This window comes from Tinamus guttatus, unplaced genomic scaffold (genome assembly GCF_059628265.1).
Source record: "Tinamus guttatus ecotype Peru unplaced genomic scaffold, ASM5962826v1 Tinamus_guttatus_pri_ptg000472l, whole genome shotgun sequence".
NCBI classification, from domain to species: Eukaryota; Metazoa; Chordata; class Aves; order Tinamiformes; family Tinamidae; genus Tinamus; species Tinamus guttatus.
The window spans coordinates 2,907,643-3,196,000 of NW_028289006.1; the positions used below are offsets into that span (position 1 = coordinate 2,907,643).

A 288,358-nucleotide genomic window follows, 5' to 3' on the forward strand; every position below is an offset into this window, starting at 1 on the left:
CTGCGCCGCCGGCAGTGGGCGGAGGAGCGGGGGGGGGGGGGGCGCGAGCGGCCGCGACGCCAACAGCCGCGACGGCGCGGGGCATGACGGGACTTGTAGGCGCGCGCGGCCGCCCTGGCTGCGCCGGCCGGGAGGAGGGGGACGAGGAGGAGGAGGAGGAAGAAGAGAGGAAGGAGACGGATGAGAGGGGTCGGACCTGCACGGTCGGGCCGCTCCCTCCGCCCCGGCGTGACGCCGGGACCTCCTCCAGCCCCGCTCACTGGGCAGACCCCCCCTCCCCGTAAACCCACCGGCCGCCTCAGCCACCTGTTGCGGCCGTTAAACGTGTGCAGATTCAAAACACCGTCTTTATATTTTATTTTATTTTATTTTATTTTATTTTATTTTATTTTATTTTATTTTATTTTATTTTATTTTATTTTATTTTATTTTATTTTATCGCCCCTGTCACCCCCCGCCCCGGTGAAGCCCGTTGTATTTTACCGCCGCCGGAGGCTCCGCGCGCCGCCCGCCGCACGCGGGGGAGCCCCGGGCGCCGCGCGCGCTCGGCCGTTGCTCGCCGCTGAGCTCGCGACTCCCCGCGGCCAACGGGGACGTCCGCAACGGCCCCGGGCGGGCAGCGGGCGCGGGGCCCGCGGGGTCCCGCCGGGCTCCTCCCGCCGCCGCCGCGACACAACCCACGGCACGGGGTGTCCAGCAACCTCTCTTCTTTTCCGTTTTTGTGTTTTCCGTCTTTTTTAATTCTTTTTCATCTTTTCTTTTCTTCTTCTTTCTTTCTCCCTTTTTCCTCTCTGTTTTTTTTCCCTAATTTTTCTTTTTTCTTTTTTTTTTTCCAATTTTCTTTCTCTTTTTTTGGCTCAATTTTTTCCCACTTTTTTTTTTCCTTCTCCTGCATCCTTGCAGGTTCTGCCCCGGCGTGCCAGGGAGCTTGTGTGGCTCTTGAGGGCATCGCTTTCCGCAGCCAGTGGCGAAACGTGGCCATGGCCACTTCCCGCACACCCGCCCGCAGCAGGAAAGCCGGGGGGCCCTCATTTGACGGCACCCGGCACTCACATGGCAGTACCTGAACGGATATTTTTGTTTTATTTATTTATATATATTTTTAAGAGCTTTGCGAGTCCATTTCCCGTACGGAACAGCTTTCTGTTCAAAAGTCCAAAGGCATATAGCAATGGAGGTTTTCTTGGTGTTCTCTCTTCAGTTGGAAAACCCATGCAAATTCTGCTTTCAGGAGTTGTAATTAATTTTGCAGGAGCAGTTTTCTCCCTCAGAACTCCCAAGGAGAGAGCCTCTCTGCTGCCAAAACACTTGTCTTGCCTCCTTTTTTTGTTTCTCGTGCCTTCAGAACTCATACAAACCCTATTGCTTGGGTCTCTTCTCTCTGCCATAGACACTGAAAAACCAAGTGCCACAGACCTGTCAAGGCTGAACCTGTAAATCTACTTTTTTTTTTTTTTTTTTTTTTTTTTTTCCCCTTGTAATCCCAGTATCACACAGAGGGACCTCAAAAGCTCAGCTACCAGGCAAAAAGAGTGTTTTTACTCCCAGTCTTTATGACTCTACAGTTCCTCCACAGCATCCTTAGCTCTTATAATAAGCAGTTTCATCCTGGGTACTCACTCATCAGTTATCTCCAAGGCACAGGTTATTAGTGCTTTCACCATGACAGGGTACACCTGATGTTTTGCTTATTTCAGTAACTGCTGGGTAAGACAAGTGTTCATCACAGAATGCACAGGTTTGACTATTTTGTTTAGCGGCATGATGTTTTTCTTCTTTGTTTTTCTGTCCTCCACTGAAGTGTTGTGCTGGCACAGCTGCACACCACACACATACTCCACTAATAGTGAAGTCTCTTTTGCTGATGGAGTTCATTCTCTTTCCCCACAAGTTACATTACTTGTGCATATAAACAATTTTATGTTGATGTGAGTATTTCCACAAGAGGAAAACTTTATTAATTAACTATATCACAACCAGGTGTGGGCAAGACCTAGGTCTCAATAAAAAGAAATATAATATTATTTTCATTAGTAGTCTCAACATATGAACACAAATGCAGTACTCTTCTGAAAATGAGACATATAATGATACTTTCACACATGTGTAATATATGACTGTATATCTCATATATAACACATAAGATTCAAGTGCAAATATATATGAAATGCATATTTTTCTCAAAAACTTTGTTTTGTACATATTCATATCAAACTACCTATAAAGGATTATGCTCCAGAAGTACCCATTACATAAGTAGCTTATATGAGTAATGCATTTGTTGACACATCTAATATCTGGCAGTGTTTCTTGTTGAATAAAAGAAAGTCCTTTCTGAAAGAAAGATGATATTAGTACATTTTAAAAGCTGAAATTCATGAGTCAGAGTTAAGGTTAAGACTGTTTATTAAGTGACATGATTATTATTCTGTGTGTGTGTTTTGTTTTTGCTTTGTTTTAATTTAGGGCTGAGAATCCCTTACAAAAGGTCTGTTTATATTCTTTTGCTGAGTCCCACATGAACAAAAATTTCAGCACTATCCAATAATAATGTGAAAAAAATCACATGGCTGGAGGTTATATTGCATTAAATTACTGAAAGTTGCACATAACATAATGTTTCCACTTTTGCTTTTATTTGGTGAGAATGCATCATTAGTCCATCATGTAGCCATTGTTGGCTTCAAGATGCCCTTAAATTACCCATCTTCTTGCTTTGAAGTAATTGTAACTGCTTTGGTAGATTTTTATTACATAGCCACATTTTATCTTATTTTTGTCATGTTTGTTTCTCTTTTATTTTGAAAAGGTTTGATAACTGAGCAGGATTCTTCCCCAAAAAATCCCATATCTACAAATAAAAGTTTCAGAGCACATTTTCTTGCAAATAACCAAAGCATACTAGTTTGAACAAAAATGTCTACCTGTATGATTTATTTATTTTAGGTCAGCTCCACTTTCCCTGCAATTTGTTAAGTACACACACTGTCATGTATTCACTTTCACCATGTGCTGGGAAGGTGTTATCTGGTGACATGTCCTACACTTGGTGTCTTATAGAAAAAAATATAGGAACTTACCAGGCCTCTGCAATTTGGGGTGAAACCAAGCAGTTTGCATGATTCCTCTCGCTAGTCAGCACCAATTGAAATGCCTGTCAAGCCATATGGAAGGAATCTGGCAGATCTCCACAGTCCCAGCCACTCCTAACACTAACAGGTTGCTAATGCAGTGGAACATCTTGGGAGGGGACTGCAGAGGGATGTGGTGGCACATGGTAGAAAAGGAGGAAGATAAGTATTCTTTCCCATGCTTGAGAAGAGGAGTAATTCTGCTAGGATTTCAGGATGGGAATGACTGCAAAAGGTCTGTCTCAGGCTAGAGGGTCAGCAAAAAAAATTGCTACAGCAGCACATGTCTGTGCTGGGGTGACCATTGGTGCCCTGGTGCTTGCCAGCGCTCCAGCTGCTCGGCGGCTCGCTGGGTTGGTGCTGGCATGTCAGCATGTGCTGGAATAAACCACGGGTGTGCATTTCTGTGTGCTCGTGCTGAGAAAATACTTCAAGATTTGAAGAGTTCATGCTCTCGAGTTACTCTGGTGCTAGTAGGACTTGGGTACCTGTATTTCATACCAAAAGACGGTTTTCATAAACAGAGAAAGGATACTCGGGAAAACCTCACCACCTATTATGCAAAGTTCATCAATATTAATACAGAAAGTTGCAGAACGGTTGATGAAAGGATTTTTAGAAATGCAGCCTTACTTACTGCAACAAAATATCAATTGCCCCCTGGACTGCTATGAAAGTTAATGATGATGTCCTTCCTTTTGTCACTCTGGGAGAGCCAGACATCTTTCTGCTGCTTAGGCTAATGAAGCCTTTTACTGGGCCAACGTGCTGGAGAAGGAACGGCTCGACTGTTCTGAGTACCTGCAGAATAATAATGAAGAGTTTTGTTGCAAAACTGAAGGGCAGCTAGAGGAGCCTTACAAACAGGCTGATCAATATTTGCTACAAGTGACAGGTGTTGACCATGTCTGGTTCAAAATCAATGAGAGGAGGAGGAGGTATCCAAATTGCTCCGGGAAACAGGATCAGGGATTTGCCCTGCTCTGTCTTAATGGTGAGAATATAGTGCTGAAAAATGAATGTTTTTTTAGTCAAGCCTATGAGAGAGGCTATGAGGGAGTCTTTGCCATTTTTTTGTTGTTGTTAAGAAATGATGTTATTAGGGGAAAACGAGCCCTGCAGCGGAATGCCTCAGTCAATTTTTTTCAGGATAATCTTTACTGATTTTGGCACAAGATACTTTATGTGCTAAGTGCATCTGCCTTTGCAAGTGGAAACAGAAATCTCTACTGCTTTCTGGGTGCAATAACCTGTGGGAACTTAGAGGAAGCTGTCACTGCTCTTGTTAACCCTGCGGTGCTCTTGAAGTATTGGTATGAATTTAGCATCCTAATATTCTTCAGAGGTCTGTTTCCTTCTGCACAATTTCCAGCATTTTTTCCTATATGTTGTTTTTGTTATTCCAAACTCCTCCTCAGAGTCTAGACATTTGCACAAAGGCTACACAAATTATCACACGTATTCTTCCAGCTCTTTTTTTTTCTTTTTTGCCTTCTGATCCTCCTGCTGAAACAGATTCACAGATTCCCTTTCCTTATCCTCTCATTCTTTTTCCAGATTTTTTTTTCAGGCAGCCAGCAGCTTGCAAAGCTCATGTTCCTCATTGTTAGGGTGCCTGGGTTGCCAGAGACAAATTGCAAATGTTTGTCATTCCTCCTTTGATCTCAGTGCTAGTGAAAATAGGTTTAATTTTTTCTCAAATTGGAATGCCATTTCCATCTGCTTTTCCAGTCCAGGCTTCCTTGAGAAATGGATGTTCCCAGGGAAGTAATGGTGTGTAACAAAATAAGATGCCTCCCAATTTATACCTCCTTTCTACAGAAACCCTGTGCAGGTGCTGGAAGAGGAAGAGGATGATCAGTGAGAGGTGGATAATAACAGGATTCAAGCTTGCAGTTCTAAGAGCACCTCTGTAGAGAGGTTGTCTTGAAGGTGCTGCCAAAGGATGAAGAAGGTGGCTCACTGAAAAAGGCAGTGGACAAATTAGGAACCCATGCATTTCACAGAAGGGTACTGAAACATGTTTAGTTACATAAGTAAAACACCATATATATGAGCATCACCAGGAAGGTTACATGGCCTTGCTCTGTGCTGAGTAAATTGGAACACAGTCTCTGGTGTAAGGTCTTTTAAAGCACATAGAAGTTATACCATCATGAGGATCAAAAAGGAACAGATTTAAAAGCAATTGGCCTGGATCCAAGAATTTTATGTTGCTGAAAATTTGATTATAAATGTCTTATAATCCCAGCAGTTTGAAATGTTTCATTTTGGTAATTCATCTCATAAAATGTGAAAGGAGCTAAAAGCTTTGAGTGCTGAACAAACTATGAGCCAGAGTAAACCTGCTATTTCTTTTTCTCTCTCTGCATCCGCTATCGCAGTAAATACGCCTGCCCTGCAGTCTGTTTGCTGTTCAACTCACGTGGGGCTGCCACATTGGCTGAGCGACAAGAAGAGCGGCAGTGAACCCAGGTGCACGACCACACCGTGCAAGGAGGGGACGTATCCTCAGGTTCGTGTTTGTGGAGCGGCTGCGGAGGGAGGTGTGGGAAGGGGGAAGGATGCTCGTGATCCCTGTAGCTCACTTCCACCTCCAGGGATGGCATCCACATACCGCCTGGCTTAGAGAGGCAGAGCTATCATATAATACAGGACATAACAGGAGTTCTTGCCTCTGCAGCGACTTCATGCTGACCTTCCACCTGGATTTCAAAAGGCATTTCTGCAACCTCAGTCTTTGGATTTCAATATAGTAGCTGGGAAATTATTAGGCAGTCTCACTTGTAGGGCTATCTGAGGTGGTGTTCCTTGGCAGCTGTTGTAAGTCACATGGATACATTACAATACTCTTTTCCATGCTGGATTTCAATGGTGGCTTCTCATGTATAAATCTTTCATAACTCATCCTATTCTGGGCAGTCAGAAGGGACAATATCGGAAGACCTGTTCACATCCCTCGTTCTTGTAGACCAGCCAGTGTTATTTCGCTTTATAGTGGCACAAGTCATTTCCCAGAAATGTCTCTTTCTTGCATTCAGTTTGGAAAACACTTGCAAATCCAAGGCACTTCCATTGAGCTGGGACTGGACCTGCTGCACACAACCATGAACAGTATTAGGGGAGAGGTACAGTTCTGGACACAGTGTAAATTTAAGGGAATGAAGGGGAGCTCAAATTGCAAAGGAAGTCATCAGCATTCAGCTGGAGTGACAATATACCCAATCCAAATGATCCCATAACAGAAGAGGGCACTCAGGGGCCAGACAGCAAATAAACTGCATCACGTTAAGCAATGAGGGAAATCATTCAGCAAATGGACAGAAGCCTCTCATGAGTCTGCTGCAGTTTGTAGCTAAAGGCTGTGAGCTGGTGAGCCTGGCTTTCATTCACGCAAAAAAAGAGAGCCCAGTCAGTTTTAAACAATCTTTATGAATGCACTCCAGACAAGTCATCTAAAGTATTTAAAGTAACACCCCTGGGTAGACAGGACTTCATTACGTTACTTGTTATTGTTTTCAGTGAGTTCTCACCAGTTCTTTAAAGTACAACACATATTACGAGTGCAAATTATTGCTCATTATTGCTACATTCTCTAATTGCCTTCTGTATTAGTGTGCTCAAAGGAATTTAGAGGAAGTTTTCCTCTTCTGCCCTTTTCTGCTTGTATTCAGCAGCATTCAGCATTTTCTACAGAGCTCAGAATTGCTGGCATTCTGATAAAAATGCCTCAGCCATATGGGATTTGCTGAGACTAAATAAAAAGTGCATGACTTAGGAAAATGTAATACTTTATCCTGTGTATCGATTCCATGGCCACCGAATAAACAGCAAGTGTTACTTAAAAGAGAATTTCCACTTTCTTTAATCCACATTTATTAATCCGCAGCTCCAAAGTTAGAAGTCAGCCTCCGCACAGGTCAGGTGTGACAGCAGCTCACCTGCTGAGGAAGTGGGACGCTGCATGAAAGGGCAGAGGTGAGCTCTGATGCCAGTAAACACTGTGCACTAGCCAAGCTCCTGCTGCGCTTTTCCAGGCAGATCGACTTCCCTTTGCCAAAGGACTGTGAGCTACCACAGCTAATTTTATGCCATATAAATAATGTTGATAGCAAGACAGCCTGAGATGAGATAGGTTGCATAGCCAAAATAATAGGAAAGTTGAAGCAGTTGTTAATCAGAAATATGAGTACGTTCCTTAAGGAGCTGGAGGCACCTGATTGTAATGATGACAAATGGGAGAGCCTAGAATAATCAGGTCAGTCGTGCATGTAGGCAAAACCTTCCCTGAAACTCTCCGGGACTTACATGTTCTGTTGCACAGAGGAACTGGGGCCTTATACTATGATGGAGAACATTTGTTCTCCTGAACAGCCTGTGTCTGACGCGCTGACAGAGCTAAGACTGTCATGTGCCTTGCACTGCTCTGCTCCATGTCACCTTCAGGGCCATCAGGGCAGGGACCAGCTTCGTCTGCTGACCATGTTGCACATGTTAACTGAGACACCTAAAGGATGGCGGACATTGTTACATTTTTGATGCCTATATTTGAATCCTTCCCAAGCATCTTAATCACAGAAAGGAATCACAGAATCCTTAAGGTTGGAAGGGACCTCTAGAGATCATCTAGTCCAACCCCCTGCTCCAGCAGGGACACCCAGAGCATGTGGTACAGGGTGGCATCCAGGTGGATTTGGAAGATCTCCAGAGAAGGAGACTCCACAACCTCTCTGGGCAGCCTGTTCCAGGGCTCTGTCACCCTCACAGGAAAGAAGTTCTTCCTCCTATGGAAGTGGAATATTTTACTATATTTCCCTCTACAACCTTTAAAAATAATTGTTACATTGCTACTAGGTCCTACTACCTAGGTCTTACTACCAAGTCAGATGTAGAATTAAAGCCCTGGGTGGATCTATTTCCTTTTACTCCTCATTGATTGTGTAACTTTTTTTTTTTTAAGGAATGACAAAATTCCTCTGATTCTTAAACAGGTTATTTTAAACCATAACCAGCCTATGACAGGAAGATATATTTTGTTAAATCATGTAAATCAAGTGCTGTTTTTTCACTTTAATTTTATTTTCTTCAGTTTTATTTTCTTCTTACTCCTCTTGTATTGGTATCATAACTTGAAAATCAGAATGAAATCTTCCATAGAAAACTTCCGCATAGATGTCCCATCAGCACTTCTACTAACAATGCATTGTGCCACTCTCGCTTATCGTTTGTTTTAAGTGAACTCACTTTTTGCTGGGCATCAAAATGTGCTGCACAGTTGTTGGGTTGGCATGGGAAAAGGCAGGGATTTGCTGAGCTTTTTGTTTTATTACCTCCCTAGTACTATTTCTCCAAACTAGCAAATAAAATACTGTAAGATCTACAAGCCGCAACTTTCAACACTTTTAGATGTTTATGTTTGCAGAAGGTCCCATGAAAGAAACTTGATTTCCTAAACAGTTCAGTGTTTGCAACTTCTGAGATCAATGAAAATTCAGCTTCTCTAGAAGATAAATCCATTCTGCAAGTTTCCCACACGGGATTTCCATGACAAGTAACAGACTTACACTTTGGGAAACATTGAGCGCAGTATTATGATACAAAAGAAGGTGAGATCTACAAATATATACTCAGAATTTTCCAGGTGTAATCTTGTGAGCACATTATGTTGGAATCAATTTTAAAAAGACTTTAAGGTAAAGCTATGACTAAGCAGAATAGTAGATAATTAAGAATCTGCTGAGAGAAGAAAGTATGGAAAATACTCTTTCCCACGTGAGGTGGGAAACCAGTTGCTTCTCGCTTTGGTAAGGGACTTAGTCAAAATTAGGGACATGAGGGAAGTCAGCTAGTGCCTGCTTTATTCTTCATGCCTCCTCTTTGCAGACTGGAATCTGGACAGTGGCCTTTCTTCCTTCTCCTGGGGAATACATAAGTAGACCTTTCCTCATTCTTCTGAGTAGTATGTACCTTGACTCATTATAGGCCTACTTCAAAGTCAGAGAAGTCAGAGGGAGAACTCTTTAACCTTGTCCTCAGTAGACTTAGGTCACATGTTCTCACTTTATGATAGTCAAACAGTAAGCAGTCTCAGATGAGTAAAGAAAATAGTTAAATAGGTAGGTATATATTTAGCAAGGTACAACTGTTTTCATGAAAAGCCAAAGCAGAAGAATGCTACTTGCGAAATAAGAAATAAAACTGCTAAAGGAAAAATAACACATCCGTGGCAAAAGGAAGACGAGGGAAAACGTGGGTCCACTGTTGAACGGAGTGGGTGCCCTGGTTATGAAAGACACAGAAAAAGAAGAGTTACTAAATACCTTCTTTGCTTCAGTGTTTACCAAGGGCAGCCCTCTGGAATCCCAGACCCTAGAGACAAGAGAAGAAGTCTGGAGAAAGAAAGACTTGCCCTGGGTAGAGGAAGATGGGGTTAGAGAACACTTAGGTAAACTTGATTCCCACAAATCGATGGGCCCTGGTGGGGTGTACCCGAGAGTGCTGCAGGAGCTGGTGGATGTTATTGCTGAGCCGCTCTCCACCATCTTGGAAAGGTCCTGGAGAATGGTGGAGGTGCCAGAGGACTGGAAGAAAGCCAATGTCATGCCAGTCTTCCAAAATGACAAGAAGGAGGATCCAGGCAACTACAGGCCAGTCAGCCTCACCTCCATCCCTAGAAAAGTCATGGAGCAGCTCATCCTGGCTGTTATCTTTAAGCATGTGGAAGACAAGAAGGTGCTCAGGAGTAGTCAGCATGGATTCATCAAGGGGAAATCATGCTTGACTAACCTGACAGCCTTCTATTATGGAATGACCGGCTGGGTAGATGAGGGGAGAGCGGTGGATGTCATCTATCTGGACTTCAGCAAGGCTTTTGACACCGTCCCTCACAGCATCCTCTTGGGCAAGCTCAGGAAATGTGGGTTAGATGAATGGACGGTGCAGTGCATGAGAACTGGCTGGATAGCAGAGCCCAGAGGGTGGTGATCAGTGGCGCAGTCTAGCTGGAGGCCTCTGGTTAGTGGTGTCCCCCAGGAGTCAATCTTCGATTAGCCCTGTTCAATTTATTCATCAATGACCTGGATGAAGGGATGGATACCATTGGCCTTGTGGGACACAAGGGGCACACTGGTGGCTCATGCTCAGTTTCTAGTCCACTAGGAGGGCTCTCCAGGCCTAGTGGAATTCCCCTTCTCCACAGAGCTGCTTTCCAACACTTCAGCCCCTGGCGTGTACTGATGCACGAGGTTATGCCTCCCTAGGTGCAAGACTTTGCACTCCTCATCCTTATTTTATAGTGCCATGACTGGAGAGAAAAGACAGAGAACTCCAGAAAAGAAATCAGTTCATTAACAGCACTATGGGGCTATATGACTCACTGATTTATTGGAGTAGGCAAACAAAACAGAAAGCATTAAAAGACCGGCTTTTCTCAATCCAAATAATTTTGTTTTATTTTTGTTCTTGCTGAGATGGAAAAAAAAAAAAAAGGAATAAGCCTTGGAGTATAGATTAGTTCAATCTGGGATACTTACAAGGAAAAAATTACAGCCACTCAGGTTCACAGAGCTCTCCAAAATGGTGCCCCCTCTCACGTACAACTTAGGCTTTCGAGAATGCACCAAAGCAGTAGAAACTTAGGTTATAGTTTGTCATGATTTAGGCAGAAAAAGAGTTAGTATTTGAGTAATATTTCTTGAGCAAATATTAAGTAGTATTTCTTGAGTAGAGCTCTAGACTCTAGTCCACAGACCTTGGACTGTGCTTTCTTCAATTCTTTCTGTTAAGTAGATGCTTTCGTCCAAAGATTATTTATCTGATGGTCAGATTATTTATCTGAATGGTGGGACTACCTCCAAACCCCTCAGCAGGTCCTAGTTTCAAGTCCAAAGAAAGTTTAATTATTTTTGCAAAATGAAGTGGCACTAACAAGAGATTGAAAGTAAACACGCCAATGTCACCGCTAACCTTTATGAGTGTAGAGAATACATGTTAAACTTGGGGGGAAAGAGGGGGATATAGCAGGTCTCCTAAAAGCCAAGCAAGGACTCAGAAACCCCTTGATGAGAGGTAGGCATTAACCCTTCCTGTAATGCTGTGTGGATCTCACTTCAGAACTGATGCTCTTGGGCTGAATTTCTGACCAATTCCAGGAAATTGCATTTTGAAGCAGATTTATCATTTGTCAGTACAAAACATTGTCAAAGTAAGCTAACAAAAAAAGCACTATCAGACTTTGATTAAAAACAACCTACCCCATTTTCACACCATGTCTTAGAATGAGTCAGTACCTCAAGTTTCTCTTGGGCTGGACTCCACTGAAACCTCTAGTCTTTGTAGGCAGACTGTACATTAAATAAGACTGAGAGTGATGCATAAGAAAAAAATATATACTGGTAATAGGAATCAACGATAGATAACACAAAACATACTGCTATTCTGAGATCATAAGCACTATTTAGTGCTGTCTACTGGAAGAGGACTGGCATGACAAGATATCAGCCATAGCAATTAATCTGGTCGCTTTTTTTCTGCATGTTCCTGACCTTTGAATGTATGTTTTTTCAAATCAGTATTTTTGTATGCATGTCTTGCACAAGTTATTATCTTTGGAGTGAACTATGCTCCTAAGTGTGCATAATTATCCACTATAATTCCATTAGAATTAATTTACAGTAGTAGTAAGGATTGACAAATAGTAAGGATTGTCTATAGACACCTATAGATACACACAATTAACTTGGAGGCTTTTGTCTTCTCCATTGGTTAGGTGTCATTTGATTTGAGAGTTCAGATTAGCTGACAAGGTGTTTTCCAACACTATATTTCAAAGACAGAGATTTAACTTTGTATGATTTAGAACAGAAATGTTCTTCAGTGATATAGGAAATTCATTTTGACCATCCGACATCATCTAGAAGAAAAGTGCCAGTTATATGTGCCAAGTGATTCCGAAACCTGCACACAAGATAAAGCTTTCCCACTATTCCACCATCAGACATTCAAGCGACAGAATGAATGTAAGCCATAAACTCCAAACTTGGTCACTCAAGCACAAAATATAGTTTAGTGCTTCAATGTCTAAAATGTCACCTTGCTAGGAGTTATCGAACATGTAGTCACAACAATGGCTCCATTAAATTGCTCCATGTGAATAGTTAATATTACTTCTCATCTTGCCACAGCAATAACTAAATGAGGCAGGAGAGACTTTAACAGACATCAGATTTTTAGTGAAATATTTTGACTCCCAAGCTAATTAATAGAGCAGCCTATTCTAGGAAGTAGACGTGTTGAGTTTGTGTCCTCCAGGTTCTTGCTGCGGAGGATAATTCTTTCTGGTCCATAGGTAACTTAAAAACAACAAAAATGGATTTGAACTGAAAGTAATCTCTTCTTTATGCCACCTATACAGGTTCTTCTTTAAATATGCTTCTCAAAGCATCAGGCATTTTAGTAAATTATGTCAGAGTGTCCAAGCTACATTCTTCAAACATTTTGGGTGTGCAGGAGCTCATCATCTTGTATCTGAAGAACTAAAGAAGTGACAAGACTGGGGAAATACCTAATGGAATGGTAGCATAATTTGTAAAGTAATTTTAAATTGTGGTAGACATGGCATTTGGAGATGCCATTTTTCCTGAATCCCACTAGTTCCTAGATCAAGTTCATTCAATTTTAATATAAAGTCATAACTTCTTTTTTTCAAATTTAGTTCCAGTCAAGACATTTTCCCTCCCATTTCCTGAATCATAACTGCAAACAGAATTCCTCTGCTTGACATTATTAGTGGAAGCATTCCTGTGCAATCTTGTGCACTTGCTTCAGCATTGCCCAAGTGACTCCATTAAACTTCTGTGGCTTTACATCTATTCCAGCACAATCATTCTCTGATGAGAATCCAAAAAGATAAGGTAAGTGTATAATACAAACTGCAGCCTATACAACTGGCATAAAGTGCTTTGGAAAGAGCTCCGTGTGACTCCCAGAACACAGCCTGAATTTGTGGGACTGGCATTTAGCAAAAGCATCATCCATCTGTAAACTTGATACGGAAATCACTGAACAGAATGAATATTAATAAGGCAGTTGATGTGCCAACACTGCTACCTACTATATCAAATATCTCCACTTTGGTTGTACATTGTCTTTCCATTGTTTCCCCTTTGCACTTTTTTCCACCTCTTGTCAATTATTGGGAGTTACATTATTACAATAATCAGATTCTCTCTCAGGATAGTAGTTGCCCCATTCCCCTCGGAAGCTGAACGAAGAAGTTATTACAAAAGAAGATGTGAAATCTGTTCTTAACTGTCTGACAGAGAACAAGAGGAAAAAAAAAAGGCAGGTCTAAGAACACCAAAGTAAGAATGATGGAAAAGTTAAATATTAAATAATAAAACCCACATAGTTTGCAATACATAATGCAGCCAACAATAGTATATAGCATACCAAATAATATACTATATAATACAATAAATTACTGATATTGTTTATCAAGACATCCTTTTATGAACAAATACCTATAACCAGAAATTGTCCCAACCAAGAGAAAAAGAACAGCACTTGCTGTTGTTCACCTCCTCTCTACCTGTTACCAGATCCCGAGGAAGGTATTCATGTAACCTGGAAAACATTTAGCTCAATGTCTTGGACTAGAAAAAAAACACACTTATCCAAGCTAGCAACAACCTCACAGGGTTTCTCTGATGAGCTTTGATACCATGGTGACAGCAGAAATATCTAGGATGGAAGGCAGAGAAATTACAATTTTATTTTATTTTATTTTATTTTATTTTATTTTATTTTATTTTATTTTATTTTACTTTATTTTACTTTATTTTACTTTATTTTTATTTTTTGAGAATCACTGCAGGGAAGGGTCTTATACTTTGATTGTTCTAAGATTTGACATCAAGCTAACTATCCTGATGCATAAGATACTTTTTTTTTTTTTTTTCAATAAAGACAGGATTATAGCCAACTAAATAGTTTTGGGGGAAAACAGCTTGCATAGTGACTGAATTCAGCGTTTTTACTCTGCCAAGTTAGTGTAATTAAAAATTACATTCATTTTCCCCCTGTTCAGATAGGGTTGCGGGTTAAAGATCCAGTTGATCAGCATTGCAAGCCTACTGTGAAATGGTATACCCACTTTTACAGACCAGTAAGCTGAGATACAGGGTCAGTGTCAGTCATAATTAGAGCTCAAGGAAGTTTTATTTTTTTAATTGGTAGCCAGAAATGCTTTCCATTTTCTGAGTAAAGATGCATATTTCACGACATAAAGACTGGTCTGTATTTATGTAGAAGCCCTCCTACAAGGCACCTTTTTCAGCTACAAGGCAAGAGAGCCTTTTAATTTTCATTCTACTCCACCAGGCAGGCTATGATCACAGTGACACTCAAGATTAAAGATAGGAAATTAAGGATGGCCTCCTGGGCATTACAGTAATACACTTTTTTATTACTAATAATTGTTTATTCTAATCATAATAGAACATATAAAAAAGAAATTACATTGTTCATTGTTATCTCTGTATCTTCAAGTGTGATTTGGCTATGAACCACAGTGACTAAATCTACTGTTATTAAAAATAATAATGCTACATTTGTATTGCATCACAAAGCACCTAGAATTCCAAATCAAAGACCAGGTATTCATTGTGCAGCTCATTTTAATTAATATCAGCAATTATTTCCATCTATAGAAAATAACATCTCTTATATGAAAATCTCAGGCAGTGCAAGCAGAAATCACTACCCTACAGGCAGACTAGTCTCCTGTCTCTAGTATTCAGAGGAATTAATACCCATCTCAGCTTTTTAGTGTCAGTCTACCTTTGATACTTAACAGATTTCAATTTTCTAATTAAGGACGAAAGAGACAGACATCCCTTACAGAACCCAGCGATATTGGAGGACTTGCTGAGAATTGCTGTTAGGCAGTAGAATGCAGTATTCTTTCCTTGCAGTGTCTCAGCAAAAATAGTCTACCAAAGCAGTCACTTATCCTGGGTAAACAATAAAATCCCAAATTAAAGGTCAGCAAATAAAGCAAGAATAAAACAGGATCCATGAACTTGACCACTCAGCAATGCATGAGTGAATGCAGTTATATCAATAAAAACATGCTTAGAAAGTATGGTATGGTATATCTAGATACCCCTCATTTCATCCATACTAGGAGTCCTACTGCCACAATTGTTTTGCGGCAGACTGTTTTTTTTTTTTTCTTTTTTTTTCTTTTTTTTTTTTGGATCACATTGCAAACACAGAGACAGGGTATAAAGATGTTACATAGACGGAGCTAAATGCGGTATTTCTTCTTCTGAAGTCCAGCTTCCCAATGATCTATCCCATACTATCCACTTCTTCCACTGGATTTTTTTTTTTGATGCTGCTATGTAACTGATGGCCAATTGGCAAGGATAAATAAGAATTAACTAGAACTTTGAAATAACAGATCTGCAGTGGTTAGACAGTATTTTTTCCTCCAACAGATTTTTTTTTAAAAAAAAACGTGTGTGCAATCTGGATGCATTTGAATGCCAAAAGAAATACGACAAGTCTTAATGATTTTTTTTGTATATGTGTGTGTGTGACTTTTCTGTTTGCTTGCTTTTTATTGATTCACTTATTTATTTCTCTTTTTCCAGTCTTGGTTCTTAAGGAAATCAAGTTTACGATATTACACACTTTTTTTTTTTTGCCTTCAGTAACTTCTGTTGCTCTGAAGTATCTGTTGCTCAATGCCAACCTAACCTGATTAAAGGCTAAAGGGCTTCAAAAATGTATGTACTCACTAATTTAATTTCATGAAAATCAGGAAATGTATAATGGCTGAAGCAGAACTTGAAGCTATCTGTAAGGTAGTCTGAGTCCATCCATAAGCACATATGTCTGAATTTACTGCAGAACATGCTTATTCTTTCTCTCATAGTCCAATGCAGCATGATTTGAGAGTTGGGGCGTGCAGGGATGTTGAGTACAGAAGAAGATACAGAGATGCTGTATACAGGCCTACAGGAACCCAGGGTGTGTAAATACAGCAGCTTGTGGAATAACCTGCTAGTTTTCTGCTTTCACCTCTACTGTTTGTTTTCTAATTTCACCTCATGCCTTGCACCATTTCTTTCCTAAAATCAGGCAATATCATCTTGTAACTTCTCACTGTTTTACACCCGTACTGGCTAATGGCTGAAACCAGGAAATGGGAATTTTCTAGAAAATACAAACTTTGACTAAGCAAACAAGTTAGGACAAACTGCTGAGAATTCATCCATTCTTTGAATTCAAGAACTCAAGAACATGTTCTTGACATGGCACACTTTTCCTTTTCCTCTACTTTATTTTTCTTCTTTATTCTTTCTCCTCTTTCTTTTCTGACTAATCTATGTGAAGCTGTTTCTCCTGCAACTGGTCATGATCTCTTACAAACAGATTGGTTTTGGTCTCTTATAACCGTCTTGCGAATTCACTCGCACTCCACGGCCTCTGCTCTCTCTTGCCCCTTCTGCCATTTCATTAGAGTAAGGAGCTAGCAAGGCAAAGATATTTATTTTGCCAATTTCCCATAGGTGTAGTTCTTTGGTTGCTCTGCTAAAATACAGTTTTAATACAGTTCAAGGAGGAAAACTATTGGCACTTAAAGGCATATGTGCTTTTGGTGAAATCTTTTATCTTAACACAGGAGAGAATTTCTGGAGGAGACATGAAATTACTACTGGCGTAGGGGGTGTAAAGTGGCCTCACATAGAGAAGACTTCTTAGATGCTAATATTCAATCTGCAGCACCAAACACTTGTACAAATGTCCTTTTAGCTTTCTTTTCTTCATTCCGCGTATTTTTTTCCTGTGCATACCTTGAGTTTAAATACAGCCTTCTCCACAGTATATCCCTCTTTTCCTGTAGATGACTGTAAATTGGCCTTCAGACTCAACCCTAGGTGACCATCAAAGACCCAGAACTGCAGGACTTTCCTGAACACCACACACCTGCCCAGGAGTGCGCTCTCCCCAAGGAAGAGGGACTGAGGAAGCAGGTGCAGGAGTTACGGAGTTGACCAAAAAATATGCTTTTTACTGCTTTTATTAATGAATAACGCTGTCGGAGTCGCTGAAACATCTACAAATGATTAACTTCGCTTTTCGTTTTGGAGGTCTCCATCGAGGCCGCTGCCGCCCTCGTTACCTCAGGACGACTACAACTCCCAGGCGGCGCCGCGGCGGGCGCAGGACCCGCGGCCGCGCCGGGCCGGGCCGGGCCGGGCAGGGTAGGGGGCTCTGGCTCCCTAGGGCGCTCCCAGGCGCGGGGCGGATGGAGCCGCCGCGGGAGCCGCCGCATCCCGCGCGGGGAGGGCCGGGACCGGGGCCGGGGAGGCAGCGCGGGGGCAGCCGGGGCCCTTGCGCAGGCCTCGCTGCTCTCCAAGATGGCGGCGCCGTTGGCGGTAAATTCGGGTAAGAGGCGGCGCGCGGGACGGCGGCGGCGGCTCCTCGCGGCCCTTCCCGCCGCGCGGGGGCTCCGCGTCTCCCCGCGCAGCCGCGGCGGGGGCGGCCCCGGCGGCCCCGGCGGCTCGGGGCACCCGTGGGCAGCGGTCGAGGAGAGGCCCCGCGCAGCCCCTCGCTTCTGCTGCGGATCCATATATATATGTATTTAACATAAATAAAAAAATATAAACAGGTAACATGGGTATCAGCAACAAGCTTCCCTTGACGTGGCCTGGCATAACTTGGTGCGTGTTTATTGCAGCCGTTTTGCATTGCTTTTTATCTTTGAAACTAAGTGAAGATTCTCCCGATGTGCAGTAAAATATGAAAAAAAAAGAAAAAGAAAAGAAGAAATGCCTGTTGAGTTTTAGCATTACATGGAAGGTCTAGAAATGTTGTGCTAGTTCCTTTTGTGCAGGGTGATCTGGTCACCTGTGGCCGCTCCTTCAGGAGCTGCTGGTTGAGGCAGCACTTAGTGGCATAAACTGCCATGTGTGTGGGGGAGAATTTGGTTACAGTAGGAATAAAGAGTCCATAACTGTTCAAACAGGCCCCGTTCAGTAAAGTTGTTCATGGCCTTGTCCAGGATAGTTTGGAATATTTGAAAGGCTGGAGATCTGCCAGCCTCTCTGGGCTTCAGTTCCAGTATTTGATCGCTTTCTTGGTGATGCCTTTTTTTTTTTTTTTTTCTCCTAATGGCTGCTTGAAGTTTCTCATATTGCAGCTTATGGCTGTTGCTGCTCATCTCCTGAGGTAGCTCAGTGCCCGTTTTCCTTACTTGCTCATTAATTAGCTCAAAAGCTCCCCTTCCTATCCCTATTAGCCTTTTCTTCTTAAGACTGAACAAGAGCAGTCCTTTCAGTCTCTGCTTGTACATAATATCCTCCAGTCCTCTATTTCAGTATCTTTTTTTTGACCTAGGTTGGCAAACTAGCATTTCCCTTCCTGTGCCGGCTTGGCCGCAAGGATGAGCTGCTGGCTACTGTTCAGCTTCCCATCTTCTAGGATGCTCAGATGCTTTTTTGCAAACCTGCTTGCTAGCCCATTGGCCCCCATCCTACATTGTTGCACTCAGTTATTCTCTCTCAGATGCAGGATTTTGCATTTCCTTTTGCGGGACTTCGTTAGATTAATATAGGGGTAATGGGTATGTAGTGAAAAAGCAGTCAGCACTGGAATAGGTGCATGGCCAAAAGGTCTGTGACTGAGGTGCCGCATGCCACAAAGAGCTAATTAAGTCCTCAAGTTTTAGAAGCTCAACTCTGCACCAAATAAAGAGTAAAGTCTACAGTTTGGCAAAAACTTCAAGCATGGACATGAACTGGCAGTGCTGCCAAAAGATGCAACCCAGCCTGTCTTTGCTGTTCACTGATGGGGTGGTCAGTCCTTTTGAAATTGTAATCATTCGAATACTGCAAGAGACAAAAGTCAGCATGGTTAGTAAAGCAAAGCAGCTCCAGCAGCAAAGTGGTTTCGGAGTTTCTGCCCTTCCTTGCACTCTTGCTCGCTCCCTCTGTGCTTGAGTGTGTGGTTCTTCCCATTGTGTTCATGCCTTAGTTTCCAGGTCACTTTGTAAACTCTATTAATGGAATGATTTGATTTTAAAAACAAGATGGGGAAGGACTTTTAAAAATGTTTTTTTTTTTCTCTCCTGGATCTTTTTTTTTAACCAGGATCATTTGACTAGCCTGACTTACAGCGCTGTCCAACAGAGACTTGCATGGTTATATCTAGGGAATCAGGCATGTATATGAGTAGGAATGAGGGGCTCTGACTGAAGGAGGGTGTCACCTCTTAAAGAAGCTTCTCCACTAGAATAAGAAAAATGAGTAAATGTGAAAGAAATATCTAGGGTTGTTAATTTGTTTCCTGATATAACGATGCCTTTAAGCTTACAATGTTAATTTCTAGTACATTTTATTCTGCATTACTTTATGCAATGATGTAGTAAATTCTAGGAGCATTGTTCATTTTAGTTCCTCATGTATTACATATTTATTTGTTTTGGTCTTTTGGTCAAAAATGGAAAGCAGGAAAACTTGGCTTCATTTCATTCAGGTTCAATGTCTGCTGTACAGTTCTTAGTTATTCTTTTAATCAAAGTGGATGGAATTTTATATATATATATAACACACACATGTATTTATATATATTTATATACATATCTGTGTATGCGTATATGTAAAAAAGAATACAGGATAACACGCAGAGATTATATATTTTCATAAGCTGCCACAGAGCCCCCAAACCTACCTGCGTGCATCTTCCTTTTTGCTTCTCTAATGCTCCAAATGTTTTACCATTAGATAAAATAATCAATCGTTCTATTTTTTATGCTTTGAAAGGGAACAAAGGCTTGATGTACCTTCTTGTTTATACTGTCAAGCTGAGACTATACAGTCAATTAAAAAAAACCCAAACTCTACTTATTGAAAATCTTGTGTAAAGAATTGCTCCATTTTTCCCATTTTAATATGTGTTTTAATCGTATGTCTTCTTTTAGCTGCTAGTTTGTGGGGCCCATATAAAGACATATGGCAGACGGTGATGAATGCCATTTGGAAGAGGCAACCCGAAGCCATTCATCGCCTTGATCAGGTTTTAAAGAAGCACAAATCCGACTTCATTTCCCTCTTCAGAAATCCGGTACTGGCCTCATGCTCTCTTGTGGAAAGAATTGCTGAGTTGACAATTTGCTCTGTCTTGTCTTTAGGCGCTGACAGTTCTTTTCATTCTACGTTTTTACAGTAGGTGACGCAACTGGTTGCAGTCTTGTCCTGCGAGAGGAATAAAAATAGTTTGAAAAATACTTAATATTTTGTCTTGTGCATCATACATATGTTTTTTAAAAGTGTAACTTTTTTCTTATTATTTAAAGGAATAGAAAGTACTAGCTTTTTTTTTTTTTACTGCTACTTTTGTGCATCAGAAAAGAAGGGCAGAACTCTTTCTGCTGGTGTGGTCCATGCACGTGCACATGGTTCAGTTGGTTTATTCAACACACTGGGTAGATGAACACATGAATGTACAAAACATGCAAGATATCCTTTTAGGAATGTGAGAGGATTTGGAAAAATTCATTGTTTCTTAACTGGTGGATCACAGAGTAACCATCAGAAGTATACTGTATGCTTTTTGTGAAATTACTTTTGCGATAACGTATTATTTTTAAGACTAAGTCAGGAGATTTAACAGTCAAGTATATTATTTTGTCTGTGTGTTTTAGCATTTGAGTTGCATGGAAGAAAGAATGATGCAGAAAATAGTGCTTTGGAATGGAATAATGCAATAGTGTCATCAACATTTGGGGTGTCTTTCACTGGGATGATATCAATTGCTGTTAAGTGTATCAACATTTATTTTCTATCAAAATTTGCTTTCTGTCATTGGTGTACTGAGTAAATTAAATGTCAGCACTGATTGCATAAGATGATTTTTGGGACATTCTCACAACAAGACCATTGCCACGCAAGTGTAAAGCATTTTTAGCATGCCTTTACTATCTCTGAGTTTAAAAACACTGGCTTTGTTTTTATGATGACAACTTAACCTGTGAGAATTGCATTTGTGAGGAAGGATTAATGCCTAAAGCTTTAGTCGGTATTTGATCATGCCATTCTGAATAACTTGTGGTGCTTGATTCTCTCGCAGCCAAAGAATGTTCAGCAGCATGAGAAAATTCAAAAAGCAAGTACAGAAGGGGTTGCTATCCAAGGTCAGCAGGGAACCAGGCTTTTGCCAGAGCAACTCATCAGAGAAGCCTTTATCCTCAGTGACCTCTTTGATATTGGAGAACTGGCAGCTGTTGAGCTCCTTCTAGCTGGTGAGGAGGGAAAATCGGGGATGGAGAAATGCAGCTTATATAGGGCCTTCTTTTCTATTGTGTAGAAGGTTCTTGAAAAGAAATTTGTTAATACAATGATTTAATATAAAAACACTGTTCGGAGAATATATGTTCATATTTTATTCGGCTATTGCAAAAGGGAGAATAATTTGAGGGTCATTTTTTTTCTTAAGAATTACCTTCTCTAAATATCATTCAATTAAAGAATAATTTAAAAATAATTGACTGAGTTTCTTCATAAAGCAAAGTAATAGAGGTTGTTTTTGCAAGTTGCATATTATTTATATAGTGATATATGACTGATTGATATCAAAAACTGATTCATAGAATTACGGAAAGTGACACATGCTCGAATTGATTATTAAGGTGAGCAAATATCAGTGTGCAGATGCCAGCTGGAGTAGGATATTTATGGGCTTGCGCTTCTATTTTTTTTAAATTTGTGGATATTTCTAGCAGCCGAATACAAATCGTAATGATAATAGCACCCAAAATATCTATAATTTTTTGAAGCATCCAAACCAAATCAAAGTGATGATTATCATATGCAAATAATCACAGCTGATCTGAGTGCAATTTTTATATTTTTATTAGAAATATAAGGCTACATCACCATATGCCTTCAAATTTCTGTGACCATTCTGTGTCTTTCCATTCAATAGGAGAGCACCAGCAACCTCATTTTCCTGGCCTTACAAGAGGTCTAGTGGCTGTTCTCTTGTACTGGGATGGAAAAAGGTGTATAGCCAATTCCTTACGAACCCTAATCCAGTCACGCCAAGGCAAGACATGGACGTTGGAACTCAGGTCTGTATTGGAGTGAGCTAATGCACTAAAGAGCTGTCTGTTTTGATGGCTTTTAGGACTGATTAGAATTCAGGGAGTACAAATACTCTGAAATTTCCTTGTTCCTCATAACCTGCTGCTAGCTGCCTTTTTTGTTTTCTGTGTGTGTGGTTTTTTTTTAGCATAACATTCTTCTTTATCTTACCTGTATTTTTAATGTTTTATAGGGGCATCAGTTTTATTTTCAATTCATTTATACGTCTTCACTTTTTAGCTATGTTTTGCTTCAGACATCCTTCCAGACAATGTAGCTCTAAATAGTGCTGCTTACTTAGTATTTCAGAGACTGAGTTTCTACCTGTGCTATGTGGCCAGCATAGCAAAGCAGAGAATTGTTTGCCTGCCTTGTCTTAAAATGGACGCACTATTTACTGGAGAACATAATATCCATATGTGACCTTGTTTTGATTGTAAAAAGAAAAGAAGTACCCCACTGCTTACTTCTAATATGACTGCTTGACTAGAGGAAGATATTACAGTGAGTGTTACAATATAAATGCAAATGTTGTAGCGTAACAAAAATGATCACTTGAGAGCTATTTCCACCACTCCTATGGATATGTGTAATACTGCAAATACTCCTATTAGTGAGAAAGAGGCATCTCTAGGCTGTGAGCTTGTGAGTTCCATGCATCTGATGCATAAGACTTTTGTCTCTGTACAGAAATTTTAAATATGTTGGCCTGTCCTCACTTTCCAAGTTCTTGAAACTACTGTTTCACAAAGAGCTTTGTATCCATTCAGCATGTTTTGAGAGAGCGCTGTTTACTGATTTATGATGCACATTTAGTTGCTTTCTGTACATAATGTAATTATTCATTTTCTGACAATTATCAAATAAATTTCATGGGATTCATTATTTTAGACTCCTTCCTCTGTGCTTGGGAATAGTTTGATTAAGTGTTGTGTTCATTTTTCCTCCATTATAGTCAAGAGTTGATGACCATGACAACACGCTTTACGGATGACCTAATGGAGCAGGGTTTGACTCAGAAGATCCTCACTCTTGTGTCTCATATTGATTTGAACAATGAATTTGAAAAACTCCAGAGAGAGCGAGGGCTGGGCAGTGAGAAACATCGCAAAGAGGTAAAGGAGGAAATGGATATTCCTGTCATTGCAAAGATTGAAATGTACTAAGAGATATGGTGTAACTTAGCCTTTTTTACATTCCAGTTTCTATTCTTTATCTTTGCAAACTGTGTTAATGTCTGAGGTGCAATGGTAACTACTCTGCAGCTTGTTCTATAGCAATGCGGGATCCAGATTACTCTGCACTTTTTCTATTTCCCTGCTGTTCCGTGATACCAGGGCATACCCTGTCTTTAGCAGGGAAGTATAATAAAGGACAGGAAGAAAGCAAATTAAAGTGAGCAGTGAGCATTGCTTGAAAATGAGTTTTCATTTTTGTACTCCTTGCAGCTGATTGGGACTGTGGCTAACTGCAGAGTTATCGGTAGTAGGAAGATTTTCTACATTATTGTTTTTATTTCTGAGCTTCTTTCTCATGTGTGATCATTCTAAAAAACATTATGGGATAGAATAGGCCAGTTTGTTTTCCCCTAGATAAGGGAAGTATTTTTTATTTACTATTACTATAGCAACTATGCAAAGAATATACTTTATTAATTCATTTAAAATGCATTTTATTTAGCCAGTCACAATGGGTATAGGTGAAGAACTTTATTAGAAACTGATTATTTAGCTAAATTCAATGGTATCTCTAGGGATGGCTATGAAAGGTCATTTTAGTGTCTTTTTAAAGAGATTCTTAATTGAGCTTCAGTCATTTTAACTGTTTTTCAAGTCTTCTGAAAACCCAGTGTGGGAGGAGGAACAGAGTTAGCAAATGAAATGAATGTTTTTCTTTTCTTCAAAACAGGTGATTTTAGTAGAACTGTTAGAAAAACACAAACATTATTTTGAGTGTACTTAGTTTTACCACAGTATGCGGTATTTTAGCAAATAATAAAATGAAAATCATATTTTTAGTATGAAAATGGTAGGCAGCTTTCACATAAGGCTTAGTATAGGAATGTTAGAATTCACTTATGTTTATATCTTCAAGTTCATATAAATATTTTGCCTGGCTCAGCAAAAAGTATTGATTTAAAATTTTAAATCCCTTTAATATTGTTCAGTGTCTTAAAAATTCTGTGTTTATATAGTAAGTTTATATAGTAAGGACATCTCTTTTGGGGACTGGGAGAGTAAATCTTCCAGCTCCGACCTTCTTCGACACACCCACATCAGTGTATAGTGTGTGTATGATACAGACAGGAGGTGTGACCTCTGTGTATGTAATATGTTTACAGCTATGAAAATTCTGCACAGGTTTATGCCTTCTGACTTTGACAGAGATTCTTGTTTGCATGTAATCAGATTTGAAAATACCTGCTTGTACTTCATGTGAAATGGCTAGGAATGCAGATGTATTTAACTAGCAGAAAAATGCTTTTCATTGGTTAGCAATTAGACAAACAACCAAAAAGCAAGATTTTTCACTAGTTGTTGTTTTTAAAGTCATTTTTAACTTTTCACTAGCCATACTAATTGCCTGAGGAAAACAAACTGTCTTGCCAGTTTGCTTTGTTCACTTTTTTGGTTTTGTTTTGTTTTTAAAGGTTTCTGACCTCATCAAAGAGTGCCGACAGTCTTTGGCTGAAAGTCTCTTTGTCTGGACCTGCCAGTCCCCGCTGAGTAAGGATGACACTCTAATCCTCATAAGTTACCTGGAGAAGGTAACGGTGGAAGCTGATGGCTCGCTGGATGGAGTGAACTTGTCTCTTCTCATGGCTCTCCTTTACTGCTTTGATGTCAGCTTTCTAGAACAAGGCACAGAGGATCGTGAAGGTAATGCTCGCAAGTATCCCAGAGAGGATAAATCATGCAAATAGATAAACTGTTACTGAATCAATTTTGTTACTACTACTACAAAATCTATTGAAGTTTATTATAATAAAGCATAACATCTTCCTGGAATATGCATGCTAAGGAACAGTTATTTTATGCAGGGGAATAGAATTGTTTCAGTATCAATCTGGATAAAGTTTACACATGAATACTATGACTATAATGCAAAATACAGTGTGTGGTCTCAGATAAATTTACTGGGAGAGAGAATGCCCAAATACATAAATGTTTTTGAGGAACTGTTGAGTATTGATTCTGCGTTTTATGCTTACTTTCCTTACTTGACAAGGGAAGGTAAGGCTCTGCATGGCAAAGTGAATAATCAGATTTGAAAGCAAATTTTACAGTATTCAGTATATTCTTTTTTCTTTTTTAAAGATCTGATCCTCCGACTCCCTCTACTAGCAGACAGACAGTATATAGCAACAATACACACTCGCCTTCAGGAATCTCAAGCATGGAAGCTACCAGGGCTGCAGGCGACTGTGAGATTAGCCTGGGCACTGGCATTACGTGGAATATCCCAGTTATCTGACGTGACGGGTAAAGTACTCTAAAGTTCACTAGTTGCTACAGTTCAGTATAGAGCTATGTAGAGCTTGCAAGTGCTGAAAGTGAAAATACCCTGTGCCTTTCTGAACCATTAGTGAATACCTTTATAATAAAAATGCTGCTGACAAGCTCTTTAAAAATTTTGCAGTATATGCTCAGTATATTTCAATTTGGTTGTTAAAAATTAATTGCCATGAAATGTAAACATATTTAGAAATATTTGCTGCTTATAGACATTAATACTGCACAGCGTTCTCTTGAAGTGAAAGAGAATATGAAAGTGGGATTTTAGCAGTTTTAATATCCTTTTAAGGCTTAAATCAAGAATAGTTTTTTGTTTATGACTTTTTGCCTCTGCAGAAGTTGATTTCCAGCATGCTTGTTGAGAGGACGTATCTGTTTGCATTTTTCCCTTGTACTTTTCAAACTTTTCGGGTCAGAATTGAGATTACTCCAAAATACCTTTTAAGAGAAAACACATATTTCATAACTTTTCTAATAAAGCTTAGTTCGTGATTCATAACAGCCTTAGATTTGATCTGGTAAATGGATTATGCACTTTAAGTTGGACTAAAAGCAGAACATTCTGTGTCAACGTGTCTTTTCCAGTAGGGTGTTTTTTTCTGTATACTGGAAAAAAACAAGGTTGATGGAAGCTTGTCAGTTTGCAAGTTAACCAGGTATTTTGAAACGCATTGAGAATTCTGTTTTTTTGGGTTTTTTTGTCTTAACCTCTTCTTTTGTTGCTTAGTTCTAGCAGAATTCACTGAGGCAGACGAGGCGATGGCAGAGCTAGCGATTGCTGATAATGTCTTTCTGTTCCTGACTGAATCTGTGGTGGGGTCAGAAAATTTCTACCAGGAGGAATTTTACATTCGCAAAATTCATAACCTTGTCACAGACTTCCTTGCGCTTATGCCAATGAAAGTAAGTTGATTATGTCAGCAGCACTGCTTGAGGAATTTGGATATCTCCTCCAGATTTGTAAAATTAGGACAGGCAATACGTGTGTTGAGGTATCACCCAACACTTGAGATGCTGCAGTTCAGAAAGCCTGTTCACTTTATGGAACGGGTGCAGTTTGGAGATATATTTTCCCAGATAAAAGTGTTTTTAAAAGCAATTTTTACTTTACCACTAAGTGTAGTGAGATTTGCAAAGCAAGTCTTTGTAGTGATATTGGTTTTGTTTTGTTTTAAATGCTTAAAATTTACGTGAGTTTTGTTGTTGACAGTAATGTAATATATGTTTCTTTTGTCCTTTTTCTTTGATACAGACTAGTATAATCTAAATTCACTGACTCTGTCTTTTTTTTAAACTAATCTTTTTCATGTTTAAAGAGAAGAATTTTCCTTTTTCTTCAGGGGCATAAGGTGCTAGTAAAACAAGCTGTGATTTTCACTGGAACAGCAAAAACACCTCAGAAGAGAGGAAAAAAATGTTTGAAGCAATTACAGAAGTTATGTTTGTGCAAAGCTTGTATCCAGGCATTATAGTTCTATGAAAATGCTTTTGGTTAATTGATAGAGATAGTGTTTTGTTAACTTCAGTGTTTTGATTTGCTGTCTGAGCTGTTAAGTAAGTACTTTTTTCAATGTGCAAAAGGAAGAATTTTTGTTCAGTGCAAACTGGCAGAAGGAAAACAATGTTGGCAGGAAAAACATTTGAGCCTTAAGAATCTTTCTGAGAATATATCTGAACATGTTGTAGACAGCCTTTTGTTTTTTTAGTCTGTTTAATATGTTAAAAAAATGGCTTTTCATCCCTTAGCACCCTACAGTAGGCTAGAAGAAAAGAAATAGTTTTCTCAAAGATTTTTGAGATTTTAAAATAAACATCAGCTGTTTTTGTTTAGCCTTTTTTTTTTCTTCCATTTTTAACAAAGTATTCTAGGGTACCGGTTAAGGGACATTTTTTTTTTTCATTGTTGCAGTTGTGCTTCCCCTCCCTTCTCATTTTAGTTATTGTATTTACGGACATGTTCTAATAATTTTAGTTGCCACTGACCACTTTCTCAAGACCAAAGTAATCACATCAGTCAAAACTTTTTTAAAAGTCTCTATAAGCAGAAGTAGTTTTAATAACTCTATTTTAAAAGATGCAGCCCACAGGCCTAAATACAGAAAACATTATTCCACAGTTATCTTTATTTTTCTTTTTTCTTTTAAAAAGAGTTTCTTTTTACTCTTTGTGGATACTGGTCTAAATTATTTGTGTGGAGTCTAACTTTGCTAGCTTTCTAAGTAAAAAGAGGGAAAGGAGTGAAGCTTTTGGGGCTAATCTAGAGGGTTCTGTCTGCTCTAGGTGTCCCTGCTGGAGCAGGAGGGTAGGACTAGATGATCTCTAGAGGTCCCTTCCAACCTCAACCATTCTGTGATTCTGTGTGATTCTGTGAAATGATGAAGTCAGTGGGGAAAAGCTCCTGTGTTATCTGTTCAAGGCTCTTGCTGTGAACTGAGGGCTGTGAACTGATAAATACGGAAGTGATTGGATATGTCTTTGAATGTGGGCTCTGTAAAAATACTATTGTGATGTGCATGGAAGTTCAGTTCCGTTTTTATTTCTTAATAGACTATTAGGCAGCTTGGTCATTTCAATTGTTTTTCTTTCATTGTTAGCTAAATATAACCAATGTGTTTCTCTGCTTCATAAATTGTGTAGGTGAAACAGCTGAGAAATCGTGCTGATGAAGATGCTCGCATGATCCACATGAGTATTCAGATGGGTAATGAGCCACCACTTTCCCTTCGGAGAGATCTGGAGCATTTAATGCTTTTAGTAAGCTCTATTTTTAAAATTACATCAGCAAAAAATGATGGTGACTTTCCTGCTTTATCAAATAATCCATATCTGAATAATAATGTACAGTCCTGTCTCTTGCCCTTTTTAGTTAAATGCATCTTTTTCTTAAATATGTAGGCTTTTCTATGACTTTTCTTATAGAGGAATGAATTTACTAGTTTGACTTCTGATGTTAAAAGAATATCAGTTTTCTTCTTTATGTAGTTGATATTTTTCTGTCATCTTCCATTCTCTGATAGATTGCTGAATTGTATAAGAAAGACCCCTTTAATCTGGAACTTGCTCTTGAATACTGGTGTCCATCAGAGCCTTTGCAGACATCTACCATCATGGGATCCTACCTTGGAGTGGCTCATCAGCGACCTCCTCAGCGCCAGGTTATTTAGACTTACCAATTTTCCATTTGTAAATAAAAGATACAGTTTTCTTGAGTAATTACTGTTAATTTGAAATTAAAATTATAAAAGTTGCAGGCTGAATCAATAACAGGTCCCGTGATGGCAAGTTTGGCTGTGATTTTTATGTTTATTTTGTTTTTTGAGTAGAAAGATTGGTATGATTTTGCTATCATTGCTAGAGCTACCCTTTAACAAGACATTATTGCTGACTGTGTCCTGCCCTGCCTAATGTGGTCGTTGCTGCTTGCTCTAAATGAGCTACTGCCTGTCATTCACGGTCGTTAATAACTTGCTGACAGAGAGTCTAACCTCTTGTTTAGCCACATGGCTACAGCTGCTCAGCCATTTTTGCCTTAAGCGTATTCTGTATTTTCTAGCTGATAACTACTGCTTTCTTCTTTGATGTAACTGAGAAGGAAACTTTTTTAAATGCAGAAAACTTTTTACATCATATTTAAGAGAGTCATAGTATTTTTTATGGGTAAAAATCCACAAGAAATTTTCATAATTTAAAGCCCAAGGTGATAAGCCATGAGAATTCCAACTCAAAAATAGAAAGGAAAAGAAGTTGAAACAAATAATACTGTTCCAAAGCTCTAGAAGCGTGATGCAATCAACCCTCAGTGCTTCCTGAAGCAGTGTGCAAAGTTAGGCAAAATCTAGCACAGGGTAAACTGGACACAGCTTGAGACGCTCCTAGAATAGGAGCAAGTGAGTTAGGACCTGGTGCAACCTGTGGAGTCCTGGGTTGGACCCTGGGAGGAGCCGCTGTGTTTGTGAATTACCGTGCAGGGGGGTGACGTGCAGATTCCTCTCAGTCCCCACAAATTTTAACTTGTGCTGTCAGATTTTCATCCCATTTATTTCCTCTTGAAACGGTTTCATGTTCAGGGAAATGTAAAATGCCAATTAAAAAGTTTTGAGTTGTAATTTTTTTCTTCGTATTTGATTAAAATCTGCATTTCTTTGGCTGCCTGTTATTTTCCTAAAATTGATGAGATTTCTGTTTTAAAAAAGCTTTTATTTTTTATTCGTTCTAGGTTGTCTTGTCAAAGTTTGTTAGGCAAATGGGTGATCTGCTTCCCTCCACGATTTACATCCCATACTTGAAAATGCTGCGGGGACTGGCTAGTGGGCCCCAGTGTGCTCACTACTGCTTCAGCTTGCTGAAAGTCAATGGCAGTAGTCATGGTAAGGAAAGTCATGGGGAGCTCTTCCTCAACTTTCTTTATGAAGTAGAAAATTATAAAGATTCGAATGAGGTAGATTTCGGCTTTTTACTTTTAACATTTCATCATTAATATGAAGATGAAATTGGAAGGTTTCATTTGGAAATGTAACCTGGATAAAGAGACTGATGATGTAATTAAATGTCTGCATGTCCTGGAAACGAAAGGAACTTGCATAATCAAATAGGTTTTCTTTTTCCTTTTTTTTTTTTTAAGAAAACCACCTGTTTCTTAAGAAATATAAAGTACAGAATGTTGTTTTTGCTCAATGTAAAGTATAAAAATGAATCACAGCTCCAAATTAAGTTCTGTGTATTGTAAGTAAAGTTGTATTTCCTGAACCTGTTTTTTTTTTTTCAGAAGCATATGTTACACATTAAAAGTGCTAACAGAACAAAGAAAGAGATGCTGGTCTGTCCTGGGTCTCCTGTTAATTTTGCGTTGATCAGTATCAGAAACAAGCACTTTGAAGATTGCAAATAGTGCTACAAACGTTCTGATTCATAAAACAACAAACTTATTAGTACTGGCTTTTTATATTAACATCTTCATATCTCTACAAAAAAATATAAGAACCACTGAATCCAGAAACAGTGGCTTAGCTTCAAACTGTTTTCTCCTCCGGATAGCAAAGTTTCCTTTTTTTTAAATTGCGCTAGCCTCCTTATCAACCTGTGAAAGAATTAAGAAAAAAAAATCATTGTTATCTGTTTGTTGTTTTTCTAGCGGAAAATATCCAAGGAGCAGGTGGCAGCCCAGTCTCCTGGGAGCATTTCTTTCACTCTTTGATGCTCTATCATGAGCACTTAAGGAAGGACTTGCCAAGCGCAGACAGTGTCCAGTATCGTCATCTGCCTCTCCGAGGAATCACACAGAAAGAACAGGATGGATTAATTGCCTTTTTACAGCTCACCACTGTTATAATTAATTGGGTAGGTAACCTTTTATTTGTTTTGCTGTGTTAATACATTTTTTTTTTGCAAAATGTCATTTGAACTAGCTCTTTTGATACGGTTTTATTTGTCAGTCAGCCTTGAAGTAAATGTGATCAAGAAAGGCCTGCAGTGCAGATGTATCAACAGTTACTTTATTTGATTTGGGAGGTTTGGAAGCATAGACAGCATGAGGAATAACAGTCATGCCCAGAATGAAGTCACAGCATGAATCAGGAGGAAGTGAAACCTTTTCTTGCACTTCCAGTGTTGCTGATTTTCCTGCTTTCTGCTGCTTCTTTGCCTGTTTGGGCAATGTCTTTCAGAAGAAATTACAATAGAGTAGGAGAGCTCAAGCCATTTGCATTTAATTATGAAAATTAGGAAAGTTAGGAAAGGCAACCGAGTTTAAAGAAAGTGGTAAAAAAAATAGCAAGGGAACTGACCGACTGTCAAACTTGCCTCTGAAGTTAGATTCGAAATGTCCCCTTACCAAAAAGTAAAATATACCAGAATTTTTCTGGAAGAGAAATTCAAAGAGAATAAAGCTGCAATACAGACTAATTCTCTGCTAATTCTGGATAGTGTGCTCTTCAGTTTGCTCTCCAAAGCCAGCAGTTTATAACAGTTTGAAAAATATCAGCATAAAAGTTCTGTGATATAGTGAGATGCCCCTTGACTTTGCTGATGCAAATACAGAACAAATCAGTGAAAGCGATGAAGCTTTTTAGAAATTATTAATTCTATTAATAATTCTGCCAATCCTATCAATTATCAAAATTGTTTTTTTTTCTTTCCCTTAAAGCCAGATTAGTTTGTAGTGTAAATACGTAAGCGGTTATGTCAGCATTAAAACTTATATTACTTGGCATTATCAAACAAAAACCTTGAAATTTGCTGGGAATGCATGGAATTATCAATCGATAAATAATCTGGAGACTTATTCTTATCCAGTGGTTCATCTGGGAGTATCAAGTGACACTCCATCTCCCCATCAGAGTTTGAAGAGGCTGTCTAGATTATAAGCACTTGATCTTGTCTAGGAATATACGGCTATGAATATGTGTCTCCTAAAACAACTGTTACAAGAAATTTATCACACGCAAGTTTTCTTTACTGATAGGAACAATGTTAGTATAATTTTAGCTGTTTGTTGATGATGCTGAATTGTGAATTAGAGGTTGTAAAACATGAATAATTTTCAAACTCATGATGTGCAATTTTGTTTGATGTTGAACGCTGCAGAGTGAGAACGCTCGCTTGGCGCTCTGTGAACACCCTCAGTGGACCCCTGTGGTGGTAATTCTGGGACTTCTGCAGTGTACAATTCATCCTGTTTTGAAAGCAGAATTGTTAGAAACTCTTACTGCTTTTGGGAAATCTCATGAGATAGCTTCTTCACTCTGGCAATCCTTGGAATACACACAGGTATTTGGGGATTTTATCCCTTTATAGCATCCCAGTCTGATGAAATTGTTAGTTTATTTGAAATCTGTGTCTTTTTCGATAATACTGTCTTTTCTCCAAAATATTCTTGTTTCCATTGTTGAATATAGACTTTTTTCTTTCATTTTTTTTCAGAGATGAAATATTACTGTGTATGTTGTTTGATTAATGCAGTGTTTATTTCAAAACAATTTTTAAAATGGCTGTATGTTTTTGTGTCTCAAAAATCTCAACAGCCATGATTAGTTTACATAAATACAGATTTTCTACGTGACAGTTCTCTGTGTTAAGCACTTCTAAAAACAAATTTATCTTCTATAACAAATGTTTCATTCATTAAATCATTTTATTGTTTAATGTAGTCATATTCTCTGAATATGAGTGATGCTAATGGAAGGAAGGAACTCTCTCTAAAAAGCTCCAGGCATCTGTTTTTGAGAGGAAAAAGTTCACTATAAGCTCAAATATACAGTTGCCAGATTTTGCAATTAAGATGGCAAGCACCATGTATGTGTTGAAAGCCCCTGCTTTTAAAAATAGGACATTTTTTCTTAGTCTTGATAAGAATTTTAAATATGAAACTTGAAGAAGATGGATATCAAATGAAAATGCCCTCAGTATTGTTAATTCAGAAATCATAAGGGGTTGGAATTCTTTCCTAGTATATGTTATGGTTCAGACTATTTTTTGTTCTCTTTGGAAATATCAGCCACACGAACTACAACTGCTGGCTTGCTGTTAGTTATTAATAAAAAGACCCTGGTAATAATGGCAATTTATAAATAGTAGTGTTTTAAACACTCTCTAACTTTGCTTTCTTGTTTGTGATGTTCTTTAAAATATGCTGTTGTAAGAGAAAACAAGATAAAGGTCTGCCCCCAATCAATGTAAGAGAAAAGAATAAAGAATCATTGATCTGAAAAGATTTCTGATCTTTATTCATTTTAACAAGAAACATGATGCAGATATTTGAGGATATAAACTCGAAGTGTGCACATTACAATCCGTCTTTTGAGCTTTGAAGAGGATTTAGGAAACCTCTTCTTACAGCTAAAAATGTTTGTCTTTTAATCCTGATAGAAATGATGGAGGTGCACATTGATTTTGTGAAATGTGTTGTTTATGTGTTTTCTTTTTTTCTGTTTTGAAGCTATTGCAGACGGTGAGAACTCCAGGCCAGAGACAAGCAATCGGTGTTGAGGTGAGGGGTTCTCTTACCCTGGGTGCCCTCTCTGCTTGGGTACATATGAGTGCAGCTTCTGCATGGCTACAGCTGTCCAGAGTTTGCTATTATGTCCACAGGAGACATGTCCTTGAAATAGGAGCTATATTTTCTCTGCTTCTCAATTTATTCTCAAGTCTGCTTATAAGTTCTGTAAATCTCATCCATTTTTGAATCTATTTCAAGTAACAGGGCAGCGTTTAAACCTTCAGGTTCTTTAAGAGCACTTTTTATTGAGGTTTTCCATTTTGTCTCAGTTTCTAATCATTGCTGTTTTAGACCACAGCAGCAGCACTTTTGTATTTGTGTTGTATTTGTTACAACTTGGTACAGCTCGCTGCCTTCCTAATTAAAGTGGTAGATAAAAGGAGAGTTCAGTTAAGCATTGGAGCAAACCTTTTAGGAACTCAGAGCCGAATGAATAGTGCTCTGTTGGACTGAAATGACAGTGCTGTTGCTTCACTGCTTTTGTTTTGCTTGTGGCACACAGTGCCAAAAATGCAGCAAAGCCATTTCACTGTGAAGTAATTCAGAAAGGATACCCTTATTTTATTTGTTCTTGAATTTCTTCCTCCCACAAGATTTTTGATTTTTTTTTTCTCTCTCTCTCTCTCTCTGTTTTCTCTGCCCCCTCGGGCAGGTTGAATTGAATGAGATTGAGTCTCGATGTGAGGAATATCCTTTAACCCGTGCCTTCTGTCGACTCATCAGCACGCTGGTGGAGAGCTCCTTCCCCTCGAACTTGGGAGCAGGTCTCCGCCCGCCGGGCTTTGATCCGTATCTCCAGTTCCTCAGGGACTCCGTGTTTCTTCGATTCCGCACCAGAGCCTACCGGAGAGCTGCTGAAAAAGTAACTCTTGTTTGAAAATCGTTTCTTTAGGATGTATCGATGTATCTAAGTTAAAACGGTTTGGCACTGCTGATGTGGCTTAGATCTGCCGTTTGAGAACTTGTGCAGCTGCTTAATTTTCATGCAGCAGAGGTAACCTTGAGCAGCTCAAGGTGATTTGATTCTTTAAGCTGGTGCCTTTTTTCAACTAAGGGGTCATCAGGATCCAACTACTTCAAAGGAGTCTGCAAAAGACTCCTTAAATTATTCATTCTCTGGTAAGAATTATTAGAACCAGTTGGCTAATGACTTCTGAACCTCTCTCTCATACCTGAATCTCCAAGTCAGATTTGTCCTTTCGATATCTTTACCGTACAGAATATTTCTGACTTGCTTAGCCAAGGAATTTGAGTTTGTTTTATGGTGGTTTTGGATAAAAGTGCTTGCTAAACTGATCCTGCAAGCTATTTATTTTATACCTAATAAAGACTGTTTATTGCATGTGGTCTTTAGCATATTAATATGTATATTGTAAAAAAGAGCATTTAGGATTCCATTTTACTTCAGAAAGGAAGCTTGATAGTTCAAATTATTTGACATGTTGAATTGCCAATGTTGTGGGATAGTATTTAAAATTAGGCAGTCATTCCATACTTCTTATCTAGTATATTACTACACTGATCATTGTGTGCTTTATCATCCTGGTGTTTTATTGAAGTATCCATCATATATATCCATCATTCTGCATCTGATTTTCTTTTTTTTTGTTTGTTTTTTGATTATCTTCAGTGGGAAGTAGCTGAGGCAGTTCTGGAAGTATTTTACAAATTGCTGCGAGATTACGTACCTCAGCTTGAAGACTTTGTGGACCAATATGTGGAGTTACAAGGTTAACTTGTTCATTCATTTACTGAAAACAGAATTGTGACTTGCTCTGCTCTCTTACCTCTCTCTTGTGAGCTTGTAAATATTGTACGTAAGCTGATGAAAAGCTGGACCAAGAATCTTAGATAGAAAGATACTCAAAAAATGACCATATACAATAGGCAGTCATGCTGCTGAGTGACTAGTGCTTCATGTAAAATCCTTCCTGCTTTTACAGCTCTGCTTATGTGGATGTCCTTCTTTTCCTCTCCCCTCTTATATTGCAGGTTTGCTTAAAAACTGTAATTTGACACTTAAAAAATCTTGTTCTTCAGCTTATTCCTCTGAGTTTCTTTCTTTGGTCTGTATCTAAATCTCCACTATACTCATAGTGTTAACTTACAGGTGTTAGTGTATTTGATATATCCTCTGGTATTAACAATATTCAGACCTTAATTAGAGCAGATAGTGGCAGTGGGATTATGATTCTGAAATCATTCAGTTCTAGACAACTGGTCTTTAAAAGGCCAAAGTAGATGGCACTCGGCTCACTGTAGGGAGGTTAAGGCTCATATAAACTCCACTTGTGCTGCATTTTTTTTTCTGTAGTGTGAAGTTTCTTCTTAGCAGTGAAAGCCAGTCTGATGCTTGTGCCATAGCATGACAGCCACTATAGGCACTTCTCAAGTGAACAGCCACTTGAAAACGTAACTTCCCAGTGACCTTGGCCCAGTCTTGTAAGGTTCTCTCTGCTGTTACTTCAACAAAAAAATTGGCACTTAAACTAACTTGGGCAATGTCTGGTAGCTGCTAATTCTCGCCCTCATCTAAAGCCCATCATTGATTTGAATTCATAATCATATCTTAGGGAGACTCTAACTGGTTAAAATTGAAATCCCGCTATTAAATTTTTGAGAGGAATGATAATTGACACTACCGTTCTTCCCAAATTCTTATTAGATGCCCAAATGTCTTATAGCTAAGGAAAAATTCTGAAGATCTTGTATGCAGTTTCATCAGTTGAGATGTTGCATGCAGCAACAAGAGAGTGTTACTGGCTTAAGTAATGGAAGTCTTCTATTAGCTAGTAGTTTTTTGTTCTCTGTTTAGGAGAAGAAGTAGTAGCATATAAGCCACCTGGGTTCAACTTGATGTATCATCTGCTGAACGAATCACCGATGCTGGAGCTGTCCCTCAGTTTGCTAGAAGAGGGGGTGAAGCAGCTTGATACTTACGCTCCATTTCCTGGTATGTGCCCTGAGTTTATTTTTCATGTTAAGTTTAAGTGCATCGTAGTTAGGAATTCTAGTTGATATTACAGGTGTTCAGCTAGTTCTTGTTTGTCTTGCATATAAAAACGAGGTTTTTGGGGAAATTCCTTGAAGTAAACAACTGACAATTTCTGTCTTGCTGCAAGACTCGGTGAATGAGGTTTATGAATATAGCCCATTTGTTACTTAAACTGCTCTTATGCTTTTTGTATGGTTCTTTGTGCACTGCAGGGAAGAAGCATCTGGAGAAAGCTGTGGAGTATTGCCTTGGACTTCTCAACTTCGCTTTACAGCAGGAGAGTCTTTTCATGGATCTCTTGAGGGAGAGCCACCTTTCCCTTATTGTCACCCCACTAGAGCAGCTGCTCCAAGGAATCAATCCTCGCACTAAAAAGGCAGATCATGTGGTGAATATTGCCAGGTATGCACAAAGCACTCAGTCGTGGGAGCATGGGAGTGATTGGATCCTGGTCCTTTAATTAGATTTTCCCAGCTAATGCTTTGGTCTGTACAGAGCATGCACCTGGGGGAGAGGACGTTTCCATAGATGGTACAGTCATATGTACACTGGTACAAGATTGGGATCTGAAATTCTATATATTTTTTTACATTTTGAAATTAGTTTTCTCACTATTTTTTCTAAGCTGCTCTATGTGCAATGATTTCCTCACAATTTGCACTTTGCCCCAGGCTTTGTTGTAGAGTGGGAGAGTAAACTTTTGTTTGGTGCTATTGGCCAGTTTAATATTCTAAAGTATTGCTCATTAGTTGCTATATTAAGCAAAAATCAAGCAAGCAATCTGAAACTCAGTTTCAAATGAAGAACTGTGAAACTTTAATTTCCACTTGCCACTGGCAACCTCTGCTGTTGCTCGGTTTCATAATAATTTTACTTACAGACAAGCCAGTATTGATGAATAGTAGAATTGGCCGCATAAGCCATGAAATTCTGGCATGCAGTACAGTAAAATCAACTTGTCTCTTATTGATTTTTTTTTTAACTGTATTAAGTTTGTCATGTAACAACTGTTGGCAAATAGTTTTCAAACAAAATAAGAGGTTCTTAACCTTCATTAAGAGGTTCTTAATTTTGTTTCTTGCAAGTGTTAGGTATGTGCAGTGGTTGCTTTTACTTTTGCTCTTCAGTGATGCTAACTCATTTCTGCAGCATCTGAAGATATTAAGTTTCTAGATGTTTCTTTTGGGAATATTTGACCAATTTAACTTACTGCAGCATTTGAAATAGATGTTGGATAAAAGAAATGATAACAAAATCTAGGAGTGGTTATCATCCCTACCTGTCACTAATGACAGAGAAGTGTTAGGTGCCTCATGTGGCACTGAATTCTTTTTTCAGCTTTAAAAAATTAATATGTAAGTGGATTTGTAAATGTTTTAACTCTAAACATGATATTTCTCATTGTATTACCATCTTGGAAAATAAAAATGCCCAACAATTTAATTTAAAATGTATTTTTTATTATTTTTGAAGGTACCTTTATCATGGAAACAGCAATCCTGAACTGGCTTTTGAAAGTTCCAAGATATTATGCTTTATTTCTGATAATTCCAACATCCAGATAAAGCTAGTTGGTGATTTCACACATGATGAGGTAAGTGCCATTTTGATGAGATTTGGAAAGAGACAAATGGTGGAGAAATTCTAGTGTTTCATAATGTTGTTTTAAAAGATAGTTTTTTTAGATGAAATGTATTAAAATTATATTGTGTTTTATCTCTATGTGTTATATTTTCTTATATATTGAGATTTTTTTCTTGACAATATCTGTAAGGATAATTTAGCATATTTACCAAGAGTAGACTTTGATATTTTTTTTTCTGTTTAGTGGCTTAATAGCTGGCCTATGCTTAAAACAGCCAAGACTCCAACAACTAGATTAACTTTTGTCTGGATTTTTTTTTCTACCGATGTGGGGGAGGTGTAAAAAGAATTGTTGTTTTATACTCTTCTACAGTCTCACTTAAAAATCTTTTCCATCCTTCCACTGCTGAATACAGAGTATAAGTCAGAAGCTGATGGCTGGATTTGTGGAATGTTTGGACAATGAAGATGCAGAAGAATTAATTAATCCAGATGAGGGTAAATAACATGTAAAGAATTTTTAAAGCCTTTTATCTTTTGCATAGATTGAAGTCACTGAAAGTAACATAAAGGGCATATACCGCTTTTAAACCAGTAAAGTTTTTTTGTGTGTGTCATTTTCTTTGTCATGGTCCCATAACAGAAAGAACACTAAGGTCTTGTTAATCTAAGATATGCTCAGGATATGATCAACTAGCCAAAAACTGAATCTGTTTCCCAAGAAAAATATTAGCATTGTGCTTATGTATTATTTAGAGCAGTGTTGCTAATAGTTTGATTTTTTTTGTTGTTTTTGAAATATTGATTCTTATATACTCATATAAGTCATAGCCTTAGCTTTCTTGCATTTGCCCTCAAAACTTTGAGGATTCTTCCAAAGCAGTCGTGTCATTTCATTGTTCATCTGTCGTCTTTGTTCTGTTATTCAAGAGCTGGAGCCTGAGAAGAAGCGGGCACGAATCCATCACGAAACAAGGATCAATATTCTGAATCTTCTGATCACCTCTCTCGAGTGTAGTCCTCCCAGCCTTGCTCTGTATCTCCTAGGATATGAACTAAAGAAACCTGTCAGCACCACAAATCTGCAAGACCCAGGTATGAAGATGAAAAATTGATAAAGCATTTATTTAGTCCTGGTACGAGCGCTGAGAAGAAAGGAGGAATGCAAACGGACAGAATTTTGATTTTAGTATTAAAATCTCTTACCTTCTTCCCTTGGTTGTAGTGGGCAGTATGAGCAGTATTTAACAATTAGCCATCTAAAGACAAATTAAAAACTCTCCTTCGAAACTGTGAAATAAATTTGCAATGAAAGTTTGTTAAGAGCATTGCCACTCTGTGCCACGTGCTCTGGGTGTCCCTGCTGGAGCAGGGGGGTTGGGCTAGATGATCTCCAGAGCTCCCTTCCAACCTCAGCTGTTCTGTGATTCATCCTGTATATTTAGAAAAGAAAAAAAGAAAAAAGGAAAAAAAAAAAAAAGTAATTGAATCTTTTTATAGAGCTTTTTATGAGAGAAAACTCATAAAAGTTTTAGTTCCATAATTTGTCCTTGTTTTACCAGTGGCTCAAAAGCCCACAGACTAGCTATAGAAGTTAAGGGTTTTTTTAAATATATTTTTTCTTTTTTTGCTGGAATACACTTCCCCCTTTTAATTGATTCAGAAGCATATTTCACAGATCTTTTTCTTGCTGCTTCGTGGAACTGCATAGTACAACACAAGAGTTTAGCATCTGTAATCCTGTATGCATAAGCCATATTTGTGGGTATTATTTTTGTATTTTAAGGTGTCCTGGGTTGTCCACGGACGTGTCTTCATGCTATTTTGAACATACTGGAGAAGGGTACTGAAACAAGGAATGGTCCCACAGCAGTTCGGGAATCTCCTCACCTTGCAGAACTATGTTATCAGGTATTCAGGTCTTACTGACTTTCAATCATGTAATAATAAAGGTATGCAATGAAAAAATAATAAAAATGTGTGGAATCTAAAAAAGAGCATGAACATAATTTAAAATGGAAATCTTAGTCAACCTGAAGGTTGAAAAAGACTTTAAGTGAGCTGGACAAGCAGAAAGCCATGAGTGCTCTGGTGTCATGTGGGTGAACAGCCATGTGCTGACAGAAGTTTAGTGTTATAATTCAGGATCTTTTGTATGTGATTTATTCAGCCATGGAGTAGGCTAGTGGGAAACCTACTGTAAGTATAGGCAATATTATTTCAGCCGTGAAACAGTGTTATGCTTCATGTAATTTGATGATTTGCTTTTTTGTTTCTAAATAAGTTTTCAGAAATAGGTATCTACTGTTTTTGATTGTCAGGTGATTTATCAGTTGTGTGCATGCGCTGACACGTCCGGCCCAACTATGAGGTATCTGAGGACAAGTCAGGATTTCTTATTCACTCAGTTGCAGTACTTGCCATTTTCCATCAAAGGTAATTTTGTACTAAGATAATATTCGCTTAAAATTGAATACATCCTTTGAATCCCTAAGAATCATATAGAAAACATATGCAGCATTTATGAAGTGAAATTACTTGCTGCTGCTTTGTTGATCATCTAATTTTGCGAGCTTCAACTCTGCCTGTTTAGAAAGTTCATAGAGTTAATGCTGAACTTTTTAAAAAATGTGTGCTAGTTTTGGGCCCCAAGTCTCTAGGAGCAAATCCTAATTTATATTTAAATTTTCAGTGTGGTTTTGTTAGATTATGGTACAGGAAAAAATGTGTGTTTTTGAAAGCTAATAATGCCAATGTTAATAAGAGCTGAAGAAATAGAAAGCTGATGATTGGAAGCACTTATATACTCACCTTCCCCCCCTCACTTTTTTGAAAATAATTTGAAATATTACTTGGTAATGCATTGATTTTTAATTTTAGATTTGATTTTAGATGATTTGTTACATATATTAAGAATCTAGATTAGATGAAAATAGAACATGAAGACCCCTGAAGGCCCCAGTTCAAGCCTTGTCAACCTCAGTCAAAGTTGGAGTTTATGTTGGGTAGATGTTTGATGCTTTTTACTGAGATTGCAGTTGAGCATGTAGTGACCTTCTCCAAAAAGCCTTTTCAAGCAAGAGATTTTTTTTTTGTCGAAGAAAGCAATATTACTTGTGCTCAAATTATAATTGTTGCCCTATATCCACCCAGAACATGAGATTTCGACGCTGAACCAGATGTCGTGGCTGATGAAGACGGCAGCCATAGAGATGCGGGTGACCTCGCTGAACCGCCAGCGCTCCCACACGCAGCGGCTGCTGCACCTGCTCCTCGACGACCTGCCCGTCAAACCCTACCTGGGTAGGTAGCGTTTGTGGGGCGGGTGAGCAGGCCTGCGTGCAAGGAAGGGAAACTTCTCCAGTTCGAAGCCTTTTCTCTCGTGACGGTTCTTTGTTTTTTGAGAACATTTGCGTTACGCAGTCTGGAATTGCCACTGGAGAGGTGGGAAGAAAGATGATTGTTATAGACTGCAAAGTGGAAGTGAAAATGTGTCATTTCGCTCATCACCACTTTATCTTTGAACCAACTCAATGTGTAGACAATGATACAGAAATAAACATTGTTCAGCAAGTAGAAGAACTTTTTTTTTAATGACAAAGTTATGAAAGATTTTATTTTGGGATGCTATCCTGAGTTTTTATGTTTCCAGCAGGTGAAGGGTCTTCACTGTTGGACAGTTTTAGACAAAATTTTCTTTCAGTCTTAGCTTCAGACTCTTTCATATTTTCAAGCATTAGATAATTAATTTGGATACTACGTAAATTATTATTTTATTTTATATTTTATTTTATTTTGTATTATTTTGGTTAATTTGGGTATTGACACTGTATTACTACAAAAATGGTCTTTCATCACAATGTGGCTTGTGATGAAAGATAAAAAAAAAAAAAGAACAGAATTCCCGTATTTCAGGACAGAGTAGAAGTGAGGTAAAAGAAATATAAGATGATGGCAATAAAAAGCTTTACATTAAGAAAATAAATGGAAGATTTGGAAGATACTGTAATGGACTGTGGCAGCATGGAATTTTCCCTCATTTTTATAGAAGTGAATGCTGTCCTGGTCCTTGTGGAGATTTGACTACCAGAAACTTGGTCCAGACTCCCTGATGATCTCAGAGTGTTCATGCAACTGCAATTGCTCATAACCAAGCTTTTGTGGGGGCATTTGGGCATTTACAGTCCTGTCTAATCTGTATTTGATAATTGGCTAACCTCTACTAATGATAAGTGTTGCTTTCATTGTGCCATCAGTCAGGCATGTATTTGCATTAATGACTTACACATGGGAGGATTGTCAGTGTGTGCTCTCTCAATCTTCTCTTTCAGTATTGATGAAGTAGTTGGGATTTTTTTTGTCTTACATTTTGTGATTAATTATGTTTCCTTGCCTTCAGCTGACGGTGAAGGAGGGATGGAAGATGAAAGTCGATCAGTCAGCGGGTTTCTCCACTTTGACACGGCCTGCAAAGGTAAGCCTGCAGGCTAGGTTTCTGGTACCTGCCATTTAGGCTTGTCTGCGGAAGGGACACTTGGGAAAAAAAAAATGAGACTTTCAAAACATTAACAGTGCATGGGACACTTACTTAGTATGAAAAAAAAATGAGATAAAGGTGGATACAGTGAGTAGACTGTAGTGGACTGGAAAGGAAGATAGGAGAGTGTGTTTAAACATCTGTAGAAGGGCAAAATGGGAGATGACAGTCTATAGATTTACTGGTAACAGTAACCACAGTGACACTGTTGCTAAGACTGAATTTATTTGTATTTCATGGCAAAGAAACCCAAGAGATACATTTAGATTCCTTACTGAGCTTTTTAGGTCTGAAAAAACACCTGCATGGTTTTCTTTGAAAACCAGCCTGCTTTTACTTAGGATCCAAAATTTAGAATCTTGCATTTGTAAATGTTGGGTTAATAGGAGAATAATGGTTTATAATAGAATCTATTAAGGATTTATTAGGACTCTATGACATTTCTTCAGCTGTTTGTATAGATTGATAGCCCTCTCTGAAGAGTTGATGTTTTCTTTGGAACCTTTTCCATTGAGATTTGGATTTACAAAGGTTAGGCTCCTATTGTCAGCTGAGTCTTCTCTTGAGGTTTGTGAATATAATCTGAATTGATTTGCATTTCCAGTACGCAGGAAGATCTTAAGTATCCTGGATTCAATTGACTTCAGTCAGGACATACCAGAGCCTCTGCAGCTGGATTTTTTTGACAGAGTTCAGATTGAACAAGTCATTGCTAACTGTGAGCACAAGAATGCACGTGGGCAGGTGATCTGCAATACTAAGGTGCGCCGTGGTCTGTGTTACATATTGCCATTCATATCTTGACTTGATAATAAAGATTCTTTTCTAGTGATCATGAATAGTGTGAAGACTTCAAATAAAACTTTGAAACTTTTCTTCACCTAAAGAATGTTACTGTTTCAGATATGTTTATAATTTTTCTTTCTCCCTACAAACTATTTGGTTAGCTTAGCTTTTCCTCTGTCTTTTACACACTGATTTCTCATTTGTTCCAGACTGATCATCAGTGTAAGGATTTTCAGGAAGTACTTTCTATCCTAACTGTTTTTCCCTTTTCAAAAATCCTAAGTAATATTCCAAAATGTCTTCTACTTCATATACTTCATGCATCTGCAGTACTGCACTGTGTGCACTGTAGTAGTTCTTTAAAATTGCAGTTAAGATAGTGGCACATTATGATGAGTAAGTATAATGTATGTGGCAAACGCATAACAAATCTTCCTGAAAATTTTGATCTGAAAAATAAGGGATCTGAAAGATTAGAAGTGGATTATCATGTAGAAGCAAAATGATCTTAATAGTGAAAGGAGAGGAGGAAGAGAAAGCATGCAAAAAGGGAAGTGCAATGAGAGAGACTAGGCAATTAAAGTACTGCAATTAGAAAACAAAGCATGGGAGAACCTTTAAAAATGAACAAAATTTACATGTAATCTCAGTTGCCTCTGTTATTATATGTGATCTCCTAAACACATCAAGGAGGGACAAATAACACTTTTCTTGTGATTAACGGCTTGCTTTTTCCTTTTCAATTCCAGCATCTTCACAGAGTTTTGGTTGCAGAAGTTAATGCCCTTCAAGGAATGGCAGCAATAGGCCAGAGACCCTTACTTATGGAGGTGAGTATGCAAAAATAATTTACTGTCATTGTGCTTGATCAGGTTTTCATATACAAGCAATATGCTTTACAATGAAAGGTTGTGGATTTGGGTCCTCAAGTTTGAATTAGTCATTTCTTAAGAAATTAAAGCATTAAATTATTTGGTAAGAGAAACTGCTTGTTAGCATCCTGCTCTCAAAACAGCAGAACTGGAGAGTGTTTTCTTTTTTCTTGAATCTTTTTCCTCCCTCCCTCCCACAACAATTGCGGCTTCCACCCTGCTGGACAAAGAGGTAGGACGTGCAGTTTTCAAGGCTGGGTATTGACAAGCCAGTGTATAACACTGTAAAAACTGCTCATGCTGTTTTTCTCAGAAAGGATGTTAATTTATGCCTCTTTTTCTCTACCTTAGCTCTAGTTTCTGTGCATCTGAAGGACCTTTTTTTTTCTGAGATTCTTACTGTCTTTTAAATTTTATTCTATTTGGCTAAATGGACTTGTAAATTTCTTGATGGAGAAGTGACTCGGACTAAAATGTCAAGAAAATGTATAAATAGCTTTTTCTCAGTTGCTTTTAAAATTCTGAATTTAAAGCATACATTAAAAAAGAGTTTCCCTCATTAAAACTGTTCTGCTATGAGCTTGAGACATTCGTAGTGAAAAGGCCATGCAAAAAGCAGCTCAGAAATGGATTTGCCAGTCCTGTTAGAATGATTATGAGCAGCCTGTTTCTGATACACCGAGGACATGCTGCTTATTTTCCAGAGACTATTGCTAGCAGATAAGATTTGTCATGTTGATATGCCTTTGCTATGAACTTCTTTTGCCGTACCGTAACTCCCTTGCTCTGCCGCGGGCGGGTAGGAGATCAACACGATCCTGCAGTACGTGCTGCAGCGGAACAAGCTGCTGCAGTGCCTCCATGCCAAGAGGCACGCTTTGGAGTCGTGGAGGCAGCTCGTGGAAATCATACTCACCGCCTGCCCCCAAGATCTTATACAAGCTGAGGACAGGCAGCTGATTATTCGGGATCTGTTGCAAGACGTACACGACAAGGTAATGCTCTGCTGGAAACCAGTCCTATCCGTGAACTTTAGTGCTCCGTGTTTTTATGTCAAAGGGAAATTAATTGTCAAGTAACATTCTTGATTGAAATCCAGAAGTATCTGTTTCCATTTCGTTTTTAATTTGCAGTTTTCTGATTGCTAATTTGCCAAAACTTGAACGTGTTTGGGACAGAAGGAGTATTCTGTATTTTTGGCATATCCGTTGTCAAACTAAAAATCATATATTGTCAGTTTTCAAAAATATTTCAGTATAATCCAGTATGGTGATAGTCTGGAAAGGTTCTGTGAAAAGGATGCGATAATGTTGAGGAGAAACATGGAACAAATCACTGAGGAGAAGGCAGCAAAGAGCACTGCATTTGTTAGTGTAGTGCATTTAGATGATTCACTGCAAATCCTACCACTGCTTCGTAGGAAAAATTAAAAGGCTAAATGAAGCATTATAGTAGAAAAAGCAAAAATGTTTACAATTGGAAAGGCTTTTGGAAATGTTAGAGTCTGCTTTGTCTTAAAATATCGCAAGTCTTAAGTGTTTCACTTCAGACCCCTACCACTGTATGAGTTACAGCCATAATTCTTAAGACAAACTAGACAATTACTAGTGACTCAGTCATTCTTAAAGAATAAAATGTAATAAAGAATCCTTGTATTGGTTAGGCTGCTTAATTTTATACATATATATTTATATACACTGTATATATATAAGGTATACACATATGGTGTGTGTATATATATATCGCTTTACTGTAGGAGGTATTTTGTATGTAGTCCTTCTGCTTAAGCTGTGTGTTGAGAAATATATATTTATGTATTTCAAAAAAGAGGTAACTTTGGGGGCTTTTTGTTGTAGTTTTCATTATTTTTTTCCTCCAAAAATACTCTAAAGATAGTTCTTAGTTGAATGTTTGGGCTTTATGTGAACAAAGTTAGAATTTGAGAACCTAAAATTTGTTTGATTTCTCAGCAGAGATTTCAGGCTCTAAGTATTTTAAAGGGAAACTGAAAGTGATTGTTTTCTCAAATTATTAAAAAGTTCACTAAAACAAATGCAGAAAATTATTCTACTACCTTGATCTATTGTATATGCTTAAAAGTTCTTTCATCATTAGTGCTTTTGAAACCTGATACCAGGTTTACCTTTTAAATGATGATGTGAACTAAAATAGGGTGTGCTAACTTTCTTCTAGTGTTTCTCCACATCTCCTTAATGCTTCTTTGATGCTGATCTTTGCCTTTGCAATGCAAGTCTTTATTTTGAAATATCCATAAAGCTAAGTGTGTGTTGGTTGTTCTTTCTCTAGTTCATGTTTAGATATTTTACAAGTAAAGCAAATAAAATCCATAAGCGCTAACATTTCATTCCCTTGCTCACACTGAAATCATGGCCATGGCTTGAAAATAATGACCAGAGGGCTAATGGTCTTCTCAATTAAAATGTGTTCCACTCCTCTTTCTGCATGTGTTTCATGGCACTATTGATTTTGATCCCTTTAAAATAAGGCCTTGTTAATTAATTGTTCTGCATATATGAATGAGATAGCTGAGGGAGGTTATGTAATGACACTGTTTTTTTTTAATTCTTCTGCATTAAGATCTTAGATGATGATGCAGCTCAGGAGCTGATGCCAGTGGTGGCGGGGGCTGTGTTCACCCTGACCGCCCACCTGAGCCAGTCTGTGAGAACGGAGCAGAAACAGCCACTTGCAGTCCCCATGTCCGGACAGTCCCAGTATGTCCTGATGCTGGATGGTTCTTTCACCTCCTCCCCTGGCCCTGAGGGCATTTCTATGGGCTTTGCTTCCATCGGGGACTCCTCCCTCCACATCATCTTAAAAAAGCTGCTGGATTTCATTTTGAAAACAGGTGTGTGAAACTTTTTGCTCTGTGTTTGTGTCTGTATGTGAGTGAATTCTAACAACCAGGAGGTGGAAAGATGCACTGAATTGCTTCCCATTACTGAAATGAGTTATTTTTTTTTTTTTTTTGCTCTAGGCAATTCTGTGCATCTTCTGCCATAAATACCTATATAGGTTATGTTACTAACCAAAACGAATGTAACAAGGCCATATTCTTTCCTTTTCTGTTTTTTTTTTCATCTAAACTACATGGTATGGTGTAAATGGCCATAAAATGAATTTCAGTTTGCCATTATTGCCCTGTTAATAGAGTGTAAGCTTTCTATCTTTACTGTCACAACTACATTTTTATGCAAACAATACAGCTCTGCTTTAATGAAACTATTTTGGTTATTTTTGGCATAGGAGAGCATACTTTGGCATAAGAGAGCTAAATTAATAGTCAGTGGAAGACAGTGTTATGGAATTGAAATCTGCTTGTTTTTGATCATGAATATTTTTATGAGCAGGTGGTGGCTTCCAGAGAGTGAGGACGCACCTTTATGGATCACTGCTTTACTATCTACAGATTGCCCAGAGACCAGATGAACCAGACACTTTAGAAGCAGGTATGATACAACTTTTCTGAGGGAAAAGAACAACAAAAAAAAGTTGTTAAACCCAGAATTACAGGTACAGATCAGGCATGCTGAATTATCTCTTGGAAGTAGGGAGATTATGTCGCTAGAATCCATCTTCTTCCAGGAGTACCTGATATTAGTCTCTTCTTCTAAACGATGCAAATATTCCCCTCTTCTGAACTGTCTAGTTACATGTCTGTAATACGTGTGTATAATAGATGTGTTCTAGGTCAGAATATGAAGTTCTGACCTACAGCACTGAAGAATATAGGTAATTTGAGTCCATTTAGGAAGTTATACATAGAATGACAAAATTGCCAAGGGACTGGGCGCTACACAGACCTGCTTCACAACAGTTAAGCTGTAGAAATATAGTGCCTCTCCCCACCATGGCACAGTGTTGTTGTTAGAAAAACTTCAAAGAGTCTTTCATTCTTTCTGTTTATTCAGCTGAAGACCTGTAGGAAAAAGAAACAAAAAACCTAAATTTGTTTGCCAAGCCAGTCAGATCTGCTGCTTAAGCTGCCAGGAGGGCTTATGGTGAATATCAGAGTCTCTCTTTATTAAGAGCTTCAATGCTGGCCTCATCAGCATTTCCAGTCATTACCTCATCTCACAGCTGGCATGAAGGTGGAGGAAACAACTTTGGGTCGAGTACCCGTGCGTGCAAATCACTGCTGTGATTTAATTGATGTTCGGGACTACAGTAGAGAAAATGCTGGTGAAGTTGTTATGATGCCTTTATTGCTTTCTTTGGATTTGGCAGTTTCCCACTGAAATCATCGCGTCTACTTCCTTTCAGGCTGAGTGTTTTGGTCTCAGTGAAAGTTCTTCAGCTGAACAGATTTTCTAAAGTGCATGTATTGTATCTTAGAATGAATTCTGAACAGACGATTTATGTGGGTGGTGTAAATATTCAGGTGCACGCCTTTTTACCTCCTGGCTTGTGAGTCATGGTTAGGAAGGAATGGTTTTGCAGGAAAACATTTGCACTTCAGCTAAAAATCCCCTTCCATTTTGCTTGTGATGTCTCTTTTTCTCAGCTTTACTATAACTAAGTGAATGGTGAACAGTCAATCTTTGTACTTTTCCCTTATTTTTGTTTTACTTGCCTTTTACAGCTAAAAAAACAATGTGGGAACGTCTGACAGCTCCTGAAGATGCATTCAGTAAATTGCAGCGTGAAAACATGGCAATTATTGAGAGCTATGGGGCAGCCCTCATGGAGGTGGTCTGTCGGGATGCCTGTGATGGGCATGAGATAGGCCGGGTAAGATATCTGTTCCTCTGCAGTCACTGTTTTGCTTGATTCATAAAGCTTTTTGCAACTATACAGAGAGTGAATCTTCATGTTATAAAATAGGAACTTTTGATATATGGCTTTTCACCTGAACTTTCTCCTGTCCTTCTACATTTCATTCAAAGTGGTGAACAACAGAGACATTTGTAACAATATATTCACTGTTTTTCAAGAAAAAGCTAAATAGCCATTTGATTAAAAATAGGAAAATTTTAGAAGGTCAGAAAAGCTTAAAATATTTGCAAAATAAAATATTGTGCTTTTAGCATAAAATATTGTACTTTTAAGAAGCTGTTAGAAGCAACTTTTTCATCTTTTGCATTAGGCATTTATAAGAAACTCATCAATCTCACCGATTGATGTAATTTATTCTGCTTGGGGTTTTATTTTGACTTTTCCTTTTTTTCTCCACCCCATCCCAGATGCTGGCACTGGCTTTACTTGACCGCATTGTGTCGGTGGACAAGCAGCAGCAGTGGCTGTTGTACCTCTCCAACAGTGGCTACCTGAAGGTGCTTGTGGACAGCCTCGCGGACGAGGACGCGACTCTCCAGAGCTTGCTTTCACCCCAGCCCCCTCTGCTTAAAGCTCTCTATACCTACGAGTCCAAAATGGTAAGAGCGCTTCAGGGACAAGGCTGTGTTGTCTTTCCATCAAAGTTGCTCGTCAGGACTTCAGCATTGATTGCACTCGAAGGTGTTTTGTTAAATAGTACTATCTAAAATGCCGTGAAAACCAAGAGATGAAACAATCAGGGAAGTCTGACTGTTCCTCTCTGCTGCTTTCCCTTCTGCACGGTGCTCTAGGCTTTCCTCACCAGAGTGGCCAAGAGCCAGCAAGGGGCCTTGGAGCTCCTGCGCTCCGGGGTGATTGTGAGGCTGGCCCAGTGTCAAGTCTATGACATGCGACCAGAAACAGACCCTCAAGGGTAAGTGGAGGTTCCCCAGCTGATTTTGAAATTATAATGTAGTGTCGGTAGTATCGCTGTAGCCTCAAGGCTTTGGTGTAAATGTTTGCCTATATATTCTTTTCTTTTGTTTGTTTAACCTCTCGGTACTGTTGTTTAAAATTGCCTTTTATTGACTTAAAATTTCTGGATCACTGAGTGTGAAATTGTACTTTTACGTCTAGTTAACTAGAGAATGTAAAATCTTTCTTTTTGTCTGATTCCTTTAAATGTAGCTCTTGTATTTTTCTTTCTATCTTTCTTTTTCAATTCAATTATTAATTGCTGAAATCATCTTCAGTAGCTAAAGGTAATGTCTGAAAAACAGTCCATGCTGTAAATTTCTCTTGCAGGCTTTGCAATTGTAGAAGAGTAAGTGCAGAGTTCATCTTCCCTCATAATGCACTAAGAACATAGCAATGAAGTAAATATAGATTCAAATTATTTCATAATCTGTGGAACAGTTTCACAGTCATATACTGCTCGACACGTTTCATGAGGTTTTGCAGTATTCTTAGTTGATGGGATGACTGAGAGAAGATCACACAGAAATTGCATTATTAGGGGGAAATCACTGTTGTTAATAGTTATTTTCACACTTCAATCCCCAGCTTAAATATACAGTTCTTTATGCCACAGTGGGGGTTGAGACATGTAAAAAAATGAGACTTAGACAAGTACTTCTTTTAAAAGAGCCAACTGGCACAAATAAGGCATTGGCTTGTCTTTCTTACAAGGAGATTGTAGAGGACTGTACTTATCAGTGCCTTTAGAATTAATTGTACTACTTCCTAAAATATTTAGGAAGATTTATTTTTACATTAGGATTAGCAAAGAAAAGAGATGTGATATCTCTGCCTCAAAGTGATCGAATTTAATGTAGTGTAGTATGAAGCAGCAGTTTTCTCTTTGTAGAGAAAAATGTCTGACAGCAACCTTTTAGGTAGATTGCAGAAGCAATTGTATCCTAAATGTGTTGGGCTTTTTTTCATTGTAAACACAATTTAACTACAGACCTGTTACTGAAATATGAAAGTATTCAGATGCCAGAGTGTGGCTGTAAGCTGAGGGTCAGCTTTGCTGCTGGGCTTTAGGTTTCTTGCACCATTAAGCTTTCTCTCTCTGTAACCTTGTAAGGATGTTTGGTATGAGGGAACCTCCACTCTTTATTCCTGCTCCGGTGGAACGTTATCGCCAGATTCTGCTTCCAGCTCTTCAGCTATGCCAGGTGATCCTCACATCCAGCATGGCACAACACCTGCAAGCAGCAGGACAGGTGAGTTCCAGAAAACACTGAAGTACTGCTAAAACACTAAAACAAAACACTAAACACAACAGAAAACACAGAAGTTACTGCTTGTTCAACCAAACTGTATGTCATCTTGCTCTGTCAGTAAGATCTTTCTTTAATAACATTCTCACTGGTATGAGAAATTACTTTAATGTTCTCTCAAAAGTAAATTGTTGCTTCTGTTTTACACCCTGCTATATTTTCAGCCATTCACTTGCCTTTTTCGTCCTGTGATACAGGTGCTGCAGTTTCTAATTTCCCATTCAGATACTATCCAGGCAATCCTGAGGTGTCAAGATGTTAGTGTTGGGTCTCTCCAGGAACTGGCCTCCCTAACAGGAATAATCAGCAAGGCTGCTTTGCCTGGTAGGAATTACAATTCTAAAATCTCTATCCATTTGAATGAATCTGAGTTTCATTTCTCTAACTGAACAGTGGGATGTATATTGGAATATCTATTACATATAGAATTTTCTTGAGATGTTCAGCTCTGCGAAAATCAATGTTAAATAAGTGTTCTTGAAGCAAGTAGAGTGGGTTTGCAGAGGCTGTAGTGCTTATATTTTCTTTCCATTATCCTATCAGAAATAAATACTTTTCATCTTTGAGGTGACTTACAAATAGTAGTGTTGAAAATGCACGTGATATCTTCAAAGAGATTTTTCATTCACTGTATTCTTAAATTGAGGAAATGAAGACAGAAAATTGTTTGTATACCTATTATCTTTGTCACTATTAATGTTTTCCACATTTCAGTTTATTAAAAAAAAAATAATCCAGAGAGAAGCACACTGTAGATTAGCACAGTGACATTTCTCTTGAGTGACTTATCTTTATATAAAGGATTAATTGTTACTGTGATGGATCTAGTGATTTCTTCTGGATGCTGGCAGTCTTGCTTACCATATTAAAATCACTTCTCTGTTGTGACCATGTAGCTTTCCTCGTTCAGGAGGAATGTCTGACTACAACAGAGGAGTACAGAGCTATAGGTCACGGCCAAAGTTCCTTTGCTTACAGTGTAAAGTGCTTTGCACAACTGCCCCCTCTATGTCTGCTCCCTCTTCTCAGCAGAGCAGGAGCTACATGCTCACCTGCATCTCTTAGTAACTGCATTTATATCTGGACACATCTTTCGAAACAGATGTGCCACAATAGAATGTAATAGAACTTGTATATATTGCTGGAAATTTTCTCACCAGTTCTTGTACTTAACTGCGTATAAATAATATAAATCTTTATTCTTTTGAAAAACAGTTAACTTAATGCTAGTGTATTTTATTAGGAGTGCTAGGTGAGCTGGACATTGATGTTAATGAAGGGACACAGATGGAGCTACAAGGACATATAGGCCGGTTTCAGGTAATAAAGTTGTATATTTAACACTTGTTCTTTTGGAATTATTTATATAGATGAGAGTTTCATCCTGGTTTTATACTCTGAATAGTAGCAGTTGTGAAATTGATACTATTTAATAGATATTTGATTTAATTGATAATTAATTGATATTATGATTGATAATTGATATTATATGTTTAGAGGTTTGACTGTCTTTGGGATTTCTATTAATAAATATGTATCACTTCTTTTAAAAATGGAAAGGAACATACACTTCCTTTGCTGAGATTCTGATTCAAATGTTGGCTTCTTATAACAGCGCCAGTGTTTAGGACTTCTGAGTCGTTTTGGTGGTTCAGATAAACTGCGTCAATTTAAATTGCAAGAGGATAATGCGGAAGGAGACAGAATGAACAAGAGGGATGAGATTGAGTTGGCCATGCAACAGGTGAGGAAACAAGCTGCTAACACCTTCAGTCTCAAAACTGTGAGATTTTAGCTGGTGTGCTTTCGGTCGTCTTCGTCTGTGTTTGGTAGGAATCCCCATTTTAGGTCTATTTAAAATAAACTTTGAAAGTTTGGTTAATTATATTTGCATTAGCAACCATTTCAATTTATTTCTAAAGTCTGTCAACTTTGCAGTTTGAAACTCTTGAGGAATTTTAGCAGTAAATAAAATCAAGCTACAGAGAGCAAGAGACATCAGGAAGTTAGAGGCAAAGGGGAGTTGAAATTGACTGGAAATTATAGCTAGCAGATTTGGAAAAGCAGCCTAGAACTGAATTATCACATTCTAGGGAGAAGAGACAGAGCAAAATTTATTGTTTATGGACATATATCCCTTTTAAATTGAATGCTGCACAGAATTTATTTTATTTGTTTATTTATTTATTAGATCTGTGCCAATGTGATGGAATACTGTGAGTCACTTATGTTGCAGAGTGCCCCCACTTTTCAGCACACTGTTTGTCTGTTTACACCCAGCCTGTCAGAGTCAACCAACAGAGATGGGTCTCGTCAAGGTGAGGTTTTTTGGCTCACTGTTTTATGACACTAAATAGCGAAATTTGGGCTAGTAAAAGGTAATGTATCAGAGACTGTAGTTTCACAGACACTGTAGCAGTCTCATGACTACCCATCACCTTAGGCTGCAATAAATGCTCGTTCAGACTTGCAGTAAATCAAATCAGGGAACTAATGCAAGTTAAAACAAATGTGGCCAAAGGCAGGCTACTCCTTACAGCCTCAGAAACACATGTATCAGTACAAGAAAGTGGATGTAAGTAAGTAGCATAAATTGGAGTAAAGGGAAGATGATTTTTTTTTTAATTTTCAGTAGCTATGCTAGACTGAAGAATGTGAAACTAGGACTGCATTTTCGACACGCAAGATGCGTTTTATTGCTTACTGGAAGTTTATAGTGTGCTGTGATGCAGCTGAGTGGCTGAAGCATTTAACTAGTACATCAGTTTTGCCTTGTGATCTGCTGAGGCTTCATGTCCTGCTCGCTGTACTGCACTACACTGACTGCCTTCTCCTGCTACAGCCCCAGAACTTTTCTTGCAGACTTTCATTGGTATTACTTCTGCTCAGAAATACAGAATATATTTGTCAATGCATCCCTATCTTTCACTAATCAGTGATAGAGAGGATACCTTGCTGATTTGTTTGTTTATTTTGAATTAAATAGTGATTTATTGTAATTTGTTGATCCTTTCTAGACACACAAGCCCCGGTGGTCCCGTACTGGCGCTTGCCAGGTCTGGGCATTATTGTCTACCTCCTGAAGCAGAGCACTAACGACTTCTTCAGCTACTACGACAGCCATCGCCAGAGCGTCAACAAGCTGCAAAACGTGGAGCAGCTCCCACCAGATGAAATAAAAGAGGTAACAGCTCTGCTGACTCAGTAGGTTTTATCCTGAAGAGTTAACTGTATCTAACGGATTATCTGCATAGATGGAGGCAAAGCTTTAATGGAGACCCCAGAGCATCTTAGGAAAGTAAATGGTCACAGCTCTCGTGCTCTCTGTTGATGAAAAGATCCAAGTAAAGAGTGATCCAAAATCTGGGAGAAATATTAGTCTTAATTGAATCACAGCTGTTATAAAATTATACAGGAAAATTGCTGCTAACACTTTGGGACTGCTCATCATTTATCTTTCTTGAATAAATATATGTACCATGTACAGCCTCAGTGGCTGTGAATTTTCTGTCACTTTTTGCCAAGATGATGGGGTTACAGAGGGAATGGATACTTTATATGGAAGAATAATGGCTGGTGCTATCAGAATAAACTAATAAACTGACTGAGATCCCAAATGAACATTTTTCTTGCTAGAAAATCTGCTTGGGGTTACATTTAATTTCTTCTTTAATTTCTTTTAATTTTTTATTTTTTTAAATCAGTAAGATTGTATGAGTTAAAAATACAGTGCACCATTTGGGGGAAGTAGTAGCTGACAGGGTTACTGGTGAGTAATTTTATTCGTTTATTTGTTTTAACACCATGTTCAGGTTTGCTAAAATCTTCCTGTTTCTCTTTCTTATCACAGCTGTGTCAATCAGTTATGCCAGCTGGGGTGGACAAAATTTCCACTGCCCAGAAATACGTTTTGGCGAGACGGCGCCTGGTGAAGCTGATAAACAACCGAGCCAAGCTGCTTTCTCTCTGTTCCTGTATCCTTCTACAAGTGAAATAACCCTCAAGACAGTGCTCTAGGAAAGCAGAGGAATGGGATCAAGTGCTTTTTACTTACAGTTAGGTTTCTCATTACCTTGAAACCATACTTTTTGTAGAGGGGACTTTGCAATATTGACAGTTAAGTTAGTGACAGAGGATTATTCTGCTGTTGTAAATATTTTCAAGTTACTACGATGATTGGAAGAAGAGTGGTCACTTCCATCTTACTGACCCTGCCAGGACATTTAACAGCATTATGCTGGGGGAAGTATCACAGCCCAGCTAGGCAGTGTAATACCCAGGGCTGCTACCCATTCGCACATGTCTGCGAGGGTGGTGCAAGAACTGTGGGGTGCCTGTAGAGCAACTGCAGATCAGACTTGTAGCCAGCTGCATATTTGCTGCAAACACGAGTTTTATGGAGACAACTAGTCACACACAAAATGACTGTCTGTAGATTTTCCTTTGAAAATGAAAGTTTTAGGAACTTCAGGAAAGATGTGCTCTTGCAGATGTATCTGTTGTGGCTTAAGATATTACTGCCGTCCTCAGCTTTATCACCCCTTTAATTCTCAGCCTTGGTTAACTCTTACAAATCAGCTGAGCACTTGTACTCTTGCTCTCATGCATGGTGCTTGTCCTCAGGGTGAGCAGCAGTCGTGTAGCCAGCGTTGCACAATGCAGGTTACCCTCTGCCACCCATGCCTTAGCAGCAGGGGTTGAAAGCTGCTAGGAGGGGTGACATCTCTAGCGTGGTTGTGTAAATATGTGCATTTAGAAAGAGTAGAGTGTAATGGCAGTATGCTTAGACTCCTTCACTTGAGATGCCTGTCTACAGATATCATAGAAACGTGTCTCTTCATTCTCTGGCGTCACCTGGAGCACTATCTCCTGCACTGCACGCCCACCGACTCCCAGGACTCGCTGCTGTCCTCCAGGACGTCATTTAAGAGAGGCAGGCTGCAAGGTAACCCTTCTCCAATACCAGGGTGCCTTTGAACAGCTTCTCACAGCTAAATGAAAACTGGCTTGCTGCTATTAATATTTGGTGATTCATATTTAAGAAAAAGATTTTGTTACTTTTGGATGTGCCATCAATTTTTCCTACGGAGTTCTGGCAATCCTCCAAGCATTGTTGATGGACAGACTTCGGGGGTTTTATTTATTATGCATAATCTCCAAAGAAAAGCGTAACAAACTGTTTTTTATTTCTCTTTTTCCCAACAAGTGAAGTTAAGTAATAAAACTACATCACTGATGAAAAAGAAGGCATATGAAAATATTTTTAATAGAATTATCTAAGATGAAATTAAGAACTAAAATGAAGACTGGTGTTCTTTGAAAGACTTTCTAGAATTGCAGGCACTGTGATTCACTGAAAGATTTTAATACTGTTGAATTTTGGTAAAAAAAAAAACAGGAATGGAAGTAAACTTAAAAGATAGTCTGAGGATGAGCTTTTCATTTATGCCTTTTAGTCTGATGATTAGAGAGAATATGCTAAATTGAGGAAAAAGAAACTGTTTCCATTTCTGATAATGCAAAATAATGTGTTTTAAACTCATTTCATAATTTGTTGTGGAGATCGTGGTGTTGAATAGCCAATATAATGTCTCATTTCTCATTTTTATCATTAGATTCTTTTGGGTCAGAGCCTAACTTGGATTTCAGTGGTGGCCTGAATCGAGTGAGCCAGCATGACATAGATCAGGTGAGTGTTGCTCACTGGAAGTTTACAGTGGGCTCTCTGTTGAGAGCAGTCCAACTGTAACTTTCCCATCTCTAACCAGTCCACGGTAATCCCAGTTTTTTGTAGAATTTATTGTAGGACTAGCGAAGTGTTGCAGCATTTTTGAAGGACTTACGGCACAGGTAGTAGCTGCACTACTACACACATATTTTCAAGTCTTAATATAAACAAAGAAAATATTTATTATTTCATTAACTATAAAATGAAAATAAGCCAGAGTATAACAAATACTATTAATTATTCTTATTTTTAAACTAATCAAATACGCTTATTTTTGGTAATAGCTTTCTGAAGTCATAAGCTATCCTGGAAAGACTTACAAGATGAGAGTAGGATTCCAAATTTTTTTCTGAATTTGTAGATGTTTTAGTCAGATTCAGATAGGCTGTACAGAGCTGAGATTGAGAAGTGTAACAGAGACTGAGGAGACTATAAATCATGAATGCCAGAGATAAGTGATTTCTACTTGCCCGGCAATTGCATAGTTCATGTTAATTGGACTTACAGTCAGCAGAAAAAAAAATCATTTGTACTAATAAACATCATTTTTGGCAGAACTAACATTTCTACTGCTATTTTTGCATGAAAAAATGTGCTCAAAAACCTGCTTATTCTCAAATACCATTATTAATCATCCTAAATGGTAAATTTTATAATGTAGCTTCTGTCTTCAGTTCATTTGTTTTAAAGTAAAATGCCTAGTAACATCTTGCTAAAATACTTAGAATATGATTGATTTTCTTCAGTATACACATATGTATTAATGAAAAAATGTTGACATATGAACATGGAGTCCTTAAAAGACTACAAAAACTTCGACTGGAATGGCTATAGATGAAAAGGTCAAATTACATAGACGGTTTAATTCCTCAAATACTTGCAGAGATTGTGAAGTTGTAATATGCAGTTAAGCCCCAAATACCTCAGAACATCCATAGAAATGCCCTTCATTATGTGACTTAAGAAAGAAACATAGGAGAAGAATGCAAACAGTATTTACTAGGGGAAACAGAAAAAGCATATACTTTTGAAAGCCGCTGAAAGAAGAATAATGCCCCAGGTAGCTGGGGATGTATAAGAGGACATTTTAGAAATTGAAGACTTTGTATTTTTACTGCAGCAAACCTCTCAAATCTCTCTTTTCAGCTTCAGCTTGAAGCCACCAACAGTTTTGGTGAATCTCTGCAGAAGAAGCTCCTGGACATAGAAGGGTTGTATTCCAAGGTTCGGTCACGCTACACCTTTATTCAAGCTCTTGTTAGACGTATCCGTGGTCTCCTAAGGATATCAAGGACCTAAATGACTCTTACACATATTGCTTGCTCCTTGAAGCAGTGCACAAGGGCAGGCTTTCCAGATCATTGGATTTTCTAGAACATACATTTTTCTAAATAATGTGCAAAAATATTTTGTTACTTTTTTTTTCTTACTTCCAATGAATCAGTTTTGTGTATTCTTTACTACTGCTCCCAAATTGACAGTAAAAAATAAAGAATTGCTTTAAAATGTGTTATGATTAATGTAAAATTTCATGCAAGAAAGAATTTTCACAGAGGACTTAAAGGAGGCAAAGGAAAGAAGCTTTGCAACTGTGATAGCATCACATCTATGGATGTTTTCAAAGAAAGCTCAGAAGGTCTGGGTCTGCTCATGCTCTTCATGCTTCACAAACAGATGGGATGAAAACGTGTTTCAGGTCTCGGCACTTGTAGACAGGGTGTGCTTGCTTGCTACAGTTTGAATTCTATAGGAAAGCACATTTTGCCTTGTGAAGCTACTTGTTTCTGCTTCCCCTTCTCTCCCTCCACCTTTTTTTTTTTTTTTTTCCTGAGTACAAGCTTCCTCCCTTTGTATAATTTTAGGTATGGGAAAAAAAAAAAACAGTGTTGTGGAGGGGGAAGAAGGTGGCCTGGAAGGTGGCTGCCTTTAGCGGGGGAAGATTTGGGACTATCCTGGGTTGATTCTTCTAGCATGGCGGGGTAAGATGCCAGAAGAGGAGTATGAAGATGGAACAAAATGCACGAGGAGAGAGTCAGAGTGCCTGAGGGGTGCGTTGGTTCTGGAGTTACACGTTATTCTCATAAGAGACCTTGATACCTCATTTGCTCTTACATAAAGAGACTGATGTAACCACTGCCTCCGTATCGTGCAATTTGCTGGATTTCGCTCTTATTATACTGTTCTTAAAGCTTCACTCCATGTGTGCCTTGTAAATTCTCTCTCTCCTGAATTTTCATGACTATTTTCTATTTTAAATAATTTTATATTTATTCATGTAATTAATTTGTGCATTTGAATTACAAATACCTTCTTTGCTGGGCTGTTTATAGCCCTGCTATCAGATGATCATTTGTTAGATATTCTGTCAGAATATCTAGGTATTAATAGTTTACGGGGTCAGACTGTGTCTGTTAATTCTGAAGAGTTTGCTAATTTCTCCAACCTCTCAGTGAAAATCAGGAAACGATGTACAGAGTTATTAAAAAGAAGAATGTAATTTTGGAATTCTGCTGGCTCAGAGCACTTTACTACATTTGGGGAGAGTTTCGATACGGTAGTTTTTCCTCGTAGCCACACACCGCTCTTTTACCTTTTGGAAACCATTCCCAGTTGCTGCGAACTCCGAAATACGCTGGAGGTGACACTGCCCTGCCGCACAGCCGAGAGCAGAGGTGCCGCGATGGGACCGGCTCCCTTGCACTCCTGGTGTAACTCCTGTTTGGTAACGTCTTCACTGTGGCTGTACCCAGCGATGGGCTCCATCGGTTAATGGCACGCAGTGCCCCCAGCCCCTGCCTTCACCAGGGCCCCGCCGCTTCCCCTGTGCTGCACCCTGCCCGGGCGACCTCCTGCGCAGTGAAGTGACCTTGGACGTGAGATTTGACGTGAGATTTCTGCGCGAAAAGGAGCCCGGCTCGAGGGCCCTGCAGCTGGAGTCGGGCCTCATGGCGCTGTGTGCGAGCGAGGCCTGCCCGCGGCCCCGCTGCAGCGCCTGCCGCGTATGCGTGCCCTGCAGCTCCCATAAGGTCGAGGCGCTGGGCACGGACCGTTTATATTTATTTATATATATATATATAAAGGAAAAAATAATGTATTTTTATACGGAGCCGGGGTTTCGCTTCTCTTGTTATTTGGGGCTTTCTAAGCTCGCGGGGCGGGCCGGGAAGCAGCAGCCCCTCTTTGGGGTAGGTGGGCGCTGCAGCAGCCGCCGCCCGGAGCTGCTCGGGACAGGCCCCGGCCCCGGCGCCGGCGCCGCCGCCTCCGCTCGGAGCGGCCTCCCCGCGCCCGCCCCCACCGCAGCACTCCCCTTTCCGCGCCGCACATTCGTCGCGCTTCAGTCCAGCTTACTTCTTTTTATCATTACTATTAATATCTATATCCCTTTTTTTCCTTCCCTCCTGGCTTCGGATTAACGGGGAGAAGGGCGGAGGGGTGCCCCTCGCAGCCCCCTCCCGGCCGAAGGAAAGCGGGCCACGTCCCGGCTCTGTGTCGAAACGGCGCGCGGCGGGCGGGGGAGGAGGAGGCGCCTCGTTTACTCGCCGCGGCGCTCGACGTGGAGGCTGCGGGCGGCGGCAGCGGCGCCAGGGCCGGCGGGACGGGACAGGACGGGACGAGACAGGACGGGACGGGACGGGACGGGACGCGGGGAGGCGGCTCGACATGGGTAAGGAGCGGCCGGGGCGAGCGCGCCGCGGCGGCCGTTGGAGCGGCGGCCGTTGGCGCCTCCCCCGCACCCCAACGGCCCGTGGGGGCGGAGGGGCCGGGCGCCCGCGGGAGGGACGGGGGACTCTGTCTGTCTGCTGGTCTTACGGTTGTCTGAGTAATTAGCACCTAAGTGATAATAGCGCTTAAATGGAGCAGTTAAATGATTACCGTAAATCCGTCCTGATCATAATTGGAAAGGATTTCAATGTGAGGGGAGCGCATCAGTATAAAAACAGGGAAAGGAAGGAAGTCTGTCATGAACTAAAATTGCCGGCTGCTTGAGAGGAAGGAGCCATCTTCCCCATGGCTTTGGCGGCTTGCATGTTTGCTTCTCATGTGAAGTGTCTGCGTTTCAAACACCATTTGCAGCTTCACCTCTGCACTGTGCTGCTGCTCCCGGGGCCCCGCTGAGGCGTTTGGTGTCGTACCCAGTGACACCAAAGACGAGTGCCCCGGCCAGCGCAGTGCAGACCTGCAGCGGGCGGTCCTGGGTGCCTTGGTCAGTGCTGCGGTGGTTTCTGTGGTGGGACGGGCTTGGAAGAAAGGCAGCAACCCGATACCAGTGTGTACAGAGACCTTCTTGTGCAGGTGCACGGGCTGTCCTTCCCTCCTCCCCACCCAGAAGGGCTTCATGGTTACGTAGGAAGGCAAACACAGCGGGTATCTGTTATCAGGAAGCGATTTGAATGCTGTTTGGGTTGCAGATTTGTCGCATCTTTGATATATTTATCAAAGCCTGGACCTAGCTTATTTGGTATTTCATTACCTTAAGAGTTCAGGTGCACGTACAAAATTATTATTTCGCTTTAGATACATATCTTGCAAAAATATTGGGGAAAAAGTTTCGTGTTAGCCGAGGTTCTCTTCTTGAACCTTTAATAGACAGAGATCAGACTGGCGCCCGGCCAAGGGTGCTGTTATGTAGACAAGATGATGAGGGAAAACAATTTTGAACAAAAAGGCAACCAAAGTCAGCGCCCAGGCGTCTCCACAGCATTCAGTTGCTTAGTGATTTAGTGCAACTGTGGGTTTTAATTGTCTGCAACATGTACATACTGGTTTGTGCTTCATTTTAAGAAAATGTAAGTAAGTGGATGGTGCTGAGGGCGACCATAAAATTCAGGGAGAATTATTTCAGGCCTAAGAGTGCCCTCGTATAGTCTCTTGCACTGAAAAGATAGAGGCCAATGAAAACAAAAAAGAACTTGACACAGATTTTGACAAATGAAGGAAAGGAAAAAATCCTAACCACAAAGAGGAAGCTCACTGCTGCTTGATTTTTCTGGGTAAATCTAGCATAAAATAATGGTATAGAAAGGAAAGTATCGTGTGGCTCAGCACACACTTCTAGACAATCACCTTTCTTTCTCTTTTGCAGGGGGCTTTTTTTCCACCATCTTTTCCAGTCTGTTTGGAACTCGAGAGATGAGGATTCTCATCCTGGGGCTGGATGGAGCAGGAAAAACAACCATTCTGTACAGGCTGCAAGTTGGGGAAGTTGTCACTACCATTCCGAGTAAGCGATCAGTCGGTTATTAAAAGCAGCTGATTTGACTGTGGTTCTGATCCGCAGGTTCTCAGTAGAACTCACTGTGTGGTGGTTTCACAGAGCAAAGGGCCCTGTGTTTCTGGCACCCTTTGCTCTTGTCTTTAAGGACTTCACAGAATCACAGAATGGTTGAGGTTGGAAAGGACCTCTGGAGATCATCTAGTCCAACCCCCCCTGCTCTAGCAGGGACACCCAGAGCACGTGGCACAGGGTGGCATCCAGGCGGGGGTTGAAGATCTCCAGAGGAGCCTCCACAACCTCTCTGGGCAGCCTGTTCCAGGGCTCTGTCACCCTCAAGTAAAGAAGTTCTTCCTCACATGGAGATGGAACATCTTGTGTTTCTATTTGTATTCCATTACCCCTTGTCCTGTCACTGCTGTGACTGTCGCTTCCTTGCATAACAGTGCTACAGCAGCAGTGCAGGAAGCAGTATTTTATGCTGCCCTGTTGAACACCGAGTATTTGACCTTAAGTTTGCTCCCACAATTTGCTAGGTTTCTGTTGAGAGGTGAATATTCAATAAATGGTAACTACTGACGTCGTCTTTGTCTGCAAACGTAGCTCTGATGTGAATTTGGGAGGTCCTTATCGAACCCCATTTCACATCTCCTTAAGTTCTTGTTTTTGGCAAGGAAATAGTGATTCTGCGTGTCTTAAGCTTGGTATGTAGACACTTTTTATATCAGGCTAAACAGGTCACACACTATACATCAGTGTATTACAAAGTGCATGTACCAGAGGGATCTTGCTAGAATCACCTGGTGCAACCCACAGGATGGGGAATTGTGGCTGTCAAGCCCTTGTCATGTCTTTGAGGTTCCCTCCAGTATTTGCTGCTTCATTTTGTGCCGCTGCGAGTTGACAGGAATGTGAGATGTTCCATATTCTGCTGCCACCTTCCATGTGCTCACTGCCGAGGTGTCTGCTGCAGCCTTAGGAGAGGGCAGTTTTTCTGCTCTCAACGTGAAGAAATGTCCCCAAGGACTTACTCCTGTCCCCTACGTACTTGCTTGTTAAAATGGGCATTTCTTTTACCTGTATTTCTGTTTCTTTTGGTGCTTTCACACACCTATCTGGTCGTACTTCTTTTGTAACCACCTTTGTATTTGTTGCAGATCTCTATGGTATGTTTTTAAAAATGCTTTTATTGTGCACATGGCAATGTGTTATTCAAAGCTTGTTGAGGTAACTTGCTTCACTTTTTCAGCAATTGGCTTCAATGTTGAGACAGTGACATACAAGAATCTGAAATTTCAAGTTTGGGACTTGGGAGGACAGACAAGTATAAGGTAATAATGATTGCTTAAAATGAAAACTTGTAATTATATTTCTCTAAAAAACCCTGAGGTCTTGAAATTCTTAATATCTGGCCCTTCTGCAAATTGGTTCTCTAAATTTTAATATGTCAGAACTCAGTTAATGCAGCCTCTGTTTTGGACTATGTGGTTGGGGTGGGGGGGGAAAAACCAAAAAGACCAAGTGAACTTTTTCACTGGTGAACAATTTTGTTTTAAAAACATCAGGTTGGGTAGTTTGTAATTGGGCAGCATCCTGAGAAGTCAGTAAGTCAGTGATATAACCTCCCCTCCCCCCCAAACTTTAAATATTGACGTTTTAAGGAATGCTATGATAAAATATAAAAGGTATAGATAACAATTCTTGAGTAGTGAACTGTACAGCTTTTGTAGTGAGTGATTACTTGAATAATTTTCATGTTCTCTTTTGGACCCTTTTATGGTCTTCTCAAGATTCCTTTTTGATCACTAGTTGGTTAAGGACAGTGCCACTTTCCCTCCCTTTTTAGCCTCAGTAAAGTAACTCTGAGAAAGAGATGGTTTGTTACGATCTTTGTTGACCTACTTGTACAAATCAGTCATATAAAAGATTTCTTTTTTAGCCTGCCTAGTGAATGCCCTAATTGCCATAATGATAACTCTGGCAAATGATAATTTTAATACACTTGTTTGTTTTATCAAAGCTAATATAACTCTTTGCAAAAAGCTTGTGTTTATGAACTTGCTTTGCTGCCCTCTCCTGCAGAGGTCTTGAGCTGATACCCTGCAAACAATTCCTCAAATAAATCTGTCCCCAGCAGCTCTGCCCATTTCCTGTTCTCAAGGCTGATCTTTTTCTGCTTTTGTGACGCTGTATTCATACTGTCTGTTCCTTTTGTCACCTTCTGTATACCTCTGGTTTCTCCCTTGGACCTTTCACCCCGTAGTCAGTTTCTGCATTCTCCGAGTAATTTGTTTCTCATTATCTGTCTTAACCACAGCTTGAACAGCTTTTTATTTATTTTTTTTTTATTTGAGCTAAATTATTATTTTTCTCCTGCAGGCCCTATTGGCGGTGTTACTATTCAAATACAGATGCAGTGATCTATGTGGTAGACAGCTGTGATCGAGACAGAATTGGCATTTCCAAATCAGAACTTGTTGCAATGTTGGAGGTAAGAAAACAAGATGATGTCTGTAACTGTGAAATAGAAATTGAAAAATTACAAACCTTTTCTGGAGCTAGTGTATGAAACTTGGATTTTTTTCAGTTCCCAGCATATGCAACCCGTCTGACTGAGAAGCACCAAATACATTGCAGATTTTTAAAGTTTTATCTATTATCTGGTCTGTTAGTTATATTCAGCCTCCTGGTCACATGAAAATTTCCCTGTTTGTTTGCTACAACCACTTACTACTTCAGGGAGAGGTGTCCTGCTACTATATATTAAAACCTAAAGAACATATGCAGAAAAGTAACATGAGTAAGAGGGAGAAGGCAAAAGTTAAAGAAGTGAAATGTTTATCCCCAACTTCTTGCAAACTTTTTGATATGCCTTGTTAGATTATCAGCTTAATTCTATAACAATACTCAGTAAACCAGCTTTGTTTTGAAATTGTTTCTGTGTGATACAAGATACAGATAGAATTGAGAATCTGTCACTCTTTCTCTGAAGAATCTTTTTTTCTAAGGGGAAAAAAAAAGGAAAGAAATCAGCAGACTGAATTTAGATGAGTTCTCCTTGTATGGGATTTTTCTCTGCATAAGTAAATTCTGTGAAAACCTCCCCAACAACTTGTATGATTTCCCCCGTAGGAAGAAGAGCTGAAGAAAGCCATTCTGGTGGTGTTTGCTAACAAGCAGGACATGGAGCAGGCCATGACTCCCACGGAAATGGCCAACGCGCTGGGCTTGCCGGCGCTGAAGGACCGCAAGTGGCAGATATTCAAAACCTCGGCGACGAAAGGCACCGGCCTCGACGAGGCCATGGAGTGGTAAGGAAGGGCCCCAGCTCCGTGGGCACCGAGGGAGGACAAAAGGCCGAGCAGGAGCGGAAGCTCCAGCGAGGCTGAGGTAGGCCAGGTTCATGCCCACTGCACCTGTCTTGGTCCATGATGCTCTGGGTAGTAACCCTAACAGACTAAAGCAGAATCAGAGAGAGACTATTTTGCCGCAGATAAAATGCACTGAAGAAGTCTGAGCATATTTGAAGTGCTTTTTCAAGTAAATTGTCTTTCTCCTAGGTTGGTGGAAACCCTGAAGAGCAGGCAGTAACACAACGGTGATGAGGGCAGAGGAGCTTTGACTATACCCAGCACCCTTCATTCTGCAGTCAAGTATTTTCAGGCCAGAAATACTTGTAAATAGAACAGATTGAAAATGACTCCTGTGAAGCATATGTCTGTCTTCAGTTGTAAAATGGAACCAAGTGAATGTCTGTGTACATTAAGATACTCCATTTCTTTCTTTGTGTTTTTAAGTATGTTCTTGCGTTAATTTGTATTAAAGTCCTATGGGGTGGGAAAGGGTTTTTTTTTTTTTCCCCCTCCCTCCTTTGGTGGGTTTGTGTAGCTACTTGTTCATGTAATTAAAACACTAATAAAATTCGGAACTGTCACCTGCCCAGCCCTATTTCTGCGGTTCACAGTGAAGTTACTCTCAGGTGCGATACGTGGTAGAGGCTGCTTATAGAAAGCGGCTGGAGTCCTACTCCTAATCTGCAAACTCAGGCTCTGCTTCCACGGCTGTTACTTCTCTACTAAAAGCTTTTCCAGAAGTGACAGGTAATTTACTCCCACCAGCTCCAGGGAGGGAGGCAGGCTCTTCTTTCCAGGAGTGAGGATGTTCATAAGCAGGCAGGCATCTCATCATCCCCACTTTCAAAAACAAATGCCTAATCTTTTAAAAAACTGTGGTGGTCGTCCACGCAGCTGTGTGTATACACAGTAAACATGCAAGGCTTAGAAAAGAAAACCTGACAAGCTTTTATTTAAGATCTCAGCTGGAAAAAAAGGACATGAAAAAATAAATACATTAAAATATGTAAATAATTTCTTTTCAACAATCATTAGTTCTCAAGCTGGAAGTTCCTTTTCATAAAATCATTCTTGAGAAGGTGAAAGCCTTTTTATTCCACCATTGCTAAATCTTTCAGTCCATGACTTCTAGCTTTCTTAGCCTTGTAGCTAGGGCGCAGGAATTCAATTTTTCTCTTCTTGGTTTCTGCTTTATTCTTATGTCTCTTCAGCTTCCTTCTTGCAGCAATGTCAGGATTTGCTACAGCCTAATGAGAAACAACATAGTTGTAGGTTTAGTTAGAATGTACAACTGTCCCCATCAACACCAAACATGTCTTTAGAAATCAATGACCTTCTGATAGAAAAAGCGTTCATTTTCTTGAGCTCTCGCCCCAGGTTTGGGAGCCCAGCTTTAACCACGGCTCTTGTTGGGTTTCTGAACTGAAACTAACCCAATTCAGGAGGAAGATGTTCCTCAAACTCCCCTTCCTGGTGATCTGTGAAACATTTCAGTAAACACATATATATTTACCTGCAAAGCCCTTTGCTTTTTCCTGACAGCTCTTTTCTGATTGGCCTGTTTCTGCACAGAAGAAAAGGCAACGGAAAAGGCTTCCAGTCCAACCAGTTTCTTGAGCAGCTCTATAATTTCTTGGGAAAGGTTCTTCAATGTTGGATCTAGTAAAACAAACGCAACTTACTTGATTTTTTCAGACTATGGGATGAAAACCCAGAACCCTGTAAAGATTACTAGTCCTTTACAAAACAATTCTGTACCGGTTCATTTTGCCCAGTAGCCCTTGACAAGACCAAAAACGCTCTTCCCCAGCTTTCCCAGAGGACCACACAGGCTGCTTCACACATGCAAACCACAAGTAGTATTTCTGAGAAGTTAAAGCTTTTTTCTTTGAAAGATAATGGCATTGCAGAGCATATTTTTACAGGTGGCTTGCCATACAGCACGTCACACAGTAAGTTTTGTTGGAAACAGAAACGATCCCAGTGGAAAGCACCTTGCCAGCTCTACCTTTTTGTCCAGTTTTACACAAGTGAAGTGGGAGCTTCCCCTTTGCTAGTCCTTGCGCAGGACACCACGTACCTTGCTCTGCATAGGTGCTGTTCAGCTCCCTGTACAGAGGGGTGAGGATTGTTGGAAGGAAGGGCTTGATTCTGTCCTTCCCAAGATCCACCGAGATTGCTCCCAAGAACTTAAAGACGCAACTTCTCTGAAAAGGAGCACACGGGACAATGAGGGAAGGAGGCAGGGAAGACGCGGAGCTGGTGGCTAGCGGAGCGCTACGCGGCACTGTGCGAACGCGCAGGGAGTTGTTTCACACGCACTGGTCAGGAACCCGCCGCGTTCACAAGGTCTTCCTGCTGCCAGGCACGGCCTGCTGCGAGACACAACCCCACGGGATCTGCCAGCGTCGGCGCTGGGGCTTCACCAGGGTGATGGCAGCTGTTAACACCTCGAGGAACAGACTTGTTCTTTCCTCTGCAGAGGCAGCGGAGGACGCTGGAGCTCGGCCTCTAGCAGCAGCACAAGGAGCTGTTTCTTAGCACTTGCTAGACCCAGCTCCAGCACCAGCCCCCAACACCCTCTGCAGCTCCCCTGAGAGCAGAGTCAGAGCAACCCTCTCCTGCACAAGCGCCTCCACCATCATATTCCTCCGGCCTAACCCTGCTCTTACCTTTAAGGGCACCTTAGGGGAATACGCTGCCTCCCGCTTGGCCATGATGGAGAGTTTCTTCATGACCCACAGCAATGTGGCTGGCCGGCCTCTCTCTTCTGTGTCCTCTCCTCCTCCCTCCTCTTGAGCAGAAGGGTCTCCCTCACCCTCATCTTCAGAGGCCTCCTGCTCTTCCACGTCACAGTTGAGCTCCCCTTCAGCCTCTTCACCCTCTTCTGAGGCAGGGGCTAGCAAGTAGATAACTTTGGCCACAAAAATCAAGTTCTTTATAACCTAAAGTGCAAGAGCAGAGCAGTCAGTCACTGTTTCCCAGGGCCCAGCAGGGCACGGAAGAGCCCAGGCTGGATCCGAAAGAGGCACTGGCCAGCCCAGGACGGTGTAACGTGTTCGGCCATGCCCTGTCTCTCCATGGTGGGAATCTCCGGCCAGGCTGGCGCTGCCAGCCCCGGCTCCCAGAACAGCCACAACCCCGGAGTGGATGCGGGGAGACACCCGGGATCTGCTTCCCTTCCTGCTCCAGCTGGGGCTGCGCGGCGACAGACTCTCCCTCACGGAGGGCCAGACAAAAGGACCCCAGCCCTGCACGATGCTGCCCCTTCCTGCCCTTGCCCCCACTCAGCTCCTCTCACACACTCACACTGTGAGGGGGCTTTGCTGGCCCTGCACTGCTCAGACCCCTCAGCACAGAGCGGCCGGCCCTGCACTGTACCCAGCTCTGACCTGTCCCCAGACAGGGACACAGCTGGCCAGACGCCAACGTGACCGCCCTTCATGGCCTGCCCTACACCCCCACAGAGCCCCAGACCCACTCCTGCTCTCACCTGCTCGCCCAGAGACTGGTCCAGGAACTTGGACTGCAGCTGATGGCAGAAGGCAAACACGAGCTCCTTCATCTGGGGAGACAAAAGGGCAGAGGGAATTTTTATATGAGAGGGAGCAAGGAGGAGAAATCCTAATGGGGGGTTTGCAAAACCAAAGTGACTGAAGTGATCCCAGGGTTCAGGCTCAGCACAGCTTCTGCCTGCATCTCACAGCCCCACAAAAAGTCTTTCTACTACTAAGACTGCAGAGAAATCCCCTCCCAGCAACAGGGACATCCTCTCAAATGCTTTAAATGATCAGAATTAGGCAGCAAATAGAACCAGCTAAGAAAGAAATGAGCATGCCAAGCTACTCAAGTGTTCTCACGCCCAAGCCCTTGAACAGCTAATAGGCAGGTGGAAAGGAGTAAAAGTCACCACTACCTTACTGTCCAGCTCAGCTGTCAAGAAGAACGTGGATATAGGCAGCTCTGCCAACGCTTTTTTCCTCTTCCCTGCCTTTCCTTCTCTCCACTTGCTGACAAGATCTTCTGGCTTGTGAGATGCAAACAACAAACCAAAAATCTGAGTGGCTGTCAGCCAGACCCAGCTGTGAGGATACCGCAGGTGAGACTGAACATGACCTGCACAAAGAAAGCCTGTTTCAGCAATGGAGCCAGCCCAGCAAGAGGGAAAAATAATAAAAAAAAAAAATAAAATAAAGAGCTGGGTCCCTCCAAGAGTCACCAGAGCATCTGTTGCAACCTAATGTCCCCACCATGATCAGACACCCTGGAATGCTACTACAGCACTTCCAGATATCCCAGGCCAGGGCCATACTGGAAAGGAAAAGGTTGCTGTGAGCGAGACAACCGTGCTCTGTGCAGGAGCATACTGAAAATGAGGCAAATTTAAAACATTACAAGTGAATGCCAATGATCCAGACGGGCACTGCGGCACTTCACCCACAGGGACACGGCTGGAATCAAATGGCCCCAGCTCCCCCAGGGCATTCCCAGCACGACTACCCCGGGCCACAGCTTGCTGGCTGGCCTGTCTAATCTCATCAGGAAAACATCATCATCCTAGAACAGCTGAAAGCTTTAATCTAAGATGATGTAATTATGGTCAAACAAAAGAGTTTGCTCTTGGGATTATGGAAAATGCTTCCCAGCAACTGGGATAGAGGACATATTGTTTTCATCAACTCTGTAACCTTCTCCATTAATATCTGCTCTTTTTGCTGCCCAGTAACTGCTGTGTATGAGTGCTTATACAGCACGCCAACCTTGTATGACCACATTGAGGAGTTTGGATTGGGGTGCAAACAACCACACAGCACGTTGAGAATCCTCCCTCTAACACAGCCATAGTGACTCTGCATCCTTACCCCAGATGCTGTTCACAACATCTCTGTTCTTGGTTAACTGAATCAAGCCGCACTCTGTGATCAGCTTTGTTAGCAGCACGAGAAAGCTGAACAGCAGCTTGTCCGCAGCCTTCTCCTCCTCCTCTTCAGTTATCTGAGAAAACCAGCACGTTGAGAGAGAGGCTTATGAGGAACTGAACGGTTATTAAGTTCACGCGTGCACACGTACTGGCGCACACGTGTGTCGCTCCCAGAGGTGCCTGCGCCTCGCTGGGTTTCACTCAGCTGCCTTCAGGTGCTGGGAGGGAGCAGGGACCCGCGCTGGCTGCGCGCGCTGCCCCGCTCAGCGCCTGCCCCGCACAGCAGCGGCCAGCCCGGTGCAGCGAGGGGCCCCTCGGGGACTATCCCAGGCCGAGCAGAACCCGAGGCAGCCGAGGTGCTACTGGGAGGTCAGGGAGGGCCCCTCTCTGAAGGCGAAGGCTGCAGGTCTCACTGGGGAAGGCAGGCCCAGGGGCCGCGCTCCTGCCCTCCCGGCTCAGCCCGCTCTGCGCGCTGCCAGTGCACGGGTCGGGCTGCTTTCCAGCTAAACAGACCAGAACGCAGCCCAGGGCTGCACACGCGTCCTGCCGCTCTATTATGGTGGTTTTGCTTCACTCCGCTTTTATTTAAATAAAAAGCAAAAGTTGCTTCTCTGCTACTGCAGCGGGAAAGACCACATAACCAGAAGACGCTACCCAGACACACATATTGCTACAACCTGCCAACCCACTAAGTCACACAGGAAAAATACCCAAACCCACAGATTTGAGGGTGTCTCCCAAGCGCCTTCCGCCCGCGGGTGCTCAGTGGGGGTGCTGGGGCCTGCGGCAGAAAGCACCAACATCCCTTCAGGATAAATGCAAGTGCTTTGTGTCTTCCCTTAGCCCCAACAGTTTAATCCCTCCTATGCTTATTCTTCCAATTTCTTATTTTTCTTTCCCTGAGTCTCACTCACCGCTATACAACTTACGTTTTCGAATTTAACAGGGTCGATCTCTTTTTCAACCAGGGCGAGCACAGCCTGGAGCCGCCTCTCAAACATCACCCCCTCCACTTCCACGAAGAGGCCGCAGGCCTGGGCGGCCAGCCGTCGGTGGGAGCTCTGCCGTGAGAGAACGAAGCCCTCGTTACCTCCTCCTGACAGCCAAGTCTTGCAGCTCACACGTGCAGGAGCCCTGACCTTGTCTGCAGCAACAGCATCCTACAAGGGGCTGGTTTTCGGGGCAGGTTGTAAAGGAGATGTGGTCAGCGAGGGACACAACCCCTGGCAGGACAGGGCATTCCTGGAAACACCCTGACCTGACTGCTGAAAGGCCCTTCCTGGCTGGGTCTCCCAGCTGCAGGTCCTGCTGGGCTGCTCTGCTCTGCGCTGCTCAGTGCTCCGCAACGCGGCGGGCAGCCCATGGGCAGCTGTGAGCCAGGCCGTGACATGTGAGAGATGAAAAGGATCAGGTGTTGGAAACTGCCTCCTCCACTGCTGCAGAGGAAGGGATCCTGAGGCCTAGGTGAAAATAACCACACATCCAGGCACCCGGATCACAACTGGAACCTGTCAGGCTTCAGCTTTGCTGCTTTCTGGCAACAGAATGAAGCAAGGCCGAGGTAAAAGCAGCACAGGCTGCCAGTTACTGAAATCAGACACACTTGAAGGAGTTTGCTCAAATATTTCACCTGGACAAAGACTAACCTTGTGAAATGCCTGGCCCAAAAAGGAAACTGCAACAAAGCCCTGTAATGCAGCTGGAAAGTCTGAAGGCTGCAGCAATGGTTCCCTACATCTGTGTAGCTGTATGTAGCTCCCTCCTCTTCTTGCCAGCAGCAGCAGGTGCCCTTGCCATGGTACCTGTGATACTGTGGTGGTGAACACGGCTCTAATGAGCCTATTCTGGGCTGACTTTTGTCTTCACTCCTTTCCTAACACTAATACATCAGGCATAACTGCACCCATTGATCCGCCAGCCCGCAATCTTACTCAATCTTCCAGTAGAGTCTACAGCCAGTCAATGAGAAAACAACAAATTTACCTTCTTGCTGTGAAACCACTGTGTGACCAGTGAAAACATCAGATCTTGCTTCTCGATGCTTATCTTACTGAGCAGGGATTTACATGCCAAAGCTGCCATCTTTTTGCACTTGGCAGAGTCATCATTCACCATCATCATACAAAGAGAGAGGAAAAACAGCCCGCAGTATTTGTGGAGGAGCTCCTAGAAGGAAACAAGCATTAGCCAGGCTGTCAGTCAGCTGCACACCTCCGAAGAGCAGGGTATTCCCTGCACAGCTACAAGAATGGTGCCAGCCCCAGGGGCAGAGCACACCAAGGCAGCTGAGCAGAGAGGAGATGATCCCGTTGTTGGAGCACGCGGGGAGGACAGGGCAGCGCCATCCCTGTTCTGACTCAGATTTGCTAAAATGGCTCTGGAACAACAACTAGTCTCAAACCTTAAAGGGCTCAGCTCTGGCTGAACCAGGCAGAGGTTCCTAAGCACGGTGGCAGTGGGGCTCAAAGGCCCTTCTGTAAGGCAAGAACAGCAGCACTTTCCTCCTTCACAGTGGCTGGGAACCAAGTGGAGACCCTTAAGCTAATGGGTGCGAGGGGACGTCCCGCTGCCTGGGCCCAGTGTTTCTCCCCCCCTCCCAAATTCTTCCTTGATTGCTCTTCTCTCAGTCCCCTGTGCACTCAGTCAAGCTCCAGGTGCAGAGCTCAGAGTCAGCACAGCATTTTGTGTTAGCCTACACAGATGCACAGTCGATTTTTTAGCTCTAATTTTCTTCCATTCCACTGAAAAGTCCCTGCTTTCCAGACAGGCCAACAAAACAGATTTGGTACATCACATACCAGCTCAGTCAGCAAAACCCCTTTCGGATGTTAAGTTCACAATGGAAAAAACTCTCAATTTCCCTCTCTTTTCACATCCAACTTCCATAAGCGGTTGTGTTTCTTCCCAGCATAAATCACCATAAAGTTTATCCAAATACCTGCTGACAGAGCTCTGTTTTACTTGCAGACCGAGCACGTTAGGTAATGAAGTACTGCAGACTCTCCAGTCTCGCATTAATGTTTTGGAGCTCAGCCAAGTTCTCCGAGATAAGTGATCGTTCATATTATCTCCTATCTCTCATGAGAATATTGCCCTCCAACCTCAACAATTCTGTGATATGAGCTACCAAGTGCTCCCAATAAAACCTGCTCTGAAACGGTTGTTACTGCAACCCCCAGTAAAGAACTGACTGCTCCGTGGGGTGCTCATTACCTGTGGGAACGTGTCAAAGAGGTAGGTGATCATCTCCAGCGCCGACTCCCTTCCGGTTTCATACTCATACCTGAGAAGAAATAATTAACATTGCACCTGGGTTAATTCCATGAAAGTTGTGATTTACCAGTGCCAGTAACAGACACCTCCAGGCACCCTTCCCCAGCAGCCACCAGGCACCTGCTCTGGCACTCGGGAGAAGGGAAGCGACGGGCCCACCAGCCATCCAACTTCTCAGCTCCAACCTGAGCCTGCCCAGCAGCCCAATGCGTCAGGACACGTGTCAACGAGTGCCCCCGAGCAGGGGACAGTGTCAGCCAGTGCCCTGGAGCAGGGACACGCGGGAGGTGGCCCTGGGCACGCTGCCGAACCGGGGCCTGGCGCTGCCGCTCGGCCTCCACCACACGGCGCAGCCAGGCCCGCGCGCTGCCCCTCGCTCCTCCTGGATCCACCCCTGCTCACCTGGCTCGCGAGCAGCGCGGAAACAACAGAACTGTTGTTTGCAAATGGGTTTTAAAAAGCAACAAAATCAGCTGTGACACGGGGGATTAGAAGATTGCTGTATTTACTAAGCCTCTGAAAGAAAAGCAGTTTGCTTTTAGAGCCAGGAAAATCAAGACTTCCGCCACAGGAACAGCCCTTTGCTGCACCAAGAGGCCACTGAAGTCACATTTAAGCAATAAAGCTCCGTTCTGACAGAAATGGGGGGAATAAAAACTCACTCCAGTTGTGCGAGCATGAACTCCAAATTAGGCTTCAGCTTGTCACCAAGGGGATAATCAAGAATATATTTTAAGTAAATCTGGAAAAAAACATAGAGAGGAGTTACCAGAGACACTATCAAAAAAGCTTACACAAAAGATATGAGGAAAATATGGTGATGGAGCAGCAAGTTTAGGAGAGAAGCTCCTTCTTCCTATATGTGCAAATTCCTATTGCAGAAGGAGCCAACTGATCTCAATGCCTGGAGCACGACCTGCAGGCACCTGACATCTGCCAGATCAGTCTCCAGAGTTACCATGACTTGACCAGGCTTCTGTTAACAGAGATTCATCAGCATCCTTCAAAATCAATCTCCAATTATGGAAACGCAGCACTTAGTTAAGCACAGCCCCTGCTGCACCCATATTTCTGTGTCTGAAATGAGGCAACCAATGTTCTCTTTTGGGTATTTTTAGCTTAGAAGGGGGAAAGAAGTAATGGGCAGCAAGCATGGATCATGGAAAATTCTCTTCTGCCTGCACATAAATAAGGGCAAGACCTTGGCTGCACTGGCCAAAGGCTTCCAAGGCCGGGAGAGCATCAGTGCTGCCCAGGAGCTCTCTGAGGCCGGGCAAGCAGCCCGCGCTTGCTCCGCTCTGCCACAGGAACGAGCCGGGCAGCTAACACGGATTAGCTAACAGGGGAGACGGGGTGCAGACCCCGCAGCACTAAGACAGCTCCCAGCGAGCTGGAACAGCCACTTTGAGCTCTCTGTCCTCTTAGACTGCTGTAAATAAAGCAAGACGAGACACTTATGCCACCAACCTGCCTGCACTGGACCCGCACGGGCTCGCTCTGGCCCGTGATGGCCAGCTGGGCAACCTTGTGCAGCACGTCATCCATCTCAGGAACAATCAGCTTCCTGGACAGAATAGCCTAAAAAACAGGAAAGCACAGCTGGGGTCACTCCACTTTGGCTGTACAGTACAAGGTGCAATATTATAACCCACAACTACACTTTTCCCAGGTAGTATATTATTTTTTTTTCCCACATCTTCAAACACAGTCAGAAAGACTTAAAAAATGGCTTTAGAAGGTGATCCATTTCTTTGGAACATACAGAGCCAAAAGTAAGGGATGTGGATTCTTTAGCAAAAATATCCTCAGATCCAAATGCATCCTCAAAGGCACTAGATATGTACAAAATCACCACTCAAACAATATAAATCAGCTAAACAGTAAAAATTTGTCTTTTTTTTTTCTCCTGTAATAGAGAGTCTTTAAGAACATTGTGTGACCTGTCTCTCACACAAGATCTTGCAGGCTGCTATGAAGAGGCAGCATTGCTCTCATTTCCATGGTTCACAAACCCGCTACAGTGCTGCACAGAAATACCTTGAGAAGGCCAAAGGCAGTAGCTTGGCGTGATGAATCATAAATGTCTTCTTCAGCAAAGCCAAGCAGCACTTGGAGCTGCTTGTCTGTTATGTGGCTCTTGGCATTTTTCACAAGTATTGTTACCGACTGCAAAAATCAAATTGCACATGGTCAACGCACAGGTGGTGCCATAAAATGCAAGCCCACACAAAGCCCAACTTTGTTTCTAGCACTTTGATTTGAAAGAACAGATTACTGCTCTGAAACATGCACCCAACATTATTTTCCCCATTTTTCTTTCAGCTGACAATTTTAAGACAAAAACTGAACACAAGCAAAATCTTATGAATTCAGAATAGGTCACTGAAATGAGTGGGGATGTTCATAAGCAGGAATGCAGCCAGACCAAGAGGAAAATTCTTCTTGCACTGGAATTCAGCATTATTTACTCTACCCTTCCCTTATAATCATGAAGTTGTAATTAATTCAACAGAGAGCTTAGAAGACATCTACAGAGAGACACTTCAAAGAGTAAAAATTATCACTGCTATTAACTGTCCTCCTCCCTTCAGCTTGCAAGGGTTTATTTCAATGAATTATGATAAGAGCAAGCTACTCTAGTATAATACTAGAGTACCTCCCAAAAGAAAGGATAGCAACAAGATACTATGATAGAAGAAACAAAAAAGGTTCCTGCAAAACACTCCCTCAGCTCCAAACTCTGCATCTGTTGGGGTATCTTTCTTCAAATTTACACCTGGGAGAGCATCAGCAAGACCTTTTTTAGCTCCCTACCTTGGGGACCCTTCCTCCCTACTGCCTTTCCAGAGCCATCTGCATGAGAGATGTGTAGTTGCACAAGTCTCATTCCACAGAGTTAAACAAAAAATAGAGCTGAGCAGAGTCAGGTCTGACTTACTTTGAAACAGTTCACAACGAGGTGGAAATTCTGGCCTTTGGCTATTCCTGTCTTGGCAAATTCTTTCAGCAGGAGGAAGAGCTGCTTGATCAGTGGCTCAAGATTTGTATTGATGGAAGGCAAAGGGAACTTTAAAACCCACACTAAGGACTGCAGAGCACCAGTTATCACCTGTGAAAAAAGAGCAAACCAACAGCATGTGGGTGGAATGACACTGAAAGATCACCTTTCTCACTCCAGCTGCTACAGACAGGGCCAGGCTATCTGCAACTGTGATAAAAGGGAATTAGGCAACAAAAATCAGCTCTTGAAAACCATTCACAAGCAATACCAAGCTTGCAGCCTCAATCCCTAAGTGGAGATTTAAGCCTTTGACTTTCCTAGGGCTTTTTCAGCAGCTGGTGGGAACTCTTTGGAAGCAGAGATGACCTCCAAGTTGTTCTGCCAGAAACCCGGGTCACCTGCAAGCTTTGCTCCAGGTATCTCCTGGTACAAGGTCTGCCTTCCATTCCTGGGAAACTCCATGGTCAACATATTCCCTCCTAGATTCACTCGAACTGCTGCCCAGGAAAGAAGCTGACTCGACTGCTGGAGATAAAGACAGTACAAATGGATGAAAGATCCAATGTCTGTGACAAAACTGCTCCAAGCAGGCACGGTCCCTCACAGCCGGATGGTCTGTGAGGTCTGTTCATGATGAAGTGCAGGAACACAGCCCAGGAGACCATCCAGGCCAGATCTGAACCTGCAGCACTAGGGGCAGAGAGTCCTCCATCTGCACCAACCACTCCTCCCCCTTAGGATATCGAGTCTTCAAACAACTTGCTTATTTGCATGCCTAGGAAATCAGCTTTGAAAACTGAAAAAATGTGAAATGACATTTGTGGATGGGACTATTCTTAGCAGAAGGGACAGGCCGCAGCTCCAAACTGTACCTTGACATCCATGGACTTCAAGCAGTCCATAAGCAGCTGAACAAAAGGATCTAACATTTCCAAAACATGCTCATCGGAGGAATTTATTTTGGATCTCTTCAGGCTCATGTGTAGCAACTGGCATAAAAAAGAAAAAAAGTAATAAAAGGACACATATAGGACAGTCACCTCAAAGTCAGGCTGTGACTCAAAAGAGTCAAGTAAAGTCAAACATTTATTCAGGTTGTAGTAGAATTTATGCTGTATTCCATTAAAATAACCTGTAACACAGTAAGCACCTTTTACAGCTCTGTGAGAGGCATCACTGCAGTTACCACATACAAAATAAAGCTAGGTCAAAGTGGCTGCGTTTAATACAATATACGACCAATGCAATATGTCTTCCTTTGGACTTTTTAAATTTTGTTTTATTTCAAGGAATCCCCTTGTGTGTGAGGAGATCCTTACCCGAAGTCCCGACTCCACCAAGACAGACGTGTTCGTCCTGCTGCTGACGGGCGCCCTGGGCCCTCCGCGGACGGGCGCGGGCTGGAGCAGCAGGCAGCTGGCTGGCTGCAGCCGAGGGTTGGGAGGAGGCACAGCTTTGCTTCTGAAAAACAGAGCAAAAACGAGGTTTCAGCCCTCTCCAGGACAAGCTTGCCACTGGGACTGCGGAGAGCTGGATTGTGTTCGGCGGCTGCCGCACAGCAAGCAAAGCCAGGTCACATACAGGGTGCAGGGAAACAAACTGGAGAGCAACATGACAGACGGGAGGCTCTGGGGCTTGGCACCAATGTCACTATGGTGCAGTCCAACAAATACACAGCACATGGCCATTGTTTTCTCCTCCATGAACTGGCAGAACCTTGGCAGTTCCTCCAAGAGGATGCACCACCCTTCCACATCTGTCTGCACTTACAGACACTTCACGTACAGATTGCTCCACACCAGCCATACATTTTCCCTGCCCCGGAACCCTGGCTGTTCCTAAGCCATGTTTGGCAAGTGTTTCTGGTATAGCCAAGGCAGTTAGAAAGCAGACCTCACTCAGGAGAGGGCTGGTGGCCCACGGAGCTCAACATTCCTTGTTACCCTTTGCAACTCAAGGTAGAAGAGCCGCGTAGAAATCTCTGCTAAACGTTTGTCACTTAGGGCAGCAATAATTACTTTTTAAAACTGCTCCGAGACACCTGCAAACAGCTGTCAGATTACAATGCAATCCTGCCAATGTGAAAGGGCACAGGAGACCCCTGAACTTGTCACTTGTGAGCAGTGACACCACCAAACACAGAGCAAACCTGACCGCGATTCCCCCGCACGTCCGTGCCAGCTCGGAAGCGTTTAGGGGGAGGCCGCACATTCCCAGTTCTTGACCCCATAAAAATGCAGGACCGTAAAGGCTTCTTACGTGCTCGTTTGTAGTTCCCTCCAGCGTACCCAGATGCTCACGCTCCTTTCACCCAAACCCACAGAGCAGCTCAGCGGATGGTGGGAAGGCCTTACTGAAGGCCTCAAGCACTACCAGGACAGACTGCCATGGGTTCTGAAAATGATCACTTCCATTTCCAAGCTTTCTCCTTGCTCTATAGCTCTCCATATAATTTGCTCACATCAAAAACACAGGGCAAATAAAAGCAAGGAAGCCCTTACAGATTTATCGGCTGGATTTGAGAGCTGCCATTTTTGCAGGCGAGCCCCCAGGTGACAAGAGCTGCCCCGCTGGAGCCTGGCGCTCACCTGGCCTTCTCGGTGAGCAGGGGCAAGTTTTCGCTGATGAGACCGTGGCTGAGGAGGAGGAGAGACTCTGGGCTCATGTCTGTGTTGAGGATGAGCCCCGCCATGACGTGGCGCAGGGCCTCGTGCACCTTGCGCACCTTCTTCAGGCTGGCGGTGCCCTCCAGGAGCTGCAAAGGAAGCGCCACGAGCCCTGGTCACAACGAGGCAGGAGGGAAACCACCTGTCCTCCGCACTGAGAAGGCACAGGAAAAGCCAAACCAATTCCTCTGTCTTCACTTGCTGCCTTCACCGCCAAGCTCTCTACACAAAGAGCATCCCACAGCCTCAGCTCTACCCCAACATCCCTCCCTTTTCCCTCCAGGCTGTTCCCAGGCTCCTGTCCATTCTCCTTGTGCAACCAGGATGTTCCAGGGCTCGTGGGCAAACAGTGCTCCACTTCTCCACGAGCACATTTCCCTCTGAAACAACCGCATCTCTGCACAAGGGCACAGCCTCAGTGCATTTTGGCAACACTTCTTTCATGTGCAAGGGATCAAGTCACAAAACAGCCAGCAGAACTTACACTGCCAGAATAAACAGCATTAATAAGAGTCACTGCTGAAGAAGGAGAATGAACTGAACAAATATAGTGAGATATTTCCTTTCTAGCTTGCCAGAAAGCTTCCCAAAAGTGCACTCCTTCTCCTGGATGTCTATAGCAGGATCTCATTTTATAAACTGTCGCATAGCGGCTTCCACAAGGCAAGTGAGTAGCCAGAGCTAGCGCAAGTAATGCCACCAGCGGGTCTAGAGTTTCTCCTAAACTACACACAGCTGGGAGTGCTTGGGGCTTAGGAAAGGCTGTGGCTGCCCTTTCCCTTTTCTTACCTCTTTCAGTGGCAGGATAAGTTTCGTCACCTGGCCTTTCCCTATGTACTTGCCGAGAATTTCATAGGATTCGTAGCTCTTGCTCTTCCGTGCTTCCATGACCTTGGAGACGATTCCCTTCACTTCCTTCTCTTCAGCTACGTCCCCAAACAGCTCCTGGTTGAAAATCTTTGCAAAGCAGCCAACAGAAGTGAATGAGGGGAAAAAAAAAAAAAAGTAGAATCAGATTCAAGCAGTAACAGCAGAACCAGGCTATTTTTCTCTACCAAAAGGAAAAACAAAACAGAAACAAAAACAAAAAACAAGAAAACCCCTTAATTCCCTGGGTCCCCACAAACCCCAAGTACCTTTCCTCTGTCAATACAAAGCACCCTCATCTCAGCAAGCTAGTGGGAGAAGCTCTTCTCACACTCCTCTGTGGTGTTGTGACAAACAGTAAGAGTCAGACCAAGGTATATGGACATAGCCCCTTTCTGGACTGCTGAGCTCCTGGGTCCTGTGCTCTGCCCTGACTACATCTCTGCTGGCTACTGCTCAGCCACTCAGAGCAAGGGGCAAAAGGGGTGCACGTCTCAGGGCACAAAGCAGGGCACAGTCCCTGCTCCTCTACAAGGGGAAGGCTAATGCCACATTAAAAACAGCCTCTCTCCTCTGCAGGAAATGCACAATCAGCCCTGTTTGCCACTGAGTATGAGGCAATCTACAGACAGCCCTTTGCTCATCCCACTGTTCCCCAAGCACTTCATGATGCTCTTTCCTTCATTCTGGAATAGTTGTTACCTCAACCAGGATATCTAAGCAGGGATCCAAATCACCAGCACTGAGCTTGCTTGTAAGACCCTTCAGCAACAGGTTCACAGTGAAAGTCAGCACATGGAGCTAGAAAAAAGGAGAAAAGGAATGTTTTCAGCCTCCCACCATGACTGCTGCTGTACCTGGACGGAGAGGGGACTGACAGAAGAGGCATCACAGCTCATATACTGCGCTTGAACTTTTGCTGTAGAAAAAAAAAAACTACTGGGAGAATGGGAATCCAAGGGTGGGTAGCAGGAAGAGGAGCCCTGTCCCTCCTAGCAGAAGGGCTAAAAATCCCTCTTTTCCCATTACTCTTACTGCTATTTTCAGGCTGTGCTAACCAGAGTTCTCACTGTTCCAGTAACTAGAAACTCATGCTCTCCCCAACATAATACACATAGGAAGATATTCTTATCACAGCCACTGTGGAAAGGGGGAAGATAAATTAATACTCAGGGCCTTGGCTCTGCATTCAGGAAGCAAGGCTGCCATTAGCATCCTCACCACATGCTCTTTGTGCAGTCTCTGGCAAGTCATCTCTGAAGATGTTTGAACCTGCCAAAGTTCCTGGAAAGATTCCCACCAATTTTAATGACACCAGGAATTCATCATGCACCCCTGGACTTCGGCTCTTCACTGGGACATTGAGATCCTTTCTTCTTCTTTCCTGCTTAGACTAAAAGTTCTTTATGGATGATTCCTCAGTTAACATAAGTTTATTTATTATTTAGCCTATCAAAGAACGATACAGGCTCCAACATATAATAATACAACAAGATGCAGTTGTTGCATTATACCACGCACTGCAGTACAAAATAATGTTGGTAATAAATCTCCTTTTGGATTCTCCTTTTAACACTTACAAAGGTCTAAACATGACAGAAGAGAAAGAAAACCAGCATCACCTGGTACCCGTGGATGAGAGTGGACTGCATCTCTTTCAAAACGTACAGCAGGTACTGAGCTCCCAGGACTTCCATGATTTTAGTGAGCGTGTTGCGAGCGACGTCCCGGATCTCCTGGGCTCTGTTCCTCAGGAACGAGCAGACCTTCAGCAGGATACTGGAAGCAGAGACGGACAGCTTAATTCACCCCCAAACAGGAGAATTAATTACACTGTTAGCTAGAAAGGCTGCATTGCAGGGCTATTTTGCAAGCAAAACTATGTTCCAGGCCAGCCTGCAGATAGGCTTTACTGTCATACACAGACCCACCCTCCTCCAAAACATTGTACAGACTCTCTTTTTGAACTGTGGTCTTTTCATCCAGCCACCTCTACACCTGCACCCTACTTTACCACTCTGCTCTTATTTAAGGATTGGCCAAATTCCTTTCAAATTCAGCTTTATAAAAGTTAATTGCAGACAGTGGGATATTTCACTAGGGAAAATCAGTTCCAAAAAACACGTGTTTAAGGTCAGTTAGAATGCTAGAACAGCTCGAGAAAGAAGCCTGCATGGATGCCCAGCACAGTGAAGGGCTCTCGGGCTGCTCTTCTGAACTTCACCTTGGCAGGTTGGCTTCCATCACTTCTTGGGGAAGGCACTGCATCACCCTGACCATGGCAAATGCTAAAGGCACACGAACCACCTCATCGTCGTTCACAACGTTGGATTTCACAAGCTTGTGTTCCTCGTCTCTTTTAACCTTTACAAAACACAGCAAGACACAATGCACATTTCACATATGAAAGTAGAATGAACACAGTTTAAGCAAACCCTGTGTTTCCTCAACAAACCCCAAGAAGAGGCTGGCTTGGCAAGTCATCTCTGCTTTTGAAGACTTGAGGATGAGGACAGAGCACGACTGCTTTTTACCAAGTACCACTGTGTATTTGTCTAACGTGCTACATTTCACAGAGGGACGTTCACACTGTGCTCTCAGAAGTGGTTCATGGCAGCATTCAGCTAAAATTTATGAACATTGTTTATAATTAACCAGAGATCTTCTCAAAATGTGACTTAACTGCAGTGGGTAGACTTGACTGGCAAATTAAAAGGCAAATTAACTGCAGCCTGTGAGCTCCCTCTGTGCACTCCCAGGCAGAGAACAAGGTGGGGGGTGGGGGGTAACAAAGAAAGGAGAAGATAGATTGGGAGTGCCATGGAAAAGTTAGAGGCCTTCCAAAAGGATATTTTAATATTAAACATTACAATGATGACTTCTGTAACCCTTAAAATGTTTGGCTACATCTCATATTTAAACAGCCATACAGCTTGTTTCATGAAGGTCAGGCAGTCTTAAAGTACTGCCCCTCATCTGCCTCACAACTTGTGCCATTCCTGCTTTACAGGTGAAGGATTGTGCCTGGATGAAATTAAGGGAAGGATTCATCAAACCCACATCTAGTCTAGGGTAGTGGGGATGAATGATGAGGGAGAAAGAAGCATTTCCCAAAAGCATTTGGTCTCACTCATCTTTAACTCCTTTCTTAAGGGAACAGACAACCCCTGAAGATGCTGCGCGTCTCTAGTGATTACAGGAAATAAAGGCAGCTAAGGATGAAGATTCCCTGCATTTCTAAAACAGAAGCTAAACTGGGTGCTAGCAGGTGACTGAGAGCTTTTCAGGAGGCTACACAACGTGACTTGTTTCCCTAGTGTGGCTCAGGTCAGTTCAGAGCAGGGAAGTGGAGACACCACAGCCACACTGAGCAGAGACTCTCAGCAATCCCAGGGAAACACCAAGCGGAGCGAAGCCTCCTTAGTGCTCTCAGGGGCTCCCTCTCCAGCTGTGCTCGGGGCATCTTTCAAGAGGCATCTTTGCAGCAGCACAGATCTGTGAATTGCCTTTCCAAAGCCAGCTCCTCACCTTTGCAACAATACACCTGTGCAGCTTGGGCAAGATGTTGGATGTAACTGTCTCTTGGATGTGTTTGATCAGACACTCCAGTTCTTCTTTGTTTCGAGGTAAGAATGAAACCGTTTTGGTCACTTGCTTCACACCCTCACATGTCTCAGTGCTCTGCTCAGGCAGGACCGGTGCAGGCTCTGCCGGCTCCTCAGGGGGATTTTCCTCTTTGTTTTCCTCAACCATCTCCTCTTCCCCGTCACTCTGCTCCAGCTCCATGGCTTCTTCACCCTCCGCCACCGGCTCAAGATCCATGGGAGCAGCTCCTGTGAGGTAATTGTAAAAAACATGGGTAAATGTGGAAAAGTACAAAACCGGAGTCCTTTAGAAGAGACCCGTGTAATGGTTCTAGTGTGCACAGGGCTCCTTCCCACCACCAGCAACAGCAGATGATCACTGAGCAACAGAGTTGTTTTATCAGGAAGAGAAGTCCTGGCATGCTGGTTCCTGAAAACCACCCATCGGAGCTCGGCTTTAGGAAAAAAAATAGTTTTTTTTTTTTTTCCTTTTCTTTTTCTGGTGAGCTCCAGCTTGACAAAGCTCAGTGCCCTGGAATATCAGAGAAGCGCATTCACTCATATTGATAATTTCACAAGGCAAGAGGTACTGGGAAGCACAGCTGTGAGATATCCACCTCCTTCAGAACATCTCAAAGACCCAGGCTTAGGTCACCAAAATGGCGAACAAACCAGAGTTACCATTTCCCTCAAATAAATCAGAGTGCATCTATACTCAAGAGCAAAAACCTCACCTTGGTGCTCAACGGTCAGAAGCTGCTCTTCAAGTGTTTCATGGTCAAAGTGAAAGGCTTCCAGCACCGTCTCTAACAAACTGTGGAAGAAACAGACATAGATCAGCTCTACACACAGAAAGTGGCATTGACCAACATAAAGAAAAAGCCAGAAGGCACTTCTAGAAGAATTTCAGGCTAAGTGAAAGCATGGCTTGAGGCGCTTTATGCTGAAGTAACAACACAAGAAAAGTATATTCAAAAAAGGGTTACTTTTCAGCTAGACAAATTCAATGGCCTCACTCCCTGCGAAGCCCACTGACAGCAAAGCAAGTGGCCCATCAACAGGAACAGCCAGGCAGGGGCAGGAGCTGCTAACGCTGGCAGGCAGGCAGTGAGGCAGCGTGAGGGAGCAAACGGCTGCAGCCCTTCCTAGCTGAGTCACAGCTACCTGCAGAGTCACCCAGACTTTCCCTCACACGAGCCCCCATCAGAGCGGGCAGCCTCTCACCCCAGTGAAAGAGGCAAAAACCCACGTGATGCTTCTTGAGACACTGATTTTGTCTTAGCAGTCATTGGAGGAACCTTTGGAGAGCAGCATCACTCAGAGCACCTACCTGACTCCCAACTTTTGATTGATCTGCCCCGTTTGCAAGACATGGATGAAATGCTTTAAGTGGTACAAGTAGGCTGACCAGGAGAGGTGGCGGCAGACAGCTCCAACAACTTCCACCGAGGCTGTTACCATATTTTCGTGCTGTCCAAAAGACAGAAATTCAATTGCTGTTAACATTCATGCTGAGCAAATGTCTAAAGCATCCTTTACTCAAAGCAACAAAACGCAGAGAAAGTAACTCCTGCTTAGTGAGGGCACCGGGCTCTTGGCTCTTTCAAATCTCCTCTGGTTGCTGGACAAAGATCACAGTTCACCAAACTGATTTCCAGTTCCTCTACTGGAACTTCCTCTAAATATTTCTGCACATACTACTTCTGCTAAATATTTCTGCACATATTTACTTTTTTCCTCACATAACCAATTCTGTGGGCCCACCTGTGTGAAGGGCTAAAACCAGGCAGGAAGCAGCTAAGACACCTAGCCATTGATAGACACTAGGCTGGGCCATGCCCTCCAACTAGAAACTCACACTGTTCACCCATTTCCATTGGGGGAAAAAAAAAAAAAAGTTCTGCTTTTCATCAAGACTTCAGTCAATGCATTTTTATTTCCCATCAGTCTAATGGGAGTCACTTCCCCTCTGGGAATTTGCCCCACACATGGGGCAGCCTGTATGGCCATGGAAGCCAAGCCACGTGCCTAAGTTCTAATTGCTGCTGCCTCAAAACAGGATTTCTGACAGTAAGGGAATTAGACAAGACACATCTGCTGGTCTGATATGAGCAGCTCTGCTGTCTTACTGATGGCATGCAGGGAACTGCACAGACTTGTGCAACACCAGCCTTCCAACTCTCAAACAAAAAGTCTTTCTGTACCGGCACTACAGGTAATTTCACCTCACGTGCTTTAAATAAAACGTATGAAAAATGATCAGCAAAATGTCTCCCTTTGATCTGCTGCTACTGCTGCTGTTTGCTGCTACTGATTTCAGAGATTCTTGGCTAGTTCCTGCAGCTCACCCTTATCCCCCATGAAAGCAGTGTTTATTCCCACCTCAATTACTAGGTGCATCCTGTGCTCCCCACCATATCCTTTCTGCTGCCAAACAACAACTAAGCTCCGCTCCAAAGAGCCTTTACCACGACAGAATATAACATGAGTGGGTTGGAGCAATAGGGGTAAAAATATCACCATCTGATTACAAAAACAAGCAAACAAGCAAAAAAAAATACAGACAAAAGTAATCCTAAAACAAAAACCCAGTCAAGAAATCTGTCTCAGGGATGCTGGGCAGGTTTAGCGGATACAGGATTTGGCCCAGACTGAATCTGCACATTCTGGATCCTCCTTCCAGCACTGGTAAGAGAGCCCAGCATTCTCTTCAGTAAGGGGAACACTCACTCCTGTATCAGCCTTCCGCAGTGGTGGCTCTTGGAACGAGAACGATAGGAGAAGAGTAAAAATATTCAGAATGGAGGTTTCCAATTGAAAAACCTACCTTAAGCATCTTTTCATTAAAAATGGCAGTAGTAGCATAAGGCATGATGTAGTTCTGCAGGGATTTGGAGGACAGCACAGTCTTTTTTTCAGTGAGCTGCTTAGCCAGTCTCCTCAAGGCTCGTGCCCTCCTGTGGATCTGAGCCAAATGTGAGAGTGAATGAGGTGGGTCTTGAGACACAGACAGCAGCAGAGAGCACGTGCATCCCAAAGTCTTGAAAACAGCTCAGTTTTAAGTAAAGACATAAACATAGAACAAGGGTTTTTTCCCCAGTAATGTCACACCCTTTCTATTCAGTCTCCGGGCTTTCACTAGTCTTTGGCATTAACAAATATTCCAACTCAGTGGGACTTTTCACTGTGAATTCACATTCAAAAGAATGTGCCATCTTCCAGTGTCAGCCAAAAGAGGTAAATGATGTCAAATGATAAGGCCTGATAAATTACAAGGAAGAAAATTTGATGTGAAATGTAACTACAGATGCAAGTGAAATGTAACTACAGATGCAATGAAGGCTTTCTCTGGTTGCATCTCTGAAAGCATGAGGAATGTTGTATCAAGAAAATCAAGGAGGCTAAGTTTCCTGCAGCATTTAAACAAACCAAAAAGGCCTGTAAAAGGAAAGGAGGCTGCACAACCTCTGCACATTGGGCAGTGTGGAACAGGCTGGTCAAACAGATCTGTTCCTTGCCTATGTCACAGGGACCTTCAAGGACCTTGCTGACTAGGGGATGGAGATGCTAGCCAAATTAGGAGAAGGTACAAACAGTGTTGCTAAGTTATGAAAACAAAATATTTATAGGTAGAAATACTAATAAGTTGCGATTTTGATTCACAGTCACCCATGTAACTTTAATGCTCACAAACCATTTTTAACGACACCTAATGATTCAGATTCAACTTCCCTCTAATGTCAACGCACAGATGCTTTGGCGAATATCCAACAGTAAAAAAACTCTTGCTTTGGCAGCGGGGAGACACACGAGCAGGACACGTGGGGCCTTTTACCTGGATGTGTTTCATGTTCTCAAAGAAATCCATATCAGGATCATGGAGGTTGGTCAACTGGACCATATCGCGGAATTCAGGATTTGCTGGGAATGTCTGAATGAGGCAGGCAAGCAATGATGTGTAGTCCTGCTGGACACTCTGCAAACAGCAAACAGTGAAGATAAAGTAACCCTTAGAAAAGCCCTAAACACTCCTCAGTGCATCCATGCTGCCATTTACAAAGCGCTTTAGGCCAGGGAGTCCTTTGGTATTCTTTGGTAACTGCAAATACATATATATTTTGGACTGCATTGGGACTGATTAAAGAAATGTCTCTTCTCCAAAGAATGAGCTACTGCTGAGAAAAACTAAGCAATGGCAGAGAAATACACCAGAGCAGAATGTGGACTTACTAGATTTTTATAGCCTTTGAAATGAAGGGTAAGTCTGATTAAAGTGGGTACCCATATATTTTATCCCAGCAACAGACTTGCTCCCCCTGCCCGCCCCCCCAAAAAAAAAAAAAAAATCTAAAGAAAGAATCTCATGCCCAGTGTCCTAATGAGAGCAGGAGCTACGTGAGGGGATGCTGGTGCCTTACCTCAGTCTTGCTCTTCAGCCCCCTTCGCAGGGACTCCAGGAGTGTGTGCTGGATTAACTCCCTGTAGGCATCTTCTGCAGGGCCAACTTGGGCCAGGCGGTGGATGATGGTGGTCAAGCACAGGCCTGCGTTGTCACTGAGAGCCATATCCCCCAGCTGAGAGGATGAAGAGACAGAATCACATGAGTTGGGTTATGACACCTTCCTCCCCAGAATCACGAGGCTTGCAGAGACACAACAATTCCACCAGCTAGTGGGACCCTTCCTGTGGAAGGTCTAGAGCTGAACCAATGCCCAAACTTCAAATGGGAAAAATCAGACTCAGCAGCAGGCCCACACCACAAGAACATGCTGCAATGCAAAGAAAACTTGTCCTTCAAGATTGCAACGTGCCTTTTCTACTGCACAAAACTGACCTAATGGTTCAAGGGACTTGCTGGTAGAAAGGCATATCCCACGTATGCTGATTTTCTTGCTGCATTGTGTTTGCCCTTCCAGACCCACAGGGAAAAAGGCAAATGGATGAAACGTTGTAACAAGAGTTCATGAAAAGACCCAGATACATTCCCTGAATGTTCCCCAGTGTCAAAAAACAAACAAACGAACAATAAAAAACAGCCAATGGAAAGACCATCTGCATTAGACTCAAAATGAAAGCATGGTGTGTAAGGCAAGAGAAGGAACATTCAACAAACCTGGATGGTATAAAAGCAGTTGTGCATGACAGTGATGAGGAAGTTGATATCCACTGATTGCATTTCTTTGATACGGGCTGTGATTGACTGGAATGCTGACAAACGTACATCAAAGTCGATATCATCGAGATGCCGTTGATCAAACGCATTCAGCTGAGAGAGAGTAAAAAGTCATTCATGGAGAAGGCTAGAAACTTGGCAACACCACATCACGGGAGAAAAAGGGAACTACCAAAGAAACTGTGCATACCTTAACAACATCAGTAATGTATTTCAATTCGCTGTCCAAATCAGATAGAGTCTAAAAACAAAAGAAAGCATTTTAATTCATATAGGTGTTAACAAGTTGGGGCACTCAAGGCTTTAATTCTAAACACTTGAGATCAAGAATAAAGAAAAAAACAGCATCAGTCTTTCTTCTCATATAGCTTAATAAGAGTCATTTTGTCATCAGTGTTTTTCTTCCACAAGCTGGAAGATGTGTTTTACATTCCTAAATTTCTAAACATCTACATCAAGTGTTTCCTGGAGTTTTCTCCTGAGAATAAAACATTATGTTAGTTATTTCAGAATAACACAAAACAGCTTGACTGTTATAAATGTGTGTAAAAAAAATCAGCTTCAGGTTGTTGAAAGCTACTTTCTCCTTCATATGGACATAGGATTTGTTACTGATGAAATGTGCTTTGTTTGGCTTCTCTCGTACAACAGAATCCTGGAGATGCTCACATCCATCAGGCTGTAAGCCAAACTTTCACAGCTCTTTTCCCTGTTCATTAATGTCTATCACATGCAGTTCTGTTACTTACACTTAACAGATGATGTAGACTAAAAGCTTTTTTTAAAATTCACGTACATCAGCAATAAATAAATACATTTTGTTCTTGGTTTGTTAGAAGCTTAAAAAAAATAAAAAGTATAGAAGGACATTTTAGAAAGGCAATACCTGGAACACCAAGCACAACTTTTGTCGAGACAGTTTGTTCTGGATGACAGAAAAAAGCTTTGCCAGAGGTTTGAGAAAGCTTGTAGGGTTTGAGCAATGCCTCAACAAGTTCTGCACCGTCTCCAGAATGTCAATCTCCGTATCCTGAAAGAGACACACAGATATTCACTGACACCTCGCCAGATTGTTTAATTTCCTTTTGAAATATTTCAAGAGACATTTATTGCTGTATTTCATTCACATCGGCACAGCGTCAGGGAAGTGCCATCAGCAAAGATTTCGTCTGTATAATGAATCCAAAGTCAGGAAAACTAGTTAGCTAAAAAAGAGGTCTTTCTTCCATCTGCAAAGCAACCAGCAACAGCAGCATGTTTTTACAATCTCCCAAGGCTGAAATCAGATGGGGTCCCTAATGATTCACACTTTTAAAAAGGTGGCAATCCTCTGTGAACAATTAAATGACCATCTGCAAAGCAGAAGTTACACGATGTTGCCTAGCAGATCTTTCTTCAAGCATAAAACCTCTCACAGAGCAACTGCATGTTTAAGGAAAAACAAGATCCAAATATTGTTCAAAAGACTCAGCCAATCAAGGAGAGTAAACAACAGATTCACTTATCAGAGACAGGTCTGTATTTTGGAGAATTTTGGAGGAATTCCAGACAAGAGAGTCACCAATATCCTCAGTGCTTGTGCACTGTCTAAGGCATGAAGAGCTCTGCTTCTTTCAGCTGCAGCTCACGAGCTGGGCATGCCTGAGCAATCTGTGATTTTAAAGGAGAATTTCAACTCTGAGATACACTTCTGTATTAACAGATGGATTCCTTAACTTTGGCAGATTAAGGGAATCAAAGTATATAAGGCCAGGTTAATAGCACAGTACAGTGTTCGCTTTTCATCTTGCAACATGCCAAAGCAGCACTGCCATTACACAGCCTGTGCTGCATATTCAATCACAGATCTTCATATCACAGTCTAGGCACTGTGGTCTAGTATTTGATGTGCATTAAGTCTGTATTACAGGAGAGAAATTTATTTCAATCATTAACTTCATTCTATAAAAAAATCTATGCTATAAATAAAAAGTAAAATATATGTTTAGTAAGAGGAAAAAAATGTAATTTCAGCCTACCTGGTCAAGGTTACTCTGATGAAGGAAAGGGAGGAGGAGGCTCACAAGTACTGAATTCTGACTCTTTTCTTGTATAAACTTGCTGATCCTATGTGATGAGACGGAGTAGTTTACCTGTTTTTATATCAATCCAATCACCAGCATAATGCAAAGAAATCAGTCAGTGCTACTGCTGTAAGGTTGTGGCAGAGCACATCCATCTGTATCCAGGCTAAGACAGCCTCCCACTGAAGCCATGAGACTGAACACTTTGAGAGAACACTTGAAGTCATAGAAAACCACCGCATCTTTGCCACAGCCATCTACAAGCTCAAAAAAAAAAAAAAAAAAAAAAAAAAACCCAAGCTCCTCAAAACCAAGGGAAAGGAGAGATCTCCATGGGGGCAGCAAGGAGGGAAATGGACAAACATCAGCTTTACACCTACAGAATTGTTACTTCTCAAATGTGAGTCTAGTTTGAAACATCCAGTCAACTCACTGGGGCTGAGTTCTGCCTTCAGCCACATAAGTGATACCAAGAGGTACCTCATCCAAATAAATGAAAACATAACATGTGTGTTGAAGAACCACATCCTTAATATTTTCTAATTAAAAAAGGAAGGGAAAGCATTTGCAGCTACTTGAGCTAGTTCCTGTAAAAGATTTTAATAGGATACTTGGAAACAAGTTAATCCATGTCCTGAGCACAGCCTGATCAAACAGCTGCTTTGAAGTTCAAGTCCAGGTCCTCCCTTGAACAAGACTACAGCCTGACTATTCAATTGCACAGGGCTGCAGTCACTTCTGCTCCCTTTCCTGCCCCAAGAAGTAATGGCTTTAAGCACGAGCAATAGTGCTTAAATAGTTAGGGTTAATTTCTGGAAACTTTTCCCTTCAGACAACAGCAACTTGCCAGGCGAATAACAGATCCATGTATTCTAAACTGGTCTGGATTTAAATATAACAACAATTTTTAACTGTTTTGAGCTTTAAAGAATCACTTACTTGGAAAGTATACTCAGCTCTTTACTGACTTGGGCTCTGAACTTCTTCTTTTTCACCTTCTCCATGTTTAACATTGTCTTGCTGAAGTACTGCAGTATGGCAGGAACATGAGGCAGAACCAAGCGGGAACCCAGGCTGAGGCTCTCTGTAAAGGGATAAGACAAGCAGCAAGGTGAGCTCCCAGCAACGGAAGGGACATCCAGCTCCACACAGAGGGGAAAAATTCCTGCAAATGAGATTTCCTCAGTGGAAGAAAAACAAAAAGAAAACTGTGGTAGCTATGAATGTGCAGGTCTGTTGGGGACAGGCACCACAGAGGCTGAGCGCATGTTTATGTGTCTGTCTGAGGTAAAGAAAAAGCACATGTACAGAATAAAATCTCTTCTCACACATTTTAGTTACAGCCCCAGTAAGTGGAAGATTATCAAAAGATACCAAGCAGGTTCCTCTAAGGTAGTAACTGTGACCTAAAAAGGTCTGAGCACTTATAGATGCAGTTTTCTTTATGCTACCACTGATCTCCTGTGCAAATCCAAACTGCCAGGACAAGGGCACAGGGATAAGTGTTGCCCTTTCCATTGCCTTTGAGTGTTACAGGTGAAAGATGGCTTAGCACAGCACACTACACAGTTGCAGGACATGAACCCTCTGTGAGCACAGAGCAAAGCCAAAGTGGTCTTTTTCAACGATAATGATTCTCTGATACATGACCACGTGCATTAGGTGTTGATAAAAAAGAAAAAAAAAAAAAAAGAAATTGGGTCTTAATAAAACTTGATGTTAGGCTCGGTCAAGTTTAACAATGCTGTAACAGGCCAACACTACAAACATTTCCCCCTTCACAAGGAATTACTCCATGCTGAAGATTCTGAGACTCAAATGTGCATCAAACATGTCATGAAAGAAGCATGACTTTGCAGTTCAGGAGCAAGCTAAGACAAATTTGTACTGTGATTTCTTCCATGTCTCCTTCCCCAGCAGACTCACCAAAAGCAAAGACCCCTCCATTCAAAGCACCCAACGGACTCTTCATGACTCTTACTCAAACGTACCTTCTGCCATGTCACCAGTGTCCACAGCAACACAGTCAGTCACAGTCACACTGGAGACCTGCTCCGTGGGTTCAAAATCTGGGCTGTTGAGCAGGTGATCAGCTATGTCCATCACGAGGTTGGCTGTCGCCTCGGACAGGTTCTTGGCGGAGAGCACAGCAAACACGTTCGACAGCACATCGCACTCCGGCTGATCCGGCTTCTGCTTGCCCAGCAGGGGAAAGTATCTGAGAGACGGATTATAAAAAAGTGGGCTGAAAATGTGGATTTTGGTTACTTTTTTTTTTAATCACATAAAATCACAATGATCGTCTTCTACTTCAGGAAGAAGAACACAAAAATGCAAACCTCAGAACCACAGTGTCATGAGAAATAGGCTGAAGGAAGGTTGAAAAGTCATCTAGCCCCTGCTTGTGCTACAAAATAGCATCATCTGGACCCAAACCCTTTGACCTTGCTTGTCCAAGTCTCCTGTTATGATCCAATACCATTTTGTACCTAAGTTTGTGATGAGTTCTTTATCCCTACCAGCGACATGTCATAAAACAGATACTTGGTACTCTGGCAATGAGGAGCAATGGGTTGGTGGAAGAGATGATAACCTCTCAAGACAGTGAGGCAGAACAACTCCCAGTGCCTGTATCAAAATAGCTTTCTATGAATTTCAATCCGAATCTGTCACAAATCTGAGCTGCACTTGCCCACATTCTTTCATAAAAATGAAGGAATAGGAATAAAAAAAGAACATGAATTCTGAACACCCCAAGATTTTATTTAAAAGCCACTGACCAAGACACAAACAAACATAAAATGTCAGTTCTTCCTCTCACTCCTGAGCTAGGTATGGACTATGTATCTGTTTTGTTGTTCACACCCAGGAAAAACAATTACTAAGAAGAGAATAACTGGCATAAACCAGAAAGCTTCACAACTGAATCTGGACTGCTATTAGAAGACTAAGAGCATAGTTTAAAAAAAAAAAAAGAGAGAGAGAAAGATGGGTTTTGACACGATCACCCATAATTTGTTAGCGTTGTACAGCCCTTTTTTTCCCTGAATTTTGTGTACCCAATCTTTTTTTTTTTTGTGAGGAGAACATTTACCTGGGATTCTTACTCCAGGTGTGAATGAGTTTGAGCAGAAAAGTAGGAGAATACTGACTCTCTGAAGCCAATCTACAGACCTAAAAAAAAGAAAAATCAGACATCAGAGCAGCACAAGCAGGTAAAGCCACTTAAAAACATCAGCTCTAAGAAAGACCCCACTACAAACTATAGACACACAAGTGAAATGTTCCTTCTACCAAAAACACTCTCTGTGGAATCCAGAGGCAGAAATTCCCTTAGAGGGAGCGTCTGGATCACACGACAACCCAGACTCCACACACACTGGGACCTGCATTAAGGGCTCTGCTGACTCAGAGCCACTGAACTGCTTTCTTTGCAGCAATTTGCACTGCTTCCCGCATGTCGCACTGTGCTATCCAAATACTGGGACTGTGGAAGGCTATAAAGAATTCAAGGCCAAACCATGAACATAAAAGTCGCTGGGGTTCAGCCCAGTGAAATATAGAGCCATTACATACTGCCTGAAACTGGTTTATCTGCTTTTCAGCTACACGTCACATACTCCTATTGGCAGAGCTGAGAAACGGGGTAGGAATAAAAAAACACAATGTCTAGAGATGCAGACCTGGGGCTTCACACACTGCAGAGCAGAGCAGCTATTCCTGGAGCTCTCTGACATTATTTACGACTTCTGCTGCAAGGCTCTTGGCCATTTAGATACCTGTGACTTTATTATGCCAGGATTAATCAAACATGAGCCAAAAACAAGTGAGAGCTGGAGGATTCCCTATGGTGCACATTACAAACAAGCTGTCTCAGAACAAGACAAATGCATTACCTGAGGCCATACCACTGCATGGAAAACTGCATTGATCTCTTCCACACTGAAGCTGTAGGTCTCATGATCAGAAAAAAAGTCAACCACAAGCTTGAGTCCAAGACGTCTCAAATTCTTCAGAGGATTAATCAACCTGGGTTGGACCTGTAAACAAACAGTAAGATGTTTACAAAATCATACTACTAGCTACTTTCTCTGAAATTATGCACCGTATTTCACCGTCCACAGATCTCTGCTTAAAATATCACAGCATTGTTCTGTTTTCTCCTGTAATCTGTTCACAGCACTGGGCTTTGGATCTCTCACAGCTGACCCCAATGTTTCTAAGCGGACCTGCTCCTGCACAGTCGGTCACACAGGATGCCTTCAACTCATGAAAGTCCATGCCAACTAGCTTGAAGTAGCACCAGTCCTTTGGATGAAGTGCAGAAAGTTGCAAGACAGTCACCCTTCCAGCTCTGACACTCAGATAACGTTGCCTTACTCAGGAAACAATCTCAACCAACTCTAGAGGTTATGCTTTGCAGAACTCGTGAGGTTATGCTTTGCACGTGGAAATCTATTAGGAAGAAAATAATTCAACAGATGGGGAGAAAGGGAAGGAAGAAAGGAAGCAAGAATGTGAGACACCTTCCTGACAGGTCTAGCGCTTGGTTAAAGGAGGACTCTACCCACATCCATTAAGTGATTATGTTTCACAGCCTTCCTTGGGGACAACATTTAAGTGAGAGCTGAACAGCCACACAGCTAATGATGGCCCTGCTGCACTATTCTCCCAGAGGACAGCCTATTATCACTTGAATAACCTAAATTATTTCCACACTGTACAATGCAGCTCACAGCACCAATGCATGAGCCAGCTCCAAGGACAGCCACAGAGCACAGGCAGGGCTCCAGCCTCAGCAACCAGAGCCATGTCAGAGCAAACAGAGACCACTGCCCAAGATTTCTATTAAACATCACAATCCACGACACAGAACAAACAGGTAGTAACTCTTATTTTGTAAAATGATTTTGATCTCAAAGCCTCTTTAAAAGGCACAGGATTGTTGTACTCCATGTGCTTATGGATTTCTGCAGACAACATCCCTGACCGTGCAATATTCTGCTGTACTGCCTCTGCACCCAAAATCACAGAGAGAGGAGATGGTGGCAAAGGAATCAAATCCGCTCTCTCCTAGGCACTCCCAAGCTGGGTGACACGGGCACTGGTGATGTGCAAGCAGCTCCACTGCAGCAAATGAACTGCTGGAAAGGCCCAGCATCTGCTCCTGTCTGCACGCATGAGACAGACTGAGCAGCTGCTGTTAACAGTGACCCCTGGGTGAAATAATCTGGGGTCTTCCACAGTTCAGCTGTCATAAGAGCAGTCCTCTGAAATCAATTCTTTGAGAGGACAGACATGCTCCATACTGGATGCGATCAACAGGACACAAAAAAAGAATAACTTATCTTAGAGCTGTTAAAGTAGATGTTTAACTCCCCAGGCAGTACTAGGCTGCAATAAATTACTCTCAAACCCCAGGAATGTCTTGTAATAATTAGACAACATAAACAGATTTCTCACACTCTTCCTTGAGCTTTTAACATCTCATGGGCTAATGGAGTGTTAAATTAAGTTCAGACAAATGACAGATTGCCACTTCACAAGTTACACAGTGATGGCAGGATTATTGCAGTAACCCATGCAAAAAGTGACTGTCCCATGCAATGAATGAAGTAGCTCTTAAAATCCCTCTTCCCCAGTATGAAACTTGCAGACACATGCAATCTGTTGATTTAAGCCAGACCATGGGATACTACTGTACTAAAAATTGCCCGTTCCCATCCTAACAAAGACAGTTACAAGGTTTTGTGCAGCCTGCAAGCAACCACACAACCTTGGATGCTGGCTGGCTGAAGGAGTTGGCTTTGTTTGACAGATTGTTTTAAAGACAAGCTGTAACTTCAAATGCTAACAGACAGGTCCTGTCAAGAACCCACGCACATGATGACAAAACATTCTTTACCTAACACCAGCCTATCAAGTCAGCCTATTGTCACATCCTTCCTTTAAACACAGCAGTGATGATAACTGTGCAGTTTGCTTGTCTCTCACCTAACACCTGAGCATGCTGTGTTCAGGAGCTGAATCAAGCTCTCCTGTTCCTGTTTGAATTGTAACCTGGAAAAAACACAACTTTCAGGAAACAGAAAGGCCTGGCTCAATGACACTGTTTCAAGCAGTAGGCAACAGCCCCCCTGAGCTATCTGAGCCTCCATAAAGGACTGTGCAGGGGCTGCATGGAAGAAGGAACTAGCTGGCAACTGCTACATGAAGAGCCACAGGCCCCAGCCAGGACAGCCAGCCCTGCAGCTGCATCCTGCCAGTCCAGGTTAAGGGAGTCCTGGCGTGGGGATGCGCCCAGGGCCCTGCACTGCTTCCTGGGCATAACGCAGCAGTAACCCAACACAGCCCTGCCTGGCCATAGTCAATCTTTAACAGAACACTCTCCCCTCTTGGCTGGTCTGCACGTACAGCCACGGTACAGGAGAGTAGAAACACTCCCAGTGCCCTGAATTGTGCCAACGGCTGAGCAGGACTGTCCTGATGCAGAGCTGGACATGCTCTTGGAGCACTGGGAGCGTGGCTGGTAGGCACGTTCTCCCTGTGTCCTAAGGCAGAAGGAGATGGTAAGGACAACAGTCGGGACAAGTGTGATCCACAACACTGGAGTCCAGCACTAACTACAGTTAAGCACCCAGAAAACAAGTTCTATTCTGAAGCTTTCAGATGAAGAACTTAAAATCCTCTCCTTCCCCCTCCAACGTTTTATTATCCTTGTAGCAAAGAAATTACATCTTTAAAGCCATCTTCAACTTTCAGCCATAAGATCATGTTAAACCCTTAAGGCAGACCAATTACCCTTCCTTCACAAGCACTGCTCTTCACAAAATAAAAGCTCTTTTCCAGAGATACAGGAAGCAATACTAGAAGTCACCTCCCTCTAGCTCTCCAGTAAATCAAACAGCAAATCTGTCCAAAGCAGTTTTTTTTTTTTTTTTTTTTTAAACACACTGACTGCCCTTCCAGACCAATACTCTGTTTTAGCTGAGCATTACTCCTTGCTGGCATTAACCTTACCTTTACCTGAATCAAAGTTGCTCTGTGCATGTATATGCAAGTCAGGAGGGAAATTTGCATATTTGTATGCACATATCTAGACATACATGTATCATATACTGTACCTTCTCTCTCTGTTGGAGGATGCAGGCTATCACAGCTGTCATACAGAGCAGAATCTGTAAAATTTCGGGCAGGTACTGACTAATCAAATGTCCCATGTTCTTCAGTACAACTTCGAGGCCATTGAAGAGGCTGTGCTGGCGACCAAGTGGCAGCACTTTAGCTAAGTCCAGCTCTGCCATACTCCGGAGCACTGCGGTCTGGCAAGGTCCTGTGGACAGGCAAAGGGACAGCCATTTATGTAGAGAACGCCACGAGGACAGTCAGCACACAAAGCAATTTTCAGTGATGAACACTGAAACCAGTAACACCAGCTCCTCACATTCAGCTTGTTAAATAAAAGGCAGCTCCAAGTCTCCACCATCTGTCTGTGACACTTGGAGGCCATGCACTATTGTGGTATCAGAGCACTTTGCAGCCTCTGCTTACTCTCACACGGGCAGCTTTCTGCTCAGCAGCATGTCACGCAGCAAGGGCAGCTCAAACTCTTGGTGGCTGGGCCAGGATACAACCTAGCCTATAGTGTCAGCCACTGGAGCTCACTCCCTGGCCTGCTCCCTCTTGCTTGCGTGGCTGTGGCGTGTCAGTCAGTCTTGCTAACCTCAGCCTGCAAAGCAGAGTAAAGCAAGGAAAGGCTTGGGAAGATCCCAGTCCTTATCAGGAGTTTACTGTCACCTTTTCTCACTCCAAGGTATTGGTAAGAGTCAAACTGAAGTATATTACAGCACTAAGTATATTTATGCTGCCACAGGTCAGGAAGCAGCATACCCCATGTACCCACCATCACTGAATTGCTTCACAGCTTCAAAGAGCAGGTCCAGGAACATCCGGATCTCTTCCGCCTGGGAGCCGGCAAGGAATCGCAGCACGATGGCCATGCGGACGCTCGCAGCAGACTTGCCCTGTGTTTTGCTTCCTGTTTTATTTCTCATCCTGCCATAGAGAATTCTTCACGAACAAAAAGAGTGTTAGTTTTCAGCTGGTTTATAACTTCTGCCCAATGGGAATGACCCGAGTGGGAGCCTCCCTTTCATGGTCTCCTCTAAATTACTCAACAGTGCCCAGGAACATCGCAACGAAATATCAGCTTCTGGGCCCACTACAGAAGCCTTGTTGAAGGCTTCAGGACTAAATTAAGAGCTCCCCCAGGCTCCCTGAGGGCAGTTCCTGATGAAGAAGCAATCTGCCTGGTAACTCCCATTACTGTTTCTTAATTGAAACAAATGACAGTACCCTACGGAATGAAACACTGCAGTTCTCTGCAAACCTTAAGAAAAAACAGTATTGACCAAAGAGTTGTTTTTGAAGAAAATATCATTTGCATAGCACATACAGCTAATATTGAAACCACACAAATTAAGTCTTCAGAAACGAAGAGGTCAAACTATATCACAAACCGTAAGTTTATCTTTATTATTTAAAATAGGAAGCAGCAGCACTGCTGCTCATGACAGTTTTACATAGGAAGTTTACCCAGAAATTCATGACACACCTCATAAGAACAGGGATGAGAGCTGGTCGATGCTCCATTTTTACTACTGCATTCTCCTCGGAAATGCTGAAATGGACTATTTCTTCTTTAAAAGTCTTGTCCTCCAGTAGCCTTTGCAAGTTCTCCCTGAAAGTAATAAATGTAGAGGGGCTTTATTTGGAGGCTGGGAGGAAGGTGTTCTGAAAATAAACAACATCCTCACACACATACAGTTCGATCTATTTACCTATCCACCCACCTAACTATCAATAAACTTACTATACACTTATTAAGTACCATGTCCTCGTGCTTTTATTAAAAAAAGAAAAAAAAAAAAAACAAAAAACAAAAAACAGAAGAGCAGAAAGTTCAAGTTAATTACGTAGGCATGTACCTTCTGGACGCACTCTGAAATGATTATTCAACTGCAAGCTACAATTTTATATCATTACCTTCACTAGTGGTTATGAATCATCCCTACAAAAGCCCTGTTTGAAAATGGCCTGTTTGAAAATGATGTGACAACTAAGCACACACTATTCTGGGATAGAATGAAAGCTCCACTGTTTTCTTGCAAACAAAGAAGGGACGCTGGTCAACCTGAAGAGCATATTTCCCGTTTTAGACTGGAAAGTTGCAGCCTGATAAAATTAAACTTACACATACTTGTTCAGTAAGTGCAGGCATGGCGCTCTCTCAGATTTTGGTAGGAGAGATCTTCACTGATAATAAAATAGTGCAAAAGGTCTTACCTGTAGGGCAGTAGATGAGGATGCTTGTATGTCATAATGCAATCAAGGGCAATTCTTTGCACGCTCTGATCTTGGTGGGAGAGTAACTGGAGATGACAAGAAAAAAAGAAAATAAGGCCCTAGCGTGAAGACAGAAGTGCTTACAGAAAACAGTCAAACAACTCAAAGGCTCCAAACTTGAGCACATTTTGGACTAGCTTAACAAATTAAAAACAGTCATATTTTTGACAATTCCTTCAGGGAAATACCTTGAAAAGGGATCTTAACGAACTGAGTATTCTTCAAGAAGAAATTCTAATTTTCTTATGACTTTGACACAGACTGTGATTCCTCACACCCTTAGATTTGTTTTCCTGCCTCCCTTACTTAAAGTTAGAAGAAATTTGGGGGCATTATCTAGGCTCTGCTCTTTGATCCTTGTTCTCTGCCTTTTCATTTGATGCCTGTTCATTTTCAGTTTTCACTTTGTTGCTATTGGTGCTTTAAACCCTATGTACCTCCTGGCAAAGGACTGGCCTCATTAACCACTAGAACAAACACACACAAAGCAAAAACAGAGAAAGAAAAAGCCAGAAATAGGTTTCCTCTCTCTTTCAGCAGAAAGTATGTTGTTTTCATAATGATGGCCGTGATTGCATTTTCATCCCCCAATGCAATCAGTGCTAGAGGGGACGAAGACCATAGATTTTCCAGGTTTTCCTCAAGCCACTACTGGAAAGGCTGAAAGCTGCAGAAAACTTTTGGAAAAACATCCGATGCAAAATGACCAGCTGTTCACACTGACCATACTCTCTGCAGATTCAACACTAAGACAAACACAATTCTCCTGACTTTGGGCACAAATCCTCCTGCAGATCCCATGTTGCAAGGGGAAGAGGCTCCCTCCACAACCACCCTCCACATCTCCACCTGCCAAAGCAGCTACCACTGAGGCGCCAGATCCATGCACAAGGGCTGCTCCTTTGCTAACGGGGCTCATTGCAGCTCAAGGGTGAGGGAAGCACTGCCAAGGACAGCTCCTTTTCCAGCTAATATGGCTGGGCCCAGGAGACAACAGGTTTCTGCAGGCTCAGCTGCTGCATTCAGGTAAGAAAAGGTTAATTTGTTATTGTTAATTTTCAAAGCTAGTAAATAACATCACCTGGGTGTATAATGCATTTAACTTCTGCTCCAGGTACAAGGCACGGGGATTTGAAAATTTGGAGAAAACCTGCAAGTGGGCTATTAGCTGCCTGTAAAAAAAAAAAAAAAAAAAAAAGTAAAAATAAATACTTTAAATGGATAAATCAAAAAATCCTAAATTATAATTACAAATAAGAAACTTTAATATAAGAAACAAGGATCCCAAGGTCTCTACTACAGAGTCACAGAAACACCGTGCCCTTTTCCTGCTCCCAGCCAACTCTTTGCAGGTGTCACTTCAGCACCCACAAAAAGCCCTTTCTTGCCCTTTCTTGCAGGGCACCAGCTGGGCCCCGTCCTCGGGGCGGACGGACACAGAGGTTCCTGCTGAGCCTGGGTGGCTCCTGAGAGCTGCCCCGGGAGCTGCCCCCTGAGGCGAAGGGAGGTCGGGCAGGACTCGCTGACACCTCCCCTGTAAATCCTTTACACCTCCCTCACAGCTGCCAGCACCTAAACGGTGGGCTTAAACACTGGGGACAGCTTGAGAGAGCAGCAGAGAAACAAGAATCTTGCACTGTCACCATACTTCAATTATTGCGAACTTACACGTACAAGCCAGAATCTGGGAACAAAATGAAACCCCTAAAAACAGCCCAGGATTATGACGATACAGGCGATATCTAAAGTATCTGTTATGTTCCAACATGTAAGCTGACATTTTGAAGTTTTATGTTATTCCATCAGGGTAAAGAGACTCTGATTAACAAGTCATAGAGAATTCATACCAAGAGCAACTTTCAACATATATCCAATACTGCAGAGCAAAAGCATTACACAAACACATAGCTTCAGGCAGAACACCACCACTGACAACATAAAACATAACAATCTTTGTACATAACAAAAAGATCAGGATCAAGATTTTAGTAGTAGGTAATGACTGAATCCCCATACTTAAATACCTATGACTTAAGAGACCAGCAGACACATGCAAAGAAGTCAGGGTAACGGGGGTACGATCCTGTGCCCTTCAGAAACTTCAAAAGGGCTTCAGAATGCCACATAATTTTTGCTTAAAGTAACACCAAACTGCAGACTATCACGTAGCAGGTAATTAGATAAAGCTTGAAAGATCCAGGCTGGGCCTCTCGATGCCTGGTGCTGCACAGGCAGAGCTCAGGACTCCAAAGTGCCTGTAAAATTCCACTGATGAATATAAGAAGAAAAAGGAATATACATAAGTGTGCCTTTTATCTCAACACGAGCTACTGAATCTGCCTATTCCTAAAAACACCGAGGAGGGAAAAATTAAAATGCTTACTTGGCAGCAGCTCTTCTAGTTTTCTTTTTTGGTAACCCTACAGCGATTGGTTCCCCTTCTTCCTTTTCTTCTTCCTCCTCCATAATAACATCATTCACTTCTTCACTGGGAATTTCTTTTGCTCCTACTGCACTGCTATTTTTCTTTCTGAGATCCTGAGTTGGAGCCACTAATGAATCAGCTGGGTAGTACTCATTTCTGCATAAAAACAAAACAAAACAAAAAGGAATTAAGAAGCATTTCTCAGGGTGAGAACAACCAGAAATTCCACAACCCTACATTCTGGTTACTGATGTCATTGTGCCTTGAGACACTAGATGGCCAAAGATTCCCAAAAGAAAACATCTTAACCCGTCCTTCTCTCCGTGACAGCTGTGAAGATAAAAGGTCCCAACCAAATACTCTAGAGGAGACTCTGAGAGGTACCTGGTGGAGAGAGGAAGGAGAAGCAGACCACTGAGTTACAACAAGTCTGCAAAGAGGCTACATGGAAGGCTGTGTCTGAACAGGCAAACATTGAGTGTGTCAGTGTGACAATAAGTGAAGAACCTACAAGAACCTACAACAGTTTGGTGCAACTTTCCCAGCAAGGCAAGCAAAAACCTAGGTTTTCTAACCACAGAAAAGGGCTACACACCAGAAACCTCTCTTGCCATGAGATCACATACACAGCAATGCCCAATATGGGCATGCAGGCATCTCTCTGATCTCCTGCCGAGGACAGGGAAATGCAGAGCTTGGAGTGAATTATTCAGCAGGTAACTGAACTGGCAGATTATAAACAGCCCAGAGCACAACTGGAGAGCCTTCATCTCTTGTATGGCAAAAGTCACATTAGTAGAATCATCATTATTATATAAAAAATAAACATAATTAATCATCATAAATCATCATTAGTATCTAAAAAGTAGAATGGAAAAAAAAAAACAAAACGGTTAATATATTTGGACATAACCCAAACCTTTGTTACATTTCAGGAGGAAGTGAATCAGTCTTTAACAAAAACAGTATTCTCCCATTTCTCACTTTTGTGACTCCAAATTAAAATGTGTTATCATTTTAGAAAACAGACACTTGATATCCACTGAAGTCATTCCTTAATGCAGTAATGAGGCTGTGACAGTGGCAGGTTAGCAAAGGAGAGACTGAGCACCTGAAAGACACCATCAGCTTCTTTTCACCCTACTTCCCTCTGACATCTCTGTGACATAATCTACATTTCAATCAAAAGGGAAAGATTATCTTAGTTGGAAATAGACATCGTATCAATAACGGAGTCCGAAAATAAGTCTATAAAGAACTAGCCATGGTCCAAAACAGCAACACCAGAATCAACTGAAAGCAATGTGTTATCTGAACTGAACGACATCACTTACCTAATAAATCTCAAAAGTAGTGGGGAAAGTTCCCTTGACCTTGGTTCCACCCTGTCTGGAAACTTGGCCAGTGCTTTCCAAAGTAGAAACCGGAAATTTGTGTGGTCCAGCCGCTCACTGCAGTCTGTCCTAACCTGCAGCTGCTCCAGGAACACAGTCCCCACTTCTCCTTCTGGTATCTTCTCCTTTTCCATTTCAGTAGTGCTTCTTTCCTCCTCATCTAGTTCATTTTGCAGCTCCATTTCTGTAGAAGAAATGATGTGAAGAAAATATCTCAAGGTTGTTCCAGAATTGTCCGTAGGAGAGATCAGCCCCCCACCCAGGATGAAGGCAATACTTTCTGATACTAAGTACCCATTTGCACAACTGTATTCAACACTGATGTGAAAAACTTGCATTGTTTAGAAAGTACGCTTGGATGTTTTACAGCCCTGAATCAGTTTTATTTAGCTCTTAATAATAAATAGCTGTGTCCTCATGGCTTTACAGTAAAACCACAGATTTCATTAATACATAGGTAAACCTCAGGAGCATGTCAAAGGCACATTGTTTACAAGCATCTATGGGATACACGGGGAAGGAAGACAATCTGCCCCTTCTCCACAGATGTCTTCATTACACCTGATCAGCTTGGGCAGCTCCAGCCTTAAGCAGAGAAAGCCTCCCACAACCTGCAACTCCATCCTGCAATGCAGAGGCCACTTGGATCTACTTGTTGGTGCTTAGGGAAAAGAAGGAGACAAAGCTCCTCTCCCAATCCTCTCCACTCCTGTCCTGAAGATGATGTTGGCATTCAGAGCTCTAGTTATGAATCTTCGCCACAAAGTGTAAATTTGGGACACCATAACACTTACATTTAGCTGGATTAGGGTCTTAAGAGCACCTAGAGCTGTGGCTTACCGGCATAGGCAGCAGCCCTCTCCAAATGTTCATAGAAGACCTTCCAGAACTGTTTATTCTCCATTTCATTTGCATGAGAACTAACAAAACACAAGACAGCACAGAAGTTAAAAGGAAGAAAAAAAAAAAAGACATGCATCTAGTTCATTACTAGGCAAGTAAAGAACACAATCACAGGCATTGATTACTGCTTTTATGAGAGTGTCTGAAGACAGGACATCTGCAGGGTACAGCTGTAGCACTTCTTTGCTTGGGATTTATGGATCCCAAATGTCAATTGCTATTAAAATAATCCATTTGTAACCAATAACTTCAAATAAACTTAAATTGAGTAAAAAGCTTTCCACTGGCTTTTATATAAAAACATCGTATAGAACCAAAGGAAGAATTAGTGTGGATATACCCTTTGAAGAGCTGGTTTAACACTTTTTGTTAATTAAAGTTTTATGGGGAAGGTCTTGTCTTTAAATGATACAAGTGAAAAAAAGAACAAGGGGATAAAGTCATACTGACGACAGAGACACCAACTTCAGCATTCAGCTCAGTGGGCCCCATGGTAAGTCTTCAAGTCTTGCCTTGCATTTAGTAGGATTCAGAGGTTTCCCAGAAAGGATAAAAAATTAAGAGACAGGGTAACACAGAGGCAATTCTTGCCCATTTTGCAACTCTAAAATACTAATTAAAGCCTCCAAAAACCTGATGCTATTTAACTGTATTTGTCACCAGTTCACCTAAATATTAAAAAAAAAAAAAACAGAAATTAAGCTAAAAAGTAGGAGTCCATATGGATTGTTATTGACAAACCGAATCCATCAGGGGACAGTTCATGTGAATGGAACAGTTTTTTTACTGCAATGTTTGTTAAGAGAACAAAGGAAGGAATGATTAGACAGCCACTGGCTGCATTAACTAACAGCATATACTCACGTTATGAGTTCAATTATAGGATCCCAGAGAGGACTGAAGTTAATATAAAGCATTCCCAGTAAATACCGAAGAGGCACCTAGAATGACAAAAAAACATAATCTTGTTGAGGTGTTAAAAGTCATAGTTGAAAACAATCAACCACCTCTTCCTGGTGAAAGAAGATACTTTGATCAAATAAATTCTCAGAAAAAATATCAATAATTAAGCCACACACATCGCCATTATTTATCTCTTGACTTAATGGAGAGAACCTGTAGAGTTCATTTACTCCACGCGTTGTTCAGATCTAGTCACCGTACCTAAGTACCACTAATGTGCAAGAAGAGGCCAGGCCTGACAGGTTATCAAGATTACCTGCCTCCCTCTTGAAATTGAGGGCCACCACAACAGCTTTAGGGAGCTCAAAAAGGAAATGTCTGCCCCGAGCAGCTTTTATTGCCCTGAATTTAGAAGTATGTCCTCTGGACTGGCTCCCTGCTCATCTATTGATCTGTAGGACTGATCTTGAACCCCTGCTAACAGGAACTTACAAGTCAAGGTGGAAAAGTGATAGAGATAGAGTAGTCGTAAAAATAATATTCCTCTGCACCCCAACAAAATCTAAGAACATTTAACTGGTAAAAAATTGACCCTTCCAAAATCTAGAGGGCAAAGGCTCTAGCTCAGCAGAAAAAGAAATTCAAGAGCCACAGGCAGACCTTCATCCTGCAGTGACATTCAGCAGCCAGGTGCTCCCATGGCTGATGGGAGTCCTACCAACACTCCCCAGTGCTGAGGGTATGGCAAGATCACAGCCTTAAATTTGCTCAGGAGACACTTCTCCTCGGACTCATTTACCTTCCTTTCCACAACACCAAAAAACGATTGCAGGCAACTCATCTACACATCAGTGTTGTTGTTCTTGTAAATACCCAGGAGAATGCAATAGGCCCAAAGACTACAGGAGCTGTGATCTTATGTAATATGAAACTTTTCTAACACCTGACCTGGGAACCTGGGAGCTAGAGTTTGATGAACTCCTGATAGAACCTATGGGAAGGAATAAGAACATCCTCTTGGAATAAGGGAACATAACAACTGCCTTTTGGCAAAAACTACTTACTTCTTCTAAAGATCCACTTGGTATTGCAGACCGCACTATATCACACCTTAGTTTCCTCAAATGGAGCAGTTTCTCTCTGTAATCATTCACTGTTGCTGGCACAAGTTCTGCTTGGAGCAATATGGCAAACACTGACTGGAGGTCTGTTGTGCAATCACCCTGAGCAAACAAGTGAAATGTATTTTGTTAAGCTCATCCTTTTCCTACTGGAAGTGGTTTCATCAAAGCACACTGATTTCCAGCCATTTTGAACCAAAGAATAAAGACAAGAGACTTGTTTCAATCTCTGCCACCTGGCGATCGGAACTCATGTATCTGAATATAAAAAGGAGGAGGGATCCAAAGAGATAAGATTGGCATGAGGAAGCAGCAAAGCCAAAGTTTACAGACAAAACGAACAGATTTGAAAAGTTCAAGCTGCAGCCCTACCTCAGCTGGTGCAGGAATTGGAGACTCAAAATGATTTAGAATCCGGACAGTCAAAAGTCGGACCTGTCAGAGGTGGAAACATCTGTCAGAAGTGCACAGAGGCACGCAGGCCACATACACACCTACAAAGAGGTGAATGTTTGACTCTGGGGGCTGCCTTTACTAGGTCCCTCCTGTAGCTGAGAGAGAAATCATCTCCTATAGGCTACCAGGCAACTCAGAATGACAACATGGGTCCCCCTCTAAATCACCTTTAGAGAAGAGACGAGTCCCCCAGGGATAAAAGTCATCCTCTTGTCACCTCGTGTAAAGCTCTTAGAAATGTATTCAGTCCTAAATGCATGCTACAAAAGTAATTACTATGCATAATCCTATGTGTTTGCTTTTGGCCCTTGTCATATAACTCTGTTCACTTAACGCGAATTTAAAAATGCATATTATCTTGCATGCACTCAGAAGAAAAAAAGCAGATTACCTTGGACACACCAGTGGAAATATTAGGGTGCAATTTGTCAAACAGGTCCATCAGGTTCCCTTGGGCAAGGGGCTCCCGGCAGCCACACAACGCCAACCTCGTGAAATAGAGATCGGCCAAGAGCAACGCCGAGGGGTCTGAAGGGAAAGTGCTAAAACAACAGAGGTTTATTAGCAGAGAGCACAGCTACAAGAAAGATACTGAACGTAAGGCAAGAATGACACCATGGGAAAACTCCATAGGACTTGAGAGGTGGCTGGTGAGGTTGGACTTGACTAGCAAGCTGACTTGCAGTCTCCAAGTCCAAGTTACATATGGCAGCCCAAGAGATGTGACCTTCCTCCTTGGACAGGGACCAGCAGGCTGGGCCCATACACGCACAGTCACAGAAAACACAGATATGCACAGCTCACACATGGGTGGCAGTGCCGGTGCTCAGAGATCAACCTCAAGAGACAAGAAATAACCCAAGCTCTGGTGTGACAGCAGCTGTAGTATGAGCAGGACCCCTGACTGCCATCAGAGAGACCTCCCTCTGCCAGCAATCATCCCTCACTCCATCCTGGCTCTGCATCCCCAGCCCAAAGCTGGCAGAAAGCAGCAGGTTGCGCCTCCCTGCCAAGATTTTCTGGCTGATCCGGGCTGGCTGTTGAACCTCCAGCATTTCTCAGACAGGGACAACTGTGGTGTCCTGACAGAACAGGATGTTTTGAAGTTCAAGCCCCTGATGACTGGGAGATGCTCCAGCACAATAGTGTTGGCAGATGATGGAAGTTAAGCAGGATTTGCTGGAGGGAGAGCAACCAGTTCCCTCGTTCCTTCCACCCACTCAGTTACACGTGATAATTGGAAGGGAGTTACAAGGCACATAATGGAAAGTACCAAGTAGAGAGCATTTACATACACAGATACGTAAGGATACAGTGGAATTTCCTTTTTATTATTATAATGCAATATACAGCTAGCTAAGCACATTCGTCTTCAGTAAAACTAGGATCAGCATATTCATATGCTCCCCTGGAGCTGCCTACAAGGCTCCAGTTTGCAGAGAAAGTGTAACGCAGGGCCAGCTGGCAGCAAAAGTGTCACTGAACAGGTACTACAGCTATCCCTTTCTCTGTACAAGTGTTGCTTACAACATTGCCACATTACAATAGCGAGGCAACGTGCAGCTACTGCTCCACACAAAAAGGCACTTAACAAGCCCCCTCCATAAAAGCGACCACGTTGCTGTGACAAGGAACACGAGGGGGATCACAGGAGAGGCAGAGTTTACTTACATCACCAACTTCTTGACACGCTCCACAGGTAACAAATGGAGTATTTCAGAAGACTCTGCCAAACTAAGGAGAGTACTCACAGCTTGACAGGTCACGAAGAGGCTTCCTGGATCAAAGGGAATAGGAACAGCCTGTGTATTTACTCAAGTCACAATGAGCTGTGGTTGCATTGTGCTTGGCCATTTTCAGATGGCTGCAGTCACAGAAACAGAGCAACACATGGATCTCAGAACAGGCATCAGCATTTCTAACAGTTATCATAACCCATAATAGAAATATTCCTCTGGATATTATCATCTTCACAAATGCCAATTCCAACGTGCTACGAATGAAACCTGTGAGCAGTTTCCAGTTAGTGACTGCCTCAACACACCTACGTACCCCAGGAGCAGAGAAGCAACCAGAGCAGCCTGGAGCTAAACGCTGTTGCAGAAGTCTCAGACAGCTCTGTGCCACTAATGGCACTCAGGAAGTGAAGAAAAGCTGTCCAAAATAACAAACATGAAACACAGCAGAAGAAAATATATATATACTGACGGCACTGCACAAGTGTCTATGAACTTTGTCACTTTGGCAATGTATTTATATGAGACCTGCAAAGCTGTCCCATGTACCTAAAGGCAGAATTCTTGTTAGAAGCGAGTGGAGACTGTGTTGGCTAAAACAAAACTAAGCAATAGAGTCTCTTTCCTAAAACGCTCAGCCTACTTGAGAGATGGAGGGTTTCCCTGTCTAACAAGTCTTGCCCCAGCAGCACAGGAGAGCCAAGGCCCTTCCAGGCAACAAGGGGGAAGGGTGATTCCTTTCCCTGCCACCTTTAACTTGGCAAGAGGCTTGTTTACAAAAAAATAAATCCCCTCTCCTTCCTCTCTTCCCTAGCACCTAAGCCACACAGGCTGAGAAAAGCTTTATAAAAGATACTAACTTCCTTTCCTGCCCCCAGCTGCCATGAAATAAAAAGGGGAAGCGAAACTTTCTGAAAACTTTTCTCCATTCCAAGTTGCTTAGTTTCCCCGGGTACCTGAAGATTCCTGCTCACCATTAACCTCTTTAGGGAGCTCCAGACAAAGAGGAGAAACTGAAAGAGATGATAAGCAGGATAAGGCTTCCTATGATTTAAGGGCAGAAGTTCTCAAGCTGTTATGCACATGGCATTTTGCAGTAGTACCTCTAGTCAGACAAAGGCAGCAGCTCCCACCTCAGTGTGGAGCACATCTATATGATCCATAGGGTAAGTCCCACACAGGCAGTCACCTGTAAAGAACAGCTGTACCGGTGCCTCGGGTAACTCACGGTGCTGTCCCACTTCTGAGCCTGCTTCTCTAAACTCCGCAATGTTTGCAGAAAACCACCCAGGTCTGGGACTTTTGTCTCAGGAAACAAGAGACTAGACAGGCCAAATAGGGAGCACGGGGTTGGGTGGGCTGAGTGTGCCCTGGAGGAGCAATAGGAAGGGACAGGAGCCTCAGTACAAGGGGAAGGAATTGGAAAGACCATGGAGCCAGAAAGTGCCAGAAGTTGAGAAAATTGTCCGGGAAGCCGGATTTGGGAAAAGCATGAGAGAAACAGAGCAACAAGACAGCAAGTAGGATAGGGCAGCAGGAAGTAGGAACACGGGACTTGGGTTGTATTTCTTTTCTTTTAGGGGCAAAAGAGCAAATAGCAACATGGTTCTTGCATACACACTGATGTGGTGCAGAGCTGCTACCATGGAGAAGAGCCAACAAAGGAAGTTCAGGTACTTCCACTGTAAATTACCTTGCAACTCAAATAATCACAGCCACACAGGGCTACATACTGAGCAGGAAAAAAAAAAAAAGAGCTAAATCAAAAAGGACCATCCCTGACAAAGACATGAAGAAGAAAAAGCAAAGCAATGTGAAAGATAAGTAACAGAGCCAACTGGTGGGTACCTTTAGGAACATTAACAGATGATTTGCAAAAGGAAAAGGCCAGGCTCTTGGGAAGCCCTTTCAGAGCAAGAACACTGAAGAACACTGAACCTAGGGCATTCCAACACGCGCACAAACTTTGGCATGAGGCCAAATGCTTGTAATTCCTCTGAGTAACAACGCCCCTGCACACTGCAAGTTAAGTGGAAATCTTCTTCTGGCCTAAGATGACAACCAGTGGGGTCACAGTGACTGATGTCTGCAAGAAGAATGTCTCACTGTGGAATAGTTGCTATCACAACAGAGAAGGTAACATCACAGATGTAGCAGTACAGGTTCAAAACAAGGTGACTGGATATTGTGAGCCAATATTCTCTCCTTTACGTGACTGGTTCAACCTGAATCTAGTTTGTATTCAATTTTCAACATCTGTTCTCTCATCTGCTTCTTTTTTTTTTCCTCCAACCTTCGTATCTTGCTCAAATCTAGATTTTAACACTCTGTCCTCTACACCACAGAACATCTGCCAACTCATTATGAGTATCAACAGCATTTGCAGAGCTGCTCCCTTGAAGGAGTTTCTCTCTAGCTCTTGTATTTTTTTTTCTGAGCTTATCCTTAAATCTGGATACCATGCTAGTGTTATTCATTTTCATGCTTTGTGTTTTCAACAAAGCTGCTTTGTATTTTTTACATTCCAACAAAAAGCAAATGAACAGACATTAACAGTAACTGACCTTTGCAGAGGTTTCCTTTGTCAATGGCTGTGAAGAGAAAGTCCGTAAAACTTGCCACACTCAGCAGGATATTTTCTTTGTCTGTTGGTCTGTTCAAAATAAATGAGAAACTTTTATCTCTGTGCTACACTAACACCTAGAGGCATATGAAGGTTTATTTCCTCTTCTCCCTTCTCTCATGTTATATTATACATAGCTCATCCTGAGTTTTAAAGGAGCAGCAAATTATTTTTATTGGTTCATTTCTAATTTACAACTTAACTTGCAGCATCTCGTTTCCAACTCCTTCCATGCAAGCACATTACACTTACTGAGAACATCACTTCCCTAGGAGCGGGGAAAGCAGCTGTAAACTGTCAAGAACAGTCTTACCAGCCAGGTAGGCTGAATTTAAGGATTAGAATCAAGAAACTCATTTTATTCCCAACTATATCACTAACTTGCACTATTTCCACAGCATCTTTTCATCTTTTGACCCCAGTTTCCCCAAACTACACGTAGTCATTCTTGTCCTTCTCTTAGTAAAACCGTCTGTGACCAACGGTGAATAATGTTATCTATGAACTAGTGAATACTACTGAAATACAGAGCAATGGTACCTCAGATAGTAGGTATACACCTTACCTAATATGTGGCAGTACAACCAAGGCAGCCCAAGGCTGAGAAAGATCAGCAATATCTTCATTTGCTGGTAACTGGATTAAAGACAGTACATGCTCCAACACTGGCACCTGTGTCCTTCCTCCTTGGCTTGTTTGCTGTCTTATATCAGAGCTAAAAATAAAATTAAACATTTTAGTAACACACAGTTGCATATCAGAGATGGCTTATTTTCTTCTTATGATACTAAAAATCAAATTTGTTATTGCTAACAAAAAGGACTTGGACATCCCAAGAAGTTTTTTCCATTAATTCTCTCCACAGGACAAAAGACTATCCAGTCATGTGAAAGCTGAGAAGAACAGTACATGGCCCAGAAGAAATGTCAGGTCTTTATATCAAATTCAAGAAACAGCTCTGGAAGGAAAAAAAACTCCAGTTGCTGGTCAACAGAAAAGATTTCTGATGATCAAAGCCTGTTACTTGTAAAAGCTGGATGCAAAGAGGAAGAAATAAATAGTTTTATATTTCCTGCAGATAAGATAATACAGTACATTTAATCTGCTGCAAAATATAAATTAGTCCAGAAACTCAAAACTGGCAGAAGAAAAGAAGCTTTCTAACCATAAATGCAGCAAAGCACTGAACAGACTGCCAGGGCAGCTGGGGAATCTCCAGGACAGGATGTATTTAAGAACAGTTTGATCAGACATCTTTGAGGACTGGTTCAGGACTTGCTAATTCCTCCCTAGATTAGAAATGGGCTACAGAGCATCTAGAGATTCCCCCCAGCCCTGTTTTCTGTTACTGGCATTACAGGAGCACCACAAAGAAGCTCCAAGCAGGGCCAAGATCCTACCAACTATGTATTCCACATTTCACTGAAAATCCCAAAACATCAACAGAAAATTGAAAACACCAAAATCCAAAACATCACCATGAAAATAAAGAAGAGAAATTGAAATCTATCCTCTTGACTCACACTCTTCCATTCCCTCAAACCTAATGCCTCCACTCTATTAAATAAAGCTGGAAAGAAACCCATGGAGCGGATTTCTCCATTGAGAGACAACAACCTTATATAAAAAGCAAAACAAATTGACACTCTCTGCAGATAAAAGACCAGAATTACCAGAGTTACAGAGATCAGAACAAACACTGATTACCAATGGTTCATCTGTGCTTGACAACAGTGACCCCAAACCTTTCCTCAGAGTCTCCAGGGGAAAAGCAGCCACTTTACAGCAGCCAAGGTGGCTTTGCAAACACAAGCAGTTGAGCTGTGCTAGCAGAGTACTGCATCTAGATTAATTTGATGGCCTTTGATACCTAGCTGTGCTCTGTGTAAGCCCATACTGCTCCCCTGTAAGTTCCTGGGCAAGACCCAGGCCTGCTCAGAAGGAAGACAGAGCAAAGGCAGGAGATTAGTCCCAACAACAACCAGGACTATTCAACTGATTGGCTACCAAGATTAACTGCCCTCTGGTGCAGCATGGGTCTGAGCAGAGGAAAATGCACGTGGCATGTCGCCCGCAATGCTTGCTAGCTGCTTTGACCAGTGCTAATCTTTCTAGAGGAGAGGAAAATGAGAGCTGGAAAAAAAAAGAAAGAGAGGAAAAAGAAAAAAAGAAAGCGATCCCGCAGCATCACTGTGTTTGAAGATCTACCAGCACCATTCTTATTTATGCAACTCTGGCAAATAGCACGGAGTAACAGCTCTGCATCTGTGCAGCTCTGCCGGCCCCAGCCTCCAGGCACGGAGCCGCATGGACACGTCTACTCCCTGCTGGAATCACGAGTCTCACCTGGCCAGTGGTTCAGTGAAAACGAGAGGATACTTCTCAAACGCCATGGAGCCAAGGGTGGGGGGCTCTGCTTTTGACAGAATAAGTTTAGCCAGAACTGCTATCGCCTCATCCTTTGCAAGGGTATCTGTGCCAGTGAAGCAGCGCTCAATGTACGCTAGAAAGCACGGAAGAAAATGCTGAGGAGGGAAGAAAAAAAAACAAAGAAAAAAACCAAAAAGGTTTAGCAAGTCTCTTTAACCCTAGTGTGATTAAAGCCCTAAGGAATCCAAGATACCAGCCACAGGGAAGGCCAAACTTTCATAAATCAATGAGCAAAGCACCAGACTTTCCATCAGTGCTGCAAGCTGTACCAGTACCTGGCAGGGACAGTGGTTTGATGCAAAAGCTCTGTTTGGCCCAAAATCCAGGCTCCTAGATTCCTAAATTCACCCTCACCTCCTGCTTCACTTAACTATTAATTCTTCCTAGATCACTGATCCCAGACATCCCTCATCCTTCATTTTCACTTTCTTTCTCAAGAACTCCTTCACTTCATCCTAGCCATAAAAATGCACCGCTTTTACCTTTACAGACAAATTTCTCTTTGTGAGCACAGATATCTGTCATCCTCTGCTACCTGAACTAAGTATTTAATCCCACTGCGACTCCAGCAAGAGACAAAAATGGGAAATTCTACTGCCGGTATGAGACTCGAAGTAGATACTGGGAGAAGTTGTGGTTATCTGAACTGCACAGAAATGCACTTTTCTCTATTATTTTTTAGTACAGTGGCTTAAATAACTTCTTTAATTCTCATTAGATCACACTACAATTTTAAATATTAAAGGTCAAGTCATCACACAAAAATGATTCGGAATACAATGTAGATAAATATACTCTGGATCTCCCAGTTATAGGAGGTTTTGCTGTTCAGTTGTGCATGGCAACTCATACCCCCTCCCTGATTTATTTATCTGTCAACTAAAATAAACACACAAAAATATCCACTTACCCTCTCAAATTGCTTCATTGAGAACATCACCTCAGAGAAGTCCAAAAGGAAGTGCGATTCAAACCCACTTGCAAATACCTGCAAGGTGCACATGAAGAGTTAATAGGATCATATTAACAAAAGACATTTAACAGTCAACCCTCCACATCCATGGATAACTTTGCAATTCTGCCGTTTTGCCATTTTTTTCTGGTTTACCAAACAACCTTGCTTTGGAGACCGAGACACACAGCTTAGTTCTGGGTACCCAGCATGCTTTGTTAGCTCAGCTTTACTCAGGAATGAAAACTCGAGTACAGAAAGAGAACGGGCCTTTTAATAAATCTGTCTGGATCTGTCCAAAGACAGCCCAGCTATCCTCATCATGATCTGGAAAATGGAAGCTACATGTTCTAGGACACAGCAACCACTAGGCGAAACCTTAAGCCCAAATGACTTTTCTGCCTAGCTCTTTTCCTGTGCAGCTCCTAGGGTATGAATCTACCATAATTGGTTGCAGAAAGTTTACTACCTCAGGAGAGCCAGCCTCTGTGCTTCTGAAGGAATCAAGATATAAATCCTCCTTCATGGTAAGTAGTATCAGGTATTATTTTAGACATAGGGCAACTTCTTCTTTGTCTGGGCAAAAAGGGAATCTTTACAGTCTGTTTCCCAGCCCAACGTGGAAACGTCCTGAAGTTAACTCGATCAAATGAGCCCAGGCTCTGAGATCTCTGCTGCAAGAAGCAGTCTTTGTTACCTTCTCAATAGTTTCCTTGGTCAAGGTATCAGGCAAGAAAACATTCTCAGAGAGCAGTAAAGCAGAAATAGTGTTCAGCAGGGTTTTGCAGCAAGATGCCGTCAAATCTGGAGTTTGTATCAATTTTATTAAAATCTGTGGAATGAAAGAGAGAGAACTGATATTTGTATATTAAGACAACGATTGTCTGGTTTGAATGACCTGGACAGCCTTTGGAGGCAGAGGACATGGTGTTCCAAGCTCCAGCCCACTGAATTACATCCTAATAGCTCTGTACAGGTTTGCAGGCACAAAGCCTAGGAGGCCAAATGCAGGTGAATTTGGTGGAACTTCTCCAGCAGTTACAAGGGCCTAGCTCTCCTCCACAGTGGCAGCTGGGCTCAACAAGATCTCTAGCAGCAGTGGCCCCGTTCTCGTTGCTGCTCGTTTGAAGGAGGACTACATCAGCACTACATGACAAAGGAAAATTCTCATGGGTTTGGAGAGGCAGCAATACTCCCAACAAATCTCTCTGTTCAACTTCACTCAAATCCTAAACCCACTGGAATTTAGAACAGTGGATTATAGCAGGAATGTGAAAGAATGCTGTAGCTCCTCATCCAGATTCAAGAGTCCTCTATGGGACACTAGCCAAAGGGACTGTCTGACCTACCTGACAGACTTCCTCAGGCCGTGGGATTTTGGATCCATTTGCATATTCCACTAGGATCAGATAGGCTTGCAGAATCCTTTCCATCTGCTCTGAAGTCACATGGCAGTTACCCTTAGTTATTTTTCCCTGCAAGTCTAAGAGTGACTCCTGTTTAAATAAAAAATGAAAGTTTTCAGAGAAATGATCACTTGTCTCACGTTCTGCTACCTGAAAGGAATTTTCAAGAATCAATGTTTCATCAGCCCAACAAACTGTCAGTCTTGTTCAATAAATGAAACCTCCTTGAAACAGTACATGATTCCCATGGGGTTTTCTAGGGAGCTCTGGATAGCCATAGGCAGGGAGCTTCAAGGAACACACAGAAAGGACTATTTCCCAATGCTAGCAGGGGCACCCCTACCATTTTCTCCAATTTCCCATTTCACCCTTCTGCAGAGCAAGCCTGATGTGGAGTACACTGTCAGTTCTAAAAGGTTTCAATCTCAAACCCTAGAAATAAAACACTTAAAAGTTGACCAGGTAAGTAAAAACCAGTTACAAGGCCCATCATGCTGCATCACCCTGACCCAACACAGCACAGGGCAGTCAGCTGTGCTCTCTCAGCCCTCGGAGGACACCCCCACACAGCAGTGTGGGAACGACCAAACTGAAAACAATTTGCAGGACTTGGTTCTGAAGAGAAATTTAGCTCTCCAGATTCAGTCCACGACTTCCAGAGCAGAAAGCTTCCTCTTTACTGTCACATTGTTTCAGGACCCCCAACGCACCTAGCTCATCTGAAGACAAGAAACTGCAATAACCCCACAGGCTGCAAAAACAGCTCCTGCGACTCCTTGGTGCCCAGCTCTGGGACTGAGCTCCAAGTCGTGCAAGCAGCAGGTCCCTTTTCCCCAACAGTACAGCACAGCCACCAAGGCCACTCCGAACTCACTAAAAGAAGGCTGGGATTTACTCCCATACATGAGACGCTTATTTTATGTTTCCAAAGGACAGAAAAAACAATCCTGCTTTCACACAAATACTTTCATAGTAAGCACAGGCAGTTTTTTGTCTTTCATGGGTAGAAAATAAACAAACAAGCAAACAAAGCAGCATACCTCCAGGCACTTGAAGGCAATGTCAAAATGTTCCCTATGGATATGCACTGCAGCCGATTTGATCATCTGCTCAAACGCTTCTCCAACAGCCACCCAGGGTAGTTCAATTTCTGCTTCAGTAACAGGGCCCAGCTTTGACAGAATTAATTTCATAGCCTGAACAGGAAAAGAGTACATTGTGTACATCACATAAAACGGGTGAATGCTTTGAAAATGAGTCTAGCAACCCTAAATTTAGTTAGTGTAATATACTGCTAAAATACCACAGTGATCTGAAAGCTCTGTAAAATAATTAGTGCAAAATAAAATAAAAAGAAAACCCAAAACTTTTAAGCTAACAGTTAACATCCAAATTGTTTTTATATTAATATAGACAGTACAAACTGCACATAGTACCAGCAAGCAGAAGCATTTTAATAGACAGGAATATAATATAGGAATGACTGAAAACCAGCTCCCCATCTCAAAAAAGAGCTTTATAAGAAGGTATTAGATCCTGTTCAATAACAAACAGCATGCTTATCACCGAGGACCCACTGAGGTGAACAACATGACACCCAAACACTTCACTGAGCACCACCTATGGCTTCTTTATAGCTACATTTGTACCAGCAAATCTTTCTTCTTGTCTTTACCATTTCCGCACAAGAGTGGAACATGTTTCGAACGCCCTTGCACATCTCGAAAAGGAGCTGTCCCACACCTTCCACTTTCTCTGGGTGCTCCCCCAAGTCGAGGAACATGAAATTGAAGAGAGCATTTTTATCAGAAACCTGCAAAACACAAAGGAGAAAAAAAATAATATTCCATTTAGAGCTGTCAAATTAAAAGAGGTAGATGCCAGTACCACCTTCCCGCCCTAGCCCTGCCTTTCTGCAACAGTCCAAGCTCATTATTTCTGCAACAACCTGAAGAAATGTAATGCAGGAAAATATTCAGCTATTCAATCACTGCAGGTCCCCCAAACACACACCGTTCCACTGAGGCCACTGCAGTTGTAGTACATGCTTTTGATCATTCTGATGATTTTAGAGGAAAGCATGTGCATAAACGCATCATTAAATTTGTCCTAATTGGAACACAAAGGTCTCTGCACCAGTCTGGGAGGAAACGTGTATCGGCTGAATGCAGAATCCAGTCACCCGAAACTATTACCACGCTTGGGAATATTGCAAGGTTTTCTGGACCAAGATTATGACGCCCTCTTTGTCTGAGGACTTGGTTTGAATTTCAGCAATTTCTAAAAACAACCAATTGAACGAGTATGTTTTATTAAGGTCTCTCAACCCAAAGCAAAGACAGAGATGCTCAGATTTGCTCATCAGTGTCAGGAATTTTGACTTTGTACATTTTAACTAAATGATACACAACAGCTATCGCTCCCTTTCCTTGATGGAACTCCTTGGGAATATTACATACTCAGAATTTCAAGAGAGCAGAAACATTTTCAGAAGAATTCTGTCATACAACGGCCTCAAAGCACTACTGGCCTCTGTACAACTGTTGAGCAATACAGCACTGCAATACAGTTCGAAGTCTCCCTTTTGCAAAATTACCTGAGGACTTCTAGACATTTTAGGTAAATCAGCTGTGAACATTTGGTTTCACTTCCCTTGAAACAGAAAGCTCTAAGGCACTGTTTGCCACTGTTGGTATTAAGTGTGTGACAGAGACTAAACACTTGTAGAAAAATGACAATTCAGGACACACAGCTTGCTAGTTCAGGGGGCAAGGGCCATGGGCCACAACAAAATGGAGACAGCCACAATACAAACATTTCGCTTACCTTTCTCATTAGAAAGACAAAACTTTCAGCAGCAAAGTTTCTGATATGAAGTTTGTGGTGAGCCAGCAGGGTACTATACAGACTACAAAGACACAAAATAATCCACTGCTTAAAAACAATGCAGGAATTGGTTGTAAAAGTTACATTTCCAGTTTACTTTTCCACCCTCTACAAACACTAAGAACCTGTATTCCTAGAAATGGCAAATGGCCTTCTTCAATGCCATTCCTTCCCATACTTCCGATAACAAGGACACAGTATTGGAATGATGAGCAAATGAGAAGCTAACATGTTTACACTTCATGTCTGAGGACTTAGGCCCCAGGCAGACATACCTCTAACATCACTGGATCCACACAGATCCACTTGCAGCATCAAGACTTTTAACAGAAACACTCACCAGTAATAGGTGAGACCAAACTTCATTTGATATATCAGAATCATTCCACTTGTGTTTCAGCCACAGGGCTTCCTGTGCATGTAAAGTTTCCAGAGATACAATTTAAAAGGGCAATGGATGTTTGTAATTCTCCAGTAAACATCAGTAGTAGTTGCAGGTGGCTCAGCACATGTTATGTGCAGAAAGATTCGTGCCTCAGATTCACAGTGGGGCAGATGTTCCTGCAATATGCTTGAAAGCTTTTGCTGGGTCGGGGAGGAAGTATCTTACACCCATGTTTTGCTCCATCTGTTCCCTATTGAAATTAGTAGCAAGCAACACAGACCCACAGGCCAACTGAAAGACAAGACCTGCTGTCACAGTAGCATAAGAATGAACAAGCAATCCCACTGGGTCAGACTACAGATTCATCCATCCCAGTAACTGGTCAACAGCAGCCAGAAGCAGATGCCTGAGGAGGGGTTTAAAAACAAGGCAAGCACATATAAAACCAGCCTCCAACCATCTGCAGCTCAGGCTTCCCAAGCCAGAAGTGGTTCCTATTATGCTTGATAAACTCCTTCAAACTTGGCCAGTTTCCCTTTCAGCTTATGCCAACCTTCAGAATCCACAGTATCCTGTGGCAAGGAGTTTTACATCACACAAAATAGTGCAGAATTCATTTGCTCTCTCACTAAACAGACAGGAGGAAGAAGGGAAGAATAAAAGAGGTAAATCCTGGCACAAGAATCAGAGAAAAGACTCAAAAGAATCCATTTCACAGCTTAAATCTTGGGGTCTGCAACTGGGAAAGAAAGAAAGGATGCAACTATGTCCAAGCTACTCGACAGGTATCAGGAGACTTGTGTTCAATTTAGACTTTGTCATAGGCTTTCAAAATGACTCCAACAACCCAGTGTCTTTCTGAGTTTTGCTTTACCAGCTGAGGAGGCTTCCTTTTGTATCACCATCTGCATCCACCACACCAGGAGAAAAGGTGATCAAAGGCTCAAGTTTTCAGGCTAACTCACATCCCTCCTAGTGTTTGCTCAAGAGGGTTGAATATGAGAATAGGAGTCATAATCTGTCTCTGACAGCAGAGAAAGCATGCCAACAATTATACTGAAGCACTAAGCCATATGATTGAGTGCCACTTACACTCCCATAGCATGTAATAACTGCCAATCAAGACATACGTTAAGCAGGGTCCTTACCTGTATATGTTACGTATGTCCTTCACCATCAATCTCCACAAGTATTTGTAGAGATAGGAAAGGGAAGTAAAAGCCCATTCCAGCAGTTCCGTGTCCTGTGTATCCAGTAAGTTGGTGATGGTCAGGAAAAAGTCATGAAAGTGAGGATAGAAGTCAGCCTGGAGATCTCGAGCCAGTTGCACCACTAGGCTGGGTTTCAGACAACACACCAGTATTAGCGCATTTTTAAAAGAAACTAATAAAAACTTTATAAAGCACTGCATAATCAGACTCCAAGCTCTGTGTTCAGCAAAACACAGGCTCTTTAGAAAGAAATATAGCATCACGCTTGCTTCCCATTTTTATTATATCTCTCTCATTTTATTATTAAATATCTCTCATTATGCAGCTGTCAAATTTTATAACGGGAAAAAAAGAATCAAACCGATAACAATAAACAGGGAGACACAGATGATACAGATGATAAATATTAAACAAAGCACATTAGTACTCTGGCTAGCACTCATACTAGTTTGCTTGTAATAGCTATTTGTCTGAAGATAAATACTTAGAAGCATGATGCTCTATCAAGAAAATACCACCACTGTGGGCATGTTATAGCTACACCTCTTTCCTCATGTATGATAAACAAAAAGGGCACTCATGAGAGCAATCACATTTACCCTATAATTTTGCCAAGGCTCCTTGGCTATATTTTATCAGCATATACTTACTCTAGCAGGGGTTGGTAGGCAAGACTTCCTTTGACTTGCAAATGTATTTTCAAGCTCTGCACGATGGCACTCTGGTAATAAACCAGTTGGTTGAAGGACTGGCATTTGTTGGCTACTTCTTTGTAGAATTGCACTGTTCAAAACACACAAAAAAGAAACCCTTAGAATTAGATTCCAGTTGCTGGCAAACCTGCTCAAGAAAAATAGCTCTCTAGAGCCCAGTCCAAAACCCAGTAAACAGAAGGACTCCCAGTAGACTTTGGTTCCACAGGAAATTTCTCTTAACACTTCAAGGCAAGCAAGGAAATTATTAAATAAAAATGAGGTACCAAAATGCTGAGTGAGGTTCAATTCCCTCCATTTCTGTAGTGCTTCAAAGAAGTAGGTTTCAACCTCCTGTCAAAATAAAGAACAAATATTAGCCTGTCAACCCCAAAGAATGGTTCAAATGGAGAAAACTATCAAATGTCTCAAATATTTTCTTTAAGGATATTTTAAGAATTCTGATGACTTCATTTTAAAAAAAGATGCTACGGAATCTGGCTGAAAAATGACATCTATCTTTCTATTGCAGACACATTTAAAACTATTTTCTGGTGACGGGAATAATTTACGTACTTGTTTTTTACACCTCTGTGACTAGCCCTGACAATCTTACAAAGTTATATGCATAGCCCTCCGAGCACAAATACTTTGGGATTTCTTTTGGCATCCTCACAGCCTTTGAGCAGGAAATTCAGCACAACTATCCAGCAGATCAGGAGACAGCTAACCTATCACGCACTACGATCACAGTAATGACATAATGGGCACAAATAGATAATGTTTTTTATGATATCTCAAGACACAGGCTTTGTACACATTTATATACTTTGTAGGGCTGCACCAAGGACTGCTAACAGCCGGAGCAGCATCCTCCCTGCGGAGAAGTAACCACAAGCTGACCAGCTACACGGTGCCATCAGGGTCCTGCTCTCAAGAATCCTCTAACACATAATTGTGAAGCAGGTCCGCAAGCAAAAGGAAACAACACAGGACATGAGGCTCCAAGAGAGGCAACTCTTACATACGCTTCTTTCTAATTCCTTCCCAAAATATTTTTTTGAGTCTTTCATGAAGCTTATCTGCTTGTGATTTGAGGTCTTCTTTCAGAAAAAGACATTGCTGCTGCTCTCACCTCAGCGTAGCTGCCAGTTCTGTCAATCCGATGAATAATATCGATGTTAACATTGCTTAAACGTTCCGAAAAGGTAAGAAACTGTAAAACATAAAGACATGCATTTTGTTTCGCTCTTTCCTGCAAACAGTCCTTCTAAATTACTCCCAGGAGCACATGCAGCACAAACCAAAACAAAAAATTACTTCAAAGGATGGACTATCAGAGAGTATCACCCAAACAAGAAGGACCTGTAAACAACTCTAAGAGGAATATTAATAAGTGGAGATTCTTTTTAACTGAATTATAGAATCATAGAATCATAGAATGCTTAGGGTTGGAAGGGACCTCTAGAGATCATCTAGTTCAACCCCCACCTACAACTGTGAACTGCAATATTCTGCAAATGAATAAAAACAACTTTCTCCTCTCCTTTCCTCCTGAAAACAAACATCTGTCCCTTCCCCACCAGGGTCCACTCAATACATGTGTCTCTGAAACACAGAGAAACGTGAAAAATCTATCAGGATTTCTAAAAGATGTATTTTTTTTTAAGAAAGCATAAATGTAAACCCTAATGGATTTAGTTTATTTATTTACTAAATGTTTTCAATATTAGACCTATCGCAGCCCTGGCGCATAGCGACGAAACGTGGTTTAAACACGTGGAGGACTTCAGGGGCTGCAGTGCAGGAGGGGAGAAAGCGACCACAGACTACCAAGTGAAAACTCATACGGAGATTAAAAAATAAATATAAAGAGAGAGAGGAAGTGATGCCAGATCTCAAGAATGCTGCGCTAAAAACCGGCGTCCTGAAGCGAATATTGACGATGCCCCGTGCAGCTGAGAGCCCCGAGCGCCCCGCCATCCCGCGCGCTGGCCCCGCCGGGCCGCCCGGTGCCGCCGTGGCCGCTCACCCGGTGCGTGTTCGCCGCCTTGTGCGCGGCCGATCTGCCCGGCATGGCGGCCGCTCCCGCCGCCGCCGCCGCCCGCACGTGCGGGCCTAGGCGCCGCGCGCCGCCATGCCCGCCGCCATGCCGGCCGGAGGAGGCGGCCCCGCCGCCGGAAGGGCGCGCCGAGGGGCGGCCCCGCCGCCGCTTCCCGGCCCGAGCAGCGGCGGGAGCGGGAAGGCGCCGCTGGGGCCGCAGCGGCCGCCCGGTCTTGCTCGCCTCACACCGAGCGGGACACCAGTGTCCCTGGCCCTGCGTTGAGGCGGGAGGTGGGTGGCAACAGCAGCAGGTTTGGGGATGGCCCGTGGCATGGAGGGCTGGAGAGCTTGCCTAGGTAGGAGATAAGCTGGTTTCACATCGGGTTTAAGGCCATAGCAAGGCGCCTGGTGTCCACCACGTTTCTGGCTGATGGTCTCCATGCAGTGCCACGAGGACGTGCCAGGTTGGCCCCGGTTTGCAGGGGGTGCAGCCAGGCATGCCGGGGACGTACGGCTGCTCCGCAGCCCCCAGCAAGGTGGCCGGGTGGCTCCTGGCCCTGCAGGAGACCGGGAGATGCCACGGGGCTGTGGCCCAGCTCCCACGTGTGTGAAGTTTTGTGTCTCCATCGCACTGAGTGACTGTCAGCTTCAGTAGTAACTGCATGAGGAAAAGCAGAGCCAGGGAAATCGTGTTGTGAGAAGGAGCTCTCCAGATAAGCACCGACTGCTAAACTGGAAGCCACACGGCTACTCACAGCCCAGATTTAATACATGTTTTCACGTGGAACTTGGGAAAGTTGAGTACCCACAAACCCATCCTTTGCACAGGAGTAAATAGTTATAGACTGATCATTATTCACTACTCCTGGGGCCTGCAGGACATTCTGTGGCTGCAGTTATGTGAGGTAGAGGATGCAGGCTGGGCAGAGGGAGTGAATGAGAGGCTGAAGCTTTGGTTTGGGGAGGTGCGTTAGGTGTGTATGGCTCCGAGACGCACAACCATTCTGGGGTGTGCTTAACAAGACTTGGGGTCTGTCTAGATTTTGCCTATCCTCCCTGCTACAAGCCGCTGTCAGAAACCACACATGCAGGTTGTTCAGAGAGCAAGCCTCCGAGTTGGATTTGAGCACAGTTGAAGTGCACTCCTAGGAGCACGTGGGAACCCAATCCTTTGAAGAGACCCAACAGGTTAAACTCTGACAAGTGTGTCAAAGACAAACTGCTCACAGGCAGGCAATAAGCCCCTGGCGTGATAGCCATCAGGACAGATAGTAGAGCACGCTCCCATACTCCTAGGCACGCCAGCCCTTGCCATCGGAGAACTGTGGAGAAGGCTGTAGGCTTCAGAACTTGCCCTTCTGGTGAAAGAAAAAGCTTTGGGGGCATTTGCATTATGTGGGAAGAGAATGTTTAATTTAGGCTCTGGCGTTTGAAGAAAGTTCATTTTAGTGCTTTCCAGCCCAAATAGGTCCATGAGAAAGTAACGCTACAGGCATGTCGGCAGGTCTAGAGCCACAGAAGAACTTGGCCGTTCATGTGCCACTGGTTACATGCACAAGTACCTCTGTGACTGTGGTTAATAAATTCACTTAATATGTATTCTTCATGTTGTGAATTCGGGAAAAAACACAGTCCACAAGATCTTCTACTACGATAGGCAGCACCTTTTAGAGTTGTAGAGCTTCTTGAGATGCACATTCTGCAAAATCCTCCAAGTCAAACAAAACAAACAACAACAACAACAAAAAAACCAGCTCTAATATTTGTGGAAAACAGCAGGGAGAAAAGCTCAAGTGTGCTTTGCCTGTTGAAGAGGAGAAGTCACCAGCCAGCATAAAAGATGTCGAGGGAAGCTTTTAAGAGTTACAAATGCTACTTTATGTTTGTCATCTGGCAACTTCTCACTCAGGAGAGGATGAGCGTGACAACTCCTGATGTGAGAACTTTTTCCAGCAAGAACTATTGATGGACTGCGCATCAGTCAAGGCTGTGAATGCACCTCTTGGAGTTATATCGGAGTTCGCTTCAGAGCGACCTGGGCGCTCATGCTAGCATGACTGTGGGTAAGGCTGGCACTTCAGCTGGGACAGTTCAGTGCCCCAGAAGGTCCCTCCCTCACATTTCTGTAATGTTACAGCTGTGTTGACAATGTTCCTTCTGCTAGAGCTCTAATGCAGGCTGCCATCCCCACTCTGGTGCGAGGCCTGCACACCAGGCCTCCTCCTCTACTCTTCCAGGGAGAGAAGGGGGGCTCCTCTGCCTCTGGGCAGGCTGCAGGCTCCAGCATCTGGTGATTATCCAGCAGGCCCAGCTGTCCACAAATCACTCTTGAGAATCAATGCTAATGGCAAGTAGGTGGCCTTTGGAAAAGCAATGATTTAGTGATAGTAATAACTGCAGAGGCACTTAGAGGAAAGCACCGTAAAGCGGCACATGCTTGTCTATCAAAGTAGTTACATACGCTGATCCTTTAAATGCTCACTGTAGGTCACAGCCACCTGCTCCTGATAGTAATCCGTCATAGTATCCGCTCCTGGATATTAAACCATAGTGATCCACCTTTCCGGAAGTGGTCTGAGTTTTCTGTATCTTCTCAATTCCTCTGCTTTCTAGCCCTGCTGCCCCAAATTTCTTTGCTGGCATCAGCAGGAGCCAGAGACAGCCTGTGCAGAGTGAAGGGGTGCTCTCCTGCCTTGTCAGCTGGAAATGTGTCTTACTTTGTTACATTTCCACACCCCCCCCCTTTTTTTTTTATTCATCCAGTCAATCTAGCCTGTAATAGCCATTTGGGTAAAGCACCTTGGTATTTAATCCAAGATAGTTTCATGGGTCAGATTTCATCTCATGTAACCCGCAGGGTTTACAATACACGTCTCTTCCTGTAAGCAGAGGCTCCTTTTTTTATTCGCTGGAGGCCCAGGAACTTCTTGTACTTGAAACATTTGTGGTAGATGCCTCTACCACAAAGAGGCATCTCTAAAGAGAGAGCCTTTTGTTGGTTGTGTTGGTTTGTGGTGTTGTGTATTTGTTGGTTGTGTGTTGGTATCTACTATTGATCAGGTGAATCCCCCTCATAGTATATCTCAGTAACTACACACATGTGCAGCATTCAAAGCATTGCAGAGTTTGTCATATTTTTGTATGTATTGACCACCAGTATAATATACACCCCCAAAACGCCCATAACATTGAGTTTCTAACGTGAAGAACATGCATTTTGCACAAGCAAAAGAGTGGACAGATTACTGGGAGACTGGCTTCCCCTGAGGGGGAGGCTGGCACAGGACTGAGGGCAGGTTATGTTGGTTCACAATGTCTTGGATGTACTCTTTCAACCAAAGCAAACAAATTCCTTTTTAAGTTGCCTGGACAGTAAGAAAAGGCCTTCTGAAACACAATGACATGTTTTCCTTGCCAGTTTCCTTCTCGGTGTGTAACTGGCATTTTGCCTTGCCTAACAGGAGAAAACCCCACAGAACTATGTAGGATGTGATTGAGAACACTTGCTTTAAAAAAAGGAAAAGCAAGATGCAAGATACTGGAATCCCGTCCCGCAAATCAGAAGAACTGTTTTACCACATTTTTCTTCTACAGTGCCTGAAGCAGAGAGATTCTGCGCATGATCTAACTCCAGGTCAATGCTAGCTGAGTTCTGGTGAGAACTTTACCTACCCACAGGTTTGCAGCTTAGTTTTGGACTAGCTGACATACGGATGTGTGAGAAGGGGAAAGCATCCATGACTGAAATATCCTGAACTTAAGGCCTTTCCTCAAGAAAAGGGGCACCGGCAATATGACTGAGCCCTGTGAGACATCTAGGCCAGTGGCTCCCCTGTTGCCAGCCAGAATCCTCATGCAGATCTGGAGCAGGTGGGATGTGCCGTCTATGCCAATAAATAGCGTTGGAGCAGAGGGATCCATCCAGAGTGATTGATAATGATTGTTGCGATTGTTTTATGCCAGTTAGTGCTGTTGCAAGGTTTCTGCCCGGTAGGAAGCCCCATACTGTTTTTTTTGCTTGTTTGTTTGAGCAGAGGAAGAGAGCTTCAAGGTTAATTTGTGCTGGAAGGAAGAAGCATCTGATTTCTGCGTGGAGAACATCGATACCAACGACCGTGGGACACACAGCCGCTGCTGCTGTGCTTCCTCATGCCCAGCACAGTGACGGCAGCAGGCCTGGCTTCAGCATGGCGCTTTAGCTCCTACGGAACGGGCACTAACCTCAAGAGGTGCAATTCACTCTCTTGTCCACAGCTTCCTGCTGCACAGAGGTCTGCATTTTATAGGCAAAGGAAAAAGATGAGAACCTACAGGATGCCACACAGCTCACCCTGAAGGAGAAGTGATACCGGTCAGTTGACAGGTGCTCCTCAAGTGTTATAAAACAGGCACTTGAAGATGAAATGAGTCGCGCTCAAATGCTCAGCTAATGCTGCTGTACAGATACGTAGCCACAACCGAAGGGCTTCACTACTTCTAGCTCAGCACTTTCTCATGTTCAAGCATCGTAATGTTGGCTGAACAAGTAAAATGCAAATATCATGACCTGCCATTCCTACCATGGGTATTAACCCAACTGGGTCAAATCTGACGTGTCAGATTTCATGTGTCAGATCTACACCATTCTTTTAAACTTATAATCTTAGAAACATGTTACAATCATTATTTCCTTCCCTTTGCCTAAGTTCACAGTCCTTACTTTCTTCAAAAACGTAGCAGTGGGCCATTTGAATGAACCAACACACAGAATAATATAGATGTTCACTGTAGGAATCCGCATGCGTCTGGATGAATGAAGTCACACATTTACAGCTGGTACTAATAGGCATAGGCCATTGCCAAGCGACACTGTGTGTGATCTTCAGCAGGGGCATCCTTAAGAGAGGACAGGAGAAGGACTACGAGGATCGAAGCAGGAGTTAAAGCAGAGGCAAGGCCTGGCTCATGGTGAGACTGAACAGATGGGAGAAAGTGCATGGGGAAGCAGCAATGCTTGGCGAAGGGCCTCTCATGCCTGGACATCCAAAAAGAAAAAGGGTATGAGGCTGGAGAAAGAAAGAGATTTATTAAGGTAAATGAGATGGGGGGAAAAAAGGGAACAAGGGAGCCCAAGAAGTTTTAGCTCTAGGAACTACAGAGAGGGCAGGTAACAAGGGAATGTCAGAAATGGTAAAAGACATTCCTGAGTATGAATGGAAGAACAAACAAAAATGAAGAGCTACTTAGGACAGTGGGACAGTGGCAGGGAATATTTTCCAGAGTGTTTTTAAGTGCCTAAGTTGACAGGCTCATTCCCATAATGGAAAGCGATAGGCTCTTCCAGGGAATGCATCCAAGCAGCCGAGCTTCTTTGTGACCTCCCCAGAAGAGCCTGTCCCACTCCATGGGTTAGAGAGGAAAGCTGGGGAGCCAAGCCACATAAGTAGAGTACCTAGAGTGGGTACCTAAAGCCAACAGATCTAAAAATGGCACCAATAAGAACATGTGAACACAAATAATTTGGCACATCGTGGAAGAAGGGAAAACAACAAACAAATAAAAAACAGAAAATAAGGGAACCCAGAGAAGAACTACTCTGGAAAACATCATTTTTTCGCTGATCTTTCTGGTGAACTTTTGACAGCCCTTTCTCATACATTAACTGCAAGTAAGCAAACTAGTTGAATTGTAATTCCATTGATGCAAAATTGAACACCTTAAATAAACAAAAGATCCCAAAGCCATGAGAATAAAGTTAAGGCATGTAACTTATTTATCCTCTTCAGTTAAAGGAGAGGTAAAATCTGCACCATGATTTTAGTGCCATACTAATTATTGTCTTGATCAAATAATTATGGATTTCACATCTTACTGCATGAACAATGCATAGCTAAATTGTGAATTTACTTCTGTTAAATGAAAGGACAGGTTTCTCCAGCGTCTAAATGATGGGCTGCAGATCATTCAGATTTAAATACTCAACATTTAAAACTGACTTAACTACTTCCTTCAATCCTGAGGTGCTGACTGTTGATGGTAGAAGGTATGCTGGTATTATGTCATTGCACAATATGAAGTGTTCCTCTCAAGACCATTTAACTATTTGCATTTAGATTATTTTCCTAGCGTAATGCATTCATTCAAATTCCTGTGGAACACAAAAGAGAAAAATAAACAACTAGGGAGGTTTCATTCGAAATACCAAGTAAACTTGATTTATTTCTGTTTTATGTCACTATCTGGCTCATTTTCACCCATGCTGACTTTCTATGGAAGTGTCCATCTCTCCTCTTTGTGTCCCGAACAAGCTAAGAATGAGAGGACAGTGTTTAAGCAAACAAGGAATTGCCCTAAAAAGCTTATCTCAAGCTTATCTTCCTAAGCCCCTGCAAATTTAGGAAAAGTATTGAACATGCTAGAGACGTAGAACTAGGAGATCTTGAGATGTTTGACTTGTTAATGATGCTGTGTTAAGGCAAAAGTCATTTGCAAGTTGTATCATATCTTTACTATTATATGCAAACCGAACACAGCCTCCATAAGGGACTTTTAAACATTGCATGCTATGGTTTTGGCATTGCAAATCAAACCAGCTGTAAATACCATGTTTCCAAAATGTTTCTTGAAAATCATAGAATGAATCATAGAATCATAGAATGCTTAAGGTTGGAAGGGACCTCTAGAGATCATCTAGTCCAACCCCCCTGCACACGCAGCGTCACCTAGAGCACGTGGCACAGGACTGCGTCCAAGCGGGTTTTGAAGATCTCCAGAGAAGGAGACTCCACAACCTCTCTGGGCAGCCTGTTCCAGTGCTCTGTCACCCTCACTGTTAAGAAATTTTTCCTTAAGTTCATGTGGAACTTTTGGTGCTTCAGTTTGTGGCCATTACCTCTAGTTCTGGCGGTGGCCACCAGTGAAAAGAGGCCAGCACCATCCTCCTCACTGCCTCCCTTGAGGTACTTATAGACACTGATCAGATCCCCTCTCAGCCTTCTCTTCTCCAGGCTGAACAGACCCAGCTCCCTCAGTCTCTCCTCATAGGGCAGATGTTCCAGGCCCCTGATCATCCTTGTGGCCCTGCGGATGAAAATACACTCAAAGGTTTTCTTCAAAATAAACCAATGACAAACACAGGACATTTCTGTCTGAGAAAATCCCAGTACTTTGAGGTCACTACACCTGTGCTTAATTTGTCTGCTGTTTTCAGTGATTATTGGGTAGACGGCAAACACCTTCCATGTGCATACACGGGTGTAAGCACACGTGCCTGTGGGATTCCTAAGGAAACCACTCAAACGTAGAGTTTTTCAAAATGTGTGACGCAGGGACCTCAGGCTCCCTGTCACTGCACGAGGCCCAGTTCTGTGCACGCTGTCAGCTGTCGGGGTGCAGCCAAGGCCCGTGCCACCTGCAGCTGCATGCAAGCACGTCACTGCACGGCAGAGTCACACTGGTGCCAGGGACTCTCCTGCTGTGACAAGGCAGCCCATGGAGGTGGGGCAAGAAAACAAAGAAATGTGCACTTTGAGTCTGGAAAGGATCCAAATATCTATGGTGGCAACAAAAAGAATCAAAGCCTCCCAGTTCTCTGTTGCAAAGCAGAAGTCCACTATGTTCTACAGAGCTGATCTTACTTAATGTGTGAAATATTCAGGAAAAGAAAAAACACATTTAGCATGGTTCTCCTGCTGCATTTACTATGATTTAGGACACTGGTATCATGCCGCTTTGCTGCTGGTTTCACTGTGGCTGAAATATCCAAATGGAAGCATCCAGACTCTCTTGCCATATCGTTCGTGATGACATTTGAAAGACAGCTTGCATAACACCCTGAATGCCACCTGAATGAATGCTGTGGTGGATTTCCTTATAGCAGTGTCCGTGTTTCTCCGTTAAGAAAGATGATTTGTTTTCCGATACCTGTAATGTAAAGCTGCTATGTTTACGTTACACCAAAGTCACCAAAGAAGCAGTCAATACTGTGCGTTAAGCCGTGTAGATAATATTTCAAGTCCATGTTTTTGTCTGCATAGTTTGAGCATCACAGAGTGCAAACAAGTGAGACGGAGTGTGGAGCTCTGAACAGCACAAGCTATAGGTCTGGACAAAAGACTGCTTATGTCCTTCCTGCAAGGAAGCAGGTGGCCCTTGCTGACAACACGTATTTTTGCTGGACAACACTAATTCATTGCATTTTGTGGGAACATGCTGACAAGTTTTTGCTAGGAGGGCTTCTATTGTTCATGTGGTCAAAAACTGATAGTGATTTGAGGCAACCACCTCAACAGCCTGATTAAAGGGGGACAGAGGAAGTTCTTGCTCTCCTTCAGCAGGTCATTGGGAAGATGCTACTCACTGTATATTTAAGGAATAATTGAGTCAGAGATGGTTGTTCTAACATTCTGTGATGAGATTAGGGCACAACCCTTGCACTTCAGTGACCCACTTCTGTGTATTCAGGGAGACTTTTACTCAAAGAAGGGCTTTTAGAGGCCAGACCAAGACATCTGTGCAGGGCAGGCACGTGATGCTCCAGCTGTGAGACACCGGTGCACTTCCCGTGAGTGGTGTGTGGATGGAGGAGATTCCCTGCTGTTCAACTGCATCGTTTAGCAAGCGGCCTTGGCAAGTCTGCCGGGAAATCCAAGTCAGTGAATCATCTGGCAGATTAGTTAACCCATAGAAAACTATGTAATAAAAATTATCTTCACTTTATTTGGGAAGATGGTAACATGCGCTAATGAATACAGGTAGGAAATACTGTCCTGGTGAACAGCTAGGTGAGTTGTCTTCCCTTCAAAAATCAAATGGTGGAGGGGGCTGGAGAAGGGGGAGAAGGGCTCTTGCCTGGTGGGAGTTCTCTGGGATAATCCCATTCCAGGCAGGCTCTGTGAGGTCACCCGGATGCACAGCTGCAGCGTCAGGGAGATTCCATACACCGAACGTGAGCCCCCAGCCCCCCCTTCCCTGGGAGAGCCAGCCGGAGGCTGGGATGCCCCCTGCCAGCCCAGGGCCCTAGACCGCAAGGAGCCCCGGGGCGGCCAGAAGTCATCTGAACTGCCCCAGTCACCACCCTGTGCCGCTCCGTGGGGAGGAGCGGCTGCCGGGACCGTATAAAGCCCTCCCGGCGCCCGGCCCTGCCGCTCACACGGCTGTTCCCAGCGCGCTCCGCACCTGCGCCTGGCCGCACACCTGCACGGGCTGTGCCGCTGCCCTCGGCGGGGACACCGCTCCGCTCTGCGCCCACCCCGGGGGGACCACGGTGCGCCTGCCCCACCAGGCCACGTGGCAGCACTCCTCCTCTCCCACAGCACTGCGGCCAGCCAGGCCCCGCCGCACCCCATCGCATTGCCCCTGCACCTCGGCCCAAGGATGAGGACCCCCAGGACCATTGGGTACTTCCATGCCTGGGACTACGTGGTCTTTGCAGCCATGCTGCTCATTTCGGCAATCATCGGCATCTACTATGCCTTTGCGGGAGGTGGGCAGAAGACCTCCAGCGACTTCCTCATGGGGGGCCGCCGGATGACTGCCCTGCCTGTGGCACTCTCTCTCACTGCCAGCTTCATGTCAGCCGTCACCGTACTGGGCACCCCTTCCGAGGTGTACCGCTTTGGTGCCATCTTCAGCATCTTCTCCATCGCCTACACCCTGGTGGTGATCCTCAGTGCTGAGATCTTCCTGCCTGTCTTCTACAGACTGGGCATCACCAGCACCTATGAGGTAAGGCGGCAGGGGTAGAAGGAGCCTTTCTGAAACCCTCAGGGTGCTGGAAGCTCTCTCATTAACACCTACTATGGTTCCCTCCCCAAGATCTTCCCCAAAAGCCTGCTGCAAACTGCTGTCCCCTTCTCCATAGTGACCCTAGGGCAGGCTGCAGCCCATTTTGTCTGCAGGTCTGCCCACATTGCTCTGCCAAGAGGATGTATTCAGTCCTGCTGCTTTTACTCAGGAACTGAGCACCCTACCAGTTATGTTTCCTCACTCCGGATACTTTGGTAGGTGGATTAATCCTCCTGCAGTTTGGACAGTGGTGTGTAGTTAGTGATATGTAATTAAAATACCAAGAGCAGAATGTAAAAGTATTGAGCACAGGAGCTGTAGTTGTCTAGTCCTGGTTCCTCCAGTTAGGTTTCTAAGCTCAGATGCAGCCACCAAGGTCCCACTCCAGGACAGTAGAAGTTTGCAATATTTTGAGATTTTGAGAAGACATCCTTGCTCCCTGAGACTGTTCACACTAGCAAATGCCCCTTCCCTAATGCCGTCCTTGGTGAGATAAGCAAGAAGCCTGTGTGTGCAAGGATTGAGTCGTGTCTCTAATCATTTTGTGGGTAGGAGACATTTGGTCAGAGCTTTCTCCTGGCCCAGTGGATCCTTGCAGCCTATATACCCTCCTGCAGATTGGAAGGTGCTGAATTGGTCATGTCACAGAGCTGTTTGGGAAAGGGGCATCAGTGTAGGTGTGTGTCCTCAGCTAGCTACTTTGCTCTTCTGCATTTAATTATACTAAGCAGGGGTGTTAACAGCTCTGGAAGCTGTAAACAAGGTTTCTGTTGGAAGATCTAGATAAGAACTCTCCAATAGAAACCTCTTGTGGCTTCCACTGTGTTATAAATTACTAATCTTACTAATAAAATTTATTAATCTTAAGGTAAAATACCTAACTTGAGCTCCTTTCATTAAAAATAAACTCATTGATAATCTGGGGAATTCATCAGCATAATTCCATCTGTGAATGATATTGTCTATCTGTGAATAGAGTTAAGATCTCAGACAACTATCTGTCTGTCCAGAGGTTAAACATTGCTGTAATGTGCTCACAGTTCACATTTTTGATATACCATCCATGCGTGAGCACTTTGAGCTATGTGCTTCTGTTTATGTCTGCATTGACTGAACAGTTTGGCTGGTTAAGGAGATCCCTTTCATGCAACCACACATTGCAGAGGATAGATAGGATAGACAGTGGGGAAAATGTGCCCTATAGAGTGACAAACTCTTTGGCAGGTTGTGATGTACCAGGCTGGACAGAAAAATGAGGGTTCATGTTTGTGCCAAATGTTAGATTTCTACCGGCTGGTGGAAGATGGCAAGTTGCTTTTGTGAGGGCAGGTGTAGTTACTACTGGAAGAAGCTGCTGCAGAGCTTCTCTCCTCTCCCGCAGCAACTCAAGTGAATGTGTGTATTGCCAGAGTTTCCAAAGGAAGGCTCAGAGATAGGTGCAGTGTTTTCATTTTCTCAGTGGTTTCACAAGGCAAACAGGTTCTTTTGTTCACTGATCCTTCTTTGAGACCGTTGCCAAGTGCATAACAGCTCTGGTCTTTGCCAAGTCACCGTGCGCAGCTCCTCGCCTGCTGAGGGCCTCAAGGAAGCTCCCTCTCAGCAGTTTCATTCTGGAGATTCCATCCTTTACTGGCTGGTTTATGTCTACTTCATTTGCTCATGAGCCATTATCCAGCAAAGAAATGAATCAAGCTGACTGAGAGTGTTGGCCATTTGTGGAAATGTAAAAATAGCAGTATGCTCTTTCTGTGCTGCTCATCACCTAACTCTAGCCCTATCAATAATGCCAGCTCTGGGGATAAACATTGTTTTTCTTTCTTCTCTTTCACAGTATTTAGAGCTTCGATTTAATAAATACCTGCGTCTCTGTGGAACAATCCTCTTCACTATACAAACGGCAAGTAAACCTCAGAGCAATTCTGTGGCCCTTGATAGCCATCGGGGCTCTTCAGTTTCATGTAACTGATTGCAGTCTCTAAACGGTGGGTGAGGTTATGACAGTGTGTGTGTGGCTGGAAGTAAGAGAAAGAAAACTCTTTGGGCTCCAAAGCAAGGAGGGGGAGAGTGGATGCCAGCCTACCTGCTGCTTTGTTCTCTCCATGCTTTGTTGAGCAGCTGGGGCAGTCACTTGGCATCAGTGCTAAGCCAAGGGATGAGTGACCCTTCACTGTGGGGTAATGGTGCGGAGAGCACTTGCTTGCCCACCCACACAGGAAACCCACAGCATGCCCTACTTACCTGTAGCAATGGGTTTCATCCCATGGTCCATGTATTCTGGGACTCCAGCTAGTTCCCGAAGTTCTGTGGAAGGTGCCAGCACGCTGTTGGTTGCTCTGCAAGGGTTTGTACCCCCACTGGGAAAAACCTGGGTGTCTGAAAGCTGAGGAGCGGCAAACCACTGCCTCAGGGAACGTCAGGCTGCAGCAGCTGCTGCAGTTACTGTCCGTGGGGTTGGCAGCACCTAGCCCATTCAGGAGTCACTATCAGACCACAGGGTTCACATGTACAGAGCGCTCCTGGTGCTTTGGAGCATTAGAAACACAAATGTGGGCTTTTGATTTTTTTCACAATTATGATATGGGCTTTTTAGGGAATTCAAAGCAAGACTATACTTAGGTGGCTTTTTACAGGTGTATGAGCCCATAAGGAAGGTAGAGTGCTAGCATGTTTGACTCCTGACAGTGTTCCACCACCAAATAGGAAGCCATCACAGTTCTGAAAGTGGAAGATGGAACAAGCAAGCATCTTTGCTTGCAAGGTTCAGAAAATAATTCTATTTAAGTTGAATACATGCCCAAGGAAATTAACTAAACATCTGTAGGTGTCTTTCTGTAGTTTCAAGAAACTGCTACAGTTTTAACTGTTTTGTAAATATTGGCAATTTTTTTTTAAGTGTACATGATTTTACAATGTGAAAAAAACATGGAAAAGTGGAAAGATTACATAGTCATTCCTGTTTTAATTGACACAAAAATGTGATCATGCTTGTGACAAAACATTTAAATTTCTGATGCTTCAGAGCTCCTAGCACTCACTGACTCTCTGGACAGGCTGGAGTCAGTGAACCACCCTGCCAGTAACTGCTCAGATAGCAGGTCAAGCCTGGCTTGGACGTGGCAGATGCTAGTAGTTTTTAGCTGCAGAGTAATGCTGCCCAAAGAGAGGGGACATTAATCAGGTTCCAGTCAGGGCTGGCATGTTTCCCTGGAGGTCCTGCCATCCGCTCTGGTCAGGTTGTGCTGGCTGTGCAGCAAAGGGCTATGGCATTTTGGTAACACAGGGTGCAGCATTTCCCTCCCACAGCTGAATTACTGCCCTTGCTACCAGCTGGCTCGTGCCCAGTGTAACTGCTGGCCGTATGGCACTACTCCAGCACAGGAACTGTTTTGGACTTGCTCGAAAGCCACAGGGAGCAATTGTGCAGTTAGCCATCCGCACTGAGATTGCCACATGTGCTCTTGGCTGAGCGGGCACCTGCTGAGTGCTGGGTGACTTCTGAAATCTGCTGCTTTTCCATGCACCAGCCCCACTTCTACCCCTACAGGAGTGTAAACCAGGAGCCAGAGGCATTGGGGCTTGGAAATGTGATGCAAGTCAGCTCAGGACCTGACCATATCTCAGATCTCCTGCATTGGGTCCTCTGACCTTCTCTGAAACCACCTGCTTGTTGCAGGCTGCCTTCCCCTCGGTCATGTCGCAGCGGAACTTGTCACAGAAGCACAAGGCGGTAGTAACAGTGATAAAATACACCTAAAGAAATTAAAGAGAATGTCAATGCATGAGCCCCATCTTGTTCTTCCAAGGAGGTGCAGTATCTCCTTCCTTTGTCTGTGTCTTTGCCTGTAATGGACAAAAATACAGATCTGCTTGGCTTCATTTTACGGCACAATAATCCCCAACGATACTATCCATAATGACTACCTAATGCTGTATTTCTTGTTCCTGTGTGCATTGTAGCTGCATACTGAGAGGCATATTGATCCAAAGACTGAGAAAAATATATATATAATAGATTCCTGTGTGCAAAATATATGCAAATCTCATCAGCGTTCTCTTTCTTTTATTTCTGCCACATGACTGCAGATTTTAAGCAATAAAACAAGTTAATTACAAAAAAATCAGGAAAAGCTGAAGAGGAGTTTGGTGTTTAAGAGCCGCTGTAGTTTCATTTTAAGAACACTAGACTGTGAGAAGGCAATGCTTTTTAGTCTGGGACATTTTTCTTCTAACAACTGAAATTATTTCTCAACTCTAAAGAGTACTTGGGGTATTTAGAAAATATAGATTGCATAAAGGCTTAATGAGAAACCATCTCAGAAAGCAATCACCTTTACATTTCTTTTGATTCTGTATCTTTATTTTCTCCCTCTAGACTTTATACACTGGTATTGTCATTTATGCTCCAGCTTTAGCATTAAATCAAGGTAAGATGATGATATACAACTCTTATTTTACTGTTTTTTTTTTTTTTTTTTGCACATTGTACTGGCAGGCTTTCTTTTTTTTTTCAATCCACACCTAAAAATAAATAGCTCAAGGATCAACTGTGAAGTCTTCCAAGGTTTCTGTAATCCAAATGGGAGTGCTGATAGAAAGCACTCCCTGTTGTAATGCTAGTCCTGCAGTCCTAACTATAAGGGATTATAGAGGAGCTTTGAGGAAAACAAATTGCTCTCCTTTACCTGACTGTTTAGGGGTATCTTTAGTAGTGATTACACTGAGGTTTTTATACTTGCACAGTGAATACACCTCAAAAAAAGCTGTGACTTAGCTGGCTCCCAGCCAGAAGCAACATTTATCCTTAGGATCGTTGCAATATTTTTCATTAGGCTGAGCTAATCAGCAAGCCAGGTGGTGCATGGCAGGGCTGCACCAAGCTCGGGCAGCAAAAGAGGTCACACGCTGAGCGTGGCACAGCCTTGTCTGCATAGACATGCCCACTGTGTTGCCCTGAGAGAAAGCTGCAGGTAAGAGGCTTTTGGTCTGACACACTGTCTTGCAGACTTCTGCTTAAACCACCTTCGCTCCCTGGAGTGCCTTGTGCTCCTTAGCTGCTTTGATCCCTGGCAAGGGACTCTGTGGGACTACCCAGGTGCCTCAAAGGAAGGACATGTATTTTAAAACCTTCCTGAGCTGGGAGTATTCAGACATGTTGCTTGTCAACATTCAGTTCAAAGACAAACAGCTTCTTAGGTCTGGAAATATATCTAATTGTTTAGGACTGTAACAACCTAAGAACTTTTTTTTTTTTTTTTTCTTCCTTCCCAGGACTTTTTCCATGTTTTGACTTGGTCAGGATGAATCTTCTGGTTTAGACACACAAATCTTATCATTGCAATTTTTTATTACTATCTACTTTTGCATGTAACTTATTTCCATTTCTTTTTTCCTCAACTAGATTCAGGCCAAAAATAGACTTCCATTTTTTTTTTTTTCCCGGGAAGCCTCATTCACACTGATACCCTTTCCCTATTTTCCAGTCACAGGCTTGGACCTCTGGGGTGCAGTGCTGGCAACTGGTGTAATCTGCACTTTCTACTGCACATTGGTATGTAGCTTTAGCTGAGAAAAAATATCTTTTCTCTGTGCCATTCAAGTCAAACATAGGATTTATTGAAAAGTAACCTTGTAACTTATTCCATGCGGTACACTGCATAGTATAGCTGTCACCACAGGGATATTCCCCTGGACTATGAAAATTTGGGTAGAGTCGACTCAAATCTTTTCCATTTTGGTATGTTCAAAATTTTGTTGTTGCTGAAGGACCAACAAAAAGCAGATTTTGCTTCCTACCCCTCCTCACATTTTTTCTTTGGAACTAGTAGAGCTTAGTTGTGTAATTTGTCAAGAACCTGCTCTTTGTGGTTACAATAGTCCTCACTGTTACCAAAAGAGCCACTGAAAACAGCAACAAGTGCCATATGAGAAAAGTACTTTTTAAATGAATACCATTTGCTCAAGTGTCTTGAAAAGATTAAAAGGAATCTCAGTGACGTAAGTTTATTTTTGTATTTTCGGCCAAATCATATTTATTTGTCTTTGTGTGAGTGGTACACCTTTTGAGGGCAGTGGAACTGGGTACACGTAATGCTAGCACGGGCTGCCCCCTTACATTTGGACACAAGGCAAACTCTGAATCAAAGCTGGTTTTGTGGGAAAGGAAATATTGGGTTAAACTATATGTATGACCAAAGCACTATATACTCCAAAAAAGGGTCAGCGTGTCCTGAATGGACTCCTGGATGCAAATATCGTGGTGCAAACTTATCTCTGTTCAGGAGGAAGATGAAGTTGATCTATTACATATAATCCACATAATCCACACAGTATCAGTTCTCTCAGTTGACTGCGACTGACCCTGTTGTGGTGGGACAGTGCCCTTGTAGTACCTGATCTCTGCTGCTCCTCGTGCAGGGTGGCCTGAAGGCCGTGGTGTGGACAGACGTTATCCAGGTCGGCATCATGGTCGCTGGATTTGCATCGGTGATTATACGAGCTGTGGTGATTCAAGAGGGCATCGGAAACATTGTGAATGACTCCTACCATGGGGGAAGATTGAACTTCTGGAAGTGAGTCTGTGCTCGCAAAGAACATGCCTTTCTATTCCCTGCGTGGCTATCTGCAGATCTAAATCGCTCTTGAGGGGACAGGCTGGGGGAGCTGGGACCCAATTTTTGTGTAAACAAGCTTACCAAGTTTGAATGATATTTTTAGGTTTTGCGCCATGCAAAAACATGTAAAGAGAAAAATCTCTTCACAGAAAATTATTTTGTAGAGTGGGTATTTTAAGGATGTATTTTGGATTCCTGTGAGAAAGAATGGGGAATAAAAGGGGACAGTCGTATTCATAATTACAATGTGCAAACAAATGATTTGTCATTTAGGGTACTGAACCAAATGATTGGAAAAATAATAGTTTTGGGCTAATATGAAAATAGTAAATATTTTTCTTTTCCTTAAAAGAAAAAGCTGATAGGAAATTTTTGCAGTGAGCTAAGTGAAACATTTCACTCATTTGGAGATGGAAGCATTTAATTTTGACAACATTTTAACTTATATTATTGTAACTATTAATAGACTATAAATATGCTTTGCAAGGCCAGTAATATTCATTTCTGATAGTGTCACAGAACACTTCAAGTTAAAAAAATGTTTATTGTTCTTCTGGATAAATAGGTGAGTCTTGAGAAACGTCACCTAGGACTATTCCTAACAAAAGCTTAGTCTGACAAAAGTTACCTTTTGTCCTTCTATCTATTCAGATAGTTCATGATATTCATAAGGTCATTCTCCAGAGCTCTTCAACAAATTCTTCAGTAAATAATTCATCTGTGGATATTTTCTTCTTTTGGTGAATGGTGACTTTTCACTCTGTTTGTCTGACTTGCACTGGTTACTCACCATTGCTCCTTCCCTTTATCTTAGGGTTCAAAAACAGGAAAACAGGAAGAATAAAGGCATGAAGTAGATGAATTAGCAGTAGGACATTGTTCACCAAGATAAACACCCTTCAGTGCAATACTAAAATGTGATTTAAAACACATTTTTGTTTATTTCTGGCTATTTAATGCCTTTTCCTCACAACACCTCATGCGTAGAGCTAGATCAGAAAAATATCCACAGAGGGTACACACACAGACATACCTTTGTAGTGGTATCTGACCAATGTCCCTGGAGATAAGGAGACATATTACACTTTTATTGAAGCATCATTTCATCACAGCAGCCACAGTCACTGTAAGCAGTCAGCTTTAATTATGACCATCGTTTATATGCAAATAAGTTTGTCAGTATAAACATTGGAATTTTTTGCTTTATCAGGATTTCATCTCTGAATTAAAAATTTGCTCTCTGAGATTTCATATAAAGTATCTAAAAGTTCAAAAACTGGACAAATTAGAGGGTTTATATTAGAACAGATATGAGGATATTTCTTCTAGCCAGTAAGATCTTATGATATTGACAAAATTGTCATATTCTGAGTTTGTTTCTTTCCTTCTCTTTGCAGCTTTAATCCTAGCCCTTTGCAGAGGCACACCTTCTGGACGATTGTTATAGGTGGGACCTTCACATGGATGGGCATATATGGGGTCAACCAATCTCAAGTACAGAGATACATCTCATGTAAAACCAGGTTTCAAGCAAAACTGTAAGTCTGCTTACAGTAACTGTTTAATGTCTAAATATAGCAGTAATTGTTCTTTATAAGGGATTTTTAAAGGATTTTTTTTTCCTACCTGTAAAAATCCTATAAAACCTACTCGTAAAAAGTAACAAGTTGCTTTCTGCTTTGTGAATCAGGTTAGTGCTATAAATATAAATAGATTTGAATTACATATAATTGACTTTTACATTCAGCTGAGTGCCAAACTGTTTCACTGTGCCATTATTCTTGCATACCAATGCCTGCATTAAATTTATATGCAACCTAAAGGCCTAATGGTATAGTACTTACTTGTGCTGAAGCTATATCAAGACATCATCTTTAATTGTTACTCTGTTAAACCTAAATCAGTGTCAGGGAATTTTACCTGAGTAAAGACAAGAAGATTTTTGCATACAGAGGTGTACAAGAATAAGAAAATACAGGAATATTTTATCCAATGATAAAATTTCCAAGGAATCATATATTTTGTGTTTGTACTAGCCATGATGTATTCTTTAGGAGTTCCTTGTGGAACCTAAGAGCTCTGTTTTCCTTGAGTTTAATATTTTTTGATCAGTCTTTACTGTAGACCAGAGTATGTTTATTAATTTTATTATCTTTATGATTAGTGTCCCCCTAGTAGTCCAGAACTTAGAGTTTAAGGCACATTGCCAATCATGTAAACTCTTTCTATTTATATAGAAATATATAGGAGAAGTATACAAAAGGGCATTGTAACTATAGTCACTATAAATTCCATAATACAGTGACACGCAGTAGAGAATGAGTTTTACGACGACTTTCACTTTAAAAAGTGAGCAACATACCCATAAAATCATGTACAATTGAAGTTACAGTGGTAATGAAAATCTGCCTTACAGTCATTCACACTGCAGACAGGAAGGAGCTCGGCGTGGGTCGCACAGGCCAGGGGTGCAGACACTGTGCCCAAATTGTGCCCCTGACACTCTGCTTCCCAAGTGCTTGCTCTGCTTCTGGCCACGTTCCTCTCTCACACCCTTGCTGTAGCGAGGGACATCTCAGGGGTGTCCCAGAAGCAGAGTGTGGCCAAGGGGAACCTGGCACCACAGCAGCTTTTGGGCATATTTTTTGAGCTGTTGCACAGGTTCGACCAGGGCAGGAGGGTACCTGATTTTGGAGGGACTTAGGTGAGTTTTATGGTTCATAACAAATTTATAGCAACACTGCCTTTATGAGCAGAGTCCTTTCCTGCTTGGAGGGGCCAGTTGGATTCTCTGGCATCTCACTTGTACTGACTGGTGTTTCCCCTGGTTCTCTTGTCACAATTATAGGCAGTTGCATTCCGTGGTAACTATCTATTTATAAATGAGCTAGATAAATGTTTATTTATAAACACCTCTAGCAAGTCACATCGATGTCCTACATCTCTTAATGCCTTTTAACCTGCACACAGAAATGAAAAATGTTGTCAGGTCAAAAGAATAGTTTTGCACTACCATTGCATTTCCTGAAAGGTTTTAGAAGAGACAGCACAAAAATAAAACAGAGCTGAGAAACTAATTCTTCCACAGACCCCAACTTGTGGTTTCTGTGAAGGCCTTAAAGAATGACACAAGAACAGAAATTCTGCCAGGCTTTGGGAATGGATTTCATCCCATTTAAGAAACATACCAGTAGGTATGGACACATGCTGCTCCATGTAGGCAAATCGAGCATAAAGCTGATTTGTGAGTGATAACAGACACTTAGAGCAGAAAAGGACTTTCAGAAAAATGGGGCCTACTAACACATTTTATCTTACTTTCCTTTCAAGTCCATATTTGGCATGTTTCAGTGTTGAAATCCTAGAGGCAGACTGGAACAACTAACCAAAAATAAGCTTTGCACTGTTACACTACCTACTTCACCCAAATTCCACCCCATGCTACTTACCTACAATTAATGGGAACACCTCCCTCTAGTAGTGCTATAGTTGTTATAGTCCAGTGCCTAGTCACAGGATATACCTTGTGCCAGGAGATAAAAGCCAGTCAGAAGAAAAAAGGAAAAAACAGAATTTTCTTTTCAGTTTTAATCACTGACACAGTTTTAAAACAAGATTTGCCAGATCCAAACAAACAATTCCTTTTGATTTCCTCTATTTCTCTGCCTTTTGTTATTTGACTTTCTAATCTTTGCTATAGGCTATAGGCTAATACTGCTGTTACTTCTATTCTAAGAATTTGGATTAATTTAATTTATTGGGTAAATTTTGTGTTACATAGCTTCTGAGTGCGTTGAATAAAAGTAGATTAAACCAACACAGGAACACTTTCAGCTAAACTGATGCAAGACACCCAACCAATATGTGAGTGTCTACATGGAAAGTACTTCACTTTTGCTTCATGAGTGATATAGCTAGCTCAGCTAGTTAATCCTTCCTAACCATACATTTCAATGCTGAACAAGGCCTATAAGGTTAGTTTTCTGCATCCACTCTGATCCTGTAGAGCCCTTAAAAGATGACCCATGCTTTGATCTGGGACACCGCACCTTACAAATCTGACTGGGATTTGTCTTTACCAAAGGGTGCAATGAGAAGGAGTTTTTCTTGACAGCTACCTGTAATCTGAAACTCGTGCACCTGGTGAAATGTGAGAATAACCATATTTCTCCTATCATTTATTGATGAGATTTTGTCAGAGGATGGACACTCAGACCATACTATCAAGAAAGCATCTAATTCTTATATTTTAAAATGTCGGTGACATGTCTGGTGGCTTGTCTGAGGCCATATCATGACTCCCTTTCAGGTGGGCAGTCACCATCTGGGACATTTCCTCAGTGGTATGTGACTGCCGGTGTCATCTAATCACTTGGCTCTACAAGAAGCTCATGCCTAGAAGAGGTCTGGTCCATTGACCTCAGCATACCAGGATATCTAGGTCCTACCAACTTCAGCAGCTGTTGAGCAACTACACATGCCTCTGTGGAGCTGGGGTTGTGCTCCATATGGCTCTTGTTTCTCTGCAGTTCTTTGCTGCCCATGCCTAGCACTGAACATTGTTTGCTATTTAAGCTGAGGTAATCCTGGCACAATACACTGGCCCAGCCAGCTGCTCCTTCATTCCTGGCTGGTCAGGAACCAAGCAGAGGCGTAGCCTGCCGTGTCCACATGTGCTAGGTTCTAGTGAGGCACCAACCTCTCAGGTTTTCAGGAGGGTGAAATTCTTCAGCCTTGACTTTCTTTAACCATGGCCCTTCCTCGTGCGCGCATGCAGGTCTCTCTATATCAACTTGGTGGGCCTCTGGGTGATCCTGACGTGCGCGGTGCTGTGCGGACTGGTGCTGTACTCCATCTACAAGGACTGCGACCCATGGACCTCTAAGAAAATCTCAGCACCAGATCAGGTAAAGCTCTCATGTTTCAGCAGGAGGACAGGCAGGGGGTGCTGCCATGGGGCTTGGTGTGCAGAGAAGATGAGGGCAACCCTTTGCATGGGAGGAGAGCCTAGATGAAGCTGCTAACCATGGTCAAGAGCATGTTAGGAGATTTGACCATCATCTACCTGCAGGGAAGGAACATGGTAAATCCACAGTAAATATTTCAGAGATATATAAGCAAAAGGGAGTGGTGGTGGTGGTGGACACAGCCAAAAATACATAAAAATGTATTTTTATACAAAAGAAGCTCCCAGAAAAATCAAACTGTCCTTTTGTTGTAGGGGCAGTTTGTTCCTCAGCGTTACCTCTGCCTGTTTAAAACCTGGATCCTAATAGTGCTTACTATATCTCAAGTGGATGATTTGGGCATCTTTTTTATGGAGAAAATGAGTTAACTAATGCAAAATGGGACACTGAAAATTAGAAGAGCTGGTTAGGATGGCAGGAATAAGGCTGTAACAAAAGCAATACAGTGCAAAAAGAAAAACAGTAATATTTCTTATTCTCTGAACTTTTCAGCTAATGCCCTACCTAGTGCTGGATATTTTCGATGGTTTTCCAGGAATGCCAGGGCTTTTCGTGGCTAGTGCCTACAGTGGGACATTAAGGTAATTTAATAATTTAGAGTCATAGTGTATGTTAGTTCTTTTTGTCATATTTGTTAGGCTAATGTTGCATTTATATGAAAACTTTTGCATTTCAAAAAAACATTATGAACTGTTTGACATTGCAGCTTAAAAATTTTAAGGTTTCATCAAGAGCATTCTGAAGTCTTAAAACTCAAATGTGTCTGGAGTTCCCTAAGAACTTCAGCCACACACAACACAGCACTACCAACATAGCTGTACTTTAAAGCCCTCTGCTATAGGTAGTTGTAAGTTTTATAAGCAGGTGGCTGTGCAAAATAGCTGCAGTTTCTGGAATTTTCTACTGCTCATATTTATCTTTCCAGTTTCAAACCTACATAATTTTAAGCACACTTCCCTTTTCCTTGTTCCTGATCTTTACAGTCTTGTTTACAAAAGAGTTCCTAGACTTCCAATTATCTTGAGCGAGCCCTGTGAGACCAATGGTCACTATATATATTTCAGCGGAGAAGACAAATAAAATTTCCTTCTATCTCTTAATGTGGAGTGTTCTGTTTAGCTTTCCCAAGGTGTATTTTCTGGGAAACTCCATCTCTGCCAGGAAAGCCTTTTGAATAACAGCAAGCAGACAAAATTGTTAAACCTTGAGAATATAACAGCAGAATAATTTTTGGCTCTGAATACTTGCGGTTATGCAAAGAGAGAACAGGCATGGTAGTTTGTTCTCACTCTTTGCAGGAAATGCTGGTGACTTGTGAGAATAGGGTGCAAGTAGTTACAAATTGCCTGACTGGCTTTGCACCTTAGAGGTGATCTTTCTCTGACTGCAAAGGCATCCTAGAGCAGTTGGCTTTGGACAACATGCCTTATTTTTAGAGGACTATAATTATCTTATCTGAGTCTTTTTTCTAGGAATGCATTCATTGACCTGCATGTATGAATTTTACTTAGCTACATATATACTATGTAGATTTATAATGATATTACATAAAACAGTTTTTATATGCTATATGTAAAAGATCTTTTCATTGATTTCTCCAGGCTAATCTTTTCATCAAGACCTGCCTTGTCTTCACTAAGATCAATTATTTTAAACAATTTTTGTAAACTATTAACTGTTCCCAGTGATGGCAATAGTTATTCCAAACACCACAGCTGTTACATTGGCTCTCTGATAGTGTTTCAGCAGTAGCAGGTTCTCCCTGCCTTTAACCATTCTGTTATTTATGATTTCAGGCCTCTCACCACACACACCAAAAAAAATGTGTATAAATCTTGTCTTGTCTTATCTTCTGCAGTACTGTGTCCTCCAGCATTAATGCTCTGGCTGCTGTGACCGTCGAAGACTTCATCAGACCACACTTTAGATCTCTCTCTGAAAAGAAACTGTCCTGGCTTTCCATGGGGATGAGTATGTCTGGAAAATATCTTTTCCACTTTTACTTTTCAAAATGAGATCTTGATTCAGATCTTATTTATGACGGCATGAGTCAGGAGTAAGTCCATTCAAACCAGTACAATTTTATTAGCACAATACAGAAGGAGACCAGAAGAGGCAGGTAAGCTTTATACAGAACAGGGAAAATGGATGATTCAAGTGAAGAGAAGAAAAGAAAAAAGCTATCTGGTTTGGTCTTTAAGCAGTAAAGATGCACTGCATTTGCATTCAATATGGACTCCTCATACTATAGAACTAAATGTCTCTGAAATAGATGCTGTTTTTCTTGCATCTGCCAAAAAGCAGAAGGGCAGAAAACAACTTTTTGAGAAACCTTTTGAAAAGGGTGTGATGCAAGAGCAGCAGCATCCTGCCCAGTCTCTTCAAGTCTTTCATGTCTTCATCCTCAACTCCTCGGTCTATTTGGATCCTCTGTTTGGCACAGCTCAAAGCGGAGGGGGAGAGCAAGGCTGAGCAGATGGTTTATGTCTCTGGAGTGCAGTGACTGTCTCCTCTGCCTGTTCTGTCTGGCACCAGCAGCAGGTGTGGTGCAGGGCAGCGTATGCAGTAAGAGTAAAGAACCACAGTGGTGGTGTCAAAGCCCAGGCCACCGAGCACAGCACGCCGGTGACAGGTGACAAGCATTGGCATCATCACCCAAGAACATTGCTTCTTAAATATTATTACAGCTAATGTTTTGGCCAAATTCGTTGGTGCTCTGATCTTATCATGAGCTGCCTGATGTCTCACATTTAATGCTAGGATTAATTCACTGCTTCTATCCTTAAGCAGTGGAATTCAATAGGGGTGGAAGTGGAGAAAACAAATGAGTCAGTGTTGTGGGTCCTGGGAAGAAGGGACATTTGCTGTTCAGGACATCTACCTCGCCGTGACCTGCGACATTCCTTGTCACAGGGCCAGCTCCCAGTATTCTTTCAGCATTTACTTTCTTGCTCCTAAGCTTTAGACTGAGAAGCAAAATCCTTCCTCCAAAATAAGGGCCATCACACAGATTAGCCAAGCAGTGTAAGCCGTGTATGTGGTATTGCCAGAATGGCTAATCCGTGCTGCTATTTGGGGTTAAATATTTCAATTTATCTTCACTGATATACAGTGAAGAAGATTGCCAAGTTTGTATTAGCTCCTTCTAACGTAAACATGAACCCGGCATTTTTGCTGATTCAGGAAAGCTTAGAGACAGTCCAGATTATGACAGACTTTATTTGGAGATGTCAGCAGTCACACTGGGTTAGAGGGCAGCATTCTTCAAGCTTCAGCAGATTCACACATCGCCCTACCTTTCCCACACAGGTCTCTTTTATGGCATAGTGTGCATTGCTATGGCCGCGCTGGCGTCTGTCATGGGAGCCTTGCTGCAGGTGGGTGTCAAACTGCTTTTTCATGGCCTTGTGAAAAACAACCCAGAGGAGTTGTTTAAGAAAATAATGTCTAGATATCATTATGAAGTTAGTTTTTACTCTTTGTTGAGTATTGGCCTCAGACAGCCCCTGGCCCAGCCTCAGCTCTAAACATGCCTGTAACTATACCTAGTCCTGCCACTTGAGAACATGACAGTTACAAATTTGCAGTGTCTTTTACCCCATCTCCCCTTCACCCCATGATGGAAGATTTAACTTTCCTGAACAGCATCCAGTAGCAAATTCTCTTCTTTCCTCAGGCAGCACTAAGCATTTTTGGCATGATTGGTGGTCCCCTTTTAGGACTATTTACTTTGGGAATCCTCTTCTCCTTTGCAAATGAAGTGGTAAGTATAAGTTAAGTCACGTTGGCTCAAAATTCACTGATTGTTTTGGACATCTCCATTTTCTCTCTCCATCATTTTGTGTTGGGCATCAAGGGAGAACTCTCCCTGGAGAGAAAGGGAGACATTTTCCATGTATCTCTTTGCCTTTTCTCAGCTTCCTACTTAACCCCATGAAGTGACAAAACAGAGATAAAGCAGAGAGAAATCAGCCCCACGGTAACCCCAGAGGCGTCTGAGCAAAAGCAGGAAATGAGGTGCCCAAATACTTGCCCCATGCAGGCTGCCAAGTGAACCAGCAAGTTCAAACACCAGCTACCAATCCCTTGGGTGGGATGGAAAATCCAGCAGATCTAAGGGCTTGGAGAGGCAGGCAGTCTTCAAAACCTATGTGGAAGTCAGAAGTGATAAAAAGACCTCTTTAAAATACAGATTGAGTTGCTGTCTTCTGGTGGAATTCTTCAGTGTTATAAAAATCAGCTGTGAAGAAAATCTATTTCATGTAAAGTTTATTTGGCCAGTTCTGGAAATACAGCCCATGGGCTAGCCCAAGAAAATTATTAGTTATTAATTAAGGCTCTCTGATCACTCACTCTTACCTTTCTAAAAGTTGAAAAATTTATATATATATCCTGAAACCATTTTTGCCAACCATCATCCACAAGAAATTGACCCCAAAGCAGAAGAATTTTTTGCAAGAGCAGATCACACCAGTAAAAGGAAAAGTTGCTTTATCTTCGTTCAAGGAGGATCTGAAATAAAACAACTTTTTCTATATATGAAGCATCCCAAAGCTATTGTTTGATCATAGAGGTATAATGGCAAAGCAAAGAGGGCTTTCAGTTCTTTCATGTACTTTTGCTTTTCCATTAAATCCAGTTTTCATTTTCTGTTTTGCAGGGTGCATTTGTGGGTCTCATCAGTGGCTTTATAATTACACTTTGGGTTGGAATTGGAGCTCAGACTTACCCTCCTCTCCCAACAAGGACTAATCCATTAACTCTCTCAACTGCAATGTGTAACATATCCAACTCAAGTGCTCTCACTTCACCAACAGGAACTCCATTAACAACACTCCTCCACACAACAACCAAACACACAAGGTAATCTGTAATCCATAGTCTGTAATCAGCACTGTACATATTTGTTTTAAAAACTCCATGAACATATGTCTAGCATTTGGGTTAATGTAACTATGCCTGCGGCTTTACCTACCTGATTAATTAGGAAGCAACAATTATTATTATTATTATTTTGTGTAAGAGTGAAGTCTACCTGTGTTATCCTGGAACAGAAGTCAAGGTGAATTCTTCCTATTGACCTTAAAGGCTTTTGTTCTGTATTGGAGTCTAAAGGCTTGAATAAGCTTTACTGGGAGCCATGGCTTTGGAGAAGGAATAAAATTTATGATTATTACATTAAATTCCATAAAATCTTTTACTGTATGATCAAAGTTGTAGATGATTAAAGGGAAATTTGCCAGCTTAACAGCTCTGCCTACAACAGCTTGTCTGTGCAGATACAGCTCTAACCAGCAAGGCCACCAGAGTGTGTAATGGGTATAATGGACAAAATCGAAGGATTTTTCTCCCCTCTGCAATAGACAGAAATCTTACTTTTGACGCTCACAGCTGTAATAGATACAAATAATAACAGAGAACAGTAGGAACAGGAGCTAAACAAAATTTTCCAGGAATTCACAATCCTTCCACCTTAAGAGCCCTGTGCAGTGAGCAGCAGACACCGGTGCACATGCGTGTGCTGCTTCAGTTTCTGCAGCCACGAGCCCCACGCAAGAGATCCAGCCTTGCTCGTGCCTAGCAGAAAACACCACTGCAACGGAAAGGGCTGACTGGGAGAACAGAATCTGAAGCAACCAGCAGTGAGAGAGTTGCCCATTTTGGGGGCCTTTTTAGAGTGGGATGAGGCTAATCTGCTAGCGTTTTATGCCTTTAAGTGACATGCTCCTCCTAAAGATGCTATCCCTTCATCTGGATAGCTGGAGTGCTCAGCTTTGCACCAGATTCCTAGCAGGGACAAGATCATCCTGTTTTGCCTGCTTTTTTTTCATTGCATCACTGTACAGACTGGTGACCTCCCTTACCAAGGGGCTTGCCTTGCAAATTTTAAAATCAGATTTTGAATGCACATTTTGTTACACAGAGGAAATTTGACAGAACTAGATCACTTGTTAGTTCCATAAGTACCTCTGCATTTATAATCAATCTAGAAACACAGATAACATTTGTCCGGAATACAAAATCAGAGACGAAAGACTCTTTCTGCTCTTTTTTTTCAGACCTGCCATAGCAGACAACTGGTATTCTGTGTCTTACCTCTACCTCAGCACACTTGGGACTCTCTTCACAGTAGCTGTGGGAGTACTGGTCAGCCTCCTCACAGGTACCAGTCCCAGGAATATCACTGAATGCAAGTCTTAGTTCTCCAGCTAGCATGATCAAGCAGAGAGCTGGCATTGCTACAGTGTCAGGGACCCTGTTGTAAGACTATAAAGTTTCCTATCCTCACTTGTTGCCTTCCCTTAGTCCCTCTATGTCCAACACTCCGTCCACAGCAAAAGATACTTCAGATTTATAAGGTCACAGAAGTTTCAGAAGTTAACATGAGAGGCAGTAAGATATGAATCCGTTTTTCTTGTTTTATTAAATGCCAGCAGGTGCTGAGGTTTAAGGGTTGTCCCTGAGCACGGCAACCACACCAAGCAAGGAGATACACCTATGCTTCTTCAACAGGACAAAAACAATTTTACTTTGAGTGAGTTCAGAGCACTCAGGGATCGTTGTTTGACTATAATGTTTTGCCACCACGTTCACAAAGCATGTTCTTAGGAGCTGCATACCTGTGCATGGCTACATTGCTTCTTCCTCAGTAATCCCTGTACTACTTGTATAGGGGTAAAAGAAACACGAGAGACTGAGGACTCCACTTTATCCTGTGGGACCTCTGCTTTAGCATCTTGCTACCTCGCAAAGCAAGCCCACTTTGCCTACAGCAGAAATCGCATAAAAGCAGCTGCTCTCCAGCTTTACCACTGTGCCCAGCCGCTTTCCTGCAAGGTCACTCACACTTCGGTGTTGCTGGATTTCAGACCTAGTAGGCTAATATAGAATTGCTTCAGAGCTGAACTCTCTTTTTATTCTACTTCAGGGCTATGACATAGTAGACAGACTAGGTTCCATTAGCTTCCATGTACCTTGCAACCAGCAAGACATGTTTTTACCAGTTTCTTCTCCTTGTCAGCTGCTCCAGAACTTGCTCCCATTTCTTTCCTCTTTCCCTCCCTGACATGCATTCTGCACAGAACAAGGTACAGCTCTGATAGAGGTGCCCATGGGAAAGTTTTTGCCTCTTATCTGCTTGGAATCTAGGTATTTGTAGCCCCTCTACTAAAGCCTGTCCACCACACTGTTAAGCCATGAAGTGAAACAGAAACAGAGCAGAAAAATCTACTGACTCAGTAAATCCAAAAGAGAACTCTTACACCAGACTATATCTAAGGTGTCTTAAGTCCCTTAGACTCAGGCCAAAACCCTATTTAAATGTCAGGTAGAAATCAGCACTAACTCCCAGCACTGCATCTCTTTTCATTTCCACACACGTTCCCACACCAGACAGCTAATCTTCCATGCCCTAAAAGTGCTCCAATACCCCGCTTGATTGCTTGGCTTCTCTTAAATAACTCACCCTAGAAATCATTGTGACGTGGTGTGAGGCTACCCTTACTCTGGAGAACTGACAGGGAGCCAAGGACCCGGACCCTGGCTCCAGGGCAGTGTCTGGTGCTACATACCCTGTTCAGGGTGGATGGTTCTAGATATCACTATTGGGTTTGTTCTTTAAAGAAATGATCCCTAAGGAAAGTAACATCCATTTGTAATTGCCTGGTGGCTTTTGCTGCATGCCTCTGTCCTGCTCCCCTGGCCTGGTGCCCATCGCTGGGCTCTGACCTATCATTCACGCGTGGAAACCAAACCTAGTTGATTGAAACCTGGTTGTTTTGCAGGAGGACTGAAACAGAAGATAGACCGTAAATTTCTGCTGAACAAAGAAGACTTTATGTCCAACTTTTCCTGGACTAAAGCTGAGATAGTAAGTGTAGTTTTATGCTGACTTAAAGCAGTCTCCTCTTGTGGGTATTCATCCTGGTGGGATGAGTAGCATGAGTAGATGCTGCCTGATATGACTGCGTGCTTTATGGCAGTGGTGGAGCATGAGGTGGGTGAGGGAAAAGCAGCTGGCATAGGCAAGGAAGCTCTATTTGGCCACAGCTTGACTTCAGTGAACAACAGAACAGCCGCTGAGACAAGAGAGAGCTGTTCTCAGGGTGCCTGCCAAAAACCTCCCTCACGAGTCCCTGGAAGCTGGCCCAAGGCACGCTTCGAACCCAGCAAAGCCTCTGGTGTTTGTAAACATATGTTCTCTGCATTGTGGGGGGTTTGCAACATAACCTACTGTTTGAGGGAAAACATTTCTAGTCAGCGTATCTATTTACTAGCTGCCTCCTCAAGGTGAAAGAAAAGGGGAGAAGTTATTAGCTACAGTGCAAAAAACATTCCTTACACTGGAGGAATTTGTGTTTTAAAGTAAACTATAGATTACCTTTCAATCAGTGTCCTCCCAATGTTGAACATGCAAGCTCAGCTCTGTTCAGTGCTTTCCAAGTGCTGCAGTAGAGGCAATGATATCTTAGAACTGATCCAGGTTACAAAAACCCCAAGAGGACAGCCCATTTTATTATGATGCTATGGATTTTGCCTTCTGTATACAGAAGGCCATTTTCCTATGCTGCGTGCTCTCTGCCCATGTCACTGGAGACCAGCTATCGAGCTGATGTCGTTCACTGTAGCTTCACTGTCTTTAATGGACTGCCATCTGTTTTCATCATCTGGAAATTTTATCCCCAAAGTTGTGAAAAGAAAAAAAAAGTGAAAGCTAATTCCCACAGCAATGTTAATTTCTCCCTGGATTCAGAAAAAAAAGTGTCTTCACAGCTGTAGAGCTGGGAGTCGGGTAGCAAGTGGTTGGCACCACAACTAATTCAGAAAGTTATTGTTCAAAATAAAAAGAGAGGCAACTGAGACTTTCTGCACATGAAGAGCTCAACCTCTCAATATGTTTAACAGAGATAGTGCATAAAAGCGACAATGTGTGTTAATCTGCTTTTCGTGTTGAAGAGGATTCAAGGATCAAGGGCTGGCAAACAACAGCTTGGGGGTCCAGTGTGACAGATCGCCAGGCTGGAATGTGGCAGTTACAACTTTGCATACCCAAAAAAGCCTTAGACACAATTTACAGGACAAGAACATTTTACACGAAAAGAGCATTTAACATGACTAGTTACAATGTGCAATAACGGTTTCGCCATGCCCCTAGAAAAATAGCAGCTACTGCAGTGCGAAACTATTGATGTTTTGTCTGCAACACGTGTTTACCTGCCAGACCTCCTAATTAGCTGTGCAAGTTGGACCTGACTCAGCTTGCACGCAGGTCAAAGAGAAGGAGGCTCTTTCTTGCACTTCATATGGTTTCTGTCTTTGCTTTTTAGCAGGAGAGAGTAAAAGTGTTGAACTGGAAACCATTCACGCCAGCATCTGAGGGAACCAACAACCCTGCTTTTGGCCAAATGGAAATGAAGGACTCGGACAATAAGGACAAAGACGATGACCCACATATATGACACAGGGCCACGTCAGCCCATGAGGACAGTTCTGCTCACATATTAAAAGCATTGCTGACATTCTTGTGATTGATCGGTTACCATCCCTGCTGGGGTTGTGGGCAGAAATCTCTGCAGAGCTTTGTGGCACTGTCACCCTTGCATGACCTTGACGTTAAGAACATGTCAAGAGAGGAATCAGGTCTTTCTTGCTCTCCCTGTCTCTTGGGATCTTTGCAAAAGGGCTTAAGGCAATATTTCTAAGTGAAATGCTTCCTCCAATTCTTGAGCTTCCTGAAAAATATCTGCTTTGAATCTCAGCTCACTCTCAGAGCATTTTCTACTTTTTTTGTAAGATCACAGAGTTCCCCCAGAAAGGGCTGTTTGTCTCTCTAGGGCACTGAAAGTATGAAGAGATTAATACTGCAGGATCGTATCAGATTGGAAGAAAGAAAGGTTTTTCTAAAGTGCTGGGGATATATTTAGTGCCATCTGGCTGCTTTGTAAAATTGATACTGAGAATGTATTTATTTTGCTGTTTTTGTTGTTTATTTTGTCTTCATTAAGTCACTCATTCTCGCGTTGCCTGCATCTCCTCCTTTCTGCTCACTCCTGGGAGCTACTAGAGTGCCTTTCCAAATAGATGGAGCCAAGAGTCAATAATATCCTTCGTTTCACTCCCTTCCTCGCTCTTCTGTCCTGTCTTACCCACACAGAGCTGGTCCTCATAGTGGAAATGAGCTATGCCTGGGCTTTTTATTCAGATCCGTGTAGTCACAGTAGTCACGTCATGCCCCAAGTGCTGGCCAATGTCCGCTCCTGCTCAGGCCTCGGCCTGGCGTATCGGGAATGTTAATGGAAGATGCATGGTCTCTTTGCTGTGCCAGGAGAAGCTGGTGCTACCTGCAGAGCTACACGCTAAAACCCAGCACAGCCATTTGTGTGCGTTTGGTCCCTGCTGTCACCCCAGCTCAGGTGCAGCCATCACAGTTGGTCCACACTACACTAGAGCCCATCTTGTGTTTCAGCAGGTGGCGGCATCCGCTGCGCCCGTTCCCAGGAAGGGGAAGTGACCACGGAGCGGGTAATGTAGGGAAGGAAGGCTCTTCCCAAGCTGCAAGGCAGAGGATGGGCAGCTGAGGGAAGCCGTCCGGCACCTTCCCCATAACCACACACTTCTGTGGCTGAGGAGGGCGCAGCCTGCCCAGGCGTCCTCGTTCTGTGCTCCCTGGCACGGCGGGGGACAGAGCTGCTCTCCTCTTGTACAGCAGGCCCTATGCTGTAGCTGTACATGGATATTTAAAACTCCTCTAGGGAAGCAGAATGAGTTGGGAACATGAACGCCTTTGCAAGAAAGCCAATCTGTGCAGCTCATAACGCAGTTATGCTCGAGACCCAAATGAAACATTGACTGCACATCTTAAATGCTTTCTGAAAGCTGTGCCGTGACTATGCTAGACCCCGAGCCACTGTGGCATGGAACACGACTTAGTGCTAGTTTCCCTAGCTCTGACTTGGGCTTTGATGTTTAAATCAAGCTATTCTGTGCCCCTGTCACAGGGGGCACTTGATCTGTAACATGAGATGAGCTGAAGGACCAGAAAAGGAAGTGAAAATGAGGTCCAAGAGGCTGACCTCTTCCAGGGAATTAGAGACCAGATACCTGCTCTATCTTGTGTTCCTCATATTGGAGACCAGAGGCAAGATCAGCATCCTGAATAATGTCTTCTGGGATGCAGGACAGGGACCTGTATTCTGGGGCTGTTTGCTTCCTGTGCTGGAGGAGCTGTCTCCATGACACTCGAGGAATAGACACTGCATTTTGTATTCTTGAGCACTGGAGTAAAATAATTTGTACTTACCGGCCCTCAGGCCTGAAAAAGGATAAATACTAGGATATCTACTATGCTTCAGAGCACCAAAATGTGATGAAAAGCACCGATGTGTGCCTCTGCCCTGTTGCACAGAGCAAGACAGAAACCTCCGTGCCCAGCAGTAAGGGCTACCGTGCTTTCAACATCCTCTGTTCATGCTGATCTTCCATGTGAGTGTGCTTCCCAGGGGTGAAGGGTCATTACCAGCTGCTTCCTATAGAACAGCAGCACTACGTTCTTTACTGCACTGCTCTGTACTGTGATCACTTTTTGCACAATAATCGAAAATGCATTAAACTGTCTTGAATGACCTGTGACTTCTACCTGTTTTTCTTTTATGCACTGAACGCTAATTTTCCCAGATATCACAGTTAAGAAAAATGTTGCGGCAATTTCTTTTCTTTCATATTTTTGCATAATTATTCATATAATTTATTAAAACCGCACATAAATGAGCATCTTAAAGTTTGACTTATTGTCGAACTATTAAGCACTGAGCAGTCACTTACTTTTGATTTGGTATAAAATGAAAGTTTGGGCCACATATGTCTAGCTGCAGTATCTGTAGGTCCACCATCAGAATGGCAAGCTGAATATTTCCTGGGAAAAATATCTTGCTTTAGAAGTTTTAGAGGCAAACATTCTTGAACTTTGCAGAGGACTCTGGGAATTATCCCATTTCTTGCTATTAAACCTTCCAGGATTGCTGCAGAGCTGCAGAGTGACTCCTTCTATTTTATTTTTTTCAATAAACTTTTTTTTTAAAATTGACATTACTAATTAAAGCTCTTAATTTTGAGATTTTCTCTGGGACCTTTTAGTATCCTCTTCTAGCTAGACCCACAGCCAAGAATACCTACTTGCCTACAGAAAAAGCAGCAAGACCATTCTTAGTGTCTCTGTTGCTCTCCTCCATCCTGATCCCTTATATATTCCAGCTAGACGCTCATCCCACAAAGAAGTTGAGCATGCTGAAGGTCTATTAATTTCATGGAAATAAATTACACTTAGCATCCAGTAGGGTCAGGAGAGAAAGCAAGTAAGAACATTAAAAAGGAGCTAAAATACAATCCTAACAACATTTGGCAATGTAAGCATGCAGAGGACTTGCAGTGAGAAGGTACTGACTGGATTTTGGTCCTTTTTGCTCTGCATTTACATTTGCTTTAATTGAATCGGTCTACCTGCCTTCTGGAAAGATAAGGTATAGAGAAAGTAATTCATGAAAGCCAAACAGCAAAGATTTCATATGCATAATTTATTTTAAATTTTACTGCGTCGCATTATACAGGCATTAAACATGGCTTTATGTTGATGTTTTTTTAAGTGTGAAAACTTGACATTCTTTCCATAGGATTTTTCTATTTACAAATAGACAATGTCTCTATATACTTTTATATATATATATTATATATGGTAAATAACATAAATCCCCTCAGAAAGTTTTGAAATAAAAAAAACGAACTCATTTGTAAACAAAGTTTCAGTTTTGGGTAGCTTGAAAGCAGATGATGTTATATACCTAGGCTTTCTTTTTGCCAGGTTTGCAAGTATCCAGGTTTTTCATTTACATTTGTTATTCTAAGACTTGTAAAACCAACATGGGACAGAATGCAAAAAACGTAGCAAACAGGCTGAAAAACAGCCCCAATATACATTTTTTTTCCTTGGTTTTAAAAACTGGTGTATAATTGCTTATTAAGTACATGCTTACTGTCAAGAGTAGTCTATGGTGATCAATCCTACGCTGATTGCAAGATGATTTCACAGTAAATCCTTTGATGTGAACTGTCCTGCTTGCTATGGAAAATGTCTGTGGCATGCTTGGAGGTTGCATTTTCTCTCATTCTCTTGAAGGTAGTGCTCTTGTGGAGCTGGAATAAGTAAACAACATATAGGACCATCACCTGGAAGTTTAAACGAAACTGATTATCAGATTAGAAATAAGGGCCCAGTATAAAGTGGCTAGCTAGAGCCCTTTAAAACTCTATTTATTCTCATCAGTCTATTATTTGTTTTACAATTTTCTAATGAAACATAAATAAAAAAGGGTCATCTCTCCTGAGTGTTCTGCTATGTAACTTTGATGGACAAAGGCCAAATCTGTTCTGCAGAGTAGATGCACAGAAACATCTGTGAGTTGACTGGTCATCACTGAGCCACAGAAATGTACTCAGGATGTGTCAGGAAGGTCAGAGCCTCTTTCCGCATCATATTCAGTGTAAGCTTGGAAAACTCTCATTTAGAGCAGAATCTGACACAAATTTTAGTAATGTAATATTACAAAAATTCATCAGAATGCAGCTATATTGAAAATTGGTCTCCAAAGCAATTATTATCTATTCCACTTTTGCTGCACTTTATTTCTTTTGGAACATTAGATTGCAGTGGTTCCTCAGAAGTGGAGGTCAGTTTATTCTGTAATACATTTCATTTCAGATCTTAGAAATCATAGAGATTATACTGACAAAGCCATGTCTTGCTGCAGGCGTTAGGAAAGGCTAAAATTCCTAGGGGCAACACTGATTCTACATATGACATGTCTCATTTTACTACCTAGCAAACTACCTAGCTATTGTCATCTATTATCTTAGTTATTACACACAGGGTATGTAAAATAAGACAGCTGCCTGTGAATTTGGCTTGGATGTGATTTTACATGATTGTGCCCAAGAGAACCCAGACTGCAAGTGCAATACACACCTGTAGATGTGGGTGGGACCTACTGGCCTTCCCAGCACGGGTATGTCAAAGGATCACATCTACAGAGGCAGAAATATCCCCCTTTTCTTGCTGTCCACATGGGCATTGCCCATAGCTGCTCCAAGCTGAGGCAAAGACTAGCAAACAAGTTCACTTGCTCTGATAAAGGCAACTGCTGCGCCATTTATCCTCTTCCTGTAGGAAAATGGATCACTACAAGGAGGCTCCTCGCTGCGAGGACGCAAAGTGCAGCAAGGCAGAGGCCAGAGAGATGGAGAGTGCACTCCCTTCTAGTTTCTTTTTTTCTCAAGTCGTATTACCTATCATTAAAATCCTCCACATTTCCACGTGTGCTAAGGGCACACAGCATACACTAACTATTCCTCTCTTGCTTTGCACTTTCTAATATAGAAAAGAAGGAGATTCTTATGAACATAATTCTTATTTTTCTTCAAGCAGTTCTTTCCTCACCCCATCATGGCCACTCATTGTGATAGGATTTTCCATTCTTCTTCCTTTCCTTCCGTTCTTTCTGCAGACGTTCCAGTTCAGCTTCATACATCATTTCCTGAATCAGGTATTTCTCTCTCCTCATCCGATCTCTCAAATCTTTCGGGAGATCTGGGATTAAGTAGGAAATCACGTGCTTTATGCAAAAGACAAGGTGCTGTGAAAACAAAAAGGATTGAAAATGAATATATGCTCAGGAAGAAAACAAGTGTTTTCTATTCCTCTTGAACACCTTCTTCTTTCAACACACGTAGACGCTGTGTCAGAACTAAACCTATTACTAAATTTGAAGAAAACAAATCACGAAGCTTTTTCCCACCAAGACTCCAGCTGAAGGCGTTGGCTTGTGGACCTCAGCAAAGGTCAAGGGCAGCCAGGCCCACACAAGGTCCCTCTTTCTGTGTGTTCAAACCCTTGTGCTCATTCTTTGCAGTTGACTCATATGGGAAGAACCTGGCATTAGTGGATCACTCTACAGCGGATCAAGTGATATAACACTAATTTGTTTTCACAAAATCTTTGTGTAAGTATTCAAACCAGTGAACTGTCTGTGTAAAGAAAAGCAGATCTCTTGCACTCTATACCTCACCCAAAACCATGCTCACATTTACTAAACATCCTAATTAAATACGAAGTAATTGATCTTTTGTATCTCATGTGTTAGGCATGCCATAGCAAAGCTCAAGTGGGATGGGGAAGGATTGCTTAAGTCTCTCTTTTTTTTCCCTAAAAGATTCTGATTGAACATTTACTCATTTGATTTGAGAGGAGGAATAGAAAAACAGACTAATCCTGCATCTCAGCAAGTTGGGATTAGACACTCATTCCAAATGGGAGAAATAAAGGTCCAATTGGACAATTCTTGTCCAATACAAATCCTTCCTTTGAGAGGCACTGACGAGAAAATATAATGTGTTTCTATGTACTTTGCCCTCAAGAGAAGAAAGCAGCAAAGTCTAACTTGCTGTTCTTTAGTCAAATTATAAATAAATAAATAAATGAATAAATAAATATGCTTCTTCAGCCTTAGGTGCATCAAAGAATGCCAATTTAAGCCCGGGCAATGGAAAAAGCCTTTGCTTATGAACTAGGCCAAAATAACCACTACCACATTGCTCAGTGCCAGGGGGTGCCTGAGACAAGTTAGTATATAAATTTTTGAAAGAAATATCTTGAATTATTTATCTAATCGGGAAATCTTCTACTGTAGTAAATGTAGCACTCCCTGCCCCCCCCCCCACAAAAAAAGATTAGTCTTCTCTGTAGACAAAAACAAGTGTATTTTCTGCTACAAATGTCCAACTGTTTTTATTTCTGAAACTACCAAGCTAAGAGAGCAAACACATGAGGACTCCCTATGATTTTCCTTTATTCTTTTTTCTTTATCAGAGGGAAAGTCACAGATGCCTGTTGTGAGCCAGAGGAACACAGGTCTCCTAGCAGTCACTGATAATTCTTGGCATCTAGTAAGTAGCTGTGGAAATCCACAGGCTTCGAGACATCTGGAGATCGAGACGCATTGACACGTATGGAGCAGGATCAGGAGTTCTGGGTGGGGTGCCCCAGTCACACATCAGCAAACCCATTTTCCTCAAGGTCCGTTGATCTGAAAAATGATCTATGTCAATAATCAGCGGCGCTTCCTGAGCTCCAGTCATGGTGCTCTGGTCCCATACCTAGCAGTCCTTGGAAGCCTTTGGCATGCCCTCCTGTTGCTACTCTTTCAGAACACACTTCTCTGTCTACACATGGCACACCACTCTTTGCCATCTCAGTCATGGTTTTTCATCTGTTTTTGTCGTGTTGCATTTTTTGCAAAAGAGTAAGAGGAAGACCCAAGCACATACTTCCTAACACCTGGGGAAGACAATGCCAAGCAAAAAACACCTATATACCTGCTGATAGGTATATCTAGTGGTAACATCAGTACAGATATACCATACCAGTACAACAAGTTCACCTGGGTAGAGCACTATTTTCATGAAGTTAAGCTGCTCCTGACATCCAACCTCTCTGTGTCCTGAAACTCATACCTGAATGGGTGAATAACAATATTTGTACAGGGTGCTGCACTATGGGATGAGATAGAGAGAAATGCAGTCTGATCCACTATATCAAAGCCTGTTAGGAATTAATATCTCTCTATTGGGATGAACTGCTTTCTATACAAAAATGATACCACAAAATACTCAGCATTTCCTTCAGCTGTATTGCAAACAAGTTGGCTCCTTACCTTCCCTCTAACTTGGACGCTTCTGTTCTGTGATTCAAAGAGGTGTTTTGAAATCCCAAGTTGGAATGAATTTACACAGTATTTGAGTCAGAAACACAATATGTGCTCATAAAGGGTGTGCCAATAATTTACGGTGATTACAACTTCTGTATCTGTGTTGGAAGTCCTAGTTGCTATGACTTCAGAGAGGAAGACAGACTTCAAAAAATGGTTTGTTCTCTGTTTGGCTTCTTCACAGAATAAAAGGCGTTTCATACTGCTTATGCTGGAGGGATGCTGAGCACCTTGTTTCTGACAGGAGTTGTGGATTTTCAAGCATCAGGAATTCAAGCCTCAGGAGTTGCATCTTGGTTGGTAAATGATCTCAGTTTGTTCTTCTTCCTTCCCTTCTATCTTTTTCTGAATCCCCATTCATTAAGAGTTATTTGATGCTGACTTGTCTGACAGTAAGTACTAATATAATAGCATTATTTTAGCATCTAAAAAACACCCCACAAATGTTTAAACTTCTTCATTTTTAAATTCTTCAAATTTCATCCTTTTCTCTCATGTTCTTTAATCCCATACTGACTCATTTGTGAGCATACAGCTTCCCAGCCAACACAGAATTTGAATGAAAACTATAATGGTGATATGCAAATAGGGGAAGTAAACGATGCTTTTATTTACTTTGTGAGTTTTATCAAAGTGTTCACCTTTCATTTAAAACTGAAATACTTTTCAGAAAACAGAATGGGAAATACAAACTACGATATAAATATCAGAAACTCGCAGGAAAAGCTCAACTGCTACCGTCTCAGTTGGGCCTAATGGAAAAGCTTCAAATGGAAATCCATTTCATTTTTTTTTGTTTTTGTTACAGCAGAGAAATAAATACACTTTCCAATGGAATGGCCACCGACCTCAAATACAATAATGAAAGCCAGCCGTGCTGCTAAGACATGCCAGAATTGCAGCGTGTATCCATAGGGCACAGCGGAGTGAGGAGTGTCTCGGTAGTCCCTGTACCTGGAAGACAAACAGAGTCTGGTAGTTAGCGAGCTCCCAGCCTGCTACCTAAGAGCAAGAGCAAATCAAAAACCCATTGCTCTTTATCTTTTTGGCACCAAAATAATCGCTATTCATACTGGATAACTCACCAAAACTCCTGCTTATTTCTTAGGCTACACCTACGCTAGTGTTTTATTTTAACAATGCTAAGCCAATATCCTGATCACCTCCACTTGCCACACTTTGGTTCACATCTTAAAACACGTAAGCACATTCCCAAAACCCATAGGTACCATCTGGCCTTTGGAGCATCCCTGGAATAAAGCTCTACCGAAGTCTCTGTCTGAAGCCCAGGCATCCAAGGCCTAGAGGGAACTGATTCTGACCTTAACAGAGCCAGAGCAGCACATCAAAGCCTGTGTCAGAAAGTGATCTAGTGCCTTGGCTCCAGAATGGTTCTTTAAAGACTTCAGGTCTCAACAAAGTACTAAGAGATGTCTATTGTGAAACTTAGGTCCACGAGAACTCCAAAACTACATGAACAAATCATGAATCAGGCAAATTTGACCATTCTGTAGCCCATTTTTATTAGCACTCCTGTAATTCCAAAATAACATTGTAGAAACTTAATTTAAAAGTAGTGGGACATTCATTTTTTCTCAGTCTGTTTCCTACATGGGATGTAAAATCCATTACAAACAACAATGAAAATGCCACTGTAGATAATATAGTAAAGCTTGATCTCTAAGTCAGTTATAAGAAACTAAAGAAAACTCAGACAAGTAAAGAAATAAACTGTAATTTCATCTTTATGCGAGTTAATCTACATTTCACCCTTAAGTGTCACCTTCTGAATTTTCAGAAGGTGCTATACAAAATAAAATAAAGTCCATTTTGGGATCCTAGTCAGCAACATTTTTTTCTTAAATTGTATTATCTCCAGTGCAAGTTCTTAAATCTGGGATGATCTTCTCTGCAGTCTACATGCTGACTTCAAAGTTTAGAATGTTTCATAACTTAAACCCTTGGCTCAGGTCCCAACTCAGCAGAGTGTCTCATATTTTTGAATTTGTTAGGAACCAAGTACTACACATGCAGAAATACAAGAAAACTTTCATAAAAAAACAGAACGGCACAGGAATATCTGTGTTGCATAAAAGCATCAGAATATGGTCACTTTTTGGGGGTTCTGATAGATTGCCCTTCCTAGAAAAATGCCTAAACTAATACAAGTATTTCCTTCCTTATCAATATCTAAAAGTACAGTTAAAATGACTGAAATTTCAGCAGAATTCAGATGGGTTAAGTAGCTGAAAAACTCAGCTAGAGAAAGTAAGACATCTTCTATCAAGGGTAGGTATACATCGAATTCATTGTACCTCCAAAGAACAGATTTATCTTCTAGAGATTTGGGGCACCAATTTTAATAGTCTTCCATGTATGGGATATTGAGAGAACAACTTTTGCATTCATTAATGGGATTTCTACCACTGGCTTTGAGTAGCAGCAAGCCAATGCCTGAAGCTGGGAAAGAAAGGGAGAGAGTGATCAGAATCTGCAGCTACCAGGACTCATGCTGGTAAACCAACATTGCAATAGAAAAAGTATATTTGTCATGTGGTATTTTTTGATTAAGATCTTTATGTAGAACCTTAATTCTTTGGGCCATTAATATTAATTAGTTGCTTATCTCTCTCATTACAAGCTTGTCCCAGACGGCTATTTGTCCAATCTGCAAGCTGAGATGATCAGAAGTATAAGATTATTACTAAACTGACACCCACAAGCAAGCACAGAAACACAATAACGATTCAGCAGATAGACTTCTAAAGCAAGCTGAGGATAGGCACCATTTAGGCTAGACAGACCTGTGAAATGATTCAATGTGGTCACTCCTGGGCAATTTGGCTTCATTGTGCATGTGTTATGCTGTAACCTGATGGCAGTTTCAACTCACTGGTACCTAAGTAACTCTAGTCAACTATTATTAGCCCTGTGATACCATATTATCTCCATGATAATATTTGATTCAGCCCATAACCTCATGCAAATCCTGAGCACCTTTGAGATACCCGTTTTTCAGCTTCTCCTTCAGCTGTAAGGAAGGAGTCCTGCAAGTAATATTCAACCAGTATCACTAGTGTGTATTGAATACTACACTTCTGTTTTTTCTGTTGCTTTTTTTTTGAAGTTCAAAATGTATCACGATACTTCTCCCTTGCAGTGCCTTATAAGCAGAGAGGTGTTTTAATGAGATGCTTACCTGCAGTATTTCAATGGTGAACCAGAGAATTCACTTCCATTTGATGTTGGCTCTGAACGGTTTTCAAAGTCAGACACCAGAAATACAGATAAACTGGCATTAACATAGCCAACCATACACCTAGAGAAGAAAAATGTCCTGGACAGTCAGGGCACAGCAAGGTTTTCCCATTAACTACTCTACCCAGGAGGATATTCTCTGAGTTTCACAAAATCCACAGTTAACTGTGACACTACTAATATCTGAAAAGGTTGTTGAGGCAACATAACAGAAATGCTGAAGTGGGTCAGCTAAACCATAAAAGTGAAGCAATGGCAGACTTTTATGGGAGAAGAAAAACTAAAGAAACTGGCTAACTCAGAAAAGAGATTACTAGAAGTTGACATAGTAGAAAAAATAATGAGTGGAACTAGGAAGATAATTGGAATACTTCCACTGGTACTCTCATAACACAAGCACAAAGGACATTAAATTAAATGGAGAAGAGATTGATTTAAAATAGCTCAGGGAAATAACTGGGCTTACCAGACAACTTTTTCCTCTCCAAAATGTCCAGTTAATCAAAGGATCTCAGCACTGAAAGATTTCACTGTGACTGAGCATTCAGAGACACAGGTTTGCAGAACATGAGGTACTAAGGAATGTACCAGCCTGACAAAGGGCTGTTGGTGAGTCACTAAGAAGCTCCAACTCAGTGTTAATGAAGTTGTGGGAAGAATGTTGTTCTGTTCCCTCTGCACAGCTCCAAGCCCAGGTAAGTCTAGGCTCACCGTTCAGGTCTGTGCAGAGCAGGGGGACTGAGAAAGCTTTAAATTCTTCAGTCAACTGAATTGAGCATTTTGACACACTATCTTCAAATCTAGAACTTAAGGAACACTTGTGGCATTACACAAGGTTGCCAGATTGCAAGACAGGAAGAAGGAAGGAGGGAACAAAGCTAACTCTGTTCTCCTAACAGTTAGGCTGAACTGAGCTAATCAAAAAGCTGTTTAAACATATTTTCCAACACAAAAAAGGATCAGATATAACTGAAGCTATTCACAAAACTATTCCATGTGATATGCTGCATACTCTGCAAGTATAGTATTTGAACCCAAATGATGAGTACTGCACAAAACAGATATAAATAGCATAGGTATAGCTCCTAAATATCCCCGTTAGTAGGTTTTTTTCCAGGCAATTCTGACTTACAGTATTGTAAGTCAGTGGCAGTGACTTGCCAGTCAGTCAAGGAATTGACTGACTCTGTTTAAGGCTGCAACAGAAAGTGATTCTCAAACATCCATTAAACAAAAAGCCTCTCAAACAATGCTTTCATTCCAGCAGCCATCCTACAGGTATTTGAACAATTTGGACAAGCTCTAAGATGAGCTTAGAGGAATTCTGGGTGAGGTAACCCATTCTTGAAAATCATTTTAATGGAGAGTTTGAAAACTAGTTATGTCCTGCCAAGAACTGCTAGGGGTACCAAGAGTCTTCGGTTGCCTAAATAGATCCTTTAATTTAAAGGGATCCTATATGGGGATTTTGAGTCAAAGGCACATAGGATTTAAACATAGTTTCTCAAGGAATGTAAAATTCATACTCTTACTGCACAGCAAACCCCATGTGAATGGAGAACCATTCACTTTCAACTTTCTGAACCTCTGGCACAACAATTAGAAATAATAACTCAGGGAGATTTGAACTATCTATCTGGTTTGGTACTGCTGGATTATAATGATAGCAGTATGAGGCCAGGTCTCCTACATCGAAACAAAATAGATTTTTTAAGGATCTATTCTAATTTGGAATTTTAATTATTATTATTTTTAATATATATATGTATAGTATCTGTATGTGTCACATAGGTCTAACAACTAGAGATATCTTCTGAGAGAAGCAGCCTCATTCATTTAAGTTACTCAGTGATAAAAAAAAGTTTCTATCTCAGATTATACCTGAGAAGCTCACTTAGAAAAAATGTCAAAGATGTGCAAACACAATGTACAAGATGTTTTTAAAATGACAAGAGCTTCCTTCTTGAGCCAAGCCCTATGCAGAAGTATTTTGAAAGTCAGTGAATCATATTTGCTTCTTTATAAAAATAAACATTTTAAACGCTTTTTGCTTTTTCACAGTAGTCCTGAGAAAATCAATAGTGCAGGGAAATTGCTGATAGTGACTCAATGTCTTATGGAAATTTGTAATGGCACAAAGGTAAGCACATGCTGAGGAATTACTGGCATTGGATCAAACTCTTGACCAGTGAGAAGATTCTAACTCTTTACAAATATAAATGGAATATTGCCCCATGCCACCTACTAAAATGCTAGACTCCTCTGAGGACAGCAAGCTGACTAGCAGCTCTGCTGTTTAAGAACTGCCATGCCAGGAACTGCCTTTCTTCTATCAATAATATTAAACAGTAATGACAGTCAAAAGTTGGCTAAAAGTAGCCACAAAAGAACCCACTTTCTGTAGCAGAGGAGAAAAATAATCAATCTGCTATAGCAAAACATAAGCACTCTCTCGACTCTTTCTTTTAACAGTAAGGTCCTTACTAATGGAGTGGCTTGGAGATGAATTGTAAACAGTGTCCCTGTGTGCTGGGATGGAACCGGTGACCTCCCTGCAGCCCGACAGACCAGATTTCAAAAGCTGCCATTTAGCAGCTCTACTCCCACTTGCTGGTGGGTGTGCAAACCCTCGCCCAGTCTCAGTGCTTACCGAAACTGAGAGAAAAGCTGCTTAGGAAGCAGGGATTCAGTTCCAAAATGTCTCCGGAAAGGTTTAATCTAAGAGACTCTAGTTTTAGAAGAAAGTCAGATTACTCCACCCTGTAACTATACCTTGATTTATTGGTTGGGAATTGCTTCTTCTCATTAGACATTGCTTTTCAAACCAATGCACACTGAATATGATATCAGGGGAAAAGAAAAAAAAGCTTAGTGAACAAGTTTAAAGTGTTGATTAAATCCATATCTGATAAATATCAGCACTGTCTCATAACTAAAGAGGGTTACATCCACGTACACCAGCTGGGAAGTGCAGGAGGGAATCAAGGATGAAAATGGCATACTATTACACACACCAAATCTCTCTGATGGTTCTGCCATGTTTTCCTTGAATTAATGTCATAAATTATAGTTACCTAAGCAACTCATTCTATGAATATACAATATGTCAACACCTGGCCTAATATGTGTTACCTAAGCACAAGCAATAAAATTTTGTTTCTCCATACATATGTTCAAGGAGGCAGTAATTTTAATGCACAATAATTTTCCCAAAGAAAAACCTACTTTTGTCCAGCTTCTCCTTGGCCTGCACAAGGTCCATATTTGTAAGCATAAACAAGTCGAGGGATGAAATCAGATGTCACAGCTATAACAAATGCATTTGTGATAACAGAGAGAATTCCAATGCCTTCCAGGATCCCATACCAGATTCCTGTCCAAAAAAGAGAGTACATTAGCTTCAGGGAAACAAGGACAAAAGTTCTTCAAATACTACATGATCTGGAGTAGTTGCCCCAACCTTTTATTTTTATTTTATTTTTTAATACAGTTTCTATTAGATAGTAAGTAAAAATAATCTTTCATGTTAAACTGCAGGACTTCAATGGACCCAATTTCTACTCCCATCAAAGGATTGAAGCCAAAAAAAAAAAGTGCTCATGGAGGTCTTTGCTCAACCAAACCACCATGAGTAGTTTTAAGAAAAGCTGCAAACCTCAGGGCTTATGAGGCCTCCCTTCTTATGCTTGGAGGAGGGTTTGCACATAAGAGCACATGCAGTTTACAGTCTGCCTGTGTTTGTAGAGGCCTTGGGTGCCACCAGTTCCTGTCTCTATCCATATTGTCATGGCATGACATTAACGTAAATGTTCATGGACAACAGCACGCTGGGATCCTAGGCATGACCTGGGCGTTTTGGGCCCAATCTGAACAGACCCACAGCTCTGCAGTAAGGGCTCACAGTGACATGGTCATAGGGACCAACACTGAGAATCCCACCAAAAGCAGGCTAGACACATCTACTGATTTTGATGAGATATCATGCTGTCCCTAAAAAATTTCTTCATTGTTTTGTGTTGAATTGTGTTTCCAGTGTGGGTTGTGTGCTGGCTGAAGTCCCTGTTTGTACCTAAATGCCCTTTAGTTCCACCCTTTTCTCATACTGAGACACAGATTTTAGATACATTGTATACATGTATACAGAGGAGGAAGTCTTGGATTCTGCTGTTCTAGGTTTTAGGCTAAATACAGTGCTTTCAGCAGTGCAGCAGGGCATCTATTTACCCATCCAAAGACACCAGGGAATCGGCATTGGCAGATGAGTTGATTTTATGCTTTTCCAGAAGCATTCAGCTTTTGTACACTGCAAGGATGGAGGAGATTATAGTCAAGCTATGCTCAGAGAACCCTTGCAGCAGTGTGTGGCTGGTGACCTCCCAGCAATGCAAGCTCTGTGTTTAGCAATGTAGGTGCCTCATTGAGAGCAGTTTGTTTCTTGGAATTTAGACCCTCCCAGACTAACCTACCCAGAGACCAAGTGGACACAGCCCTAGAATCACAAGGGAACTTGTTGGCCAAGGTGCTAACACACATGTAGAAAACATGCAGGGCTGTTACAGAACAGCAGCTGTTCTAATTTGGTTTTCATTTGTCATCTGCTTTGTCTTGTTATTATATTCAAACTGAGCAGCTACATGTGGTCACACATCATGTCTTCCACAAGAAAAAGCCTACAGAGAACACTGATGACTTTATTAAAACATCTTAGCTGATAAGTGACCCAGAAAATCATTGAGATATTTTTCAATATGAACTCTTAATTGCAATGGGTGAAAAGAGTGAAAACTGCTTAAATCGCTCTTGCTTGAAGAAGTCCTTGCTTTGCCTTGAAATCAACACCACACACACATGCTTGAACGCGTGCCTGCTCACACATACACACAACCACATACGGAGCTCACCTATATCTTTGGCTCTTGAGGCTAAAGGTCTCCTCCACTGTGTAACAAATTTATACGCATCGAGCCGAATTTCAATAATATTGTTAAGTAAGGCCAGAAGTGGTGCCAGTGGAAAAGCTGCCACAAAAATCGTTGTGAACCCAAACTGAAGAACTAGAAAAGAAAGATCATAATGTAACTGTTGAGATTCTATCCCAAGGCCTAAGATACCAAGGCATTATATGGAGAAGATGACATATACAACATTTCACCTTATTCTGTGCTATATAATAGTCTAGTGCCTCTTGCACAGCATTTCTTTTCCAAATGTTCAGCGCCAGGAGGAGACCACAAATGTGCATCTATCTGGAGAGTGGGCCACATTCCGATTTTGTAACTTGGAGAGAATTTCAGAGGTCAACAAGTGGCACTGTTAGTGAATATTTTTACTCCAGCCTCAGCTAGGATCTCTCAGTACCTAAAAAGCTAAGAGCTGAATACACTTCTTTTTGCAGTGCAGTCATGGGCAGTCATTTGAAACCTCTCAGGCAAATTTGTAAAAGCAGCTTCCCCAACTGTCAAACTTCCAATTAATTTAAAAAGAATGGAGAAAAAAACTGTTGATGGCATGTGCAGTTCAGTCACATAAGGCAAAAGTTCCTGTTCTCTTAACATTTCTTACATAATTTACCCTTCCCTCTTCTCTGGATTAAGCAATGCCTTTTAGCAGCAAGTTGCTTTGTAAATGCAAGGTAGCAAATAGTGACAAATTTTAAACATAAATGAGCATATAGTTCTGCGCCACGCAGTTTGAAATATAACAGTCCAAGGGAATTTCCTTGAGCAAAAAACAGCAAAGTTGTGTAGAAGTGTATACAAGCAAAGAGGTGGGCAGCAATCTGGAAAACAATCTTGCCTTCACAAAGCCAGACTCTGGAGTGTTTCATAAATGCAAGGTTAGCAAACCAGAAGCAGCGTGATTAGCTATATTGATGTGGTTTGTTCCTTAAAAACTTACTCCCATTCCTCACCTGACTTGTGAGAAAGAAAATCATTTTGTAGCCTCATTAGCTTCATTCAGCATTACTTAAAAGAATACAACAGCCCTCAACATCAATAAAAATGTTAAAATTTAGCAAAAGAGAGAGAAATGCGGTCAGTGTCATACTCATTTCTAGGTATTCGTCAAAGAGTCCGTAAGCATTCATAGGCTGAAGGTTGTAGTCCTTTTCCCACTGTGGGAAACTTGTTTTCCTCTGTGTGCCATACTCTTGTCGTAGTTTTCTCCTAGTCCACCAGTTTTGAATTAGCCTACATTTTCAAATAAAGTATAGAAACAAAATAAAGAATGTTATTGACCGCTCATTGCAAAACTAGGTAGAGGCTAAGCATGCACAACATACCTTGCAAAATGAATTTCCAGAAGCACAGAAGGACACAGCATTAGTAATACACGTGGCTGACAACAGTGAAATTGGTGTGCAAACAGATAAAGCTGGTGGGCTGTTAGTGAGGCCTACATGATATCAGAATGAAAGAGAGATTTTGACAACCTTTTATTAGGCTGCTTCTTCCCTGCACAAAATGGCAAGTTGTTTGGGGGCCTGTTCATATAGCCCAATGCAATGCTGTGTGGAGACATGTGAAATCCGAGTGAGAAATGAGGAAATTGAGAGCTGATACAGCTGGACTTCTCCTTGCATGTGAGCTGGTATCTCTGTGTAGCTCAATGGTGTGTGTGACAAATAATCCCTGAGCAATTGCAGGGGATGAAAGTATCTTTGGATGGAAATAGTGTCTGGAACTGATTGCTCGAAGAAACAAAGGGCTGACGGAAGGGATGGGCTACTGACAGCACACTTGGTGGCCATGAAAACTGCTGATCTGAAAGCTATCTCCATCTCGAGATGGCTGAGGGAACTGTCGGGAAAAACACCTTGTTCTTGAAGAAAGATGTATGGGGCAGTGAGAGAGGCTCTGAGCCAGGGGAAAGGAATGACTATATCTGAAATAAACACCACAGCCTGGCCCCTTAGGTCAGAGAGATGCATTGGTAGCTTTGGCCAACAAGGGATATGAGTTACAGCTAGCAGAGAAAGGAAAAGAAAAACAAGCAAAAAAAACAAAAAGAAATATTTTTCTCTTGGTCTTGCTCTCTAATATGTAAAAAGGCAAAAAGTTCCACTCTTATTAACAAGATTGTGATTGATGGATTAAGATCAGTAAAAGAAATTCTCTGAAGTCCATGGCATCCTTTTGGTACTCTACCTTTCCTACCCTTACCATGGGATAGTGACAGAGTTTAGAAGTGAACTCCTGCAAAGAGGGAAAATTAAGGGGTCAAGTGAATGGGAGACCAATACTGTGAGATGCATCCCAATTAATTTCCTATTGTGTGAGAGGGGAAGCCTATGCCCAGTGTTACTAACATTGAAGACTGCTGGTAATATCCAAAGAAATGTCTTTTTCCAATTTGTATGTCCTGAAAAATGTGAGCAATGTAATGTAATGTAATGTCTTCTTCTCTATGTATACATGTTCTTCTTCCAAGTCAAACGCCAAGCTGAAATTGCAGTTTCCCAGCTTCAAGTGAAGCAATAATTTATACTTCATTTCCTAGTTATTGCATGTATTTAGCGCTGCGGGAGGGGAGAACTGACTCACATTTCTGGAGGTTTTATAGGAAGCAGAGCAGCCCTCTGACATGACAGTATTTGCATCAAAACATGTAACCACTGAGCAACAAATGCGCCAGCATTCAAACCTCAGCACACTCAGGGAAACTTTCTGGTTTCTGTGGCAGGTTTCTTTGAAATTTTGTTTTTAACTCTCAGGCAGAAATTTCAAAACGTAAGCTAATGTGACAGGTATGAGGGAGGGAAGTGACAGCAGCCTTTGAGGTTCCTGTTACTAAAGAACAGCTGGAGCCCAGAGGAGCATTTCAGATTGTCCCCTGTGTCTCCAAAGTCCCTGTAGGAGCACATGCCAGCACTAGAGCTGAAACATGGCAAAAAAACACAAAGTAAAATAAAAGCCCCAGAAGAAAAAAAGGCTGCTTTGGGTTGTCTCGTAGGGCTATTTTATAGGGACACATCCCCCACTGCTGGCTTTGGAGAAGTGCAGTGCTGGTGACTGCCAGAGTCTGGGCAGGCTATAGCCAGTATGTGGATGGAGGCACAATGAATTTATAAAATGCTAGATTGCTGCCAAATCCTGTGATCATCCACACAGTGTTGGTTCCAGTCATGCATTTAGCTAGAGGATGTTTTACTTTCCACCCCCCTCAAAAGGAAGAGGGTGGAGGTAGGGAAATAAATCCTCCTTCAGAGGACTTTTGGGGTAGGAGAGAGGGAATAAAAGGGCTGGAGACCAAATTCCTTCCTCCTCAGAACAAGTCTTAGCTTCTCACATTACCCAGATCTGTGTTGTGATTCCAAAATGAGTTGACTGACTTTGAGTTCACTCTATTAAATCTCTCGTCCTTCTTAAATGATCCCTTCTATCTCCTTGAGTCCCCTTTGTTAATCCTCTTGGTGCCCTTTATTAGGCTTCAAAATCCTTATTAGCAGCTTCCCAAAAGATCTAAGTGAAACGGGCAGAAGGGACATGCAGTGGAAAGAGAAGGATCACTGTTGCTGCTGTTGTTTTTTCTCCCTGGCTAATCCCTCCGGCTCTAACTACTGCAGAGCAGTGACGGGCAGAGCTGGGCGCCAACCCAGAAGGGGGACCCAGGAGAGACAGCGAGTGCTGACCGACCGCCTGGATTCCCAGCTGCTCTGCCTGCTTGGATCACTAACCCCGTGTTCATCACGGTGGGATGTGGCCAGCGCTGAGGCTGCTGCAGCACGTGCTGCCGCGCGGCAGGGACCAAACCCCGCGCCAGCTCCGCTGCGGATCCTGCAGCAGGGCACGGCCCGTCCCGCGGCAGAGCTACGCAGGGCCAAACCTCCTGAGCGCACCAGCTCTCCTCACATTCTCCTATTTGCTAATTCCCCCTGGTGACCAGCCAAGGGGACCAGACGCTGCCTGCCATCAACCGTCTATGTTAATTATGCTTATTAAATATTAATGGCAAATAAGCAAACAGGAGATGAATACTCGTCAACCCTTTTAGCTAGGGCAAAACCCTACAATGCCCTGAAGTGGGGCATTTCCACCTGCCTATGCATCAAGTCTGAACATTTTTTCTATCTCTGAGCATGTATGTGTTAGCAGGGCATTTTTTTCCAGCCAATAACTGCCTTTCAGGCATCTTTTATCACTCAGCAAGGAGAAATGCAATTTATAACTTACTGAAGCAGATAAAAATGATACATATAATATTTCCTGCATAAGGAACACTGTAGTCCTACAGTGATTTTTAATGAGTTTTAAAACAATGCAATTTAACAAAATCAAGCACTTCCTTCCCATGTATTATTTACTGGTTATATTTCACCGTTGAAAACTATATCCAGCGTAAAAAGCAGACACTACAGCTACCTCTAAATGTCTAGAAATCTGTCTTAAGCATTCGCTACCCTAGGATGGATTTTCTATTGTAATTACTATTGTATCTTTCTTTCACGTATCTGGTCAGAAGGCAGCAATAAACTTAATATTCTTCTTTGCCCTACAGAAGCAGAAGCATGGCATTGACTTACGGGTAGCCCAGTTCCATGAAATTATTCCAGGTCTGCTTTAGCACCATTATAATACCCATTTGCATACAGAGATCAATAAGGCATCCACTAGGGTGGCACTACAGAAAAGAGGAACAAAAGGTTAAACAAATAATGCTGAGTTGTTAAGCATTTCTTAAAGAGTGTACATGAATATTAGGTAAATATATTTAAGGGAAATTCTGTGCTGTATATATATATATATTTGAATTTAAACTCATGGGAGCATATGAAGCTGTATCATGAGTCTTTTAAGCCCATCATGTAATTCCTTGCAGAAACCAGAATCAGCAGAAATCAATGCTGATTCTTCACACTTCACACTAATGATGCCAAGGTACTGTGTGACTGTAGGTGGGACAAAGGCAAGGAGAATACAAGTTTCTCCAATGATTTCAATATGTTTTGAGGAGACTGACTAGGCTTCAATTTTAAGAATGAGTGCAAAATTCCTCCTGGCTGCACATACAAACAGTTTATACACAGAGGATAGTCCTGGTATTGTTTACTGAGTAATGCAAATGAATGAGTGGACTGCTATTTTTATTGAAAAAATAAAAGCCTCTCACTATCACATAAAGGTTCTCAGTTTCTCCAGCCAGGGTTTACTCATTTTAGCAGTGGCTATTATTATTACTATTATTATTATTATTATTATTACTATTTAGCTCCCTGGTTAGCAAGGCTTAAAAAACTGAGAGGGGAGAACATTTTAGAAGTCAAAAGTCATCAGACTCATATCTGAATTCAATTTATTTCAAGGATGAATTTTTCTAAAATAAACTGAGCAAATTTTAAACCATTTGTCATTGCCAGTCAAACGAAGAGCCCTGCAAGAAATACACAGATGCACATATCAATACACAGATGTTTTTTCACAGATGGTAGACAGTCAGTAGCTTAGAGTTACGGAGCAACCAAGAATCCAGGAATATACTTAAAAACACCTAGGCAGAGATGTGCTTGCCTCTGTGGTTTGCAGCCACCCTGGCGACAGATAAATCAGTGCAGCTTGTTCAGTAACACAACACTCACCTCTTCTAGTCTCCACCGGTTTATCAGCCTCAAGTAGGCACCAGGGTGTCCTGTAAATCTTTAACACAGGAATATACATCAACTATGTTGTATGAGCCCTCTGCTCTCAAAAATGGAAGAAAGTTCACACTGTTTTATGTCTCATGTCATGTTTGCAGGATTGATATAACTGGAAAAGACATTATGCTGCAAAAAGTTTTGGGAGATTCTTAAAATAATTCATATGGAGCGCCAAGTATAATTTTACTTCTAGCTTTATATGAATACAAAATAATCTGTTGTTTAATGTTTACTATGCAGAGGAGGGAGTAAATCTGAATAAAATTGATTATGTCAATTTGGAAAATGGCTTTGGAAATTGACTTTCAACCACCAGACCATTTCCTTAGACCTTAATGAGGGAGCAGGCACCTGCCTTCTGTGAATCTGTCATGTTTTCTCCCCTGAATGATTCTCACATGCAAATAATCCACACTAATGGATACTCCATCTCTGCTGACAGGCTTTTCTTTTGCTTTTAGGAAAGCAGAATAGAGAGAGAGACATACATCTACATGCACACACACACACAGAGTTTTTCATTTTCTGTAGAAAACAACCCAAATTCTAATAGCTCTCAGCTCACAGAAAACAGACCAAATCATATAAGGAAGGAAGCAAAGTATTTAGTATTTGGAAAAGACAGTCTTAAATTATTTACTTACCTGTACAAATTATACACATGAAGAAAGACAAAGTGACCTGCACATATAGTATTGTGGAAGGCATCAGTTTCCAGTAGTGCAATTGTTAAGAGGTAATACGGTGTTAGGAAGTGATACTAATATGTCTGTTTCTGGACCTTTTAAAAGACAATGAAATAATCTGTCCCATCTTGCTAGTGTGGAATTTGCATTTGGAGATGTTTGGTTATACAGTCCCATTTTGTTTCATTACAGACATTTGTATTTCTCCTCTCTACTTCATTATGTGGACATAAGCGTACGCATACTGGTCTTACCTTCCAAGGAAGAATGCTATATAAAAGGTAGAGCTGTTCAGATTGACAAACTGAAAAAGAAACATTTTCAGAGTGAAGCTGTTCTCCCACTCAGACTCAGTACGAGGCTGCTCTGTGAAGACAGAGAGCAGAGTTTGAGAGATTTAATCAGAGTGACAATTTTACTTGGTTCAAGAGCTGCAGACACCTATCAGGGCTGGCAGTGCATTTGCAAATTAGCCTGCTGATTTCAGTATATAAGCTGACAGTAGAAATGGTATCCAAGAGAAGCAAACAGCACCTAGCTTGTAATACCCTTAGAAATCTCTTCTGACACTTGGCTATGTACATTCTCAATAGACTAAAAAGGTGGTGGTGCTAATATGTACATTCAACATCCCTTTTGGATTCCGTATGCAATACAGGCTCAGGCTCTTTTGCTGCCTCCCTTTCTACAATCTGCTGGAACAAAACTGGTAGCAAACCCCTAGCTACACAGCTGCGTGTGTGCCTGTTGTTGAGGTGTCACACTGAACTGAAGAAAATCCTCCCGTGGGTCCGTTTCATGGATTTACCCACCCTGATGGGCACCTAAGGACTCTATGCAGTCATCAGATTCATTGTACAAACCATCCCTTTCCTTTTCCGAGAGAGCTCATGACAGGGGACTGAAAAAAGTATTTCACAATGGATGGATGACTAGAAAAATTGAAAAAGAGAAAACATATATCTTCCCTTCAGTCTGACCCTTGATTCCCATCTAAACAGTGGATAGGACAGGAATTAACAAAACAACTTCTATGCCAGCACAACAGCACCACATCCTGCAGATGCTGCCCAATTGGCCTGAGCTTGCTGCTAGTGATCCCGCTGCTGCAAGCAGGGGTACTCAGAGGAAAAGCAGAGGTACTGCTGGTGGCGTTGGGCATCATGGATGCAGTACTGCTACATTTATTTCCAAGGAAATCTCTATTAAAGTATTGGAATTATAGAAACTGCATTGATAAACTAGATTCTCATTAATCAGAGCCATTATACGCACGAGGAACTTTCAAATGGGTGCATCAACAAACCTAGAAAACAAACTATAAATTACCAGTGGCATTAGTACTTCAGAAAGGCATGCCAAGAAATCCAACTCTATGTTTAGTTAAGCAGAAAGAAATGAAGGATTTTTTATGCCAATATGTGGTAAGGACAAGTCTGACTCAAACAGGGCTGCACCTGAAGAGTTGCTTATTAGCCAGACTTGGAGATAGCGGCAGAATTGCTGGAGGAGCACAGAAATGAACTCAGGAAAGGTCATGTAAAGACTGGAAAAACAAATCTTGAACGTAACCAGGCTGCCAGTCCCAGTCTGAGCTTATTACCCTGATAAGGATCATCCACACCAAATCAGTCACTTTTGAGACAGACCAGGAACACAAAAGAGGCTGAACAGGTTCAGAATAGATTGACCCATTGAGTTCTTGTGTTAGTGCAGACTACACAGGCTACAAGAAGCAGTCCTGCCTTGATGATAACTTGGCAGAAACTAATCAAGCTTCAAGGTCTTCAATGACTGTCTTACTATTCCCAGGGTGTCACTGGGAGGAAAAAGGCATATCCTGTGCAAATAACATACTTGGACGTCACTTTTCTCAACTGTAAGTAGCAGCTGCCTTTTCCACTGATACAGGATGCTAGCAACATTTTAAGCTTACAAGCCTTAAATCAGGCCTAAATCGAAGACAAAAAACCAGAATAAAACAGCCTCTCACACAGATACGTTTTGGACACATCATCTATGATTTTCCAGACATAAAATCACTCTAACACTAGATATAATCAGCTCTGTGTTTCCTCTAAGCCAAGCCTGAAATGTGTCTGCCTGATCCAAAGCACATCATTAATACCATCAACATACAAAGGTTCAAAATAACCTCCTTGAAAAACTTTTGCTATGCATGCAATAATATGCTTGGCTTAATAGGCCTTTGGCGAGAGCCATGCTCCAGGCTTCTTGACAATAAGATTGGCCATTGACAGTTGTGACCAGCTACCACAGTCTCCCAGACCCTGCTCAGAATCTCCAGCCTATGTCTCAGCCCTAGTTATATGGTGACAGACCATTGCCATCCTAGTGACAGTATTTGGTGATGACAAAACCAAAGAAACATGTTGTCCGTGCTCTAACACGGACCTCATGACCTTCATGGGTGATCTCAAAAGATCACCAAATCTTTTACCATACCAAACCTGGAATGACACTGGAGCTTAGATGCTGCTAGAGCTGAAGACTCGGCTAAACATTTCCCTCCAAATTGCCGCCCCTCTTAAAAGGAGTTGTTTGATAGCCAGTAAGCACCTTAGTCTCAAGCTCTAAATTTGGTTTCCAGGAGTGATTCTCTAATTTTCATATCTCTATAAAATCTTAGAGCTGAGTACTCATGCCTCTCTGACAAACCATGTCTTTGTCTTCATTTTAACTATTTGTCAGTTCTCATGGTCTATGGGGTTGGAATAAGAACCAAACTTGTTTGAAAAGAACCAACTGTTGACTCAATTCAGCTATAGGTAAGTTGATGCATATACTTCTTTATAATAAACTTTCTATTATAAACTTTATAATAAACTTAACAAAAACAACAATTGCTATAGATTTAAATTAATTCTGATTTGATATTTACATAGAAGGTTTGAACACAGCTGTGATACACAGACAAAAAAAAAACAATTCAATATTATTCAGTTTTGTATTTATCACTGCTTACCTAAATTTGTCAGAAAAAGAGCAACCTTTTCATATAGCTGCAACAGAGAAGAAATACCCTCTTAGAAATATGATCAGACCATATTGCCATAGTTAATAATATAAGACTGTTTCCTAGGAAGAGTAACTGCTCTTATATTTTAAATCAGACATTCAGATAATCTCTGTGATAAAGATGACAAAAATAAAATTATATAGTAATAATATAATAATGATATAATCAAACAATGAATAGTAATATTTTTAAAAAATTTTACATAGCAATTTCCATGAACAATATATGCAGAAAAAACCTCAGCTCCCCTTGATGCCTGCAGGGATACAGAGCTCCTCCCTTTTCAGGCTCAAGTATTTGTTTATTCCTAAAGTGTATATGCAGCAATGTTTATTTTCATTTGCAGTTATCTTTATAAAGTGTTGCTTAAGCTAAGGGAGGTAAAATTTACAGCTTAAACCAACTGTTTAAGAACTGAAGTCATCCTGAATTATCTCATCCATGTTAACAATCACTTCGTGTTCAGAACAACTTTTTGCTGCCTCCAGAATAGACAATTTTGTTTCAGGTAATGAAAATGTGATTTCTTCTAGGTTTCAAAGTGTCTCCTAATGGCAAGTGTAAAACTGCTAAATGTCTTGGTTGTTTATATACTTGTCTCAGCAGAGAGTGTGCGGTTTTATAAGTGCACATTGCTCTGTGGATGTGGGTGTCGAAAGCACAGAGCAGAACAAGAGCAGAGCAGTTTTGCTGTGATTTCTTCTGGAGTGGTGAGGCTGTGTTAGAGATTCTGTCAGCATTGCTTGGCTCTGATCATCTGGCACTGCAGTTTGCCCATCCCAAAGGACCCTGCTTACTATCGTATTCTATTCTGTGTTCAGAATTTCTGTAGACAGTATCACTCAAATTTATGGTCTTTATCAACCCAGATAAAACTAATGACATGACGTTGCCTGATTATCTGGGAGACATTAGGCTTGGAGGTCATATAATTTTGTTATGATGGATGTATCAGCATATCTACCTAGATCTCAAAGCCTCCAGTCTAGAGGTTACTCATAGTCTAGACCTTCTCCTTGATGGTTTGGGGCTGTCAAATTTTGTTAGTCATTGACTTCCTGGCAGTGACAGTGAATTCCCTAACTACATATCACCTTGACCTTTTTTTCTTTTTTAATTCTTTCTTTCCTTGGCCTCCTGTTACACTTCTTGAAACACAGTCTGGTAAAAGAGTAACTAAAACAAACACACACAAACAAAAACCCCAACAAACAACTATTCATACTCAAAGGAAATCCCACTACTGTCCTTCTCATTCATTCTTTAGCGGGAAGGAGAGATTATGTTCCTAATTCCTTCATTAAAAAAGCTCATGCAGTTTTGCATTTTTGGGGTCTTTTGTTTCCATGAGCTATATCCAGTTCCAAGGCCATGGTATTTCATGGTAGTGAGCATACAGCTTAAAATAATCCATCTTTGCTGTAATCTATTTGATATATTTGGAAAAACAAAATCTGAAGTTTTCCAAAAGATATCTTTATGGCATCTTGCATTATTTTAACATTTGCTCTGGAGAAATGTTTGAGAAACAGATATTTTTATTTGTGCTGTACTGGTATGTTACTGCTTCATTTCAGATACTGTCATTTATAATGACAGTTTGGAAATTGAAGCTTTGCTGATAAGAATAGACATAGTTTTCTTTATATTTACTTCTTTTTACATTCACAATATATGATTATTGTGTGCTCCAGATAGATAAAAATGCCCCATAAGCTGCAGTAAAGAGCAACAAATTGAAAATAACATAAAAGGAGAGATCCCTCAACGTAACTTCCAAGAGAATAGCTTTCACCTCTTCTTCCTGTCCTTTCGCAGGCTATGGGCCCACCTTAGGGAAAATACAGGAAAGTCAATATTCTTTTGGAGTCTGCTCAAGTAATCAACCCAGTCTTGCCAATGCCAAAGGCAGAAATGAAGTTAGGATCTGAAAGAATCGGTAATCTGCAGACTGAGATACGTACCAACGCGGTGCTTTGCTTTGGCTGTGGTTTAGGTTTACTTACCACATTCAGTAGCATGATGATGCAAAAGTTGATACACACTGCAGTCCCTGTGGTTGCAACCTGAGAATTATTCCTGATTAAAGCCCACTTAAAGGCAGCAAAAGTGCTGACAGTCACAACACGGTAAATAACAATTCCGAAAACAGCAGCAATGACCACACAGATCTAAAGGGGGAAAAAAAACCAGAGAGAACAACCTGAAAACCTTACGTTGAATGGGAGTTTACTTCTCAAAACACTGAAGTGAAATGTTTGAAAAAATCATTTTTTTGGATTACAGACAGAAGTTTTAACATGAATATTTCAATCTTTTTCTCATTTTCTATAAAATACTTTGTATATACAAGTATATACACACACAGGAAGTATTTACAAAGTATATACATCTAAAATGTAAAGTATTTCTAATACCATATTAGGGTAATATTTAAATGTTCCCCCCAAAATGTAACTCTTCCTTAGCATTAGCATAGGAAACAGCACTGCCAGATCTGGAAGTTGGATATTTTCCTTACACATGTATTTCTCAATGATGTGCAGAAGCTAGCTTCAAGCTGATGTTCTAGTCAAGTCACATTTGGGATAGATGTTTTTCTTTGGTGTACTTTGCACTTATAGGGAAAAAATGTCTCCTTTTGCAAGCACTGCTTCAACAAGTACCCTGGCAAGCTACCCCCCACAAGCTGTTTCTTGCTTTTGTTCTGCAACGATTCTACCTGGGGATGCTAATAAATTTAAGGAAAAATGGATTACTTAGTTTATTAGATCCTCTGGATTCCTTACAGAGTGCAAATGCTCCTGTTAACCTGATTGTATCCCACTCCAGGAGCCAGTATTAAAAGTTATAAGGCTCTGGTGACCATGCACCTTCATGCCTATGTACTACTTTGGACTACAACACCTGTAAAGCTTCTCTAGTTTGTGTGGTAGTCTAGATTAAGAGGCTGAGAAGCACTTGACTTTGCAAGAACATAAAGTGTGTGAAGGGGAAGGAAAAATTTCAATCCTCTTGTATCTGAGACTTGTGTCATGACTACAGTATGATATTAATAGCATCAATAACAAGTATAAGTAACATCAGCTTCAAGGAAAAGCATTACTTCTACTACATATGTTATTCTAAAGAGTAAAAATAAGAGTGATTTAAACCATCTTAATCATTTTTTAAAATAATTTCAGCAAAAAGAGCTGTGTTGTTAACTCTGTTGTTAACTGCAAATTAGAGATACAATTATCTATAAAAATATAAAAAATCCTAGTTTGGACTTCATATATCAATTTCAGAATTTTTCAGCTGCTTCAGGAAATATTACGTAACAGAATCCTACATTTAATACTTAGAGAATTTCAAATTATTTTTGCAGTTTTAACTTTTAGAACATGACAAGTCACTGGGTACTTCAGTGTTGAAAGTTGAAAGCTGGAAATTGGAAGTCAAGTTTCATGCTGTATTTTATGGTTTAAAACTAGGGCAACAAATAACAAACAGGAGATTGTATGGAAAAAAATACATGCTATGATGTACATGAAAAGTTTTGCATAAAATCCATATAGGTGCATAAATAATGTAAATCATCTTAATATTCTTGTGTATACCTATAAGACATGGGAGATAAATCCTAAGATCTCATGCTTGTTTTGAGAAACTTGGTTAAATTATCTGTATAGATAAAGACTTTTTTTTTTTTCATTTATACATGTTACGTTGGATTTTAAGTTACAACTGAGTTTCTGTTTTCCTGTGGACTTTATACATAGGATTTAAGTACAGTAAGGCATCTAGGTGTCAAGTAAACATGTTTTCAGATTTTCAGTTGAAGGAAAGAAGGACAACTGCCTCCTCCACAGCATCTCTTCATCACTCTGCACTGTCTACACAGGAAGCCTAAAGAAATCAGTCACCAGAAGCGGGTGCCTAAATGGGATAGCACTGCTCTTCCACTAATATGGGACTTTACTGCAACTAAGGATACTTGCCGTGTAGAGATTTTTAGCCTGCACTAAACATACTAGAACTTATTTAATTTTCAGGAAATCATATCCACTATCTCCATGCTCTCTCAGCAGACATAACACCATTTTGCATTTATACAACTGGTAAATAAATAAAAGTCCTCAAACCATAAAAAATATTCCAGATGCAGAAACAATGAGTCTGCTGCATTTGTCTGCAAACGCTTGGTAAGGCTCTGGCTTCCCAGATATGGGGTTCATTCGCTCTTTCTTGGAGTACTTGGCTTCAAACTGGGGACGTATTTCCTCCTAAAAAACAGACAGATAACATTTATGTAGAGTACAGCTAGGAAAGATTCTGTAGGAAACATCAGATCACTGAAGCTCAAGCAGGACGATCTCAGTGTGCCATCCCTGAGACTTTTTAGCACTGGACAGAGCAGACTGCTAATCCCAGGAGAGATAAAGCAGTCCTAGAGTACTCTCTATATACTCTGACAGAAGTGATGAAGCACTTCCAAGACTTAACAGTGCATGAACAAAGTGATGCTCTGGTTGCTACAAAAATAAATAAATAAATATGAGAAAAAAAAAACCAAAAAAAAAAAAAAAAAGCAGCCTCTGCAGACACCACTATGTCCAAATCCCACTTGGAGAAGCACTTTTCCTGCCCTACCTACTCTTGAATCTTGCTTTTCTTTTGCATAATAGAATCTGCTGGTTCCACCTAGACCCCTGCTTCCAGCTCCATGTTCTTCCCTTCTTCTGGTAACCTCAGCAGAAGAAAGCCTAAAGCTATTTTTCAACTTTTAGTTTCCAGCACTGGAGATTTGCTCTAATAAGAGGGGACAAATTAAGTCCTTTGATCAAGCCAGCTGGTTATCTCTCTCACTGTTTTCACAGAACTTACACCTTGTTGCAACTGGGAGGTAATCAGTACCCGAAAGTTTAGAAAATGGTGCAAGCCTTGTGAAGTTTTTTCTCCAACAGCACACACAAGTTTGGTAACCTCCCTCTACAATGTACTTTTTTTTTTTTTTTACCCCTCAGAACAATCTTCCCAAAATGACAAGCACTAAGAAATTCTTTTGGATTTACATAGACATAAAAACAGAACATAGTTTGTCCTGGGGAAAGTTTCTTCACAGTCCTGATGAATCATCTGAATTTCTTTGCTCCTGAAGATTTGAGAAATGAATTTAAAATACCACCCCCCTCCCCCCAAAAAAAAGCTTACATTTTTAACCAAATTATTTTGTATTAAAGATTAGGAAGAAAATTTTTCTATACAAACCTCCTCTTCTTCCCAGTCTATCAAGTCCCAGTCATAAGCAATTACTGCTCGCCTTCTTTTCCAAAACTCCAGAAAAACAGTTGCTGTAGCAAAAAGAAAAAATACAAAATTGTTTTTAAGTCATGAAAATATTAACTACTATCACAGAAATTGTGAATGAAGTTGTTACATTATTTTTCATTTCTTTGCATAAAAGGGCTTCTTTGAACAGTAAATCATGCTGATGATGAAAACTGCCTTGAAAAGGTATTGCTTTCTAAGGATTGCTTTGCTTGTGTCAAGCATGACTGAAACTGCAGAGATTTCATTTAGTCTTAAAGGAAAACATTTAATTTCAAATGAACCAAGGGAAGAGTCTCAAAGAATGAATTGTTCCTGTGAGTCATCACAGCTAAAAATGGCAGATTTCTGATGATGCTAAGGGTTTTGTGGGGACAGTGTAGATAAAGTAGGTAACTTTCCTTTTCTGAACACCATTTAAAATACATAAGCACTGGAAGCCGGAAGAAGAAAATTTCCAGTGAACATGGAAATCTACAGATGGCTACTGAAGAAGTTGGAGCTTTTCTCTTATACCTTGCTAACCCTAAATATTTCTCTTACCATACAGGACGGTACGCATATGCTTTGGCATTAATTATGACACTCTGAAGTACAGCACAGATATATTTGTGATACTATAGTATTCCTGTGTACGACTGTGATTTCATTTTATGATGGAAGGAATGATTAAGGAAGCATTTAATCATACAATTATGCATCACTATTCTAGAGACTAATCCTGAGACTATTTATTTTTTTAAAATACGTTATCTTAAAAAAATGTAGAAGCTTCCTTAAACTAATTCAATTTAATAGAAGGGCTTCCTCTCCCATGATGAGGTTTGGCTCTTGCCTATATTGCTGAGTCAAATACAGCAAACACAAGCAAATATAGCAGGATGATGACCACAGAGAACACAGAATTCTGCTCATGAACTAGGATAATATCAAATCAAACAGTGCCACAATAGACTGACATTATGTCCCTCATCCAGTACTAAAGACATCTTCTTAATAGACTACCGACTCTACTGCTGTGCACTGCTAATAATGTGATATTAAACACTTCCTTAAATTTGGTAAAAGTGAGTTTTTATCCAGTAAGAATTATTATATTTTAATGTATTAGCCAACACAACTAAGATATTCTTCAAAAGCAAACCTCTGAAGCAGAAGACATAAGATGTGAAACACATGTTTAAGGGGATAGTTCCTTAATCTATTTCCAGATCCCACATCACTGTTTATTTTGCATATCTGAGAGTCATGAATCTCTCAGATGTGTCTACGATGAACAGGACTTCTTGATTCTTGTTTTTCATGTACCTGGAGGAGGAGTCTATGCATATTACACGTGGTATATTTAGCATCTGTCAGATTTGGTATGCTCAGTTCATCAATTTGGTTTTCAAAGCTCTTTTCAAAACATTAAGTACCAAATAGGAGATCTGCACAGCTCTGTTTCAGCTTTTATTGCAGCACATTTTTCTCCCTCTATTGAGGTCAGTATGCACTTTTCCCTTGGTGCATATTTTGAAATGTGCTATATATAACCATCTTTGATTGATTTACTGTACTACTGAGGACTTTTAAAAGTATTGCATTTTGAAATTTCTCCCTTTCTAGTCAAGCGATCACTAGTGCCTCATACACCTATTAGCTTTACTATGAGAGCATAACACAATTCAGTTGTATTCTCAGTGCTCCTGTTAGAGCATTTCCAATTGAAGCATTCACTCCAGATGCCAAGAGTTCTCCAAAAATCCTGCTTGGAATTTTTGAATTTGTCATAGGTTTTAACTCTCAGACCTTCTGCTAATTTTTAGTATAAATTATGCTTGACCTCTTTTGTAACTCAGCTTCGCTATTTACTCCTAAGCATCCATTTGTATGAACATCTTTCTTAATGTCATTTCCTCAAATGCTTTTGGACTAAGTTGTGGTAATGTAAATAGCTTGTCTCAGCAAATAGCTAAATCCTAGCCTTCTCTCAGGAATCCTCACTGTATCTAGAACACTATTTAATGTATCTCTTTTCCTTTTCTAGAGTATAGTCTATTATACTAGGAATGCTGCTACAGAACTGCCTTAAATTCTGCCTCCTCAGAGAGCAGATCAATACAAATGCTTTATGCTAGAGACAAGTTTGGTAGGTGAATAATATCTTTTAATAGACCAACTGATATAGTTAGAAAAATGTTTTATGTTGGTATTTCTTATCTCTTTTTTAAAAAAATTTAAAGGTAGGCGTTTTCACTTGCACAGCTTTGCCTTTCAGCAAAGCCTTATCAAATAAAATGTGCTTCTAGGCAGACAAAAAGAAATTACAAAATGGACTTCTTTTGTGCCCCAAAGACATACAGGATAATAAAAAGAAAGAAGGAGGCAAAGAAACAAACAGTTCACTGTTTCTCTAGCAGAGCATTAGAAATGGTTAATGGCTGAGCGATACATCCTGTTGGAGCTTGACAGAACTTTGCTACTGAGCTTCAGGCAACATCTAGACTATAACATCTTTGGACTAGGTTTCCCTGTTATTTCAACTGGCAAAGCAAATGCTGTATTTTCATCTGGCTTTACAACAGTATGATTAGAATCAACTCAGGATCAAGCATAGCTAGATTTTTTTTTCTGAGAAATTTCTTATTTGTAATGAACATCTTGCTCTTGCTTTCTGCCTTTGGTAAGAATCCAACTTAGACAGCAAAAAGAGTGAGATTTTTTCCTACAAACTGGACTTATATTTTCATCAAGCTCAACAAATCAAGAAATTAAGATGCCCACGTTGATATTTTAATGGTACCTGTAGTGGTAATTCCGTTTCATACCCTAACCACAGCAGCCTTATTATTGGAATAAGCATTTTATTCCTATTTAAAAAGAAGCCACTAGTCCACTTTGTTTATCAGCTGGAGATATCTGCAGAGGAAGAGGAAGAAACCCAATATACACAGTACTTCTGCATGGAACGCTGGGCTGACCTGCCTGTCTTTTGGAAACCCCAACCAAACATATAAGACTTCTATCTCAAGGTGGGTGTTCATAAATGGATCTGAAGACAGTGAAGAAGGTATTTTAGGTAACAGACTGTGACTATGCTCAGGCTAAAGAGAAAATACAATTCTATCTGCCTTTTTGCTCTCATTCTCTCTCTCTCTTTTTTTTTTTTTTTAAATTCTGCTGTCATTATTTTATATATTACTGTCTCTCAGACAGGATCATTTAGAAAGCTGGAATTTGTCATCCACTTTCAAGTTTCTTCATGCCAATATGAAAAACATTTCCACAATCAAAAAGCTATCACTGTTTCCTCTCTTCTCCTATGATTTACTAAAGTGACAGTAATACTTGCAGCTGTCACTAGGCTTACTGCAGACTGAAAATCCACTTCAGACAGGAGGTAAGCTAAATCATAAATATAGTACTTGAAAGTCTCTGGGAAGTGTGGTTTCCCTCGTTCTAATGTTACTCCAGCTCCAGCTGTAATGAAAATACCTCCACAACCTCACACATTGCTGCAGCAGCACAAACTTTCAACACTTTCATTAGTAATTAATTTTCCTAGCTGTCTTGGAAATTCTCAGCTTCAGTGCTTGCACAGAGAAAGAGGTTGAAAAGCTAAGTATACATATAACAAAAACTTGAAGGGAGTGACTTTGAAATTGTTGGTGATGCTCAAAACTGGTGTAGGTCTAAAACGATGCCAAAAATAGCAGAGAAACATCCAATATTTACAGCCTGTTGATTTTTTACTTAATTTAGTTTGTGATATGTTAATAACTCAAATAAATCATGAAACAGGATAGACAGAGTTGACCAAAATATGAACTGAACTAATTATCTAAGTAAGATGAAAACATAATTTTGGAGACAGGAGTCCAGACGGACTGTTAGGTTTTCCTATGGGTCTCCCGAGAACTCTGACACTGGACCTTGGATACCTCTTTGGCTCAACAAAGAATCACTATTTGGAATAGAGATTATGAGAATTACTTGGCCACCTTTCCAAAGGAGTTTGAGGTGTGTGAAATTGAATAAGAAATAGAGAAAAATGACTAAATTGGGATGGCTTAATCTCCCAGAGTTGTGGGATAGATATTATTTTTGAGGTACCTCCTTGAGGCATCCTCCAAGATGTGTGACAATAATCTTTTCTCAGGACAGCATGGTAGCAGCTAAGAGCATGCTCAAGGCATGTTTGAAAAGCTTCATGTACTGCCACAAATGACTGTTCCCTCTTGCCTTCAATTCTACCTGCAAGATCACAGTAGGAAAAACAGCTGAGCCAGAAATAGAACCAGTCCTAAAGGCAAAATTCAACCTCTATGGCAACAGTTAGATCACTCTGGAATCAATTTGCCATTCAAATAAATCCCCCATTTATTTCATCAGAGAAGGCTTCACTGCCTTTCTGAAATCAAGGAAAAATAGTGCATTAATTTGTCTAAGTGCACACACTGAACTGAGCTTCTTTAAACTGAGACAAAGCCTATTGGCTGAGTAAAGTGCCAACAGATCTATAAACACTTAAAAACAACAACATATAACTATCTGTATAGACACTGCTTACATTTTATAGACACTGATTTACATTTTAAAAATTAAAATAATTAAAAAAATCAGATTCTAGCCACTTCCATCTTCTTTCTGCAGAAAGAGAAAAGAATCAATACCTATACTATGCACCTCAGTGCATGGAGTTTACAATATGCCTATGCTGTATCACAAGCAGGCTTTAAGGAAAACACGCTGGAATTACGCTTAGCAAAAGAAAAACTTACCCCACACTGCCATGAAAACAGCAAAAAAGACAGTAGCTCCATTGTCAAAAAGATGGGTTACCTAAGAAAGACATGATCAAGCTGATCAATTTATGATAATAAGGTTTTATTTCCTGTTTTTACCAAATAAATTTAGCATGATGCAAAGCACAGCTGGGCTGATAATCCTGAGGGTCGAAATCCCTCTCTTGCTGTATGATGTGCACCTGCCAAAGTCAGAGCTCTGAATCAGCTGAAAAGCCCCCAGTCTGGTCTGGGAGTGACCTCTGGAAGCATGAGCAGTTCAAACTTTGGGTTTACTTCAAACCCAAAGTGTTCCTTCTGAGGAGCATAGAGAAGATAAAGGCTAATGATAAGCACATGCCTCTGGCACATGACTTCTGAGGCTGCTGAATCCACTAATCCAAATTGCATCCAGGTATTCTGCAGCTCAAACAAGACCACGGATGGTAATATAGGTTGAACTTAATCTCGCCTTTAAAGATTTTTATCTACCCAAGCTCACTAGAGGCCAATGGAAAAGACTAACAGAATGCTGTTAGCAGGAAGGCATTTCTATTTGCGTATTTTAAAACATACCTTTGCATAAATGCAGCTGTCTGACAACCTCATGAATGGGCAGTATTTATCACATATAGGACACATTATGATATCTGTAGCTTGACAGACTTCTTTACTGAAAATAAGAAGATACATGTTAATAGTTTGATGCACCACAGTCTTAAAATTGACAAATAACTTTCTCAGTTGCTTATGTTTCAAACAATACTGTATCAAACAGTATTTCTTCTTTCTGTAACTCAAGGCAAGATGCTTATAACCATGTGTGTAATGGATATTTGCCAACTCCCTCAGAGTTTACAAACTGGGGATCCTGGCTGTAGAGAACAGTTCTTTAGAGCCAACGTAACTACAGCCAACTTAGCAGAAGCTTTTTTTAAAAAAATCATTTTCAGCTTCTTGGTGAATCAGAAATGACCTTCTGTAGGAGGAGGGTGAGGATGAGTGCTCATTTAGATAACATTGACTCATTCTTGCGGGTGCCCTCAGGCAACATGTGAGGTGTGGAAGATGCAGAGATGTAGCACTCGGGAGAAGGTCCAGGGAGTTCTTCATGTGAAAATGCCTCTCTGTGGAGGGACTTTTGGAATGACCTTGAAGAGAATGAAACTTCCACACTTTTCTCCAGCCTTGTAAGAGAGTAAGGTAGGACCCCTTTCTACTCATTTCTGTTTTCCTATTTCATGCTGAGTGGCTAGCATCAGCACTGACCAAAGCTGGGCAAGAAAAGATGCATCCCACCCCAGTTCAGGGATGCTAAAAACAGGGTACCTTATGACAGCAAAGCACTGGCTCTTCCCAAGTATTCATTTGACAATTCAAAATGAAACAATTAACAATTCATGCAAAGAGTTTTTAAAATATTTATAATAACCTCTAACCAGAGTGCTCACGTTACCTGACTTGGCAGTGGTTCAAGGTGGTGACTCCATACAAAAAGACAAACAATCCAATGAAGGCAGCTGGGAAGAGCATCCCTGTATACCAGCCTAACCAGGCAAAGTAGAGCCCAATTTTCTCACCAAAGTACCGCCTGTTTTAAAATACAACACAGCAAAGTTACCCGCTAATTAGAACAAACCTGCTTTACCATGTTGGTTAATAGCAAAAACAAAAACAAAAACAAAAAAAAACAAAAAAAGTTATCTTATCTGAAGAGTGAATGAAAGAGCAGAGCTAGAATTTCCTAAAGCAAAAGCCCCACAATTAGGCTTCTAAATCCACACTGAGGCATGTGCCTCATTTTTGTAATAAACTTAAAAATTCACATTTCACAGTTCACAGAGGTTTGTGGAGATCTAAGAGAGAAAACACTGAATACATTTTTTTAAAAAAGCTTCTTTATGCATTGATAACAAATGGCTTGCTTTGTCTTTTGGCTGTGTAACTGTATTTCTCAAGTAATTGTACCGAAATCGGTATGGGCACTTTTGTGTAAAATGGATATAACAGAAAAAATGACTCAGGTCCAAATTATTTTTAAGACGTTAATGAACCAGACATTATTTTCCAATCCAGTTTATTTCCATTTTCTTATTTCTTTCTCAGCAGATTTCCAGGAAAATTAATCCCATGATTTTAACATAGGTGAAAAGTAAAAGTAGGGTAGAACAAAGCTCTTTATGCATTATCTTTACTGACTTAAGGAAAATACTACGATTTAATACTGATTTGTCAGATGTATTCCTTATTAACCAACAACAAAATGACTAAGGATTTCGTATTTGCTACATATTTGCTAGCACTTTTCTTCTTCCCAAACACCACCACACCTTGATTTATGCATTGAAGAATACATTAAATGTACAGAACCCCTTGCATCAGCATAGGAGCAGGCTACATGCACTGCCTGGTGTTTGATAATCTTGGGCATAGTAGGCTGATCATGAGATTTGGTTGCTTTACGAACTAATATGCAATCATGACAGCTTTAATTAAGATTTTAAGATATTATTTGGAAGATTAGTTTTGAGGAATGAGACCAGATGATGATACTGTACTTCCGAGACTTTAAAATCAATTTAAAGTTAGCAGCCAGGTGAATTTGAGAACCCATATTTATGCTAATGATGAAACTTCTGAATTCCCCGGGGACAAAGACAGAAGTCAGTTGGCACAGCTACTTTCATGTTACCAGAAAATATTCTTGGTCAAACTTTTCCAGTGAGAAGGAGAAGACCATGATGAACTCTAGGGCTGGTGGAAATGGAGAAGAAAAAGAAATAGTTGGTCTGGAATGGACATGAATCATGAATTTCCAAGAATTTGTCAAGAATTTCCAATCTCAGCAATATCTTTCTCTATTGAACTCATGCTTTACAGGGTGAAGTGAGTGACCTACACTGGTTATTATCATACAAGTTTACTGGGAAGCCAAAGTTTGGGAAGACAAATTTTGTCATGTTGTTTTCATTCTTCTGTCACTCAAGAGAGAACCAGATTTTCTGGGTAAAAGGTAGAAAGCTAACAGTAACACGCTCAATTCTGGCAAGGGCAGCAGGTCTGGTTGTAAAAAGACCTTAGTGAACCCTTTGGTCTAGTGATCGGCTGTAACACAAGATGTCAAATGGTGCCTCTCGCAGTGAAATAGAAAACTCACATTTTATGGGATTACTTGCACTGAGTATTTATGAATCTATTTTTCTCCATGTACATAGTTCGAAGTAGTGAAGTAAATCTAACATTCATCAATATTTATCTCTTTTTATATTGTTCCCTATATTTGAGTACGAATGATTCCAAGTCATTAGCTGAAGACCATTCTTAACATACTTAATTTCCTGTGCCATTCAGCATTTCCATCTAGTATTTGTAAAAAACCACACTTTTATGGTCTCAAGATCAAGTAAAAAGCTTCATCTTACTCTAAGACCCAAGCAAAGCTCAGTCCATGCATAAGGTAGAGTAGACACTATGGGGAGCAGGAAAAAATCCCTGCAATGTAAGGAAAAAGCATCTGAGGTCACCTGTGAGCCTGGTTTTATAAACTAAAAATAAGTATTGTCATTACTTGGATATATATTGGCTTAGATGCATACAATATCTTCCACTATTTACCTTCACTTCACAAGTGTTATTCCACAGGCTGTACTGTTCTCTTTGGCATCAGGACCAGGTTTATATTTCATTTATTCTGATCCAGTAGTTAGAATATTTATTCTGTAAGCCTCTGCTCAGAAAAACAATCACCCAACCGAGTACATAGAAAAACACATTGTGGCAATAAAATGGTCTTTGGAGACCTGACCAGGTACCATATTCTGAACAGTTCCATGCTTATTGTGATCCATAGTTGAGTAATTCTGTAACCTCCTCATCCCAGAAGACGAAGCTGACTTCTTAAGACATATTTTTGCCACTCCCCTCTTTCAAGTTGAACTAAACACAAGGAAAAGCTCTTTGGTTCTTATCTATCACTGTATATTGGATGGAAATTTCATGGAACAACCCATAATGATGGCTGTTCTCTTACTCAAATACTGATAGTTTCTCAAGAACACATTAATAAATGTGAAGCATTGCAGGGATTTTTTTCTAGGGTGTATATCTGCACATAACTTCCATTACATTTCACCTGTTATCATTCTGCTCCTAACATTTGCATTTCTGTTAATTTTGCTAATTCATTATCATCTAATTTGCCAGATTGTTAATAGCAAAATTGAAAAATTATACTTTGCATCTTTTGTGGTTTTCTTGCAGATTTTTTTCTATACATAAAACTTCTAAAGCAAAGACTTGAAAAACCCTGAGGCATATAATAGAATAAACCATCTCTTCTGTCTTCATATACTCTGTCACTAGTATAAATACAAAGAAATAAATCTCCATAAAATTCAGTTTTCTGGTGGCATGCATATTAGACCTTCAATACCACCTACCTGTGTACTATTTCTCCTCCCACCACATTCTAATGGCAGAAATGCCACTAACTTGAATAGAGACAAAATTTAATCTCACTCTTTAGCAGTAAGGCACATTTTTGAAATGTCTTAAACTATAAGACATTTATTATATTGTTTTTGAGGGTTCATTATATTGTTTATTATATTGTTTTTGAGGGTTCAGGATGAATGGAAGGGCTAGAGATAGATTTGGACCTAAGCCAAGAGCTTATCTATATTCATTAATTCTTTTTCAGATCAGAGCGCAAGCCAGAATGCAAAAACTTATCACTCCACAGAAGCAAGGTGTAAAACAGCCAAAGCTTTCCAGCAGATGTCTTGGACACATAAAGCTTTCTGTCATGTTAGGAAGAACAGGAAGAGGAAAGAAGGTTTGACAGAAGATCAAAGGGGAATTTAGAGCTCACAATCAAGTCATTTAAGATAAACGCAAAGTAAAATACAAGTTACTTATGCATTAGTTTTACTTAAAGGTTCACTTAAAAATTTTTACAATCACATCATAAATACATTTTTCACACCCTGTTTTGGTCCTGTGAGACACACAAGGAGCAATAGGAACAACTCCTGGACTCCAGGAGAAAGAGATTGTGTACAGAACACTATGAGGTGCATGAAGGAGGTGATTCAAAGTTCTCAGGAACCACTGGAATTGCTCCCATTGATTTACAACATCCTAGAGCATATCAATATAAAAAGTCCTATCTCTTTCCAGTTGCTATCAGTTCAAGCAAACTTAAATTACGATTACTACCAATTCAAGGGATCTTAAATTATTGCTGTAAAATAACTATGGGCTCTAAATTGCAACAGAAGTGTAATTAAAATCATGGATCCACATCTGTTGATTATAATGTTGCCTTTGCAACTGTGCCAAATATGCACCTACATACTGCTATGCCTTTCAATGCAGTGTGAATGCAGAATCACAAAATTCCCTTCAAATGGCTTTCTGTTGTTTATTTCTAGTGACTACTAGCTCCTTAACGGCCAGCTGATAAGATTAAATGAAATGTGGAAGGCACTGTATTGACAGCAGTAAAGATTTAAGACTTCCATTTTAACAGCTAAGAGAAGAATAAGACAGCATCAAAGCAAAAACAATTTCCATCACCACTAGTGCAGTTTGACTTTGTGGTAGAAATATTAAATCTACTAATGAGGGGGTCATTTTATTCTATATGAGTAATTTATTGCTCAGCCTCTCTATAGCATTTAATAACAGGAATGTTAGCTGCAAGCTGTGAGTTCTGGTCATATATCTGAGGAAGAATTAACACTCATCCACACTTTTTGTACAGATAGCAATGCTAATCCCTTCAAGCCCACCCCAAACACTTGCCGGTTCGGGAAAAGAAACAGAGAAGTTGCTCCAGCTGCAGAACTGGTAAGAAAAAAGCTTCTTCTTGAGGTACACATGTGGAGATACTCCCAAGTGAAACAAACAAGTCTTGCTGGTGTTGCCACTCTTCAAGAAGAAAAATCCAGCTCACTAGACATGTGAGCTCCTGAGAGTGGCAGCAGACAAGAAAGACTTGGTAGGAGCTAAGGAATTGCAAGGGATTTACCACCTGTGAAGTGAGAAGAAAAAGGCATTTCCCCTCCTCTCCCCTCCTCATTACTTTGGTGACTTCACTGCAGTCAGTGGTGAGTCCAAGCTGGGCTGGGGCTGCAGCTCTGACGCGCTCCAAGTCTGACCAGCACTGTGACTCACACCACTCGTGGTGGGAGCCTCACGGGGCTCCCTGCTCCTTTCCCTTTCACATGGATACCTGCTCCAAACCACTGCAGGACACCTGTGATCGCAGTTAGGGTGACCGCTACTTTGACTGCTTATCTGCCCTTTTAACATAGCTGTGGAAAAATCTCTGCGGGTCACTGTCTCCCGAGAAGCTTAAAGATCCTGCAAACCTCAAATACCACACTCAAACTACTCAAGTTGGGACTCTGCCAAAGTCCAATACAATCATGTTTTTTAACCCTGTTCATTCTGTTACCATTTATGCACATACCTAAATGATCTTTTGGATGCCTACCAACCCACATTCACAGGTGTGACAATTAAACAAAAATCCAGACATTGACTCAACGACTCAGCAAGACAAAGATAAAGAACAGCAGCCTTGACCATCAGTCAGAAGAAAGCAATGCCAAAATGACTTAACACCTTTACAGATAAAAATATTTTATATTCTGACATCAATATCTTATTGTTTACCAGGGAAATTAAAAATAAATGATTTCAGTATAACTGCTCTCTCCTCATTAAATCATCAGTTTCTGTAATTTGACAAAACTTCCACATTTTATCCAGGCCAATGTGCTCAGAAAGACATGAAAAGTTCTCACAATTCATTTATGAGGAAAAAATACATTATTTTGTTTTCTAAAGCATTTTAAAAAATATATTACTCAGTAAAGCTCTCCTGCTATATTTCTCTGTGATTATTTTTTCCATGAAATTGAACATCTTATGCTTCATGAAATGGATGGGTTTTATGCAGCTTTAAACATTAACATTTTCTGTCTCTGGGGGATCCTCTGCACAACTTTCTACTTAGAAACAGTTTTCAAAATCAATAAAAGCAAAAATTTCTATCAGTTACAGAACTTATAAAAGGGGAAATTCATGGACTGGACCAATTGCACAAACTGTATGATACTTGCAAATGGCCAGCATATCAATCTCTTTAATGATTCCAGTACATTTTAAGATTTTATTTATGGGTTCTTGCAGCTTCATATCCTTCTCTTCAAGCAGAAAAAAGCCACTAAAGCCCAATACCAGTTTTACCAAAGGGATCTGACTCTCTAGATAAGCATAAAAAAATACATAATCCTCTACTAGAGTGTATAAGCCCATTTGAAAACCCTGATTTAAAAGGGCAATAGTAATTCAGAGTCAAGTCTTAGCTTTCTGTGTTTCTTCCTTTCAAACTATTTCCAAGTTGAAAACAAATGCAGACTGTGGTGATGTGGCTGTCCTGAGTTTGAGGGATACAGCACAGAAGAGACATCAACCTTCCACCCAGAAGCAAGCTCAGTGTCTGTAAGCATCATTAAACTTCATCAGAGACTAATCTTATGGTTGCTTTTTGGAAGAAAGCAAAACAAAACAAAACAAATGAGAGCCTGTTCTTTTTTTAATCAATCAAAGCCATGCTCTGAGGAAGAAAAAGCGCTCCCCAGGGGATGGGGATTCAGCCATGTCTCCCCAGCCTCTACAGATTTCTTTTTTCACCTTTTTCACTCCTAATTATCCTACAACACTTCAATTAGGAGTTTTGCTTTCAGGAAACTCAAGAAGGAAACTTCTTTCACTTTCTTTCCAGCTCTTCCAGCAAGCTCCTTCACAGATATTACTTTGAATGTAGTGGCAGGAATGAATAAAACAGGCTTCTCCCGCCCCACAGTTTGTAAGGACTATAGGAATTACCTGAGCTCCTTATGTTTTTTTCAGAGGAAAGATAAAATGACAGGACAACATCTGCCCTAAGCACATATCATGTGGCATTTTAAAAGTGGGAAGATCTTACCTCACCAGATCCAGAGGCTGGTATTTATACCATACTTCCCAGGAAGCCCAGCACTCATAAAGCAGGTGTCTATGGTTTTCTGCCCCGTGGGTTCTTATGGGATTCTTACTTCTGTAACTCCCCTAAAATACAGAGCTAGACATTAATGCAAAACAGTAGCAAAAACAAGAAGAGCTAGCAAATCCCTCTCACTAGCGGTAATACAACTTACACAAACTTTACTTGGGCACCCAACAATAAATATGACATTAAGAAGATGTTTCCCTCTGACTTGATTGAAATTTAAGACTATGTGTTTGATAACAAGTGTTCAAAACAAAGGCTACGAAGTGGAGAAACTGATGGAGAAATCCACAGCACAATACCTTGCCTTCTGAAAAAATACTTATCCATCAAAATAGAAAAGCATCCACAGAACAGCCCCAGGGCAACTCTCCTTATTTATTGTCTTTTTTTTTTCACCTCAGGAAAAAAAAAGCATTTTCATATGTGCTATTTTTACACTTTAGCACCTGAAATTCTATGTTCTTTTAGTCTTTTTTCCTTAATTTTTAGTAAATTTGTATTTAAAAGAGATTGAAAAGGTTAATGTTGAAACATTTTGAGACTACTGAAATTAAATTTGTTTTTAATTCAATCACAATGCCTTTATTTTGATTAAATAAATTTAATATTCTATTTTTTCCCTCCTAATTCTGAACATGCTTCAGTAACTCAAAAACATCATAAAATGATCACAAACAGTGGGGTCTTCCATATTACTAAAAAGAAGGGATATCAGAGACAGGTGAGGAATGCAAAGGAGAGTAATAATATTATTAAGATTGAAAATAAATGATTTCTGGGGAAGTGTAAGTTCTAAAGGGAACAAACATAGGAACAATACCTCATGAAGAGGAAATGCAGCTTCATAGGAGCCATTACTGAGCAATCGATTCAGACCTAAAAACCAAAAAAGTATCCAATTATTTATCTATAGGACTAGAATAACTGTTAGATAAATAAAGCAAAAAAAAAATAATAGTAGGTTGAATAAATGTAATTTGCAGCCCATTAACATATTTTTCAGTTTTGAGGGTCTAGGGGATAACCAAAGCAAAGGGAACTTTCAAAATTAATCACAATCTGTGATTTATTGTGCCTGAGGTTTAAAGATTCATTTGCCAAATCCATCTTCAGGATCGCTCCAGTGAAATCACACTGTGATTGAAATTCAGTTCCATATATTTTGGTCTAGTGCTATGTTAAGGCTTGTTTTATATAAAAACTCATTGGAGGAAGCTATTTAGATGAAGGGCTGTATTTCTTGAGAGCTGAGAACTCGAGGGAAGATCTCTATCCTTTTGAATTTCAGCATAGTAAGGCAGCTGAAACTCTTCATTTTCATTTGACAATAATTTCGTAAGCTTTGTTCAGTTTATCTCTTATGAAAGCTGCAGGACTAATAGCCAGAGCAGGTACAAGAAAGACTGCAGGAGCAGAAGGCCAGCTAATACAGCTGAACTCTGAACCAAAAATATCACTATTTAGTGCCAAAAAGTGATCAAGTGCCTTATGCAGGCCTTGCTCCTCTCTGCCTAGAACATGGTGAGCAGTAATGAGCAACTACGGAGGCATGGGTGCATTTTATCTGGAAAGCCACTGAACTAGGACTGAACAACTATAGGCAATGAAAAACTAAATGGAATTTAGCACTCACATATAAAGGCACTTAGCTCAGCACTTACCAATTTTGTTTTTCCCTTCTTCATATTTCACTCTTTGTAAAATATGGTGTACGATTCTACTTCTCGTAGCATTGTTGAAGAAAGTGTCTTTGTTGTGTATGATGAAGCTGTATAAAACACAAACAAGATGATGTCAGAGATATGTAACACAATTATGCAATGCCAAGTTCCATTAATTTGTATAGCATACTAAGAGCTTTCTGTATACGAGCAAGTGCAAGGAAAATTAAAGGAGACCAGATTAAGTGAGATGATTCACCAGAGATGATCTCAGTATCAGTATTTATTTCCTAGTAAAGAATGATGTGGAGAGTTTTGCAGAAAGATCCAAGATATTTAATCATTCATTACCATAAACATCACATTAGGAAATCTGTCAAAAACTACAAAATCCTCACAGAAGTATTTGCAAAAGTAAAGTATTTGTAAGTGCAGCTGTAGATATTCACATTTGATTTCCATTTAATACTTCTTTATTATGCTTTACCGTTAAGAGTCAGATGGAAACACCAATTCTGTAAAAAAAAATGATTCTGTTAGCCATAGTTACTGAAAATCAAAACACTGTGTTAGGAACTGAAAATATTATATATTTCAATATGTGGTCCTGGAAGTTAAAATAAAGGAGAAATAGAGCCTTTAGGAGCTATTCATGAAATTATGTATGGATGCAGGGTCAATAGTTTAGGCAGAACTGTAATGAATCAAGAAAATTAAACAAAACATTATCTACAAAATATGTTGTATTGGTTAGATTAGCTGGCATATCATATATTGCATTTCCTAGCCACCTATAACATATATACTCAAGGAAAACATTATATTTTAGCATCAGCATGGTCACTGAAAAATGCAAACAATATAAGTGTTTTAAATTAGAAATACTGCTTATACTTGTCACCTAAATACTCCTAAAAAAATCTTATGCTGGTATGAGGTGAGAAGGAATTAAAGGCTAGACTGTGAAAGTCATTGAGGCACTTTTAGCAGATGGAGCTGCTGATGACATAGGAGTCTGTACATATATTGAGATTTTTGAAAACATGGCTCTTTTCTTGAGGTACAATTGACAAATGGGCTGAAATCAAACATTGTGCACTTTTACAATGAAATAAGAGTTATTTGTTTAAAAGAGCATTTTAGTCATTTTCATTCATTTATAGTTGCAGCAACTGTGTTGTTACAGTAGTTGATCTTGCTTGGCCTAGAAGGAATATGCAGGTACCTCTATGAAGCAGATGTGAACTATGCCAACTGCCATGAAAAAACCCTGCTTATATGCTAGAATATAAGCAAGAGTGCGATCTGCCCAAGTTAGAGCTTCTGCCATGCCCATCCTTGGGCCAGCAGCACTGGGTAGATGATGGCTTGGGCAAGCATCTGAGAGCAGGAGGTGGAAAGGAGAGGGAGAACTCACCATGCCTGGAGCAGGCTAAGGCATACATCCTTCAGCATTTTCCAACGTTTCTAACAGCAACATGGATACAGGGTTGATGCTAGAGTTCACCAAAGAAGAGAGTGCAAAAAACAGTCCTGTAGATATCCTGGACCATTCTTAACCTTCTCATAGTTTTGGAATGGACTTGTATGTAGTAAAAGTTAAAAATAAACCCTGGCTATTTCGAACATGAAAAGCAATTTTTTTTGTTTGTTTGTTTTTGGTTACCCCAGATACTCTGTGTGAATTTGTCTATAGAGTAGCCCCAGAAAGAGCAGCATCAAGACAACTGAGGACTGACACACTGAGCTCTGGCACAGTGCACAGAACCAGGGAGACGTGAGTGGGAGACACTGAAAAGCCGAAAATACCTTAAGTAGTGTTAGCTATGTGTTATTACTTCCCAGTTAGACGCTGACATAAATTACGAGAAAGCTGAGGGAGTTTCTGATTTTTTTCTGAATTCAAAGGAGTTGCCCTTGTCAGCTGAGACTTGGGCAGGTCAGTGCAGGATCTATCTCTTTGTACTACCTTTCTTCAGACCTGTCCTGGGCTTTCTGGGCATTACTTTTTCCTGTAGGGTATCATCCAAAGTTTTTGTGCCAGTCAGGTATCCAGAATGTTTCCTTTCTGAATGTGAGTGGTAAATCCATATTCAGAGAACAGCCACCAAGGCTGTTTCACTGTCTGCAGCCATTTCCAAACTAGGCGTAGATAAATATTCTTCAGAGATTCCTGAGCTGTGACCTGCTCAAGGCTTTCGGGAAAGCTTTTAACCCTTTCCCCTTCAGATGGGAGGATTTCTTCAGCTGCTTCATTCCTGCTGCCCTTGCTAGAACTTTCGTGTGTGTGCTAGGCCTTTCATGTGTATAACCCCAGACACTAGTACAGGCTGGGGACTGACCTTCTGGAGAGCAGCTCTGCAGAGAGGGACCTGGGTGTCATGGTGGACAACAAGTTGACCATGAGGCAGCAGTGTGCCCTCATGGCCAAGAAGGCCAATGGGATCCTGGGGTGCATTAAGAAGAGTGTCTCTAGCAGGTCAAGGGAGGTGATCCTGCCCCTCTACTCAGCCCTGGTGAGGCTGCATCTGGAGTATTGGGTCCAGTTCTGGGCCCCACAGTACAAGAGGGATGTGGAGCTGCTGGAGAGAGTCCAGCGCAGGGCTACAAGGATGATCAGGGGCCTGGAACATCTGCCCTATGAGGAGAGGCTGAGGGAGCTGGGCCTGTTCAGCCTGAGGGAAGGCTGAGAGGGGATCTAATTAGTGTCTGTAAGTACCTCAAGGGAGGCAGTGAGGAGGATGGTGCTGACCTCTTTTCAGTGGTGGCCACCGACAGAACTAGAAGTAATGGCCACAAACTGAAGCACCAAAAGTTCCACAGAAACTTAAGGAAAACATTCTTGACAGTGAGGGTGACAGAGCACTAGAACAGGCTGCCCAGAGAGGTTGTGGAGTCTCCTCTGGAGATCTTCAAAACCCGCTTGGACGCAGTCCTGTGCCACGTGCTCTAGGTGACCCTGCGTGTGCAGGGAGGTTGGACTAGATGATCTCTAGAGGTCACTTCCAACTTTAAGCATTCTATGATTCTGTCATTCTCTAAGGAGGCTATAGCTTGTTTTGAGGCCGATATACATTCAGGCTTTAGTTAGGAGATGACAGTTCAAAATGAAAGTTTTGATCACTTCTTTGTCACTTTGTTCATAAGATAAAAAGTAAGCAAGGATTAATACATTACTATTTTTATTGCATGTGAATATAATGTGTGGATAGATGATTTGTTCCACGACAGTTAGGCCTATTTGCCCGGCCCTAAAACCTACATTTATCTGAGCTGACCCTGCTCAAAAAGAAAGCCACAGTGAAGATAATGAGAACACTTCTGGCAGAAAAGGTTCCAGAGTTGATCCTTAATTAAAGCCCCTTTTAAAAATGTCATAATGTAGAAATACTGTTCTTAAATTCATGCTGTAAGCGACATGAAGAGTCAGTGAAGGTTAATTGCTTTGAAATTATATTTAGCTTTCTAAATTATGCTCTGAGCTGGAGATTTCAAACTATCTTGTCATGGATAACAAAGTACAACAAAGACAGTAAAGCCAACTATCATCTAAGGAATGCCCTCAAATTAATGTGAATTCAGTGAAGAACAAACTGCCAATAAATTCCTTTTCATTTATTCCCTTTGGTAATTTTGCAGTTTGCAGACCTCTGCCACACAGACACTTTAGGGGTAAATTTAGCTCTTGAATTTGTGGTCCAACACCCATTTAAAGAACTGGGCTTGCTTTTAAATTTATTTTGGAGAACTGAAATTCAGGAAAGGTTGTTTTCTGTTAAATGTACAAGCTGAAAGTTGAGCATTCCTCATCTGGTTACAAAGCTGTACCTTGAGGCCATGTGCATCTTCTGATGTGCAGCTTTGCTCCATGGAATCTGCAACATTCACTGTCTGAATGTTCACTGAAACATTCAATGTCTGATGCATATGGTACTAAAAAATATGTACCAAGCAATTGCCTACAGTTGGAGGCAATACAGACTAAAAGCACAGATGTTGTCTGAACTAATAAAATAGAAGCGTATCCTTTAGCACAGGAAAGATGCCCAACTCCCTGCACTCCCAGGTAAAACACTGGCACTAACTTGTTGTCAGCTGTGGCAACAGCAAGTCTCAACCTCATTTAATGTTAGGGACACAAAATCATGAGCTGTAGAAGCTGTAGAAACAAGATGAACCTGCAGAATTCAAGGGAGAACATCACCCCATGTCCCTGTAACTTATATTTCAAAATGGGCATATTATTAATACTTTCTATTTTATTTCCATTTTGTGGAACTTTTAAGGTAGCAGCTGACTTTTATGCTTATCTAAAATAAAATGTTTATTAATGGTTATTATTGATTTTTTTTCCATCACATGCCTACAGCAGGATCACTTTTTGGGAGAGAGAATATATTTGAGGTTTCAGTTCTCTCAGGTCTGACATATCACAGCCTCAAAACTGCAAGAGTGAACTATAAAGAGCCTTGAAAATGCTAAAACCACCTTTCAGGGCCTTTCCACCCCCTAATCATCCTGCCACTTATATGTATAATTATTGTACTGTGAATGTATGTCAGCACAGTAACAGCCCTGCTGGTTCTAACTAAGTGTCCGTGAAGCCCAGGGCCTCGTCTCAGTAGCAGCTGCTCCTTGGTTCCATCCATAATCAAGGGGCTAAGCAGCTCCGCTAGACAGAGGCAGAGATCATCCTGGCGTGGATGAGATTTATTAGGGCCAATTTGAGCAGCAGAGAAAATGTAAAGTGGAAATACACTCTGAGCCACAAACATCTGAAAAGTCTGACAAAGATATGGGTCTAGATCCTCAGCTACCACAACGGGGACTTACTATACATGAAAATAACTCTGCTGGCTGCTGGAACACAAGGCCATTTTTATTTAATTAATCCCGGTACTGTCCTGCTCCTCTTAATCATGTAAAGTGTTTATTTAAATTTCATATTAGAAATAAATATTTAAAGTGTTTTATTCAGTTATACCTTGGATTAATTTTTAACCAGAGAGTTTTTCGCCTCTTGGAGAAAGGGGAAAATAGCTCCTGATGTAAAGTTTTAAATCTCTAAGTATCAATTAAAAGTATTTTCCTACCTAGTATGCAGTTAGTTAAGAAATAACAGATAATCACTACTGCTAATATTCCCAGTACTTGAAAATTATGACTTCCTGTAGAAATAAAGCATGATCTTCACCATTTTTCTCCCCAGATTCTGCATTGTAAGTACTGTCAGTCCATCTGCCAATCTATGCTTTTCAGAGCAAGTCTTGCAAATGGAGGCAGTACTCAGACTATATTTCAAATACATAATCAGACTAGAGACCCGGATATGAAAAACATGGCTAAGTTAAAAAGTATAAAATACCCACTATTTTCTGAAGAAAGATTTTTCAGCTACCACTTTAAGGCTTAATGCACAAGTGAGGAAATCTTGGCACTTTAAAAACTCAGCCTCTTCCAAATGTATTTTCCTTCATCAGGAAACGATCCAATGTTCATGATGGGTCTGACATATCCTAGAGGCATCAGTAGAGCATCCACATGGTCATGAGACTCATCCTGTCTTGGTCACTTTCTGGCTGAGCTGGTTTTGGCAGGAATGTGGGATGACTGAAAATGGAAAAGGATGCTTGCCAAGAGAAGAGTGGGACCATGGCTGTTATTCCAGACTACAGGGCGATGTACCTGTTGAGGGCCATGTGTTTTCCACATTCAGCCCCGCCATGACACTAATGTAGACTCCATTCTTATGCTGCAGCAGAATGTACTGGTAATGACAATATGCTACAGTAAGAGTACTCCACCAAAACCTGCTTGTTTTCATTTAATTATAGCAAAGATGAAAATACACTAACTCTTCCTACCACAGAAGAAAAATGGTGGTAAATTATTATCACATTATTGTAGATGGCAATTTTTCAAGTCTGCAGCTCAAGAACTTCCATAACTATTTGTCTTCACATTCCTAAAATAGTGGATCTCTAGGTTAGAAATTTAAACATGTTTTTTTTTTAAATATATTTTTATATTTAAATACTAACTCTTTTTTTTTCTGTTAAAAAGAGAAAAGAATGGTTATGTGATGTACATACATTGGTTGTAAAAAGTGACCCCAAACAGTATATCCTTCTTGACTGTTAACCAATACTAACAAAACCATGCTTTTTACCTCTGCATTTCCAGTTCAATACTTGCATTCCATGACCAAAGATTAACATATACTAAGGCCATTATGGAAGTACTCTGTTTACCAACAGGCCTTGAAATACTCGGAACAATTTAAAATGTGTATGCAATTCAGTAAACGAATATTGAAAAAGTCATTATATTGCAAAATGCCCATGGTCACAGAGGACATGAAAAACACAGGCAGCTAGCTGCAACATGAGGGAACACAGGAGCTCTGTCAGCTTTGGGGGAAGGAGAGTATCTCAGGCAGCCTCATATCCAGTGCCCACCAAAGGAATGAGAAGCTAAAGAGAAAGCCAAGCAGAGGGATGTCAGAGCACAGCTTCAAAGTGCACAGTGATATAAAGGAATGCAAAACAGCAGCGGGAATGTTCATGAACCTAAGCCAGTAGTTAATAATAATAATAAAAAAATAGTGGCTGTCCAACTCACATATGAGCAAGACAGAAAAGAATGAAAAAAAATCCAAAAAAATTTCTTCTTCATTTATGCTAATTTGCCTTTCAGACACCTTTAAACCTTTCCTGAGTGCAATGATTTTAAGATAATTCAATCATTACTGTAATCACTAAAAGTATCAATTCATACATTTCTTAATTTTCTTTACTGCTGATCCAGTCCTAAACTAATTTGCACACATTCTGACTCTTGCAAGGTGCAGCAACTGGCTCATCTTTGCATTCAAGTGTCAGAAGACTCTGTAGTTCAAACCTGATGTCTACGTAGGGCATAGCCACTTTAACTAGAGGTATCCCTGGCTGTTTCCAGCATTAGAAGATGGCATCTATTGACATTTCCCTGGAGATTTGTGCCTATTTTTGTTTTATTTTTTTTCTGTATTTGGAAAGACACTATTTGTGTCAGAGTAGGTCAAACTTACACATTCATATTGTGGTAAATAAATCCACTCCCCCCAGAAATGTTCATTCAAAGTGAAGCATTTAAGACCATTACCTAAACTTGGCTTCTCCCTGAACAGAATCACATGTTCCACATCTTTAGTCTTTGAGTTGACTGCAATTTACTCTGTACCAGATGAGTGTTAGCACCCTAGTCAGTGCTGTTTGTTCTTTGTGATCTTCCTCTCGAGTAGTCCATGGTTGTATCTGATATTGCAAAAATTATAATTACCCAAAAAGGACTCCTTTTCTCCCCAGTATTTGATGGCTCTGAAAATTCAACATGAGATCTGAAAGTCAAGCGGAACTCTTTCCTGTTTTATGTTTTGTAAGCTAATGAACATTTCCAGTAGTCAAATGATTTCTCTAGTGACATTTGTGCAACACTCGTGCATTTGTACAAGAGTAACTGGTGAGCCTGGGCACTGACATTTTGAAAGCAGTTTTGCTTCTATAAAAGGCAGGTAAATAGAAACAAAACAACAGTTTCCTCTCTTTTAGAGGTCTGTTTGTTGTATAGTCACAACTGGGAGTAAGACCCAATATCAGTTTTTTTTCAATCATCAATGTAAGAAGGAGAAACTTTGATTATAGCAATATTATTTACCTCCTGGCTGGTTTTGTACCTTTGTAACAGACAAAGAACAACTACAATTCTGACACAAAAGGGAATTAATCAGTTTGACTCCTTTACAGATGCAGCTGAAATTGAAGTAAATCAAAGGGAAAATTTCCATCAATTTCTTTTGACTTTGGGCCGGGTGTTTAATTATTAGAAATGTAATCAGGCCCTATGCTCTCTCAGGTCTTTTTGCCTCTCCCTCTGTGTGGCAAAGAACTACCTTGAAGGCGCTAGTCTCTGAATGTTCAATAAACAATTGGATGTTTTTTCAAGGTGAATCCAATAGGAAAATTTTTCATCTTGGAATTAGGATGTAATAAAATACTCACTGATGGATCCTTTGTTGGCTGAATGGGGCAGTGTAGCAGTCATTTTCCTCCAGGTCTGGCAGTGTCTCCTTGTCCAATTTCATTGGCTTTCTAGGTAACCATCCTCGAAACCTGCTTATTTGTTTCTCGATCCTGCATGAAAAGTGATCAGTTGAGATAGAGCATGAGAAATGTCTTTATTTTTAATTACATTACAGAGCAATTACAAAAAACATATGCAGGCAATTTAGGCCACAATGTTTACAACTATAAAAAAGATAAGTCACATTTTCAAGGCAGACCGAATTATACATACTAAATGTGATTATTAATAACTGGTGTTTTATGGAGAAGGATCTTATTTTGTCTTAATAGAAAAGCAATGCTGGTGGTATATGGCACTATAAATCTTATTCAAACTTAGCAAACTCTTGGCAACTATCTAAACTTTCACTTCCCAGCTTTTCAGTTATTGTAATCTAAATTTCAGCCTTAATGGGTTCATTACGCTTTGGATGTATAAACATTAGAATAGCACAGACTCTGACATGGGGGTTTGGCAGCTGAACTGCAACAAGCTGTGTCCCTTTACTGCTCTCTGCATGCATTCTTACCTCATAACTGATGCTGTAAAAATAAGCTACTTTGTTCATTTGTTTCAATTTCACTCTCTTGCAATACTTCATGAAATAGCTCCAGAAAACATGAATACTGAATGCATAGTTTAACAGATAACAGATGCACCGATTCTTGTGTTTAGAAGGTGAAAGCAAACTAAGGTTTTGCTTTATGAAAGAACAATCTGAATTGCTCTTTCATCTGAAAATGAATCTGAATTCTGAATTCAGAATCTGAAACAAATCCAACTTAAAATGCCATCATGAAAAACATAAAATAGAACAATGATCTTTCTAGAGATGTTTAGAAAAATGAGTTTACTCCCTCGAAAGTACGTAACACCTTCAAGTCCTCATCATTAATCTCTGCCTGCAAAATCAGAGGCTACGAATTATGGACTATATGAATATAGCCCAATCCTTGGGTGACTCTTTCTAGTGCTGGAGGTAAAAGGCAAGAACCAATATCCTTTGAAGTTGAAGTCCAGTTCAGAGCAAAGTCCAAGGACTTGGAATATAGTTATTTCTTTTATTTAAATAAAAGTCAACCCAATAACTCTGACTCCAGTAAATTTTACAGAAGAGAGATCCATACCCAAACAGCAGTGAGTGGGAATATGACATGAAATTATTATGTAATTCCATTTAAAATACATATACAAATATCCCAGAGTATTGAATCTTCTTTCAGATATTTTTATACTGAATATGCAAACTAATGCTAATTGTTAAACACTGACATTTATTCCAAAATTGTATCCAAATTAGCCCTACCATTTCGATACCATTTCTGTGTTTTGTTTCCATGAATAACATGGGAGCAGGACTGTCTGGCAGAACTGATAGAAATGACAAAGGGAAAAAGGTTTCTCTCTGGAGGGATTCTCTCTTCTTGGCCTCCAGGTTTTCCTCTGCAAAGACCACCAGGCTCTATTTATTCTGCTTAGTATTCTGGGCTAGGACAAGGGAAGAGGAAGCAGGCAGAAGTGTTTACAAAGTACCCTGCTGCACATTCATTTGTTGACTATAATCGCTGGGATTCTCTAATCTACAAACTGGCTACTTTGCAGCTCTTTCTCATTCATCTGGCAAGTCAATGTGCACGTTTGAGATAGCTCTGCTGCTGGTTTATCGCCGCGTGCACACGCATGCCGAGTGCTTTCCCCACTTAAGAACAATGTTTTATTCATGCCGACTTCACACGGAGCGTACCCAGAATTTGCCTGGCTCATTATTCCCAGGGTTCGGATTACTTGGCCCACTTGGCAAGCCCATTCCTTCCCTGCTGGCGCACACGGTCTGCAGAGGTTGCAAGGGCTAGACCTTGCAATACAGTAAAACCATCTCTAGGAAATAATGGATATAATTTCCTTGTGAAAGGAAAAATATCAAACTCTTAAGATGCCTCTAGGCCGCTCCAACACTTCCATCAGCCAGCACTACAGAAATTTTATTCCGTGTGTGCATATCTCTCTCAAAAAGCTAAGCCATGCCATATGAGCAGGGTACATAAAAGCCTGGCTTCTCTCACTACATGCCACATGGAAAACTAACAGGCACTGGAAAAGCATTACAGTAAAAATGTTTTTCCTCCAGGAAGAACTTAGTTGCTTGCGTTAAAGTAGCTTTTTGAGCCAATCCAAGAGGTTGTTTTGGATTGTGCAGAACTGGCATGTGATGGTGATGACAAGCACGTGCAGCCTCATCACTGCTCTGTTGGTCTCTCCGTGCTGGGGCTCTCCACAGCAAAGGGCAGGCTGTTTAGCACAACCTGAGCTCCAGGTGGGGTGAAGGTGTACTTGGAGCACATGCTAACTCCAGATGTGCTCCGGGCTCAAACCTGTGCTTAAATCCCAGCCACAGGCATGGAATTTAAGCACAGGTTGTTAGGGCTCAGGGTGCCCACCCCCCACTGCCTAAGATGTTGACTGCCTGTGCTCAAGATCAATGCTCTGGAACCATGCAGGTGTTTAGAATCATTATGGTTGGAGAAGACCTTCAAGATCATCAAGTTCAACTGCAAACCCATCACCACCATGCCTGCTAAACCATGTCCATGTGCCTCATCTACATGTTTCTTGAATACTCTCAGGGATGGTGACTCCACCACTTCCTTGGACAGCCTCTTCCAATGCCTCACCACTCTTTCCACATAGAATTTTTTCCTAATATCTAACCTGAACCTCCCATAATGCAACTTTCCAACTGGAAAGTGGAGCGAGATGCACAAATCCCATGCAAAGCATGGAGCTACACAGTCTCCACAGTATTAGCCACAGTGAAAGAGGGGAGTGGAAGAAATGACAAGCATCTCTGTCTGCAGTCCCTTTTTTTGTAAAGACTTGAAACCTTATTCTACAAGAAATCATCTTAATTCACATAACACTTCCAAGATAAAAGCCTTCTGATTCAATCCTGGCCTGGCCTCTGTGTCTAGCCTTTCCTTAGCATCCTCCTCCCCAAAACAAGTTTTGTGTTTAACTCTCTCAAAGGCTTCTCAAGTCCTTCCAAGCAAACACAGTCTCCTCAATAGAAAGTTGGATGGGGGTACAATACTTTTCCTGAAGGAAATAGCACTTTGGGAAAATAAAAGGATTTGCTTTTAATTACGATTGATTTTTGTCTCTGGCTAAGAGGCCACAGAGCTTTAAAGATTGTGTAGTGCTAGATATGTCCTAATTTCATTTTTACTGCATTTTAAATGCAGTTCCAGGTACTGTATCAGTACCTGACACCCTTATTTTTTAAAAGAATATATTTGGTTGAGTTTTGTTACTTCTGGAATCACTGAATTTTTTCTGAAGTAAAATTCAAGGCAGTCTGACATACTACAAATGACCTACTCTGGTCTCTGTCCTGTAAAAAGGCTTTTATAAAATGAATTTTGCCCAAATGTCAAAATAGTTTTTTAGATTATCTTAAAAAATAGTCCAACACTTCAGTTATTACAAATCTTCACTGAAGCAGGAGTAGAGGGGGTAGAGTCTTTACTGATGCTATATACTTGATTTTTACATAAATGAAAATAAAGATGAACGTGTTTTCCCACACACACACATATTTGTTTTATTCACCTCAAGTAGCTATTTATAGAGATGAATAGGGAAATTGGATTTAGACAAGTATTGTCATCACTCAGGAACCAAGCTACTGCAAGAAGATAATATGTCTTCCCATATTGACTTCAAATTGCAAACTGACTCATTAGAAAAATAGCATAAAAGCAAAATCTCATATATTACATACAAATATTAGAATCTTCCCTTGCTTGTTACATTTAATCTATAGCTGTAGTTAAAATGGTTATGCCTTAATTAAATTCAAGACAATCTCCAAATTTAACATGTGCTACAAAATTTAGTGGACAGTGGAGACAGCAGGTGGGGCAACACAGACTTCAGAGCTGTGTGTGCTTATAAGGTATGCTGATGTGCTTTTAATATATCCTAATGCTGTAGAGTTGAATATATAATTTATTTTTCCATGGATGTCCACCTGCTGACAATATCTGCAGTGTAATACAGCTATTTAATCCAAAGTGGAGCTTTCTCAGAACTAATTCTTCTCTTACAGGCACTCATGGGAGCTTTAACACTTGACTTCAGAGAAATGCAGTAAACCACAGCTAGACCTTACAGAAAATTGCATTAACAACACGTGCTAATAAATACCAAAACATGATCTGGTCTTTGCTAAGGCTGTACATTTTTTAAGATTTTTGGAAACATTTTATTTAAATTGTCAATGTATCACCCTCCAAAAAAAGTGAACTGTGGACACTGAAAGTTTTTCCTCGCATTAAGTTGCATAAAAACCAGTCATCAAACACAGCCTTAAGTTATCTAATAATTGAGTGAAAGCACTTCAAAGATTCTTGAAAAATATTCATCTTTCAAGTTGATTTAAATAGATCATACCAGAAATGAATTTGGTTCATTGCTTGAACTCTACCAACAGAGTACAAAGCATCCTCACAGAGGAAGCGATAAATGAATAATGCCATCAGTACTACAAGTAAGCAAGGTGCATGGAACCAAAAAAGAAAAAAAAGAGACAAAAAGAAAAAAAAAAGCAATAACAGTTGTATTTTAACCCTGAAAACCTCCCTAATGAGCTACATTAAAAGAAAGATGTGCAATGTTTGCACTGCACTGAGAATAAGTGAATACAGGTGAATACAGTTACTCATCTTTAAGAGGCTCCAGGTATTTGAAAAATATGTCTTTGTTCTTTTTTTTTTTTTTAAAAAAAAAAACTTCTTTCACACGGCAGATTCCTTGAAAATGTAACTGCTGCATTTACAAACATCCTAGTGTGCAATCACTCTATTCACCTCTTCCACAAACATAGCTTATAAGCTAGCATTTCTGTTAATACTTTTTTTGCCAGCTTGAACTGAACCAATATTTTGGATGTCAGGTCCAAATTACTACAAACTGCAGTGGAATATGAATACTCACCTATTCATGAACTTGTACCGGCGGTGCAGGTAATAGATTTTTCTCCTGGAAGAACAGCAAAAATGAAGCCAGTCGAGAAGAAAACCCATCGTCAGTTACAGTATGAACTAGCAAGGAAGGAAAGGAGATTGAAGATAGAAGCCTGTAAGAGGTGGAGGAAGAGACTAAAAGAGAGATTAACAGACTGTCACAGGAAGCCACACAAGTTCTGAGGGAGCTTGAATTGCAGCATGGTTTTCCCGGTTTTCCTCTTTTTCTGCTACTTGGCATATGTGGAGGATAGGGACATTTCTATTTCAAACTCCCTAAATAGTTGCAGGAATTTTCTAGGACTAGATGCAGTTACAGAAAAAAATATCCTCTATGTATTTCCATCCACTAGTGAATTATTGAAGCTGCTCTTGATAAAGCACAAGGGGAAGGTGGTACCTGGTGCTGCAGTGTTCCAGGACACATGCTATACATGTGGCCCAAACAGGATCCAGGTTTGCTCTTGGTTCGTGTCCCTTGACACAGATGAAAATAGGAACTATACAAGCAAATGTGCTCAACACCCAGTGCCATATGAATGTGATAAGATATGTGGGAGGGAGTGCACGTGGGGAACCAGCGAGCCCATAAGTGTGAGTGAGCAGAGACATGCCAATCACATGCTGTTGCCTACTCCCCAATGGTCTCCACAGGGTCCACATCACCCAGGATGGGGGAACATCCCCCTAGGCATCCCATGTAGGTGCTGCACAGGATGTCCACCTCCTGTCCCCTCTTCTATCACAATTACCAGGGTCAGGCCCATCAGCCCATCACCTTCTGCAGGGGAATCAGATTGTGGAGAGAGTTAAGGAAATCTAAGGCCAGTTCTGTGTGGGCTTGGGACTCTGCTGCAAGATTTGAATGACTGACAAAACTCCAGCTCCCTGCTCAAGGGTCTGACTGTGTCATTCACTGCAGGCTGTCGTTAACTCAAGGTGTGTTCAGAATACTGTTCTGTGCCACTTCGGTAGAATGAAGGGCTCAAACTGCATATGTCTTTCTGAATATTTGTGAATATTTAATGCGATGCAAGTATGCTGTCATTGCATATGATGCAATCATGATAGAGAACTTTCTAAAGCAAAACAGCAATGATGCTTTAAACTATAGAAAAACAAAGGACGGATTACTCTTCTTAATTTTCAACTTAATTTTTAACTTAAGATTTAAAGAACATATATTCTGAAAGTTCTTAGTGTCCATATTGAGCTGGTGAAGTAAAATTTTCCAAATAATTTCATTCTGCTCAAAGTCTCCTTTGGCAAACTCCTCTTTTGTCTCATTCCATTTAACAGGAGCAGAGGAGAGTCAAAACTAAGTGTTTCTGAAGATGCTGTCCTTGTCTTCATCCTGCTTCAAATGTTCACTGCTATTCACTGTTCTGGGAACACTGCTTTGAAGCAGCATGATTTTTCACTGCTATTTGGACCCCAGAAAACTCCAAATGAAAGTATTGAGAGTTGCACGCAATCAGCTGCCCTTAAAGTAAGGATACTTGAAACAAGGGCACTTGAAAGTAGGCAGCCTAAAATAGTGAACATTTTGTAAAATGTTGGTCCTAATTTTTAAATGGTAGACTCTACTGTTACTCTTAAAGCAAAATTTAAGGAAGAACCTCCCCAGCAGACATCCATAAATTGCCATGGTTTCCTCTAAACTACACAGTAATAATAACTCTCTGCAGATGTGAAGCTTTGCTGTAAAAAATAAGAAAAAAACCCCCACAAAATACATACAGCATAAGCCTGCAATTTTGTCCTTAGTTCATACCCGATTTTCCTATCAAGTTCTATAAGACCACAGCTTGTCTCACAGAAGAGGCATTTTTCATCTTTAAGTGAGAAGAAAACAGCAGTAGAAATCCTACAAAGGACACCAGCTCAGTAGGTGAATATTCTGGGTCTGATCCTTTCCTTGCTCAGGAGTAATTCCATTAAAATCAATGGAGTTATTCATCAATAAACCCTGCTAATTGAAAGAAGAATCAAGATCTCTCAGTTCAGTGGTTTTGGTCTGTTCAAATGGAAGTCTTCATGCTATTTTAACAGTTCTGATAACCAGTAGAGTAAGACTAATATTTTGCATTCAAGTAGCATAGTGCAACATGCAACTAATATTAAACAAATGATAAAAATAACCTTAAAGATGATGTGAAACTAATTTGGTCATCAATAGCATTTAATAAAATTTATGTTTCAAAAAGCATTTACAGTCTGAATTCAGTTCTTGTGTTTGATGGGATACTTATTTATTATCTGTATTTCCCCAATTACACACTATACAAGCAGATAATTTACAGGTGCTGAACATACCAGATACGTCCAACAGACATGCACCTTCTGTGCTGCCTTACGTACCTGGATCTTCTCGACCTCCCATTGATTTCAATGAAATGTCCATTTAAAAAACAGCAGCGCACAAGTATGCAGGGGGCTCCAGCAGTGAAGGGGTTAAAGGGCCTAAGAATAGAATACCCCATGAAAACAGCTACACTGCTACAGCTTACCTTAATTTCATACCAATATTGTATTGAAATTACAGGCATTAACAAGAAACAGCAATGAATACAGTATCTATGGTATTCCACTTATATTTTCTAAATGTCTGGTATCTCAAAGAAGAGATTATCTGTGTGCATTCTGGTGATTTTTTTTTTGATTTTTTTTTGCATTATCTTTACAGTAAAGTGTGACTTCAGAGGTTAAGACAAAATACATCTACACCTACCTGAATGGCATTCTTACATTCATTAGTTCTGCATATTTGCCCAGGACCTCCCAAGGGGCATGCAGCTTCACAAAGATGATGTCGCTGTTTATTAGTGATGACTGTAACAGAAAAACAAAACAGCCACTGGGGCTTAATTTTTTGAAATAAAAAAGGGGGAAAAGTAATGTAGGAGGTCAATATATGTACTTTTCTTGCATCACCCCCTCACCTCCTGCTTCTTCCTCAAGTAGCCATACTTCTATTTGTGTTTTGACTTGTTTTCCTTCAGGGAGATATGGTTGTGCTGTGTCTCTCTTTTGGCCATCCATGCATTTTTGTCACATGGAAAGGAAGGCATGGAGGGAAGCTGTCACACCCCTAGGACTTACTCAAGTGTGGGGTGCCAATGAGGTTGGTATGTACATCTGGTTTGGAAGTTCAGTCCTGAAACTTAGCTGAATCCAAAATATCAAGTTTGAATCTGATTCTGTCAATTGACCTAATTTCCTGCACGCAAACTGTCATAGAAAGTCTCTTTCTGAGTCATAGAATAGAGAAATATCTGGCACTCAAGAAAAGTTTGTATCATGGTGTGGTCTCATCATTATTCACGTGGAAAAACAACACAGTCCACCAGCTACAGAATCACGGTCTCCAACTCCCATTCCTCCAGCTCTTCTCTTAACGACATGAAACTTGAACATCAGAGCTGAAGCCAATGGGAGTAAGAAAATCTGATGCCAAGCACAACACAGGTATTGTACAGATTTGCTTCCCAGGAGCTGATGAAGGCTGGAGACCATGGCTGTGGAAGCAAGGCAATCCCTACTATTTCTCAACATGACAGTCGTCTTCTGTATGGATGTGGAGCCTTTTGCAGAGTCTTTATCAGAGAACTGTCAGCTCACAGGGGCCTCTCTGGCAATGAACAGAAAACAGTAAAGAGAGGAAGGGGAGAAAACGTTCTCTATTTGTGCTGGTGACAGGGAAATAATACTCTCTCAGAATGCTACATCAGAGTCAGCAGAAGCCATATTTTTGAGCAGAGATAATCACAAATTAATACAGGAAGGTGATGGAAGTCTGGAATTCTCAGCAAATTTCACCCAGTACAACTCATGAAAAACTCACTGATCACTGACTGGGACAACTAATACAGTTTATGTTCAAAGGAACATTTTAATGCTTGGAAATGTGTGAAGGGGTACTGGATATGAGAAAAGGGACATGTAAATATTGGGGAAAAAAAGACAAGAAAGAGTTAAGTTGGGTTTAAGGATGGCTTTGCAGTCTTTTAGAAACTATTAGAAACTTTTAGAAACTATATTCAATGCTACACGCCTTAATTCTTGTACAGTTTATTGGCTGTTCTTAAATGTGGTATGGCTTACCTGGATGCTTCAGTGACTATATGGATAGGCATTTACATTTTTGATATCAGTTTGGCTCTTTTTTCTCTGTTGTGATGAATGCTGAAATTACTGAAACAGCTATTGCATGTTCATATGCTTAGAATGGCATTTTTACTATTTTGCGATGTGTGACAGAAATGAAAGCTCCAAAAGTCGATATATGTACGTGATTCTCTTTAGCACAGGGTAAAAAAACAAACAAACAAAGCAAATAGTCATGGTGATGATAACCTTTTTTAAAAAAAACAAAAGGAGTCTTAGAGACCTCAGAAACTATCACAGATTGCTATTGAGCTGGAGGAAAAAGTGGATTTAGAATATAACATAATGAAGCCACATGTTCTAGGTGTCCCTGCTGGGGGTTGGACTAGATGATCTCTAGAGGTTCCTTCCAACCCTAAGCATTCTCTGATTCTGTGACTCTGATTCTCTCTGTGAAACAAGTGACTTCCCAGTATCAAAAACTTGAAAAGAAATCCTGCTGTCTTTTTGCTGCAAGGTATTTCACTATGAAATAACACAACAGCAACAAATCCCCACAAAAGACATGAACCAGAGACAGCCAATTCAGCTGCTGACCTCTATAGATTCTGTCCCTAATGATTTCTTTCTTTATATGTACATTCTGTAAATCTCCCTCTCCTTACTTCCTCATGAGACTTTATTAAGAGTAAATCCCTGCTGCTCTAAAACATTTCCTGAAAAAACTCTCCCGCAAAGCCAAGGTTATGTCATTTTGTCACATGGCTTTGTCAAAGCCAAACAAGCCACCACCATAAAGCTCCTAATCAGCTCAACATACAGCAGGAAACTGTGGTTCTGATGGCCCTGACACATCATTAATATCTAATAATGGAGGAAACTGATTAGAAATTGTCCCTAAATTTAGTGATGAAAGCTTAGCAGGAAGCTTGTATGCACTCTCCAGGACATGTTAATTGGAGCCTTACTAAAAATGGTAGCCTTATGGATATTGTATTTCACAAAGAAAAAATTTCACTGAATTGGCTTTCTTATATGTTACATTTTTGGTCAAATAAGAAAATATTACAAACAGTTAATGTAAATACAAATAAAGATGTTTTTTGTAAAGATACATTTTGTAAAGATGTTTTTGTAAAGATACATTTTTTTTCCCCAGGATTTTCTAATGTAATCTTACCAGTGTTACCAATAGAAAACAGGATAGGAAAAACAAATATGGATGAGGGAAGAATTGAATGAAATGGCACAGTCTCCTAATCTACAGACGAAGAAGTTAATCAAAATACCTGAATATCAAAAGCAACACCCTGATTACAAAAACAACAACAACAACAACAACAACAAAACTCTTCAGTGAAAGGAATCTGCTAAATGATGTTAGATGAGTATTTAGAAACAGCGTCCTTTAGCTTTTAATGGTTTCCTTGAGAAGAGGCTCATCCTTCTTTTTTAATTGACTTTTCAGGCTTGGCTCATTAAAAACTTTGCAGAAGTAAGGTCAATTTCACATTATTTGAACACACAAACAAAAATCAATGCAACATGGAATTTATTGGCCCAAACAATCTGCTAAAAAGTGATGTCTAGTTCATGAAGAAATTAAAAATGACAGAGGAAGCAAAGGAGAAGACAATGAAATAAATGCTCTGCAAACATAAAAATGGAATATGCGTTTTGATTTCACGTTAGGGCATCAGTGCACATAGAGTTATTACAATACTACTGCCAAGCTACCCATGTTCAAATACATTGGCCATTTCAAACTGATTCCCTAAGGAGGATATACATAGTGAAACAGATTTTCTTCTGGTCAGTAATACCATTCTTGCTAGACTGCAGAGCAGTACAAGCTTAGTGTGACAAGAGGCTTGATCAGCACCATAGGAAACCTTAGGCTGGAAGGGATCTCTGGGCCAAGCCACTGCTTGAGCATGGCCAACTAGGGTTGCTCAGGACTTTTTCTACTTAAGTCCTGAACAACTCCACAGAAAGAGATTCTGCAAGGCCTCCGAGCATCCTGCTTACTGAAATTGGTTGGAAAAGAAAAAAATATTTCCCATGGAAAAACAGGATGATTCTTTGGAGACCAGAAATTTTGGTTAAAATTTGTTTTTTTTTTTTGGTTAAAAGACTGTAAGCTTCCAGACATGAAAATTCAAAACATTCAGGAGAAAGAAGACATTTCTTATATAATTTGTGTTTCTTACTAGAATTTTTTTTATTATTCTTATTAAAAAGCACTAGGAAGTTGTGTTTAGTTTAACTGAGCCCTGATCTTCAAATCTTCTTTGTATGGTAGAACTCAGATTGTTGTAGGTTAGGTTAAAGATAGCCAATATGCAGTTGACTGAGCTTCAGTCCACTGTGTCATTACTCCATTTTTCATAAGCTCTATCTCCCCCACTTCTTTCCTACCTCCTTTTTCTCCTTTTTATGCTGTCTTGGAACTTTTATGTTATCTAATTTTTGGAAATATTTAGTTAATATTTTATAATCATAAGTGTTTCTATAATCATATTCCAACATCAGAGATATTCTTTAATTCCAAACCTTTTTGTCTTCACTCACAGGTGACTTTTAATACTATATCACTGTTGCAAATCCTAGAATATAGCTGGTGCTATAGGCTTAGCAAGGCCTATAGCCTTTCTCTTTTACCTTTAAGTTCACACAGAAGTTGAATTTCAAAAGGAAAAGAACACAGCAAAAAAATATAAACTTTACTTAAAAATTAAGCACCATGTTCTTCTATGGTATAACTACACAGACAATGGGTGAGATTAAACTAGGGCCATCTATGTAACTCCAAAGGTATAAATAGCCACTTCGATGAGTTAGTCATCAACTAGGCCAAGGAAAATTTATAAAGGTCTGGTTCTTACTTTGCTTTTGAAAGCAGGTGCTAACTGCTATTTAAACCACATGGATTTCTGCAGATATTCTAGATCTAGACACACTCACTATTGACCTGATTCTCCTCTTTCTGAAGTTAACATGGTTAGTCTGAATGGAAGCAAAGTTATGCGGACATTGAGCATCGCTGGAAAGTCCACATTTTCCTGTATTTGTACTCTGTCCTCTTCGCTAGAGATTAGCATCCCTTGTCAAATAGTCTCTTAAACATCCTCCTCTATCAGGAATGATTTTTTGTTATCCATTAATAATATTTTTGAGTTATTTTAAGGGAAAAATAAAAAGAACGATTGTAGGACTCAGTATAAGTAGTTCTTGAGTCTAAAAGTTAGGAAGGTACAAGAAAGGTATTCCTTACAGTATACAATTATAGTGTCTCTAATCAAGTGGTGTAATTTTTCACTTGCCTAAAAGATACTATGAAAGGTTTAGACCATTAGAATGCTTACTCTGTCGTCACTTAAGAGAGGAATACTTAGGACTAGGGCCTCTTCTCTGCTTTTTAAGGTATTCCCCCCATTTCAACAAATATTCTAAAAAGCTTTCAAGCTTTTTAGCTTTACAAGAAACTACAGGGAGAGAAGGCATCAACTGATACAAGGATAAAATCAAGATTAAAGAAAATAAAACAACCAATGCAGATGAAGCTCATAATAAAACAATTATAAGAGGATAAGCAACATAAAATACAGAATAACTTGATATATGGAGACATCAAGTCACATGATTACATTTTAAAATAGCTTTTTATATAACAGCTTGACATAACATTTGATCAAGTTTTGTTTGCACTTTGCAGTTTACTTGCAGGAGTTCAGCTCTACCAAAGCAAGCGATGCAGGCAGAGGGCTGACTGCTACCAGCATTCGGGCAATGCGTGATCTAATCCAACTCTAATCCAGGTGTCATTGTTACACTGCTTAATTTTTGGCAGCACCTAATGGGATCTCCAAACTGGAAATGGAACAGAGTTAGTCACCAGGGGAAATGTTTGCAAATATCCTTTCATGTGTGCTTCCCAATGTGTGCGTGTTTGCGGAGGGCAATTTAAAGAAGAGAGTATCTCTGATGAAAAGCAAAACACAAATGTTCCTGTTTGAGTTTACTGTGCAATAGCACAGTTGCACAGTATACTGTGAATATACAGTCTGACATAGAGAGCTACAAATTCCTTTGAGCTAAGAAGCAACATGAAAAAAGACCCTTTTAGTTCCAACCAGTGTCTTCTGAACTCACTTATAATGAAGAGCATGGATTTCATAGTAAGGTAACTTAGATGGAGTGTATTTATCAGGCAAACATTATCCTGTAATTGGGATCCCACTTTCTAGAGAAAAGCATTAGAAACACCTGTAGCATAACCTTCTTAATGGAAGAAGTTGATCAGCCTGTGGGTTTACTATAGGATATTTCATGATAATCCTGTTGGTATATACTGAATAACTATGGATTTAACCCAGTTTGGACAGATTTCAGTGACAATCAAAATCCATAATAATATGCTTTTCATCTGACAAACACGGGATATATATTTAAATTATTCCAAACTGGAAGATACAATAAACATCTGAAATAAATTATTTTCAGGTTTAAAAAAACAGATAGCTAATCTCCAAGTAGGAGGATAATAAAGGATATTTTTTTTTCTTGCAAACACTTTATCTGACTTCTCTTGATGAGATATCAGCTGCTTGCTGCAACTTTAGATTAAAAATGTTCATATTTTATACAGTGATAGCCTATGTCATCAAATCTTCCCTTTTGGCTGTGGAATGAGCAAAAAAAGTTCTAAATACAGTATATTACTTTTAGCATCATGGACTCTGAAAAATACAGTTGCACTACATTTCGTCAGGCAACTTCCTTTGTGATTTGTTCCCAAGTGTAAAGTATAAAGGCAGTATTTTCCCACAACATATTTATGCCTCATCATTCATTTTTGAAGTAGAAAATAGTTACATTTGCTAAATTGTCTATTAAATATTCATATCTGCTTTTAGAGGCTTATTGAAGAAGCGTTGCTTTGGCACAGAAAAAGGCGATTTATTTTCGTCCAGTGGTTAATCTCACAAATTTAACTATCAAATACATAAAATATGCAGGCAGATTTATTACAGCTTTTGCATATAAATAACCTAGAAGGATTGAATAAGTTGCTTATCAGAGAACCACATGGTCTTAGAGTAGCTGAAGTTAGCAGGGACTGGAAGTCATCTAGTCCAACCCTCAGCTCAAAGCAGGGATAAATAGAGTGGATTGCTGGACCTTGAATATCTCCTGGGCAAATTATGATTTTCCTTTGCCTCTTCTAATTTTTGGTAATAAAGCAGCATCTATTCACGGCACCATGATAAAGCAGACATCTAAACATTAGATCCACTATTAATCAGTTCCTGCCATTGACATTGTGCCTGGTGACATAAAGTGCTGAATGAAAACATCTGATGTATGACACAGCAAAGCAAAGCAGCACCAGATGGAGCCTAGTATTTTTTAGAGAAGACTTAGAAGTCTTTTATTTTCTTCAGGGCAAACAGCACCATAATATGAATCGATGCTAGTTTTGATCTGATAGCACATGCTCCAAAGTGAGGGGATTTATCCTGAATTTGTCCAAATAATACAAATAATATTGAAATTTAAAATCACTATGACATGTGAAACTAAGGCCTCCAGTGGTATAAATACTGGCAAAGAATCCCCACATAAAATTCACTTGCACCATGGAAACTGCAATGAAGGGGAACTTTCCTTTAGAGAAAAGAAATCTCTTTCTCTACAGATGGAAAACTTTATTAAGAACTTCATTAAGAAGTCCTCAGCTAGCAAAAGGTAGATTGTTCAATTTAGGAAAGTAAGAGCATCCTTTTAATAAAACAGTATTTCCATTTGGAACATGGACAAGACAAAAGATTCTAGCCAACTTAAGACAGAGTGTTATTTCAAGCACAGATAAAAAAAAAAAGGATGCTGTAACTGTTTATATAGCTTAGTGTTCATGCTGTTTGAACTTGTCAGATATCTTGCCTTCTTGCCTGTAAACATGATAGAAATCTAAAACAGCACATATTTTCATTTACTAATATATCTTTTAAAAAGCTATACATTTCACTTTTTAAAATATACTAAACATCTGAACACTGATCCTCTCTTTCAAACAAAGTTTAAGAGTTGGGTTTTGATTTCAGTTCTAAACATTTAGACAAACTGCTCTGAAGATTCCTATATCTTATCAACAGAGTATGGGTTGGAGTAGATACAATATTATAAACTGTGGCATCAAAACTCTGCCAGACATAGGCCTTACATGTGAGCTAAAGAGAAAGGAAATCCTCAGCAAAGAAATAAATAGACATTGCTGTCTCTCCTCTGAAATCAAGTGAGATTTTGGGGCTGGACATTTAAGAACTGTGGTAAAGACATCACAGTGCAAACAGCAATCACAAAAGTGTTTTTTTAGCTCCATGATAGTATTCTGATACTTTTGTTTGTGTAAAACCTCAGGGTGGAAATTAAATTCTTATTTAACACCTATCATGTCTCCAGAACTAATATAATTGGTAAACTTAAAGTGGTGATGGTCTGTTTCCTTCTCTTATATCCAGAAGTGTGCAAAGCGAGAAGAAAATCAGGTAAAAATTCCACTTCATTTAATAATACCAGTTTTTCTATACTCTTTGTAAATGCACTATAGTTAGACTTTTTCTTCTATGGCAAAGATCTCCTGACAAGAAAATCATAATTCCATTAGATGATCTTTGCAGAAAATCAATATGGCCTAGACATCAATGACTTTATAGCTTAGAAATTAATTATTTTGTTGAAAGGAATGCATTTAATAACAAAACATTTTGGGGTCAGTGAATATGTGAAAAGAGGGAGAATTCCATTAGTGTCACAGCACAAGGCAATGAAAAGATATCCAAGCTGCAGGATGCTTTCTCAACAAACCACCATTTGGGGAACAAAAATTGTTTGTAAACTGCAGATTCTGTCAGATCTCAAAAAAATGGCACCTAGCATGTCTGAGAAGTGTAGTGCAGAAATGATGTGCTTTTCAAAATCTGTTGTAACTTTATCCAGTCACTACATTTACTACATTTACTTCTTCTGTGCAAACACATATACCCTCGAGGACAATCTCCTTCAAATATCAGAACATCTTAGTGAATCAGCTGGGAAAGAAATGACATTAGAACGTGTGTGACACATACCTACCACATCCTGGCTGTTAGCTACTGAAAGACGTGCAAGTGGATTGCTCTCACTGCAGTCACACACAGCTGGGGAACTTCCCTCCTAAACTAATAATTGCCCTGCTGTCTGGAACAGTCATATTGCTTTTCAGAGAGGAAAGAAAATTTAGAAAATACCGATTTTGGCAGCAAAAGATTTCAAAGCAGCTCCCACTGCACCTTTCTCTTTCACGCAAACACACTCAACTGACCAACCTCTCCCTTCAAGACCTTTGTTTCAGCGTGCAGAAACCCATCTCTCCTTTGCTTGTCCCCAGGCCCTAGTCAATGTCACTTTTCTCTCTCTGGGTTCCCCTGCATGACTATGGAAGGCAGTTAGTCCTGTCTCCCACTTTCAGACTGTGCTGTAGCTTCCACAGATGTATGGTGAGGTATTTCAAACCTCAGAAAACTTTGCCTGTGACAATCTGGAGCATACAAAAAGTACAGATGTTTACATTTTTTGAATTAGATCATAACCTGGAGAGGAAGGAAGGAAGGAAGGAAGGAAGGAAGGAAGGAAGGAAGGAAGGAAGGAAGGAAGGAAGGAAGGAAGGAAGGGAAAGAAAGAAAGAAAGAAAGAAAGAAAGGAAAGAAAGAAAGAAAGAAAGAAAGAAAGAAAGAAAGAAAGAAAGAAAGAAAGAAAGAAAGAAAGAAAGAAAGAAAGAAAGAGAAAGAAAGAAAGAAAGAGAAAGAAAGAAAGAAAGAGAAAGAAAGAAAGAAAGAAAGAAAGAAAGAAAGAAAGAAAGAAAGAAAGAAAGAAAGAGAAAGAAAGAAAGAAAGAGAAAGAAAGAAAGAAGAAAGAAAGAAAGAAAGAAAGAAAGAAAGAAAGAAAGAAAGAAAAGAAAGAAAGAAAGAAAGAAAGAAAGAAAGAAAGAGAAAGAAAAGGAAGGAAGGAAGGAAGAAAGGAAGGAAGGAAGGAAGGAAGGAAGGAAGGAAGGAAGGAAGGAAGGAAGGAAGGAAGGAAGGAAGGAAGGAAGGAAGGAAGGAAGGAAGAAGAAAATGCTAAGCAAACAGACAATAACATTCCTAAAATACACAACAGGTAACTGTGAATAAGAAAGGAATAAATCACACTCCTTTTCCCCTCTGAATATGGCAAAAAGTAATGGGATAAAACTGTAGCAAAAGTGATTTCCGTCAGATAGAACAAAAAGAAAAAAAAAATCCAGCTGAACAATACTGAAACAAACGATGAGGGAAGTGAGACAGGCAACTTTCCCTACTTCCCGCTACATGACTGAGGCCATGGCTCAAGTAGGAAGAGCTTCAAGTGTTAAGCATGAGCTAAAATGCAGTTTTCTCCATTTCCTTATTTAGTTCTAGTACCTAATCCTTTGTGTTTAGGTTTGGTGTTTCCAGTAATTACAGGTGAACCTGGCAAGAACAAAGCAGAGTACCCTGCCAAAGGCAGCAGCTATCATTAAAATGGAGCCCCATACCTTGTCGGATACCCATCTGGATTTCCCTGAGGTGGGATATGGGCTGTGGGAATCAAAGATGATCCGGGTGAAAATGGTATTTAAATTCTACTTAAACCATAATTTTCTCCAAATCCATCCAGTTTCCTTCAGAGGTAATTTGGGGGTATTTTGAACAGTATTAGTAGGTAGTACTTAGTGCAGTCCTGGTACCATGTCCCAGATCATTGATCTAATTTTACTTTCCTGTAGTCAAGAAAAAAATGCTTGTGCACTGAACTTGACTCATTGGTGCAGTTCTGCATCAAGGTTCTAATAAAGGGCTTAGGAAATCTGATTTTCTTTTATGTTAAGCAATATCTGATGGAAATTATCCTTAATGCCTTACAGGTGATAAATAAACCATGAAATAAATTAACAATGGAATCAGCAAATAAAGACCTTTGCCAGCTAGGCAGAGTTATTTCTACATGAACAATTCAGTGATCAGCTGTGATCATGTTTAAGAGGGAAATGCTTATTTTTTAAAAGCCAAACTGTTTGAATTATGGAAGTGGAGTATTTGAACCAGATTTCTAAAAAATCAGGCAACGAATCAAAAATTTCAATTTTATTTAACCTTAGCTATTGTAGTCTGCACAAAATTTATGAATTATATAAATATTTTAGAAGATCTTTTCTGATTTCTGTTTTTAAAGCTAAATCTTTCTTTTCAACTAAAATGGCATTTCAAAATCAAAGCCAGATACTTGATTTTGAATCTATTTAAGTGATTTTTTTTCCGAACTTGAAAAAGAGTTTTCATTTTTCCTGCACTAAAACTATGTGCCAAATCCAATCTGTATTAATGACTGCTTCTGGCAAGTGCATTTTCTAGCAAATTTGCTGGTTTACTCCCAAATCTACTGCTAATAGAGATTTGCCACTGCAGCCTGGCTTTTCTGCCAGTGTCATGCTACAGTGAATTGCTGCACAGAAGCATCAATTTATTTAGCTCTGTGTGTCTAGGGAAAGAAGGCAGCAGTCACAGTCTGGGGAAAGTCTTCAGAATCTTAATGCTCCATTCTGTTAAAGTGCAGTTTGTGTGCTTGTGTATGTGCCATGCTATGATCACTTGTGTGAATTTTCTCTGTGCAGCTTTTCCTCACCAGTGAAATGGAAATGACACTTTCCTACCCCGCAGGAGTCATGTGTGGATGCTCAGTAGGTGCTCAAGAACTGCTTTGAGGAACATCTTGTAGACAGAACAGTTGGAAATGGACCTTCACTCCCTTTCTCCATCATTTCTTCCTGTTAAATAATTCCTCATATATACAAAAGATTTGCTTCAAAGTAGTAAGGATTTGTATGGCCATTGATTTTATGCTCACATTTTTTAATGGAAAGTTATTTGGGGAGAACAGCTTTTTCATCACCTGTCTGCCGTGATGTAATGTAGCCAAGTCCCACATATTGTCAGTAGTTTCCTCTTAATGCTTTCTGATCACCATCTTTCTCTCTTCCCCAAACCTCCAGTGTGATTACCTTTCTAATATAATTTTAAATAGTGTTTTTATGCTGGCATAAAATTATAAAGACACGTGCATTCTATTTCCTTTCATAACACAGCTAAAAAAATACCAAGATGAAAATGCAAACTGACATGGCAAGCAGTTATCAAGTCACAGTCAAAAAGAAACCAGGAGTAGAATATGGCAAAGAATGGAAAGTCTCCAGAAGACTGAGGGTCTTGGAATTTTATAATTGTTATATTTTACAGTTGTTGTCAAGCAATTCTGCTAGTTCTGTTTGCTTTATACACCACCAGGACTGGGTTGACCCTGCAATCCAGAAATCTACTCACTTATGGTTGTTGGTATCGCTTGGACTCAGGAAGAACAAAGCCGATGGCTTTAGCAGATTATGGATATGGTGTGTGCCATACAACTAGTCTACCCCACTGGACACTTGCAGGCTGCTCTGTTGGCATCAAAACAGAGAATCTATCATGCCTCTAAACACACTGGGTCTGAAAAGCAGCCCAAGGGACAGGCATCACAGGTGGGATTCAGGGCAACCATGTTTAGATGTCTCCGGTGGAGAGGAACAGGCACCTTCATAGTACAGTTCATTTGTTCTATTTTAGACCTTAAAATGAGTTGAATTGCTGCCCAGAAGGGCTTGCTCCTTCCCAGGAAGGCTCAGAGGCAGATACCTATGTTGCAGACAGCCACAGTAAGTAAGATGGTTCTTATCCCTTTTGGGATATTGCACCCTGGACCAATGGTAACTTTCTCATCACCTACCCCTACCACTTCTGCAGCAGCTTAGACACATCACTTCACACAGTTCTACCTCCATGGGTGCTCTAGTTCATATGCCACTTTATCCATTTTGCTCACAGAGAAAATATGGGGAAACCCAGACTACTAGATAACGAAGCCTCCTTCCAGTGTCATTTGCACTCTAAGAGACATCTAAATTTTTATTCAGTACTTTCTACATTTTTTTATTTGAATTCTTCTCTTCTGTAAAGTTTTTATGTTAATGGTAAAATCCATAAACCTGAACTGGGTTGTTGACCCTGGACGCTTTACATGACACAGCCAGTATCCACTCAGCTGCTGTTTTTCAGACAGTTTTTTGTTTCGTCTGATCCCATCTCAGAAAACCACTTCTGAAATCAGTAGCACTCCTTGTACAAACCACAGAATTCTGGTGGTGGAGGGCCGGGCTTCAGTCTGCATTGGCATATACATATTGAAGAAGTGTTGGTGACAGTTCTGCTTCATGAAGATGCTCTCCAAATTTCAGAATGAGAGAGAGAGAATGGTTGAGTCGGGAAGTGACCTCTAGAAATCATCTAGTCCAACTCCCCTGCTCTCCTCTCAGTCTTATATTCTCTAGGCTAAACAGGCCCAGCTCACTTAGTCTTTCCTCATACGATAGATGCTCCAGTCCCCTAATCATCTTTGTCATTCTACACTGGACCCTCTCTAGAAGCTCCATGACCCTTCCAACCAGCATTTCTATGGCTATAGGAACACCTGAGCATCTTCCTATTTTCCACAAAATGGGATTGCAGATCAGATTATTATCTTATAAGGGGCATAAACACATAAGTCTAAGTAGGGAAAGACAGATTTCTGTTTTAAGGAATATACCAAGTAGTATAGGACATACCAAGTATACCAACAGTGTAGCAAAATTCCAGATTATCAGTAATAGCAGAAAGTGGGCTAAACTGTATTAAAACTTGTGGTAAGAGCTGCCTGTCATTTAAGATAAACATAAAAAGTAGTTGAGTTCCTTTAGGGAATGGAGAGGTTAATGAAGGGAGAGATTAAAAAATCAGTAGGGGTATCCACCTGAAAAAGGCACATAAAATTCCTAAGTAACCTAGTCTTGATCCTGTTTTGAACTGGAGGTTGGAATACAGACCCCACAAGGTTCTTTCAACCCAGGTTATCCTACAGTTTCACTGAAAGTCAGGGAAAAAGCCAGTCCTATGGATGAGGCAAGAGAGCTTTGAGATTTGTTAGCAAATTTAGAGATGGTGAGTTGACTACCTAGTCAGGAGAGGTGGATGTGCATACAAAGCAAATCCTTGTGATTCTTCCCGTCTCCAAGTCTCCAAGGGAACTTTGGATATTCTTTTCTAACAAAGCAGATTGTAAAAAAAAAAAAAAAGGAAGAAAAAAAGGCTTTTTTATGCTTTTCATTCCCTAGACAAACTAATGTGCAGGATCCTTAACTGCATTCAACCCCTAGGACCATGCTTGAAAATGGTTGGTGAAGGAGCTTTCAGCTCTAATCTGTACACTCAAGAAGAATAATTCAGGAGGTGCTAAATCCTCTTCAAACCATCAAATTGAAATTGATAGCCAGAATCATTCCACATGCAAACAGCAGTCAGAAAAAATGATGCTTGTAAATATGCCCAAATACCTTTCTCCTAGATGGGATAAACCCATTACGGCTTCTATTTTTAAGAAATGAAAAATTACATTACAGATTATGTAATCAAATTACGTTACGAACAAATTACGTTCTTTTAATTGAGGTTTAGAAATTGACATTTGCACAGTGAGAGAATCATAAAAATGCTATGAGTGTCTCATTTAGGTGGCCATTTAAAAGGGAATGACACAAGAAGAGAAGAATGTTAATAGTTGGGCAAAATATCTTCATCCAACCCTCATCAGAATTTAGCAACTAACAGTCAAGCAAATAAACTTGCTGATATACTGATTTCAAAAACAGTTTATTCTTCTGAATGCAAGCCAGTTAAACTAGAAAAGTGAAAAGAATACAGATGGATGGTCTATAACAGCTGAACATAGTAGTAAATTTCAAACTAATTTGATTTTTAAACCCATCTCCAAAGCTTCATATTTTCTACATTTGGAAGTGCTATATTCCCAATGATAGATACATTATTACGGAGACATAGAAAGATGAAAGTTTTGGTGAGGAAGACTATATACTTCTACCGCTTATGTAAAGAAGTATGCAAATGTACCCTTATTAGTGCTTTACAATGGCGATTTTTCAAAATATGACATTTATACGCTCACGTAAAAGGAGAAGCTTAATAAAATACATTAGGAACAAAAAGAAAATAAGTTCCCCAAATCTTCCAGTCATTAAAAACAACAGAAAGTTTGCATATCACAAGAGAAATCACAGAATTATGTTTTTCAAATTTACTGTTCTCCGTTCTACTTTTATCTTTTTTTTTTTTTTTTTTCAGAATATTGCTGAAAAGAGACTCCATTTGCTACGTACGTGTGTCATATAAACAAGTAACAATAAATCTTTGTTTGGGAATCCAGTCTGTCTGTAATTTGCTCTGGCTAAGCTTGGATGAAATGAACTGCCCTATGTTTTAAATTAAATAGATGGAAGTACTTTCACTCATAATGCATACGGTGGGCTTGTGTTTCATCCTGCTTCCCTTGTTGCATTTGCAATTTTGAAGGCACAGTCTATGTCGCTTCAATGTCTCAATCTGTGATTTGTAGCTGCAATCAGGCACAGTGCTTAGGCGTTAAATAAGAAGCTGCTTCTGCTAATAATGGGATGTTCTGATGCTCATGAAACAGCAGCTCCTGCAAGCTGCATAATTTGTACTCTAAGTTCATTAGTTCTAGATATTTACATACTGGCTCAGGAAAGTGAGACCAAATCAACTATTAGAGAGCAGAAAAGCTACTGAATGCTTAATATAAACCACAGTAGTACTTAAACATATCCAGTGTTAAGTTGAACTACACTTGATCTTCTCCAAAGACCAAGAAGACCAAAGGCCTCGTGCTGCCCAGCTGCAAGGTATACAAACAGGAGGAAAGACTCACAACAGTTATGCACATGTATTAGTGTTTTACTTGTTGCTGTTCTCACATGAAATCAGAATTATCTGCAGATGTCAAAAGAGGACATCACCTGCATAGTATTTTTCATTATAATGAATATATATACATACATATAGAGAGAGATTTCAATATGGATAGTGGTATTCTGATTTTTCACTCTGAGTACATGTGAGTGCATGTGTGCATATTTGATCACTGCAGATGCTGAGAGTTAACTAGAGGAAAGGGCAGATCCCTCAGCTAGCATGAATTGAGTTGTTGGCTTAAATGGTAAGGGGGCAGCCAGCAACATGCCTTTCTGCAATTAAAGGAGTCACGCATTACTGTAGAAGAGAAAAGAAAGATAAGAAACACAACAGCATCAAAAGACTCATTAGGTCAACTGCCCCTTACTTTTCTATCTTGAGGAAAAACAAGTTTGTCTTAAAGTCTAGTCAGTTCTCTGCATGTGACATTCATGTGACTTGTCCTACCACATCCTACCAGTCCAGAAGACCATAACACCCAGTTGTCCTGGTGCTTCCCAGCAGCGGAGCATGTCACTCAGCGCATGCATGCAGAGGGCTTCCTTTCTTTTTGTGAAAAAAAAGTCAGTAGATGAGCAGCTGCACTTTTGGTGATGGAATATTTCTTCTAACCATCCTTTTTTTTTTCTAGTGGATTGGGCTTGGGATAAGTGCAGAGTAAGGTCAACATGACAAGGAAGGGGTAGGAGGGCCAAAGGGAAAAGGCAGCTGGGATAAAGGGTGGCCCAGGAGAATGATTCCCCCAAACCGCAGTCTGCCCCTGAAATGTCCTTCAGAAAGAAGGTCACCAGCCACATAGACTCTCCTGGCAAGCTACAAATAGTTATTGGGTTGCAGGTTGAACACTCTGATATCAACTGTACACCTGGGTGATCAAATGAACATCCATATCAGCAATAAATTAAAATGAAATTGTCGTTCTTCCAATAAGTGAATAAGACAAACTTAAAATTGAAAGAGAAATTTAGAGGCACTGAAAAGGCACTGGGACTCTTGTTGTTCTTCTCAGTGGGCCAAATTACCTAAGCTAAGTTTATAAAACATGTTTTCTCTCTTAGCTCTGCAAACATCACTCGGGGTCTGGAAGTCTACTTCTTTTCTGCCTGTGAATCAGAATCAGCAATAAAGCTTATGTAACAGCACTTAACAATTCCAGTGCTGACGCACAAGTCAGAAGAAAAAGCAGCTCACTCCAACATAAATGTTTTGGCACTGCAATGCTCCCAGTAAAATAAAATAAAATAAAATAAAATAAAATAAAATAATAAAATAAAATCTCATTTCTGCTAGAAAGTAATATTCATTATAATGCCTCATTTTCACATCATCACTTTCTGTATTTAAAGTTTCATTTTTTGAAATTCTTGTTTGTTTGTACTCATTCTTTATTTCTTTATTTCTTCACATCACTTCGACATTGTCATAATTTTATTTTGGTTTTACACTCAAGGACAAGCTAAGAATCACTGAGATGATAGTATATTGTGTGCTCTTTCTGTCATCTACAATTTCTCTGAACATTCATCATTTTAAATCAGGTTTCAGGTTGCTGCTAAATATATGCCTCTTACTAAATATATATTTTTAGCCTCCTGTCCCATTAGTACAAAATCACAGCCACATTAAGAGAAACTGCTTTATAGAACTCTTTTTATCTCTCCATGAATCAACCTACCCCTGTTTTGAAACTTGAAATTCATGGCATAATAATATTCTTTAATTATATTGCACCCACTCTTGAAAAATACCTCAAAATGCAGCTTTCAGACTCAGATTATGGCCGCCAGTAAATACTTGTTCACATAACAAAAGTGAAACTTATACTGAGTTTTTTGGGAGGCCTTTTTGTTTTCCATCCAGAGAGCACCTATTGTATATTTCTACTGCCTATTGTATCCAGCAGCTCCATATCAGCTGCCAGGTGTTGTCCCAGAAATGTCAGCTGGAGGGAGTGAATGCAATTAGGAATGCCCTGGTGACAGCTTGACAGTTACAGTGTATATGTTTAAATTTTTAATTGGCTGTGTAGCACAGAAAGCACACAATTTAGATTATTCCTGAAAACTGGACCAGTACACTAAACGAACATCTTCTTTCATTTGGAAGAAATGAAGATCAGTGTGCAGCTGGAAGCCCAAATATATCGATGTTTTTTAATAAAATGTTTGAAACTAGTTCCTGAAACATATTTTGCTTCCAGTGACTGTGAGAAGACTTGCTTGTTAGCACAGCAAGGAAAACTAGTGCTTTAAAGCAGTTCATTTCACCTATACTGAAACTTTAGCATACATAATTATGTAAAATCTGGGGCCTCACTACTACTTTCATTAGTAATATGAGTATTTTGTCATTACTAAATTTCTATCTAACAATTTCTACAGGCATGTAAAATATCTTTTAAAATAAATCCTGCAATCAATTCAAAAAATATAGACTAAAAACTTGGAACACAATCATTAAGAAAAAAAAAAAAACATTCTATATGGAGTAGCTTAGTGTAGCCATGAAAAGTAGAATTAAAGAATATGCCAAGCTCGACATAACGTGATCTTTTCTGAGCGGCAATATGACCAGGTCCTACCCAACAGCATATTCACTTTGGATGCACATCCAAATCTAAGATAACTTTCTTTTTTTCTTTTAAGAATTTTAGATCCAAGGGTATTTAGAGTTTGTTCATGAAGTTCATGTCTTTTTTTTTTTATGTCTGTGTACTGCCTTGCCTCTATCTTTCCTTTTCATTGCATTATGCTGCAGTTTAAATAGGCTGTGGCAGAAAAAAATTATGCATTTGCTTCTTCATGCTGTCTATCTCTACACGTGATCTTTTAATGCAGTAAAATCTGAACTGCTGTACTTAAAGCTGTTTGTAATACTGTGTGTATCCATGTACTGGCACAGTAAAGTTACCATTCAGAGTAACTTAATTTTGCCCAGCCATTAGGACAGAGGCTAGAGTATATCAGTGGAAGCTGCAAGGATAGTGTGGGATAAGGGAATTTTGCTAGATTTTGGCCAGATAGCTGAGTTTTTTAGTCTTTATTATTGTGAAAAATCCATGTACTCAGTGTAATTCTGACTTTCTGTTCTCACTGAAAAAGAGACTTTCCGGAAACCTGTCACCCTGTGATTTTATGGTCCCTCAGGAAGTGATGTATTTCATCTCTGAGAGTCAATGAGCTGATCCTAGTCTCAGAGCTACATTGGATTAGGACAGTTATGAGAAATACCCTCATATATTCGTATGTGTATATATATAAAAAGAAAAGACATAATAGACAGTATTATCCTTTCTCTTGTTAACGATTTGCCAGTCAGATTTGTGAGGCAAGAGTACCATAGCATGTTTACAGTCAGTACCAATGCTGCAAACAGGCATTCCTATAGCTCATCTCTACAAAAACTTGCTTCTTTTGAACAATTCTCCTTCAATTTTATCCAACATACAAATCTGTTTCAGATATTAAAAAAATAAAACACAACAGTGGAAGTAAGCAAGACTCCTGAAGTCAAGATACGGTGGTTGTCTTCTTCATTGTGACATCAGGTTAAACAAGTCAAATCGATGCAGGAAATTTTGTGTCTGGCTGAGAAGAGAATCCAGTCTTCTTCTCTGGTGTGCCCTATATTTTGCCTTACTTACCTAGAGCTTCTGTGCACATGTGATCCATGTTGGACTGGGATAGCAATCCTACCTAGACCAAGCATACACTGAAAAGCAGGGAGAAGGGTCATAAAATGATTTATGCTGAAGACATACAAAATGAACACTAATATCTTTGGGTGGGTAAAACGAGACAATTGGTTCTCCAATCTATTCAGATAAATTATATTTCACTCTTGGAGCTCTGTTTCCTACATCATCATTAATTTGGGATCTATACCTGGTCTAGGATCCCTTTGTTGCTACTATAGGACTAGCAGAATATAAACAGCCAGCAGTATGGCAGACAGATAAAGAAAAAAAGCATGAACTCACTGAGTAATACCTGCAAAACATTTAGCAGTTTTTTCCACAATCAATCAGTAACATATACCTTTGTCAGTTAACGTGATCTTGACATTATGCCTGAAGTTATCTCAATATCAATAAATCCATTTCATATTTACTTTTTCATTTCATTCCACTGAGTAAACAAGTTTTCACCCTTCATCCTCAAGTTCCTGGGTATTTTTGCTGAGTTACAGCTGTGGGGGAGTCACTGCGGTACATTATTTTCTCACTGCAGTGTTACTGAGGAATAAGGTTGCAGAACTATAATGTGACTAGTGCTTAGAGTTTTCTTCTTTGCCCTTGGTTTCACGTTAAAAAGGTAGGACAAGCACAATCAAATGCTAATATATGAACAGTCAGTAGTCAAAGGAGAATGCACCAGCAGCCACACAAAATTTTTGGAAAGTGAAAAGTTTCCAGCAGTTATAATTTGTTGCCCCTTTTTAAGCTCAGAGGTCAGAACCAGAGAATGGTTCTCTTCCTTTATGTAGGAGTAAACTGTCCCCTGTGGAAGCAATATATTATATTGCTTATATTATTATTAGAAAACTGTCTTGCTGTTAAAATATTCCAGAACTGAAAGCCAGGATGACCTAAAAGTCTCATCACGAGGAGCAGCAGCAATCATAAGAAGCAAACTAGATACTAGTAAATCACAACAATTAGTTGCTACTCTGCTGGGGGCACCAAGAATATGCTTATTTCCTTCAGGATTATAATTCAATTTTGAAACTAAAGTGATCATAAAATACACCTGTGAGTGTTTAATTTTAGGTCAAAGTCATATATTAAAAAGATTGCTATCCTAGATTTTAAAAGCATTAGCTTGAGTCATGTAACATAACCTCATTTTGATCATTCTGAGTTTAGAAAATCTACAATTACTAGTAATGGCAAGAAGTCACATCAGGGCCAAATAAGATTAGTAAGAAATAAAACTGCATGTCAGCAGTGTAACAGAAACTGAAATGAATGATCAAATGGGCAGAACATTCCTGCAGCCTAGACAGTAAATTTCATATAATTGGGAAAGAGAACAATGTGTAGCCACAAGAAGAGTCTATAGTAAGCACTTAAACAATCAATTTGAAAAAGTTTTCTAAGCAGAATATTATATTAGGTTTCATAACACTATATAAGAGGATTTTGTGGCTTTCACTGTTGATCTTAGCACAATAATAAATGAAAAAAAAATCTGCAAAAACACCAAAGAGGAAAAAATTGGTTTGAAACTTAGTGAAATATAGCTATAGTGAGGACACGGCCTGTGTTTGTTTTCTACACTGTGCAAACTTCAGAGACTCACCCAAAATGCTTTTCAGCATTTCTCCTGATGGAAGCCAAGCAGAATCTTAGCATGTGAAGCTGAATTACCACCCTGAACTCACCCTGTTTGATCTTGAATTAATGCTCATATAGACATTGGCATGTTTTCAGGGAAGGCAAAAAATAAACAACAACTGCCAGTAAAAAAATCTATCAACTATCTCATCCAAACAGACATTTCCAGGTTGCTTAAAGGAATAGTTCATGATAATGTTTGATGTTTGATGGAAGCCACCAATATCCACTAACATACTTACATCCACCACTACACATTCATTCATTCGTTCAAAAAAAAAAAAAAGATGAAGAAAGGAAGCATTTTCTTTATTTTGGAGAGAATAAAGATTTTGTATGCATTGCCCAATTATTTAAATGTTCAGGAATAACACTGCAGGGGAGACATTTAGGTTACTTTCACACTACCAAAATGCCAAGGAAGCCCCTGTGCCCAAGGTGGCAGGTAGGTATCTCGTTAGGTCTCTGGAGTGAGTATCAAGAGCTTCAGTACAAAGCGGAGCAGGTAAGTAAAAGGAAGCATGGGTGCAGAAATGTGGACTGCACTCAGTAGAATTTAGGCCATCTGAAACCAGCACTTATTTTCTCCTTTGCATAGCTCAGTGGATGAAATTCTATGGCCTACTTCTGCAGAAGGTTGAAAAAGAGTAGTGTAATGGCCTATTTGGCCTTCAACCCATGTGGCTGATTTTTATTTAGGCTCAGATTTCTCACTGCTCTGGCAATAAGCAGTCTATATTTAGGGATGCTTAAAAGCTTTTTTTCCCACTACTACAACAAAGCAATCAAGTTTCAGGGAAAACAAGATTCTGAATCTATGCATCTTTAAACATCAGAAGCGTTTTTCAAGTAACTTGTCTTACCTCTTTCTCCATTTGAAGCCCTTCGGCTCTGATATTCCTCTCAAATACTTCCCTCTTTTCCGTCTGTGGATTGGATTTTCTATACACCAGAATGTAGTCGATTCGACATTTCCCATCTCTAAAATATAATCCATTGGTTTTGTTCTTATCAGGTGCTTCCTGTCAAAAGGAAGGCAAATATTTCAGTAATGTCAGTGCGCTTTGGTAATTGCTGTATCTTGATCTGCATCTGCAATCTTCAGCATTACTCAACTGTAAAGATCAGAACAAGCTGCTCAGATTTTTTAGGTGCTTTAAATAAAAATGTTCCTGAGGTCCTCTGAAAGGAGTGCAGATCTCCCCAGTTCAAAACCAGGAGGTCACTTAGGCAGATGTTCTGTCACATTGTATTGGAACATGACAATATTTTATGTGAGACAACCTTCTTCTCTTATGACCCACCAGAAATTTAGCAATAGCTTCCTATCTATAAAATAAACCAGAGAACAGTGTTATAATGAATTGTACATTTATAACTAAGGACTCAAGATGGTAGAACATCATTTTGCATGTGGAGAGGAAATGACGGCTCAATATTTACTGTGGTGAGAAATGCAAACCCTGCTGTAGAGATTCCCTTTGCTTTGTGGTAAGAGTGCCCCTTTCTCATAGGACACAGAGAAGAGTAGGAAGGTCCTGCTCCCACCTCACCATACTTCATCAGTTTAACTACAAAATATTATAGGTTTATGAAACAACTGAGAAAACCCACCAGATTTATTTGAAAATAATTCCTGTTATTTTGTTTTGTTTTGTTTTCATCTAGTAGCACATAAAGGCAATAAATATTACTTCTTGGCTATTTTCAGCAGAGAATGTGCCTGTTCAAATGTTTTCTCTGGCAGAGAGAGGCAAGCTGATTGCACTGTTAGTAAGAGGTCAAGCAGATTCCTCTCCTGAGAGCTAGAAGACTAACTACATTGCTGTTGTCTTTTAGAAATTCATAAAATGAAATTCTCCACAGAACCTCTTCATATTTTATCATGACCAGGACTGGGCAAGTCATGCCCAGGGGTCAAGTTTTTGTTTTACACAAGTTGAAATTGCTGATGGGTTGGAGCAGTTCTAACAAGATACGTACACTACAAATGGTATATGGAAACAAACCAAATTCCTTGGGAGCAGTATAGCAGCCGGGGCCTTCACGGCCCTTGAGATCAGTCCACCTCCAAGCTGAGGAGAAGGGTGGGCTCTTTCTTCTTCATTCTCCTACATGACTTGCTGAATCATTCCTCCCAGAAATAACCTTGTTCTTTAATACATAGCCAAATATCTGAAAAATGAATTCTTTGCCTTTCACATGGAGGAAGAATAGGGAACTTTCAAAATACTTTCTTAGAAGAACCGCTTAATTTAAATGACAAAACGTGAGCAGAGTTGCCATAATAACAATAGGAAAAATTATTCTTACAGAAGAACCAAGCAAGAATCCCAGTCAGAAAGTTTAGTGTAAGCTACTTCTGGATTTCCAGCAGGCATCTTTGTTTAAATAGAAAACAAATGAGAGCATCCCCAGTACACATTCCCTTGGTACCACCAGTTTATTGCAGGCAGAGAGCGGAATTTTTCTAGGATTGTTTTATTACAGTGCCTAACTTCTGACACAGCTTAATGCAGATTTGAAATAGTAGGAACAGTTCTTGGAGTTGAAAAAGAAGACTAGAAAAAAAGATTTAAGCCCTTAGGAAATAGCGGTAACAGATCTTTTATACCTGTACTAATATCACGCTGACAAATGATATTATCAGGATATGAGAATTGTTTTTCAGAAACCATTACATCTGAAAACAGCTCTGGAAGAATTTTTTTTTTCCTCTTCTAGAAAATACATATGTTAAGAAAGCAGGAAAAAAAAGAGGATATTTAAATAACAGGAGGGTGCAGTAGCTCTTAAATTTCTAAGCCTCCTGCTCAGCCATTCTTTCTGTTTGGTAGGTGCCAGGTTGTACAGATACAGACTGGCTGTATCTATTTTGGTAAGTAAGGCAGCATCATAGGAAAGGATCTGTAGAGTAAAACAATCCATACCAAGGACCAGATGTGTGGACTTGTCCAGGCTTGAGGTTTTGCTTTTGGCAACTCTAGTCTAGTCTAAGAGATTCTCTGTTCATTATCAGTTGAAATCTGACAGTTTATTTTCATCCAGAAGGAATCCAGTTTTTGAAATCTGGAACTGCTCAGTAATGCAAACCAAAGGATGGGAAGCAGGGGTAGGGGGAGAGTTTCACCTCAAACACTCTCTCCTGATCTGAACTAAAATGCTATCATTGACCCATCCAGCATGAATCACAAGGAATGTATCTTTTCCCCCATGGAGTAGGGATTCCACTGGAAAATAAAACAGATAGATTTGCCCTTTGGCTCTGTATGTTTCGTCTTTTCCTCAGAGGAAATTGGTTTGCCCTACACTGACAACTGAGTGGATGTTTTAAAAAGTACCTTGTGTTAAAAATTTCCTATAAGATTTGGCTGTTATGTGAGCCATAGCACCGCTTCACCTATAAATACAACCTCCTGGGACAACTACATTCTGTTGAACTTGTGACACTCTCCTCACCCCAATATTGTCATTATTTTGTTCAGAAAGGCTGCTTGGACCCTATCTGCAGTTGCAGGACCTGGTCATCTGAGGAATACAGTATGACAAATCAAGACTAACAAGGCCTCCTGGACTTGCTCCTGGAAGAAACCGGTTCTGTTCCCTTCTATTATGGGAAGCTAATTAACCTGTCTGGCTTGACGAGCTGAGCCTGGACTTATCAGGATACAGCAATGTAGCACAACACACACACACACAAGCTGGCTCAGCAGCTTGTAGATAGAGGAGCAGCTGGACTTTCACATTATCCAGAATATTCCAGGATTTCACTGCTGTAGTTCAAGACTTTGTTCCCATTTTGAGACTCACTGACAATTTCCCAACATTTCCTGTATTTCCCTCTGTTGTGACTTCAAAATTCACTTTTCCTGCACTGATTTAAAAAGTAAATAAATAAAATTGGTTCTGACTACAGTTTTTGGTGGCAAAGTTGTACAGTCATGGAAGTCGAATATGTATTCCTTGGGCCAGAATGCTAGGAGAAATCTATAGAACAGCAGAGATTTAACTTTAGCAAGAAGTTCAGTACTCACTGCCATCTTTGCAGTTTTATAGTTAAGGTTGTATAATCAGGATTCTGTTTGGCAGCAATGCATTGGATTTCATATCCTCAGGGCTCTCAGTTGGGAGCCATCAGCTTTCATAGGCACATGACTCTTACACATATACACTCTGGTAGGACTTCAGACTAAAGGCTTACCCCAAGTGTTTCACCACCCAGAAAAGATGTAATAGCTATAAAGAATTTACATGGAAATTTTAAACAGGAACACAGTTGGGGAAATCAAGGATGTTTGAAACTACCTGCAGGTCTTTTTAAAAATAAATCAAAAAGGACTGCAATATCCACTTATTTAAAAATTATATTTTTTTCTTCATTCCCAGTAATTTTGGTATGTAGCTATTACCAGTATGGATATCTGATGAAGATAGGATCTTTGAATTTTAGAGGTGATCTTTTCCTTTTGCTTGTGCCTACTTGTATTTATAATCTCTTGTATATGACTTCAAAAATGGCTTGGGGATTAGTTTTTGCACCATGAATAGTGATAAACCACATGGAAAAAGAGGAACCCAGAATCATTCTATTTTTAAGGCAGTCATAATCAAAGAATATTTTCCAGCCTTGTCCATATTTTCTGTGTCATTTTTCTTAGTAACCTTTTAACCGTTTAGATGATGGTTTTGGAGAGGCTGTATTTTTGTATATCTTGAGTTCAGCATATTATTCTTGCCATTATAATATATTTAATTATGTAAAGCCTTTCTAACAATAAAATTATCTAAACTACAAAATAATGGGGCCAAAAGCTAGAAAATAAAAGATTTGTAGCTATCTGTGAAACCTTAGATTATTTCTTGCTCAAATGGGCACTGAAGAAGACACAGATTTTGTGAAAAAAATGAGCATGTGGCTTGTATTGTAATATATATGTTCGATAAAACTAGCTTAAATTGCACAGATTATCACATGAGCCATAAGAACATAAGAATTCTTGTTTTGCAATTTGAAGAAATTTATTCTGGCATAAACTTTAGTGCAAAATCCAATTTATAGAAGAGACTGTTAAAACAAACTCGATTATGTGCCAAATTAATAACCCTGTCCCCAAATATCATCAGCAGAGTTTGAAGCTAAACTGGCTAATAGGATTGACTGTTATCATTTAAATTTCAGAACTGTCTACATTAGCTGTAACATAATGACTTATGGCCTATGGCCTGTAATGGGCCTTGTAGGCTAACTGAAGTAAAAGATTAATTTTGTCCCAGCTTCTCCTTTCTCCCATCCTTGGACACAGAAAGCTGATTTAATGTTCGACAGAAAGAGAGATGGAATTGAAGTGGTCCTAAACAGCAGCTCCTAAATCATCTTTCCTTTTCATTTTTGCCTCCTATCTGCTTGTACTCTGATTCTCACAAAGTGAAACTTCACTGAAGTTAAACCTACAAGATTTTGGTGATAATACCTCTCCAGTTTTAGATTTTAAAGTACCTATCTTATTTTTATGTTGGCATATGTAAAAAGTATTTTGATCCATGCACATGAAATGTGATTTCTAATTTGCTTGGAACTTAGCTGTGCCTGAACAAAACATAACACAGTTCAAGCCAATGTTTCACCAAAGGGCAAGCTGAATGCCAAACTGGCCCTGATTCTGTGACAGGACAGTTGATAAAGCTCCCTCCATAAAATTTTCTCTGGAGGCAGTCATACACAAACTAGGGAGAATGCAACATAACTTTGAGATCTGGTTGAACATGCACAACTAACAATTGAAACAAGCAGTATTTGACTCATTGGCTAAAACCGAGAAACCCTGGAATTCTCATGTAAATTTTTTGGACTATAGCTGCATTTTAACAAACTCACTCAGAAACCACATTGTATTAGGTAGCTGCAATGTTACCTTTAGAACGAAATCAAACAAACATCAGTATATTCAGATAGGCTTTCTCTAGTGTCCCCACTCCTGATGATGCTAGGAGGGATCTACAAGCTCTCTTAGCTGTTCAAGGTAGAGCTCCATCACTTAACTGAAGGGAAGTCTGGAGCTTTCAGAGATCACTCCATTCACTGCACATGAATGCAAACCATACAACTACATCTAAACAGATTATCTTTTCCTTTTGGAATCAACCAGGGGTCAAGTATTTTGAAATAGTTTCTTATAAAGAAAAAGTTTTTTTTATAGGTTCCCACATCCCTCAATTCCCATTAAGACTTTCTTTTTTATTTTTTTTTCTTATATAAATCACATAACCTATATTGCTATTTTTCTTAACTATGATTCTGAAAAAGAAAATGTTCATAGAGGAAAATATTCCTCAGATGTTTTCCTTTGAAAAGCAACAAGGTCTGGTACAAAGAATGCATAAAAGGGAAAACAGGAATTGCAGCGCTGTTATATTAACTGCAGCATATGTTGTTCTCTCCTGTCCCCTACTTACCACTCTTTTGCTCATTTTTTTCCTTTAACATGTAAGGTCATGTACCTTTCATCCCCCTCGATTTGTTAGAGACCATATGATACAAGATTACTAAATGCACACTGGGTTATCATGTCACATTACCCTATTATAATGTAAGCAGGCAGAAGCCTTTATGAAAGTGAAGTGGGAATCTGGGGAAGAGTGATGAGAAAGGGGAAAGTTGAAACTGTGAGCAAGGTCAAACATACCTCTGAGTGGCCTGAATTTTTTGCCTTTAATTATCTGTTTAAACATTGCGGGAGTGCAGCTCTCTAAGGGCTGAATTTCTAGCACAGGGAAAATCTCTCCCTCTGTCCTCAACAGTGTTTCACAAAATGACTTGTACCAAAAAGCCTCTAGCTCCTGTGAAAGATATAGCTGCAATTCTGGCATCTAAGCCATATTTATACTGGTAATCTAGGGCAGAGACTTCCACAGTATCTGATGGTCTTTCATATTTTCTAATGTAGTGTGGTCTCTGTGAGTTTTGACCTGTGTCAATCGGCCTACACCAAACTATTCTTCAGTGATTTGGAGGTAGCATAGGGCCTCTCTGATATGGAGTCTGGATGCAGCCACATTCCTGAAACAGGAAAAAAGGAAGCCTCAGGATCAGAGTCTGGTCTGGTCTCTGATCTCTTTGCTCTCTGAGCAAAGAGCACTCAACATCTGTGAGTTGTACAGAAGTTAGAACAAAGTTTAAAGTATTAGATCTCCTTCTTTCTTCACGCTTGATTAGATGATATTTTGGCTGACTTAAGCCACAAGTTATAATGGAATTTGTGATGTGCACTGTTTTCTCCCCTGCTTGACATATTCTTCACATGAAAGAAAAGTTTGTCCCATATCCGACACCCTATGCCTCCTGTGAGAGAGTCATGATAATTTCTCTTCCTTTCTCATCCTCCAAGATTAATACAACAAAAAATATTCCATTATTTTTCAGAATATATGAAACTTGACTTTGCTGCTTCAGGAAACAAGCAGACAACAAAGGCTCTACAGATTCCCTGGGGTAGTGCACAGGGTAAATAAGGCCTCCTTTTAAACTGAAGTATTTCAGCTTTCAACATTATGATCTTAGAATGGAAAAACAGTCCTGATGACAGGCCCCCAGAGAATGAGATTTTCAAGTAGATTGCATTTTTTTCCTTCCATAGTGGGCATATTTAATTATTAGAATAACAATTCTGCATGTTCTTACCTCTCCCACCACTTCCAACCTGCTGGCATCATCAGAAGTACAGGTCAAGTTACCATGGTGAAGCAGAGAGTCATCATCTTTGGAAGGGCTGTTCACACCTTCTAACTCATCAAAAAAAATGTTGACATCCTTAGCTACTAAAAGCAAAAATAAAAATATACATTCAAATCACAGTTAAGTCAAACAAAGTCCTAGAGTGTAATGCATTATTATCAACTTTTTATTTCTGGTATATATACTGTATTAAGTTTAAAATCTCCTGATGTGTATTGGTGCAGTGTTCTTTTTCCACCAGTAAGCCACAGAGAGATTTAGGAGACATAATACATCTCTAATGTCAAGTACGTAATCATCTGTCACAATAAAACATATGTTAGCTATCTCTATGGCTTCTCTTAAGTGCCTTAAATAATTGCATTGGATTACTATGGCCTCTGAAAAGTTCTTATTAAAATGAAGCATATTTTTAACATACTACACAGCACCAACTTAGAAGCCATATAGAACTGTAGGGCAATCAGAAGCAGAGAATCTCAAATAAGTAATATCACTCAAAAGAAAGTGAATAAATGAGCCTGGAATCATTTGGCTATTTTTAGGTTAACACGTTTTCACATCTGCAAAGCTGGCATGTGCAGATCTGCACAGCCTTCAGACCTGGGCATGAAGAAATGGCTTAAATCTGTAGGATGCTGAATTACATCCAATCTGTTGAACAGTCAGGAGAGAAGCTCCCAAAGAGCTACCTGTGGACCTAGTGCTTAGTCCTGGCCCCATGGCAATGCCCCATGGGGCTGCGGCTGCCCCAGAGCAAAGAGGATGGTGAAGGAGTCAGTGTGAATAGAAGAAAATGCCTTTGCTGAGGTTCAAACCTCTACGATGTGTTCAACTCCACAGTTCATATGTAAAACCCCAAAGGGACCCCAAAAGCTCCCCCAATGAGCCTATCCCCTGACCAAGGCAGGATCAAATACCTCTCCGTTATTCTTGACAGAAATATGTCTTATTCAGTCTTCCTCACACACTTTGCAAACTCAGCTGACTTTTGGACTCATTTTTCTTTGTGCATCATTCTCCTGATGCTCTTGCTTCTCTGTAATTCCCCAAAGTAAGTGACAGGCAGTTGTAATTCCTGTAGACACAAGTGTCTATTACCAGGGAACAGCCAGCAGACTAATTGTTCGTGGCACCTTGGTCCCATTTCTAACTCATGGCTGCAGGTATAGAAATTCATCCCCCCCACTGTGGAGAGCCTGAATAGCATCCAGAAATTAAAGGCTGTTAACTGTTCTCCAGCCTGGGGAGCAGTTTGCGACCGCCCTCTCACTGACTTCTCTTCTATGAGAGATACAGACTAGTTTAAGAAGTCTCTTAAAAAAAAAAAATCTCCTATTCTACATGCTGAAGAGCCTTTGCAGGCAACTGATTCTTCACTGTCATGGGCAGGAGAAAGTTTTCTTCCTAATATGCATCCTGCACCCATGCTGCTATTTAAATACATTGTTCTTCTGCTATCAGTCATGAACATAGGGAAGAAGATGCTCCCTTTTGGTACCTGCCTTTTATAGTATTTAAAGACTGTTATTATTGCTTTACATGGATAAAAAGATCACATAAGATCTCAAGATCCAAGGACTCTTTTTCTTCCTTTTCAGGGATAAAATGACAGGACATACCTTGCATTTTAGATTGAAGTACTTTGTTTACAAGGCCACTAAAAAATTAGCAACAGCAACAAAAAAACAACTTCACATCCAAACTAGATAGAATAATGTAACAGCAGATACCATAGACTAGACTAACAGCAAGAAATTCTCTGCCAGATTTGCAGTTTTTAGGATGATATATTGCCTCTTACGTTTAGCAATTCTGGGGTCACACACTACCTAATCTAGCTATGATTCTTCGTATCTCAGCATTGGAATTTCACGATATTTAATCTCTACTTAACATTTTATATCATGATCTTTCAGTTTTAGATAACACCCTCCAGCTTTGCTTGATCCTAACCAGATTTAGCAGCAATGCTACAGCTAATAGCCCTAGCTACTTCAACTCACCTTTAAGTTGTGCTTGTCATTAAAGTCTTCGAACATGTTACAGATTTAAAACTATTTTTCACAGATACTAAATTTCTCTCGCATTTTTTTTTCTCTGAGTCTGTTTATTCACTTGTCTTTTTGTGAAAAGTGCCAAGATATCGTTAGCATCCAGGAGCTGAGCTTTCTGTTTTTACAGGGTTTGGCCATCTGTACCACGCTAGAGATGAGTTTACTAAAGTAAGGGGCAAGACAGCACAGAAATTTCTTGTGTCGTTTAGGCAAACATGACAGAAAGAGCCTACAGCTCCTCACTGTCACTGGGGCTGCATCCAACCCCAGGAAAACTCAGAATCCAACCCTAGGAAAACTCAGAAGGAAGGAACAGATGCCGATCATAGCACAGGCCGCAATAACAAAGAAAAGATCGTCTCCTTTATTCATTTCAGTCCTTAGTAATTATACGAGAGTTGCTCACACAAGACAAGGAAACTGTCACAAAACACAGCATAGCCTAACCACCTTCTCTTCACCTTCCCTACCGAGTCAATTTGTCAACTAGCAGGACTGGAAACCTTCTAGCCCTTGTGATGATAATCTGCATGTAGCTCACAACCAGCCTTTGTATACTTCTTTGTATGAGAAGAATGTGCATACTTCTTTATATGAGAAGAATTTACCTGAATTATCAATATAAAGAACAGCCGGAGCAAAAACCTTTCTGAATGACTTGAAACTTTGCTGCACTGAAATTCTGACATGCAGCTCCAAGAAAAAAGCACATTAACCTGTATCTGATCAACACCACAGCATATGCTGAAAATGAACAAAAATAATTAAGCAGGAAAGCTTTCTAAAAGAAAAACGAGGTGTATTTTTGTTGCAGTGAAGCAATGAAGGAAATAAAAGTGAAGAATTTTGGATCCTATGCACTAGAGAGTTTGAACTAGCAGCTTTCCCTGTATGAAGACTTCTCTGGTATAAGTGATGAGTCCACTGAGATACCCGAAATGCTATTTTCTGCAATGCCAATAATGCTTTGGGTTGCACAATGGATAGCTTCCCAGTAGATGCCTGAGATACACAGCTTGGTGTGTGAGAGAGTGAATTATTTGTTTTGCAGTTTCAAGCAGAGGAAGACCGGATTATTTTAAAGACTTGCGCTAAACACAAAATCTCATTTCAAGGTCACTTTGAAATCCAGGCCATCTCAGCAGTTACTGGAGGTTACTTAAAAGAAATAATACAACTTCTTAAAATAGTGTTCCACAAAAACAACTAAATGACTAAAAATCAATCTCCATCCTCTGTGCTGCTCACTGTGGTAATGGCGATGGTACTTCCAAGCCAACCCTCCTGTTAGCTGTAACTCCCATAACTAAATGTAACCACTCCACACTGAAAACAAACACTCCAAGTTGCCAAAAGTTGCTAAAGACATAGCAGGGCTCCATCTTTTATGTCTGCTTCAGACCACGTCATATATACATACTCCAAACTGATCCTAACACAATCACACAGAGTAATTTTACCCATGATTTGGGAGATGGACTGATGCTATTATATAGTCCTATCTTTTTAGGCAGTGAAATTTAATAGCAGTATGGAGCAACATGCATATTGCTACAATAGATATTAAGGACTCCCCCTACGGTTTTAAATCAGCTTAATTATACAGGTTCTTTCCTCTTTATATTGAGGGGAAAAAAATTAGAGTTAATTATTACTCATATAATAGAATCACTTGAGTTTGAAAGAATGTGGATATACAAATACTTTTCACTCCCAATTTAGCAGAACTACATATTCTGAAAACTGAACATAGGACATTCTGAGTGAGAATCAAAGTGGAATCTGAGTGCTTCCACAAGACTATTCAAATCAGAAGTCTGATTTAGGTATTACTGAAAGATAAGGTAAAATATCACTCCTGTCTTTCTGAAGATGGAAGCCCCCCAACCCAAAGCCCATAAAATAAGAATCTCTTTTCAAAAATGGGACCTAACTCTATGTGTTAATGCGGTATGATGGAAGCGTGTTCACAGAATCACAGAATGGTTACGTTTGGAAGGGACCTCTAGAGATCATCTAGTCCAACCACCCTGCTCCAGCAGAGGCGCCTATAGCACATGTTCAATTCATCCATGTCACTACAGAAGCATTGTCTGCATCAGTGATTACGTTTCTGTTAATTAAGAGCCTTTATATTACTAATTGTCACATCATGCCACTGAGTATACTCTAGCTTTGGATAATGCAACCTACAGAACGATATTCCAAAAAATGCTTTTTGGAAGATTTTAGGCCTTCAGTAATCATCAGTATTACCCACTGCAGAATGACTTTGTTTAAAAATTCTTCTTATTAGTGCTAACAAGATGTTTAGAACAATTCTACATGCAAACAGTGGTGGGAAAAGGGCTGTGTTTTAAGTCACAGGTCTTGGAGAATGCCGCTTAATAAAATATCATTACTAAAAAATCTGTTTTGCAAGGACTTGCAAAGCAGAAAAAAATCAGCAATGTAAAGCCAAGGCTCTTTCTGCATCTTGTTGTACAACCCATTATAATTTTTATAACATTTATTTGGATTTTCGGATATAAACATTTTTGTGCTCTCAGTAAGGCAGGTGGATACAATTTACAAAATGCTTTCTGCAAGGAAACCACCATACAATTCTTACAGTCCAGAATATTTTATCAGGTTAAATGTTCAATTCAATAACTAAGCCGGAAATACCAACCCTGTTATAAAATTTCACTCCTTTCTGAATTCCAGACTAAGAGAAGAAAAATGAGGGAACGAAATGAGTTTTCGTTTAAACCTAGTGGGAGTCAATGTACACTGGATATTGAAAAATATTCTGAAAAGGGACTTTTTTCAAGTTTGACATTTTTTGCAATGCCAATAAAAAGGATTTTAATACATTGAAGCAAATTATGGGGATTTATAGGAAAACCTTTGAAATCAAGAGTTTTTTTAATGAAGCAATTGATTGTTTTTCTGCAAGTCACTCTTCTCAGTGCAATAAACTAGGAAACAGGAGCTAGCAAATAGCTTTGCTAGTTGTTGTCCACCTGGACCAAGTTCTGTTGTGCAGCCAGCTGTAGCACCCTTCTGAAGGAGAAGGAAACTGAAAATTATAGAAGGTTAATTCCAACAGGAACTGTGGCTCTTCTGGATGAAGAAAAAAACCCTGCCTCCAAGGTGGTCAAAGCGGCCTCCTTCTCAGACATCTCCCAAATCACAACCTATAAATCAAAATGTGAATTCTTGCAAGACTCCCGGTGGAACATCATTGAGTTTTGAAATGACATTCAAACTGATAAAACAGTTGGAAAACCTGCTTCTATTCAGCACTCATCCATTAGTCACTTGCAAATATTTGCTTTATGTTGGGTGGGATTCACAATATATTTGCAAATCCAGAGTGACAATGTTTATAGCTTATACATAAGTATAAGCTATGATAGTGCTTCAACTGAGCTGTTCTCTCTAAATTCCATCTACAAGCAATGGAGACAAATAGCCCCTTTCACGTTGCAATTCATCTAATCAATTTTAGACATCTACTTTAAAATGAGACAAACTGGGGTCTGGACATGATTATTACTTTCCATTGTCAGGAAAGGTTGCTTAAAAAGTTAATTCAGATGTTGGCATCTTCATCACAAACCTCTGCATTCAAATCTGATAAATCCCTTTTATCTGTGGCCACAGAAAATTGGCATATTTTTAAAAGAAAGTAGTGGTTTTACCTAGAAGTTATACATCTCAAGTTATAAGTAAATTGTAAGTTATATTGGATTTCTGTGCCGTGTTGATTGAAATTTGGGGTTATTCAGTATAAGGATATAATCAAAGAGTGCAATATTGAAGTATGGCACAGTATCAGGAGAAGTCAGGAGTCATTTCAAAAACCTGCTTCAGAAGATAATTGTTAATAGATCTAATCTCGACAACTAATTTGTTCAAATCAGATCACCTATTTTTCTTCTGCTCAGTCTCATGATTGAAAAGAAGAGCTCCTCATATTCATATGTAGCCTCTTCCCAACCAGAAATTGTTCGTTCTCGTGGGAGGACACATGTCTTTTCAGCCTTTCCAATGACATCCCTGGCTGCTGCCAAGCCTACGCCATACATTAGTGGCTAGAGGGTGAGGAAAATCTCATATTGAGCTTTCGTGATAGGAAAAGCTTTCTAAAATACAAGTGGAGTTAATCCTAAACCTGCAGTTTGAATAATCAGATGATTCATTTTCAGACAATTGCTGTTATCATTGTACTAATCTGAGAGCCCCTCAACTCTAACCACCACCAAATCTCACCATAAAGCTTTCTGTTTCCTGATTCTTACAGCAAAGCTTAGGAGGAGGCATTTAGACATTCTTTTAGAATTCTAAAATATAAGTTACTGTTTCTTCCTTTAGAAAATTATTAACAAATCAACAACAAAAAAAAAGTCTGAAATAAAACTGGAAAAGAGGGAAAACAAGCAGTTTTTAGTCTAGCAATATCACCAGGCTATGATTTTGGATTCCTGGCCTGAATAACAGTTTCAACTCCATTTCAGAAAATTTCCACTGAAATTCAAGCTTCTTTTGGATTCAGGAGTTGCCTCAGTCTTTTCGACTGTGAGGGGCTTGAGGAGAGTTTTCTTCAACCTTTGTTAACAAGACTAGAATTATTTCGAGCTCATGTCTTGAGATCTTCCTGCAGTTGCATTTGAAAGAGTGATCCACCTAATCACAGACCACAGCATTAGTACTTACATTACTCATACATGACTTACATTACTCATATACTTATGGAAAGAGCCTGCTACTCTCGCTAAGATATACAGATCACCAGGTGACACACTTACCTCTTCCAATCCTCAAATAACCTCTTTTCCAAAAATACAGCTCACCAAGATCTGTGTTGACTTGACTTCTGTTCCCTTATAAATGCCAAATAGCCTCCAGTGAATAGAAATGGGTCAGCCCCCAGAGAGCTTCACAAATGTGAATGTAACTCAACATTTGGGAACATTAAAAATGTTAAGAATGGGTTAATGTGATTCTTATTATTTCTGATTACTCCCGCATGGAAAATATTTACTATGGGTACTATTTATTACAGGTATATAATAATTCAAATCTTAATACGATTTGCATGTTAGTGAGAGATTTCTTACTGGCTTTCAATGAAGCACTGAGCTTTCTCACATATTTCAGTAATACATATTCAACATTCATTTGCCAGTTTGTATGCTCCTTTAGTTAAAATTTCAGTGCGTCTCAGTTGACTCTTCTATTGTGTACTCAATTTTATATCCAACAAATAACTTACTTTCTTGTATTGCATTAAGAATTTCTGGAAAGTCCGCATCTGTCTTCTGTACATCTGGTGTTATCCATATTTGCGTTTCCAACTGGTTACCCTGCAAATTCTCTCTTCCTTCTGAAGAAATTGAAGAGATTGATGGGGTTTGTGACAGTGCAGCAGAAAATGCAGCCAAGTGGCTATTAGGTTTGAAGGAACATAGACATCGGAAAAAAAATGCCTAGATTTTTTTCTTTCTCCAACAGATTTTTTTTTCTTCAAAACAAGCAGCCTTAGACAGAGTGTAGACTCAATGGATTTAAAACTGAACATTTTATGCTGTCAGCAGATTGATAGTCACTACTGCTGAATTCCTCATTCAGCATGCCATGAGCACCTTCACCATGCCACTTCTTATAAAACTAACTCCAAAATGTGAAAATAGACCAAAGACACTGTCACAAATGACACAGGACTACAGTGACAGCTAGGCTAAAATAAAACACACTAACACACCAAAACCAAATTGTCGAGACAAAAAAGAACCATAAGGGAGAAAAGAGCATGGACAGCATATTTCAGCCACAGGACACTGTAAGTTCTCTTGTGACAAGGTGATGCCATACCACAGCTGAGGAAGAGCTGGAGGACTGCAGTATATTTGGAAGGGGGTCATAAGGATCTGTAATGGTTGCTGTGATGACAGTTCAAGAGCATTGCAGAATATGGCACTTTATCAATAAAAAGGCAGGCTAGCAGGTCACAGTTTCAAATCTATTTGCACAGGTAAGCTTTGTCCAGACACAATGTTCTTTCACATGAGTAAAAAGGCAGAAAGTTTTGAAAACATACTCTTCCCATGCATGGGAAAGCCAGAAAACATAGTGGGCATTTGAGCTTAAACTGCTAGCTAGAAGGTGCTGTGAGGCAGACACAGAGAGCTACTGGGCATATGGCAGGTTTCCGATGAATGGGAGCAAATCCTGATCTTTCATAAATGCATTCATTAGAGGTAATGTTCTTGAGTAAGCAGGACACAGAGATAGTCAAGAGTTGCAGTTGTCAGGGAGATACCTAAGATAGGACTTCAGAACACATTAGTTATGGAAAATGAACCAGCCATCAAGTTATTCGGTCTGTTCTGTGTCTTCACTAGTGGCCATCTTGCCTGCTTTTGATGGAAGCAATTTCCTTTCCTCCACAGTCTCTCTAAACAAGGCAATGTTCTTCTGAATTCCTTCCTAATCCATTGTAGTTTTTTTTCCCCTCTATTTTGCCCACAAAGTAATTAACTCACCAGTGTCCTTAATGAAAGTAGTTACAGATTACATATTCCTAGGCACAAAATTACTCTGTGCTACTTTAAAGTCCATATTTCTTTTCTATTCTTTTTCTTTCTTTCTTTCTTTTCAAAATGAGCATATACAAGCTTGGATCACTATATCTTCTTTTGTTCCACAGAAAAGACTCACTGTTAGCATCAGATACAATCTCCCTTACAGATCTCTGTAAAATGATCTGTCATAGCAGATCACAGCAGCAGGAGTCAACATTTAATGATGTAGAACAAAAAGAATTGTTTAAGTGAGGCAGCTGATTATTCATATAGTAGCAGCCTAGGGAAATCTGCAGATGGTCTCACTATTACCCCAGAAGAGACTTTTGGACACTAAAGAAAAATACTGCAGTCTCTGGAAGAGACTTAACAAGAACAACACAAAGGTAGAGAAGTGAGCAATAGAAAGCAAAGCAGTTAAACAGCCTTGTCAGTGGCATCTCTCAGTTTCTTGCTAAATAAGCAACTGTCACTTTTTAGCATATACACAGTTGAAGTCTCAAATTGGCTACCAGGTCTCCTCCATTTGAACCCCCAAATAACAACAATCTTGACAAATATAAATACCTTCTCCTCCCTTTTCCCAACCCAAATCACCATTCCTACAAGACGTAAAGGTGCCAGATCTCAGCAGCAGTTCCCAACAGACCTGAGTCATTGGACCAGGGAGGGAGGCAGCAAGAGCCAAAGCAGCTTTGGCCAACACTGTCTTAGCAGCAGATCAGTCAGCTTGCTTCATACATCAGGAGTTGTTTCGTACTATTGCCAAATGGCAAATGTAGCAGGAGAGCAAAAGAGGCTCTGACCAAAGTGGCCTGGGAATGGTGTCAGTTTGGGTGCTGAAGATTGAGAGAAAGACCAGCTAGCAATGAGAGTCCTGAACTGCTGATGTCAAACACATATCCGACAAACAGGTCTGTTAATAAAATGAAGCTGTAGAATTTATTTAATTAATTACAATGTCACTTTTTCTTTTTTAAGTTAATGACATAAAATATCTGAGCTAAATCAGACTGTTGTCCAACTTAAAACAAGCTACAAAGACAAGAGAGATTTTGCTACTTTCTTCAAGGAGGTCAGAATTTTCTCTCTTGTATTTGCCCCTCTTGTATTTGCCTCTCTTGTATTTGTATTTGTATTTGTACGGGGAGCTTCCAGCATTTCAGTATAGACAAAAACAACAGTTTCATATGCTTCTGTCTATTACAGTAGACTTAATATTTGGATTCACTGCACAACTATTGGGCTAACAATATCAACCAGTCTGATTTCACTCAAAATGAGAGACATAATCTTCTACCACACAGCTGCGTTTTAATATACTCTTAATCACATCATCTTCACCAAAACAAGGAGACCAAAAAGCATATCTGCCAATAACAAATAGCTTCCTAATAAATGATTACAGGAAAGCTTTCCTCTCCCATATTCTTCACAGAGTTGCATCAAGGCAGGTTCCCTCTCTTTCAGCACCCCTTTGTAGGAGAGGATGACACATTTTCTTGTTGAGGGAAATCACCTCAGCAAGAGGGATTGTGGGTGGATGGAGGTGGGCTGGCCAAAGAACAACTTCTGACTTGTTGGAGGAACACAATTGTTAGCCCAGCAACTATAGAAATTAAGTACAATGTTCTGCTCGATGTCTATTTTTTTGCTGGATTTTACCATAGTTCTCCGATGTAACAAATTCAATACTAGTTGGTGCCAATGTGGCTATAAAGGCACTGGATAAGGGCTACCAAGCCTTACCATGTCCTTGGTTAAGCAGATGAGAGGTGTCTGTTGCTAATTCATGCCTTCTCAGGGGTAGATCCCACTGAGCAAACTCTAAGCAATGTTGCCTGGGAGTCTAGGAGGGCAAAAGTAGTATATATATAGTATATATTCCTTTGTTTTGAAACAAATGCAATGATGAAGATTTTCTATCTACTTAAAATTAATAATTTACTCTTAATTAAGAGTACTTTTTAAAGAAGTACTTCACAAGAAAAGTGCTATTTTCTTGCACAGTATATATTTGAAGACAGGTTTTCAAAGCTTTACACAGGCACTGTAGTGTGCAAATCCTATTTGTAGGTGGTTACATTCACACTTTCTGAAACTGAACATAAACAAAAAAAAAAGAAAATCAACATGTTATCTTCAGTATCTGGCACCAAACATAGACAGTATATAAATAGGTTGATAGAGGTAGTGCTGATATTGCTTAATACGTAATAAAGTACTCGCATTTACTTAATAAATCTCAATAATTGTGAACGGATGTGTGAGAACAGAGTTGATCTTTGTAATTCCCAGTGGCTGTCAGGGCTTCTTGAAAATTTTTGCCTTTTAGCTTCCAATCATTGATCAAAGTAAAAGTAGTTAACTCTCCTGCTTTCTGTAATCACTGTCTTCTTTCTTTGTCCCTTCCCCAATTCCAATTAATGAGGAAAGTGAAAACAACAGTTTTATGTAGAAGCTTCTGCTGAGAAAAAAAATACACCTTCAAAGAATTTATTTGAAATTAATCAGAAAATATTTCTTTCCCTTCAGTGAGCTGGGAGCTTTTCATCATTTCGGCAGCAAACACGCAACGTCACCACGGTTGTGCCTCAGCCTGGAAATGGAATATGAGTGGCAAATAACAGGGAAGCCACGTGGGGCGATGATCCTGTCACAAGACTGCCAACTGCCCATTGGCCTCTATTTATTAAGAGCATAGGTAATTCTAATGCTGACAATTTTATTCTGCTTCATTAAATGCTGCCTGTAGTTTCTACAGAGAAGTTGCTCCTTCTCAGCAGAGGACCTTCCTTAAAGCAAGCAGAAAGCTGTGTGCATGGTGCCTTTTTAACTCAAGTGAAGCCCAGGTCAGAATGGGGTGAAGCATCATCCTTGCAGGTACATCTTACCCTGGCTTCTCCCTGTAATGGCCATATTAGAATTATTTCTGTAAGGCAATTTTAAATAGCCTCCCTTTGTACTGAAATACACTGTAATGTATGACGTGTTTAAGTATGTTAGTGTATATATTTTTTTCTTATCTTCCAGAAGCATCAGGAGAGGAGGACCCATAATATTACTAAATTATCTCAGCCTAAGGTATTTTTAAGATTTATGGTCTCCCTTCTCCCCTCCACATATACCCTGGCTGGCATAAGATGCAGGGAATCTGCCTAGATAATTAACTACAGAGAGGTGAGGAGTCATAAATCTTGGTGTCTCCTGCTCTCTGAAGTCCTGTGTATGCCTTTTCATAGCCAAGGAGGGCTATGGGGCACAACTGCCCCAAAGTGTCCCAGCTGTGTGGAACTCTTCTTCCTTCTTAATTTCCCTTAGACAAAGGCTCAATGTTTTGAAAATTGAAAGGACTCAATATGCACACAGAACCCCCAAGAACAGTGTGTCACTTAATTCCATGGCCAGTATATCCAAGTTCCTGGGTCCTTAGATCCAGACTCTTTGCACAGATCCATGGGGTGTGGATAGGCCCCCTAGAAGCACTTCTTTTCAATGATGATCCAAGGAGACAAGGCACCTATGTGTGTGCCCTCCTACTTTTGTGAGAGCAAAGATCTTTCGCAAGAGCAAGAATCTTTCAAGGTACGACCAAGCCGGACACGAATCCACAGGGGCAAATGACACAAAACCACAGTATAGAGCTAAGCAGAGACACTTCTGCACACGCACTGAACAACTCCTTTCCTTTTCACCTTATTTATATAAAAATGACAGAAGGGCTGACTGTGTTCTAGTTTTGCCTTTCTTCTTACATTGTGAGTGCATATATAAAAACATAATTACCAAAGATCGCTATGGCATATGTTCAAACTTTTGTTTATCTTTGAAAAATCTAGCTATTTGTGAACGATAAATCCCTCCAGTCACTATTTACCTTTAACAATATTAGGAGTCATTAGCAGATGATCTGTGAAGAGGAGGGTGGGAGAACATTTGCTGAATAAGCCATTTACTGCAAAAAGCTTGTCCAGGTTTCAAGTCAGCAATTTACTGATGAGACAAGCAAAAAAGCTGGCTGCATGGGGATAAGAGGCATGACCTTACAGATAACCTGAGGGCACTACGGAATTACTTTATTACAACATAGAGTATTGTGGTAGCTTTTACAAGATACCAGGCCACTCTTCCAGGTGGATTTTAATGTAACAATTAATTATACAGGCTAACCTTATATCACAACCTATTACTGCCTTCAAAATCTGAGCACATCCTGCAGAAAACACCATCGACCAAACTATTCCAGGAGCTTCAGCTATCCCGGAAGCTCCGACCAAGTCCAGGAGAGGGTCTCCCTCTCTATCCCTCAGCTATGGGACTGCCAGGGCACAGGACTCTCACCCAACCTCATTGCTTGGGGTAGAGGTTTCATGAGGACTTTTCGGTAAGCTTTGCCTTTCCTCTTAGGAAGGAGCGTTGCCGTCTTTTGGGTTGGAACAAACCTGACATGGAAATGAATAACACTGCCCAGCCATGTCACAGGCAAAGTTACTTTCTGATCATAAAAAAAAAAAGATCTCTGTCAAAGCAGAAGCTACTTTGTCCTATCTTTTAACATTCTTCCAGCAAGAAAATTTCTGCAAAGTATAAGAAGTACATTTTATATTAGAAACAGTGGCTTGCATAACACTGCGCTCCCTTTAAGTAAGAACTATTTAGCTAGGAAAAAGCTACATTTTTCAGTCAAGCATTACAAGAACATAATGACTGATTATTCAAGGTCTGCCCGACTGCTTCCTGAATGATGAGCTATTTCTTTTTTTAAATGAAGTGGGTCATTACTATCTCAGAAACGTTGCAGAATATTATATCTATTCTCTATTTTCTTCAAAATAAGCTCAAGAAAAAATATTTCCAGCTCTCTTAATACACTGGTCATGATATTATCCCACTGCCTTGGGATCACTGCCTTGTTTTTGGTGCCGAGATGCATCTGGCTGCCTGTTCCTACTTCCTACATACTTATTTTCAAAAGGAAACTCTCTGAGGGTGAAAGGATACAGAACAAGTGGAGACCAGGATTCGAGAGCCTTTTTCAGCTGAGGACATGCTGTAACTAGCAACAGCTACAAAAGCTGAAATCTGAGGCTGAGCTGTACTGATTTTAACGTCCCCATACATAATTGATTGCAAGAATGAACGGAAGATCATTTTACAACAGCAAATAGAAGATTGATCAAAGCAGGAAGGGAAATAAAACAGTCTTTGAAAAGAGATGAGTTTTTTAAAAAGTATTCCCCAGAGAAGTAGAACACCCTCAAAGACACCACTTAAACTTATTAATAAAAATTTGAAGTCTCTTACTGAGGGCATGCACAGGTCCCGGGGAGGATCCGTATCCCTGTGTCAGGTGCAGCACAAATCCATACAGACAGATGGAACTTCTGCCTTAATCAGATCAGTTGTGCTGTTCCCAGAACAGTTCTCCAGATTTCTAGGATGATTATTTTAGGAGAGTTTAGGGAACAGGAACTTTCAAAGAAGTGACCTTTGCTGTAGGAGTAAAGTGATGGGTAAAATGGCCTGAAAGACCAAGCAAAGTGAGAGATTTCAGGTGCTGCAACATCCACTAACGAGTTCAACTCTTAAGTGCAAAGTGCCACCTAATCACCATGTGGCAACCTGTCACTCAGCCCTGAAACAGAAGATCCTCACTGTAACTGACACAATTTGCTCCTGCTTTTAGGAGCTTCAGTAGAGGCTCCTGAGGTCCAGCTGAGGGAGTTTGTTTGGTGCCTAAACCTTGCATTGAAGATAGTTCTGCACACAGACACTTCTTGTAAATGTCTATACTATGTAATGCACAAATTAGGTTAATAAAGGCAAAGTTAGACTTTTTTGAATCTCTCTTTGCTTTTTCCACGCTTCATTCCAGATTAGGGGAATTTTTATATACATACATGCTCCAGGTGACCCTGCATATTCCGAGGGGTTGGACTAGATGACCTCTAGAGGTCCCTTCCAACCTTAAGCATTCTATGATTCTATGATCTGGCAGAAGGCATTTTGAAAAAAGAATTCATCTCTAATAATGTTAGACAAGAAAAATAGCAACACTTCTGTCAGCATGAGTTCAAATTTTCAAGTCATTTGATATCAGCTGTTCCCACATCCTGCCTGCTTTTGCTGTCTAGGATATTTGCTTGATGGAGATTTCTGGCAGAATTTACAATAATTTATTCGTTTAATCTATGAAGGATGTATGCCCGAAGTCCTGAGAATCAACAAAGAAAAGATAATGCAATTTAACCAGCACATCACATTGAACTGACAGAGATTTTCTGAAGAACATTCACAAACAAATGTGGATGATCAGGAATGCTGATGAATATGTGCCCAGATATTTTATGAAGAGAAAAAAGATATCTTTTTGAACAGTAAATTATTAGTTATAAAGAAAGCTCCACTTTCCTTGATGATTCAAAGTTCATTAAGTTGTGACTAAGCTCATTAAACATACATTTCCTTTTTTGCTTTAACTTTGATTACCACAGTTGCAAGGATTTTTTCCAACTTCCTAAATCAGTTATTTTGCTGACCTACATCTCTACCTTCTTTCTTTCCTTCATGATTACCTTTCATGGCCCAAAACTGCATGCATCAAGAAAAAACACACGGTTTGATATGCCACAGAGTACCCCTGAAATCAAGAAAAGCATCCCTAAGGCAATATATCTCTGCTTTTAACTTCTGTAACTTCTCCATCAGCTTCTATTTGCAAGGAAAAGGACTAACAAAAAAGATTTTCACTGAATGCCAACAACTGCACTAGACTTCTATCAGGATGCCAGAAACCAGTAATTTCAGTAGGTTCTTCCTTGTAATTGAACAAAAAGCTCTTTCAAACATCGTGGATATACCTGTGCTATATCAGGTAGCAAGCAGTTCTCCATTTCTTTGGCTTTGAAGAAGATTTTTTTCTTGAACAGTAAATTAGTGAAAGCATAAATTTTTTGAACATTTTAACGATTTTTTTAAACTGAATTCTCTTTACATATTTACTAAATTCTGAAATAAGCTTTCAAATAAACTGATTTCAATCCTTCCTTATGGAAGAATTCTCTGTATTTATATAAATTACATAAAGGCTTACCCTACATTATTATATATACACTTCTGTACATACCTCAAAATTTATTGAGGTGTACTTCACTGACTTGGGGGTTTTTCAATTTGAAGCTGGTAATAGAAAGTGCACATAAAACGGTAAGAAAAGTTCTGAAAATACCATATACTGCTTCAAATCTGTAATTCACACAAATTCTGACACTGAAGAATTGTGCCTGGGTACATGCTGGACTTTGAAATTAGTTTCAGTTTAGTTCAGTTCATATTAGTTTTACAATGTGTTATGCAATATTACATAGTTACTTTTATTTATTTATTTTTTGGTTGCAGTCATGTATCTTTATTAAGATTTACCCTGAGATCTTTGTAGAAAGCTAAGGAAAAGAAAATGTTGCTGAGAAATTTCTGAATCTTTGTTAGAACAAAGTGGGTATCAGTTGTGAGCAAGTCTGGCATCTAGCAAAGACCTCAGAAGCTTCCAGAGGCAATTAAAGAATTCACCGCACTGCTACTCAGATGTATGGAGCAAGGTAATTCCTCCACAGCTAGCGAATTTAAGAATTGCTAGAGAAACCATCTTTGATAAGTTCTTGAGAGTCCAAGAATAAGGAAGTAATCACAAAAAGAAAAAGCAAGGTAACAGCACTCTGATTTGGAATATACAATAATATAAAATAACATAAACTATAATAGTGTGTGTATAAATATATGATAAAAAAACAACAACAATAATATAAAAAGGGCAGGCAGAAGACCGGAAACCAAAGTCCTGCTTATTCCTTCACAAAGCGGCAATGCAGTCAGAAATGAGATAAGCATTTTTCTTGTCCTCAGATTTGCCTAATCTTGACATTGAGGGAATGAAGCGGGAAGAGGATTTAACCTCAGGGCTTGTTTAGTTCTTGGTCACCCTGCTCTGGCAGATAACCTAGCTGCTGATTACCATCACTTTCAAAATAAGCCTCCTTGTATGCAGGCAAATCAATCCTCAACTATCTTCCAGGAAGTTTTAACATTTTACAACAGCCCAAGGACCTCCCCACATATTTGGAATCTCGTACTTCAGTAGATCATTATCTCGTTAGCCAAGTTATATCATTCCCAGAATTGGGAGATGATAACTGGAGATTATTCCCAAAATTAAATTACCATCCTTCCCTGACTCTGGAAGGAATGCACATTTACATTAATAAGTCAATGTTCAAATCATTCAAATCATTACATTCAGATTTATTATCCAAAAGATTTATCTTTGCTTTTCTCCTTCCTCAAATAGCCTTTCCTCAGAGAGATTAGGCAGAGATAAAAAGAGTCTTTGCTGGCATTACCATTATTAACAGTTTTCCTCTCCTCCTCTTTCCATTTCCTTCTGGTTTTGTATGTTTGTTTTTTTTCAGTTATGTGATACCTTGTGAAGTGTTTAAAATCAGAGTTCATCAGTTGCTGTTCTGCTTCAGGCTGAGCAACACCTTTCTGTATGTTTGCCCAGGATAAATATCTTTTTACAAAAACAAACAAAAAAAACCAACCAAAACCAAAACGAAACCAACCTACCAGAAAACCAACAACCCACACATTACTGACAGTTTACTGCTCACTGGCCACTTTCCTTGTTTATGGCACCCAAAATGACACTAGAGGCCATTGTCCCCAGGCACTTTGTGAACAGCAAATAGAACCAAGAGGGAAGTAAGATGAAAACAAGAGCAGTAACACTGAATGATATCTATAGTTCCTCCACACTAGACTGTAGCATAAATGTCAGTTAATGGAAGCAGCTGTCAGTCAAATGGAATTAGTAATAGATAATAAAAAATGTGTCATTCTCAAAAAAAAAAAAAGAAAAAAAAAAAAAGAAAACTGGCAATGGGAAAAAAAGTGGTATGGGGAAAGAAGAGTGGTTTGCTGCCAAAGGGGAAACATTTACTCTCTCATTACTCATTTTATCAAGGCAATTTTCATTCCATGGTTCTATCTCTTTAACTGACAAAATTTTAAAATGCCATTTTAAGCTCTCAAAATACTCTTCTGTACAATTTGTTATGCAGTAATATCTTTGCTTTCTGACTAGTGTTACCTGCACAAAGGAAATTTCAGACCGAAAATAATGTAAACTTCTCCAATTGTGAGACATGATTTTCATAACTCATACTCAAAGAAAGCAAGAACCCAATTTATGTATACAACCCAATTTTTAGATACCTAAAATGGGCTGAACAAAATCCCTGGGAATTTACTGTATGCAATAGCAGGAAGATGGCTTGCAAATTGACAGTAGAAGATCTTTTACCTGGGTAGTTAACATAAGTCAGAACATCTTCATGCTCAAATACCAATCCATTTATAATGTACAGCTTTATCATCGTTGTTCAGTAAGCACATTTGAATAATTATTTATGAGGTTAGAACAAATGACTTAATTCGTGACTGAATTGGAATGAAAAAAAAATATGATTTCAGTTTTAAATTTAAATTTCCTCCTAGAAGGGCTATTTTAATAAATCTTTCTTTACACTCTACTTGCATACATCCTTAATTGTTGCAACTTAACCAGACTGAGAGACAAATTTAGTGCGCTTTATAGAATAAAAAAATCAGAACCAAATCATAAGAATATTATTGCATACCAGTACCAAATGAAGCAATGACATTGTAAGTCAGCTAAGATAAAACTTATAGCATATAATGTATTCAGAGAAGTCTGCAGACTTTAAGGTTCTAGATACCATTAACATCTATCAGCTTCAATGATGCTCAGGATCCTAAATGTCTCTCTGAACCAAGCCAGCAAGCTTTCCGTAGGTCATACATAAATACATAAAGAGCAGGACATAAAAGCAAAACTAAAGAGCAGGGCATAAAAGCAAAACTAATCTCATATCACTTTACTGAAACTTAAATTCCTTAGACAAGGGTGGTCCCAATCACTCACACTTCTACTGATGTGCTCCATTTTAGGATACCTCTGTGCTACATTGGAAAAGGAATCATTTTCTCATTCAAAAGCCTATATATGTTGTTTATATTATTTTGTATTAAAACATAAGCCAAGTCTAGCAGTAAGTAGAGGCAAGATGTATATCTGCACACAATGTACACTGCTTGTATGACCTGTTGTGTGTGTTCAAGACATTTGTTTCACAAACTGTGGTGCAGCTTTTTTATCAGTGTGTTAACATGCTCTAGTCATGATTACGTATCTTTAGCAACAGCAATATGGCTGTAATAGTAATTTCTGTACTTCAAATCAAAAACACGGAAACTGAAAAAAATAAAAGGCCAAGAAGTGAGGAGAAGAATTGATATGAAAAAAATCATACGATTGTGAGTCACTGTAAATTCTTAGTCAATCCATTTTGGCAAAGATTATGGCAACTGAATAGTATGAATACATAAAACTCATGGCAATAGACCTACATAGCAGTCCAAAATGTCTCACTTGTATTTCGAACTTCTACAAAAACCAACTTTCAGATCTGCAAGGAAATAGAAGCATGGTAAGAGCGTGCAGACAGAACTGGCTGTCTCCCATAAGTGGGCTCTGTACCAGAGCTGTGTACAGTGTGAATTATGTCCTTCTCAGGGCAACAAACGTGGAAGATCCCAAACTTTTCATTGTAAGAGCCACAAAACTGGCTTCCTGGGCAGTGTTAATGTGTTTCACCCTAGAAAAATATCTGGGGTTTAATCTGCACCGTGAGGAAATTCTGAATATGGCCAGTGCAAATGTTCTCCTCTGTTATAGGAAAAGATACTTTTAAAATAGCTCTGGTAATTAACATACCAAGGAATTAATTCATTATGTCAGTTAGAATTTGATGGTTCCCAGGAGATTCTGACTTCTTAAAAAAAGTTTCATTGTGTTATCCACTTAACATATATTATAAAATCACTTTCAGATCTAGAGTTTTTGATTTCATTATAGAAGTAAGAGTTTGATCTACACTCTAACTTGTCCCAAATTCTTAGTTCAAAATCACAGTTAGTGTCATTTCTCGAGTTTCATAGTGATGCTTGCAGCCTTCAGCTCAAGGTCTATCAAAACTGGGTACATAAAGGGAGCAGTATTCAAAGCCCCATGCCCCAAAGCATTCTCCATATTGTCTCCATTACAGACTGTTTTCCTTTTTTTAATGATTACACTTATATTTTTATTTCCAAGTTCCAGCTGTCCCAATTCTTGTTTCTCCCAATTAAATCTACAACTGTCCAAAACACATCACACACAGGTGGAACAAACAGCAATCTATAGCTCTGTTGACCAATAGATTGAACTCTATGGTGGCATGAGCTGATGCTTTCAATATCAGCTTCATAGCAACATGGCACACCACACAAGAAACAGAATTGAAAAAGGTGTCAAGCCAAATCTGTTACCTGGCTGATGACGTTTTGCTTTTCCACCACCAACTGCTGAAATACTAGATCCAGAAGACGACGCTTCCATTTTTACTGACTTTCTGATTTGTGGGAGTGAAAGATGCCCAACCACAGACGGACACTGTGACACTGGGTAGCTTGCTGCAGTTCTCCTCTGACAGACTTGCACGCACTTTTCAGCCCCATGAATAGATAAACTTATACCTGACAAGAATAGAAATTAGCACTGTTAGATACAACAGACCACTCAAGAATAACTAAAATATAAGATTTGTCATGGCTTAAAATGGAGCTGTAACAGCCTTCTTGAAGGAGAAAAACATAAAAAGCTGTAAATGCTTGAGCTGTGTTTAAAAGTGAAAAACATGAATATCTTTACTGCTGCCGTGCTGCAGTCATCAGAGCCAGACACACTAATAGATATTTAAATTAATATACAGTCATGGTTTAGTGCCTTACTGGCCTCCAGGAAGAATTCCATTCCTACAAAAATTACACATAGAGCTCTCGGAGAACAATATTAATGAGGTAACTACCACAGAGTGTATTAAACAACAGTTTTCTGATTGATGGACTAAAACTTTGCAAGAACGGATTTTTTTTTTCCTGAACATTCAGAAGTATCATTGAATCTAATCATATAGAAAAGATGCTACACTTGAGGAAGACCACACTTTAAGGCAAAAATAATTGTCTGCTTTTAGGAAAACAATAAAGCTACTAGCAAAAATAGTATGACCTTAAGCTTGAAAAGCAATTCTACTTTGACCAGTTCTGTGAAAATTTGGCTTTCCTCTTCTCTCTCAGGTCAACACAAGAAATTGTCTTTCACATGAAAGTAATTCTCAAATTTGTCTCTTTATTTATTTATTTTTAATCAAAAATTAAGGGCTGTTTCCAAAATAAACAACAATTTCTATTTAAAACTTACCTGTGTTATGAGACAAATTTGGGAATCACTTTGATGCAAATGACAATATTGTTGCTATTTCCTGTATGTCTATTTCTGAGAGAAAAGTACTAACTTACAGTACAAAACAGAATTTGATTTCTTTATACTAACATTGACATGACTGGTCCAACTTTATCAGTATGCTCTGGTGAAAAATATTAGATCATCTCTTTTGGGTAACAAAGAGCTGAATTATAATTCTGTGATACCACTTTATCCTTAGTTTAATTGTGCATCTTTTTTTTTTTTTTCCAGCAGCCACTCTTTGTTTTAAAAACAAATTTTAAAATATAATCAGATATTAATGGGCAAACTGAGAAGCAGAGGAGAATAGCTTACCCCCCAAAATTAAGAATGCAAATATTGTAAGCCCATAAAATGTAAAGAGCTGTTACTCGCAGCCATTATTCATCACTGATTAGACTTCACATTTTTGTGAATGGGTCCTTCACTGAAGCATTCAAGCCATGGTCTTCCAGTCCCACTGAAAATCAATGCAACAGCAGCCTCCCAGTCATGGAAAAAGTTTTGAATTTTTGTCAAGTTGGTACACTTTGGTAATGTGTCACTGAGGAGAACAGAGCCACCACTTCCACAGGCAAATAGTGAAAACATTGCATATGCACGCATGGGAAAATAAATGCTATAAAGAATTGTTCTTCTTTGAGATGGTTTCATATATTCAGGATCGAAGCTGCTCTCTCTCTGCCTGATTTTGCAGCACTTCATCAGAGCTAATATGCAGGATGTCCAACTGGAAGAGCACGCTCCCAGTTGTAGGGCTAATGAAACCGCTGGCTACTTTGAAGGACTGCTGAAATCACATCTTTGCTAACACAGAAGCCAAATCCCAGTCCCCTTATTCAATTGATTCATCTTGTGAATGGCAGCATAACAACCCACACGAGCAGAATAACAATTAGTTATTCTAATCAGCCTGGACAGTGCATTTTTTTGAATAAAGTGCTTTGAATAAAGGCCATATGGGGCTTCAACCTGTGAGGCAAAGACTGCAATATTATCCCTTAGTTATTACAAGATTAATCACAACTGTTTTCTTTCAGCATCACTATGAGGTGCTGTGTTATTTAAAATGAACATCTCTGAAGCTTACAATGGAAAAAGGATATATCTTCTATCACCACTACATGTAAAACCGCATAATGATTGGTTGGATCTCAGTAAGGCTGTTCTTTCATTTGATCATGAAATGAGTGATCTATTTTAGGAGCCAATTCCAAATGTAAACTTATAGCTACTTCTCTGAGGTTTGAGTAAATTGCTTCTTCACTTTCCTAAAGTAAAGCCCATAAACTGTTGTGCAGCTGTGACTCAGCTTCTAAACTATTCGTACAGCTCCTTTCTTCAGCCATCAAAATAAAGGATACTGCAGCCAGATCATTTTTGCTAAGGACTGCGAAATTCACAGATTAACTGCATCGACATGATGTTCAATCTACAATTTGACTCTAATTATATGCAACATTTTATTTCTTCAACTGAGTGTGTTATAAAATGATAACCCTGAATTATGAGGGAGAATGTGCCAGCCTTGCTGGGAATTTTATGGATGTTCCTCAAACATATTTAAAACTTAAAAGTGTGCAAAAATCGCCAGCTTACACCACAGATATGACAGCAATATATTTAATATAATTTGGGGGTTCACCACATTCTCCTGCTTTACCACTGCAGTTGACCTGTCCCCATAAGCCATTCTCTTATATAGTAAGGTAAATTTGTATTTACATGAGAACCAGGAATAGGACAAAAATGGAAGTGTCCTTGTTTAGTTAGCATTTCAGCTTTTTCAAGACAGAGCCTAAATCTATTTTTTGTTGTTGTTGTTAAACTATAAATAAAAATATGTAAAAATGTGAAAGTGTAAGATGCTAATATGGTAGTAAGCTGAGGTATTACCTTGCTTTCCTGTGGGCCAAAGTCCTTTTAAAAGAATTAGTGGCTCCTGAAAACACATCCTCAGATAACACATAGAACAGCAGATATATAGGGGAAGGAATGGGAGTAAGGGAGGTAGAGCTATTAAGAATAGTGCCTGTAGGTTATGTGATATTAAAACTTGGTGATCTATTGGGGCTAAGCAGACTCTAGAGTAAACTCTCCTGATTCTTACCTCAGATAACCCACACTGATGAGGAAATCATGGAGTTTTTGGGTCAGAAATGCTAAAATTGGTGTACAGACCTTTCAAGAGTAGATGTACTTTTTGCAGCGTCACAGTACCTACATGAGATTTCCAGAAAGACAAGTTCCTCGTCAGCGTACCATGGACTTGTTCCTCAGTTTGCTCTGTGTGGTGGAATTTTTGCCCTATCTTCAGTCTTGCTACCAGGCAGATGCCCAGCACTGAAGTCCTGGTGCTGTTAAACAGGTGGCAGCATGGCCCTTACTGCACCCATCCTTGCAACACAGTCATTGACACATGGGTTTGTCAGGCTGGACCCTTGGGCCATGAATGTTCTGGCTAGCTCTGGTGGACCCTATGCCTGATACATAAACCAGGAGGCTCTCCTGCTTTTCCCTGTGTCTCAACAGCCCACAAAGGGGCCATCATCAGCATTTCAACTTGGGACTACAGCACGGAGGTGAGTGAAAAGCTCATGTGCTGGCCAGTAGCCAGGGCTGACTGCTCATTTAGGATGCCTAGTTTCTGGTCAGGGCTCTGAAACGCACTGGCCTGCAGCCAGAGAGCTGCAGCCGTTAGCTGCACCTGACCAGCTGCAAACAAAATATGTAAGAATGGGAATTAGAAGTTGAGTTTTTTGAAGATGAACAAGATCTGGGCCTTCAGGAAGTGTATGTGTCACTTTCCCTCACAGAGCAAAATTCCTTTTCTGAGTGCAAATTTGCACCTGCCTTTCTCCTCCTTATGTACATTTCTGTCGTTTTCCTTGTACAAGCTTCTTACCTCTCTGAGGAGCAGTTCTTCTCATGCCCTTTTTTTTCTCTCTAATGCTTTTGTTCGAGCTTGCAGGTTCACATAAGAGAAGCACCTTTGCCCCCTTACTACAAACCACTCTCAACTGTGTAGTTGCTCAGCAGGGAGGTTCCTAGCTAATTCTCATTGCTTTCAGCTATGTTTTTATATTGCCTTTTTTTTTTTTTTTAAGAGTATCATTTCTTTTATGGTAAGCATATTTTGCCTCTTATGAAGGGGTAGTATTTATGCTTATGATGCTACAGATTTTAAAATGCTCCAAAATAAAACCTGCATATGAGAACATTAGCAATGGAGTGCTAAAGTCCTTTACAGTCAAGAAGGAATAAAAATCAAACATGAAGAAGAAAAAGGAGGGAGAAATTAATAAAATTAGAAAATGAAACAGTGTGCCTATGACTTAGAATTTGCCTGCGGAGCTTTGTGTGATAGTGAGGTTGTTTTGTGAGCTCTTCAGATGCTAGAGAGATGAGCAGCCGGATCCTGTGCTACTCTGCAATCGCTCTGCCAAGGTCCCTGGCTTTGCTCATGCCTCAGTCCTGGGTTACTGGCACTGAGCACTGCACACCTCTACACAGAGCAGCGCCTGCATCCAGCAGGCTCCTCATGCAGCTGGCCCGTGGGCTGTTTTCCTGAGCACAGTGCCATGATGCGAGTACTCATGGAGATAGTTCTAGTGCCAAAAGTGAGGTTGGCAAGGCACTGTACCCAAATTCTACTGCTGGGACTGAGCGCGGTTCTCCACGTTGGATGACACTTCACTCTCAGGTCTGGGTCATCCGTAGCTCTATTCCAGTCTGCGTTACTTGGAGAGATGGATGTATCTTTATAGTTTCCTTCTTGCTGCATCTTTCACCAGCCAGGCATAACAGGGACATGAATAAACAACCAGGATGCAATGCAGCGTTACAAAGCTTGTATAAACAATCCACACTTAATTAATCTCAGGTGCCCTGACCTGCTTTGCAGACCTTCTCTGGGATATCAGACTGCTGCTGACAGGTGCAATATGTCCATGTGATTTGGTAAGACCTGAATATCAGTGCTCAAGGAGAGAAATAACCTGGCTCTTTATGTGGCTTCTTTTATTCTGCCTGGGCACTATGTGGATGCTTTAAGAGCAGACTGTGGTAGTCATTTTCTTCAAGGCCCCTTTTGGCACAGGTGAGCCCTGATCAAGGAGTGTGGGAGAAGATCTAAGCTGCGGTGTTGCAAGGGGCCAGAAGAAGAAAGGCGCCTCCGGGCAACCTGCAGTCATCAAAGTCCAGACAAGCAGGACCATAAGGAAGCATTGTTGGAAACATGAGTAGAGAGAAAAAATAAATCTTTGAGTACACTACAGAAATGGGAAATTATGTATTTGGTTCCTTTTGACTTTTACACACAGCAAGGGAGAAAGTGGGCTAATCTGTTCACCTTAAAAAGCTAAGCACCCTTTCTTCAGCCTGTGCAAATTGCCACCTCTCCTATTAAAGCCAATGATGTCCTGCTAAGAGCTTCAGCTTTTTCACATTTTGAAGCTAGCCCTGGCAAGGAGGAGCTCAGAAAGGGCAAGTAACATGACAAATTTCACATGCAAAATCATCTTCATCTCAAATTCAGCACAGAGACAGCTATGCTTGATGTTTTGTTATAAATCCTGGGTGCAAATGAATAAGGAAAAATTCAGCTGCTGCCTTTTTTACACACAGAGAACAAAAACATCCCAGGAAGTATGTCAGTCTTTTTATATCTAGTAGGAAAATGTTACAACCACATTAGTATTTTCACATTAGATTAAATAATTTCTGAGCAACTTGAAATGCCACTTCTCTAAATGAAATAGAGAACAGAATCAGCACAGCAACAGCATTGAACCTCTTGGCATTGGTAACACAGCTGATCCATAAAAACTATATCTAAATACAGATTATATTCCAAGCATAATTTTGAAAATGGTGCAACATTTCTCATCACATCATATATATATACACACATATATATGTGTATATATATATATATATATGTAAAACTTTAGATAAGTAAATAGAAGAATTATCACTTACATCACCTTCTGCTTCTCTGGAACTTGACTGGATGGAAAGAAAACTCCTTGAGGATACTGTACCTCTCGACAAGTTCACTTTTTTGAGGCTTTGCATAGCTTTTTTGTCAATATTTGGATAAATGACTGCCTATTCAAGATTTATCCTAGTTTCAGAAAACAATGCTTGAATGATACTGATTTCTTCTATCAAATATTCGTGCTGCTGGTACAAGGATCCCTGACTGAGGATAAAGATTCTGCTAATATGCTGATTTTCTTTTTTCTTTTTTTTTTTTCCTTTTCTTCTTTCTTTCTTCCTTTTCTTTCTTTCTTTCTTTCTTTCTTTCTTTCTTTCTTTCTTTCTTTCTTTCTTTCTTTCTTTCTTTCTTTCTTTCTTTCTTTCTTTCTTTCTTTCTAAGAAAAAAACCAGTCTTTTCTCGCTCTCTGAGAAACCTAGTTCACAGAGGATTATTCCAAGCTGGTCATGAGTCTGACTTCATCCCACCAGCCTCAACCCTTCTGGATAAACTGGACAAAGGTCTACCCAGCTCAGCCTCCTGTCCCACAGTAGCAGGTGCATAGGAATAGGAGTGTCACAGAGAGTGATATTTTCCTGATATTTTCTCCAATCCTTCAACAAGTTGCTGCTGAGATAGATGAGGAGTATTTGAATTCAATGGGCTTTGATTTGGCCAGCCAGTGTTTTTTTTACATAAATTTTAGCACATACAATTTTCCAAGACAAGAAACCACACAGCTCAAATATGCAGTCTCTAAAGACCCATTGTCTTTGGAAACCGTCAAATTCTAATTCTTTTATTGGGAGAGATCATGAATAATTATTTCCCATTTACATCTTTATTCTGCTCATGATCCTACAGAGCTCTATTATATCTCCTGTCTGTTGCTGCCTTTGCTAAGCTGAGGAGACCCTCAGCTGCATAGCTTTTCCTCACAAATTAGGTACTTTTGATCTTCCATTGTTCCTTCTACATTCTCTCTTTTTTTTTTAACAAAGGGTAGACCTGTAGGTTCACTTGGTCAGCAGCACCAGAAATTCAGCTGATATTTGGGCTGTGACTTCACCAAAGTCTTACAGTGGCACAGTGACATTCCAGCATTTGTTCTTCATCTAATAATTCCTCTATATTTCTTTCTTGACTCTGTAGATAACTGACTTTTTTTTTTTTCATATTAGTGTCCAAAACGAAGATATTCTCACCCAAATGGGCCCCTAATCTCTCCTGCACCATTCCTCTACGGCTAGTCCTAAGGATGTGAGCAGATGAGCTATCCTGACACCAGGAATTCTCATGCTCACAGTTGCTTCATGTACAGTTTGGAGGGTGGAAAAGGCAGCCTGCTCCCGGTATGGCAGCAAAGCACTTGCCAAAAGGTCTCAGTAGATGGACTACTCCTCCCTGTCTCACGCGCCAGCCCTTAAGGGAGCTCTTTGACTCTGGAAGCAGAGGATCTCCTTCCTAACCCCCCTGCTCTAGGGCCCCATGTCAAGCACAGGTTACAGGAAGGAACGCTGCATTATTCCTCCCATTTTTAATTTGAAATCCTTTCCTACTTCAGTTGTTTTATACGTGTCATATATATCGCTTCTGTAAAAGCATCACTGTGCCGCCTCCCTAAATCAGCCAAACAAATCTTCCCAAGGGTGTGTTACCTGTCACTTCCTTTCCTGCTATGCCCCTCCTGCATTAGAGACAGCATCATCCCATCCCTGCCAGCCACGGGAAGCACTAAGATCTGCATTTTGAGTTGTAATCAAAGGCATCTCTATGCAAGAATCAGGACTCCATGCAGAAGTGGCTTGTGTAAACTCTGCTTTTGTGCCGTTTGCTCTGCACGCATTTAGAAACAAATAGCCCAAGACACACAGGCCACACTGACACAAATTTAGACATGTAAAAGTGCTTTCCACCCAAATGGCTTATTCTTCCCAGGTTTACAGAAGTGCTGCATTAGCTGTGGGAGAGCTACATCCAGATCCAGTATTTATTTATCTCTGTTGGTACAAGACAAACAAGTCAATAAAAACTGTACGCTTATCTTGGGTCCGCCATCAAAGGATGGCGTTTACAGCCCCAGAAGTAGTTACTCAATTACGACAGCCTAGCATTCAACTGTGTTAAGGTAACATCATTTAAAAACTCCCACAGTGCTTACAGTGAGGCAGAAAAACAACCTGAGGTCATGAAGATGTCTCTGAGATGAGCCATAATAGCCCTTTAATAATCTGCATGGCAGGCAGCAGAAACACTTGTCTTCCTCAGGCAGAAGTGAAGAGGAAAGCTTAGATCAGGGAGTATAAATGTTGCTGTTTAATTGTTGGTGCTTGTTGTGGATAAACTTGCAGGAAGGACCTTCAGAGTGATCGACTGCGGGGCTCCTTTTTAGTGGATGTGAGCGTAGACGAGTGTCCACAGTGCCCAGAGCCACCGCGCTGGGCAGCTCCAAGTCCCTGGAGGTAAATGGCTCTCAGCAGCTGAACTGCCTCGGGCCTGTGGGGCCAGATGCAAGGTTCTGCCCACGCAAGGCCCAGGTGCCCAGCTTGATGGATTTGTAAGTAAGTCCTGTATTTTTATTTCTGCCTAACACTTCACTATTTAGTTCCCATCCACAAAAAGAAAACACAGCATCTAGCACGTATACACCACTACCTCTACCAGGCTGAGAAGATAAATGCTGAGCAATTTGTGTGTAAAATACACTCTGCTACAGTTGTCCCAGCGTGCTGCCATCAGGGTCATTTGTCACCATTATGACTGGCTGAAATCTTATTGGGGTTGCCCGCATTTCTGGCGCTGTCTCTGCTACTTTACTCTGGATTTATTTTGTGTTTGTTTTAGTAGTTACTTCAGTTTACTTCATTTGTTGCAACAAGTTTTTTAATCATATCAGAACTGCATTCATTCTGAATGGTCATTTTTAAAAATGAGAAAAAAAAAAAGGAGAGAAAAAACATTTCCTTTGTTCCAAAATCAAGACCTGCTGTCAACAAAATGTTGTTTAGCAAATAAATCTGACCTTATCTGGACTGGAAAATTCTTTTTTTTTTTCATTTTGGAACAACTTGTCACTTAAGAAAATGTAATACATCAAACAGAAAACAAATTATCAATTAGAACACCAGTTGCCTCTGGGCAAGCCAAGAAACAATTTTCATATCAATTACTGAAATGCCATCTGGAATACCAATCACCAATTAATGTTATTGTGATATACAAATGGTTTCAAAACATAAAAATTAAAACCAGAAAGCAAAGCACATAAAGATAATAAAATGAAATACAGTGAAAACAAGAAGTCCAACCAAAATTAAAATTTCCACAATCTAGAACAAAAAACAAAAAGTGCTCAAAAGAGATTCAAAACATTGGATGTTCTATCTCTTATTATATCCTGTCTATGCACAAGTGAAATAGCCTTTCATTATAATGGATATAGTAGGTTAATGTAAAAATAAGTGGTTTGTATCTCTGTTTCTGTCACAATAAACAGCATTTTGTGTCAAAGCTTTTTTCTTTGAGGCATTATCTGTTTTCTAAAAAAAAAAAAAAAAACAGGGATTAGATATTTATTCTTGGGTAGCACTTAATGATTTGGAAACTATGCCATAACTTACCTTACCCATTTTACTATATGCATAGAGCATTTACTTGCCAAAAATATTCAAAACAATGAGACCACTTGAAACTTAAGCTTACTTGTGTTAAACACGGCATTCAAAATTGTCTTCTTTACTAACAAAAAAAACAGTTATTATTTGGATTTTCCAAACTTAAGGACTTTATTGACACTACATTCTTCATAGTACAGTTAGTATAAACATCAGGGCAAACAGCAACGCCCAATGAAACAATGTTAAGTCCTAGATACTTTTTTATGGACCAGAAAATGAATTAAAGCCCTATCTATGTGAATATATTTTGAGAATATATTTTGGAATTTTAAAGCAGAGTATTTATTTTTCTATCTTAATGCATTGGCTGAATGTCATTTGCTATACTTCAAATATCCTAATTCTCATTTTATCGTATCTAATTGGCTATTCTATATAATGCAGAGCTGTGAATCAAGATACCACAAGTAAACCTAAAAAAAAAAAAAAGGAGACTTCACAGGTGGGAGAAAGATAGCAAGACAGCTCAGGATACACCCGGGTCTGCCTCCACAAGATGGGCAGTCCCAGGTCCACCTTGGCTCTCATGGGCACCTCATCTACCTGCGGGTGCCCCATGCCCGCGGATACCACAGAGTGACTCAGGCGCTTGTCCTGGCGAGGAGCCCAGGACAGCATGTCAGCCAGCGTTCCTGCCCTCGCTCTGCCCTTGCCCCAGTCTTCAAAATGCTCTCTGCCCAAAGCTGAGATTCACCAGCTGTAAGTTGTCTTTTACTTTCATGATAATTCTAATTACATCCTATACAATTTCAGGTGCAAGCTCTAAGACAGCGAAACTTTATTTTATTTTATTTTATTTTATTTTATTTTATTTTATTTTATTTTATTTTATTTTATTTTATTAATGGGAAAGAACTATTATATCTCACACTGCAGCAAAGTATATTTGAGCAAATTTATTTGAGCAGTGTAGGCCAGGGTCTACACTGGAGCCAGTCCCAAAGACTCCCACTCCTCCTGAGGAACAAGCTGCAGGACACAGGGTGGGAAGACATACGCTGCTGTGCTCCAAATAGCTCCAAAGCCAGGAGGAGCATTGGTCACCATGAAGCCTCCAGTGCCAAGACTTCTAAATAGTCATAAAGCGAGGGCCGTCCCCAGAGCAGATGGGGACAACAGTTGCCAGTGGAAACCTGTGTTCATCAGCCACCTAATCTTTCCGGCAATACTCCAGTCAATTAACCATAGCATGATGCTACTGGAAAGAGTATGTACATCTGCCATGTTCATAGAAACATTCTTCACAGGGATCAAACCAAGTGCTCTGAACTTGTGCCTACGGGTGGAATAAAGCAGAGCTTCTGCTCATTTCAGTTTCGAAATGGAGCGTGTTTCTGGTAGAACACTAAAAAGCTCAGAAAGACGACAGCAGGCCCATAATGATAGTCTAAATTCACCTGAGATATGGAAAGAAGCCCTCTACCCTCTACTGATTGCTAATGTTTGAATTACTTTTTCCCTTTATAGCAGAATTGGAAAATAGGATCGGAGGCTATAAAAGTCCAGAGACTGCGTCCTGTAATTCATCTGCTGAATAACTGCTGTAGGCTAGGGCAATGCCATTAATTCAAGTGTGAACAACCCTCTGAGACATTAGCAATTCAGCAAATCACATCAAGTATCCACGATACACTTCCAGATGTATGTTATGAACTACATATATTTTATTGGTACTAATTGGGTCCTCATAAAGATTAAGAGGAGGCATACAAGAGACACAGATTTTCTGAAGGCCCCTAAAAGAATCTGTTTGTAGATAGAAACCTGGGCCGAAAGCTGGTTCTTGTGACTGTCTTCTTGGTCAAAGGATATTTACTACTTTTCTTTCAATAAAACTGTCCTATCTACATTTATACCTCTTACACCGATTTTCCAATTATTTCTATTTGTTTTTAAAAATCTCTTATGGAAAGTAAAAAACACATACATAAAATATATATAATAAACATTTGTAATTTATATTTGTAATAACATTTCAAATTGAGAATGATGTTGAGTTTGTTTTGAATATCATGACAGCTGGTGGACATTTGGTGTTCAAAAAAATAGAGGGTTCAGGAAGAGAAATTGCTTTTGTTCACAAATCTCAGTTCTCCCAAACAGAATTAAGAATGTGCAGTTCAACTGATGTGCAGAAAGTAATCACTACAAACAACTCCTAAGCTAAAATGTCATCATCAAACCTATCTATGCAATCATTAAACTTACTAGTAATGTTTCAGAGAAGGACTTAATGTGTCATTAACCAGTAGTGTCTTCCAGCAGGACATGGCACCTGAACAATTAAAGATAGTTGTGTTCTCTGCTGCTTCAATAATACTGGCCACAAAGAGAAAACATACACAGGAGCAGCAGAGTATGCAGAAATCAAGAGAAAAGTGCATAAAGTCCATTATTCCACTGAACGGAAAAAATACTGAAGGGCATCCTAGTCAAAAAAAATGTAAAATAAAATCAAAGCCTTGCCAATGGAAAATCTTTAAAAAAACCCCAAAACTCACAGCACAACAGCCCTCATACTTCCCCCGTGTGAATGCCTAGTTACACATAATTACAGATAGCAGCCCTATAGACTCCCTGAAGGAAACAGCAATGTGTGCCTATTCATATTACATATAAGCCTCAGAATCCAAAAGGCACCTAAAACCCTGGATCCCACTGGATTCATCTCTTTCTTGTAATATATTTGTGAATGCAAACCTAAATCCAGAGCAGGTTGGATTTAGAAATATTATTCTTATTAAATTGGCATGAGGAGCTGCCCACCAAACAGAAACATTTTTCTTCATTTACATAGGAATACAAGCTTGCTTAGAAATTGGATCATGGCAGTCTTAATTATAATTGCACTAACAGCAATCTAGAAATACATGTCAAATATTTTAATGCTTCAGTCAAGAAGGAATATTATGTGCCTAGAAGTGAATGAAGTAGATGAGTTAGGACTAGAAGGACTGAAGGTCTGTGAAAAAATTAGCCCTGGTAAGGACATAATTGTTATACTCTCTCTTATTTCTCATAAGCTGTTGTTTTTTGATTTTGCTCCTTCCTGTGCAACTCACAAACTCATTCCTCACATCTAACCCAATCAAGCTGAAAGAAATTCCATCACCTACAATCCTCAACCTTCCTATGGTTTCCCAATTAGCAATCCATTTTATAGTTAAGTACAACAGAAGCTCAATAATGTGTGAAGAAAATAATAGTTCATAAGAATTTCAAAGTTCTACAAATTGCTGTCCGCATGTGTTCAAGGCAGTTGGCTGTCTTTTCCTTCACTGCTTTTTCTTTCTTTCCATTTAATTGTATATATCAAAATCTTTAAAACCTCATAAAAAAGATCAAAGCAGCTACTTTAATCCAATCTCTGTGAATATTCATAATTAAAAAAAAACAGCGATTATTCTCCTTAGCACTAAATTCAAATGCTTTATATGAAGACCATGAATGTTCTTAAATTATGCAAAGTGATAATTCTTTCATGGCTTTCGGTCTGATTTGTGCAAGTGCTGGACTCTACAAGCATAAGAAACAAAGTTATTTATTTTCTTTCTTTTTATTATACTGTGCAACAGTCTACTTACCTAATCTCATCTACTTAATTTTACAATTTACTATAAATGAAGTGTGAAGGCTATTGTTTGCCTTTTCTATAGAAATGAATACATACTGCCTGCTGTAAAAACATAAGAATCAAGATGTACCCTTAATGGTTGCAAATCCCATATCTGACTTTCTCTGTAAAAAGTGTAAGGAAGTAGTTTTCCTACATTCTGATGGACGTCATGACAAATATTTGGACCTAGCTATAATTTCTTCCATCAGGAGTGCTGGGGAAGGAAAGCATATGACAACTATAAAGGCCAGTCCCTCAGCCAGTTTTTCTGAAACTTGATTGCAGTGAATCACAAGCTAGTTCATTTTTTCCCCTCTTTTTCGAAATATTCTTGTTCAACCTGCAATCACTTGGTATGACCAGCTACCAGCCTTCTTACAGATGCAATCCCTTGTGCCTGTGATGTAAACATCAGCTCTAAAATCTACCACTTGCTGAACTGCTCACTGACCAAATTTCCTGTCAAGCCTTCAGCTGACTTCCAAATTTACAATAAAGTCCTCAACAGGACACTTCACAAAGCAGAAAAAAAAACCCTTTCAAATTACACTGATCTTATAACTTCCATTGCAGTGCGCAAAAGGTGAGCTTTCACTTACCCACAACTCTAAGAAGTAAAATATCACTGCAGAGGCATCTTAAAAGAACATGCACATCAGGTAGCTGTTATTAACTTTACAGTTAAGTTTGTTCCCAAAGTGAAACTTTTCTAGAGATGTTACATAATATGAATAATTCAATAACTGAGCTTATTTTTAACTGCATTTACTTTTAATTGTACTACTGAAGTATTGAACTTAAGGCTGTCACTTTAAAATGACTTGTTACATTAATAGAAAAAAAAAAAGTCTTCCACAAACTTTTCCCGTAATTAGAGATGCTTTACAACCTGTTTCTTCTAGATGAGCATAGCACAGAGAAATATGTATGCAATGCTGACAGCTTCAGCTGCTCCTAATTGCAGCCAAACTGGCTTGCTTTCTCCAAACTGAAGACTAGTGAAATACGGATGAACTGTGAAAGACAGAGAAACAAAGCCTGGAGGAAAGCCCATGGCTGAAGCCCACTGTCTCTTCCAGACGCCAAGCGTTCAAGGCAACTTCTAATCACACCTTTGGGAAGTTCAGGCAGCCCAGACTGATTACACTCATAGGCACCACTAACAAGATACTGTGGAAGAAGAAAAGGAAACTTGTCTACTGACCTGCCCTTCTGCTATTTACACTCTAGTGCAAGAACATTCTCCCATACTCAGACACTCTTTGAATCATCATATTCGCATTAAGCAGAGCAGATTGGATTTTTTTTTTTCAGAACTTTTTCCATGGTGTGTTTGCAATTTGATGAGAACTGGCTGTCTCCTGCTAGTCCATCAGCCTCCTTGCAACCATCTGAAGTCTTCAATGAAAGCAAAGCTCTCCATCTTTAAGCTTCTTTTCACAGAATAAGAAGCTGCACACACTTGGACATTGCAAGCTGCATTCTGCAGAGCTATCTATCCCAATGATGATGAGTTCATAATAAAACACCCAAGTTCCCACTGCAGGGAAAATGTCAGGATTTCATCTGATGCACAATATCTTCACTGTGGAATTTTCAGTGGAAAAGAAATTCCATATTCCTTGGATCTATTGCATACAGATAAGAGGATATTAAGCAATTCAGTTGAGCGCTGAGAAAAATCAGAGGAACACAGAGACAAGTACTAAAGTCACATTTCTCTGAACTGCAACATGTGAAGGATTTTTTTCCTTTAGCAAAAAAGGGACTGGTTCTTTTACTCTTGTTATCTCATCTCTCTTTCTTTCTTTCTGATTAAAAAAAGAAAACAAGAAAATAAATCCTATCATGATTTTGGAAATGCATGAAAAAGCAGCCCCAGACTAGGAAACAGAAAAAATATATATAGTAAGTATATTGAAATATAGTTAACTATTAATTTACCCAGATGATGTCTAGGGATATCTTATCACAAGTATTACCACCAGGCTCTATCTAGTCCTCCAAGTCTATTTTAAGCAAACATTATGATGTGATTACTTAGCATGCAGCATCTTTAAAAAATGACATCAAGATAATACAACTTTTTCCTTTCTGCATATAAAGTCTCTTTTCTAATTCTTGTAAAATCTTAAATTCTCTGGCAACATTTTTAGAACATTTAGAAAACTCACCTTTCTCTTAGAGAGGAGTGCTTCTTAAAGGCAACTTTCTATGTTTGGAAACTCACTGTAGAGGTTGCTATGGTGATTAATTTTAAAAGTGAAATTCTTCCATGTTAAAGTTTTTTCTTTAAAGAAGAAATGCTCCTTACTAGGGCCCAGTCCTCATCAAGGCAAATATAAATGAAAATTTGTCTCTGTTGAAGGATTGAGGACATAGGTCAGTGTAACTGAATCTTCATCACTTGAGACATTTTGAGAAAAAATATGGAAATAGCTGCTTTTGCCTAAAAGTGAAGGTAAAAAATGTATGGAAGAATTAGGGGACACAATCAGCATCATAAGGAGTCAAGCTGTAGGCAACGGGCCAAGTGATACCAAGGAAAGCAGGGGAAAAGGTAAGGAAGAAATGGTGGTGATGATACTTGGAGCACAGCCAAAGCAAAGCAAAGCAGAACCACCTTGATATTAGCTGAGATGTTGTTATCAAGTGGCAAGATAGAGAAGAGCATTGTATCCCCAAAGAAAGAATCTTGAAGCCAAAGACTTTTCATGAATGGACCTTTACCTAAAGTGTCTTCAGTTTTCTTTTCATGCCTCAAGATGCAATTTCAGGTGGACATCTCTTGTGCTGGCTTCTACCCTGCACATTGCTCTTCAGGGCTACATTAAACCTTGGGTTTTGGCAAAACAGTATAATCTGCAGAGAGCAGACAAATGCATCTGTGTTCCTGCAGTAGGAGACCAGAAAGTGCCATTTCTCCTCTAAAAAACATATAATTGTTCCACATTACATCATGCAACTTCTCACTGCATAAACTGTCACTACAGAAATAATAGCAAGTATTGTGCCAGTTTAATACATGGGCAATTTATGGCTTCCTTATTCACATAAAGATCACAGTATTGTGAGACAGATGCATTATTCATTATGTGTTTAATATTTTATCTCTGCAGAGAGAAGTATCTGTAGAAGCACAATTAAAATGTCTGACATAGACAGAGTTGATTTTAACACGATCAATCAAATTTATTTCGGAAACTTGCTTGACCTTAACGCTTCAAAGAGGAAATGCTCTGTGGTTTAAATGGAGAGAAGATTCTAAGATACATGCTGAGATTCATGTGGACAGTGTCTGAATATCATTCTTTTTACCTTGAATGACTACCCAGGAAAGACTTTTCATTTGACCTCCCTACCATAACTGTCATGGTAATGGTAAAATATAGCAAGTTATATCAAAATATTTTGAAGGTCATGAGGACAATGAAAGAGATCAGAACTTTTAAAATGACAGAGCACACAAACAGTAGTGCTGCTCTATCTTTGTCCAAGTTTAATGAATCCACACGCTTTGCATTTACCTATAGGATTTCTGGGACTGTTTTCTTCATGACACCAGAATCACAGGTATAAATAAGAGGAAAGTTGGATAGGAAATAGTCCTCATTTATGCTCCCGGTCCTCAAAGCAACAATACTTCTTCTGAATTACTAGTCCAGGAATCCAGTGAGTTCCAAAGAGTCCCAATGCACAAGAAGTCCTGGAGAAATGCGTTTGCTGGAGATAAGTGGGATCCAGTGCACAAACATCTAAGCTGGTGCAAATATGGTTCTGAATGAGTTTTACCTGCAGTGTTTCATTGGGCAACTTTCTTCTTTTATACAGTAATATTTGTAGAAGAAATTAATAGATGAAATAGTTAATGATTCTCCATACTCAGTCTTTAATAAAGGTCTTTTTAAGAACTGTACACAAATTACGCTCCAGAATACCCAGCCTAGGACTTCCCAAATTTCCTTAGAGATTGATGGGTTCCAGTGTGACAGTTTTCTGTGTTTAAGGAAATAAGCCAAGAAGTGTTCAAGGTTGCTTAAGATGGGTAAGAAAACCAACATTTGCCATCTTCAGCCCTTGGTTAAACAAAATAAAAGAAAAAGAGAAAAAATATACTGGAAATAACAAGACAACTTTATCCCCAGTGCTATATTCTCACTCAGATTTTAACCACAGAAGTTCCATCCCTGGCACTAAAATAATATCCAAGCTTTCAGATCAGTGGAAAAAAAATACATGAGCATGTTGTCAAAAGGCTACTTCAGGAATTCACATTCATGCAACAGAAGTGAAACTGCAGATTTTTTAGGAGGATAGAGGATAAGATACTTAAATTCTGCAGAGCTCCAAGCACAGAGAGGTTAAGATTTATGAAAAATAAGCAGGGACTTGAAAGATCAGGTCCTTCACATCACAAGAGGCAGATGATTCTCAGAAGCTATTGCATGTGTGAGAAAGCACATTGCTCAGGTTGGGTCTGTCTTGATGACAAGTATATTTGTCCCAGGAAGCCCCAGAGGAGTCTCCTAAAGAGATCATCAGCCACTAACAGCTCTACCACCATGTAACAGTCACTGCAGCAGTACTTCATGTACTTTTAAACTCTAGACCCATCCTTTACCTTTACTGCACACAGAGCTTACAGAAATGGGGAAGAAACACCAAAAGAGAGATAAAGGGCCACTCTTTTTCACTCAGCTTTCCTACTCAGAACCATCCCAGACTAACTTTTAGGTTCTTGATTGACTTTCTTATTGCAGTTGGGAAGATTAATACTAAACTTGAAAAGCATCATATGTCACTGGAAGAGACTGATGCGAGACAGTGAGGGGCCACAGGCATTGCCTATAACCATTTTCAGTGGTCTATAAACCCACTCAGCCCTTGCCTCCTGCCTGCAAAAATAGAGGCCAGGCTGTTACACACGAGGAAGAAGACCACTTCCTTTGCAAAGCAACATCACCTCTGCAAAAGGCATCAGATGATATGAATTCAACATCATTACTTGTAAACACTCTGAAGGCAGAAAATTAGAGTAGGACTGGTAGTCCAGTAGTGAAGCAGAAAAAAATGCCAGCACTGAAGGAGAGTGAAGGAAAAACAGATTGAGCCTTACACCCTGCCTTGGCACTCCTGTCAGACTTACAACCACCAAAAATAGTCAGGAGGGCACAGTTTGTCACCATTCCTCACACAGGGCTGTGAACCTGTTGTACTCTGGAAGGGTAAAACCAGTGCCGACCTGTCCGCAACTCGGCATGCAATGGAGTCAGTACATTAAAAAATATAAAATAATTATACGGAATGTCTTAATTCATTTTTAATGAATGAACAGGGGAATCAAGAGAACACAGCACATAAGGCAAGAGGGAATGGCCCCCAGGGGCAAGTGGCAGGGGAGCCAGGTAGAGGGGGCCTTGGGCCACCCTGACAGACATGTATGCCAGTTCAGAATTGTGTTATGATCTCCTTTCTCTCCTTAAAACACATATGAGTTCTTTCCAGGGGCTTACATACTCAGAAATGAAGGAAAGAAGCAAATAAAAACACAAAACTCAGTGTGGTATACAAAATATTTGAGCATCTGATAAAGGTTCTGGACAATTTTTGGCCTTTCACAGAATGAGCATAAAAAGACACACTGGACTTTTTACCCCTCAGAAAGAAAACCAGAGAGAAATATTCAGCACAGGGCATAACATTTTCATTATAAACTCGGAAATTATACACTACAGGTAACTTTAGAAATATAAGGAATCATTTAATTAGAGACAGCTACAGTTTTTATGGACAGCAAGTTTCTAGCTTACGAGACAGCACAGAGAAACATAGATCTAAACTTAAATAAGCAGGTTTAAAGAAAAACGCAGATCTACTTAAATAAATAATTGGTCTTCCAAGTAGTAAGGCCAGTTGAGTTATCTTGAGACTGGATCAAAATGGTGAGTGCTAGTAGCACAGCACAGGAGATCAGGGTTAAAGTAATGCAGTCCACGAATGAGAAAGAGGAACAGATTCACCTGGAAAGGGATGGATCTTCCTTTCCTCCAAGCCCCTTTGCAGTTAGCACTGGCCAGTCTCTCACAGTTACAGCAACATGATCATTTCCAAAAGATAGAAATGTGTTGTATAAATGGAGCAAATCCAGTGACTCAGTATCCTGCATTACAGAGCAAGCTGCCAGCAACTCAACTGCTAAATTTGAAACTTAGATATTAGATCAATGACTAATTCAGTTCCAGTTGGATGAAGGACCCTCTGCAATGAAATCTGCAGTACTGCTAAACGGCACCATTAGCCTGAAGAAGTATGGCCAAGTGCCATTAATATGCAATAAAAGCAATCTGTGGCTGCTATGCAAATGTATGGCCCCTCAAATATCCAGGAACAGTGTTCAGAGGCTGTAGAGATGGACACAAAGGGCATCCATTCTTGTCATTGCTGGGCAGAAGTGCAAGGGTCTCAGAACAGTATCAGGGAGGATGGCAACATGGTGCTCTCAAGGTGCTGGATTCTGAGAGTTCAAGCAAGAAATCCTCTGGTTTCCCATTCTGCTACCCTGCGATTCTTGAAACACCTTGACTATGTTACCCATAGAGGAGTCACTGACAAAGACACTGGCTGACTGGAAAGATGATATGCCAGCTGAAACAGCCAGCAGCTTCATGGTAGGAAGGAAACCCTCGGGCAAACAGGTCCTCCTCCACAGGTCTGAAACCATTGCTCAGACCATTAACTCTAAATTTGTATTTAGTACCACCAGTGAAGTATGTATGAGCCCATTTACCCAAGGGCAAAATGATCCACTTGCTGTGGCATTGAGAAGTCCTGATATAATGGAGAAGGTTATCAGTTACCTCAGCATACTTGACAGACAGGTCAAGGGCACTGTTGACTCTGCTCAGCTGTAAACAGCAGCTGGGGTTTAGGTGTGATGAAGTGTAACCTGAACCAGTCAACACAACCTCAAGCAAAGGACACTTTTGTTTTAAGAGAAAGAGAGCTGAGATAGAAGAAATCCAGGAACATGATATTAAGTAACATCTAATTCTTAACATGTATTTGAAACAGAATACCAAAGAAGGCTCTCTATCCATCACACTTCAAATAGCCACGGACATCTGAGAAACTCCAGCTGAGTCAGTCTGGAAATGATCAGACCCAGGAGGCAAAAGGATTCAGGCAATGATCATATATCCCTTGGATCCTTCTGACAGCTCACTGAGTCCTCAGGGTGTGTGAGGCAGCTAGCACACAACACTGCACTGTGGGAAAGCTCAAAGTCGGGGTGGGGATCAAAGATCTAGGAACAGGCATTTGACTAGAAAAATGAGAAAAGCAGTAATCTTAATACTTTCCTCCAGGATTATTAGTGAAGAGCTTGCCCGTGAACTAGACAGAGCTGCACTGCTGTGCCTGCAAGGTCACCACAGCAGGCTTGGGGCAGCGCCAGTGGCACAGATCATTTGACAGCAGTCCTGACAATATAGGAGAAGTTATATACAGACTGAAAACAAGTCGGCTGCTACTGTCAGCAGAAATACCAGACAGCATGTACTTACTAGAGCACCACAGAGATATTCTAGCACAGAAAATAAAATAAAAATTTCAGCTTCCAACAGTAACTTAACATGCCTGACTGAAGACTCAGGAAATCCAGAAAAGTGAAAAGTGTGAGTTGCTACAGGTACTCAGGAATTATTCACATTAAAGGACTAGACAAAGTGCAAGGGGCAAAATATATCTCCTGTGCATCCTGTGCTATATGAGTGATGAGCTGCCCATTCAAGACTGGATTTTGTCTCAGGGGACTTATGTATTATTCCAGCAGAACTAAGAATTAATATTCTTCATGAGATAAATAGCACTTCACATGAAAGACACAGAAAAGCTAAGCAGTATATCTGGTTACCAGTCATGGGGCTTGAACACATGCCTGTCTCTCACAGTGCAAGTTGTGGAACAGAGCAGAGGCGGGGAGGCATCCACCAGGGAGAAAATGAAATAGGTCTGTTCACTCAGTGAGGGGAAGAATACAATCTCAGCTGATGACTCCTCCAAATCCTGGGACATGGTCTAAGTAAAGGGCTTGTGATACTTAGGCTGATGTTATCAGATATGAAATGAATGTAGGTGTTGTAATGACATGAAGAAGTGGGGCTAAACTTACAGGATCTCTGCAAATCGCAAGTTCAAACCCATGTTGTTACATGCTTTGCGAGACACGGTAGTTTTCCTCTTCTTGTTGAAGAAGATTAAAACATTTATTTTCTACACACTCAATACAAGGAATATTTAACTTGTTAAAGAAACTAATGAGTTCAACTTTCCCAAAACTTTTCCCTTCATTTTTACTTAATTATTTTTCTTTTGGATAGTTTCAATTTTTTCTCACAAGTTTATTAATAAAATGCTTCTTTGCTTTTATGTGTACTAATACATTATGAAAAACAATAGAAACACGTAATCTGTGTTAAACTTTAGTTATGTGTCTAGCAGTTCTAGGTTATGCTTATGTTACACCAAATACAATTTCTTGTAATGTGTAATGTTGCAGAAAATAAGAATTAATTATTCTCATATTAAATATTCATTTTTATAATGCTACACAAAAACTGAAGAAAGTTTAGAACAGACATAAATGGAACTTACAATAGATTCTCTTAACATACTCGCCTGGAACCACAAGAAACTGAAAACTTACTGCAAAACTCTCAGAAAACAGCAGCAGCAGCAGCAAGAGCTGAATGTCTGATAATGTGTTTCACTTGCACATTTTCTACAAAAGTCTCCCACCTCAAGCCGAGAGACTGGGATCCCCTCCCCACAACAAATAGAGGGATGCCTCAAACAGAACAAGATCTTGTGCAATTAGTTTGTATTTTGTGAGGAAAATTCACTGCCAAGCTGGGAGCTTGTTAATCACGTTTCTTTCCTGAAGAGTCATTACCCCTCAGCAGAGTTGCCGCATAAGCAATGTCACATTGCAATAAATCACAGGGTACCGCTGACACATTGTAATTTGCTCTAAATGCACATGTTTAGGGTTTCACGCTGACCTAGTTCATGTTAATGGCATAATAATGTCCAACTGCAGTTTTGACAAAGGGAAAAAAAAAAAAAGAAAGACTCGAACCATGGGCAAATGGTCTTGCTGGCAAGTAGCCAGACTTCCCCAAGCGGGGCCAGGTCCTGCTGTAAGTGGTGCCACCCTTTAGCAACCAGCTCAGTCTCAAGAAACACTGCCTAAAGAGTGAAGATGACAGCATCATCTGGGGGCAGATTATCCAGTGGTGACAAAAGCAGCAAGCTGTCACTTACAGCAAAGCCCTCACAGTGCCCTGGCCTGGAGTAACACCATCCCGACGATGCAATGGGCTCGGCTCAGCCAGAGCCGAAGCATTCCCAAAACTGGGAGCATGGGGGCTTGCAGCTCAGCAGGTGCCCCAAGGATGATGGCACAGACCAGGACAACCCATCAGCTACGTCTGCTTTGCTAAATTTAACCTTGCGGTGTGTCACCTCGGGGGCTACCTAGGGTTTTTCAGTAGTCCCTCTCTTTGGAGTCTATCCCCCTATGCTCTAGACTCACCTACAGTCTCCTTTTTACTTATTCTCCATCTCTTTTTCATTCTCTTAATGCACGTTTGCTTTCATTGCCTCTATCTTCCATCTTTTAATTAATCTGTTTTCATTTGTTCAACTGCAGCGCAATGCCTTCGCAGCTCTATTTTCTGTATCACACATTGCCTTATTTATTTAACTCTCTAAGGCCTTACAGAGATGGCTTATTTACAAGACATCACATAATTATAGGAAGACTTTAGATTACACTGAAAATTGAGTTGTCATTGTGAAAGTAGCAGTGAAATATGCTGTGGATTTAATCCTCGGTTTAAGTTTTGTGCCCGTGTACAAATAGAACTCCCAAATGCCAAAACCATGAATGTAGGTTTCATAATAAAATCAATTTACTTCAAACCAAAACAAAAACATCCTGATATAATTGCACCATTAAAATTATCTATTAGTTACATTTTAAAATCAGTATTCAGGAAAAAAAATGTTCCAGCAGGTGCTGAGCTGTATGCCATTCACAAATATTACGATATGCTAAGTGATAGTTAGGTATAATATTTAATGAAATAAAATGCCTGTTTCTGCTCTAACAGCTGGAAAACAGCACTTCTGGGATTAGTATACCAGGGCAAAAGTCTGTTTTCCAATTTGTATGGCACACATTGACAGCACTGTGCCTACTCTCCTGGCATGTGAGGAAATCCCAAGGTAGTGAATCTGTGTAAAACATATTTCTGTCTCACACTGCAATAGAAAGCCAACAAAACTATTTGCTTTCCAGTGTGTTGCTCTATTGATTATAGTAAACTAGATTATTTCCTATCACCAGAATGCCTTCTCCAAATTTACAGACAAAAGGCATAAGATACAAGGATAACTATAATACACAGTTAGGGATTCCAGCTGAAGGGTTCCTGTGTTACAGCTCTGTCAATCTGGCTGCTGTTGTTTCATGTTGGCTGAAAGCAATAAATAAGAACTTGAGGTTTTTTTATTATTATTATTAACTGCAGGATTCTACATTAGCTTATTTCTGTAGGCCTGCAGGTTTCTGAATACTTTGTACTACCTTACATTTAGTATTGCCTGATACATCAACTATTCTAGTAGGCCACGTTCCTGGAATTCACTGAGTCCTGTACCAGAGGCAGGTTCCTCATTGAAACATCTGCTTCAACTCGGGATTTTAAGG

At 40.5% G+C, this 288,358-nt stretch overlaps 5 protein-coding genes across 5 annotated transcripts; 3 read left to right on the forward strand and 2 right to left on the reverse strand.

The window, feature by feature from the left end:
- The first annotated feature begins 17,527 nt into the window (after positions 1-17,527).
- On the forward strand, positions 17,528-58,810 carry NUP205 (nucleoporin 205). The gene is made up of 43 exons (XM_088532875.1): positions 17,528-17,588; positions 20,122-20,264; positions 21,270-21,441; positions 22,125-22,269; positions 23,238-23,397; positions 24,933-25,161; positions 25,600-25,764; positions 26,525-26,700; positions 28,435-28,551; positions 28,815-28,952; positions 30,014-30,164; positions 30,929-31,134; positions 32,380-32,562; positions 33,731-33,781; positions 34,443-34,652; positions 35,421-35,520; positions 36,606-36,743; positions 36,998-37,187; positions 38,259-38,379; positions 38,786-38,867; positions 39,300-39,464; positions 40,156-40,280; positions 40,691-40,805; positions 41,523-41,672; positions 42,769-42,843; positions 43,511-43,668; positions 44,442-44,522; positions 45,368-45,559; positions 47,163-47,433; positions 47,936-48,034; positions 49,168-49,316; positions 49,769-49,960; positions 50,153-50,274; positions 51,430-51,568; positions 51,823-51,949; positions 52,869-52,945; positions 53,241-53,369; positions 53,817-53,943; positions 54,643-54,809; positions 55,476-55,599; positions 56,442-56,570; positions 57,241-57,314; positions 58,500-58,810. The coding sequence occupies exons 1-43, from the start codon at positions 17,561-17,563 to the stop codon at positions 58,650-58,652; spliced, it is 6,045 nt and encodes a 2,014-aa protein (XP_088389001.1). The 5' UTR covers positions 17,528-17,560; the 3' UTR covers positions 58,653-58,810.
- Positions 58,811-60,882: 2,072 nt separating this feature from the next.
- Positions 60,883-66,361, forward strand: ARL1 (ARF like GTPase 1). Its single transcript, XM_088532870.1, has 6 exons — positions 60,883-61,017; positions 62,437-62,574; positions 63,815-63,896; positions 64,945-65,056; positions 65,698-65,876; positions 66,126-66,361. The coding sequence occupies exons 1-6, from the start codon at positions 61,014-61,016 to the stop codon at positions 66,154-66,156; spliced, it is 546 nt and encodes a 181-aa protein (XP_088388996.1). The 5' UTR covers positions 60,883-61,013; the 3' UTR covers positions 66,157-66,361.
- Positions 66,362-66,842: 481 nt separating this feature from the next.
- UTP20 (UTP20 small subunit processome component) lies at positions 66,843-124,471 on the reverse strand. The gene is made up of 62 exons (XM_088532957.1): positions 124,427-124,471; positions 123,530-123,610; positions 122,682-122,748; positions 122,353-122,485; positions 121,640-121,828; positions 120,047-120,128; positions 118,896-119,033; positions 118,261-118,416; positions 117,164-117,310; positions 116,512-116,646; positions 115,773-115,850; positions 114,779-114,957; positions 112,998-113,147; positions 112,374-112,462; positions 109,745-109,850; positions 108,465-108,615; positions 107,990-108,052; positions 107,561-107,719; positions 106,458-106,534; positions 105,531-105,610; positions 104,631-104,874; positions 103,255-103,452; positions 101,953-102,043; positions 100,812-100,897; positions 100,081-100,206; positions 99,370-99,536; positions 98,591-98,799; positions 95,363-95,506; positions 94,561-94,640; positions 93,458-93,684; positions 92,406-92,550; positions 91,422-91,509; positions 90,290-90,433; positions 89,594-89,644; positions 89,344-89,496; positions 88,649-88,804; positions 88,066-88,206; positions 87,058-87,195; positions 85,561-85,700; positions 84,965-85,044; positions 84,175-84,479; positions 82,871-83,010; positions 82,269-82,425; positions 81,349-81,447; positions 80,569-80,736; positions 79,702-79,868; positions 78,433-78,574; positions 77,986-78,102; positions 77,051-77,221; positions 76,150-76,278; positions 75,580-75,690; positions 74,775-74,854; positions 74,053-74,122; positions 72,823-73,005; positions 71,769-71,900; positions 70,781-70,913; positions 69,835-70,034; positions 69,412-69,483; positions 68,591-68,863; positions 67,999-68,125; positions 67,432-67,577; positions 66,843-67,165 (listed from the first exon to the last, which is right to left on the reverse strand). The coding sequence occupies exons 1-62, from the start codon at positions 124,469-124,471 to the stop codon at positions 67,010-67,012; spliced, it is 8,391 nt and encodes a 2,796-aa protein (XP_088389083.1). The 3' UTR covers positions 66,843-67,009.
- Positions 124,472-133,791: 9,320 nt separating this feature from the next.
- SLC5A8 (solute carrier family 5 member 8) lies at positions 133,792-155,298 on the forward strand. Its single transcript, XM_010212910.2, has 15 exons — positions 133,792-134,142; positions 136,034-136,099; positions 138,575-138,626; positions 139,683-139,750; positions 140,617-140,771; positions 142,211-142,351; positions 145,591-145,720; positions 146,273-146,361; positions 147,639-147,751; positions 149,090-149,157; positions 149,457-149,543; positions 150,441-150,643; positions 151,840-151,943; positions 153,565-153,650; positions 155,107-155,298. The coding sequence occupies exons 1-15, from the start codon at positions 133,792-133,794 to the stop codon at positions 155,236-155,238; spliced, it is 1,845 nt and encodes a 614-aa protein (XP_010211212.2). The 3' UTR covers positions 155,239-155,298.
- Positions 155,299-158,507: 3,209 nt separating this feature from the next.
- On the reverse strand, positions 158,508-264,662 carry ANO4 (anoctamin 4). Its single transcript, XM_088532880.1, has 27 exons — positions 264,338-264,662; positions 244,213-244,349; positions 237,398-237,556; positions 215,872-215,972; positions 215,502-215,603; positions 213,112-213,156; positions 208,056-208,187; positions 200,017-200,123; positions 199,176-199,231; positions 198,290-198,411; positions 191,747-191,881; positions 190,867-190,963; positions 190,288-190,348; positions 185,465-185,547; positions 184,339-184,479; positions 182,218-182,382; positions 180,158-180,194; positions 177,426-177,537; positions 176,426-176,483; positions 175,373-175,470; positions 171,898-172,040; positions 170,751-170,903; positions 169,075-169,222; positions 165,791-165,910; positions 163,440-163,545; positions 160,266-160,461; positions 158,508-158,998 (listed from the first exon to the last, which is right to left on the reverse strand). The coding sequence occupies exons 1-26, from the start codon at positions 264,405-264,407 to the stop codon at positions 160,270-160,272; spliced, it is 2,880 nt and encodes a 959-aa protein (XP_088389006.1). The 5' UTR covers positions 264,408-264,662; the 3' UTR covers positions 158,508-158,998; positions 160,266-160,269.
- Positions 264,663-288,358: the final 23,696 nt, after the last annotated feature.

What these genes read in the sequence shown, in the direction of transcription:
- NUP205 (XM_088532875.1), top strand. Translation starts at nt 17,561, where the DNA reads ATGGCGGCGCCGTTGGCGGTAAATTCGG. An exon ending in TTTCCCTCTTCAGAAATCCG is followed by an intron (nt 20,265 to 21,269) that starts GTACTGGCCTCA and finishes ATTCTCTCGCAG; the next exon opens with CCAAAGAATGTTCAGCAGCA. An exon ending in CACAAATCTGCAAGACCCAG is followed by an intron (nt 39,465 to 40,155) that starts GTATGAAGATGA and finishes TTGTATTTTAAG; the next exon opens with GTGTCCTGGGTTGTCCACGG.
- ARL1 (XM_088532870.1), top strand. An exon ending in AGTTGTCACTACCATTCCGA is followed by an intron (nt 62,575 to 63,814) that starts GTAAGCGATCAG and finishes TCACTTTTTCAG; the next exon opens with CAATTGGCTTCAATGTTGAG. An exon ending in AACTTGTTGCAATGTTGGAG is followed by an intron (nt 65,057 to 65,697) that starts GTAAGAAAACAA and finishes TTTCCCCCGTAG; the next exon opens with GAAGAAGAGCTGAAGAAAGC.
- UTP20 (XM_088532957.1), bottom strand. Translation starts at nt 124,471, where the DNA reads ATGCCGGGCAGATCGGCCGCGCACAAGGCGGCGAACACGCACCGG. An exon ending in GAACTGGCAGCTACGCTGAG is followed by an intron (nt 122,749 to 123,529) that starts GTGAGAGCAGCA and finishes TTATTTTGACAG; the next exon opens with GAGGTTGAAACCTACTTCTT. An exon ending in GACATACGTAACATATACAG is followed by an intron (nt 120,129 to 121,639) that starts GTAAGGACCCTG and finishes GTGTCTTTGTAG; the next exon opens with TCTGTATAGTACCCTGCTGG.
- SLC5A8 (XM_010212910.2), top strand. Translation starts at nt 133,792, where the DNA reads ATGAGGACCCCCAGGACCATTGGGTACTTCCATGCCTGGGACTACGTG. An exon ending in AGCTTTAGCATTAAATCAAG is followed by an intron (nt 138,627 to 139,682) that starts GTAAGATGATGA and finishes CCTATTTTCCAG; the next exon opens with TCACAGGCTTGGACCTCTGG. An exon ending in ACCAGGTTTCAAGCAAAACT is followed by an intron (nt 142,352 to 145,590) that starts GTAAGTCTGCTT and finishes GCGCGCATGCAG; the next exon opens with GTCTCTCTATATCAACTTGG.
- ANO4 (XM_088532880.1), bottom strand. Translation starts at nt 264,407, where the DNA reads ATGGAAGCGTCGTCTTCTGGATCTAGTATTTCAGCAGTTGGTGGTGGA. An exon ending in CAGCCTCTGGATCTGGTGAG is followed by an intron (nt 191,882 to 198,289) that starts GTAAGATCTTCC and finishes ATTTTAAAACAG; the next exon opens with GCGGTACTTTGGTGAGAAAA. An exon ending in TCACCATTGAAATACTGCAG is followed by an intron (nt 163,546 to 165,790) that starts GTAAGCATCTCA and finishes TTTGTCTTCCAG; the next exon opens with GTACAGGGACTACCGAGACA.